We start from the raw sequence: 274,839 nt of genomic DNA, 5'->3' as shown, positions 1-274,839 counted from the left end.
GTAACCCATATTTTGTAAAGCTAGAATAAGATGTTGTGTTAAATCATTTAGTATTTTTGGCAGTATATTGGAGGTAAAATTTTATACTCCAAAGCAACCATGACTAATTCTTCTACCTGCTGTTCCCTGGGTTTCTACATTATTTAACTGCTGTTTTCTTTCCTTGGCTCTGCTGACGGCAGCTTTCCTCTCTTGGGAAAAAGTGATGAGGAGTCCAATTTTTCATTTTTCAATATGGTCTAAAAATTTCATCTGCATGCTGATCTCACTTTGAAACTGGTGGAGTCTCTGACCCTGGAAGAAGTGTTTAACTAAATGAGAAACAGCTTGTGGGAAAATGACAGGGGAATCATTTTAACATGCTAATGTACATTTCAAATCCAAATGCAAAACATGATGGTCAATAGAGGCAAAATCATCTGACAAAGGCCATAATGCCAGGAAATATTATGTCAAAAACTCATTCAGTTCGTGGTAGCCAGTGTCTCAATTAGACATAGAGGGTAATAAAAAAAGCAAATGTTAATGTCATTAAATTAATGAAATTAATGTTGAGTTGCTATTATTTTAGCATAATTCAATACTTGTTTGAACTCTTAATGAACAGTTTAACAGGATCTATAATTTTTTATTGCCTATGGCTAGAAATAGCTTTGCAGAATTACAAATAATACATCTTATTACATTATATTATAGAAGGTTATCCATATTACTTATATGTTATTATAGAATGATAATTATTTGCAGGCATAGTCAGAAACATGGTCATCCCCTGAGAACATTATTTTCCTTACAGTTCTGTCCAGTGGAAGGCTCACTCCCTAAAGTTTTTCACTTTTTTTGAAATAGGAAGTGTTACCATTCTCCCAGACTTACATTTTACTTTAAAATTTACAAAAACTTTTACAACATGAATCTAAAACCATTTACTACCCTTCTGTATCTTTTTTGTCATTTGCCTTTCATTAACACTGGTGTAAAGTAACTTTACATAAATGAAAAATGTAAATTCTCATTTACATTTCAGGGATTTATTGAGGATGTTGATTCCCATCTCACAGTCTTTCTTATCTCTCCACCTTCTATTATCCTGTGTGATTTCACCACATAAATCTCACCCAAATATTCAGACTCTTATCACTCCTTATTTACTCTATACCATGACTCATAACTCCATGAACTTTGTCCTCCCCTGAAATTGAGCATCCATACATTAGGATTAGAAAGCTTAAGCTCCATTATCTTTTTTTCTGAGTAGAGCATCATTTCTTTTCAGACATGCCTGCACACCTATTCTTTGATCTTATTGAAACTTTCAGTCCCTTGACATCCAACTATTTCTTCTAGCCTCTGGGTTTATTTTAGGCATTCCTTCCTTTTCAAAACACATAGTTCATCACTTCAAGAGTCCTTTAGCTACCAGCCTCAATTCCTTTGTCTCCTTGCTTATCTGTGTCCTTCCCTATAATCCTGGAAACTTTTAAAGCTTGTCTTCTTCTTCCTGTGTACAAGGACAATCACAAAATTTAACAGCTACTCTCTCATTTATTTCAACAATTACGTTGATCCTTCTTTGAGCATATAAAGCACCTAAGTCTGCAAGCTCCCCTGCAGACTTAGACCACTGCAATCTTGATTTCTATTTCAAAGAGACAAGTAGAAGCAACAAGGCAGGAACTTAAAGCACATTAAAAGCACACAGAAAAAAAAATACCACATGTTAAAACACATTGAAAACACACAGATAAATGCACAAGAAATAAAAAATGTATCTCAAGATTACACACTACATTATATGTCATCAGTTTATCTTTATAATAACCTTGTGTGTGTTCATGTTTAAGCCTTAACTTGACCAGTGAAATTCAGGCTCAACAATATTGAGGGTTTTGTCTGATGTCACAGTGCTGTTGGTAGAGATCAAGCCATTAATTCCACCATATTTTGTTAATTATCTTTTCACATGCAAATTTTCAAATGAAAAGGTATGCTCCTTATTCATTGTATTTATCACAATGCTTAGCCCAAAACCTTATAAATAATTATGTATTCTATGTATTTTACAACAAAGCAGTATATAAAAGCTATATGCTTTATGGCAACAATATCCATTTCTTGACTAATCATGAAAATTCTAATTGGACACTATTGCCCTTAAAATAAAGTGAAGAAGTGACACTTATGAGATTGTCTGCCTTTATTCTTAATTTTTTCCTTCAGTTTGCAGTTATATACAACTACAATCTTGCCATCCAGATAGACTAAAGGGATAAAACAATGTCTACAGGAAAGATACACATGTGGAGATCATTAGAAACATGTGGAAATTATTTAAGATTTTGAGCTCAGCTAAGAGGCACATAGGTTATTTATTGTACGTTATTTATTTTACTCCTGCCTTTTAGACACAACTTGGTGTTGCTAGCAAATAAGCTGACTAATCTAAAATGTGAAAATTCTATGGTGGAATCTGGGTTTTAACCATGACACAATGATCCGGTACTTTAAATGCTGCACACATAACATATAATCATGAAAACTACACTAACAAAATCCAACTTAAAGAAGTGTAACAGAAACAGCTTTCTAATGGCAGCCAATGAAGGTTGGCATGATGTTTTTAATGTTTAAAATGAGTAATGGTTTACATTACTGAACTGCAAAACTATATTGCTGACTCTTAATGACTTTCTTGACTGTTAAAAGATTTCCCTCACTTTCTCCAAATGCCCGAAAATATAGAAAAAGAAAAATCTGAAATACTACAATTATATTATAAACTACACCTGGAGAAAATGTTTCCAGTGGTCCTAAAATCACTATGTTATGCAAATAAAACAATTTTACTTAAAAAAATCTCAGGCCGGGCATGGTGGCTTGGGCCTGTAATCCCAGCACTTTGAGAGGCCAAGGCGGGCAGATCAGGAGGTCAAGAGATTGAGACCATCCTGGCCAACATGGTGAAACCCTATCTCCACGAAAAATGCAAAAATTAGCTGGGTGTGGTGGCTCGCATCTGTAGTCCCAGCTACTTGGGAAGCTGAGGCAAGAGAATCACTTGAACCCAGGATGCAGAGGTTGCAGTGAGCTGAGACTGCACCACTGCACTCCAGCCTGGTGACAAAAAAAACAAAAAACAAAAAACAAAAAACAAAGCAAAACAAAAACCTCATGAAGAAAACTTACTTCATGAACCAAAGTATCTAAATGGAGATATAAAAAATACTGTAATTTTTAAAAGTTTCTCTTCCATTTCTAATAGATACTTATCAATACATCAAATCAGATATTTTTTCCAAATTATTTTTCTTACACAGTTGTGAAATTATTATTTGTAGATATTGCTTTTCAGTCCTATTGCGGATATTGCTTTTCCATGAAACAACAATGCAATAACATTACTCTTGCCTGAAGTATTAACAGCTCAAAAGTAATTTTTCTGCTTTAATTTTTTTCTGCTAGTTTTTCGGATGTCATTGCTCTTCCATTCTCAGTAAGTGTCATGTCTGACTGAATGCATTTTGATAAACTCTTTTAGCCTATGTTAAGTGTGCATCTTTATTCTAGAGGATAAATTACATCAAAAAGATTTAATACACATTTTAAATCCAGGGCACTCTTAAGAGAAATACTTTGATGCCAGGATAGTAGTGTTCTGATTGAAAATTGGTACTTGTGTTATTTACTGAGTAAGTATTCAAGAACATTTTCTTTCATAAGATAATGTAAAAAGAAAAGGAAACCACATTAGCAAAAGTGTGGCTGAATTTTAAAACCACCCTGTGCAGTGTGAATCAAGTTACTAATTGCCTAATATGATATACAGTCTGATATGAGAAATGTTGGAAATCTCAACCATAAAACTGATGTCATTAAACCATTATAAGCAGAACACTGTGCATCTTTGTCCTATTAACATACATAATTAGAGTCCCTTTGTTCATTTCATGGCAATTATAATATTTTTCCAATTGCACCAGCCAGATCATTTGCATTCCTTTACATTCTGTAGTATCAACTCATTAAATATATTAATAAAGAATTGTTAAATATGAGGTGACAAGAGGATCAACAAATGCAACAAATAACTGTATTTTGCCATCAGTAGGGGAAAACTGTTGAAGGTATTAGAAAGAACTAGGCCAGATGGTGAAGTGTTTTATCAGAGTTTAAATTACATTGAGGTAGTTTGATATATAGAGTAATACCTGCTAAAACGTTAGAAACAAAATCACAATAAAATCACATCTAACCTCAGAAATATTTGCCTGTCCTAGGGCTGGGTATTGTTCCAAATGTATCCCTTTCTGCTGTGATAGTATTGGGAAAGATGTAGGGGTTTACATGTAATCATTTCACTTTGAATTAGATTGATAGCTTGTTCCATCAGGATTGGCAGCAGCAGCAGATTTTGCCAGTATTATATTCTAAGATTTAAAAAATGACTCTCTAGAGCGATTATGAGGCAGATACAAAATTATACATCTTAGAGTGAATGACTCCTCTGCTGAATTTTTACTGGAAATATCTTTTTGACTGGTATGCTATTAGGTCCACCTGACTTTCATCTGATAACTCTATTAATTGTTTATGTGAATTTTTTTCATCTAATAAGCAGATAGAAATTTCGTTTTGAGAAAATCTCACCCACCTCAAAATCCTTACTCTTCATCCAATTATATTTTACTGGATTGAATTTCAAAGAGGAGTCTTGGATGCATCATAGTGAATATGCATAATATCAAGAAAAGGGATTTAATTTGGCAGAACAAGTAAAAAGTAAACACAGAGATTTTCAAATTGGTAAAATTTGCCTGGTATTGATTGATTTAGTTTTTGTGGTTAAATAGTACTCCATTGTGCACATATAACACATTTTCTGTATTCATTCTTCTGTTGATGGACACTTGGGTTGCCTCCAAATCTTAGCTATTATAAACAATGCTACAACAAACATGGGAATGCAGTTATCTTTTTGATATACTAATTTTCTTTCTTTTGGATATACACCCACAGTGGGATTGCTGGATCATATGGTAGCTCAATTTTTAGTTTTTTGAGCAACCTCCAAACTGTTCTCCACAGTGGTTGTACTAATTTATATTTCCACCAACAGTGTACAAGGGTTCCCTTTTCTCCATATCCTTGCCAACAGTTATTATTGTCTCTCTTTTGGATATAAACCATTTTAGCTGGGGTGAGATGTTATCTCATTTTAGCTTTCATTTGCATTGTTCTGATGATTAATGATGTTGAGCACACTTTCATATGCCTGCTTGCCATTTATATGCTGTCTTTTCAGAAATATCTAGTCAAGGTTAGCCCTTGGATGAAATGTTTTGTAAATATTTATTAGATCTTTTTGTTCTATAGTACAGATGAAAAAAAGTCTAACTTTTCTTTGTTGATTTTCTGTGTGGAAGATCTGTCCAGTAATGAAAGTGGCATGTTGAAGTCTCCAGTTATTATTGTATTGGGGCCTATCTCTCTCTTTAGCTCTAATAATATTTCGTTTATATATCTGGGTGCTCTAATATATATATCTGGGTGTATCTACATTTAAAATTGTTATATCCTCTTCCTGAATTGACCTCTTTAAAATTATCAGTATAGAGTGACCTTCTTTGTCTCTTATAGTTTTTGTCTTAAAATCTATTCTGTCTGATGTAAGTACAGCTTTTTTTTGTTGTTTGTTTCCATTGGCATGGAATATCTTTTTCCATCCCTTTATTTTCAGTCTATGTGTGTCTTTATAGGTGAAGTGGGTTTCTTGTAGGCAATACATCCGTAGTCCTTGTTTTCTCATCCACTCAGCCAGTCTATGTCTTTTAATTGGAGAGTTTAGTCCATGTACATTCACCGTTGTTATTGAGAGGAAAATACTCCTGTTATTTATTTATTTTTTTTCTGGTTGTCCTATAGTCTTTTCTTCATTCTTTGCTTTCTTCCTGTCTGCCTCTAGTGAAGGTGATTTTCTCTGGTTTTATGATTTAGTTTCTTGCTTTTTGTTTTTTGTATATCCATTGTATTTTTTTTTGGTTTGATGGTATCATGAGGCTTGCAAATACTATCTTATAACTCATCATTTTAATCTGATAGCAACTTAATGCTATTTGCATAAACAAACAAATAAGCAAAAATAAAACTAATAAAACCTCTATGCCTTAACTTCATCCCCCTGCTTTTTAACTTTTTATTGTTTCTACTTATGTATTATTGCAATGACTATTCTTGAACAGTTGTTGTAGTTATTACTTTTGATTAGTCTTTCTACTTAAGAGTAGTTTACACATCACAGCTACAGTGTTATAATATTCTGTGTTTCTCTGTGTACTTATGATTACTAGTGAGTTTTGTACCTTCAGGTGATTCTTTATTGTTCATCAATGTTCTTTTCTTTCTTGTGGCACAGATCTAGTGTTAATGAAATCTCTCAGCTTTTGTTTGCCTGAGAAAGTCTTTATTTCTCTTTCATGTTTAAAGGAAATTTTTGCTAGATATACTATTCTAGGGTAAAACTTTTTTCCTTCAGCACTTTAAATATGTCATGCCACTCTTTCCTGGCCTGTAACAATTTCTGCTTGGTTCTTTTTTTTTCATGCTACAGTGAACACCTGGAGATACATTTTATTTTTATTTTTGACTTATAATGCCATAGGTAGTTTTACTTATGTTTGGGCCACATATAGTTAGAATCATACATTATGTATTCTTTCAGGTATGGCTTTCTTTTTTATTGTTTTTTATTATTACTTTATTTTATTTTTATTTTTATTTTATTTTCAGTTCCAGGATACATGTGCAGGATGTGCAGGTTTGCTACATAGGTAAACATGTGCCATGGTGGTTTGCTGTACCTATTGAGGTTCTTTTTAATTATTTCAATATCTTTGTTGAATTTATCTGATAGAATTTTTAATTTATTCTCTGTGTTATTCTGAATTTCTTTGAATTTCCCCAACACAGCTCTTTTTAATTCCTTGTCTGAATGGTCATATATCTCTGTTTCTCCAGGATTGGTCCCTGATGCCTTATTTAGTTCATTTGGTGAGGTCTTACTTTCCTGGATGATGTTGATGCTAGTAGACATTCTTCAGTGTCTGGGGATTAAAGAGTTAGGTATTAAGAAAAGAGGCAAGATTTCCAATTAGAAGTAGTTATGGTGTGTGGCACTCATGGAGAGAAATAAAAGGGGTGAGTGAATATAACACCTTTAACTGAAATATTCATGTACTTGTGTTGGGAATAATCAGGAAAACAACTCGACCCATAGAGAATGAAGAAATACAGGGCAGATTGATGGCACACCTGGGAGCAACACGAAGCCAAGAGAACCCCCACCCCTAGACAAGGGAAGCAGTGAGTGAATGTGCGACCCCAGGAAACCACAGATTGGGAGATCCGCTCATAAGCCCACGCCACCAGGAACTTGGGTCCGACACACAGAGCTGTGTGAGACCCAGGAACTTTACATACTCTGGCCCTGAGATCCCCAACAGAGGTGACTAAAACTCAGGCAAGGTGGGAGGTCTGTACATATCCCTGGGAAGGGGGCTGAATCTGGAGGGCTGAGCAGTGTCTGTCTGCAGGCCCCACTTCCCCACTTCCAACTTCCTTGCAGGCCCCATGGAATGGGGCTTATCCATCTCTCAAGATAAGACCTGCTGGCTTGGAATTCTAGCCAGTCACTGGCAACAAGGCAGAGCCTACCTGAGATGGGATGGGGCCTCTGGGGGAAGGGGCAGGCTGCCAGCTTCGCTGTTTGGTTGACTCAGCCATTCCAGTCTATGTGCTTTGGAGCATCCAAACAGTGCAGATGAGGAAGGGTCCTCTCAGCACAGCGCAGCTGCTTTGCCGGAACATAGCTAGACTGCTTCACTGAGCTGGATCTCAATTCACTCCTCCTCACTGGGTGGGATCTCCCAGCTGGGGCCTCCAGCTACCTCCACCCACCTGTATTCTATGGACAGAGCTCTAATCTCTCCCTGGGATAGAGTGCCCAGGGGGAGGGGTGAGCTGCCATCTTGGCTGTTTGGATGACTCAGCCATTCCAGCTTGTGGTATTTGGAGAGTCCAAGCTGTCCAGGGCAGAGGTAGTTCATTAACATGGCACAGCTATTCTGTCAAGGTGTGGCCAGACTGCTTCTATAAATGGGACCCAGATTCATTCCTCCTCACTGGGTGGATCTTTCAAGCTGCAGCCTCAGGCCACTACTGCCATGTTCAATGGCCAACAGAGTTCTAATTTCTTCCTGGGATGAAGTGCCTGGGGCGGAGGGCAGGCCGCCACTTTTGCTGTTTGGGCATCTCAGCTGGTCCACCCTGTGGGCCTTGGAGAGTCCAAGCCAGTTGGGGGCTGAAGGGATCCCCAACACAGGAGAGCCTCTCTACCAAATTGCAGCCAGACTGCTTCTTTAAGCAAGTCCCTGATCCTGTTCCCCTTGACTGAGTGAGACCTCCCAACCAAGACCTCCAGCTACCTCCTACAGGCACATTCAGGCAGGCAAGAGGTCAGTACCCCACTTGGACAGAGCTCCCAGAGGAAGGGGTGGCCTGCCATCTTTGCTTTTTTGCAGCCTTCACTGATGATGTCTCCAGATACTGGAGAAACCAAGACAACTAGGTACTGGAATGCATCCCCAGCAAAATGCAGCAGCCCTACAGAAGAGTTCCCAGACTGTTAAAAGAAAAACAAACAAACAACAACAAAACACACACACACAAACCCCATCCAAAAGTCAGCACCCTCAAAGATTGAAGGTAGATAAGCCCACAAATAGGAGAAAGAATCACCTCAAAAATTCTGAAAAGTAAAAAAGCCAGACTAAATAACTGCAACACATCTCTAGCAAGGGTTCAGAATTGGGCTCAGGCTGAGATGGCTGAAATGACAGAAGTAAGCTTCAGAATGTGGATAAAAATGAAATTCACTGAGCTAAAAAAGTACATTGTAATCCAACGCAAAGAAGCTAAAAATAATGCTAAAATAATGCAGGAACTGACAGCCAAAATAGCCAGTATAGAGAGGAACATAACCGACCTGATAGAAGTGAAAAACATGCTGCAAGAACTTCACAATGCAGTCACAAGTATTAATAGTAGAATAGACTAAGTGAAGGAAAGAATCTCAGAACTTGAAGACTGTCTTTCTGAAAGAAGAGAGTCAGACAAGAATAGAAAAAAAAGAATAAAAAGGAAGAAACAAAGCCTCTGAGAAATATGGGATTACATAAAAAGACCAACTCTACAATTGATTGGGGTACCTGAAAGAGATGGAGAGAATGAAACCAATTTGGAAAACATGCTTCAGGATCTCATCCAGAAGAACTTCCCCAATCTTGCTAGACAGGCCAAGATTCAAATTCAGGAAATGCAGAGAACCCCAGAAAGCAGACTCATGAGAAGATCATCCTGAAGACAAACAATTATCAGATTCTCCAAGGTCAAAATGAAAGAAAAAAATGTTAAGGGCAGCCAAAGAGAAAGGCCAGATCACCTATAAAGTGAAGCCCATCAGATTAACAGTGGTTTTCTCAGTAGAAACCCAACAAGCCAGAAGAGATTGGGAGCCAGTATTCAACATTCTTAAATAAAAGAATTTCCAACCCAGAATTTCATATTTGGACAAAGTAAGCTTCATAAGTGAATGTGAACTAAGATAATTTTCAGACAAGCAAATGCTGAGGAAATTCATTAACACTAGACTTGCCTTGCAAGAGTTCCTAAAGGAAACACTAAATATGGAAAGAAAAAACTGTTATCAGCCACTATAAAAACACACTAAAGTACACAGACCACTGACACTATGAAGCAACCACATAAAACAAGTCTGTAAAATAACCAGTTAGCATCATGACTATGGGATTAAATCCACACATAACAATACTAACCTTAAATGTAAATGGGCTAAATGCCCCAACTAAAAGACACAGAATGGCAAGCTGGATAAAGAACCAAGACCCATCAGTATGCTGTCTTTAAGGTACGCATCTCACATGCAAAGACACATATAGGACGAAAATAAAGGGATGAAGAAAAGTTTACCAAGCAAATGGAAAACAGAAAAATGTGGAGATTGCAATCCTAGTTTCTGACAAAACAGACTTTAAATCAGCAAAGATTGAAAAAGACAAAGAAGGACATTACATAAAGGTTCAATTCAAAAAGAAGAGCTAACTATCCTAAATATATATGCACCCAACACAGCCACACTCAGGTTCAGAGAGCAAGTTCTCAGAGACCTTCATAGAGACTTAGACTCACACACAATAATGGTGGGAAACTTTAACAACCCACTGATAATATCATACAGATCACTGAGACAGAAAATTAACAGATATTCAGGAGCTGAACTCAACTTTGGATCAAGTGGACCTGATATATATCTGAAGAGCTCTCCACCCCAAAACAACAGAATATAAATTCTTCTCATTACCATCCAGCACTTGCTTTAAAATTGATCACATAATTGGAAGTAAAACATTTCTCACCAAATGCAGAATGACTGAAATCATAAGAAACATTCTCTTGGACCACAGTGGAATCAAATCAGAACTCAAGATTAAGAAATTAACTCAAAACCATACAACTACATGGAAATTAAATAAGCTTCTCCTGAGTTACTTTTGGGTAAATAATGAAATTAAGGCAGAAATCAAGAAATTCTTTGAAACTAATGAGAACAAAAATACAATGTACTAGAATCTCTGGGATACAGCTAACACAGTGTTAAGAGGGAAATTTATAGCACTAAATGCCCACATCAAAAAGTTAATAAAATTTCAAGTTAACAAAATAACATCCCAACTAATAGAACTAGAGAACCAAGAGCAAAGAAACCCCAAAGCTAGCAGAAGACAAGGAAAAACCAAGATCAGAGCTAAACTGAAGGAGATAGAGACACTAAAAACTCTTTTAAAAAAATTCAAGAAATCAAGGAGCTGGTTTTTTGAAGAAAATAATAAAATAGATAGATCACTAGATAGACTAATAAAAAAGAAAAGAGAGAATACTCAAATAAACACACTCAGAAATGATAAGGGGGATATTACCACTGACCCCATAGAAATACAAGCAACCACCAGAGAATACTATAAATACCTCTATGCAAATAAGCTAGAAAATCTAAAAGAAATAGATAAATTCCTAGACACATACACCTTCCCAAGACTGAATCAGGAAGAAATTGAATCCCTGAATAGACCAGTAATGAGTTCTGAAACTGAGGCAGTAGTAAATAGTCTACCAGGCAAAAAGAAAAAAAGAAAAATAAAGTGCAGAACCAGACAGATAAACATCTGAATTCTACCAGGTGTACAAAGAGGAGCCGGTATCATTTCTACTGAAACTATTCCAAACAACTGAAAAAGAGGGACTCATCTCTAACTCATTCTATGAGGCCAGCATCACCTTGATACCAAAACCTGGCAGGGATATAACAAAAAGAAAAAAGAAACTTTAGGCCAATATTCTTGATGAACACTGATGCAAAAATCCTCAACAAAATACTGGGAAACCAAATCCAGCAGCCCATCAAAAAGCTTCTCCACCTACAAGTGGGCTTCATTCCTGGAATGCAAGGCTGGTTCAACATATGCAAATCAATAAATGTAATTCATCACATAAATAGAACTAAAGACAAAAAGCCACATAATTATCTCAATAGATGGAGAAAAAACCTTCAATAAAATTCAACATCTTCATGTTAAAAATTCTCAATATACTAGGTGTTAAAGGAATATATCTCAAAATAATAAGAGCTGTATATGACAAACCCACATCCAATATCATACTGAATGGGCAAAAGCTAGAAGCATTCCCCTTGAAAACTGACACAAAACAAGGTTTCCCTCTCACCACTCCTATTCAACATAGTATTGGAAGTTCTGCCCAGGATAATCAGGCAAAAGAAAGAAATAAACAGTACTCAAATAAAAAGAGAGGAGGTCAAACTATTCCTGTTTGCAGAAGACATGATTCTATATCTAGAAAATCCCATTGTCTGAGCCCAGAAAGTCTCAGGATACAAAATCAATGTGCAAAAATCACTAGCATTTCTATACACCAGCAACAGGCAAGCCAAGGGTCAAATCACACATGAACTCCCATTCACATTTGAAACAAAAAGAATAAAATTCTTAGGGATATAGCTAATAAGGGAAGTGAAGGACCTCCTCAAGGAGAATGCAAACCACTGCTCAAAGAAATCAGAAATGACACAAAAAAATGGAAAAACATTCCATGCTCATGGATAGGAAGAATAGATATCGTGAAAATGGCCATACTGCCCAAAGCAATTTATAGATTCATTGTTATTCCTATTAAACTACCATTGGCACTCTTCACAGATTTAGGAAAAAACTATTTTAAAATTCATATGGAACCAAAAAAGAGGCCAAATACCCAAGACAATCATAAGCAAAAAGAAGAAAGCTGGAGGCACTACACCACCTGACTTCAAACTATACTTCAGGGCTACAGTAACCAAAACAGTGTGACACTGGTACAAGAATAGACACATATATCAATGGAACAGAATAGAGAACCCAGAAATAAGACTGCACACTAACAACCATCTGATGTTTCACACACCTGACAGAAACAAGCAGTGGGGATAGGATTTCCTATTTAATAAATGGTGCTGGGAGAACAGGCCAGCCATATGTAAAAAAAATGAAACTGAACCCCTTTCTTACACCATATATTACACAAAAAATCAACTCAAGATGGATTAAAGACTTAAATGTAAAACCCAAAAACACAGAAACCCTAGAAAAAAACCTAGGCAATACCATTCGGGACATAGGCATGGGCAAATGTTACATGACAAAGACACCAAAAGCAATTGCAACAAAAGCAAAAACTGACAAATGGAATCTAATTAAACTAAAGAGCTGCATAGCAACATAAACTATCAACAGAGTAAGCAGACAACCTACAGAATGGGAGAAAATATTTGCAATTTATCCATCTGACAAAGGTCTAATATCCAGCATCTGTAAGGAACTTAAATTTCTAAGAAAAAAAAAACATTAAAAAAGTAGGAAAAGGACATGAACAGACCTGCTTCTCAAAAGGAGTGATGCCATCACTCCCTTGGCTGCCCCAGCTTATGTCTCAGAATGTCACATGATCCCTAAGTCCACTGTCCCTGGGCCTAGTTCAGCACTAGGACTCGCCTAAGTCTTGCAGTTCTTATGGCCTAGACTGCCTTGCAAGTTTACTTGGAGACAGAGCATTGTAGCTCTTTATGGTGAAATTTGTTAAGCACTCAAGCTCGGGGCTCTGGGATTCGTAATTTCCTTCTGGCTAGGGCTGATTTAAATGCTCCCTCTGTGGGCAGGTGTCAGCTGAGTTTGGTCTGGTTTTCATTTCTGCTGTAACAGAACAGCACTGAGTTCAATGCCTCACAATTGCTGTGTTCTCCCTACCCTGGCACCCAGTGAGGCTCTCTGCACTGTGCTGCCACTTCTGGGGGTTGGGGAGAGGTGGAATCAGTGATTCAGGACTGTTATTTCTATCTCTTCTGTGCCTTTTTTCAGTGATATGCAGTTCAAACCAAGTACTATGAGTGCTAACCTGATTTTTGTTTTTTATGAAAGTGTTTTTTTTTTTTTTTCTATGTAGATAGTTGTTAACTTTGTGTCCTTGCAGGGAGAACAATTGGTGAAGCTTTCTATTCCACCATCTTGATCCCTGCCTGGTATTGATTTATGTCAAAATGTTTTTCTTCACATTTGTTTCTACTTCAGACACCTCAATGTTTCTTAGAGTGCCTGGTAAGCATTCTCTCCTCCTCAACACCACCACTGGGGGTTAACATTATCAACGTTAATCCAGTATTTATTGGCACAAGAGCAAATTAATCTGATAATATATTTATACTGAATTATAAAGGAATGGATATGTTATACTTCCCAAAATTGTAATGAAAGAATAGACTTTCAAAAGTCCTAGAGGGAAGACTAATTAAAAGAAGAAAAACAGTGGAGGAATTCTGTGGAGCTTGGGAGCCAAATAGCAGTCATTTAATTCCATTATGCAGTCAGCATTACTCTGCTTATGCATAAAACTTGTGTTAATATACCCTATCTTTTAAAAAGTTCAATTAGTACATACAGTTATTGGTAATTTTAGTAATAAAGCATAAACTTGAGTTTAAAGGTAATTATTGTATTGTCACATCATTATTTCTTCTGAATCTTCACAAATTAGTTTCCAGAATAATGAACTTTTTCTTTTCATGTGTGTTCTTTTTTCTCCTATAATCCAAATGCAAATTTCTTTTTTTCTATTTATAAGCCGTAGTTAATTTCCTCATAGCATTGGGTAGGACACATAGTAATTTATCCTTGAATGGGGAAAGTAAGGGAGGAGAAAAAGAGACACTACTTGGTAATCCAGGGAATTCTGGATCCAAGACTACCAAGCCGTTACCTCTACAAGTTTGCAAGAGTCATGGCATTACTGGGCTTGGGCTTCCTCCTAATGCAGACTCAGCTGCAGTGACCAAAGACTTAGATCACAACACTCAGTTTTCATTGGCCTTCTCAAAAGGTCGGTCACAAACAAGCCCAGACTGTGAAGATTACGAAAAACACCTAACTCTTCAATGCCTAGATATTGATAAGCATCCACAAGCATCAAGACCATTTAGGAAAACATGACCTCAACAAATAAGCTAATTAAAGCTGCAGCGACCAATTCTACAGTGACAGAGATATGTGACTTTTCATACAGATAATTCAAAATAGCTATTTTAAGGAAGCTCAACAAAATTCAAAATAACAGAGAAGGAATTCTGAATCCTATCAGATAAATTTAACAAACAAATTGAAATAATTTTTGAAAAATCAAGCAGAAATTCTAGAACTGAAAAATGGAACTGACATACTGAATAATGCATCAGAATCTCAACAGCAGAATCGATCAGCAGAAGAATTAGTGAGCTTGAAGATAGGCTATTTGAAAATACAAAGAGGAGACAAAAGAAAGAATAAAAAGAATGAAGCACACCAACTTGTCAATAAATGTGCAAAGTTATTTTATTTTAACATTCTTTTATTTCATATACATTTCTGGTTCTTTGATTTCTCCTTTGAACTGGTTGTGACATCTTACCAGTTTACCTTATTCTGTTAATGAGTTAAATACACTTGACATGTATGCATTTGGTATTTGTATAATAGACATGCAGCGTTTTTTGTTTTGTTTTGTTTTGTTTTTGAGACGCAGTGTTACTCTGTCACCCAGGCTGGGATGCAGTGGCACAACCTCATCTCACTGCAACCTCTGCTTCCCATGCTCAAGTGATCCTCCCACCTCAGCCTCCAGAGTAGCTGGGACTACAGGTGTACGCAATCATGCCCAGCTAATTTTTGTGTATTTGTAGAGATGGGGTCTTGCCATGTTTCCCAGGCTGGTCTTGAACTCCTGAGCTCAAGCCATCTGCCCGCCTTGGCCTCCCTAAGTGCTGGGATTACAGGCGTAAGCAACTGTGCCTGGCCAGATATGCAGGTCTTTTAAGATTTGTCACTTAACATTGCAAAAGCACACAGAGCGTCTTCTTGTGTAACAAATAGTAACAGTCTTATATTGGTTGGGCCACATTACAAAAGCAGGTATAAATTGAAGTAAATTATAGTAAATTATATTACTTGTAATAGATCTCTCTTCATATTTCTTGTCTTGTACTTCATAAGGTGAGTATTCCCTGGCTTTAAGAATAAAAACTAAATACTAAACTAAGAAGGAGTTTTTTTATAATTACCGTTATATCTGATAAAGTAATGTGTTCTCACTATATATTTTTATATGAAGAAATAAGATATTCAATTTAATTCAAATAAACTGAGTTCAATTCAAATCAACATACATCTACAGGTGTTCTATAGTTGTTGCAAAGAAGCTTTAAATTTAAAAAAACAAAATTATCCTTTTCATCCACATTAGGTATGTTTTGTGCAGTTTTCAGAAATTCTTATGAAAATTATTTCATAATTACAAGGTACTTTTCAGATTTGTATATAAGCAATAACCAGTAACCAATTACTAACATTTCTCCTGGGCAGTGTCTTCTTATAAAAAAGAAAATAGTTTTTTACCTCCGGTCTTAACTCAGACATAGATATTTTTCAGCTATTTATGCCAGTCCCTTAGCCTTCATTAGCACCAAATTGTTATTCACAATGAAGAGAAAATATTTACCACTGGAAAACATGTTGACATAGTGAAATGATCCATTCTAGCTATTAAATTCTGGAAGATAAGACTAAATATCCTCTAATTTGAGGAGATATTTTCATGCTCAATTGCAACTGTTTGAAAATCTTTTAAGGAAGGAAGTACTTATATTTGTAATTACCTTGACTGAATATAAACAATACAAAAATACTTTCAGAAGACTTACTTCATTAGGCAATTTCTTATGACTTTTTTTTTTAAAGAAAAGCATATGGTTTTGCATATCTAATACTCTGGCACTTTGAAATGGAAGGCATAAAATATTAGTCACCTCTAGCTGCTATAATGAAATACCACATGAATTTCTTGTAAATAACAGAAATTTATTTTCTTGTCGTTCCGGAGGCTGGTTACAGGAGAAAGTTCTTCAGTGGTGTTTTGTGAGATTTGGTGCACCCTTTACCCGAGCAGTATACACTGCACCAATTTTGTGGTCTTTTATCCCTCCCACTCTTTCCCCCAAGTCCCCGAAGTCCATTGTATCATTCTTTTTTTTTTTTTTTTTTTTTGAGACAGAGTCTCACTCTGTCACCAGGCTGGAGTGCAGTGGCGTGATCTCAGCTCATTGCAACCTCCACCTCCCAGGTTCAAGCGATTCTCCTGCCACAGCCTCCCGAGTAGCTGGGACTATAGGCGTGCACCACCATGCCCAGATAATTTTTGTATTTTTAGTAGAGACGGGGCATCACCATGTTGGCCAGGATGGTCTCGATCTCTTGACATCGTGATCTGCCCTCCTCGGCCTCTCAAAGTGTTGGGATTACAGGCGTGAACCACCGCGCCCGGCCCATTGTATCATTCTTATGCCTTTGCGTCCTCATAGCTTAGCTCTCACATATCAGTGAGAACATACGATGCTTGGTTTTCCATACCCGAGTTACTTCACTTAGAATAATAGTCTCCAATTTCATCCAGGTTACTGCAAATGCTGTTAATTCGTTCCCTTTATGGCTGAGTAGTGTTCCATCATATATATATACTACAGTTTCTTTATCCACTCGTTGATTGATGGGCATTTGGGTTGGAACACTTCTCCACTGCTGGTGGGAATGTAAATTAGTGCAGCCACTATGGATAACAGTGTGGAGATTTGTTAAAGAACTCAAACTAGAACTACAATTTGATCCAGCAATCCCACTACTGAGTATCTACCCAGAAGAACAGAAGTCATTATTTGAAAAAGATACTTGCACGCACATGTTTATAGCAGCACAATTCACAATTGTAGTTGTATTTCTTTAAGCATGTCTTTTCAATATCTCTCAGGTTTCTGGTGTAGATCGTATATATGTTAATCTTGTTCCTGAGGTCTGTTTTTTATTTTTGTTATTAAAGTGGGAATTAAATAGTTTTGTAGTGCATATAAATTAAAGAAAAAGTTCACATAAGCATATTTGCCAATCATCTCAAAATGCTATATTCTCCTTCGCGGTTTTGAAAATAATTCAGGGTTTTCTCTTCCTCATTGCTTTCCCATCAACTGACAGTATTATTTTCTTAGTCATTTTACTGACCTTTGAAATTACTCCTTTGAGGTCTTCTAAAAAATTTTATGGGCTTTGCTGCTTTTTGGTGGCCTCTTTGTATCATATATTCTATTATAGGACGACTTACAAAAGGAAGCACATAAATTGACCCATATACATATCCTGTCATTGGGGAGTTTCTATGCAAATGTTATTTATTGGGAGCTATTACTAAGAATTGTAAGAAAAATAATTGGTATTGATGCAGCTAGTATGGTTCCTGTAATTATCATACTCAGCCACATAAATCATAGCTATATGTAGCCAAAGATCCATGAACAAAATTTCCAGTAACATCATTATAATTCAAAAGGCAGACTTTTGGAACCAGACAGACTTGAATTTAAATTCTAGCTTTACCACACATGAATTTAACCTTGTGGAAGGTTAACCTATCTAAACTCCTGTTTCTTCATTGGTAGCTTATAAAATTAAGGATCATGTACATAACCATCTAGTAGAGTTGTTTAAGAAACTGTTAGAATTCCATAAATTGTTAGTATTAATGAGTTTTTGTTGCACATGTGTTAGGCTAGGCTACTCCTTGACCTTCATAGAGGTATGGATTATGACACAAATTCTAAACTCTAGGTAGGCATGGCTTTGTAGCAAGTATTAAAATAGTAAACATTTTATTTTTATAAGATAAATGTAAACCTTTTAAAAGTTTGATTACATTTGTATTTATGAAATGCCATCCTATATCAACTATAGAGAGAAGATTTCAAGAAGGCAATAGTGGCGGCAGAGGCTCCAGTTAGGAGGCTACTAGTCCATATACATTGCGATAAAAACTTGGCAAAAGGTGCTGGTAGTCTGATGAAATAAAGTAGATAAATTTTAGAGGTATTTATAAAATAATTAAAGAATATTCAATAATAGGAGATAGGGTAATAAAGTGGAGATTCGAAGATAACTCCAAAGTTTTTTGCTAAAGCAACATTTGGCTGTGCTATCATTTACCAAGAAAGAAAACAAGAGAGTAAAATCAGGTTTGAGGATGAAGTGAATTTATTCCTTTTTGATTGATACATAATTGACATGTAATAAAACCCACAATGTTAAGAGTTCGGTTTGATGTGCTTGTCTATTTTAGGCACTGGTGTTATCACAACACAAGACAACAGATAGAACATTCTCAGAAAATTTTTTCATGTCCCTTTCCAGTCAGTTTCAAGCCTTCTTTCCATGCAATAATTTTCTCACTTTGCCGTTCTAGTAGGTGTGAAAAGATAGCCCTTTTTTCTTTTTGTTTTAATTTGTAATTCCCTGATCACAAATGATGTTGAGTGTCTTTTCACATGCTATTTTCCATTTGAATATCCTATTTTGGGAATTATCTATTGAAATAATTTATCTACTTAAACTTGAATTAATCATCTTATTGTTTGCTGTAGGAGTGTTTATATATTCTAGATATAAATGTTTTGTCATATCTATTTCTTGTGAATATTTTTTCCAGTCTGTGGCTTATCCATTTTTAAAATGGAATCTTTGCATGAGCGCACATTCTTCGATTAATCAATTGCACTTATTTTAACATTTGTGTTTTTTTGTCTGTTCTGATAAAAACACCTTGCCTGTTCTAAGGCTATGAAGCATTATAGTAGAATTTTTTGGAAGTTTGATGGTTCTGGGTTTTTTAATTTAGGCCTATACTATGGTTTGAATGTGTTTCCCAAAGTTCAAACAATGAAAACTTAATCCCCAATGCAATGGTGTTCACATGTGGACCTTTAAGAAATGATTGGGTCGTGAAGGCAGAGATGAATTAATGCTGTTATCATGGGAGTGAATTCCTGATAAAAGGATAAGTTTGGCTCCCTCTCCCAGCTTCTGCTTCTCTTGCATGTGTGCACATGCCAGTGCTCTCTTGCCCTTTCACCTTCTGCCATGAGAAGATGCAACAATAGGAAGAAGGCTCTCACAAGATGGGAGCCCCTCGACCTTGGACTTCCCAGCCTCCAGAACTATAAGAAATACATTTATGTACTTTACAAATTGCCCAATGTCAGGTATTCCATAATAGCAGCACAGAAAGAACTGATAGCCTATAATTTACTTCTAACTTACTGTTTTGTATAGTGTGAAATAGGAATTTCATTTCACATTTTTCTTATGAATATTTTTAGTTGTTGCATCAACATCAGTCAAAGAGAAAAAGAAAACACCTTTTCTTACCCAATTTATTTAGCAATTGACTAGAAATGTGTGTCTATTTCTGGACTCTTTTTTCTGCTCATTGATTGCTTTGTCCATCTTATGCCAGTATCACACTGTCACAATTATTGTAGCTGTATTGTAAGTTTTGAAGTCAATTTGTCTTACTCTAACTCTGTTCAATTTTTTTAAAGATGATTTTCGATATTCTAGGTCTTTGCTTTTCCATATGAACTTTATAATCTTTTTACCAATTTCTACTAGAAACCTACTTGAATTTTGTGAAAGATCATATTGAATCCATAGGACAATTTTGAAATTAACATCTAAAAATATTGAGCTTTCCAACTTATAATCATGGCAAATCTGTATCTTTATTTAAGTCTTAAATAATTTCCTTAGGCAATGTTATTTATTTTTTAATATAAAGGTCGTATATATATTTTGTTGGATTTAATTGTAATATTTAATTTTAATTTTTATTGTGACTTTCAGTGATGTTGGTTATTAATGTAGATATAAGTACAATTTATTTTATATATTTATCTTGAATTCTATGGTCTTCATCCATTCACTTGTTAATCTTAGTTATTTTTGTAGACGCTGCATACTCTACATACACAATTTTATTATCTTCAAATAAAGACATTTTTACTTATTTTCTGATATATATCTTTCTACTTATTTTTAAACATTTTAAATTTTTATTTCATTGGCTGGACATTCAGTACAATGCTGAATAGAAATAGTGAATGTAAATATTCTGGTCTTGTTTTTTATCTTAGAGGAAAGAGCTTACTATTTCATGATAAACTATAATGTTAACATTAGAATTTTCATAAATTCTCCTTATCGGATTAGAAGAGTTTACTCCTATTCTTAGTTTGATGACTTGTTGCTGTTTGTTAATAATGAATGGGTGTTGAATTCTGCCACGTGCCTTTTCTGCCTTTCTTGAGATAGTCGAATGTCTTTCTTTTTTATTGTGTTAATATATTTTGGGGGATCTGAGGTTAAGTGAGGTCATAGAATGGGGCCCTAATCTGATAGGACTGAGATACTTATGAGAAAGAGACATTGGAGCACTTTCATTCTTCATGAGTATGCACAGAGAAAAGGCCACGTGAAAACTTGGCAAGCAGGTGCCTTTTGCTGGTTGAGGAGAGAGGCCTCCCTTCTGGCACCTTGATCTTGGACTTCTAACCTCCACATCTATAACAAGATGAGTTTCTCTTGATTAAGTCACCTTAGTCTATGATATTTTATGGCAGCCTGAGCAGACTAATACAAGCATAAAATAGTGTGAACACTGCAATGGGGATCCTATTCTACCTCTGATTCCTAAAGTACATAAAATCTGAGAAAATTATTTCATTCATTCATCAGCAAATATATATTATAAATCTACTATACCAAGGGCTAGGCCAGGATATATGTTGGTGGAACAAATCATACATAGATCCTGTTCTCATGGCTATAGTGAGCTATACGGACATCAAACCAATGACATTAGCTATAAATTCATAATTACATATTATGTTGAATCCAGTGAAGGGAAAGATCAGAGTATTCGGAGGAAAATTACTGAGTGGCTCTGCTCATAGAAGGGGCTGTGCAGTGGGAAGGGAAGAGTACACAGATGGATGAGGAAAAGCCTCTAAGAGAAAGGAGCATTTCAAATAGGGCTTGAAAATGAGTGGTAATTTGGGAAAGGTTCAGGGGATGAGTGTTTTAAGCCAAGGAAGGATCCTCAAGATGGAGTGAACTTTGTTACATTGAAGAAACAGAACAAGGACCCAAATGTGGGGAGTGCAGTGAATAAGAGTAGAAGGAGCTGTGAGATGATGCTGGAGAGAAGGGAGGAGCCAGAGTGTGCAAGGCCAGGGGAGCCATACTTAGAGTATGATGTGTTCACACAGTGGGAAGACACTGCAGGATCTAAAGCAGGAAACTGCCTGTCTGATACAGGAATTAAGAAATTCATTTACTCTGTGAAATAAAGAATAATGTGCAATTATGCAAAAGAAAGCACACAATTATAGGAATGAGAAGAGAGAGAGAAAAAAATGACTAGAACAGCTCACAGGATGGCAGAAATTAAGAATGAAAAAAATTCATGTCTTGTTCAACAAGAACGTTTACAACACTTGTCTTCCCCATTCCCCACCTAAAACATGGCTGGAGAAAAACACTATGTACTGATTAATATTTATATTCATGATTATAACCTCAAATAAACCTGTGGAGCTTCCGGAAAACCCTAATCCATTTCCCTAGACCATTAATTTTTTTTCACTCTCCTGGATCAGAGATTAAACTATGGCCTGTGAGCCAAATCTAGCTCTCTGCTGTTTTTAAAAGTAAAATTATACTGAAACGCAGCCATGCTCATTTGTTTCTTTATTATCTATAGCTGCTTTTATACTATAGCATAGAAGTGGAGTAGCTATGACAGAGACTACATGATTGACAATGCCTAAAATATTTAATATTTGGTCTTTGCCGTAAGCTTGTTGATCTCTGTCTTAGATGGCTATTACATATGTCCTCTGCGTCTGAAACTGCAAGTCTCATTGGTCTCCATATTCTCATCTGGTGACCTTGCCTTTTATTTCAAATGAGAGTAGATGAGAACATAGAAAAAATTTCACCTTATCCTAACACTAAGTATATTACCTTCTTAGATGTCTGCTGATAATATTCTTTACCTCCTCACTTACTGAAGCAAAGATATTGCTTCAGTAATCTGTCTCTCAAAATTTTATTTTATATTGTATCATTTCTAAATTCCTAAAATACAGCTCTCCTCTTTTATCCCAAATCTCCCTTCAGCCACTACCCAATTTCCCCGTTTTCTGCTGCTTTTTGAACTTTGTCATTCTTGATAAGATTTTCTCAAAAGGGTTATATTTTCTCACGGTCTCCCTTTCTGCTTCTTCCATTCTGTCATAAAATACTCTAATAAGAGTATTCTTGTCAAGGCCAGTAAAGATTTCCTTGTCACCCAGTTCCTTGGTCAATTCTCACTTGCCCTTTAAGAAGTATTTGACAATTCACCATTCCCTTTCCCTTGAAGCACTTTCTTTACTTAGCAACTCAGAGCCTTCTTGATCCTCAGAACCTTCTCTTACTTCACAGTCTTCTGATTTTCTGTGTCCCTTGACATTTTTTCTTTTTACTTCTGGTCTTGTAACATTGTTGTCCCAAGACTTAGTCCTCTCACCTCTCCTCTCTCTATTCACAGTCGCCTTATCTTATCCAGTCTCTTGACATCAAATACCATCTGTGTTGATGATTCTCATATTTACTTCCTTGAATTCCATATTCTTATTTCTCTATTAGGCTGTGTAACACTGCAAATTAAATTTTTCCCCAAACAAATTTTGGATATTCTCCTAAAATGTAACATTCCTCATTTTAGTGACTGGACCCTCAATTATTATAGTTGCTAAGGCCAAAAGCTCTGAACTTTTTTTGTTTATTTTTTGATTTGGGAGTTTTTGTTTATTGTTTTTTTTTCTTATATCCGAAACTCAATCCATCAGAAAATTCTGCCAAAGTTCTCCAGTATATGTCTTGTATTCAATCACTTCCTAATAAATCTGCTTCTATCATTTCATTCAAGCTAAAACTACTTTTTATCTGGATTTTTATAATATCCTTCTACGTGATCTGTCTGCTGCCTCTGTTCTCTCTATCCTCTCTTCTCCATACAGCTACCAAAGTTATGGCATTTAAATACTCAAAACTCTACAGTGGCTCCATGGGACACCCATATAGAAACCAAACCTGTACCTTGTGTAATACAGTCACAACAAGAAACAAATGGCACATTCAAATTAGCAATTTTTGGAAAGTTTAATCAAGAGTCTATTTACAAAGATATGGGCAAGGAAAAAGGGAAATTTCAAGGGATAGTGAGGATAATGCAGGACCATGGTATTAATGACAGCAGAGGCCAAAACCATCCCTAGGCCCTAAGGGGTGAGGGTAGGAAACTATTACCGGAACCCAGAGAAAGAGAGGGCCACTTGTCAGGAGCTGTGATCTTTAGTGGGAGGCAAAGCCAGCCTGTGGGAAACATGCAGAGAGAATGCTGGGAGGTTACATATCTCGTCTTCACTCTCCTACTTCCCTCTAATCTCTTGTCCATGCTTATTGCCCAAACCCAGTCAAAGCCAGCCTGTTGATGTGTTCCATGAATGAGCACAGATCAAGGTCTAGAAGAGTGGGGCATATATCTGGAAAAACAAGTGGAAGATATCCAGTTCACAGTGCCCTATAAAGCCATACAGGATTTGCTGTGTTCCTTCAGTTGTTATACCCACCCATCTCCTTGCTCACACTCACCTGTTACTTTTCCCATTTAAAAAGCATACTTCTACTTCGGACTCTTTGCTTTTCCTCTTTCCTCTGTCTGGCACTCTTTCTCCTTCAATTATCTGTTTTAAGTCATTTTGCTAGATACATTTTCTCTAACTTGTATAAAAACACAACTTATTCTCTCTATTGCCCTACTGAGGTTGTTTTATAGCAGTTTACTTCCCAACATGGTATATACTTATTTGTTCTTTGCCCTCCTCACTCCAACCCGCTGAAACGTAGTCATCTTGAATAAACGACTACATCTGATTTGTTCATTATTGAATCTCTGGAAGCAGAAAAGTACTTGATATATGGTAAATAAAGTCAATTGTTATTATTCATGATAGTTATTTTCTATAAAATTCCTTGAACAGTGAATTAGTGAATACTGAGCCACTGTTCTTATGAGAAATATAGTATTATGTTCCTGACAGTCTGTGGTCACAATATTTTTGCCCATCATTCAACACATAATCTTGTTTTATATATGTTTCTGATTAAAGACACTGTAATATGTGTTTCTGACCAATAATTAATTACAGGCAGTATTTTTAAAAAATAATAAAACATCAAACAAGAAGAGTATAAAATTTTCCTGACACTGAGTAACATGACCATAAATTCCTTTGGCTTTCAGTCTTACAACAATGCTGCCCACTCCACCTTTTTCAATAGTTGTCATCTTATGTCGTCATCCACAATTTAGCGGATTTTTCATCTTTTCCATAGGCTCATCATGCACATTAGAACTTTCCAGAGAAGCTTCATGTACATATTGGCAAATTTCCTTGTCCTTTTTTGAGACTTGATATACTGTTGATTTGCTAACATTGACTTCATGGCCAACAGCTCTACAACTCATGCTTGAATGACACTTACCTATCACGTGTATTTTTGCCTTAAGGCACATCACAGCCCTCTGGTGCTTAGAAGCACTAAACAGCACTTCAACTTTATGCTTGGGGACCATCTAAACAATAAAATTGTCACCAAAAAGCACAAAATTGCAAAAAACCATGATAGTAAATAGACTGAAAAAAAAGACATTTGTTTACACTACGAGAGCTGAAACAAGAAGGCAGAGTATTGTCTTGTTCAACTTCAGCTGGGAATGTGTACATCAAATTTTTTGCATATCCATGAATGATCACAAAAATGCCCTAAGTATTGATTTTGAAAGTAGAAATACATTTTAGTCAGTAGGCAAATTCACTAACATAGGACGTACAAATAACCAGGATTGACTGTACCAAAAATATTTATTAAATTAAAGAATATTTAGCAAGTATATACTCAGCTCTTCAATTGTTCCTCTAAGAATTTTAATGTACAAATTCAAATAGACTAGTTCTTGGCTTCTAATCAAGAAAAGTATAAATTCTAAGTGGAAAATTCTGAGTCATTCTCTGTATTCCTTAGAAAGTCTCAGTGAGATCAATTCCCAGGTGGATGAAGCAGGACTACTTTGGTTACATATCCTTATTTTGCCTTTTATTCTTCTTCATTTCACTTTCCTTCTCCCTCATTCATGTTTCCTGGGCTAAGATATTGAGACTATAGGGAAACTGGAGCAAAAGATTAAAAATCAAAAGGAAAAATAGATAATAGACATATAGTTATAGATTATTCAGATATTGGCATTATCAGACATAGATTTCAAAATAATGATAATTAATATGTTCAAGAAGAATAGAAGGAAAGAAGAATAATTTCACCAGAAAACAATAACCTATTAATAATAGATGTTTTGAAAAGAAAATACAATGAATGATTTTAACTCTTTAATAGATCAAATTAACCATATATTAGACTGAGGTAAAGTAAAAGTAATACCAATAGAAAATAGATAGATTGAAAAACAGAAAGAAAAAATAGAAAATTAAGAAATGAGAAGAGATAGAGGGGGCATGGGGAAAATACTTACTTTACATACAATTGGAATCCTAGAAGGAGGGCAGAGAAAACTTGAAGAAAATCAAACATGGATTCAATATGCTTTATGAGCTCTGAGCAAGATATATTTTTTAAAAACCACATGTAAGCCTATGATAGGTAAATTGTTTAATACCAGGGACAAATAGAAAATCTTAAAGGTAGGCTAAGAAAGGGAGCAATAATAAGAGTTTAAGCTGACACTTAAACAAAAACAATAGAATCTAGAAGTCAATTAAGTGGCATTTACAAAATTCAGAATGAAAATAAAAATAGATGTCCATTTACAATTCTAAATCTAATGAAAATAGCCTTCCAAAATAAGATGTATTAGGAAGTAAATGATAATTTATCATTTCTGCCCAATCACACATACATACATTTATGTATGCAAGCACCAACATATACACACACGAGAGAGATACATCATCATGCAAGTGGAAAATTATCCTAGAAGATGTAAGCACAATGATTCAAGACGTTAAAAGCACTACAAACACTTTGGGAGGCCGAGGTGGGTGGATCACGAGGTCAGGAGATCAATACCATCCTGGCCACCAGGGTGAAACCCCGTCTCTACTAAAATACAAAAAGTTAGCCAGGCATGGTGGTGGGCGCCTGTAGTCCTAGCTACCGGCGAGGCTGAGGCAGGAGAATGGCATGAAACTGGAGGACGGAACTTGCAGTGAGCAGAGACTGTGCCACTGCACTCCAGCTTGGGCGACAGAGAGAGACTCCGTCTCAAAATAAAAAATAAAAAATAAAAAACAAAAAAGGCACTACAAAAGTAATTTGTGTTTAAATTTAAACAAATATTGACTATTTAAAACAATAATAAAATCTGCTGTAGATTAATGTAATCAAAATATAAATTCATGACAATAACAACACAGAAGGTAGGAGGAAGCAAATGGGTTAAAAAACCTGTAAGGTCCTCCATTGTCAGGGAAGTGAAAAATGTACTAATTTATGGTGAACTAAAAAAGTTTTATGATGTATGTTTTAATTACAATATTATGCACTAAAAATAATAAACTAATTTATTATTAAAAGTAACTTTATAAAGATAAAAATAGAATAAACATATTAACTAACCTCCAATGAGGCAAAAATGAAGAAACAAGGGGAAATAAAAGAAGAAACACATACTTTGATACTAGTATTTTTAAAATCAAATATATGATAAATTAAATCTAAATGTAATAAATATTTCATTTCATAGACAAAAGTTATAAGAATGAAGAGAACAAACCAATTACAGGATGCTTATAAAAGACATTTACTAAATTTAGGTGGTTGAAAATAAAAGAATGGAAGAAAACTCATCAGGCAAATACTAACTGAAAGAGATCTGTTGTAGTTATGCTAATATAAACAAATATACGCTTTAAAGCAACGTGTATTATCAAAGACAAAAAGGGAATTATAATTTGATAAAGGGGTCAATTCAACAGAAAGTTATAGTAATTGTAAATCTGTACACATTTAATAATAGAACCTCAAAATGCATTACTGAAAAACTGACAGAATTAAACATAGGAATACATACATCTGCATTCATAAATGCAGATTTTACCACATCTCCATAAATAAACATTAGACCAAGAAAAAAGTAAGAATATAGGCAATATGAACAATATAATTAAAAAACTTTATGTGTTTATGTGAAAAACACTCTACTTAAATACTGAAGAATAAATACTGTTTTCAAATGTCTATGAAACATTTGTAAATGAGAAAATAAGAAGACAAACTTTTTTAATTCTTTAAGTTTCAATGGGTTGAAGCCCCACTGAATATTCAGAATATTTCCCTGACAAAATAATCTCATTATAAACATTTAAAAAGATAATTAGACAATATCAGAATGAGAGCAATTAAAATATTTGCTTCTAAGTAAGCCATGGATTAAAGAAAAGAAAATAAGTCATTATGGAAATTAGATGTTAGCTTGAGTTGAATCATCACAAAAACACAATATATCAAAACTGAGATGCCAGTAGAGCAGTGCTCAGAAAAAAACTTATATTTCTAAGTTTCCATATTAGAAAACAAGGTAGATAGAAATCAGTGATCAGAGCATCCATTCCAATTTTTTTGCATAACAAAAAAGCAAGCTACATCCATATTAGGAGGGAAAGATAACATAGGAGACAAAGATACGACACGGAAATTCAAGAAATCTTAAATTTGGTTCTTTGAAATACTAATAACATTGATTAAACCCTTAGCAAGATTTGATGAAGGATAAAAAAGAGTTATTGTACAAATTACCAATGTCATAAAAGAGTAGGTATCATTCTAGATTCAAAAGAAATTAAAATATAAAATAACATTATGAGATATTTATGCCATTAAATCTGAAAATTCATAAGAAGCCAACAAATTTCATGAAATAAAACTTTCCAAACATAATAAGAAACAGACACTCTTAATATTTCTACATTAAAATTTGACTTTTATAGTTTAAGTCCTTCCAACAATGAAAACTCATTGTCCATCTGTCTTTGCCAATGAATGCTGTCAAACATTAGAGGAAGACATGAAACCAATCATGCTCAAATTCCTCCAGAGAATAGAAAAAGGGGGAACATTTTCCATTTCATTTTATGAGATAACTATAGTAATGGCACCAAATCTTACAAGAATATTGAAAGAAAAAAACATCTCTCATAAGTGCTAATGCAAAAACTTCTAACAAAATATTAAGAAATTGAACATAGTAATATATAAAATGGATAAAACAGAAAGACAAGTTGGGTTGCTTCCAGGAAGCACAGTTTGATTTAAAGTTTGAAAATTAATATAGTCTATCTCATTTCAAGGACAAAGAAGGAACTATATTTGATTACCTAAGTAGATTCAGAAAACACATTCATATCTGATAACATTCACACCTACTCATGATTTTTCAAACTCTTAAAAACTTGAATATCTAAAGAAAATCCCTTATTCAGATCAGATAAAGCTGTATCAAACTTCATAGTTAATAATGACATATTGAAAGCTTTCCGCCTGAGAATGGAAATGAGACAAAGACATGCTATTACTACTTGTACTCACTGTGCCCACTGCAATAAGGCAAAAAGAAAAAAAAGTATTTGGATTAGACAGGAAGACATCATATGATCATAACTTGCAGAAGAGATGATTGTGAACATGGAAAATATAAAAGACTATATAAATAAAGTATTGGCATAAACAATGAATTTAGTACAATTGCTGGATACAAAAGTCTGTATGCAAAAATTAATTATGAAGAAGAGACAAATATTCCATGAAGAATTCCAAATAAATTATGTAGATCCTTCACTTTAAATGTGGGCTGAGCATGGTGACTTCTTTCCAAAGAATTCAATATAGAAAGGGAGGAAAAGAGTAATATCATAGTGGGAAACCTTATTGTAATGGAAAAACCTGACAAACACTACTTCAGCCAGATAAGCAAAGTCCACATCAAAGGTCATAAATCATGTTGATATATAGACCCTTGATATGATGTGAGCAGAGCTTCCAATGAAAATTTTAAACAGATGGGGTCCAAGATCCAGAAGTATTTCTTCGAAGATGTATAGCAGTAGATGGCACATGGCTTTACCAGTACAATCCTGAAGACAAAGCACAATCTGATAATGGTTATCAAAAAGTGGAAGTGCTCCAGTCAAAGCAAAAATGGACCAGTTAAGAGCGAAAGTCATGGTAACAGTTTTTTGGGGGATGCTCGAGGCATTTTGCCTGTTGAATTTCTGAAGTGCCAAATAATAACAACTTCTCCTTATTATAACATAATTTGAAGAAAGTTAGCCAAAGCTTTCAGAGAAGAACAGTCAGGAAACCACCACCAAAGAGTCCTTCTCTACCACAACAATACTTCCATTCATTCCTCTCATCAAACAAGAGTAATTTTACAAGAGTTTCTATGGGAAATTATTAAGCATCCACTTTACAGTCCTGATGTACCTCCTTCTGACTTCTTTTGGTTTTCTAATCTTAAAAAAAAAATCTTTAAAAGGTACCGATGTTTTTCTTCAATTACTAATGTAAAGAGACCATACTCACATGGTCAAATTTCCAAGACCATTACTTCTTTAGAGATGGACTCAATGGCTTGTACAATTGCTTTAAAAAGTGTCTTGAAATTGATGGCGCTTATGTTGAGAAATAAAGTTTATATGTTTTATCTTTTAATTGAATTTTTCCATGAACTTTTTGAAGTGTCCTCATGCAAGCAAAATCAGTTAAAAGAGAAATAAAATAGTAACCTTTTTAAAGTATCAGGAAGGATATCCACAGATAAGTCTGATTAAAGATGTGTGTAAGTCCTCTATACAGAAATCTACAAAACATTACTGAGAGAAATTGAAAAAGACATAAATAAATGGAAAGGTGTATTTTGTTGGTGAATTTAAAGATACAATATCAAAAAAGTTAATTATCCACAAATTAATCAGTAGGCTCATTAGAATTGTATTCAAATCCTAGCAGACTTTTTGACACTGAGAAACTATATAAAACTTTCTCAATGTGCCAAGGTACAGAAAGCCTACAGGCAATCTTCAGGAACAATGCTGGAGGACTTAAAGTACCAGATATCGTGACTTATGCAACATAGTAATTAAAAAACATTTTTTACAATTGCCAAATATTCATCATTAGTAGCATGTATAAATGAATTCTCATATTCATGTAATTTAATGTTATACAATAGAAAAATGATCAAATTAATGCTACATATGACAATCAGGTTAACCTCATAGCCATAATATTAGTGAAGGAAGCCAGACACAGAAGATTCCACACTATGTGATATCATTTATATAAACATCAAGAATGGTTAAAACTAATCTATGGTGATAGAAAATCAGGATATTGTTTACATTTGGGTGGATAATTAATAAGATATAGTGAGACACAGTGAGGCTTCCCATAGGCACTTGTGCCTATTTCAATCTATAGTTTCATGCAGCTGCTAGAAGCTTTAAGTAATGCAAACTGTTATTTTCTGTCTTGATCTGGGTGGCAGTTAGAAGGCTGTGTTTAAGTGTTAACACCAACATGGCACATGTATACATATGTAACAAACCTGCATGTTGTGCACATGTACCCTAAAACTTAAAGTATAATAATAAAAAAAAAGAAAAAAAATTCTACTTAAACACAACGGAAGGAAAATATGAGCCAAAAATGTTATACACATCTAAATTACAAGTTGACATTTAAGTATAAGAGAAAGAAAAACCAGCTTGACATATAGATTATCTATCTATCTATCTCCCAATCTATCTACTATATCTATACATCAAGCTGATTTTTCTTTCTCTCATACTTAAATATATATATAAAATTCAGCTGTGACCTTGAAGGAGAGGGAACTAAAAGAAACTACTTTGAGAAACTTTATGCTAATAAAAACTATTTAGTTGAGATAATGAATGGATAATTTTGAAGAAAATATAAATTGCTATTATTAATTGAAAACAAGATTAAAATTAAGCAATAGATAACAATGAAAAAACCTGAAAGTTTGCTAAGGACTAAAGCTCTACAAGTTACCTGTCACAGATATGTTCATAAGGAAATCCTCTTATACTTTTTAATATAAATTCCACATAACTGAAACAAAAGTTTCATGTTATTTTAAATTTAGCACAACACATACCAAACTATGAAAAAAAGCACACAAAATAAGTGCAAGAATTAAAGCATTAAATAATTAAATGTCATAATGCATTGCTATAATTTCAATGAAAGCATTTCTTGAAAAGTCAGAATCCAGACAAGTGTCTGGAATGACTCCTATTAAATAACCTTGCTCTGGAATTACTAACCAATAAAACTGTAAAGAGAAGCAAAATGGAGAACAGATATTAGAAAGTAGAATAAACATTTATTAATATTTTAAGATCATAAATTATATTCCTAGAAAAAATATAGGAAATGGTAAGAAATCCAGTAAAATGGTCGAAAAATTTTTTTAAATGATTTCTGAATAAGCAGTAACCAGTAAAATGTATAAAGATATATGGTAGAAGAAATAAAGAACTACTAAAAATAAGATATCCAAAAATAAACTCACTAAGAAATGTGCAGAATCCATATGAGGACAACTTTAAAAATACATTTTAAAATGTGTTCCTTTTATCCAGCAATTTTATTAACAAAAATAGACTCATTATGTATGCAAATATGTCTTTTCATCCACAGACTTACACACAACCACAAATACACATATAAAAACACAAAAGCATACACTCTCAAAGCTATGTTATCCTGATTGTGCTAGCCAAGAAAATAAAATAAAAAACAGAAGGAAACCTAAACGTCAATCAGCAGGAAATTTGACTTTGAGTTCACGTTGAGTCAGTGCTTTGTGATGGGAAAAACAATAAAAACAATAGTACTTACTACGTAGAGCTGTAATGAAGAATAAATGAATAAAGGTAGGTAAAGCATTTAGTACAATGCTTGGCACAAAGAAAGGACTTTTTTTTTTTTTTTTTTTTTTTGAGAAAGAGTCTTACTCTCTTGCCCAGGCTGGAGTTCAGTGGTGCAATCTCGGCTCACTGTAACCTCTGCCTCCTGGGTTCAAGCAATTCTCCTGCCTCAGCCTCCCGAGTACCCGGGACTACAGGCGTGCACCACCACACCCAGCTAATTTTTGTATTTTTAGTAGAGACGAGGTTTACCATGTTGGCCAGGATGGTCTCGATCTCTTGACCTTGTGATCCACCCACCTCAGCCTCCCAAAGTGCTAGGATTACAGGCACGAGCCACGGCCCCTGGCTGAAAGAACTTTTTAATAGTAATAATAATTAAAGGAATGGAACACAGTACACCTATGAATGCTGAGATGAAATCTCTCTGAGAAATGTTAGTAGGTATATGAAAAAGCAAGCAACAGAACAATGTATAAGCGTGAGCCACTTCGTAAAATTTGTTACATGACACATGTAAATATTTAAAAATATTTTTAAAAAACTTAATGTGACAAATTTCTAGACTACTTTATGGTATTATAAGCAGCAGAATAAATTATCATATACATTTGTGAGAAAATTGGTGGATGCTCTAAGTAGCTGATGGTGGAATTTCAGCAGAAAGATTGATGGGAAAATAATCTAATTTACATGTATTGTGGCTATGACTAATATTTACATTCAGAATACTGAAAAATACCATCTATTCAGCATTACCTCATCTCAACCTATCACTTAACCACAATTCATGCTGCTATCATGAAGTAGTAGATTTAGTAACTAATATTTTTAAGGGGAATATTGTCAGGAAAAAGATACTTTTAGAAAATGATTTTAAAAATTAGAGGTTTTGATAATGGTACAATGGTATTGCCATGATTTTCGTTGAGAATCCCAGGTGAATATCCACCATATTGTTACAAATCTAAACCGTTTTGGCCCCAGTAAGTGAAGAGACTTGAAACGGTCTTTGAGGTTCTAATGGACTAGTTTGATTAGGAGCTCACTGAAAAATTTATTATGGTGGTGTAAGAGAATAAGAAAGAAAAACAATCTAAACAAACAACACTAACTCCAGAGGGAGTTTCTAAAGACTTTATCCTGGTTTGAGCCATGACCTATTACATCAGCTATATGGCTGATATAGACATATTGAACCACTCAACACTGGACATTTTCCTTCAAATATTTTTTGAAGGAGCTATCCTTGTAGATATATATCTATATACAAATATAGGTTCAGATATAGATATGAAATATATTCTTTCATAAAGCACAGTGACTCTGCAATCTTCCATATTCCCAAAAGTTAAGTAATGCTGCTTTTACAATGAAGAGATTGAAGGGGCTATGTTCATATACTTCTCCACAGTACAGAATTTAGAGTGAAGACATATTCTTATAAATGATGGGAAATGCCAATGCTAGAATGCAATAAGATTGTAATATTTTTGGTGAATATATAGGTAGTATAAATCCTTGAAATGCATAAACAGAAAACTACATGAATTATGTTAAATATCAAGAAACACTGAACTCTTTGCTTTTGCATCTGTTTCTGCTTATGAAATAAGTTGATTAAATAATCTAAAGTTATATGGTTTTGGTACAATTGAATTGATCTTGGAATAAACTGCTGTGCATTCAAAATTACGCTCTATTGTCTCCCTGAGCACAAAGCAGAAGAAATCCCTCAAGCCCAAGGTTAGCTTGAGCTGAGAATTGTCTGGCTACAGTGTGAAATGGAATTTAGGCTTCTGCATTAAAAAAAAAAAAAAAAAGCCTTAGTTACATTCTGCATGAATAAGCAAAACATATGATGAAACTTAATTATTTGTCCAAAGCTTGAAAACGTTATCAAAGAAGGTAATTCCAGCTTTCAAATTGGATATATTTTCTTACCTTAATAAAATTGGGTTTCAGACCTGTGCCAGTGATTTCTACTTTACTTTTTGTTTACATCCCAGCTCTTCTAAGTACTGCTGTGGAAATACACTAGAAATGTACTTTCATATTTAGAATCATAAATCACCCTTTCTGGAAATTAGGTTCTGAAAAATAAAATACAAGTCCAGAATTACAAGCATGTTCACTTCTACTTAATGATATATGAGAAATATTAATAGCTTAAAATAATGGATGTGCTTTTGTTTCCCTGAAGAACACATGCAAATGTGAAAGCCATACTTATATTGAACTGCCTACATACTTTACTCTCTGTGTTAAATTAAATCATGAAAACACTATATATCACACAGACTAATATAATAAGATCCAATAATTTATTGAGATAGAAATAGTACCTACTGTAATAAAATCATTGAGTCCATGAACATCTTGGAAGGTAGAAAATATTGCAATTAAATAAGATTAAAAAGAATCATTTATTTTCTCCACTATATTGTAATATTCATTTTTTGTATTTCATCTATTTTGTCAATTTTGTCTTCCTTTAACTGATATTTTTCATTTTAAAAGCACATCAAAACAGTTTTTTATTTCATTATTATTAATACACTGAAGAATTTCCTAAAGATCTATTAGATTTTCATATGAGATGCTGAAACTTTTATGTTTATAAATGTTCCAAAAACCAATAGTCTGTGTAATATGTTATCCATCATGCACTCTTCAGAAAACTGGTCAAAACAAATTTAGAGTTACTCACAAACTCAAGGGGAAAAAAAAGAAGAACTAAAATATACCACCTTATTTTAATGTGATGCTTATTGTGAATAGTCTAAGTTCATTTTAGAAATAAATATTTAGCCAAATGTTTTGGAACTTAACTGTAATAAATATACACATTTTAGAGTCAATTTAGATCCATAATTACAGGGAGGGCAGATACCACTTTGCTTTCATCAAAGTATTTGCTCCATTTTTCTGAATATTAAATTTATCTATAATATTTGTATTTTTAAACAAATTTCCAGTCACAGTCATATGATATTATTAGTATATTTAGAGAGCTCAAAAATAAGAAAATCATACTCTTATTCCAGTAGTCATTTTAATGCAAATTTAGATTGTTTAGTAATCTAACAAATGATAACAAAATCTAGATGTCATTGAATTAACAACAAAATTTGTTTATGTGATTTTCAGCCTACAAACACATTTGATTCTCAGAGAATACTGGGGGTGAATTAGGTAATAAACAAACACAACAGCACATATAAACTACGTGCTCTCAGCCAAATGCTGCGGCCAGAATTCATCTGCTTTTTCTCATTCATTACTCTCAAGAATGCAGTGACACAGACATTACTACTATCCTCAATGCACAGATGTAGAAACTGAGGCACACAAACAATTAAGAAACATGATTGAGTTTATAGAAACATGATTGAGTTTACTCAGTTAGTAAATGATGAAACAATAAAAATGAAAGGTATGATTCCTGTCTCCACTTGAAAGATGAAACTAAAGTGCAAGAGGCAAGTTGCTTGGGGAAATTCTCCCTACTGCATGTAGACAGTAGGTCAGAAACAAGAATCTAGGTGTCCTATTCCAAGTCTTACACTTTTTCTATTACTCTACACAGTTTGCGCTTAAACTAAATGCTATACTCTGAATTATTTTGTAAATCACATTTAAATTGCACAGGAAATTACAATTCATATTGACATAAATTCAGATATGAATCTTTGTTATTCATTCCCTATTCATTTACATGAAAATGTATAGTGGCCATAAATCAGACTTTTTATCCTCTAGTAAATTAAAACTACCATTTATGGAGTATTTAACTTCTAAAGGCTTTGCTTATATTATCTCATTCAATGACAATTAAAAACTCTATGAAGAAGATACAATTACTTCATTTTACATTAAAAAATGTAATCACAAATTTTAAAAAACTAAAGGTCAAATGACCAATAAGTTTTAGAAGCATAATTGAAATACACAATTTTTCTAATTGAAAAGCAACTTCACTTAACAACTATTCTATGAAGGCTCTAAAGTATACCACAAAACCACAGGATGTAAAATAACTTTAGATGAAAAGTAACAACTTTTAATTTTTAAAAATCTTAGGTCCAGGGGTTACATGTACAGGTTTGTTACATAGGTATATTGTATAATCTTAGGGTTTGGGCTCCTATGGAACCCACCACCCAAATAATGAACACAGTACCCAAGGTAGTTTTTCAGCCCTTGTCCCTCTCCCTCCCTCACTTCTCTTGGAGTCCCAGGTGTCTGTCATTTTCATCTTTATGTGTTCATGTGTATCTGCTGTTGAGTTGAAACCAAAATCTGGCAAAGGCACACCAAAAAAAAAGAAAACCATGAGCCAATATACCTGATGAACACAGATGTGAAAATCCTCAACAAAATACTAGCAAACTAAATCCAACAGCACATCCAAAAGATAATTCATTACTATCAAGTGGGCTGTATTCCTCACATGCAAGGATGGTTCAGTATATGCAAATCAGTAAATATAATTGACTACATAAACAGAATTTGTAACTAAAACCATATAATTACCTCAATAGATGCAGAAAAAGCATTAGATAAAATCCAGCATCGCTTCATGATGAAAATCTTCAATAAACTAGGCATAGAAGAAACATATCTCAAAATAATGAGAGCCATCTATGACAAAAGCATAGTCAACATCACACTGAATGGGCAAAAATTGGAAGCATCCCCTGTAAGAACTGCAAAGAAACAAAGATGTCCACTCTCACGACTCCTATTCAATATAGTACTGGAAGTCCTAGCCAGAGCAATCAGGCAAGAGAAGAAATAAAAAGCACCCAAATAGGAAAAGAGGAGATCAAATTATATTTACCGACCATATGATTCTATACCTAGAAAACTCTAATGATTCCTCCAAATGACTCGTAGATCTGATAAACAACTTCAGTAAAGTTTCATGATACAAAATCTATGTACAAAAATCAGTAGCATTTCTATACACCAATAATATTAACTGAACAAATCAAGAATGCAATCCAACTTACAACAGCCAAATATACAAAACAGAATACCTAGGAATACATTTAACCAAAAAGGTGAAAGATCTTTGCAAGGAAAATTACAAAACACTGGTGAAAGAAATAAGAGAAGACATAAATAAGTGGAAAAACAATCACTGTTTGTGGATTGGAAGGATCAATATTGTTAAAATGACCATAGTGCCCAAAGCAATCTACATATCAATGGTATTCCTATAAAATTACCATAATCTTTCACAGAATTAGGAAAGAGAATTCTAAAATTCATATAGAACCAAAAAAGGGCCTGAATAATGAAGCAATCCTAAGCAGAAAGAACAAAGCCAGAGGCACCGCATTATCTAACTTGAAACTATACTACAAAAATACAGCAACCAAAACATCATGGTATTGGTGCAAAAACAGACACATAGGTAAATGGAACAGAATAGAGAACTCAGAAATAAACTGACACACCTACCACTAAGTGACCTTCAAAAAAAGCTGACAAAAATAAGCACTAGGGAAAAGATACCCTATTTGATAAATGGTGCTGGGAAAGCTGGCTAGCCATATACAGGGAAGGACACTGGACTCTTACTTCTCACCATATGCAAAAATTAACTCAAGACGGATTAAAGACTTAAATGTAAAACCTTAAACTATTAAAACCCTAGAAGAAAACATAGGAAAAATTCTTCTGGACATTGCCCTCCCAAGCATGGGAGAAAATATTTGCAATCTATGCCTCCAACAAAGGACTGAGGTCCAGAATCTATAGAGAACTTAAAGAAATAAACAAGAAAAAACAAATAACCCCATTAAAAAGTGGGCAAAGGGCACGAACAGACACTTTCAAAAGAAAACATACAAGAGGCCTACAAACACATGAAAAAGTGCTCGACATCACTCATCACAGAGAAATGCAAATTAAAATCCCAATGAGATACCATCTCAGACCAGTCAGAGTGGCTATTAGTGAAAAGTCAAAAAATAACAGATGTTGGCGGGATGTGGAGAAAATGGAACACATACACTGTTGGTTGGAATGTAAATTAGTTCAGCTCCTATGGAAAATAGTATGGAGATTTTTCAAAGAACTAAATATAGAACTACTATTCAATCTAGCAATCCTACTACTGGGTGTCTACTGAAAGGAAAATAAATCATTTTATCAAAAAGACACCTGAACTCATATTTATCACAGCACTATTCATGATAGAAAAGTCATGAAATCAACCTAAGTGCTCATCAGCAGTGGATTGGATAAAGGAATTTTTCTACATACACACCATGGAATATTGCACAGCCATGAGAAGGAATAAAATCATGTCCTTTGCAGCAACATGGATGTAGCAGATGCTGTTATCCTCTTAGATTTTAAAATTATTTGCTTTTAAAATGTGTGATAGCCAATAACATATAAGAAATATTGGCCATTTTAATTTTGAAACTAGTGTACATTGTGTCATTTTGTTCCATTTTTATAGAAGACAAATGAATTTTCAAACACAAACTTACCCTAAGAAGTCTAAGCTCATTTATATTCCATTTGTCTTCATTACTTAATTCAAGCTCCCATATTCCAATTGTCAAAGGACTGGCGCTTGGGACATTGAGTTTCCCACACTTATGATTGCCCATTTGAGAGGTCCTTGAGCAGAAAGAAATGAGAAATGCATTTTTAGTTTAGATTCACATTTCTATATGCTTTTTTTGGTTTATATTTATAGAACTACATTTAAAATAAATGAGGCAAAGTTTTTAATATAATAAAAATGTTACTAAGAAAATCAGAAGAAAAATGGTTATCCTTCTAGCCAGTGATATTAATGGACCCCCAGGATCTTCCCATATGAAGAAGTGACTGTGTAAACCAGATGTGTTATTTTCAAGGATGATAGCGGCATAAACAACCTTATTGAATGAGTGACAGTATTAACACTGTCTGGCAGTCCCAGTGCTAAATATTTATCTTATCATAAGCCTATGTAAGAGGTACCCTTTAAAGCTTTATTTTATAGAAGCTAATGAAGCCATGAATGTTCATTAACTTGCCTAAAATCACATAGCCAGTAAGAAGCAGAGTATGAGAAGCAACAGAAAATATGTACAAGCGTTACCTTATCCATAAGACTGTGTTTAAAAACACTCCAGTGTAAATATTCACAGGTAGCTATAAGAGTGAAGATTTACACAGATTTTACTCTAAGCTTCAGACAAGAGAGCATGGTAAACTCTCAGTTAGTATGTTGAATAAGTTTTTAATGCAATTTTTTTAACAGGTACTGAGAGTTACCTACCAACATTATTCTCATTAAGCTCTTATTTTCCATTTCTGTAAGTTTGAAACTCCATTTTTTCCACTAAATAATTGATATATTACACAGATATACAAAGTATGAGTTAAGCTAAATTAACTTTGTTTACTGCCTTCTATCTTCTTAAGAACTAGTAAGGAAGAAAATGGAGGATTCTCAGCTAAAACAGGGAGTTAAAGTTATAGCTGCTCATCACTCCAGGCAGGGTTTAGTGAAGAGTGGATATGGTCACTGTGACAACTGATGAGTCCTTAAAAAAATAAAAAACCTGGACCCATCATTTCCTAATCAGAAGAAGATCAGAACCTCCATCAGTTCATCTCATCAGCTGCCACGGCAACAGCCAGGGCACATTTGAAGGACTCAGGGACACACGCGCTCATCCTGCTGTCTTCTGCAGTCCTGGAGATGGTTCTTGGTTCTCTCATTTTATAGGCCAGCTATGTGTACACCAAAAAGTGACTGAGGCAGGTCTCAATCAAGATTTATCTAGTAAATCAAGGTTTATTAAATTGAACAAGTCAAGGTTTATTTAGCCAAGGTTGAGAACATGCACTGGAAAAAAAGATACAAGTCACAGGAACATCTATGACCTGTGTTTTTTCCAAAGGTGGTTTCGGGAACTTCAGTGTTAAAAGGAGAAAGAGAATGCAGGAGAGAAAAGAAGAAAGGGAGCGAGGGTAGGCAGTGAGGCAGATGATTACATTCTTGTGAGGCTCTAATTAACTTCAAAAAAATCTACATTTTACATACAATAAAGTAAGCATGTGAAAAGAGGGAATAGAGAAAATGAGACTACAACACAGGGTTGTGAAATTACAACTATATATTTGGGAACAAAAAGAACAGTTTTTGTGTGACTCAGTTCCCAAGGTTAACTGTCCTCTTGACATAGTGAGTTTGGGTCCTGAGTTCAATTTTCTTTGACACTTAGGCATGTGGCCGGTTGACAGCACTTGTACTGCTTAATCCTTGAAGAGTGACCAAGTGGAAGTAAACCATCATCGTTTGAAAATATCTCACCTGAAAGCCAATTGCACTTTTATTTTATTTTTTTATGTATTTATTTTTGAAACAGAATCTCGCTTGTCACACAGGCTGTAGTGCAGTGACCAATCTGGGCTCACTGCAATGTCCGCCTCGCAGTTCTCATGCCTCAGCCTCCCTAGTGCTGGGGCCACAGGTATGTGCCTGGCTAATTTTTGTATTTTTAGTAGAGATGGGTTTCGCCATGTTGGCCAGGCTGGTCTCAAACTCCTGGCCTCAAGTGATTTGCCTGCTTTGGCCTCCCAAAGTGCTGGGATTACAGGCATGAGCCACCATGCCTGGCCTGCCCTTTTATCTCAAACATAGCATTTATACCTAAATGGAAATTCTTGTGAGACAGTAATTTTATATAATCTAGGTTAACAGCTAGGGTCTATTGTTGGAGACCATTTTGTGATCAAAAAGAGAAAGTCTCATATCAAAGTGATGCTTCTTTGATTCTATATTCAACACATTTTTTATTTGCCACCTCAGATTTTCTTGGATTCACCAGTCTAGTGTTCCATCTGGCTGTAAAAAGTTCAACTTGGCAATGCCTCTCACCTCCTGTCCTATGGCTTTCCTGTTGACACCAACGCATGAAGCACTACAAAACTTTACTGGGTTTCCACATATGAGCAATTTTGTGAGAATGTAATGATCTTGATTCTTCCTAGAGGAAAGGGGGTACGAGTTTCGCAAGTCACAGAGTTCTCTTCAATGTAGAAGTTAACCACACTCTGAAAAAACTTAAGGCAAGAGGGTTAATAAAATGTGCTGTAAGCCCCACTGTTGCCACTGGCCTTGAGGCTCTAATTTTAGTCACAATCTCTCCTCTCCCTTTCATTCAGATTTCCTACTCTTTCAGCCAAGCTGGTCTTGCATACCTGCCTGATAGGATAATACAGACACTTATCCCAGAGGTAAAAGTAAAAGTCTCTTATGTACATTGCCCTTGTTGGACCATGGTTTCTGCAGTTGCCCATTTGTCATTATTATTGGGGATAAAAGCACCAAGAATTCCATGTTTCCAGATATGCACACCCTACCCATTGAATTGCAGCAGCCCAAACTTTTGATTACCTGAACCAATATTTATTTTTCTGCCCACTTGACTATGTGCATGAAGAGCTCAAAGCGGCCAAACTCTGATAGGTGTGCAATTATATTTCACTGTGGTTTTAATATGCATTTTCTTAATGAGTAATAATAGTGAATATTATTATTATTGTTATTATTTTTGAGACAGAGTCTCACTCTTGTACCCCAGGCTGGAGTGCATCTCGGCTCACGGCAACGTCTGCCTCCTGGACTCAAACGATTCTCCTGCCTCAGCCTCCCAAGTAGCTGGGATTACAGGAACCCACCACCATGCCTGGCTAATTTTTTTGTATTTTTTATAGAGACGGTGTTTCTCCACATTGGCCAGGCTGGTCACAGACTCCTGACCTCAGATGATCCACCCACCTCAGCCTCCCAAAGTGCTGGGATTACAGGAGTGAGCCAGGGCACCCGGCCAATACTGAATATTATTTAATGCTTAAAGTCATGTGTTTATTTGCCATCTATATGTCCTATTTGATTAAATGTTTGTTATGCTTTTTGTACATTTTCTAATTCAATTGCTCTTCTTTTCCTTTTAGTATGACCCAAGTATCAGTGAACGTCTTGTGATCCTTCCTGTAATATAGCAAGACAGGCAGTTTCAGAAAGAACTAGCACAACACTGTTTTTCTTCCACCTCCCTAACGTGTGGGAGGCTCCCTGTCTAGTAGGAGGCTTCCACAAAGAAGTTTCTAACTCATCTCCCTGATTGTGTATAGGATTTCCCACCTCACCCCTACCCCCACAACTTATGATACAGGTGAAGAATATAAAACCATGACTTACTGCATCCTAGAGATGGTTTCTCCACAGCAGAGCAATGCCTTAATTGTGCTATCACCTGGCCCGTCAAGTTCTTTGTCATTCTATAGGATTAGGGTCATAGGGAGCTGAAACCATGCTGATCTTGCTTTTGCTTTACTTTGTGTAAGTAGTAAACTGTCTAAATTCATTTAGATTCATTGTCTTTTACTAACTGAACCTACGGAAATGTGGCAAGCCAATCCAGGAGCTACCACCATGCTGCTACTCACAATTGCTTGACCACTTGACAGTATTCATTAACCTTTTACCCAAATACCATTTTGCTTACCTATACTCACATTAGCTTATGTCCCTGCCAATAAACTTTGCTTCTGCAAATCTCTGTTCTACACTGAAACTAGAATGGCTTTTCTAAAATGCAAATCTGATATTGCCTCCACACTTAACATCTTTCAGTTGAAGATAGTAAACATTTTCATTTTACCACAGTTTCATTGACTTCCATGATTTGACTATTGACCACCTGTGACACCTCTTTTTTTTTTTTTTTTTTTTGAGATGGAGTCTCACTCTGTTGCCCAGGCTGGAGTGCAATGGCACAATTTCAGCTCACTGCAACCTCCGCCTCCCGCGTTCAAGCAATTCTCCTGCCTCAGCCTACTGAGTAGCTGGAATTACAGGCATGCGCCACCACACTTGGCTAATTTTCATATTTTTAGTAGACACGGGGTTTCGCCATGTTGGCCAGGCTGATCTTGAACTCCTAACCTTAGGTGATCTGTCTGTCTCGGCCTCCCAAAGTGCTAGGATTACAGGCGTGAGCCACTGTGCCCTGCCAACACCTCATTTCTTGCCACTCTCCATCTTATACTGTAAGTTCTAGTGGAATTAAATATATTCTTCATTTTTGAGGCAAGACGCAAATGCCAAGTTTTAGATACTGAAAATGTTTAATCCTTAACAATACTGAGTACAAAATATGGCAGCAAGATATGAGGCTGTGTAAGAAAGCAAAGCAATGTTGGATTCATTTAGAATACTGTGGTCTTGCCTTAAGCCTCTTTGACTTAATGAGCTGAGTGTGTATCTCTAAAACATATCCAGCAACCCATGATTGGCATGCACAAATACCACATTTACCCTATAGAATGAGTGACAGAAGACTCCAAGTCCAGAGTCACATCCTAGTCCCTTTTTCTTATGTTTCCAAGAAAACAATGACTTGTTAATTTCTTCATATATATATATATATATATATATATATATATATATATACAACCTCAGGGGTGAGTAAAACCTGGAGCTGGTTCTGAAATATTTTCAATTGAGCAGTATATGCAACATTATGGACATGGCTGTAGGATTAATTAGGGCCTGTTTGATCTAACCGTTTGCTGCAGTGTTTGAAAAGCCAACAAATGACTCTTGTTGGCATGTGTCAGCATAACACACTAGACTACAAAATTGGTGTCTTTTTCATCTTTGACATTATACACTCTGCCCTTCTTAACTTTCTTCAAATTCTGAGAAACTAAGCAAGACTTTGTAAATATTTTCCAAATATTTGTTTTCAATATAAGATGTCTAAAGACAAAAACAAAAATGGGATTTTCAATGAATTTTCCCCTCAAATAAAATGTTCCTTTTTGGAAACATTATAGAATAATGTTCCATAAAAGTACAAAATATCTTGAAGAGAGATGTTTAGAGGTTAAGATGTTATTTTAACACTCGTGAGTGAAAATATAATACTCCTCCTTAGTGATAAGGAAAGCTGACACTTGTGGATCACCCATTTTAATACATTAATGTCCATCTGATGCTTGGCAACAGTGCAGAAAAAATAAGAGTGAACAGAGCATAAATGTGTAAGAATGAATGCAGGATGCTTTGAATTGCAAAGTCCTCTAGATATGAAATGAAAATGCATTTTAATTATCACTTTAGAAATACTGCTTTCACACTGGTGTTATGTCTTGCAAACATATTCTCTTCAGGTAACAGAGTCACGTTAATGGCTGTTGAAATTCAGCAGATATTCCTGGCACTTCTCTGACTCCATTCATGATACCAAATTATGGCTTAGTGATACCACTTTCATGTGTTGTTTAGGAACAAAGATGGGATTAGGGAAATTGCTTCCAAGCCACCATAGTAAATTTTCACCAAAACGATCAAGCAGGCAGCTATGGTAAATGACATTGCCTTTTACTTTGACATCTGAATACAATATCATTAGAATGGAAATGACTTCATGTCACATCCCCAAATATATGTTCCTTTTTAGAATCCTTTGTTGCTGAGTTATATTTCCTAATATTAGTGTATTCTGTGTCTCTGTACTATTACTTAAAAAGAATCCGCACTTTTAAAAAAGTATAGATTCAGGTGGTATATATGCAGGTTTGTTACACCAGTGTATTGCATAATAAAAATCAGCACTTTTAACATGGTCTTTTTTTCTTTTAGTATTTGGTGACATTAGTACACAGTCAAAAACGTTTTCATGAAGTGGCTAGTATTTAGATTGTCACAGTATGGGGATAAAGGTGACATACAATTTTAATTACAACTAATTCTGTGTATTCTCTGTAGATTCCATATATTTTTCCAAATCCTCCAAAGCACTCATCAACGTAAATTGCAGCTAAATTTTTAAGTGAGGGCTTACACTTTAAAGAAATAATTACATGACCATGATGTAGCACAGCCCAATTCAGTATAAATTGTAGCACTAATTACATGCATGTATTTTACTCACTTATCGTTTGAGAAAATATTTTTGGAAAAGTGTATTGGTAATCATCAAGTCAGAACCCAAAGAGTAACAGTAATCATCCGGCTTGGGGTTTGTGTTTTAACATAAATGCCTTGTCTACAGTGAATGTTCCTGATTGCAATCTGCCATGAAGTTCATCAGCTGTTCTCTTGGCTGCTTCTCTCAGAGTACCCTGGTAAACCATTACACTTCAGTTTCATAGTAAAGGTAATTTTGTCTTGTGGGGAAGTTTTTAATGTCAAAAGGCCAAAATATAGCCTAGAATAAAATTAATCATATTCATGTTCTACAGAATTTTCTCTTGTAACATAACAAGATTGTGCAATTCCTTTGCTATTATGAAAATATGAGACTATAGACTCTTTATTTCTCTCTCAGTCATTTTGCATTAAGATTTTGACATGAGGAAGTAGGAGATTGGGATGTTAGCTCTGACTTTGTCATCTTGTAACGATGTTATCTTGGTTAAATCATATTAATGCTTACAGACTTTGGTTTTTCCATATATAATATGAAGTAGTTGGACAAGATCACCAATAAGATTTATTTAGTCCTCAAACTTTCTAATATAGAGAACTTGCTTATATAGGAGATTTTTAAAAAGTTAAACCACCAAATTTGGTATTGCTTATCTTGTGATTTGAAAGTAAGATCATTAAAATTTTTTGTTGGTATATTGAAATCAGGGCTACTTCCTTAAAATTTAATTACAGTAATCTATACACTATGTTTCAATTAAACAATGATAAAACATTACTTCTATGGAAGTATGTTTTGAAGAGAAATACTTTTTTTTGATAGATTTAATATAACACAAGATTTACCTCTTTGGACGGTAACTGTATATTATTTTTCTACCTAGAATTGACATTTTGTAGAACACAATAACATCAAGGAATCATGACAATACATAAGTCAGCAGTTGGATATGTCAATAGATTTCACATGTATAGAGTGTGATGCCTATTTTTTTCATCTCCATGTCACTGTGACACATGGTCAGGATGACACTGGGTCGGAAGAGAGATAAGCATTTTAACATCCAAAGGACTCTTGGTCCTAAATCAAATCTCTTTTGATTTAGCAACACAAATAGAGGTTTGATTTTACTCTAGAAAATGTAAAACTACCTAATATTTTAAAGTAAAATGACTTTAAAGAGATCTTATTTAATTTGAAAAATACAAAATAACAATCACTGATTAATTTATATACTTTTAAGTATTCTTTGGCTCATGTAACATAGAGTTTATCTAGTTATTGTTTGATTTTGTTTACTTTTTATTTCAAATATTATCCAGTGGAGCAATGATTCAATGACATCAACTTTCTGTATGAAAGAGTAATCAGCTTCTGTCTTTATCCATGTTGAGTTAGAGTCAGGCAGAATTTCTCTTTGGATCTATAGGAGATTTTGTCCACTTATGTCTAGTCTTAGAAAAGGAGCATTCTTAACCACAAAAGAAACTTATGTAATCCTCTAACATAGAGTTCTGCTAATTTATTAACAGATTTTCTGCACATTAGCTTATCTCAATAGTAAGTCTAAAAGTTTTTCACAGAAAGATAGTAGAGAAAGAGAATATTAATTTGTTTTCCATGATCATTTATTATTGGTGATTTAGTAGACACATACCACAATTTAAATCAAGAAAGCTAGTTTACTTGCCATAGCTTCAAATTATCCTGAAATTATATATATGTGCATATGTGTATATACATATATGCAATAACTAGTACATAATATTTATAGTGAATATTAATCATTGAAAGATAGGAGATAATTTTCTAGTCACTGAACCTCAGAAGAAATAATATTTAAAAAGGTCCAAACTTAAATGACTTTCAAAATAAGATTATACTAGGATAATACCTTATCAAATCACATGTATCTTAATTCTAAATGAGCATATGGGATTGAAGGTAGAATTGAAAAAAAAGCAGGGGTTGCAATCCTAGTCTCTGATAAAACAGACTTTTGGCTGGGAGCAGTGGCTCACGCCTGCAGTCCCAGCACTTTGGGAGGCTGAGGCAGGCGGATCATGAGGTCAGGAGATTGAGACCATCCTGGCTAACACGGTGAAACCCCATCTCTACTAAAAATACAAAAAATTAGCTGGGCATGGTGGTGGGCGCCTGCAGTCCCAGCTACTCACTCGGGAGGCTGAGGCAGGAGAATGGTGTGAACCCTGAGAGGCAGAGCTTGCAGTGAGCCGAGATCGAAAAGCTAACTAACTTAAATATATATGTACCCAATACAAGAGTATCCAGATTCATAAAGCAAGTTCTTAGAGACATACAAAGGGACTTAGACTCCCCCACAATAATAGTGGGAGACTTTAACACCCCACTGTCAATATTAGACAGATCAATGAGACAGAAAATTAACAAGGATATTCAGGACTTGAACTCAGCTCTAGACCAAGCAGACCTAGTAGACATCGACAGAACTCTCCACCCCAAATCAACAGAATATACATTCTTCTCAGCACCACATCACACTTATTCTAAAATTGACCACACAATTGGAAGAAAAACACTCCTCAGCAAATGCAAAAAACAGAAGTCTTAACAGTATCTCAGACCACAGTGCAATCAAATTAGAACTCAGGATTAGGAAACTCACTCAAAACTGCACAAATACATGGAAACTGAACAACCTGCTCCTGAATGATTACTGGGTACATAATGAAATTAAGGCAGAAATAAATAAGTTCTTGGAAACCAGTGAGAACAGAGATACAACATACCAGAATCTCTGGGACACAGCTAAAGCAGCGTTTAGAGGGAAATTTACAGCACTAAATGCCCACGAGAGAAAGTGGGAAAGATCTAAAATCAGCACCCTAACATCACAATTAAAAGAACTATAGAAGGAAGAGCAAACAAATTCAAAAGCTAGAGGAAGACTAGACATAACTAAAATCAGAGAAGAACTGAAGGAGACAGAGACAAGAAAATCCCTTCGAAAAATCAATGAATCCAGGAGCTGCTTTTTTGAAAAGATTAACAAAATAGATAGACTGCTATCCAGACTAATAAAGAAGAAAAGAGAGAAGAATTAAATGGACACAATAAAAAATGATAAAGAGGATATCACCACGGATCCCACAGAAATACAAACTACAATCAGAGAATAATATAAACACCTCTAAGCAAATAAACTAGAAAATCTAGAAGAAATGGATAAATTCCTGGACACATACACCCTCCCAAGACTAAACCAGGAAGAAGTCGAATCCCTGAATAGACCAATAACAAGTTCTGAAATTGACGCAGTAATTAATAGCCTACCAACCAAAAAAAGCCCAGGACCAGGCAGATTCACAGCCGAATTCTACCAGAGGTACCAAGAGGAGATGGTACCATTCCTTCCAAAATTATTCCAAACAATAGATAAAGAGGGACTCCCCCTAACTCATTTTATGAGGGCAGCATCATCCTGATACCAAAACCTGGCAGAGACACAACAAAAAAGGAAAATTTCAGGCCAATATCCCTGATGAACATCGATGTGAAAATCCTCAATAAAATACTGGCAAACCAAATCCAGCAGCACATCAAAAAGTTTATCCACCACGATCAAGTTGACTTCATCCCTGGGATGCAAGGCTGGTTCAACATATGCAAATCAATAAATGTAATCCATCACATAAACAGAACCAATGACAAAAACCACATGATTATCTCATTAGATGTAGAAAAGGCCTTTGATAAAATTCAACACCCCTTCATGCTAAAAACTTTCAATAAACTAGGTATTGATGGAATGTATCTCAAAATAATAAGAGCTATTTATGACAAACCCACAGCCAATATCATGCTGAATGGGCAAAAGCTGGAAGCATTCCCTTTGAAAACTGGCACAAGACAAGGATGCCTTCTCTAACCACTCCTATTCTACATAGTACTAGAAGCTCTGGTCAGGGCAATCAGGCAAGAGAAAGAAATAAAGGGTATTCAGATAGGAAGAGAGGAAGTCAAATTGTCTCTTTTGGCAGATGATATTATTGTATATTTAGAAAACCCTATTGTCTCAGTCCCAAATCTCCTTAAGCTGATAAGCAACTTCTGCAAAGCCTCAGGATACAAAATCAATGTGGAAAGATCACAAGCATTCCTATACATCAATAATAGACAAACAGAGAGCCAAATCATGAGTGAACTCCCATTCACAATTGCTACAATGAGAATAAAATACCTAGGAATGTGACTTACAAGGGATGTGAAGGACCTCTTCAAGGAGAACTACAAATCACTGCTCAAGGAAATAAGAGAGGACACAAACAAATGGAAAAACATTTCATGCTCATGGATAGGAAGAACGAATATCGTGAAAATGGCCATACTGCCCAAAGTAATTTATAGATTCAGTGCTATCCCCATCAAGCTACCATTGACTTTCTTCACAGAATTAGAAAAAACTACCTTAACTTTCATATGGAACCAAAAAAGAGCTCGTATAGCCAAGACAATTCTAACCAAAAAGAACAAAGCTGGAGGCATCACACTACTGACTTCAAACTATACTACAAGGCTACAGTAACCAAAACAGCATGGTACTGCTACCAAAACAGATATATAGACCAATGGAACAGACTAGAGGCCTCAGAAATAATGCTACACAACTACAGCCATCTGATCTTTGACAAACCTGACAAAAAACAAGAAATGGGGAAAGGATTCTCTATTTAATAAATGATGTTGGGATAACTGGCTAGGCAGACACAGAAAACCGAAACTGGACCCCGTCCTTACATCTTATACAAAAATTAAGTCAAGATGGATTAAAGACTAAAATGTAACACCTAAAACCATAAAAACCCTAGAAGAATACCAAAGCAATACCATTCAGGACATAGGCAAGGGCAAAGACTTCATGACTAAAACACCAAAAGCAATGGCAACAAAAGCCAAAATTGACAAATGGTATCTAACTAAACTAAAGAACTTCTGCACAGCAAAAGAAACTATCATCAGAGTGAACAAGCAACCTACAGAATGGGAGAAAATTTTTGCAATGTATCCATCTGACAAAGGGCTAATATCCAGAATGTACAAGGAACTTGAACAAATGTACAAGAAAAAAAGAAACAGCCCCATCAAAAGTGGTGAAGGATATAGACATTTCTCAGAAGAAGACATTTATGTGGCCAACAAACATAAGAAAAGCTCGTCATCACTGCTCATTAGAGAAATGCAAATCAAAACCACAATGAGATACCATCTCATGCCAGTTAGAATGGTGATCACTAAAAAGTCAGGAAACAACAGATGCTGGAGAGGATGTGGAGAAATAGGAACACTTTTACACTGTTGGTGGGAGTGTAAATTAGTTCAACCATTGTGGAGGACAGTGTGGTGATTTTTCAAGGATCTAGAACCAGAGATACCATTTGACCCAGCAATCCTATTACTGGGTATATACCCTTCTACTATAATGATACATGCACATGAATGTTTATTGCATCACTATTCACAATAGCAAAGACTTGGGACCAACCCAAATGCCCATCAATGGTAGACTGGATAAAGAAAATGTGGCACATATACACCGTGGAATACTATGCAGCCATAAAAAAGAATGAGTTCATATCCTTGCATTGACATTGATCAAGCTGGAAACCATCATTCTTGGCAAACTAACACAGGAACAGAAAACCACACACCGCATGTTCTCAGTTATAAGTGGGAGTTGAACAATGAGAACACATGGACACAGGGAGGGGAAAATTACACACCATGGCCTGTTGAGGGGTGGGGGCATAGGGGAGGGATAGCATTAGGAGAAATACCTAATGTAGATGATTGGTTGATGGGTGCAGCAAACCACCGTGGCAACGTGTATACTTACGTAACAAACCTGCACGCTCTGCACATGTATCCCAGAACTTAAAAGTATAATATTTTTTAAAGAAGAAAACAGCATGACTTGAAAAGCAAGTGTGATTTAACATCACACGTTTTATGTAACTTTCTCTTTAAAAGATTAAAAGATAAAAATTATATCATCTGCTTTACAGTTTAAAATATTTCATATTCACCATAGATGATAAAAAAATTAACAAATTAGAATCAGAATGGAACTTCTTCTATCTCATTGTGAATGACAGACATCACTGTTAGTAGTAAAATATTGGAAACATTCCTTTAGATCCAGGTAAAAGTCAGATGCCCAACATCACTTCTAGTAAATCATAGTGAAGGTTCTAGACAGCATGGAAAGACAATAAAAGGCACAGGATTGGAAAGAAAGAAGCACAGGTTTAATTACTTATAATTAACTACATAGAATGATGGAACAAAATCTTTAAATTGACCAACAATTGAAATAAGATTTTGCAATGTTTCCATAGATAGAATATAAATATACAACAATCACTAGTATGGTTTTTGTAATGATAAATATAACAAAAATATGTAAGACTTTTACAGAAAAAAAATTGAAGAGCATTAAATTTGTCCCGATATGAAGATATTGTTTATCTCTAAGTTGATCAAGAGAATCAATGCAGTTCCAATCCAAATCCAAGCAGGGTTTTTCACGAAATTTGATAAGCTGATTTATAATTTTATATAGGTAAGCAAGAAGAAAATAGCCATAATGCTGTTAAGGAAAAAAAACAGGTGAGAAGGTTTGTTTTTCCAGGTATCAAGACTAATTATAATGTTATGATAATTTGATAGCATATGGTTAGCAAAGGGATAAGTGGAAGAAAATACAAAATGTAGAGTCAAACCCACACATGTACCGAACCTTACTATATGAGACAGCTGACTCTGCAGGGAGATATCTTACAGATGGACTATTTAATAATTGGTAAAAAGAAAACTGTTAATCCGTATAGGAAAAAATATAATAAAATTGGATCTGTACCATGTATCATAGACAAAAAACAAGTTCATGTGGATTAAAAGTTAATGTAAATGGCAAAACACAGTAGTCTTATAAGATAATTTAGGAGAATATGTTTACATCTTCAAAGTATTAAAGGTTTTCTTAAAGAAGATACGCAAAGCAAATTTAAAATAAAAATAATTAATATATTTTATGACAATAAAATTAAGAAGCTATACTCCTCCAAAGACACATAAAAATAAAGCAAAAGGATACATTACAACCAGCAGAAACTATGTGTAATACATAGAACCAAAGAAAGATATTTTGACTATATAAAAACTATAAATCAAAAATAAGACAATTGACACTAAACAGAAGATAGACACAGCAATTTCAGAAAAAGCAGGAGTCATTAGTAAACCTACTTAAAGAATCTAAGAATCATTTATAATCAAATAATTGCAAATTACATCATATATGTAGTCTTTTATATACAAATGACTAGCAACATTAAAATATCCATGATAACAAGCATTGCGGAAGACGTAGAGCAAAGGGAACTTACAAGAGTTACAAAGTTCTTTGTAAATTAATTTGGCATTTTCTTGTAATGTTGAGGTCTACACTTGTTAAATTTGTATGCTCAAGACAAATGCTTGAGTATGTTTACCAGGAGGCATAAAGAAGAATATTTATATTATCATTTTTTGTGAAGAAAAAAATCTGCAAACAACCCAGATGTCCATTTATAGAATGATGGATATTCTCTCAGTATAGAATATAGGATATTCATATGACGAATACAGACCACTAGGATATTCATATAATGAATATAGAATATTAGGATATTCATATAATAGATTACACTACAACAGTGAAAAATGAGAGCTATAGCTACAATCATTAACAAAAAATGAATAAAGAAAACTTCAACATTGAGTGGAAAATGTTATCAAATTATAATTTAAACTATTTTAGTTTGAAAAATATACAAGTATAAAATTTTAAAATATGTTTATTGAGAAATATATTCATACTTAGAAAAGAGAGAAAAGTAAAAAACACAAAATTCTGAATTGTACTGACAATTGGGGGAATATAGAGTGAATAAATTGGTGTTTCTTGGGTTGGGTAGTAGGTATATGTCCTTGATTTTTGTTATTTTTATAATATATATGTGTATACACACATGCATGTGTATGTATATATGTATGTATGCATAAGTATATATGTCAAAATACATAGATAATGAAAAGTAAATAGAATTGTTTCAACATATTTTCATGTAGCAAGATGTAAATTTGATTAGATAAATTTAAATCAGCAGTACACTGATGAGCATATTGAGACAGTTTTGCTGGAGATAAAAATAGAAGCAAAAGTTAATGAATTACAAAAATAGAATTAACAAATACACTCACAATTATTGTTTTAAAGCAATAAAATAAAATGGTTCACCTAATCAAAAAAGCAGAAATACAAGAAAATGTCTAATTTAGAAAAAAGAAGACATTAAGCTCTATTGTTTTAAACAATAGAAACCCACTGGAGTTCCTTCACAAATTTCTGGCAAATAAATGGTCAGGAAATGATGCCTTAGTGCAACCAGATCCCTGAATCACTTACACTGAAGGGATGCCCTGGGATAAAAGTGTTATAAACGATTATGTCGGCCGGGCGCGGTGCCTCACGCCTGTAATCCCAGCACTTTGGGAGGCTGAGGCAGGCGGATCACGAGGTCAGGAGATCGAGACCACCCTGGCTAACACGGTGAAACCCTGTCTCTACTGAAAGTACAAAAAATTAGCCGGGCGTGGTGGCGGGCGCCTGTAGTCCCATCTACTCGGGAGGCTGAGGCAGGAGAATGGCGTGAATCCGAGGGGCAGGGCTTGCAGTGAGCAGAGATCGCACCACTGTACTCCAGCCTGGGCAACGGTGCAAGACTCCGTCTCAAAAAAACAAAACAAAACAAAACAAACAAACAAACAAAAAAACATAAAACAATTATGTCGGAAGGGTTCCATGTTGATTAAAAAAAAAACAACTTTTTACCACATCTATTTTCAATAATAGAGGTTCAAGAAGCTAACACTGAAAATCAAATCATTGATACGTGTTAAATACAAACATAGTTTACACTCTGCAAAAAAAAATTTTTTTGGTTTGCTTTTAAATGGTTCTGCTAGCTTTACGTTTCACTAGATTTCAAAACACTCTTTAGTATAAGATTACCTATAATTCTTTTATATTTGTGGTAAAAAAAAATAACATTGGTCAGCTGCTCTTAGGAACAATTCCATAGACTTCTATTAGAGATATATACTTGGAAACAATTGTGCTTAGTCTTGGCAATTATCATTGATATACAATGTACCACTGAGCTCAATTGTCCTGGATGCTCTTTTCAATCATGAATAGAAAAGATAGATAATTCTTGAGAACTGATGAGACAAAAATAGAAACTTTTTGCTTCTATCTTTATCTCATCAATTATCAAGAATTATCTATCTTTTCTATTCATGATTGAAATGATATTATGATAAGTTAAAATTTCCAGTATAAAACAGTTGGTGATAACTTATCTTCATGTAAGTTGTTGACTGTAGAAACTGAATATCTGGGTCCACAAAACAAAGATACTTATAAAGTGAAGAATCTAGAAAAAAAAAAAAGGTAATGGAATGGTACAGTAGACTGGGAAGACAATGAGGTTTTCAATGAAGAAAGGCTTAAGTAAGTTTGTTTACCTTCATCTATAGTAGTAGAATTAAGTAGAAAGAAAGAAAGAAGATAACAGTCGTGTGCATACTTTCACTAAAATAGGTTGAGATGTCACGATAATTTTTATATGATGGGGTAGACAGAGTAATATTTTAACTAAGAAAATTTAATTAATTTAAATTCAAAATGAATACACCTCAAATACAGAATTCATCACCTTATAGTTTAGGACCACAATAAATGTTACTCTTCAACATATTATAGAAATGCTTTCAACATTATCAGACAAAGCACTGCATTTTATACAAGTATCTTGGAAATCACAGACAATATAATCTACCCATAAAAAATTTGAGTACAATCAATATGATACCTTGCATTCCTAAATGATGAAGGCAGGAGTAATAGTGAAAAACAATTTCTGTAATTCAGGTAAGATGTAATGAGAATCAATCAAAGGTAACGTCACTGGGGTAGGTTTTGTGAAGAGATAAATAAGGCGATCTGGTGGAATAATGAGGAATTCATGTTTCAGCTTGGAACGGTGAAAGTGTGTTGATAATTGAAATAGCAACTTCAGTGAAGAAAGATATGCTGGAGAAAATTCATTAGAGAATATTTTGGACTAATTTAAGTATATATTGGCATTTTGATAGAGATGCACAGAAAACAGGATAGAAACGCAGAATTAAGTGACATCCTGATACAGCTCATGGTGAATCATATTACTTAATTAAAGAGGAAGACAAAAAGTGGGCCAAGGTGAAAACCCAGGGAAATCCCATATTTAAGAATTAAAATAAGTAGGAAGGACAAATGATAAATATTCAAAGAAAGGAGTCAGAGGAAGGAAGATAATAAGGAGAATACAGTATCTCATATGCCTTGAAAGGGAGTATTTCAAAAGGAAGGGTGCAATAAATAATATCAAACGTTTCATAAAGAATGGGTGAAAAGAAAACTAAGAATCTGAATATTTTGTCACATAATTTTCAAATAAAAGTATGGGTAAAAGATAAATTACAGTATTTTTGCCTTGAAATGTACAAAGTAATCACAGGAACCATAACATTTTTTTAAATGCAGGATCAGAATAATGAGACACAACAAAATGAACATGGATTTAAGGAATTACAAAAAGTATCCTATGCAAAATGGTAGTCCAAAAGATATTTTATTCTCATATCTCACAGGGGTTTTAGCCAGAATAATTTAGTCTTTGGGGTCTTTAGAATGTAATAACTTGACCCTCATTTTTTCCTGTTATTACCTACAGTGAGAAGACCAAAGGGACCAATTTATTAGCCAAAAATACAGAGTCACCCATTAAAGCTGGATTGAAGGTAATGGCTTGGACTTTCCCTCTGTTTTCACTAGCTCAATCTGAAGCAGAATAGCAAGATAACTTCAGCTCTTTCTTGCAGGGCAGAAAACCATGCTCCAATGAACTTTTCCATGTGGAAAAAGAAACCTTAAGGAAAATGAACTTGATCATCAGGCAAGTAAGGCCGAAGTGGGAGAAAGTAAGGTACTGTACTCCAACTCACTAAATAAAGAATTCACATTTGTGAGTGAATAGGGATGGGAAGAGAAAGATGTTTATGGCTCTTAAATTCTCTTCTACCATTCAGATTTATGCTTAAATAGTAAGTCATGGGCGATCAATTCTCTGCAAAGGTGTTTTTCAGTGCTTTATCAGGTGAATCCTTTTCTAACGTTCATGAATTATAGTTCAATTGCTAAAATCTGCTTTTTGGTGCATACTCTTAGGGCCGGAAATTATCAATTAAGCTTCTCCATAGGCAGGCTCTGAAATAGGGTTAGAATAATATATTGATTAATTTCAGACCACACTGTCCCTTTGGCCAAAATGTAACACTTTTCTTTCAAATCAGATTATCCCGGTTATATTGTCTAATATAACACCAGAGATTAGGAAAAAACCCAAATAACAGCATCAAAATACTCTAAATAGTACACTGTTCTATTAAAACGTGCTAAATTTGACCAATATAAATTATTTGTGCTCAATTTTCAGGAAGAAATTAGATTCCAAAAAACCTAATTTTGAAATTAAATTTCAAAGGAATTAAAGTTCAAACATGTGCTTTCCCCAATTTTTCAATCAGTTTAGTCTCAGCCAAAGGCATCTTGCGCGGATGCTTGGTGAGATACGGGGATCCTGCGGTGTCTGTATGGCCTGGTCTATCTTCCACTTAAAGGACTGACATTTCTTCAGCATCTCAATAGTTGAATTAATTCAATACTGAGTATTGAGGGGAGTTGAGTTACAGAGAAAATACTAAAAAATTTTTTTTCCAGATTTAACCAGGATGCCAGTCATCCTATGCTACTTATTTAGAGTCTATGATCTGTGAAATTGAATTCTGCTTGGTAAACTAAACACCCAGAAGTTGAGGCTGTGTATTTACCATATTTAGAGGCGGGCATGAGTTTACCATATGCGTGTTCTGTGTCCTCCCACAGAAAAGGTGTTTGAAACATCCCTACCTTTTAGCATATTTGAGTACGTGCAGGAGTAGTCACCAGGTTATATGACATTCCCTTTTTATTTTTAAAATGTTTTCTCGTCATTATTGAGGATGATTGACAGATAAAAATTGTATATGTTCAAAGTATGCAACAGGATTATTTGATGTATGTATACAGTGTGAATGAGTACCACATTCTGATCGTCACATATATCAACACATATAGTTACCATTTGTGTGTCTATCTGTATGTCTGTGATGAAGACACTTAAGATTTACTCTCTTAGCAAATTTCAAATGAACAATACAATGTTATCAATGGTAGTAACCACAAGATTCCCTTTTAAAAACTTTTTTTTGGAGTATAACATGCATTCAGAAAAGTGCAAAATCTTAATTGTAGAGTTTAATACATTTTTACAAAGTGAAGCTACTTTGTAGCCACTACCCAGGTTGAGAAACAGAATATATGAATACCACAGAAGCCCCACTCAGATGAAAATTTATTAGTTTAATAATCTATTTTGCTTATGAAAACTAATACTGAATATATTTTCATCTTTTAGCCATTTGTATATCTTTGTTCCTGTTCAAGTTTTTTTTCCTATGTTTTAAATTGTAGTAAAAACACTTAGGATGAGATCTACTGTTAACACATTTTTAAGTGCATCATACAGCATTGTTTAATACAGGCACTATGTTGTAAAACAGATCTCCAGAAGCTATTCTTCTTACATTATTGAAATTTTACACTCATTGAACAGTTCTCCATTACCTCTCTCCACCAGCCTCTGGCAACCACTTCTATTTCTATGAGTTTGACTATTTTAGGTACCCCATGAAAGTGGAAATATGTAACATTTGTCTGTCTGTGACTTGTTTATTTCACTTAGCATAATGTCTTCCAGATTTATTAATGTTGCATTTGGAAGGATTCCTTTCTTTTTAAGGCTATATAATGTTCCATTTTATGTCTATACCACATTTTCTTTATCCGTTCATCTGTCAGTTATGATTTGGATTGTATTCCTATCTTGGCTGTTGTGAATAATGCTACAAGGAACATGGGAATGAAGATTTTTTTTGAGATCTTGATTTCAATTCTTTTGGATATGTATCCAGCAGTGGAATCTCTGGATCATATGTAATTCTATTTTTAATTTTTTAAGAAACCTCCATACTATTTTCCATAGAGTAGTACCATTTTACATTGTTACCAACAGTGTGTAAGAGTTTCAATTTATTGACATCACATTATATGTGTACACATATATACAGTATCTTCACTTTATGGTGTTTCTTGATGAACGTATGGTGTTGATTTTAATGAAGTCCAATATATCAATCTTTTATAGTTAGTGGTTTTTAAACATAGTGCTCTTTATATACTTTTGCATACCCCAACGTCACGAAGATGGTCTTCTGTGTAATCTTAATCTTGAAGTTAGTTTTATTATTATCCGAACTTCTACATTTAAGTTCATGATCCATATAGAACTTGATTTTTGTGTCTGATGGGAGGAAAAAGCCAAGATTTTTTTTTTTTCTGTATAACTCTTCAATTGATACATTGTGATTCATTGAAAAGGCCATCTTCTCCATTGTATGGCATTGACTGGTGTCATAAATCAGGTTATCAGCATGTTCTCACTTGTAAGTAGGTGTTAAATAATCTGTACATATGGACATAGCATGTGGAATGATAGACAATGAAGACTCAGAAGGGTGAGGAGGCAGGAGGGGGGTGGACGATGAGAGATTGCTTAATGGATACAATATACGTTATTTCAGTGATGGATACTCCAAAAGCCTTTACATCACCACTGTGCAATCTATGCATGTAACAAAATTACACTTCTACTCCATAAATTTATACAAATAAAAAGTAAATAAGATGATTAGAAACATATGGGTCTGTTTCTGGATGTTTTATCCTGTTTGATTGATCTATTTGTCTATCCTTGTGTAATACTACAGATACAACAGATTTAATTCATACACACACAGACAAACATATACATACATTCGTTTCATGAATGAATTTTTGAATGTTATGAAACAATTTTTTCTGCATCTATTGAAATTATGCTTTTTCTCTTTCCTCACTCTATTACTGGGATGAATTGCATTTACTGATCTCCAACTGTTATACTAAACTCGAATCCCTAAATAAACCCAAGTTGCAATGGTGTGTTGTTGTTGGATTTTTAAAAACATTTACATTCATTAGTGAAATTAGACCATACATTTCCTTTCTTATAATATTATTCTAAAGTTTGGAATCAAGGTCATGCTGACTTTATACATTAGGAAGTATTTCCTTCTTTTTCATACTGTGAAACGTTTGTGTAACATTGGAATAATTTCTGTCTTGAATACTTAAATAGTAGTTGTAAATACAACTTCATGATGCATTATTCACATTTAATTCTGCGGATTTTTCCTCCAGGGGATATTCATTTGGTAAGCATTGCAATTGGCATTACTAATGTTAATTTTTACTTTTCTCTACTTTTTGATCAGTCTTTCTTTTATCAATTTTATCTCTATTTAAATAACTGATTTCTGACTTTATTCATTTTCTCCAGGTTACATTTGTTTTCTATTGTATTCATTGCTGCTCTTATCTTTAATATTTCCTTATCTATTATATTTGGGTTTAAGTTGCTATACTTTTTCCAGGTGCTGGTATAGATACTTAGGTAACTGAATTTTAACCTTTCTTCTTTTGTAATGTATGCTTTTAAGGTTAAAAATTTTCCTCTAATCACTACTGTGGTCAGAAAGGTAAGGTTTGATGTATTGTATTTTCCTGATCATTCAATTCTAAATATTTTATAATTTTTATTGGGATTTCTTCTTTGGTCAGTGGGTTATTGAGAAGTTTATTAAGAGAAAAAAGCAAGTATTGAGCAATGTGTTTACTATGATCTGGTTTTAAATAATTTACATAGGTGTATAAGTATGCATGCATTGAAATGAAAAAGAAGGAAGGTGGGTGTGGAAGGGTTCAGATCATCCGTTTGTTACAACAATATTAGCAAAATGGGTCATATGAATGTAATGCAAAAGTGAGGAAGATGGTTGGGATTGGGAGATGTTAATTTTTTTAAAGCATATTGTTCCAATGTTTCAAAGTCAAAGCCACTGCATATGCAACTCCAATATGCCAATTTCAATGTTTATCAGGTGAATATCCCTTTGAAGAAAAATCCACAACATTAAATGTGAATAATGCATCTTGAAGTTGTATTTATCAGTGCCTCCAGTTATAATAAATAGGAATTGTTTTTGTAAAATAAAAATACATAATTTAAAATTTCAAATGAGAATAAAAAGCCTATAAATTGAAACTCCCTATTTTGCAGTGACATATTTTTTGTTCTAGCAAAATGCTTAGCCTCTCAATATGTGACAGTAAGCCCTCAGAATGTCAACTTGCCTGCCCGTTCAGAAATAACTAAAGATGGTTGTTCTAATGCGGACATACATTTCTTTCTCTCTCTCTTAATTCTCTGTTCCTATAATTTGAGGTCCTTGACAAGCACTAAAGTGAATCTCCTCTTTTGTAAATACTGCCCAGGCTTACATCTGAGGAAACTAACAATATTTGATATCTTACAGAGGTCAGAGTTTGGTTACAGGAGAGAAAGCTTCAGTCTTAGTCACACTAGGAGTTCTGACCTCTCAGCCTGGTATATGGGTCCTGAAAGACCAATCTGGGGTTTAATATAAAGACTTGGAGGCTTCTAGATATACAATCATGTCATCTGCAAACAGGGACAATTTGACTTCCTCTTTTCCTAATTGAATACCCTTTGTTTCCTTCTGCTGCCTGATTGCCCTGGCCAGAACTTCCAACAGTATGTTGAATAGGAGTGGTGAGAGAGGGGATCCCTGTCTTGTGCCAGTTTTCAAAGGGAATGCTTCCAGTTTTTGCCCATTCAGTATGATGTTGGTTGTGGATTTGTCGTAGATAGCTCTTATTATTTTGAGATACATCCCATCAATACCTACTTTATTGAGAGTTTTTAGCATGAAGGGCTGTTGAATTTGGCAAAGGCCTTCTCTGCATCTATTGAGATAATCATATGGTTTTTACTGTTGGTTTTGTTTATATGCTGGATTATGTTTATTGATTTGTGTATGTTGAACCAGCTTTGCATCCCAGGGATGAAGCCCACTTGATCATGGTGGATAAGCGTTTTGACGTGCTGCTGGATTCGGTTTGCCAGTACTTTACTGAGGATTTTTGCATCGATGTTCATTAGGGATATTGGTCTAAAATTCTCTTTTTTTGTTGTATCTCTGCCAAGTTTTGGTATCAGGATGATGCTGGCCCCATAAAATGAGTTAGGGAGGATTCCCTCTTTTTCTATTGATTGGAATAGTTACAGAAGGAATGGTACCAGCTCCTCCTTGTACCTCTGGTAGAATTCGGCTATGAATCCATCTGGTCCTGGACTTTTTTTGGTTGGTCAACCATCTGATCTTTGACAAACCTGACAAAAACAAGAAATGGGGAAAGGATTCCCTATTTAATAAATGGTGCTGGGAAAACTGGCTAGCCATATATAGGAAGCTGCAACTGGATCCCTTCGTTATACCTTATACAAAAATTAATTCAAGATGGATTAAAGACTTATATGTTAGATCTAAAACCATAAAAACCCTAGAAGAAAACTTAAGCAATACCATTCAGGACATAGGCATGGGCAAGGACTTCATGTCTAAAACACCAAAAGGAAAGGCAACAAAAGCCAAAATTGACAAATGGGATCTAATTAAACTAAAGAGCTTCTGCCAGCAAAAGAAACTACCATCAGAGTGAACAGGCAACATACAGAATGGGAGAAAATTTTTGCAATCTACTCATCTGACAAAGGGCTAATATCCAGAATCTATAATGAACTCAAACAAATTTATAAGAAAAAGAAAAACAACCCCATCAAAAAGTGGGCAAAGGATATGAACAGATACTTCTCAAAAGAAGACATTTATGCAGCCAAAGGGCACATGAAAAAATGCTCATCATCACTGGGCATCAGAGAAATGCAAATCAAAACCACAATGAGATACCATCTCACACCAGTTAGAATGGCCATCATTAAAAAGTCAGGAAACAACAGGTGCTGGAGAGGATGTGGAGAAATAGGAACACTTTTACACTGTTGGTGGGACTGTAAACTGGTTCAACCATTGTGGAAGACAGTGTGGCGATTCCTCAGGGATCTAGAACTAGAAATACCATTTGACCCAGCCATCCCATTAATGGGTATATACCCAAAGGATTATAAATCATGCTACTATAAAGACACATGCACACGTATGTTTATTGCAGCACTATTCACAATAGCAAAGACCTGGAACCAACCCAAATGTCCAACAATGATAGACTGGATTAAGAAAATGTGGCACATATACACCATGGAATACTATGCAGCCATAAAAAATGATGAGTTCATGTCCTTTGTAGGGACATGAATGAAGCTGGAAACCATCATTCTCAGCAAACTATCGCAAGGACAAAAAACCAAGCACTGCATGTTCTCACTCATAGGTGGGAATTGAACAATGAGAACACATGGGCACAGGAAGGGGAACATCACACTCTGGGGCCTGTTGTGGGGTGGAGGTGGGGGGAGGGATAGCATTTGGAGATATACCTAATGTTGAGTGATGAGTTGCTGGGTGCAGCACACCAACATGGCACATGTACACATACATATGTAACTAACCTGCACATTGTGCACATGTACCCTAAAACTTAAAGTATAATTTAAAAAAAATACTTGAGGCCCATTTATTCAAGTTAAACTAACCACTTGCCTTTTCTTCTCTAAGAATTTTTGAACAATTAAGAACCAACACAAAAAGTAAATTGGGTAACTGTTTAATTAGTCACAGTATAGAGTCCCACCAAAAATCTTTCTTGGAGAACAAGGCTTTGCCTGAGATCATAATGGGGTGAGGTAAGCAGGATCTTAAGGTGGCCCCCCAAGATTTCCACCTCTTGTTGTACAGGCCCTATGTAATGTCTTTCCCTTGAATGTGGGTAGAACCTATAAATATGATGATGCATCACTTCCATGACTGTGTAACATTATATGGCATAAGGGAGATTATCCTGGGTAGGCCTGACCTAGCCAGCAGAACACTTAAAAGGGAGAGATTTTCTTTTACTGTCCCTAGGGGAAGAAGTCAGAGAAATTTCCTGCTGGCCAGGAAGAAAACAAACAGCTGTTCTGTGAAGTGCTGATGGCGAGAGGCAGCCTCTGGTAGCTAAAGGTGGTTCCTGGTCAACAGCTACCAAGAAAATAGAAACATGGGTCCTATAATCATAAGGAACTGAGGCCTGCCAACAACTTCTGAGCTTGGAAGAGGACCTAGGAGCCCAGAAAGAATCAAAGAGTGAGTGACATGATTTCAGCCTTATCAGATCCTGAGCAGAGGACCAAGTAAACTTGTATCTGGACTCTGGGGCCATGAGATAGATGAGATAATACATTTATGTTGTTTCAAGCTACTAAGTTTGTTTTGTGATAATTTTCTACAGAGCAATAGAAAACTAATACATGGGATTCCTTCTCTTTTCCCATAAGTTAAATTTAACTTTGAAAAACGGCAAGGAAGTGGGAGCAAGGTGTGCTCCAGTCACGTCATTGAAGTTTCAAAAGAAAGAGAGAAACAAAGACTCCAGGTCCTGTATTAGCAGCCATCTCTACAAAATGCACCAGCAAGACCTTTCACTTCTACTATCATAAAAAAAAAAAAAAAAAAAAAAATCAGCAAGGTTGGCAAAGCAGAAGACCACAAGCCAGTTATTTATCTTATTTCAATAAAAGTTTACTCAGGTTCAGTGATTCCGGGGCTGAGATGCTGCAAATCAGATTTCCGGACTCTGGATTCCTTTTAAGTTCTGACAAAAAGAGGCACTCGGGAGAGATTGGAAGTCAGGCAGAAAGAAACAGATACTTTCTTCATATTTCCCTGTTCTCGTTGGTGTTGCTCCAGCAGCAGTTGGTGGCCTCAGCTTCCAGTTTCTGTCTGTGTTCCCTACACCAGCCCTCTGACACTCCCTTAGAGACACCATCAGAACAGAACATTGCTACCCCCTCAGAAAACTAAACACCAGCTCACAGGCACTTCTATTCCAAAATTCTAGGATCTTGGAACCCAGTATCTTCCTTTTGGTTCTTTCAGACCTCATTGTGGGAACTTCTGCAGTTATTATCACTGAATACTGTAGTGCTCCTTTGTATTTTTTCAGTCTTCCAATACCCAAGTAATGAACCTTTGGCATTAAACAATGTCTGCTTAAAATGCCTATTCTAATTTCTTTTTTCCCAACTGAATCTTTGCCAATAGTGGACTCATATTATTTCCTCCTGGTGAGTGAAGTCTAAAGTACTTTCTACCTGAGAAATGGAATAGCAAATATGTACTTTAATGCACTCTTTAATGCACACCAATATCCAAATTTATTATTATTTTACTCCAAGAGGTATCTCTAGTTCAGATGTCACTGTTAAGTCATTGACCAAATTTGAGCCATATATGTGCCTTGCTTTGTAAGTGTGTTAGTCTTTTTTTTTTTTTAACCTAGAAAGAAACAGCTGAAGTTGGGTAGTTTATAAAGAGAAGAGATTTAATTGGCTCACAGTTCTGCAGCTGTACAGGAATAGTGCTGGCTTCTGCTTCTAGTGAGGGTCTCAGGAAGCTTCCAAGGCAAAGGAGAAGCAGGTATATCACATGGCAAGAGCAGAATGAAAGACAGAGAAGTGGGAGGACACAGACTCTTTTAAACAACTAGATCTTGTGTGAACTGAGCCAGAACTCACAGAAGGGATGGTGCTAAATCATTTAGGAGGCATAATCCCCATGATCCAAGCACCTCCCACCAGACCCCACCTCCAATACTGGGAATCACATTTCAACATGAGACTTGGAGGAGACAGACATCCAAACCATATTGGCAAGCATTGTTGATTTAAAAAATATTCCAAGTAGAATCTTGTCATATGGGCTACATGATCTTCAATTTGTATAATTGATAACTATCCATATTGTCTTAATATTGTGCCTGTTTCATTATTTAAATTTGCTTTCACATTGCATCTAAGCCCAGTCCAATGCTTGTTTTAAATGAAATTGTCCCATAGAAACATTTGCATATATATTTATTTCCTTAATTTTTTGTTTATTCATGTTATTATATATTGATTAGATATAGTGATTGTGGGTGGGTATTTCTATCTTTATAGAAAAGATAGGTGGGTATTTCTATCCTCATTCTGAAGATGAAGGCCCCAAATTCATTAAATATCTTACTGAAGCACGTAGGAAATTTCTTCTTGCAATACAACACAGGAGCTATTTTTAAGCCATCGGCAGTGCATTTTCTGCTTTCAAAATGTTTTTTGAAAACATGATATTTAAACCTCAGAAGAGCTCTATGAACTTCTTTTTACAGAAATGTAAAAAATGTAAGAGTCCTGATGAATATGCCATTACTATCATATTTGGTACTAAAACTGGGAAAATAATTCTAATAATTGAACCAATGATTTTCTAATTCCATCATATGACCCATAAGTGACTTCAAGTGAGATTTAAATTGCTAATGAAAAATTAAAACCATTCATAGACATGGCTTGACTAAAAGATTACTCTCCAAGACCAAGATTATCATCCAAGACACTGAAAATTAATTATGCCCTGAGACATGGCTGCTTTTCTTAAACCTAGGACACTGGCATCACTTCTGAAATCTCTCCGTAAGATACCAAACTCGATGGAAAAACAAATGCTGATGATATTGAGAAAAGGTACAGGTAGAAGAAGATAGAAATTACAGAGGATGTAGGAAAGGTATTACCATGGAAACATCACTAGCAATAATAAAAATCACCTCGGGGGGCATTAGTTTGAAGAAAAACACTAATAATCATTGAAATAGAGTAATCAAATGACATAAGAACCAGGAAGCCAGTAACAAATATGCTGATTCAGGAAAATAAAAAGAGCATTATTCAGGTAAAGATGGTTTGCTTGAAGTATCATCTTTTGAGTATTATCAGTGTCTTTGTGGTGTTTTTTGTTTTTTACTTATCTTTTTGATAAAAAATTAAATTGTGTATGGCTACAAAATAATAGTGCCTTGACATATATTTTTTAGTTTGTCATTTATTTTATAGTTCTAATCTTTTTACAATTGTTGTACCAATTTGTTACATCTCTGGGAACTGATAATTCTTCCCATCTACCCCCAGTCTACACATATATGCTGTATTGTTACAAGAAAAAATGATTTTGTATTTGTCATTAATAGCTTGTTTAATTATGACAGAAGTTTTGCCTCTTTGTTGAGGATTTTAAGAAAGTGCAGTGAGGCTAATTAAATACCTATCAGATACTTATCTTCTCTCTCAAGATATTGCGTTGATATTTCACTTTGTTGATTTATGTTCGGCTTATGAATATCTCCTTATTTCCCACTGTTTCATTAAAAATGCAATTCTATCATTCTGTTTCTTTTGCCAAAACTTTCTCCAAATTTATATCACTAACCAGAACTTCTGCAAATACCTCCAATACATATCCAAAATTTGACACTGTGTTGCCTCCACTGCTATGGCTCTGGTTTAAGCCACCATCATCTTTCCCCTGGATTATTGCCACAGTCTCTTAATTGGTCTCTCTGCTCTACCTCTGGACTCTGAGAGTCTGAAACCAGATGGCTCACTTGCTCATCTCTTTCAGGTTTCTGAACAAATGTCACCTTCTCAAATAAAGTCTACCATGAAAACCCTACTTAAAACTGAATTTCTTTACCATCCACTCTGCTCCATTTTCATTTCCTCCCCTCCCATCTTAATCACTTATTGATTCTAGCATATTTCTTATAATTACATTGTCTGTTTGTGATCACTGCTTTTATGAGCCCAGTACCTGGACCAATGTCTGGCCTATAGAGGATACACAATAATTATTTGCTGCATGTGTGAATGAATGTGTGAGGTGTATAGGTATACAATGGTGTATAGGACATAATATGCTCATTTAGCAATGCAAATCAATTGTATGAAGACTGGAGAGAGACTAAGGACAAAGAGTGAAAATGGAAATAGTGCAGGCAAACTCAACCCACCCTTCCACTCAATGAGCATCTGCCCCAGAATTAACATGCCACAGTATATTAATCTGCTATTTTATATGTTATATCAGTGGCCTCACAGTGTGAGAATGGTACATGTTGGGTGGGATTATTTTACTATTTAAAAATGGGTATTTTTTATACATATGGACTTCAAATGCAAGACAGCAACCTTATATGAAGCTCAACCAAAACATGATCTGTTCTAAAGCTACAGGGAAAACAGCTGTGCCAAATTTATGTATCAAGAGAAGGCACATTGGCCAGATGTGGCAGACACATGACTATAGTTTCAGACCCTCCTGGGGCAGGAGGATCACTTGGGCCCAGGAGTTTAAGTTTAACCTGGGCAACATAGTGAGACTCCATTTCTGAAATGTGTCTAACATGGTATTTCCTAAGGGGTCTTTACCAGCCATCATTTTCACCTTACAAGTTCACTTTAGAACTTAACCACCAGATAGCTGGGACTTCAATGTAATCAGTGAGGATTTTTGGTTTTTTTTTTTTGTTTTTTTTAAAATAATTGAGATGACAAATGGTATCAGGAGCAAACATAAAGTGTGTAATAAGAGCATACCTTCCCCAAACCATACGTGTTTCCTATACGGCATTCTTATTGAATATATTTTGTACTCATGAGGTCCCTGCATTTGCATATCCTTTCCTGCTGCCAGGAATGCCCTGCTTCTTCCCCACTTGGCAGAATTCCACTTTCCCTTTGAGATTCATCCCAAGCACGTTTCTGGAAGAGAACCCTTTGCTGAACTTTCCATCTCCTTCAGCTGTTTTTCAGTTCTCCAGTCATCTCTTTGAGTATGCACTAGATGTTGATTTTATGTGTTTACCTGCTTGTTCCCACTGGTCTTTTGCAAATTTCTTTATGCTTGCAATTTGTGTATTATCTGTGCATTGATTTGTTTAGCAATATCCTCTGGTCCAGCATAGTGACTGCTATGTATTAGGTACTCAAATGATATTTGATAAATAATGAGGACTAAGAAACCGAGACATATGCCTAGCTCTGACTTAACTCTGACCTAACTTCCAAATAGCTTACCAAGGTGACTCTTTAGAACAGAGAACACAGTTAACCTGTTTACTTGTGAGGATTACTGTATGAGCTGGAAAATGAGATAACGCACAGAAATTTACTGAAAGAGAATAAATTAAATGCAAGGTATTCTTATTATCATAGGTTCTAAGGCATGTGCAAAAGAGAGACCGGTGAGTGCTTTCTTAATGATCCTTGTCTTTTCTTGTCCCCTTCTCTCTCCCTCTTCTCCATCTCTCCTTCCTCCCTTGATTTCTTCCTTTCCTCTAACCTCCCTTTCATTCTTCCCTTTTTCTCCCTCTTTTTCTTCGTTAGGAGTGAGTTCCTAAATATAAACTCCTCTAGGAAATTAATCACCTGTCTAATGCAAATTTTTGAGGCACGTTTTCCAACCCCATCTTACTCCATTGGCCCCAACTTATTCCTCTTACCTTCTAGTAAACTTATGTCTTGAGATCTAGTTTGGATTTGTTTTTCTCTGATTAGCAGTTAAGTCAGAAACTATGACTTTTTCTCAGAGCACTGAGAGTGGGCGCTAGGATACAAGAGTGTATGTATAATATATCATTATTATTCTTTAAAAAACTTTAACTTGAAATAAATTGTTTAAAAGCATATACATTCTTTACGTATATAAAGAATTTCCTAAAATAGTGCTCAGCAGGAGAACAAGAAGTTCAGATTTTATCATTCTCCTGGGATTTAATCTCTTAGCAAAAAGTTACATTTGCTATGCTAAATCTGGATTTTAAAAAGTCAGTAAAATCTAGGAGAAACTCAGACATCACGATGATAAATTGTGATTTTATAGTGGAGTCCATAACACCATATGTATTTTACTTTTTGTAATATAAGCGACATATAATAAAATATTATTTTATATTCCATATTTTACCTGTGTTGTATTCCTCTATTATATAACTTGGTTGGTCATTGTATAAAGACAACTTGGGCTGGTCACTGTATAAATGCCTCTCTCTGTCACTTGACTTTCTTTCCCTTTTAAAAACAAGACATTCTAGAGGCACTTGGCAGGCAAATAATCAAATAGGTGCCATATTAAGCCCTGAGCCGGGTACATAGAATGGAGCCTATAAGAGGTACGTATTTCCTTAAGATAGAATTATACACCCTTTTAGTCTGTCTTTCTTAACAGAGGTAGATTTTTAAAATCTAGTTCTTAGAAGTTATTGAGTATAGATTATACCACCATCAATGTATAAATTATTATTATTGTTTAGGGGATTGTCTTCTTCCTTAAATAGTGCTTACTTCCTAAAAAGTGTTGAATTTTTAATGGTTATACTCTCAATAGGAATATCTGAAAGAATCTCTGGAAAAAATTGCATACAGGTTTAAGAGTAGTTATTTGAGCAAAACAAACTGATGGTGGAAGATTAAGAATTAGCAAAAAAAAAAAAAAAAAAAAAAAAAAATCAGCCTTTTTTTGTGCAGCTGAAAGACATTGCCTGGCATTTTACCTCAGAGTTCACAGGTATCTCTTGGCGACTTTTCAGAGACCACCATTATGATTTACTGTAGCATATATGGAAAAAAGAAGCAATGGGTCAAATGAAAAATGTGTATGTATCCTTTTTATTATTATTTACTAATAATGCTGACTTTTTGCATTAGTTAGGTTCTTTCAGGTAAAACTTGTAATTTCTCTAAGTGATGAGGGGCTAGGTAGGTCAGGAGGCATAGAAAACTCTTTGCAGTCCTTGTCAAGGACTTAAAAATTGCTCAGAAGTGCATTTAAAAGTGTGAAATTCCTATCCAACTACTCCATCTCAGCTTATCCTGTCCTTTACTCTCCTATAGAGTCTATTTATTTATACTTGTACTGCTTAAGAGGCTTTAGCCTTTCTGCATATCTGTCTACCATCCGTGTCCCCCTTTGCTCGTGTGTCTCATTTCATTGACTTATTTAATAACTTTTAAATCACTTATTTGACAAATGATGAATAGCAGGCACTTAGATAGTTCTGGTATTGAATTCAAATGCCCCAAAATATGATCTTCATGAATCAATTCATTTACACTAAAATGTTAGACTTTTTTTTTTTCCTGCCCTCTTTACAGGTCTAGGGATCAATTGGTTGGCTATTTTTAGCTCATTTATCAAATCCTTGACCATCAGTTATGACCAAGTTGATATGATCAAATGAAACAGGGCTTCTCCATGACGGTGATTCTGTGTCATGGTAGAATTTGGGGAAAGTCCTGCAGTAGCTAAGTTATCACTATGCTTCCATTTTAACACCACATAATGATTTCCATTCTTCCCAATTGCTTAAAATCTATAACACATTAAAAAAAAAGAGTTCTTCGATAATCAAAACAAAACTGAAAGCAAACTTAATGGTTGAGGCAGCTACTTTAGCAATTTATTCCTCTTCTCTTAAAGGAGCTTTATTAAGAGCCTTTTAAAAGCTGTTATGAAGGAGTGTTTATTTCTTGTTCAGACTGTTTTTTTGAATTTGTAACTTCATAGGCACCCTATTATATCTTATCTACAACTAAAAATCTTGGAACAAGTGAGATAAATCTTCAGTTGCCCTTTCAAACTAATTCTTTCAGTTCTATAATTTTTTTTTTTGCAAATATCCATGCCTTCTTAGATTGTGAGAAATGTCTGGTAGAAGAGATGCATTTCCCTTTGCAGCATGTAGATTTTTATGCCATCAGGCATTTTCTCCTATTGGTCTCAGGAAAAAGAAAAAAAGGTATTTGGGGTCCTGAACAAGACAGAAGACAAAGGGCAGTGCCACCTGTATTATTATGGTTTTATCCTCTATTTTCATGTTCCCCTACCATCTTAAATGTGATTTCAGTGTGGGATGAAATTGCATTTATGATTCTACCGATTTGGTTTTTAATTGTCATTAATATGGGTGACATGGTTTGGATCTGTGTCCCTACCCAAATCTCAGGTCAAATTATAATCCTCATTGTTGAGGTGGGGCCTGGTGGGAGATGACTGGATCATGGGGAGAGATTTCCCCCTTTGGTGCTGTTTCTGTGATAGAGTTCTTACGATATCTGGTTGTTTATAAGTGTGTAGCACCTCTCCCCTCTCTCTTCCTCCTGCTCTGGCCATATGGGACGTCTCACTCCAGCTTTGCTTTCCACCATGATTGCATGTTATCTGAGGCCTCCCCAGAAGCTTAGCAGATGCCAGCATCATGCTTCCTGTGCAGCCTGTGGAACTGTGAGCCAATTAAACCACTTCTCTTTATAAATTACCCAGTCTCAGGTATTTCTTCATAGCAGTGCGAGAATCAACTAATATGGTGGATTTAATTAAAAATAACATGATATGCATGCAAAACAGGTTGTCCTTTTCAGGGAATTAAATTGCTTTTGTTCCTTACCACACACGAGGTTGTTTTGCTTTTAAGGAGCTGTAGACAAAGGAGACATTCAGAAAGTCATAGGCTCCTCTTCAGAACATTTCTATATGTGGTTAACAGTTTAAACAGAACTTTCATGTGCACCTTTGATCCTCTTATTAATGAAATTAATAACTAGAACCTACATTTTCTCTGTTTTGTAAAATAAGACATTGAAAAATTGATGTGGGCAAAGCCATACAGCCTTTGTTTGACTTGAATGACAGCAATTTGTGGACAAAAACTTATTTATCTTGGTCACCCCCATGCCTAACAAGGTCCTGGCACATAGTTGATGTGCAATTAATGGTTGATTAATACATAAATGAATAAAGATATAAATGAAATTAGAACCTAGGCTTCTAGTCTTCTGCTCATTTCATTTTATTAAAGGATCTTTAAATTGAAAAATATTTTGAGATCCCATACCTCTGCCATTGGAAATTACTACAGTTACTCCAGAAAGACACCCCTGGGGGATATATAATACAGGAACACAATGACATCAAGCTTAAAATTGCCTGATTGCTAAATATTGTGCATAGATTACATGTTTTAATTTTATTATTTTTCTTCACGAGAAAACATGTTCCTCCTCCGTAAACATTTCTATCTCTGTGGCTTAAATTAAATCTAGTTTTAACCTCTATACTTTCTCTTACTGAATACTTGTGTGCTAGCTCATTTATACTTATGTCTAGATATCACACAGATTCAACATGGACATCTTGCCCTAATTAGACAGATAAAACAAGACACATTTATTAGTAGGTCGGTGTAATTATTTTTCATTTTATTTTATGTTTTATTTTTAAATTTTTTTCTAGAGATAGGGTCTCACTATGTCACTCAGGCTGGTCTTGAACCCTGGCCTCAGTGTTTCTCTTGCTCCAACCTCCCAAAGTGTTGGGATTACAGGTGTGAGTCACCATACCCAGCCCTATTTTTTATTTTAAAATATCAACAAAAATATATAAAGTGCTGAGGAAATGTGATATATGTGCTATACACATTTCCATGGAAACACAGTAAGCTAAGACCTACAAATTTGAGACCAATGTTATTTTGGGTCGTGTATAACTGAACATCCATCTCTACTGCCAATCAGAATGACAACTGAAATTCATGGGCTTGATCTGGGGAAAAGAGAAATCTCAAAAGGTGATTTAAGTAAAGGTAGAGTAGAGGAGAAAATGAAATTTGCAGAAACTAGGTGTTACTCTGCATTATGGTTGCTAAAATTACTACTGGGTCCTCAGAAAAGTGACTGAAATAGTGCTCATGTACTGGCTAATAATTTGAAAGGATGTAAGTTGAGATTAAAAAGGGAAAATTTAAAGTCCCTATGACAAATATGTGTGAGCTGGGTGGTACATTTTCTCATCTAGAAACGAAGAAACAAACAAACAAAAACTTAAGTAGAAACTTTAATAGAAAACCTTAAACTTTTGGAAAATTGGTCTGTCTGTCAAACTTCATAGTATGATTTAGGTGGGAGTTTTTCTTGCCTCAGGGAGTAAGAGGGCTATTGGGCTTAACTAATGAGATTTCATATAAATAGATGAATTCAAAAGAGAAAAATTGCTCTAATATTTTTACTCTTTTTAATGGTTAGAGATCAAGGAAATTACCTATCTATGTATCCCTGTTCCTCAGTGTGGTATTTTTTTTTTTTAAAAAAAAGATTTAGACATTAGTAAAAGACTACAAATCCAAAGAAATGTATACATTTCTGCAACACAGTGCCTGGCACCCCATAGTTGATGTATGTTGGCGTGAGGGGGGAGGGGAAAAAGATGGAGGTATCAGAGGATAAGCAAAAATGAGGAGAGTAAGGAAAAAGAAGGCTCTGCTTTTCTTTCTTTCTTTTTTTTTTTTTTTTTTGAGACGGAGTCTCGCTCTGTCGCCCAGGCTGGAGTGCAATGGCGCAATCTTGGCTCACTGCAACTTCCGCCTTCCGGATTCAAGCGATTCTTTCGCCTCAGCCTCCAGAGTAGCTGGGATTACAGACACCCGCCATCATGCCTGGGTAATTTTTGTATTTTTTTAGGGATAGGGTTTCTCCATGTTGTCAGGCTCGTCTTGAACTCCTGACCGCAGGTGATCTACCCGCCCCAGCCTCCCAAAGTGCTGGGATTACAGGGGTGAGCCACCGTGCCTGGCCTCTACTTTTTTATAGTGGTAGTTATGACTTTGCCAGTTAATGTATTACTGGTTTTTAGGTTTAACACTTATTAAATAACATTTCGGACATTAAAAATGATGTAAAGAAGACTATATCAAGTATCCAGGTACTTGTCACTCAGTTCAAGAAGATACCTTGTCAACACAGTTAAATCTCCTTTCCAAACCTTTCCTGCATATGAGCTGGATCTCTTCTATAAGTAACATTATCCTAAAGTTATTATTTAGCACTCTCATGAATTTTGTTACAGATATATACATATATATTTCCCTAAGTATTAAAGTGTTGTTTTGAATACTTAAATCTTTATATAATTGGTTTTAGTATTTCATTTCATTTTTTCATTTTACATTGTTTGTGAGATTTATATATATTCATTTATGTTCCCTATGGTATGAATATACCAACATTTATTTCTTTATTCTCCTGCTAATAGATATTTAAATAATTTTCTTTTTTTAAAAAACAAACAATGCTATTTTATACATTCTCCCAAGTGCTTGTCCCAATTCCCAGATCCACCAGCAGCAGTGTATAAACATTCGTGATGCTTCCTTTCTTTGCCAACACTTGCTATTAAACAACTTTAAAAATGTTTGCCAACTCAATTATTATAAAATGATATTTCATTGTGATTTTAATTTATATTTATTATTTTCCTAATTGCTAGTAAAGTGGAGTATCATTTCATATGTTTATTGGCCTCTCCTGTGAATTTCCTGTACATCATGTTTGTTACTTACTGTTTTTAGTTTAAAAAATATATTGTAGCTATGTGAACTATATATTGTACTGAAACATAAATATATATATTTTTTTCAATCTGCAAGATCTCTTTCCACTTTCGTGTTGTGTTTTAATGAAAATACTTTCACATTTTAATGCAGTCAACATATAAATAAATTCATTGCCCAGATTCTCATTACTATTAGATGCCATACATCCTACTGAGACCTGCAATCTGCTGAATCTGTAATCTTTTTACTTTCTCTCTTACTTATTCATCACTCCCCTGCATATAACCTTGATTGTCTTGCCCTTTATTGTATAAGTCTGAAAAATATGAACCCTGAATGAATCCAACTGTCTTTGTACTCAGCATCTACACCTGTACTGCTGTTCACAGTAGAGAAAAACACACAATCATGATCACTGACCCACTGGAATTCATAATCCTTTCACTCTGCTGTTTTCCTAGGTAACTATTTCCTGCTCCCTTCTTAAACTTAAAGCACCCTGTCATCCATCTTCACTCTCAGCTTATGGCCTTGCTTATTTCACTAAGGAAATAGGAACAATTGAAATAAAAATGCCACATACTTTCTCTACCACATTTACCCAGTTAATTTCAACTATGCCAATAAACCCTACATCACTCATAAAGTTATGCTGTGGTCCTATCAAATGTGAAACCGTCCATTGCGTAGTTCATTCTCTCCCATTTATTTAATCTGCTCAATTATCTGTCTAGCAATTCTCCTCTTTCCCTTTTGTACACCATCAATTTTCCCTCTTTACTGGATCATTTTGGACATCGTAAAAATAGGATATAATTTTCATATCTCTAAAAAATCTCTCTGAACTCTACTCCCTCTCCAGTAAGCACCCCTCTAGCATCTTATTCCTGGGCTTTTTCTTCCTAACAAAACTACTTAGAATAGTTGTATATAATTGCTGTCTTTAATTCTCTCCTTTTATTCTCCCATTTTAGGACTTTTTGTTTAAAAAACTCAAACATACACAAAAGTAGAAAGAATGGTATGATTAAATCTTGCTTTGCTATCACTCAGATGTAATAATTATTGCCATTTGCCATACTGCCTACATCTACCTTCTCTTTTCTTTCTTCTTTAGCTAAAGCATATAAAAGCAAATTTTGGACATAATCTTATTCTACTCCTCTACTCAAGCTTTTGCCTTCACCACTTCACCATAACTGCTCTTGTCAACTACAACCATGACCTTTACATTGTGAAGTCCAATGGTTAATTCTCACTTCTCATCATACTAGACTGTGATGGTTAATTTTATGTGTCAATTTGACTGGGCTAAGGGATGCTCAGACATCTGGTCAAATGTTATCTCTGGATGTGTCTTTGAGAGTGCTTTGGTACTATTGGTGCTGTTTTTCTACAGGATCTTGACTAATACCTCTGCTCATCAGCAGCATTTTACAAAGTTGATGACCTGCCTTGTTGAAACATTTCCTGCACTTGACCCAGATGCATCCTATGGCTCTGGTTTTCCTCCTATTACACTAGACTCTCCTTTTCAGTTTCATTTGCTGGCCTATCTTTAAATGATGGAAGCTTCGAGATTGTTTCTTTACCTTCTCTGTTTTTTGCCTAGTCATATTCCTGGGTAATCAAATCCAATCTTCTGGGTTTAAATGCTGACTAAATATCTAATGATTTTCATAGTTATATCTCCAGTCAAGTCTTCTAAACCTGACTCATATGTTCTACAGTCTTGCAAGTATGATAAAGATATCCAATAGGCATCTCATTTTAATGTCTCAAACTGAACTTGGGAGTTTCTTACCTGCTGCAAGCAAATCTCATCCTCTAAAATGCTCCTTAATTTTTAAAAATAGTATCTCCGTTTGTATAGTTTCTCAGGCCCTGAAACCTTCTAGTTGGTCAGGCCTAAACTCCTCCTTTTCCCACATGCAACATTCAATCTGTCACAATGCTTTTGATTCTACTTTTGAACTAGCATTTTATATCCCAAATCTGAATCTTTGCTTTTGGTTCTACCTTTGTACTGTCTTCTCTGCTACCACCCCGTTCCAAAACATTATCATCTCTCACCTGTATAATTGCAATGTGCATCCAAGTGGTCTTTCTGTATACTGCCCTTGCTCACCCCAGAGCAGATAGAGTGATCTTCGAATATATACACAGGAATATGTTATGTTCTCTCTATAATCTATAAACTGCACCATGTCACTCCTTGACTCTAATGGCTTTTTATTTCTGTCAAAAATAAAACCCAATGTCTCACAAGACTTGCAAGTAAAGTGAGAATACATTTATACCCCAGATCAGGGCACTTTGGGGATTGAAGGAGGATGATCATACTAATTAAATTGATATGATTCTGAAATATGCATTTATGAATATGTAAATTAGATTAATTATATTAGTAGATATGAAATAATTATATTCAAGATGTGTTTGAAACTAAAATTTTCTTCAAAAACAATCAATGTTTGTGAAAGCAACATTAGAAACCAAACATCTTATTTAAAAATTAACATAATCTGAATAATTATTCTCAGTCCACTTTCCCCCACTTCAGTCATGACTTAGCTATAAATATCTCTAATATTATGTCACTGGTATTTTTTTCTAAAAAGTATATGTTTTAAGCATGGCTTTATCAAGTTTTTAAAAAATAATATTACCTTTAAATATTATTCAAATTTGCATTATTTGGTTAATTTGAAGGTGATTATACTTTCAATGTAGTCCTGTCAGCAAGCTGGGTTTTCAATAATTTTGATTTGCTAAGATCTTCAGATCTGAAATTTTGGCAACAGCTCCATTTGCTGAGTAACTTCCTTAAATATTTCTTGTTTAAAGTAGATGGTGGAGAATCTCAGTATATTTTTCTTCTGGTTTTCATGTGGTCAATGATATCATTACGGTACCCATGGTGGATGGCAAGTGTTTACAAACAGCCACAAGAGCAATGTTGCTTTACAAATATCATAAATGTTTAAAAATGTGGGAGCTTAGGACACAGCAAAAATCTATGAACGAGTGCCCAGAGAATACCGTGTTCTTCTATAATACCATAATTATAAGAAAAAACATCTTATTCTACAGGACCAATCATAGGAAAAGAAAAAAAAAAGGTCACAATTTGGTATGACCAAGCCATGGTTTATGTATGTCCGGAAAATTATAGCTAGAGTTAATTTTTATGCGGTATTTAGTTTGTTCCCAGTATTATTCAAAATATTTTACATATATTAATACATGTAATTTTTATAACAACTCTATGAATGAGGTTTTATTATCATTCCTATTTACAGAGGAGAAAATTGGTGGCCACAGAAGTTGAATAGCTTGTTCAGGATTGCACAGCTAAAATGTGGAGGACTTTTACTAAACCCAGGTGCTAGGGACAAAAATTCACTTGTGGAAGCCCCACTCTCTAATGTGACAGGGTGTGGAGGTAGAGATTTTAGGAGGTAATTAAAGTTAAATGAGGTCATAAGGGAGGTGCCTAATTTGATGGTATTGCTGTCTTTATGAGAGGAGAAGGACATATCAGAGAGGACTCAATCTTTCTCTACCATATGAGGACACAGTGCGAAGGCAGACCACTTTAAGCCAGGAAGAGCGCTCTCACCAGGAACTGAATTGGCTGGCCCCCTGATCTCAGAATTCCCAGCTTCCCAAACTGTGAGAAATACATTTCTATTGTTTAAGTCAACCAGTCTCTAGTATTTTGTTATGGCAGTCCAAGCAGACTGCCATACACCAGGCACCTTGGTCCCAGAGTCTGAGCCTCTGCTTGATAAAAACTTCCAGGTACAACAGTGATTTATCTAGGCCTTCTCAAACTTGTCTTCTAAGGTGTCTAAGACAGCACTGTTAAATGAGCATTTCCACATGAATTTGTAACCTAGGGCTACCATAACAAAGTACCACAAACTGGGTGGGTTAAAACAACAGAAATTGACTCTCATATTTTAGAAGGCTAGAAGTCTGGAATCAAGGCGTAAATAGGGCCATGATTCCTTTGAAGAGGGATCTAGTGAAGAATTCTTCCTTGTTTCTTCCAACTTCTTTTGAACCCAGGAGTTCCTTGACTTGTGGGAGCATAACTCCAATCTCTGTCTCCATTGTCACTTGATCTCATGTCTTTCTGTGTGCCCTCTTCTTTTCTTACAAGGATGCTAGTCGTCAGATTTAAAGCCTACCTTAATCCAGTGGGAACTCATCTTAACTTAGTTATATCTGCAAAGAAATTATTTTCAAAAAAGACCACATTTTGAGGTTGCAGTGAAACAATAATTTTCAGGGGACACTGGTCAGCTCACTACCATATCTCTAGAAAACTGAGAGATACAGCTAAACACTACTTGAAACCTTCTCTCAAAAGGAAATCAAGAAAGAGGCCATTGTAAATGAACCCATTTCTCTTGATCTTCCCTCTGAATTTGCTCCTGAGAAGGATTAGGCTGGTTTCCAACCTCTTCTCTCCAAACAAGAAGTAAACTTTCATATTTTCTGTGTCTTGAAGAAGGCATTGAAGGATTCAAGGGCTGTGTATGAGCTTGAAGAAGCCACTTTTAGAATTAATTTAAAATGGGGTTACTCTGTTACATGTGAATCTAGAATACTCTAACTCTGAAGCAATTATAGTGTGAAAGACACTGATTGAGCTTTAGGAAACAGCAATATTTAGGTTTGTTGATGAGTTTTTCTCTTCCTCACGAATATTAAAAAAACTGTAAGCATTATTTATGAGGAATCATTCTGAAAGTATTGCTATTGATACTTTTCATTATTGGGTTGGAATGTACATATACATTGCTATGAAAGATAGTTTGCACATCATTTATTTATTTTATTAATTCCAAGACATAATAAGAACAAAAGAAATTGACTTTGGAACAATTTGGAACTTTAAAAGATTTTGAGAATATCAAGGAAATTTAGGAGCTAAGGGAAAAAGGTCTGTAGTTTACAATTAATTATAGATTTTAACATAATACTTCAAAATATCTGTGTATAGGTGAATATCTTGAATTTTGGAACATGGCGAGGAAAAACAAAAGTCACAATGGCAGACCAAACAAATCTCACAGCAAAATGTAGTAAGTTGTTCTGGATGGGCAAGGCCAAGGCTATAGGTTCGTTACTAGATGCTGTTAGGCAGTATCATTTTTTGAAAAACTTGCCTGTTGGAGCTGGGAAGCACTTCCACAGTTTGAAGCTGTGGATTTACATGAAAGGCCAAATAACTCTTTAGAAGGTGGCATGTGGGGAATTATGAGAACCCTGATCTCTTTTGCCCTACTGAAGTTATATATATATGTGATCTAATAGGGTGAGTCCAGACAATGCCAGAATATTGGAAAGGGAAAAAGAAGGCCCTAAGAAGAGCCGTGTCTGGAAAGGGTGTGGACTGCTGAAAGGGGCTGCAGCAGTGGCTGGCCCATCAGAGGGAACAGGGATAGACTGATTTGAGGGATTAGTCAGATCTAGTGTATTCTTTAAGGGGAAAAGACAGGTGTGTGAATTGAAAGTGCTGTGCCACTAAAGAGTATAATATTTTGGGTCCAGGTAGCTTTGTTGTGGTTAGCCTCTGTCTGAATGTATGTGAGGAGAGTACATCCTTCTCTTTGACCTATGAAACCAAGGAAACAGCATGTTTTATATCTCAAAGGACTGCTGGCACTTTTAGATGGGCTATCAAAGACGCTGGATATTTGGCTCCACTGTTAGCCGTGAAAGTCCACTGAGGGTAATAGCAGCAGGCTATAAGGCCAGAGGCAAATGGAATGGCCTGGGGGAGTGTGGGACACCATCAATTGTAGAGTTCAGCCTTGAGTGATGCCATTGGCAACAGGGGATCTCTGACAAGGACTGATTTATGAACAGAGTGCAAGCAGCTCTGGGGATTTGTGTAAATATTTATATGGAATAGAATTTCGGAAGGAATGGAAATTACCTCAGGTAAAGGGACAGTGGATTTAAGATATTATAATAATGTAAACATAAATATAAATGACTCCTCACTTTTGCCATTGGGTTAGTGAAGCATAAGGAAGTTTTCAGTGTCAACAACGTGTATTAAGCCGGTGTCAAGGTGGATAAATAGCTCAGAATTTGGAGTCAGGTTTGCGGTTTAAGGCCTGGTGCTACTATTTAGTAGCTTTGTGATTTTTGCAAAAGTTAATTAATATCTCATGCCTCATTTTTCATATCTGCAGAATGGGAGCACAATAGTGCCTACCTCATGGGGTTGTTGTGAGATTTTTAGATTATTTGTGAAGCATTTAAAACAATGCCTGACCCATGTACATACTATATACTATTTAGATAAAAACCAAGGAAATAGAAGAGAATGAGAAGAGTTAAGAGTGCTGTTTCTAAAAAATGAAAATAATAGTGGGAGAGGCTGAATTCATTTGCATTTCAGGGGCACTATTTATCCACTGCACGAACATTAAGTGAATATCACCTGTGTGTCAGACACAATTCCCCAATAAGCTCCAGCAATAGGTGAGCCAATCAGAGAAGAGCACTTGTTTCTGTTGTTTTCCATTATTCAGAAGAACTGCCACTGCAGGTTTGCCTGGATTAATGACCAGCTTGAATATTTCTTCACCAGGACAAAACATGTAGTTCTCCGGCCTAAAAAATGACTCTAAGGGCTCTGTCCAAGATTCTCTTCTGAGGATGCTTACGTCATTGCTAGACATTGACAGGCAGTAGTAGAATGATATTAGAACTTGGCTATGGTACCAGACAGAAGGAATCCCTGTTTAATAGGGTTGCTGTGAGTTTTAAATAAAGAAATCTGTATACAAAGTCTAATAATAGGCACATTGTTGGCCACTGATATTGGGAAGTTGCATTTCTTCAATAATTCTTCTCTGCTGTTTCTCTAAGATATTCAGCATCAATCAAATACACAGCACCACTGACAAGTGCTTTGGGGATGCAGCAAATCATAATGGCGAAGCCGTCAGGCTCTGGAGACCTATTTTTTTTTATTCAAATCCCAGCTCCGCCACTTACTAACTGTGTGACCGTGGGCAGAGTCTATGCTTCAGTTCCATCATCTGTTAAGTGGGAATAATTACTGTTCCTGCTCCACAGGATGGTTATGAAGATTCAATGAGTTAATACATGTGAAACCTCCAGAACATTGCCTGCTGCATAGTAAGTAGCATTAATAGATGTTAACTGCTATTATCAATATAATAAGAGCATGATAAAACACTAGAAAAAGAAATACTATCAGGAAAAATTTCACAGAACTTCTAACAAGGGTGACAAAGTCAGTTGCATTTTCTGCAAATGTTCTGATAGAAGAGTGTTATCACTACTCATGGTTCCAGTGGGACCATAGGCAAGAGAATGGTGGAGGAAGAATTTTGATGGCAGCGGTAATGAAAGTTAAAGCAGGATGCTCACGAAGGATTTCCTAAATATATGAGATACTGAATCGAGGGCAGCAAGCTTATTGAAAACCCTACCAGCTCTTGAGTCTGAAACCCTGTCTCCTTTCCATGGCCTTCAATGTCCTGCTCGGTCAGCTTTCCTGTCTAGCCCTCTAACCTCTTTTCCCAGTCTCACAGCCACCACCCTACACTGTGATCTAGCATTTATTTTTTCCTTAAGTATGCCAATTCTAAATTCATTCCAGTCCCAGATTTTTGCACTTGAAATTGCCTCTGTTAAATGCTCAGCTTCTGGGCTTTTCATGCCTGGCTCCTGCTCACCACTCAGGTCTTGTCTCATGTTACATCTCAATTTCCCTGACTACCTATTTGAAAGTCTTCAGCAGACTCTAGTTACTTTCAGTCCCACCACCTTGCTCTCTTTTATTCTTTGTACTTATCACTGTATAAAATTATCTTATTTGCCTACTTGTATCATGAAAGCAAGGACTTTATCTCAACCACAATTATTCCTGTGTTCTAGAACAGCACTTGTAACATAGCAGGACATCAGTAATTTTTTTTTTAATTTTTAATTTTTATTTTTTATTTTATATATATATATTTTTTATTATACTTTAAGTTCTAGGGTACATGTGCACAACATGCAGGTTTGTTACATATGTATACATGTGTCATGTTGGTGTGCTACACCCATTAACTCGTCATTTACATTAGGTATATTTGTTAAATGAATGAAAAGTGTGCTGGCTGCTGAGAGGAAGGGAGCTGGAATTTGTAAGCAGAATCTTCGGAGCCTGCAGCTGAATAGGCTGACAAATGTAGGGACAGATAGGGACAGACAGTTTCAGGTCTTCTCATTTCCAGAATGAAGTTTACTGGTCATATATGAGGTTTTTTGGCTTATCTAAAAATGTGAGTGCAAATCTGTAATTCTCCAGGTATAGTTTGGACTGAATTTGATATGTTCATATCCATCTTTTCTCCTCTTTCCATTCATATATTAAAATATAGGACTAAAACAAGATCAAATCAATGAATAAAAAAAAGAGTTTAGGACCTGTCTTGGTTTTATATGTATTTTTAGCATTTTGTTAATGTAGTATTTCAAATCCATGGATAACAGATTGGCTATTCAACAAATGATGCTGAGAAAATTAGTTAGCCTTTGGGAGGGAAATGTAATGAAAATCCATATCTTGCTGAAATCAATTTCAGATAGAGCAATGAATTTCATATTAAAAAGTAAAAGTCTGACAACAGTTGAAGAAAATAGAAGTGAATATTTGGAATCTTTGATAGAGGACAACTTTCTATGCATGACCTAAAGCCAGAAACTATAAAGGAAATGGTTGATAGAGTTCCCTACATAAACATTAAAAGTTTCTGTAAGGAATAATAGGTTCTATAAATAAAATTAAGAAACATAACAAACTGGAAAATAAATTTACAAAGTAACCTTAATATATTTAGACATTGGTTTACAAACCCTTTCCTCCCCCCACACACAGACACTACCGTGCAGTAAGAGGGTGTCTAGCCTTCTTAAGGCAGGCTGGACTGATGGCCCACCTCTTAGTCATCTCCTTTCCTTCTCATTTCCTCTTTGCCCATGCAGCCAAAATTCCCCACTATAAAGGCTGAGTTTTCCCCAGAAACATGCTTTGGGGCATTCCTGTGGCTAGGTTGAAAGCATGTGACTCAATCATAGTTAGTGGGATCTGAGCTGAGGTCTTCTGGGCCTCCTAGGAAGTACTTTTTCCTCTAATTAAAAGAGGCTCATAGTAGGAAATACCCCTTTTGTATTTAATATTTAACCATACATTGTCATGTCTACCCGGGAGCAGATTTTGCTACATTTTGCTACGTTTGCCAAAAATTTCAAGCCTAAATACCAAGATTACTTGCCAAGAAATTCGACTCCATATTTAAGTTGAGAAGTAATTAATCATGCCCAAAGCTGAACATGATTTCATGCTTCATCACTGTTTCAGATATTAAATCAGCTTTTTTTTTTTTTTTTTCTACTCTAGAAGCATAGGCAGGCTACAACTGTCAACAACAGTCTTGGAAGTTTTTTTTTTTTTTTTTAACATGTCCAATATTTGAATTAATATTCAGAAGGCTCAGCAAATTAGTCTATTGTTTGTGGATCTGCTGCCGACCAGCCCATACAGTGTGTGTAGCTGACAGTTTCTGAGTTTTCCAACAACCAACTCACATAATAGGCAGTGTTTAGGGCATCTGGCCTGGCAATCAAGCTAAATGATAAAATAAGTATCTACTGTCCTCAGCAAGACTGTTGTATCTAACTTCTCACACTGATTCCCGTTTGATTAAGTTAAAGATCCAATTGTCTTCTTCTCTGGCCATCTATGCTCTATTGTTCCATGCTCTCTACAACATTCTGCACGACTTTGCCCCTGGGCTACACTCCTGCACCTACTAAACCCTTCACTGTATCCTCTGAACTTGCTCCTCTGTAATCGGCAATCTCCACTGTGTCTTTGACTTTTTATCTCAGTGTTCACACCATCTTCTTGTTTTAACTATAAACGGCTTCCTTCCTAAGGACACCACTTGTGCCTTTTTCTTTTAACTTTTTCTCGTCTTGCATAACTCATGACCAGGGATTAGGCTAGGGTGTCCTCATTGATCTCCATTATCATCTCCAGCCCATTCCTTTTCCACTCTTGTATAAAACACTAATTCTTGGCCGGGTGCGGTGGCTCATGCCTGTAATCCCAGCACTTTGGGAGGCCGAGACGGGTGGATCACCTGAGGTCGGGAGTTCCAGACCAAACTGACCAACATGGAGAAACCCCCTCTCTACTAAAAATACAAAATTAGCTGGGCGTGGCCGCGCATGCCTATAATCCCAGCTACTCCAGAGGCTGAGGCAGGACCCGGGAGGCGGAGGTTACGGTGAGCCGAGATGGCACCATTGCACTGCAGCCTGGGCAACAAGAGCAAAACTCCGTCTCAACAAAACAAAACAAAACAAAACGAAACACTAGTTCTTTTAGCTCAAGCCCATGTATTGAAGACTGCCACCTAGTTTGCTGCCATCATACTGCATATCTTCAGGATGAGCAAGAGGAATCCTTCAGGATCCCGGCTTCTGTGTCCTGACCTCTTTTTCTGCTATGATTTTCTCTTTCACTCCACTTTAAAAATCTGCTCCAGTGGTCATTCCTAACATCATGCCATCACCTTTATTTTTTTTCCTTCAAAATAAGTAATTTAAACCTCATACACTGTTTACCATAGTCTCCTATATGTTCTGTGTATTTATTCAACTATCCCTTTTGCAACTGATGGACACCATCTGTGTCACTTGTCACTTCTTGTGCATATTCATTCCTTTGTCAACAACTACATTTCCTGACTCTTGAACGAGGTTACATTCCGCGATTCATCATTTCAACAACACCCTTGCCAGTGTCTTAAATTTCCTTTCTCTCTGTTTTTCTTTTTCATCACATGTACTTGGAAATGTTCCAAATCAGATCAGCCTGACTGTTTAATTTGTTCTGCTTCATTGTATTAGTTAGCCATTAGCTGCTTCTAGCTTCATGCTCCCGCCTTCTTTCCCTCCTCAAAGTTTATTATCCAAGCTTCTCAACATAATTCTCTAAAATTATCCATTTTAAACCCCAATTTACTCATTAGTTTAGTTCTGCCAGGATTCCAACCTCATCTTTCCATCAAAACAATATGTGGTAAGACAACAAATGTCCCCCATCTTCCCAAATCCTTCATATAATTGTCAGTAATTTACTTGAACTTTCAGCAAGATGTTGTCCTTTTGACTCAATCTTCTTGAAAAAAAAATCTCTTTTCTTAGTTTCTATGTCATAACGTGCTTTCCTTCATTCTTCTCAGGTCATTTATTCTCTATTTCTTTTGTGGGGGTTCATTCTTCTGTATCTATTCAATAAAAATTGGTATTACCAAGGGTCACTTTTAGGTAATCTTCTCTGCTCATTTTATACTACAGATTGTACCTTATATCGTGAATACCTGTGGATTAAATTGTTCTCAATATGCAAATGACTCAGAAATGGATGTTTCTAGATTTACAATAGCTCCCAAGTTCCAGACCAGTACACGGAATTGCTACTTGATATTTTCTTGTGGTTGTGGTAAAGGGACCACAAAGTAAATATGACCAAAACTAAACAAATGATTTATAGCCATCTCCTGTAGAAAAGAAAAATAAGCACAACACAAACTCTTTTCCAGTGCCACCACCATCTACTCAGTTATGTGAACTGGAAACCCTCCATACCCTGTACATAATCATATCCTCTCAGTTTCAACTTTCACACAATCTAGGTTAACATCATTTCTCACCAGAAATACTATCCTGGTGTCACAACCAGCCTACCTGCTTATAAGGTATAGTACATCCCCAAGAAACATTTGTTTGATAAATGAAATGAGAGGATAAAACAGATGAAGAAAAAGTCATTATAAACATAAATTATGTAAATGTATTTAATGTATTTGTTTTTTTTTTGTTTTTTGTTTTTTTGAGAAAGAGTCTTGCTCTGCCACCAGGCTGGAGTGCAGTGGCGTGATCTCAGCTCACTGCAACCTCCGCCTCCTGGGTTCAAGTGATTCTTCTGCCTCAGCCTCCCGAGTAGCTGGGACTACAGGTGTGCGCCACCACACCCAGCTGATTTTTGTATTTTTGGTAGAGACGGGGTTTCACCATGTTGGCCAAGATGGTCTTGATCTCTTGAACTTGTGATCTGCCAGCCTCAGCCTTCCAAAGTGCTGGGATTACAGGCATGAGCCACCGTGTCTGACCTTGGTTGTTTCTTATCAGTGACTTAAGTCACATATATTTTTTAAAATTCTAACTCATATAATAGTACATTGATAACATCATTTTACTTTATTTAAAATATCATAAAGGAAAATTGACTTTCAATTTTGATTTTCAGTTATATGGATTTTATCACATGTATGGTTTCTACTATAATCAAGATACAAAACAGGTGCATTATTCCAAAAAAACTTCCTCAAGCTTCCACTCCATGGTTATACCCTCCTTTCATCCCTTTCTACTGGCAACAACTGATCTGTTTTCCATAACTATAATTTTGCCTCTTTAGGAATGTCTTACGAAAGAAATTATTCAGTATGTAACCCTTTAAAACTGAATTCTGTCATTCGGTCTTTCTCATATGAATTATTATGTGCACTGATAGTTTGCTCATATGTATAGCTGAGTAGTATTCTATTATGTGGGTGTACAAGAGTTTGCTTATCCATTCAACATTTGGGTTATTTTTCAGATTTTAATTTATTAATTACTATACTGTCTCTTTTGTATAACTTCTATATTTTTAAGTTCCATAGAGTGTCACTCACTTTTTCTATTATTATAGGAAAGGATAATTAAAGGAAGATTTTTATTTTTTATATAACTACTTCATAAAGTTGTGTGAAATAAAATTTTTTTACAATAAGGACAGGCTACTTTAAATTCTTTTAGTTTGCAATATGTCTGTAATTCTTGATTTACAACTTGGTAGGTACAAAATGCTCTTCCACTTAAGATATTGTTTTAAGACCAATGTAGAGAGAAAACTACAAATACTCTATACTACAGATATCTAAAATATTCTTGCTTTACTTCCCTTCAAAGCCCTTAAGTCTTTTTGCATGAGTACCTGTGTAATTCTTTTCACATTAAGACAATTATTTCATCAATAAACTCACGTTTGGAGCCCTGAAGATAGTGGGTTGTTTCTTCACGAAACTTTCATATTTTTGTAGTTGAGGTTGCCTCTTATTTGCCTTTCATATATCTAGAAATGTGCTAAATAAAATTCCTTTAAGTATATATAAAAGTTCTAACATTTTGTGAGAATTTTTTTAACTTCATGACAACCCTGAAGGTAGAATGCTCTTGAGATATAGCAAAACATTGTGGGAATCAACCATTTATTTAACTCAATGTAGTAATATCCCAGGAAAACTTGGAGGTCCACAAAAGGAGGAACCACCTCCAGGTATATGCAGTACATACTATGTGTGTGTAAGAGTTTGTGTGTTTATGTGCGTGTATGCATGTGTGTGTGCCTGAGCACATATGAGAGAGACAGAGAGGGGTGGAGATGTGATAACCAGCACCAGATGAAGATAAATATAGTGAAGAGTTTAAGGAAACTTTACAAATTTTATCTTGGGGGTGAGAAATTTACTGCTTGGAAAATTTCTTTATATATATATATATAAAGATATATAAGTATATATATCTATAAGTATATATATATAAGTATATATATATATTTTTATATATATGACAATTTTGGCTCCAACACTGTTAGACCAACAAGACTTCCTTCTCTTGGTACTTGTTGATCTGCATAGAACTTTACTTGATTACTTTTGAAGAAGGAAGAAGTTTGGTTGGAGTATGTGGCAAAGGGAGAGAGAGAGAAATGAAAGTGAAAGCAGATGGTTTGGCATTTGTCTTCTATCAGCATTCATACATTGGTTTGAGCCCTAACCCTTTGAATATTGGGAGCTACAAGCATGAGAAATATTTTTGTTCTTGCACTTGAAGAAATTTAAGTACAAGTGTACTTTTTTCATGGTCCAGGAGAAAAGTGTTATTTTCTCCACTTTGCCTAGAGCTTGGTTTCTTTAGAACCCCCAAAATGGTGACTGGAAGTATTGGAAAATTGTTCATTGGGTATATTCGTCAAGGGTACTTTCAACTATAGTGTCAAAGAAGTACCCTCAAAATCTCCAGGCTATGACTGTGGACAGTAAGTCAGAGAAGGAAAGCAAGACACAGCATGGTGATTTTTACTTATATGTGATCTAGTTTGAATCTTCACATTTTCCAGAAATGACTATGGGAGAACTGGAGAGATATGCTACAGAAGAAGGCAAGGAATAAGAGTACAGATGGAGCTCAGAAACATAACATTTTAGGCTTATATACTAATGTCCCTCATTTGTACCCATTGGATGACAAGGCCAGGAAAAAATATGTAATCACACTCTTACATATGATACAGATGTGTGATGTATAGTGGTAGAGATGTATAAGGTAGACACACCCACTGGTGGTTAATCAACTATTCTTATTTTTTTAAGACTAATTTGAATTGGTGATGGTCCATCTCCTTGTTCTCCGTCCATATAATTTGAGGACAGGCCAATCTGTTTTCCCAAGGTACATTAATGGAAATATAATCCATTTTAATGCATGGTTAAAGGACATCAACAAAGCGTATCCCTTATTCCTATATGTGGAGTAAAAGCTGCTCAGGGCTACTGTGTCCTCAGGATGCATGTGTGGAGTCACTATTAGTATTTAATAGAAGCTGGGCATGTGCGTCAAGAAGATAATATTATAGTACCTGAGAATGTCGAAAGAGCTATGTAATATTAGGGCTTTTCTTGTGGAATAGACATAAAAATGATTGAAATCCTAGTTTAAGGAAAAAAACCACGTATTCATTTTAACTGTCTTCTTTGGTGGTATTTCTAGAAACAGCTTTTACTCTTTTTCCAACAGCTTCTCTAACTGTGGAAAAAATAAATGATCTCAATATGATTCAATCTAATATAAAAACCCTTACCCTGCAGTGTTCCAGATCTCATTGAAGTACAAATAACCATTTGCTTAGAATCTGGAAGAAAAGTAAAGGTTGTCTACACCTAAAATTTGCCTTAAATTGACAGAATAAAAAGATTTGTTTGTGTATCTCTCTGCATATGTTTCTGCATATATGTGTGAAAACATCCTACAGAACATTAAGATACAGAGGTAAAACAATCAGTGATCTAATTCAAATCAGAGATGTTTCATTTTCTAAGTCCTGGTTTGCTAAGAGACTGCCTTTTCAAGGTTGTTGGCCTATAAAAATAAAATAAAATAAAATAATAAAATAAAACGCTGTATGTTTTAAGTCTGTCTTCTTAAATTTCCTCCCTCTGGTTCCAGCAAGATAAAAATAATTTAGTATTTTTTAAAACACCCTGATAAATCTGTGATTGCTTAAAATGGGGAGATTTTTAAAATTCCAATTATCTTTTCACAATTAGCATTAAGCCTAGTGTAAGGAGGCTTAGTGGCCTCCATTTCATTTTTCAAATCACATGTCCCAGATCATCACATTCAAATTCAATAAGCACTAATTGTTTGAAGTAGGACTGTATTTTCAATGTACTGATTTTTTAAAAGTGAGATCTGTGGATAAAAAAGGAGTGTTTTCCCTTTTTTTTTCTCTAAGGAGTTAGTGGATAGGGGGCCTGGGCTGGAAGGTCTTAGAAGTCTTAGAAGCTATAATATCCCGATGCTGAACTATGTGTTGGATGGTTCAAAACACTCACCTGAGAACACACGGCCTTTCAGAAATCATGTCTTTAGAGACCCCATGTACTTTGTTAGAAGCCGTATTGTTAGATTCAGATAAATCAACACTTGCTTCTGTTGAGGATTGTATCTTTGCATTATATTCTACAATGAGTTAAAGATAATTACATTTTTAAAATATAATTTTCTTTCTCAGACACCATATGTGCTGTTTTGATTGTTTCTGTGAGAGAATTTCATTTCTAAAAAGTCAACTCTGTAATTATTTAAATCTATTTAAATTTTACAACCTCCTGTTACTTATATTCTTGTTCCTTTTAGTAAATCCTAAATGAATGACTTTGGTTATTTGTATTTCCATAATATTTGAGCTAATTAATAGATTTGAGGTAATCTGCTCCGAATATTTATTTCATTCTCATGTATACACAGTACATTTAATTTTTTATTATCTTTGGGTTTTCTAAAAATGTGTCTATAGAAAAAATAAGCTAAATTTTAAACAACATAAAAAAAGTCCATCAGTCCTAGACCTATCTATTCTTCCTATAGTTGATCCCTTCCATTCTTTTTCTCTTTATTCCTACTTTAAAAACCAAAAAAAGAAACTTTTTTCTTTGACCAGTTTATCTTTTCTTGTTGTTATTCTTCTTTATTTTTAAAAATCCCTTTTTTTCTTTTGATTCTTAGTGGACTCTTCAACTAATTGTTTCTTGGTTTGGGAAAGGTTAAGTTCATGCAATTTCTGCAGAGCTTGCTTTTAAAGATTTGTCCAGGAGGTGGCACTAAAGCACTATAATAAGATTGAGTCACAACTATCAATTTTAAAATGTCACCTGGAAAAAAAAAAAAAAAAAAATCTCTGAGGAGTCCTGAGGTTGTTACCTGTAAAGAAGGTATGTTTGCAAACAAAGAACAATTTGCACTTGAAATCTTACCACAACATAGATTCAATTATGTCCAGTTAAATCCTTTCTCCTGTACAAAAGAAGTAAATATTCTTGTAAAAATAGTAGGAGTTTGTATGAATATGCGTCTCTGTTAGGGAGAATTAATTGAGACAGCCTTTGTCTCCAAAGGGTTTTCTAAGTGTTGTATAAAATATTACATTAATTCTGAGTAAAATTAGAATTAAAAATGTATTTATTAGTGTACAGTTCTCATTTTGACACAGGCGGATTGGTGCGCACAGTCTATCTTTTATTAGTGTTAATGGGAATTACATGTGTAAATCACCAAGTCCCAGGGCATGGAGAAGAAAATCTCCATAAAGATTAAAATTCTGCATTTGTATTGCTTTTGATTATGGAGAAACTGAAAGTATGATAGTTGTGCTTATATCTTTAAACTTAGTAGGAATAAGTTGCTCCTGAAACAACAGACCCTGAATTTATTCACGTTAAACCTTCAGTTTTGTGTGATGATCAATTCAGAACCACAAGCTAGAGAGGCTTCTCAGATTGCCAACCCTGAATCCTGGAATTTAGCCATCCCCGAAGAGCTCCCACAGCTGTTCCCATAGTAGCAGAGGTTGCTTCTGGGTCTAGCTTCCAAGAAGAAATACCTTCTTTTCGATGCCAGTTCAAGCACCTTAGAAAGAGCAGAGCTTTCTTCTCCCTCCTGACCCTTATCTCTGCAGCTCCTTCTGCCTCACAAAGTGGGGCTGCCCAGCCTCACTGGCACCTGTTGCACCTGGCCTCCTCAGAACTCTACCTAGGTTTGAAGCTGGTCCCCAGTGACCCTCTAGAAGTAAGTCTCTCCAGAATGCCTCCAGGCCCAGGCAGCAAGGAGTAATGTGAGCCACACTGCGGCAACCAGCAGCTCCTGACTGACAGTTCTGGTTTGGCAGTTAACCAGAAAAGTGAAGAGAGGGTTTTGACAGCTGGGAGATCCCCTGCCCTACAGACCTAGAAGATACTTATGCCAGAAAAAGAAACCCTTCCATCCAGGAATGCGAGGAGCCAGTCAGTCTTTTTCTTAGCTGACTGTCTTTCCCTGCTCTGCTTTTCTAAGTGCTGCCCTGCCTAGATGACTAATAAGTAAGATCGCTTGCAGAATCTGTGTGGTCTCCATCCAGCTGCATTCTCTGCCTCCCGTGGTCCCAAAGGCTTTCTGGCCTTAGTTAAAAGCCCTTCTACTCTTGAGAATATACTTCCAGTAGCTGGAGACTTCAGTGTTCTGTCACCAGATAAGACACTGGAGCCACTCAATAAATATTGAGCTTCCAATGTGGCCAGCACTATTTTACGCTGATTACATGAGGAATAAGGGAAAAGATTCCCACTCTTTTTCAGTTTTTCTTAAGCCCCTTGATTCTAACTAGCTTTGAAGTAAAATAGCCTTTCATTGTCTTTCCTGCTCCTATGTTGGCTATAGCAACCATTTCTGTCTCTGCCTGTGGTATTTGCCAAGGTGATAACTGTCCCATATCTATCTGCTGTTCATATTTAATAAGTGGGTTTTAAAAGGCATGATTGGAGACAGTGTATACTCTAGATAGATAATTCCCTCTGGTTTTAAGGTGAAAAAGAGTCTTTTATATTACCTTGAAAATTCACTCTCCTTTGTATCTTGCAGGTTTTTAATTTTTAAAATAAAATAAAATGTTTTTTTTTTTCTTTTTCATTTCAGGACAGAATGGAAAACTGTAACACTAGTACCATGTGTTTCATAAGGATTTGCTTCACTGACAGAGAAAATTGGCTGTTGACAATGGTTGACTGAAGCCGACGTAGCCTAATAAGGAAAAGAGACACTTTATTGATTATAAGACAAAAGTGCCCAAACTGGGTTTTGTCCCTTTAAATGTTATTGACTATAAAATGGAGATCTTGTACCTTTTAAATGTGCATTTAGTGTGATATTACAATTACTTTTACTATCACTCTATTTATGCTGTCTAAAAGAGCACACACATTTATTACCAGCAAAAAAAGAAAACTACTACTCTTTAGCAGACACTTTGCTCGGGAATATTTATATACACCCACACATAGAAAAAATTCAAAGCAAGAGGTAAATGTATTCTAATTTTAAGGAGTATTCGGAGGTCATTGCTAAAATTTTTGATTTGAAGTCATTGCCTCCAAGTTGCATATAAAAAAAGCATTTCTTTAGCACAGGATCCTCAATCCATATCTCATTTACTGTATTTAAATCCTTAATCCTCTAACACCAATTCAAATAACAGTCCACTTGCTAGCTTCCAGCTTCAGGTCACCATTCAATGAAAAATGACAGGCAGTGAAATCAGGAGGGCTCATTGGCACGTAGATAATGGATGTCAAAGAAAGCCAGCATAACTCATAAACAGTTAGCTTTTATAAATTGTCCAGTAAACAAATATTTTGTGAGCACTCTGCTAGACAATAGGAGCAGGGACCAAGATATTTACCATTCTCAAGAAAATTTTCACTATTCTCAAGGGGCTTATGGTCTCACAAGGCATGTTGATATAGAGAGAACTACAGGAGCCAATAACTGCCATAAACTGAATGATTCTAAATGTCATATGTCTGCTAAGTGCCTAATATACACTATCTTGCTAATCTTCAAAACCCCCTTATGAAATATATATTGTTAACTCCACTTTACAAATGAGACAATTAAGGCTCAGAGAGGTTATGTTACGTGGTTAAGGCATATCTTGTTCAGTGATAGAGACACCATTTCAACCTAAGTTTCTCAGATTCCTGAGACAGAGACCTTTCTTCATACCTTGCTATTTCTTTCTCTTGGGAATGCAAATGATCAAGTAAACTCTTCTGTCTGGAACACAGAGGTGAACAGGTAAGACTTCACAAAGAAGAAATCTCTTAGGACTGAGGAATAAATTTTCTAGGCACATTTCATTGGCTAATTAAAAAAAGAAGTGCTGGAGTGTTGCTAGGTAGTTTATATTTTATTCCATTTCAAGTTGGAAAAATACCTAGCTTCAAAGCTTTGTTTGTGTATATATTTTTTTGTGGGGTGGATCACATTGTAGGCAATTTGGAGAAAATGTTTATAGTTGTACAGGCTGAGAATCTGGTCTTTCCCCAACACATATTTTAACATATAGCAAAACATAGCCACAATATAGTCCTGCTGTTCACAAAGTAAAGCTTGATTCTGAGACATATAAACAGGAGTCTAACTACAGGAGACATGAGTTAATCCTCTCACAGTCCTTAGCATTTGCAAAGCTTTTATTAGAGCCTCATGTTTACAACTGGCTAAAGCAATTTAAACAAGATATATGGAACCTGGAAAGAATCCAGAGGACAGAGGCAGGACGAATATAAGGATTCCTTGAAAAGAATTCAATTCAACAAACACTCATATGTAAGGTACCAAAGGAAAAAGTATAGCCCCAAAGGGCTGGGCCCACATCTGTTTTATTAATTAATATGTCCACAGTTCTTAGCCCAGTACTGGGTACATAGCAGCACCTCAGTCCACACGTGATGAATTGATGCAAAGTCCTTAGAATCTCATAGGGATGCAAAAATAAAAGGTCTGCAATACAAGGAGCAGGAGATAAGTGATACAATAAATGTACAAAGAAAGACAGAAGAAAATGATTCATTCTGACTAGTTTGTCACCGAAGTCTTCATGAGTAAGCCTGATGTTTGAGATAGGCTTTGACTATGAGGGAACTTTCTAAAGGCTAAAGAGAGAATGGGCATTTCTGGCTATAGGTTTAGTCAGTGAAAAGATGTAACAGTAACAGAATTTATGCTGCATTTATGGAATTCAGGATGGAAGAATTTCAATCTAAAATTCCTGGGTGGAAGTGAAACATAGAGAAAACAAGACTGGAAATTAAGTTAATCTCAGGCTATGAAAGGCTTGAATGGAATGTTAGGAACTCTGTACTTTAGGCAGTGGAGAAAATAAGAAATAACATTTATTGAACTATGGTAATACAAGTTTTATAGTGAATAAATGTGCAATTTACAAACACTAATCCTCAAAACTATGCCAAGTTTTAGAGAGTTTAAGTAATAGTCTCAAGATCACATATCTGGTTTAGCTTATCTGTTTCAATCTACATCTGTCTGACTCCTGATCCAAGGCTATTAACTAATAAACTGAATGGTCTTATTATCAATAGCTTTTAGAGGAGTAACTGATATGATTAGAACCATATCAGTTTGAAGGATGCATTAAAAATATGGAAGGATAAAAATAATGAAACCAGTAAGATTATTGCAATGGTCCAAGAAAATATCATTTAAGGCATAGCTATAGGAATTGCACTGGAAGTGAAAATAGGGCCTGAATATAAAGGCAATGCCAAAGGCAAACGAATAAGGATTCAAATAGTTTTAATTTGAAAATGCAGTTGTTAAATAGTGCTGTTAGCCAAGTAATTATTGTTCTTTTCTTTCCAGACACATTGATCACGTTTTCTGCACGCCTGTGGTTAGGTTTAGTCATGTGATTCATTTGTGACAATAATTGTACAGAGAAGTGAAGTGTGTTATTTCTTGTCTGAGTATTTAATTGATAATGTATGACTTTCCAGAGCATTCTCTTTTTCTCTATCATCGTGATTGGCAATATTTGAGAAGGTGACTGCTCTTTCAGCCTGGTCTTAGGCTGAAATATCAGTGGCTATGAAGAACAGGGGGCCTGTTGACCTACAAGAGACCTGAGTAAAAAAGAACCCTCTGTTGCTGTAAACCACTGATATTTTAGTTTTATTTTTTATTGCAACAAACTTAGCCTGTCTTGACTGATACAGAAGTGATGAGGGAACTAGCTAACATTTATTGAGCGCTTATTCTGTGACATGCACTTTTCTGAATTGTCTTTCTTAGTTCTTAAAATAAGTCTATTAAGTAGATGCCATTATTGTCTTTATATTTAGACGAAGATATTAGGTGTATTGTTGTTAATAGAGCTTCATTAAAGATTAGCCAAGTACTCCAGCCGGGATTTGAATCTAGGCAGTTTTAACCTAGTGCCCATGTTCTTGTACATCATGTTACTCTTTCATCATGTTTTCTGGTCAGGATGTCAGGGATAATGGTTATGCAAGATTATTTGAAAGAGAGAGAGTAGGATTCTAGAAGGTGTGTTGGGAGGTGACTACATTTTTGAATATTTTAAAGTAGAATTGGAACTTTCAGAAGCAGAACATCAGGCAATATTATATAAATTTAGCATTCTGAAAAAAAGTCAAAGCTAGTGTGATAAACAGAATAATGGCTTCTCAAAAACGTCCACATCTTAATCCCCAGATCTGTGAATATGTTACCTTACATGACAAAGGATTTCACACAGGTGATTAAGTTAAAATCTTGAGATGGGAGATTATATTGGATTTTCTGAGTGTGCTCAGAAAATGTACTCTTGTAATCACAAGAGTCCCTATAAGGGAAAGAAAAAAGGAAATGTGATGGTAGAAGTAACCAGAGGTTTGAGAAACAAGAAGAAATTTGAAGATTCTACACTGCTGGCTTTGAAGATGAGGAAGGGGCCAAGAGCTGAGGAAAGCAAGTGGCCTCTAGAAGCTGAAAAGGCAAGAAAACAAATTCTACCACACAATCTGCAGAAGGAACACAGCTCAGTCAACCGATTTTTGACTTCTGACCTAAAGAATTATAAGATAATAAATCTTTATTGTTTTAAGCCATTGAGTTTGAGGTAATTTATTATAGCAGTGATAGGAAACTAATACAGCCATGATAGATTTGGGAATTCATTTAAAGAGATTTGATAATTGATGCTGGAGGGCTGGTGAGATTGTCCAGTGAGGAAAAGTAAAGTGAAATGGGAAGGGCTAAAGAGAGAGCATAGGACAATTATAAATTGTTTTCAAGATCGAGGCAAAGAAAGAGGGCACAGGCAATGGTGAGAGAGTTAGGGGGCAACTTTGTAAGAGGAGAGCTAGGATTGGGCTAGGCATAGATCTGCCGTGGTCTTGGTGCTACTCATTCTGGAAGGAGTGGCGAACTTGATCTATAGACCAATCACAAGAATAAAAACCTAAGGAAAACAGAACACACAGGTGTGAAACTCTGACCCAGCAAGCTCAGTAATTATAATAATAATAATAATAATAATAACCAATACTTTATTAACAGATTACCATGTACTGGGTAATGTTGTAAGGGCTTTACATGTGTTCATATTTTTCAACATTACAACAAACCACTAAGATATGTACTATTATTAACTTACGTTCGTAAATAAGGAAATTATTTGTGACAAAGAAAAATTTTTAATGAAAGCTAAGGTAAAAACCAGGTTGTCCAGCACAGAGTCAACACTCCTAAGCCCAATGCAGATTAATAGCTGAGAGAAATGCAAAGTGATAAGGCCATTCTGAGTTCAATTTTCTGTTAATCCATGTAATAGATGTACAAATTCAGATAATTTTTATTCTTTTTGAACTTCCTTTTTCTTGTTTTAAAATAAGTCTATGAATAGTAGTACCTATTTCATATGGTCAGCATGAGGTGTACCGACCCTGACTGGTTGCAGATAATAGACACTCAACCCAGAACAGCTTAAACCACCCTCTAATCCCACTAAAATAGAAGAGATGGACTTATTGGAAGTGTCTGGGGTGGTTCTCAACATAGAAAGACGATGAGGAATTCTTGAGAAGGGAAGAAACCAAAACATCTTTGGGGATCCCAGCAATTCAAACATCAAAATAATTTCTGCTGGTCTCTCATCCCAGCTTCTATCAGCATGTAAAATGTGTCCTCTCCTACAGAAGGAGATCAATAGCATAGCCAGATTAGAACCCTAACAACTTGGTTGCATGTCTTTACATCTTCATTTTCTCATTTTCTTCGAGACCCTGCTAAAATACCATCAGTTGAAAGAACTGATCATCCTATGTAAAATAATACTCCTGGCATTCTATCCATTTTCTAGGTTTTGTTTTCTTCTAAGCATTTATCACGACTTGGTATTCTATTATGATTCTATTATATATTTATTGGTGGTTGTCTGTATTCTACACTAGTATGTAAGTTCCATGAGAACACGGACTTAATCTGTGTGCTTAACTACCTGGCACATAGTACCATTCAAATCTCGGTTGGATGAATTAAATTACTGAATTATCATGTGCTTACTATGTGCCTAGCACAATTCTAGATGCTTGGCATACATCAAGGATCTTTGCTTTTGTGTAATTCACTTTAGGTGGGGATCTTGGGGGAAGAAAGCAAGCAAGCAATAATTTTAATATTAAAGTATATTTGTAAGTGTGTTTGAAGATGACAAATTCCATGAAACAAGAAGAGAGTACAGTTGGGGGAGGGAGAGGTATCAGAAATGCCATAAAGGAAGGCGGTTGCTAATTCCAAACTGAAAACTTGAAGGTGAGACAGTGAATTATGTAAATATGGGAGGTGGAGGATGAGGAGTGTTTTGGGCAGAGCACACAGCCAGTGCAAAGGCTTAAGGTTGGAACTTGACTGAATTTGTTGCTACTGTGACTGAGTGGAGTGAGGGAGAAATTAGAGGTAGGAGTTGAGGTGAAGAGGATCATAGGCAAGGGAGAAAGGGAGGACTTGTTCACCAAGAGCCTTGAGACTCACTCTAAATATCTGAACAAGGAAGTGATATGATTTGGCTGAATGAAGAAAGAAATGAATGATCATAAAAAATGAAAAATATATGTCATTATAGCTCCAGTTTTTTTTTTTTAATCTTGAGAATGACTGAGTGGCTTTATTCTGAGCTTGTGTATATTTCTGAACAAATCCCATGGCCATGACCAGAAACCTAGGTAGCAAGAGTAGCTCAAATTTGGTCAGTTGCCCCTTTCTCAGAAAAACAACAACAACAGCAACAAATCAATTCAGTGTGTATAGAAAGGTGGGCTGGTAATTTTTCAGTTTGGTAATATTTAGTTAGGTTGGAAAAGAAGGAATAGTTTCCGAAAGGTCAGAATTAGATTCCAGGGGAATAATTTGGCAAACAGTAAATTTTAATTAAATTATAATGCTCTTTTACCTCTTTTAGACTTTGGGAAACATTCTGTTTGCACTGCTGGCATCAACTTTAGGTTATCTTTTATTAAACTCACTGTTCCAGGCATTGGGGATGTAAAATTAATTGACCAAGATATGCCTTCAAGAAGCTCACAGTTTAGCAAGAGAAAATATAAATAAATCACATTAATACGACATGCTCCTTGACCTAATGGACTAAAGACGCACTGCCTGCTCTGGGGACATGCTGGATGGAATACTTAGCTCATTTTCATGAATCAGGGTTTCACAAAGCATTGTCCATGGATCACCTGTATCAGAATCTCTTAGGGGGTATTTATTAAAATACAGATTTCTGGGCTCCATTCCAAACCTACTGAATCAGAATCTCTACAGATAGGGCTTAGGTATCAGCTTTTATAATAAGGCTCCTAATGATTCTTACCTAGATCGAAATTGAGAACTGCTGCCACATATTCTTTCTTCTAATGCTATCTGGTAATAGTGCTGAGCATAAAACCAGCTGCGATGAGCTGGTTTACAGCTCAGCAGAGTGGCCAGGGAATTCAGATGATAGTTGCTCTGCCACAAGGTGTACAAGTCTGAAAACTCAGAACTGAAAATAGAACAGCACAGGCCCCTAAGCTACTCTTCAGATTTTAAGCCAATGCTATGGTTGCCTGTGTGTAGAACCTAAATATTACTGTGGGTGATGTGCTTCATTATTTTTTTATTGTCCATTGTGACTTAATTATTTTGGAAACCACTAGGCTTTTGAGAAAGTCATTCTTTGACCACTGATATGCCAACTGTTGTTTCCCTCAGGGTCAAGTAGACTTAGTTATCCTAATTGACTGGATTGCCTGATAGGGGGTTGGTGGTTCAAACAATTTGTTCTTCACATAAAAAGAAAAAAACTCTTTCTCTCTCGTCTTAAATTTTTCGTCATAAGTCTTACTAATTTCACCCTACAAGAATTTATCTGTGAAATTCAGTTAGGAAATAGACTCTGATGATAGACATTCCAGTCGTCAGGACTTTTTGAGTCTTGTTTTGCAGGATCACACGTGTATGTCTTTGCCTTATTCTCACTGCCATTACCATGGTCTCTAGCCCTCATGCTCCCAAATCTAGCTTGCTTCAACATATTCCTAGTAGTTCTCTTTGCCTTTCATTTACCTAGCCCCAAGATTCAGCAGTGTTGCCTGATAAAGATTCTTAAAGTATCCCTTTCATAATGTCAATGTGTTTAGTTAGACTTATTGAGCCAAAGAACAGAGTTTTGCATTGACTAGGTTAAGTTCAAGGGGATTACTGGGAGCAATTTTCTATTCTCTTAGTTTCCTTTGTGGCCTATGTGGTTTCATGATATGCTTCCATCTGCAAGTTTCCTCTTTTTGACTCTTATACCTGAACAGTCCTTTATGGAGTCAGTTTGATTGGCTTAACTAATAGTCTTCAATTATACTAGGAGAATCTCTTCATTTATCCTGGGCTGGGCACCCACCCTGATCCAGTTAGTTGTCAGCCCAGTGCAAAGAACTATCTTTGCTTCGGACAGGAGGCTCTGGGTGAGGGTACTTGAAAGTTTCCAGCTCAAGGACTTAAAATGACATTTTGTTAAAGCCATAAAAATTTTTACTTTCACTCCCTAGATTTAAGTTTTCTTGATGATATGACCCTTCCCTAAATTTTCTATTTTATTGCTTACTAATGTCCAATGTGTATTCATTGCCATAATCAGGCCAGTTTTATTTCAGTTGTTTCCACTTACTGTTCACGTTTCCACCTCTACACTCTCATCCCTATTCCACAAAGCCATGCATCTCACTTATTTCCATCTATTGACACCTTATGCAACTAGCCACACCTTGCGCATTTCACAAGAATCAGCTTCAGTTACCTTCATATAGATGCTCCAAGGATTTCGTCCCATATTTACCCCTTATTTTCTCATTCTTTTTGAACATATAAGCACTATCTTATTAACTGTGTCTTATTTTTTATGCTCTTTATTTAGTGTGTTTTTATATAATTATTTGTCCTCTAATTGGATTCTGTGTGTCAGCATTTGCTTAGCACTGTGCTCCCTATGTATTAGGACCATATATTATCATGCTGTGTGGCATAGTGCCAAGCTCATTTATGGACACATAACCCATGCGCAAATAACTGCGGTATAAACAATGTAAAACAGGATAAGCCATTATTAAACAGGAAAGCCCTTAAACTGTTGCTACATGGGTGATGATCAGTGATAACTACTCAGAAAGTCAATAGGAAACTTGTTTTCAGTATGTTAACCCCTATCAATGAGTAATTCTTTTTAACCAAAGACAGTCAACTTTTTATCCTTCCTCATCACTGCATCTCAAAAAAGTAAATGTTGCTCTGGATAAAGCACAAAACAGAGAAAGGAAATTCCTTGAATTAAGTAGACAACTTAGCTAAGGGGAAAGAAATAGGAAAGGAAAGGCATTTAAGCCAGAGAAATGGCTTAAACAAAAGTGTGGAAACAAGAACATGCAGGATGTGACCTGGAGTTCAGTTCCATAGAAGTAGAGATTTTATCCATGCTGGCCACTCCCACCTCCAAACTGGATGGTAAGGACCATGAGGAGAAGAATTTATCTGTCTCATACAACTCTATCTTCTACAGTGGGTAGCATATTTTATGACCTCACTAAATATCTGTGGAAGGATGGGCTAAGTTAGAATGAACAAGCAAGACTTTTTTTAATGAGGAGAAAATATTCTTCAGAGCTTACTGTAAGAATGCAAAACACCCATAGAAATAAATTTATATAAAAGAAAATGTGTACATTTGAAAATTTCATTTTGACGTTCCTTGCCAAGGTTTCTTACGAAATGAGCAAACTAACATCATAACTCATGCTGTTGTATTCTAAGTTGCTCTATTAACTTGTGCCTGGGTTACCGGTATAAAAATTTCTCTCATTCAAGAGAGAACATTATGTTCTTTATCATAAAGTTTTTTTGATTGACTGTTATCCCTTATTATATGATTTTCTTTCCAGTACTTTTATGTATGGGTAACAGAACTAGACAGGTCTCACTCAGGTCAGAAGAACTTTTTCAGCACATGTTATACTGGAAACTCAGTTTAAATTAACATAAGTCAAAAAGAGAACTTACTGTTTTGTGTAACCTGGAAGTCAAGGTGGGATGTAGTTTCACGCACATTAGACTTTGGGGCTATACTGATGCCATCAGGTCTTTCTCTTCATCCCTTGACTCTGCTTCTTGCTGGGTATCAGTTTAAATTCTTTCTACTCTGGATAAACTTTTTGCATGTGGTTGGCTTAAAAAGGGTACCAGCTGGCACACAGTTCTCCGTGTTCTTGACTTAGTAACATCAAAGGAAATAGACTTTCTCTCCAACCTCTGCTTTCAGAAAAGACTCTGATTGGCCCTATAAGACATATAGTTTTGGGATTTGTCCCATCTTTGTTGTGTCTCTTCCCTCGCTGACCCTTCACCCCCATGGCCAGAGTATGGTGGACACTACATGTAACAAACTGCAAGATGGCATATTAAAGGGATAATTCTAAAAAAAATGAAGCTAGATATTCCATATATGTCTACAAGTATGATCTAATAATGAATATTATGCTTCCTAGATTGGGAACAATGAGGTAAGCAGCACACAGCCTGACATGGAATGCCATCTTAACAAGATTTATTTTTGCCCCGTGGTACTTTGTAAGATTGTATTTTGTGAAGATGACTGCCATAAATCTTCTATTCCACATATTTTTTCTTCAATATGATCTTAACATTTTCCCATCAAGAGGTAATATATAATTCCTCCCAGACTGCTGCCCCTCATCCCCGATCTGGACTATAACTAAGACAATAGGGCAGAGGTGGTGCTGCAGGACTTCTGAAGCTGGGTTAGAAGTAGTCTTTCAGTCTCTGCCATGGTATCTTGCAATGCTTGTGCTCAGAATGTTCCTCTAGAAACCCAGAAACATACTGTGAGAAGCCATAGCCAAATTGCTTGCCCCCATGTAGATATTCTGTTTGACACTCTTAGCTAAGCTCAGCCTTCGAGTCATCCTAGCCCGGGCACCAGCCATAGGAGTGAATTAGTTATCTTGAAAGGGCATTATGCAGCCCCAGCCTTTTCTGCATTGGACCATTTATGTCACTCCCAACTGAGACTCCATTTATAAAGGAGGAAAGAACTTCTGACCCTGAAAATTGATGTGCATACTAAAGAAGTGGTTGTTTTATACTGCTAAGTTTGGGTTGGTTTGTTATGCAGCAATAGATAACTGGGACATGCTCCATGCTCTTAGTGCCCAGCACGAGTTTTTGCACAGGATAGAAAATGAGTTTTCCACCTGACACTTGAAACATAATTACACCAGATGAGAAAGCCTGAAAACAATATTATCAGAGAGATATTTAACAGTTAACAGTGGAGGAAATCAAACACGTCCTTTTAAAAGAATGAATCGTGAAGTCTTAAAGTCAGTGAAGAATATTAATCAATGGAGAGGAACATAAAAAATAAAACCCATGAATAGAGTTTAGTAATCAGCACCTATTTAGGAGAACAATAAGAAACTGACATGATTGAAATATATGAAAGAGACTAGAGATACATTTCAAAAGTGAAGGCACTTTATTGGGCCCTTGATGCTCTGCTAATAAGTTTCCATTTAGATAAGGACTAATAGGAGAGTGCTAAGTTTTATTCTTTTTGAAAGTTATATATCAAATATGATAAAAAAGATTGTCATTTTAACCATGTTTAAAATGACTAAGAGTGAGGAGTCCAGAGAAGCGGCAAAAGTAACAACCCCATCATGCAGTGACTAGAACATCTGGCAGAAAACATTATGAGCATTGGGTACATTTAGAAAAGGTAGAAGAAAAACAATAAGTTTGTGCCCAATTGTAATGAGGGATTATTATAACCTCCTGTTTCTTTCAGATGCTAAATTTCCATAATAATTCCAGAGCATGACTATAGTTGGTAGTGAGAGACAATTGGGAAAAGAAGCTTATTTTGAGGGAATTTGAAGTGTTAGTAGTAAGAGATGTGGCTTTGTAAAGTAGAGGTAGAAACAAAGATGGTTTCTCATGGCATATTTGTGATCTTAGATTTTCCACACCTCTCCGTTCATCATGGCTTTCAAATGAGTCTAAGGGAATGTGTTGTACTTGATGTAGTGAGCTCTTGCCTTAGGAATTCTAAATCCCAGTTACTAGCTATGGGATCTAGAGCAGGTAACATTCCTGGAACTTAGTTTTAATGTTGGGAACTATGAATTGACTATTTCATTGAGTTTATGGAAGAATCTGATGAATACATGCTTCATATATTGTAAAATGTACAAATTGGCACATTTCACAAATATCTTTTATACAGATAAAAGGTTGTTAATATGAAACTATATAGTTAGTTTTGGAGGACTCAAAAAATAGATTAGAAAATTTTAGCTGTATCAAAAAAGTGTTATTAGGGTAGAGCCCTGAGATATGTATAAGCTGGGCTGGTATCTGGATCTTATGTGGGGCTATCAAGAGAGGGGTGGTTCAGCTCATATGGAATATTGGGGAACACGATTGGACATTTGATCATAATAGATGGATGTTGGATCAGAATAGATCCATTTTATAGATGAAGGAGCCAGAAATGAAAGTGAAGATAGCAAATTATATATAGAGACTGTGCTTAGTCCAAAGGTAATAATTGAGGAGTCAGTGAAGATCAATCAGATAAACAGATTTATATAGATTAAAGGAATGAAATCAGAAAGATATCAGTGGGTATCAGTAGGAGAGTCAGAGACAGTAGTATGATCAATTTGCTTTATCTGTGGTCCTCTTGATGTGGGACTTCCACCCTAAGGGTTTAAGGGGACATTTTTAGAAGTGATTACTTAGCTATTAAGAGATACATCTTTGTTCTTGCAAGTCTCAAAATTGTTGTACAAAATACTTTGACTAAGAGAATTTCTGTTCATGTCTAAGCTTAGACTCTAAGAGCTAAATAAATAGAATAGCTATTGTCTTAGTTGGCTCATTGCCCTACCTGGCATTATTAACAGCACCTTCTTAAGAGGGTAGGTGACACTGTAGACACCACGTGTAAAGCCTCTAATTTGCATCCCAAACCCCAACTATAGCTACTAACTATAGTTTCATTTTCCCCTTTTGAAGTCCTATTGACACAAAAGTAGTTCTACCACCTTGCTTGTCTTCTTTGGATTGTTCATTCTATCAGCTTGGGTCCTCACTCTTTTCTTTGAAACTAGACAATGACTTTTCAAGGTTTTTTGATTCCACGCTCCACAGCCATATGCCATCATTGCTCTATTCAAGCATTCGAATTTGGTTCTCACTGTCAGGGCCAAAACCTTAAAGGGATTAGTCAGCTATGGCAACTACATATACTGTTAGGTGGTTGTTAATGTGGTCAGTTATATTTCAGGTGTAGCATTGAGGTTATCTCTTATTTTCATGTGTTATTTGAGTGATGAATCAGAACTTTATCATTACCAACTAAGGCTGTGTATTTGAAAGTAAATAAACATTAGATAGTGAATACAGCTTATGAATAAAAAATATTTTCTGCTTACAAATATTTATTCACTTTCCAACATTAGTATGGCACATTTGTCATAATCAATGGATGAATATGGTTACATGACTATTACCTAAAGTCTATAATTTGTTCAGATTTCCTTACATTTCACCTAATGTCTTTTTTCTTTTCCAGGATTCTATCTGGTAAACCACATTCCATTTCGTCACCATGTCTCCTTAGGCTTTGTTTGGCTGTGACAATTTCTCAATTTTCCTTGTTTTTGATGAGTTTAACAGTTTTGAGTAGTACTAGTCAAGGTTTATATGAAATGTACCTCAATTGGGATATGTCTGATTTTTTTTTCGTTATTCATTTAGGATTATGGGTTTTTCGTAGGAAAATCATGAAGTGACATTCTTCCCATATCAAGATTATAGGCTACCAACATGACCTAGCACTGCTGATGACCTAGACAGCCTGACTGAGGTAGTGTTTACAGGTTTCTCCACTGTGAAGTTACTCTCTCCTCTTCCTTTTCACAGCATGAACTTGGAAGTTACTCCATACTGTCTACAGGGGAGGAGTGGAGAGATAAACTCTACCTCCTTGAATAGTAATATTTACATACATTATTTGTAATTCTTATGCACGAAAGGTTTGTTTAATCTCTGCTATTTTTTAAATTATTTAGTCAATCATTTATTTATATCAGTATGACCTCAGGAATATTGATTTTATACAGAGCTATATTCCAATGCTACTTTATTTACTTATTTATAAAATAAGCTTAATTTTTAGAGACGTCTTAGGTTCACAGTAAAATTAGGAGGAAATTGTAGAATTCCCATATCCCCGCTTCCCTGACACATGCACAGCCTCTTCCACTGTCAGTATCACTAACCTGAGGGGTACATTTGTTGGAAATGATGAACCTACATTGACACATAATTATCACACAAATTCCATATGTTACATTAGGATTCACTCTTGGTGTTGTATATTCTGATTTTGACAAATGAATAATGATAAGTAGCCAATATTATGGTATCACATAGAATAGTTTCACTGCTTTAAAATTCCTCTGTGCTCCACTTATTCATCTTTCTTTCCCGCTAACTCCGGCAACCACTGATCTGTTTACTGTCCCCATCATTTTGCCTTTTTCCAGAATGTTTTATAGTTGGATCATACAGTATGTAGCCCTTTAAGATTCACTTTTTTCACTTAGTAATATGCATTTACAGTTTCTCTATGCCTTTTCATGGCTTGATACCTCATTTCTGTTCAGCACTGAAGAATATTTCAGTGTTTGGATGTACCATAGTTTGTTTATTCATTCATATACCAAAAGAACATCTTGGTTGCTTCCAAGTTTTGACAATTATGAAGAAAACTTCTGTAAACATTTATGAATGGGTTTTACGTGGATGCAAACTTTTTTTTTTAGGCGGAGTTTCTCTCTTGTTGCCCAGGCTGGAGTGCAATGGCATGATCTTGGCTCACTGAAACCGGTGCCTCCCAGGCTCAAGCAATTCTCCTGCCTCAGCCTCTGAGTAGCTGGGATTACAGGTGCCAATGAAAACTTCCAAACCTTTTAGGTAAAAACCAAGAAACACAATTGTTGGATTACATGGTAAGAGTATATGTAGTTTTGTAAAAAACTGGTGAACTGTTTCTAAGTGGCTGTACTATTTTGCATTCCCACTAGCAACGAATGAAAGCTCTTGTTTCTCCACATTCTTGTCAGTGTTAGGTGTTGTCATTGTTTTGTATTTGGGCCATTCTGATAGTGTATATTGGTATATCATTTTATTTTCCAATTCTCTAATGACATATGTTGAGCATCTTTTCATATATATTTATTTGCCATGTGTACATCTTCTTTGGTAAAGTGTTTGTATAGATCTTTGCACATTTTTAAAGGGGGTTGTTAAGCTTTAAGTGTCTTTTGTACACTACACTTTGGATAACAGTCCTTTATCAGATATGTCTTTTACAATTATTTTCTTCCAATCTGTGGTTTGTCTTCTTATCTTGACAGTGCCTTTAAAAGAGCAGAAGTTTTTAAATTTAATGAAGTCTAGTTTATCAATTTTTTTTCCCCATGGATCATGTTTTTGGTGTTGTATCTAAAAATTCATCATCAAAGCCACACTTACCTAGATTTTCTTCTATGTTACATTCTGAGAGTTTTATAGTTTTGCATTTTACATTTAAGTCTATGATCCATTTTGAGTTAATTTTTGAGAAGGATGTAAGGAATATATATATATTCTTTTTTTTTTTTGCCTATGATGTCCAATTGTTCCAGCACCATTTCACAAAAAGACTCTTTTCCCTATTGTATTGCCTTTGTTCCTTTGTTGAATATCAGTTATCTATATTTGTGTCTCCTTATTTTGTTGCTCAAATTTGTCCAGCTTTGGCCTTTGGGAGCTGTTTCAGTTGACTTCTGTGTCCCATTTGAAATATTCTTATTATTTTTTTTCTTTATGAGAATTATTTACTTTCTAGCACTACACGATACTCTAAGCTCAGTTTATGTATTTCTTGTCCCATTTCTAGAGTCAGCCATTTTTACAAGAAGCCCTGAGTGTTTTTATTGGAGAGTAAGTATTTGAAGCTAAGAGCTGGATGCTTGGTGTGCTCACTGCTACTGGGGTGTCATTGTTTTAGGTCCTCTCAGATGACAGAGCAGGGAAATAGATAAGTGTCTACTAACCCATGTATGTATACACACATGTGCAAACATACTTTTTTCTCTAAGTAACCATGTATATCTACATTAAGCAAATTTGTTCATAATAATGTCTCCCACTCTAATGCATTACCATATTGTTTATTTTTCTCTAATTTTGTCATGAAGTCTCTCTCTGGAGAGTGGCTATAAATTCTAATTTTGTTTGATGGGGTTCCACAGGTGTTCACAATGTGTCTTTCACAGAATACTTATTTATTCTTGTGGATGCTCTAATGCCTAGGTGTCCAACATGTGACCAGTTGTCTCTCTCCCAGGAAATCTGTTTATACTGGCAGATGCCCTTATGACTCTTGCTGATCTGTGTTCAGCTTATTCCTACCAAGATAGACATTGTCGAGAAGAGCCCTGACCTTGAAAGAAGTTAGGTTTGGGAGTGTTGGTCAGGTGAGAAATGGTAGAAAACTCAACAGACCTCATGAAATAATAGAAGCAGTTTATACTTATAGATCCCAGAGAGAAGAGGGCAGCAGGCTTCGCAGGGCCAACTGGAAGGGGGAGCTGTCCAGGACACATGTTCTCAACCAGTGAATGAGAGCAAAAGAGAGGGGAACCTGTGGACTAAAGGCTTAATTGGGATCCAGGGCATTACCCAAGCAGATTTGCTGTAAGGAGTCTAACGGGTAGGTTTAGGTAAGCAGGCCTGGGTTCCACAGAGTCACAGTGTGACTAAAAGGGGACCACTGCAGCATATCATCATGGTCCATGTGGGGTGTGGGGATCAGTGGGGTGAGTCAAGTAGGTTATTATCTAGCTGTTTCATAGGAAGGTGAGCACCAGGAAGTGGTTATGTAAGGCAGATGTTTGGATCCATCATATTGAAAAATTGAGAATAAGTAGACAACTGGAAAGTTTAGTCAAAGGTGACTATACCCTGCTTCTGATATGAGAAATTCCCACTTATATTCAAAATGGGTGCTGAGGAAAGATAAAATTATAACAATTTACTACACATGTATATCATTCTTGCTTTCTCTCCTTATTTAACTTTACCCCTAGTTAAACAACAGTGAGAAATTTGGGTACTGCAGTCCACCATTCTTTGTTTAATTTTTGTACACATGTATGGTGGTTTCAGAATTGTTAACCCATAGGCCATAGGAAACACTTTCATCAAATAGAATACAGTGCTTATGTACATTTCTTTTTTCCTTTCGTCTTGAAGACTACTTATTTCCAAAGTTTCTTAGTTCAGTATCTTTTTCTTTCATCTCATTTCAATGAAATTGTTTTGATCAGTTGTAATAAAGTTATATTCTTTTGTCACACTGCATTATATCCTGGGATTCCTCAATTTCCTCAATGCTTTTTAAAAATTCGTATACATTAAGGTGTACTCTTTGTGCTGCTAATTTCTGTGGATTTTGACAAATTCATAGTGTTGTATATCCGTTATTAGAGTATCAGACAGAATAGTTTCACTGCACTAAAAAAATCCCTTGTGTTTTACCTTTTCATAGACCTATCTCCCCACCATCTCCTGGCAACCACTGATCTGTTTACTATCCTTGAAGTTTTGCCTTTCCCAGAACGTCATATATATGGAATTATACAGTATGTAGTCTTTTTAGATTGGCTTCTTTCACTTAGCAATATACTCTTAAGGTTCATCAATGTCTTTGTGTGGTTTCATAGTGCATTACTTTTAATAGCCAAAAAGCATTTGTATGAATGTCCCACAATTTGTTTATTCATTCACTTATTAAAGGACATATTGATTATTACCTTTTTGGTGATTATGAATAAAACTTCTATAAACATTCATGTGCAGGTTCATGTAGACATTAATTTTCAAATCAGTTGGGTAAACACCTAGGAGCAAAATTGCTAGATCATGTGGCAAAACTGTGTTTAGTTTTGTAAGAAACTGCCAGACATTTCTAGAGTGGTAGCATTGTATTCCACCAGCAGTGAATGACAGTTCCTATTGCTCTGCACTCTTAACAGTAATTGGTATTGGCAGTTTTTTGGATTTTAGCCATTCTAATTAGTGTGTAGTGTTATATCTCGTTGTTTTAATTTGTGTTTCCCTGATGACAAATGATTTTGAGCATATTTTCATATGCTTATTTGGCATATCTTTCTTGGTGAGATGTCCAAATCTTTTGCCCATTTTAAATTGAATTCTTTGTTTTTTATTGTTGAATACTAGAGTTCTTTGGATATTTTGGATACGAACCCTTTATCAGATAGGTGATTGCAAATATTTTCTCCCATTGTGTGCTTTCTTTTTATTCTCTTGACAGTATACTAACGAGAGCAGAAGTTTTCAATTTTAATAAGCTCCAACTTACCAGTTTTTTCTTTCATGGACTGTGTTTTTCTTGTTATATTTAAAAAACTCATCACCAAACTGAAGGTTGTATGACTTTTTCTCCCTTTTCTCCTATATTTTCTCACAGAAATGTTATAGTTTAGCATTTTATATTTAGGTCTATCATCTTTTTTGTTTTTTTGACAGAGTTTCGCTGTTGTCACCCAGCCTGGAGTGCAATGGTGTGATCTCTCTGCTCACTGTAACCTCCACCTCCCTGGTTCAAGCAATTCTCCTGCCTCAGCCTCCTGAGGTAGCTGGGATTATAGGTGTCCACCACCATGCCCAGCTAGTTTTTTTGTATTTCTAGTTGAGGCAGGGTTTCACCATGTTGGCCAGGCTGATCCTGAACTCCTGACTTCAAGTGATCCATCCACCTCGGCCTCCCAATGTGTTGGGATTACAGGCGTGATCCATTTTGAGTTAATTTTTGTGTAAGGTGTAAGTTCTATTGTAGGTTCATGTTTTTATATAAACATCCAGTTATTCCAGTACCATTTGTTGAAAATACAGTGTTTTCTCCATTGAATTGCCCTTGCGCCTTTATCAAAATCAGTTGAATATATTTGGGTGGGTCTATATGTGGAGTCTAGCCAACTATATAGTGAGAAGACGCAGTTCTCACAAAACTTCTCTCATTTAAGTCACCAGCCACAAGTTTCAGGTGTCCCCTAGACCACCTTCACTTTGGACCAGTTGGCTACTATGATTGTTTTATGTTTCAAGTTTGCTAAGCTGTAATACCCAGATATTTAATCAAACACTAATATGGATGTTGATTTGAGGATATTTAGTAAATTTGATTAACATCTACAACCAAATTAATTCAAGAAAATGAGATTACCCTCAATAATGTAGATGGGACTCATCCAATAGGCTGAAGGCCTCAAGAGTAAACACTGGTTTCTCAGAGAAGAAAAATATTTTGCTTTAAGACTGCGCATGCTGAGTTTCCAGCCAGCTGACCTGCCCTACAGATTTTGGACTCAAGACTGTGGCATTAACCCCTACCTAAGTTCCTAGCCTGCTGACGTGATCTATAAATTTTGGACTTGCCAGTTACCACATTGCATGAGCACTGGTTTTGAGTAAATGTCATATATATATACATATATATATATATACATACATATATATATATACATACATATATATACACACATACATATATATATATACACATATATATACACACATATATATATACATATATATGCACATATATATATATACACACACACATACACACACACACACTCATATATACATGATTATGTGTACATATAAATATATATCAGATTACATATGTGATCTGTTTATAGTCTATATAAACTATAATTATATATATATAAAATATATGTCATATCATACATATAAAAATCTGTTTTTCATGAGATCCCTGACATATATAGCTACAAATTCTGGGATCCCCACTACCAGTCACAGGTTTGATAATTGTCTAGAACAACTAGAACTCAGGAACACACTGTACCTATAATTTGTTTTATTATGACAAAAGTACACAAATTAAAATCAGCCAAGGGAAGTGATGCACAGGGCAGAGCCCAGAAGGGGCCCCAACTTGAGACCCCTGGTTGTCCTTTTCCTGTGGGGTCATAAGCAGCATTACTTCTCAGCCACAATGTGTGACAATATACACTGAATATTACCAACCAAAGAAGCTCACCTGAGCCTTTGGTGTTCACAGTTTTGATTGGGGCTTGATTACATACTTCAGTCTTCAGCTCCTCTCAAAGGTCGGGCTAATACTCTTAGTCTCTAGTTCTGCTGAATGTTAGAACTAATATAGCATGGCTCAAGTCTTCCATCAGAAATTACATTGTTACATTGTTACATTGTCCCATGGCCAAAATCCCCAAGTCAACAAAGTTTCTCTTGCCAGATGAGACATTCTAGGGATGTATAGATCCCAGTAGTTGAAGGAAAAGTTCAGACTTTTCTTTGGGCAAGGTTAACTCTTTACTAGACAACACATAATTTAAGAAAAAAATTGTGTGAATTTTAAATACCATAAAATTGAATTTAAATATGAATGATAATTATAACACTGGTGTTCAAAAATACACACTTTGGCAGGGTATAGTGGGTTATGCCTGTAATCCCAGCATTTTGGGAGGCCAAGGTGGGCAGATCGCTTGTGGCCATGAGTTAGAGACTAGCCTGGCCAAAATAGTGAAACCCCGCCTCTATTAAAAACACAAAAATTATCCCAGTGTGGTGGTGCACACCTGTAATCCCAGCTACTTGGGAGATGAAGCACAAAAATCACTTGAACCTGGGAGGCAGAGGTTGCAGTGAGCAGAGATGGCTGCCACTGAACTCCAACCTGGGTGACAGAGTGAGACTCTGTCTCAAAAAACAAAAAAATACACACTTTGAGATTTTACAAAATTTTACTTTCTCTTTTTCTATCAGAAAATAAATTATAGTATGTTTAAATACTTAGTAACACAAAGTTTTTGATAAGAAAACTATTAAAATTGGCCAATTTTTGTAATTAGGCCTCTTAGTTGCTTAAGGCTTTCTCTATTTTTATATGTGTATCTTAATAGGATGTTGTTTATCTCTCATATTGTAGGAATGTGAAGACCCTCACACATGGTCTTTACCTCACAGATATGTTCTACCTATAAGGGTTAGCTATTCTATAAAATTAGCTATTATTCATCACTTATAAAATGATATTTTTTTGCGTGCATGTTTTGAAATGACTGCGGCCTCCTCATTGGTTTCCAATAGCTTACAATGCTTTTTAAATGTCACCTCTTGAAAACAAGTTAAACTAAAACCAAAATAATTCTGTCTTCATGTCCAGCCTTTTAGTGCCTGTAGTGCCACCAAAAGGCAATCACCACTTACTTTGAGATTTAGCATATTAGGATCAGAGATGGTTAGCCTAATTAATCTAAAGAGGCAGGCTAATTTTTTGACGGTGGTTATTTTCCCTTTAAAAATGAGAGGCATAAGCTATGGCTGAGGCTACATGATGATGTGTGCAATGTTCATAGGCTGTTTTGCTCAGGTGGTTTCAGAGAAAAATGGGATTTTTTCATTCTTCCCCTATTCTCAAGCTGCCCCTGCTGGGTCAGCATGGTGATTATGTCTGTTTCAGTAGTCTGCAATACTCTCATCTCACTTGGAAGTGTTGCATACAAATCATCCATTAAAAGAGTAGACTAAAAGATATCGTTGAATGCTGTTTTAAGATTCAGTAGATGCCTTTTCAATTTTGTGTAGCTTCAGGGGAGGCATCCCTGCAAACTGCCTTTATTTAAAGGTTCTCTTATTTCCTAATTCATAAATCCATTTTCTCTTAAACATTATTTCCCTTTTTTCTTTGTACGCTGTCATAGTGAAGCAGGGATACAAGACTTCTTTAATGTCAGGGGCTGCATACAGATTTTGAGTCAGTCATTTTGTGTTAAAACATTCTACAACTAAATCTGACCTACATGAAATCTAGTCTTAGTGTATAACCTGTTTTGGGTCATAGCCTTTGACTTAGTTGTCACGGAAAGAGAAAGTATGACATAGTTTGTGTGACAGATCTTTTAGTCTCACTAAATATGTCAAATTTAAAAATAGATTTCTTATATTCACAAACTTTTCTTCCTAATTTTTCTGATATTAAATAATTGTCTTATTTTTGGCTAGACTACTATGTTGAAATACTATTCTTTAAATAACATCAGCTGCCTACAGCAGTGCCAAAATTGTATACAATTACATAACTTTAATAATATTTGAGTATGTATTCATTTACTTTACTGAACATTAGCTAATTCACATTAGATTAGAAAACATTATACTATTACCAATCTTGTACAATTATTATAGTTAAAATAGTAAATATAATTTAAAATAACATAAAAATAATTTGTTTGCCATTTTGTAAGAGAAAATGTGTTCCTTTAAAGTTTAGATTTATAGTTTTTTTGGAGAACTAAATATTTATGTTCTATACTTGAAACTATTTTTAAAGTTATTAAGTGAATGAAAGAGAGACATTTGTAGGTTTTAACACTGACTAGATTTACAACCTTGAATATAATAGTAAGATCAGTTTATTTGTAAAAGTTCATCAAGCTTGATGTTTGTCTGTATATTGAATAGGGCAAGATTTTAACTGAATTTTTCCCACTATGCTACATATAAGGAATAGAGCTCTGGGCTCTCAATCACACAATCATTTGTTATGTTCTTTGGTTAAGGATTCTTCAAAAACTACTAAGTCGTCTTTTGCTATCATTACAAAAGAGCTATATTCCTTGATTAATTAAATGCAAAGGAATATTATTTCACATCCAGATGATACTTGGCTTTCAGTTTATTCTCAAGTCAAATACTACTCACTATTTCTCAGCAACCCATCTTTTGGAGCGTCTTAGTCCATTCTTGGTTCTTGTATTGCTGTAAAAGAATACCTGAGACTGGAAAATTTATAAGGAAAAGTGGTTTTTTTGGCTCATGTTTCTTCTGGCTGTACAGGAATTGTGATGCTGGTATCTGCTTTTGGTGAGGCCTCAGGAAGCTTCCAGTCATGACAGAAGAAGAAGGTGTAGGCATATCACATAATGAGAGCAGGAGCAAGAGATGGAGGTGTGGGGAGGTTCCATACTCTTTTCAACAACTAGATATCACATGAGTTAACTGAGAAAGAACTCACTTATCACCAAGGGGATGTTAAGCCGTTTATGAAGGATCCACCTCCATATCCAATCACCTCCCACAAGACCTTCCTCCAACACTGAGGGTTACATTTCAACATGAGATTTGGAGGCAATAGACATCTAAACCACATAATTCTACCTCTGGCTCGCTCCTCAAATATCATGCTTATCTTACATTGTGAAAAGAACAATCATCCCTTCTCAATAGTTTCTCCAAATCTTAACTCATTCCAGCATCAATGAAAAGTCCAAAGTCCAAAGTTTCATCTGAGCACACATGAGCCTGTGTGCTCCATGACACTCCTTCCACATATGAGCCTGTAAAATGAAAACTATGTTATTTACTTCCAAGATGTAATGGTTGTATACTCATTGACTAGACATTCCCATTCCAAAAGGGAGAAATAGGCCAAATAAAGGGTCAGTAGGCCCCAAACAAGTCTGAAGCCAGGCAGAGTGATCATTAAATCTTAAATCTCCAAAATACTATTCTTTCACTCCATGTCTTGCATCCAGGGAACACTGATGCAAGGGGTAGGCTCCCAAGGACCTGCACAGCTCTGACCCTTTAGCTTTGCAGGGTGTAGCCCCCATGGCTGCTTTCATAGGTTGGAGTATGGTGCCTGTGACTTTTCCAGGCTGAGAGTGCAAGGTACTAGCGTTTCTACCTTTCTTGGATCTGAGGGTTGCAGCCCATTTCCTGCAGCTCCACTAGGCAGTATCCTGGTGGGGACTCTGTGTGGGGGCTACAACACTACATTTTTCCTCTGTACTGCTCTAGTAGAGGCTCTCTGTGAGGTCTGTGCCCCTGTGGCAAGCTTCTGCCTGGGCACCCAGAGTTTTTCATACATTCTCTGAAATCCACAGGGAAGCTACCAAGCCTCCTTCATGCTTGCATGTGTGCACCTACAAATTTCATGCCTTGTGGAAGCTGCCAAGGCTTAGGGCTTGTGCCCTCTGCAGTAGTGGCCTGAACTGTCTCTGGGGCCCTTTGAGCTGTGGCTGGAGTTAGACTAGCCAGGGTTCAGGAAACAGTGTCCTGAGGCTGAGCAGGACAACAGGGCCCTGGGCCTGGCTTCTGAAACCATTCTTCCCTTTTAGGCCTCTGGGCCTGTGATAGGAGGGGCTGGCTTCAAGATCTCTGAAATGCCTTTGAAACCTTTTCCATTGTCTTGGATATTAGCACTCTAGCTCCCTTTTAATCATGCTAATTTCTACAGCTAGTGATTGTTCCACAGCCTGCTTGTATTGCTCTCCTGAAAATGCTTTTTCTTTCTCTACCACATAGCTAGGCTGCAAATCCTCCAAACATTCACCCCCTGCTACCCTTTAAAATTTAAGTTCCAACTGTAAGTTATTTGTCTGCTTCAGTATCTGATCATAGGCTGCTAGAAGTAGCCAGGCCACATCTTGAATGCTTTGCTGCTTATAAATTTCTTCCACCAGATTCCCTAAGTTATCACTCTTAAGTTCAAACTTCTACAGATCCCTAGGACATGTACACAATGCAGCCAAGTTCTTTGCTACAGCATAACACAGGTGACCTCTACTATAGTTTCCAATAAAGTTCTCACTTCCATCTGAGACCTTGTCAGCCTGGCCTTCACTGTCAATATTTCTATTAGCATTTTGGTTACAACCCCTTAAAAAGTCTCTAAGAAGTTCCAAACTTTCCCTTGTCTTCCTGTATTCTTTTGAGACCTCCAAATTCTTCCACCCTCTGCCCATTACCCAGTTCCAAAGCTGCTTCCACATTTTCAGATATCTTTATAGCAATGCCCCACTCAGTATTAATTTTCTGTATTAATCTGTTTATGTGTTGCTATAAAGAAATACTTGAGACAGGGTAATTTATAAAGAAAAGTGTCAGGCCTCCGAGCCCAAGCTAAGCCATCATATCCCTTGTGACCTGCACGTATACATCCAGATGGCCTGAAGCAACTGAAGAGCCACAAAAGAAGTGAAAATAGCCTTAACTGATGACATTACATTATTGTGATTTGTTTCTGTTCCACCCTAACTGATCAATGTACTTTGTAATCTCCCCCACCCTTAAGAAGGTTCTTTGTAATTCTCCCCACCCTTGAGAATGTACTTTGTGAGATCCACCCCCTAACTACAAAACATTGCTCCTAACTCCACCATCTACCCCAAAATCTATAAGAACTAATGATAATCCCATTACGCTTTGCTGACTCCTTTTTTGGACTCAGCCAGCCTGCACCCAGGTGAAATAAACAGCCTTGTTGCTCACACAAAGCCTGTTTGGTGGTCTCTTCACATGGACAAGTGAGACATTTGGTGCCAAAGACCGAGGTCAGCGGGACTCCTTTGGGCGACCAGTCCCCTGTCCCCACCCTCAGTCTGTGAAGAGATCCACCTATGACCTCAGGTCCTCAGACCAACCAGCCCAAGGAACATGTCACCCATTTTAAATCGGGTAAGTGGCCTCTTTTTACTCTCTTCTCCAACCTCTCTCACTATCCCTGAACCTCTTTCTCCTTTCAATCTCGGTGCCACCCTTCAATCTCTCCCATCTCTTAATTTCAATTCCTTTCATTTTCTGGTAGAGACAAAGGAGACACATTTTATCCATGGACCCAAAACTCTGGCTCCAGTCATAGACTCGGGAAGGCAGCCTTCCCTTGGTGTTTAATCATTGCAGGGATGCCTGCTTGATTATTCACTCACATTTCAGAGATGTCTGATCATGTGGGAATGCCTGCCTTGGTCATTCACCCTTAGCGGCAAGCACCACTTTTCTGGGGGACAAGCACCCCCCATCCCTTCTCTCCTTGTCTCCACCCCTTCTCCACTTTCCTGGGAGGCAAGCACCCCCCACCCCTTCTCCCATGTCTCTACCCTTCTCTTTAAACTTGCCTCCTTCACTATGGGCAACTTTCCACCCTCCATTCCTCCTTCTTCTCCCTTAGCCTGTGTTCTCAAGAACTTAAAACCTCTTCAACTCTTGCCTGACCTAAAATCTAGTCTTATTTTTTTCTGCAACACTGCTTGGCTCCAATACAAACTCGACAATGGTTCTAAATGGCCAGAAAAAGGCACTTTTGATTTCTCCATCCTATGAAATTTTTGTTGAAAAATGGGCAATTGGTCTGAGGTGCCTTACATTCAGCCATTTTTCACACTTCATTCCCTCCCTAGTCTCTGTTCCCAACGTGACTCTTCCCAAATCCTCCTTCTTTCCCTCCCACCTGTCCCTTCAGTTCCAACCCCAAGTGTTGCTGAGTCTTGTGAATCTTCGTTTTCTACTGACCCATCTGACCCCTCACCTCCTCCCCAGACTGCTCCTCCTCAGGTTGCTCCCCGCCAGGCTGAATCAGGCTCCAATTCTTCTTCAGCCTCTGCTCCCCCACCCTATAACCCTTCTATTATCTCCCCTCTCCTGGTCTGCTTTACAGTTTCATTCTGCGACTAGCTCTCCCCAACCTGCCCAAAAATTTCCTCTTAGAGAGATGGCTGGAGCTGAAGGCATGCATAGTCAGGGTACATGTGCCTTTTTCTCTATCAGACCTTTCCCAAATCAGCCAGCATTTAGGTTCTTTCTCATTAGACCCCACTAAATATGTACAGGAATTCCGATATCCTACAATTTAACCTGGAGTGACTTAAATGTCATTCTAACTTCTACCCTCTCCCCAGATGAACAGGAAAGAGTTTTTTCTCTAGCCCAATCTCACGCTGACATCTGTTGGCTCCATGAGCCAGACCTCCAGGAAGGCACTAGAGCAGTTCCCTGAGAGGATCCCCAATGGAACTATCAGGCAGATTCCCCAGGTATAGCTAGGCAAGATTACATGATTTCCTGCCTAGTTGAAGGGCTTAAAAAAGCAGTTTACACAGCTGTTAATTATGACAAGCTTAAAGAAACTACCCAAGATAAAGATGAAAACCCAGCCCAGTTCGTGGCCCGCTTAGCAGTAACCCTTAGACGCTTTACTGCCCTAGATCCAGAGGGGCCAGAAGGCTGCCTTATTCTTAATATGCATTTTATCACCCAATCCGCTCCTGACATTAGGAAAAAACTTCAAAAATTATAATCCAGCCCTCAAACCACACAACAGGAATTAATCAACCTCGCCTTCAAGGTGTACAATGATAGAGAGGAGGCCGCCAGACAGCAACGCATTTCTGAGTTACAATTACTTGCCTCTGCTGTGAGACAAAACCTAGCCACACCTCCAGCATACAAGAACTTCAAAATGCCTAAGCTGCACCCACCTAAGCCACAGCCATCAAGCATTCTTACAAGACTTCCTCTATCAGGATCTTGGTTCAAGTGCCAGAAATCTGGCCACTGGGCCAAGGAATGCCTGCAGCCCAGGACTCCTCCCAAGCCATGTCCCATCTGTGCAGGGACCCACTGGAAGTCAGACTGCCCAGCCCACCCAGCAGCCACTCCTAGAGCCCCTAAAGCTCTGGCCCAAGGCTCTCTGACTGACTCCTTCCCAGATCTGCTCAGCTTAGCAGCTGAAGACTGATGCTGCCCAATAGCCTCGGAAGCCCCCTGGACCATCACGGACACCAAGCTTTGGGTAAACTCTTACAGTGGAGGGTAAGTCCCTCCCCTGTTTAATCGATATGGGGGCTACCCACTCCACATTACCTTCTTTTCAAGGGCCTGTTTCCCTTGCCCCCATAACTGTTGTGGGTATTGACGGCCAAGCTTCAAAACCCCTTAAAACTCCCCCACTCTGGGGCCAACTTGGACAACATTCTTTTATGCACTCTTTTTTAGTTATCCCCACCTGCCCAGTTCCCTTATTAGGCTGAGACATTTTAACCAAATTATCTACCTCCCTGACTATTCCTGGACTACAGCCACATCTCATTGCCACCCTTCTTCCCAACCCAAAGCCTCCTTTGCATCTTCCTGTCATATCCCCCCACCTTAACCCACAACTATGGGACAACTTTACTCCCTCCCTGGCAACCGATCACATGCTCATTACCATCCCATTCAAACCTAATCACCCTTACCCTGCTTAATGCCAGTATCCCATCCAACAGCATGCTTTAAAAGGATTAAAGCCTGTTATCACTCGCCTGTTACAGTGTGGGCTTCTAAAACCTATAAACTCTCCTTACAATTCCCCCATTTTACCTGTCCAAAAACCAGACGAGTCTTACAGGTTAGTTCAGGATCTGTGCCTTATCAACCAAATTGTTTTGCCTATCCACCCTGTAGTGCCCAACCCATACAGTTTTTTGTCCTCAATACCTTCCTCCACAACCCACTATTCCATTCTTGACCTTAAAGATGCTTTTTTCACTATTCCCCTGCACCCCTCATCCCAGCCTCTCTTTGCTTTTACCTGGACTGACCCTGACACACATCAGTCCCAGCAGCTTACCTGGGCTGTGCTGCCGCAAGTCTTCAGGGACAGCCCTCATTACTTCAGCCAAGCTCTTTCTCATGATTTACTTTCATTCCACCCCTCTGCTTCTCATCTTATTCAATATATTGATGATCTTCTACTTTGTAGCCCCTCCTTTGAATCTTCTCAACAAGACACTCTCCTGCTTCTTCAACATTTATTCTCCAAAGGATATTGGGTATCCCCCACATAGCTCAAATTTCTTCCCCATCTGTTACCTATCTCAGCATAATTCTTCATGAAAACACACGTGCTCTCCCTGCCAATCGTGTCTGACTGATCTCTCAAACCCCAACACCTTCTACAAAACAACTCCTTTCCTTCCTAGGCATGGTTGGATACTTTCAACTTTAGATACCTGGTTTTGCCATCCTAACAAAACCATTATATAAAATCACAAAAGGAAACCTAGCCGACCCCATAGATCCTAAATCCTTTCCCCACTCCTCTTTCTGTTCCTTCAAGACAGCTTTAGAGACTGCCCCCACACTAGCTCTCCCTGACTCATCCCAACCCTTTTCATTACACACAGCCAAAGTGCAGGGCTGTGCAGCTGGAATTCTTACACAAGGACTCGGACCACGTCCTGTAGCCTTTTTGTCCAAACAACTTGACCTTACTGTTTTAGGCTGGCCATCATGTCTCCGTGTAGCAGCTGCCACTGCCCTAATAGTTTTAGAGGCCCTCAAAATCACAAACTATGCTCAACTCACTCTCTACAGCTCTCATAACTTCCAAAATCTATTTTGTTCCTCACACCCAATGCATACACTTTCTGCTCCCCAGCTCCTTCAGCTATACTCACTCTTCATTGAGTCTCCCACAATTACCATTGTTCCTGGCCCAGACTTCAATCTGGCCTCCCAGATTATTCCAGATACCACACCTGACCCCCATGATTATATCTCTCTGATCCACCTGACATTCACCCCATTTCCGCATATTTCCTTCTTTCCTGTTCCTCACCCTGATCACATTTGGTTTATTGATGGCAGTTCCACCAGGCCTAATCGCCACTCACTAGCAAAGGCAGGCTATGCTATAGTATCTTCCACATCTATCATTGAGGCTACCGCTCTGCCCCCCTCCACTACCTCTCAGCAAGCAGAACTCATTGCCTTAACTCGAGCCCTCACCCTTGCAAAGGGACTGCATGTCAATATTTATACTGACTCTAAATATGCCTTCCATATCCTGCACCACCATGCTGTTATATGGGCTGAAAGAGGTTTCCTCACTATGCAATGGTCCTCCATCATTAATGCCTCTTTATTAAAAACTCTTCTCAAGGCCGCTTTACTTCCAAAAGAAGCTGGAGTCATTCACTGCAAGGGCCATCAAAAGACATCAGATCCCATTGCTCAGGGCAACACTTATGCTGATAAGGTAGCTAAAGAAGCAGCTAGAATTCCAACTTCTGTCCCTCACAGCCAGTTTTTCTCTTTCTCATCAGTCACTCCCACCTACTCCCCTGCTGAAACTTCTACCTATCAATCTCCTCCCACACAAGGCAAATGTTTCTTAGACCAAGGAAAATATCTCCTTCCAGCCTCACAGGCCCATTCTATTCTGTTGTCATTTCACAACCTCTTCCATGTAGGTTACAAGCCGCTAGCCTGCCTCTTAGAACCTCTCATTTCCTTTCCATCGTGGAAATCTATCCTCAAGGAAATCACTTCTCAGTGTTCCATCTGATATTCTACTACCCCTCAGGGATTGTTCAGTCCCCCTCCCTTTCCTACACGTCAAGCTGAGGGATTTGCCCCTGCCCAGGATTGGCAAATTAACTTTACTCACATGCCCCATGTCAGGAAACTAAAATACCTCTTGGTCTGGGTTGACACTTTCACTGGATGGGTAGAGGCCTTTCCCACAGGGTCTGAGAAGGCCACTGTGGTCATTTCTTCCCTTCTGTCAGACATAATTCCTCAGTTTAGCTTTCCCACCTCTATACAGTCCGATAATGGGCCGGCCTTTACTAGTCAAATCACCCAAGCAGTTTCTCAGGCTCTTAGTATTCATTGGAAACCTCATGCTCCTTATTGTCCTCAGTCTTCAGGAAAGGTAGAATGAACTAATGGTCTTTTAAAGACACACCTCACCAAGCTCAGCCTCCAACTTAAAAAGAACTGGACAGTACTTTTACTTCTTGCCCTTCTCAGAATTAGAGCCTGTCCTCGAGAGGCTACAGGGTACAGTCCGTTTGAACTTTTATATGGACGCACATTCTTACTTGGCCCCAACCTCATTCCAGACACCAGCCCTCTAGGTGACTATCTTCCAGTCCTCCAGCAGGCTAGACAGGAAATTTGCCAGGCTGCTAATCTTCTCTTGCCTACTCCAGATTCCCAGCAACATGAAGACACCCTAGCTGGACGATCAGTTCTTGTTAAGAATCTGACCTCTCAAACTCTACAACCTCGATGAACCAGACCCTACTTAGTCATCTATAGTACTCCAACCACTGTCCACCTGTAGGACCCTTCCCATTGGGTTCACCATTCCAGGCTAAAGCTGTGTGTCCATCAGCCAGCCAGCCTGATATCTCCTCTTCCTCCTGGAAGTCACAAGTACTCTCCCCTACTTCCCCTAAACTCACTCGCATTTATGAAGAACAGTAATAACACTTATGAGCCTAATACATCCTTTCATTCTGTTAGGTCTATCCATCCTTACCCTACTTTTTGCAACAGGGCTTTAGCAGTCACCTCCACTACTTTGACTGTGCCCTAAAAACTTGTCATCCCTACTATATTCTGTCTAGTCATAATCCTATTCACCATTCTCAACTACTCATAAATGACCTGCTCTTGTTTACACTGCCAGTTTACATTGTTTCTCCAAGACATCACAGCTGATATCTCCTGGTGCTATCCCCAAACTGCCACTCTTGACTCCCTCTTGGAGTGGATAGATGATTTTTGGTGGCAGAGCACCCTCCAATACTTCCACCCTGATGAAGTTCTATTCTTTACTTTTCTACTCACTCTTATTCTCATTCCTATTCTTATGCCACTCTCTACCTCTCCCTAGTTACCTCCAGCATACTATCAATCTCACCCACTCTCTCCTCACTGCCTCCAATCCTTCTCTAGCAAAGAATTGTTGGCTATGCGTTTCCCTTTCTTCCTGCTTTTACACAGCCATCCCCACTCTACAGGCTGACTGGGCTACCTGTCCTGTCTCCCTGCACCTCAGAACCTCCTTTAATAGCCCTCATCTATACCTGTCTGAGGAACTTCTTTACTTTCTAGACAGATTTGATGAGAATCCTCCAGACATTTCACACCAACAAGCTGCCACACTTCTCTGCGTCTACTTACAGCACCTTTCTCCTTATGTCAATTCCACCCACCCCATATTTGGATCCCTAACTACACAAACAACTATCCCTGTTGCCGCTTCTTTATGCATCTCCCAACAGCAGCCTACTGGAATCCCTTTAGGCAACCTTACACTGTCCAAATGTTCCTTTACTCTTTATCTCCAGAGCCCAGCCACACACCTTACCAAACAGATGAGAGCATTCCAACTTCACATTACTGATAAGCCCTCTATCATTACTGACAAACTAAAAACCATTGGCAGTCACTATTGTTCAGGAAGACACCTACCCTGCATCTCACTCCATCCTTGGCTACCCTCCCCCTGCTTGTCTGAATCTCCTCCTAGCCCCTCCTCTTGCTTGCTTATACCCAGCCCCATAAATAGCAGTGAAAGGTTACTTGTAGACACTATGTGCTTTCTCATACACCATGAAAACTGAGCCCCTCCTTCTACGCAGTTGCACCATCAATCCCCATTACAACCTCTAACGGCTGCTACCCTTGCTGGATCTCTAGGATTTTGGGTGCAGGATTCCTCTTGCAGTACACCCTCTCACGTTTTCACTTTACATTTCCAGTTCTGCCTGACACAAGGTCTCTTCTTTTTATGTGGCTCTTCCACCTACATGTGCCTACCTGCCAACTGGACGAGCACATGCATTCTAGTCTTCCTTACCCTCAAAATCCAGTTTGCAGATGGGAACGAACAACTGCCTGTCCCCCTCATGACATCAACACGACAAAAAAGAGTCATCCCACTAATCCCCTTACTTGTGGGTCTAGGACTTTCTGCCTCCACTATTGCACTTGGAACGGGAATAGCAGGCATCTCAACCGCTGCCACAACATTCTGCAGCCTCTCTAATGACTTCTCTGCTAGCATTACAGATATATCACAAACTTTATCTGTTCTCCAATCCCAGGTTGACTCTTTAGCTGCAGTTGTCCTCCAGAACCGCCGAGGCCTTGATTTACTCACTGCTGAAAAAGGAGGACTCTATATTTTTAAGTGAAGAGTGTTGGTTTTACCTAAATCAGTCTGGCCTGGTATATGGCAACATAAAAAAACTCAAGGATAGAGCCCAAAAACTTGCCAACCAAGCAAACAATAACCTTGAACCCCCTTGGACACTCTCTAATTGGACGTCCTGGGTGCTCCCAATTCTTAGTCCTTTAACACCTATTTTTCTCCTTCTCTTATTCAGACCTTCTGTCTTTCGTTTAGTTTCTCATTTCATACAAAACCGCATCCAGGCCATCACCAATAATTCTGTATGACAAATGTTCCTTCTAACAACCCCACAATATCACCTTACCCCAGAATCTTCCTTCAGCTTAATGTCTCCCACTTTAGGTTCCCATGCCTCCCCTAATCCCGCTCAAAGCAGCCCTGAGAGACATTGCCAATTATTTCTCCCTCCCACCCTCAAAAATTTTCGCTGCCCCAACACTTCACCACTGTTTTGTTTTACTTTTCTTATTAATATAAGACAGGAATGTCAGGCCTCTGAGCCCAAGCTAAGCCATCATATCCCCTGTGCCTTGCACGTATACATCCAGATGGCCTGAAGCAACTGAAGATCCACAAAAGAAGTGAAAATAGCCTGAACTGATGACATTCCACCATTGTGATTTGTTTCTGCCCCACCCTAACTGATCAATGTACTTTGTAATCTCTCCAACCCTTAAGAAGGTTCTTTGTAATTCTCCCCACCCTTGAGAATGTACTCTGTGAGATCCACCTCCTGCCCACAAAACATTGCTTCTAACTCTACCATCTATCCCAAAACCTATAAGAACTAATGATAATCCCATCACCCTTTGCTGACTCTCTTTTCGGACTCAGCCCACCTGCACCTAGGTAAAATAAACAGCTTTATTGCTCACACAAAGCCTGTTTGGTGGTCTCTTCACATGAACGTGTGAAACAAAAAGTGGTTTATTTTGGTTCACGGTTCTGCGGGTTATACAAGATGCATGGTGCTGGCATCTGCTGCTGGTGAGGGCTTTGGGAAGCTTCTAATCATGGTGGAAGGTGAAGGAGGAACAGGTGCATCATGTAGTGAGAGCAGGACAAAGGGCTGGGGGCGGCAGGGTGGGTTTCATATTCCTTTAAACAACCAGATCTCACATGAACTATCTGAGCAAGAGCTCACCTATCATCAAGAGGATGTCACTAAACCATTCATGAGGAATCCACCCCCATAACCTAATTACCTCATATCAGGCTCCACCTCGAACATTGGAGATTACATTGCAGCCTGAGATTTGGAGGGGATACACATCCAAACCATATCATAGAGTGAGTAATTATGGATGGATGATGGTGGAAGAATGTGAAAATTCTGTATTATATCATGTTAATGTGATCTATGTTCTCTCATATCTTATTTGGTCTCTCATATCTTAATTGGTATACTAAGGGAAAAAGAAGTGTTCTGAGTCTTAAAAGGTGCAGCAAAACTATGCTAAACTAATTCAATATTTGGATTTGTTTTTTTTTAAATGGCAATAATTCTCAAAACTTTTATATATTAAAATAATTGACTGGCTGACTCAAGTCTGTGGTGTAGTTGGAGAGTGAGAATGAGTAAACTATGTAGGATTTCTAAAAAGAATTCTACTTATAGAATGCCTTTATTAATTAATTTATTTTTTTCAAATAGGGCCCTATTACTAGCAATCAGAATACTTGTGTTGAAAATACTAGAATACAATATGGAGAATACTGATACTGATTTTAAAAATATACCCCTGAGTAAAGGTATAAGAGCATAAAATAGTTATCTAGCTCATATAATTTGGGATTTTTATGGCTTTTATTGCTTTAACTGAATTGTTCTTTGGTGCAATTTCATTGGTTTACACTCAAGGACACTACAGTCCTATAAAATACTTTGCTTTGTCTAATGTAAGGATATTATTGTGATATATAGATACTAGCAAGAGCGTAAAACTTATGGCAGGGCTGGGGGCTAGAGGAGGGATAGCATTTGGAGAAATACCTAATGTAGATGATGAGTTGATGGGTGCAGCAAACCACAATGGCACATGTATACCTATGTAACAAATCTGCACATTCTGCACATGTATCCCAGAACCCGGGGCAGTGGCTCACACCTGTAATCCCAGCACTGTGGGAGGCCGAGGCAGGAGGATCACAAGGTCAGGAGATCGAGACCATCCTGGTGAACACGGTGAAACCCTGTCTCTACTAAAAATACAAAAATGTTAGCCGGGCATGGTGGTGGGCACCTGTAGTCCCAGCTACTCGGGTGGCTAAGGTAGGAGAATGGTGTGAACCCGGGAGGCAGAGCTTGCAGTGAGCTGAGATGGCACCACTGCACTGCACTTCAGCCTGGGAGACAGAGCGAGACTCCACCTCAAAAAAAAAAAAAACAAAAAAACTTATGGCAGATTGTATTTTCTAAAAAGGACCTCAATAATATTTCCCATTCCCAAATGCTAATACGCAATGTGACCTTGTTAGTATTCCATTAAGAGGTGGATCTATTTCTCCTTCCTCCTAAGTCTGGGTGGGCTTTGTGACTGACTGTTTTCACAAAAGTAAGTGATATGACTTCTGAGGTTAGGTAATAAGAAGGTTTTCAGTCTCTACTAGAACCTTTTGTAATGCTTGCTTTCAGGGTGCTCCCTCAAGGATCCCAGAATCTATGCTGTGTGAAACCCAAATAACATGGAGAGACCGTCAATGGGTGTTTGGTGGGCAGCTGCTGTCAAGATTACGGTCGACAGCCATGTCAGATCACTGTAGCCTCAGTTAATATCTGACCACAGCTGCATGAGAAACTCTGGGTGACAACTACACTGCTGAGGCCAATCAACCAACAGAAATGTGAGAAACAATAATGAATCACCAGGCACTTGATTTGGGAGTGGTTTTGTTACACAGCAACAGATAACAGGACAGAACTTAAGTGAATAAAGCACTCATATTTTATTAAAGTTTTTACCTCCGTTTTATGACAGTACCCTTGTTTTTCCTTTGACTCTACTCTCTTGTTTTATATTCGTATTATCCAGTTTATATTTTATCCATCTTTGTAAAGCACCTTAAATTCATTTTGTAAGATGACCATATGTACATAATTCTTTATGTAAGAAATTCACATCGAGTCCAAGTCAAAAATATATATATTAATCCATTTATCTTTTCTGAGTCTCGCAAAGAAAATGGGAGGATACTAAGAAGTAATGTTACACTTCTGCTTTCAAGGAAATGGAGTTTTGGGGAGCAAGCAAGAGCTTCCTATTTGTTAGTGTTATTGGAGCAAGCAGAAAAAAATGTTTGACTGTGTAGACTTATTCAGCTTATTCTATCTATGAATGCAAATTTGTTTGGAAAAATATCACACAATGCTAAGTATGTCTTACACTTTAGTGCATAGAAGAATAAAGAACTATGTTTCTAATCTCTGAAGCATTCTTCATCAAAATAACAAGATTGGCAGATGAGGGTGGCAGATATAATGAAAATCTGAGTTCTCAAATTAGCAAATGATAAAATTCCTAGTTAATTTTTATCTCAAAAATTTGTAATATCTAGTTTACTAAATATGGAAGTTAGAAATTCCCTTTATGTCACAAAGAAATCTATTGTTCAGGAAACAGTGCTGAACATTTAAATATCATAAATAGGTAAAGCCAAATGCATTTTACAAACAAGTAATTGGTATTTATTAAAGAATATTTCTTCTTTTCTATTGGCAATTCCCTTATCAGTTTTTCTCAAGTATTAAAATAGCTCATTTGCTTTTTCCTTTAAAGATATCAGGATTGTGTTTTAAAGGAGCATACTTTCTGTCGTCTTAAATTAGGCAAGAGCAAATGAAATGACTGGAAAGTGTCCTGAACCGAGAATATATATATTTATTCTTTATACATATATTCTTTATATATATATTATATATATATAATATGCTGAAAAAAATACCCAAATGCCAGTGTGAATTTTTTTCCTTATTTATGGTAGTAGTGGAAAGCTGAGAATACCAAAATGTCTTTGTTTATGTGCACTATGTTTAAAAAAGAGAAAATATTTTTTAGTTTCATGTAAATGCTAATAAGATTTATATTTAAATAAAAATATATTGGTGAAAATTTTTTACAGTAAAACCACTTTAATTTTAACTGAAGGACATTAGCACCTGCAGGGGCAGGATTTCTGTGTGTACAGAGAATGTGGGACCTGGGCTGCAACTGCACTCCAGGGAACACATCAACAAAGTCGAACATTTAAACTTCTCTCTGGCATACTTCCAGCTCCATATTAAAGGGCAATGAAACTTGAAGTTGGAGTTTTTGGGTGGGGTGAAATGGGGGCGGTGGGAGAAACTAGATTGGGGGCTGATAGAAAATAAAGAAAGTAAATCTACAATTTGACTTTATTATTACTCACTTTTGTTTTTACTGTTTCCTTCCTTGTTTCAGAAATAACTTGCTGATAAATCAATAATGTGGAGATCTTCACTTTGAACAAGATATTTATGTTTATTTTTTCTCAGTTTTCATGATTTTTACTGGTTAACTCCACCACATACTGAGAACACTCACTAGTACCTGGTAAGTGCATGGTCAGTAATTGTTCATGCGGGTTATAATAACAATAGCTAATACTTAGATGCCACTTGCCGTGTGCTAATCATTGTATTAATTATCTTCCATATATTAAGTGATTTAATTCTGAAAACAACATTATATCATTGTTATCTCTATTTCCTAGGTGATAAACTGAGGTCTAGGGTTGTAACTTGCCCAAGGTTATACAACCAACTGTGTTAGGAAGGGAATTCTAGCCAAGGTGGTCTGACTGCAGAATCTGAGCTTGCATCCACACCGCTGTTACTGCCTCTCTGAAAGTAAAGTTCTAAAATGTGAGAGGTGACTGTTTATTTACACACTCCTTTAGGAGAATCTGAGAAATTGATCTGAGTGGGAAGATAAAATTGGGGAGCATTTAGGTGGCTCTGCAGAGAAGTTGGCAGCACTTGAGGAAAAAGAAGCACTGTTGTTTTGAATAATTACATTCCTCACTTAGGTCATCTAAGGTCTTGTAGAAAAGCCTCCTGCATTAGATTGAGTGAAAGATGTAGTTGTCATGATTGCTGTGTAGGCTGATGTGACAGAATAAATGACCTCACTGGCACAGTGCCACTCTCCAGGAGCCAGGATGCACAGAAAAGCAGGGGAATTTTGGGGTAATTTGAGCGATATTTGCAGTGGTGGCAACACATGGCTGTTTCTTCACAGCAGGCAGCAGTAGCAGGGAGTCTTTTTTAGGGCTTTGTTCTTATCACCTAAAACTTCCAAAGCTTAACTGACTGCCAAGATAATTAACCCCCCTACATACTGAAGGTTCTTTTAGATCCACTTTCTGATACATTAAGAAAAAGAAAGAAAATAATCATTTTCAGGTTGAGCTGCCTGGCCCTTAGATGTTCATAAATGGCAAATTGCAGCCTGATAGGAAATAAAACCACATTTCTTAAGGACAATTTTGAAAGAAACCTATTATTTTTTTCCTTATTTTTGAGTGCATAAAATTGTAATATACTTTATAGACTTTATTATTTACATTGCCTCAAAATGGGGGGTTGGAATTAGAAACATAGTACATTGGCACCAGAAGAGATCCATTGCAGCTAAACTAACCCTCTCATTTTATATTAATCATAACTATCATACAAACCCGTGACGTGCAATGTCTGAATGAAATACCAGGTAAAATGTTCTGTACTTTCAGATTGCTTACCAATCTTAATGCTTGCTCAAGCCATCAATGTAGGGTAAATAATTCAAATCCTTTTCACTTAAAATGCTCAAGGAGCTTTGTGGATCTCAAAGCCACAGTATGATTTTCACTGAATACTTACTAGAAACAACAAACAACCTTTATATCAATGAAAGGATTATGATGTTTTGGCTCATCAACATGGGTCCACATTCATCTTAAGAAAAAAAACAACATTAGCATTTAATATTTTCAACAACAAAACCAAACTGTATGGCATAGGGAACATTATTTTTGAAAGGCAGTGAGCCCTTCCAATATATTATTGCATTGGTTCAGATTGTATATCAGCTGTGCAATTATGGTACATCCTCAATACAAAATATTATTCAGCCATTAAATGAATTAATGGGCTATACTTGTTAATTTAACAAGTGAGAAAAGCAGGCAACGTAGACATTATTATAATGTGATGTCATATTAATGTTCTCAATATGGTGATATGAACAGGAAGAACAATATGCAAGAATATATGACAGTTGGTTAACATGAATTGCCTGGTTGAGGGTGTGAGTAGGAATGGGGGATGGGAATAAATGTACAAGGAAAGGGCAGTGAAGCGGAGAGAAAAATAATAAAAACACATTAACTTAAAACTTATGCTATGCACTTATTTCAAATCACAGATGCATGTAGAAAAGACATTAAAATCCCATGTTAAAAAAGTATGTCGGCTGGGCGCGGTGGCTCATACCTGTAATCCCAGCACTTTGGGAGGACGAGGCGGGCTGATCACGAGGTCAAGAGATTGAGACCATCCTGGCCATGATGGAGAAACCCCATCTCTACTAAAATTACAAAAAAATTAGCTGGGCGTGGTGGTGCGTGCCTGTAATCCTAGCTACTCAGGAGGTGGAGGTAAGAGAATCACTTGAACCCAGGAGGCAGAGGTCACAGTGAGCTGAGATCGCGCCATTGCACTCCAGCCTGGGCAACAAGGGCAAAACTTGGTGTCAAAGAAAAAATAAAAAAGTATGCCATGCTTCATCTAGCCTCAAGAGAACATAATTGTAAATTGGAATATTATCCTTACACTATACAAATGTATAGCTGTGGAACATACCCTACAGAGGCAGAAAGCTTGGGTATGAATCCAGCCATTTTTAATCCTTATCTGAGTCTGAGCAAGTTTGTGAGAGCTCCTGTAGGGGAGCAGCAGGGGATGTAGCTTTGAGTTTGAAAACTAACTTTGCTATTTCCTACCTGTGTGACATTAGACACTTTTGACGTTGAAAAGACAAGGATAGAATTGCATATGTTAGTGTGAGAATTAAATGGGATAGCACAGTTTAACTATTCAAAACTGTATCAACGTTCAAGAAAGAAATATTTTCTTTAAATGCCTTTACCAAGTTATTTAATTCCTATCTGTAATCTAAAACCTAGGAATTTGAAGCTTGAGCACTGAATGATGACTTTACAATGATTCTTATTAACTGCTATGTTATCGTGTACACCCTGTAAGTGCTATAGTGGTAGCGATTGTGGAAATTAATAAGGACCAAATTGACCAGAGAGTTTCATAATGTCAAGTCTTGAATGATGGGTAAAATTTGCATTGAGAAGACATTCCAGGTAGGGGGAAAACTTGAACAATGGGGTACTACTTCTGGATTCATACTGAATTCATAATTCATGCTTCCCTCAAAAATTTCATGTTGGAAAAATTAGACAATAATGTGATACACACAAATGGGCCCTATTTTGTAGGGCAGTGAAGATGTGCATAGAAAGTTAGATAGAATATATAGAAAATTAATGATGCAGAGTCAGCATTTAATTTTATGGGGCTGGCATTAAATTGAAAAGGACTGAATAAATGATGTCATCACCAAATTATGAAAGGCTTATTAGTTATGCCTAGTATGAAGATTGTGGATTATTTGTTTATAGACCCGCATGTTATTTCTAATTATTATATTTCATGTAAATAAATTTTTCCCAACTACAGTGTAATCAGTCAACCAACAGATATTTTTTATTAGGGGATTATTACATTTCTAGTTAATAGCAAGTTTTCACACAGTCAGAGAATTTATCTTATACTTCCCTGCTGTCTGTCCATCTCATTGCTTTAGGCCAAGCTTAAAGTATTGAGTTATTTGATTGAACCTTCTGAGATTTTATAACTCCCCCTTTGTTTGTTTGTGAAGAAAAGAAGAGTTTGTAACTTAGTATTTAATGATGATCTTGTGACATATTTTACAGGTTAAGGTGGTTGAGTCTTGATTCTTAATATTTACCTAACTCACTATCAAATGAGGAAGTGGAATAAGGAATAACATGAGGAAAGATAACCAAATGGAAAATGAAGCATGACTTTATCATTTTGGTAAGCTCCTTACAAATCCTCCAAAAATGTCTTTTCTGAAAAAACTGAATTGAATAATATATGCTCAAGGCTATATTGCTTGCCTAATTACTCTGCCTTCTCTACTTTACTAATTTGAAGTTGCTGGGTCATCCCTTTCCACCTAATTGGATGGTGTGTGGGAGACAAGCATGAAGGCTTGGCTAAGCGGGCTTCCCGAATGGAATAGGTAAAGCAAAAGAGCAAAGGCCAGATTGTTCAGAGGGGGCAGACCTGTTATGACATCAAACATTTGGTCAGGGGGCAACAGAAGATAAGTACCATCGATTCACGAAACCCAAAATAAAAAGGGTACCTGTGTTTAAGGAGTAACAGAACACCATCCAGTGAATGTCCTGAGCCGGGCTGAATAATTACAACACAGTGTAATACATGTTAAATAGATAAGTACTAGATAGAGTGGTGAGACAAAGGTAGAAGCGATTAATTCTTTGTGTGAGTCAGAGAAGGCTTCCTAAAGAAAGATGCATTAAGGGCAAGTAATATTTGCCAGACTAATGATTGTCACAAGGAGGAAATTCCAGAAAAGGGGAATTTGGTAAACCATGGCAAATTTGGGGAAAGGTAAAGTGTTTGGTATAACTGAATAAACTTGTCAGGCAAAAATGAAAACTGGGGAGGAAAGTAGATATGAGAAGCTCTTAACTGTCATACTAACAAGTATAAGCTTTGTCCAATGATATCTACGGAAAGGTGGACGAAAAGAAGACAGTTGGGTGAATGCTTGCCCTAATGATTTGAACAGTAGTTCATCTCCAAAGATCTTATTACATAAATATTTCCATCGTATTCGTTCCTAATGGCTGCTGTAACAGATTATTCACAAATTCGGCTTAAGACACCATAAACTTATTATCTTATAGGTCTGGAGTTTAGAAGTCTGAAATGGGTTTCCCTGAGCTAAAACAAAGGTATCAGCAGGGCCGACTCCCTTCTGGAGATGCCAGGGAAGAATACATTTCCTACCCTTTTTTCTGCTTCTAGAGGCTGTCCTCATTCCTTGGTTTGTGGAGTTCTATTTCAATGCCAGCAATGGCTGGTAGAGTCTGCGCCACACTGCATCACTGTAACTCCTGCCCTTCTTCTGAATCTCTCCTTCATTTATAAGGACGTTGTGATGACATTGGGCCCACCTGGATAATCTAGGATCATCTCCTCATCTCAAGGTCAGCTGATTAATAGCCTTAATTTCATCTGCAACTTTAATTCTCTTCACCATGTAATCTACCATATTAAGAGGTTCTGAAGAGTAGGGCATGGGCATTTTTTTGGGAGGGGGCATTATTCTGTTTACCACACGAAGGTTTGAATATATCTATTAAACAGATGAGTATTTTCAATATCACATTTCTATAACATTATCCTGCAATGGCACTGATAATAATAGGTCACAGGCTTACCATGTAAGAAATTAGAAGATAATGAGAAGTTATTATCATGGATTCCCTAAAAATGTAAAAGACCCTTTGGCAGGTAGCTCATCTTTCTTGAGAACAGGAATTCAGCAAAGCTGTAGCAGAATTGCTTCATTTAGATAACATTTTATTTGTTAGAGCAAGATTTGGCAGGCTTCATTTCAACAGCTGGAGAAATTAATTTAAAATCACAAATTTAGTGTATTGGCACACTTTTACAGGTAGGCAAAGAAAAATTACCTATTTTTGAGATCAAAGTCACTGCTTCTACATTTTAATGAGAAGATTTAAAGATAGATAGAAGCTATATATTTAAGCAGATATGATTTAATAGATAGTAGAAAACTGTCAGAAAATGGATCCACTGTGAAAACCTCTACAGTTCTCCATGATTTCTTTGTTAACAATAACAATTTTAAATGTGTACTTTTCTGAACAGAAAAAATAGCAATTTACTTTATAAATACTTTCATATTTATAATACCCCTTTAAAAATAGTAAATTAAAGGGAATATTGCAATGTGAACTGCGATATTTCTAAAATTAAAAATAATAAAGGATTCAAATACACTAATGAGATAGTATAACTTCCAATTCACTGAAAGGTAATAGAATAGAATACTTCAGCTTTATTACACTGTTTTTACATTGATAAGCATAAACAATATTATATCTTGATACATTTATATTTTACTGATTAAATATCCAAAGTCACAATCTGTGAAATCAGTATGGAAATAGTATATATCTCAGTCTAAACTTAGAAACAGATTTTTTTTTGCTTTTTTTTCAATTTGTGGAGGTAAACCTTTTTTTTTTTTAGAATATTAGAAGAAGAAATAGATTTAGCAAACAGAAGTCTAAGTTGTTTTAGTGGACATTTAAGTTCAGAACAATTCACAAAATGGTAAAATGTGTTTCTTCAATTCTTTATTTTATCTCAACAATTTCTCAGCTAGTCTACAGAAAAAACAGTTCATTCAAAATACATCTTATTATTGTAACAGTCATTCCCTTTTCACTGTTTGATATTCTGCCCCTTCATTCTCTTATGTTCCACTTTCTGTAACAGAGCTCATTACCAAGGTGGTAGGCGACTAGTTTCAAAGGCAACATAAGTCACAAAAATATCAAGCCAGTGGTTTCCTTCAGGACATTCATATACTTCTTGTGTTAGAAAGAAAATCTTTCCTTGGGTGCAGTGATATCACTCCTGAGAAACCAATTACTTTCCAAATATCTGCAATACTATTTTTGACAGAACTATTTCACATAGAAAAGCATACTATATCTATATGATACATAATTTTACCTTATTATCTACAGTTCCTATAGTGTAAACAGGAAAACTGATTTAAAATACTTTTTGTCTAGTAGTTAATAATTGGATAATTTGATGAGTCATTTTTATACATTGGTCATCCACAGCTTGGAATTTTTATTTTTGTGCAGTTGTAATTATCCATCATTCTCTATGTTTACCTTAAACATCCAAAACAACAGGGGACATTTTTGAACAATCTGTAATATTCTTCTTGAATCTAAAAATTAAAAAAAGGAAAGGAAGAAATGTTAATCATAACAATCACATTTAATTTTTTTTTTCAAATCACAATAAATTGTTATATATGGTTTTCTAAAGTATTATAGCTCAGAATATGTCCATTTAAGTTATGTTTATATCCCTAATACCAAGGTTCTTTTAAAAGCATATTTTCCTATGAACAGCTAGGCGATTTAGGCAATAAAGGCAGAAGTCATAAATCTATGAGAGTAAGAATTTTCTATCAATTTGGCAACTGATGCTACATGAATATACTAGGAACCACCAAAATAAGAAATTGTTTACCTTTCTAGATAAAACACACAGGAATAAGAAAATGAACATCCCCTGGAAAGCATTGCTGATTGTGAAGAGGTAAGCTGTAACCACTGATGCGTGCACAACATGGAGAACCCCAAAGATCCAGGTGGTGCCGAGAAGGAACAGAAGAGCGAGGGCTCCTCTTGCACAAGACCTATCACATATAAGAAATGTGTCAGTGAAGAAAGCCATGTATAGTCAACACGTCTCCCAAATTACTCAAATTATGTGGGAGGTGAGTTTTCAGTATAACCAAGAAACCTTTTACAAATAGACGCAGTAGAATTTCAAAACTGCTAAGTTGTGCTGCAGTTAAGTGGGACAGCCTTTAGGGTATGCTACTAAACCGTGGCAGGGGTGTGCTTCCGAAGTCAAATTGCTATTACCAAAACATGGAATTATGTTTAAGATTAAGTAATTTCCTTAATCTTAAAATATTTTTGTCTGGTGTACTGCAGTGTGCATGCTTTGATTTCAAATGTAATGTTGCAGGAATTCCCGGAGGTAAGACATATATCTGTTAGGAAGTATTTTCCCTAAGAAACTCTGAAAAGTATACCATGTGGACTGGGGTCAGCACATAGCTATTACATCAAAGGAGGCTCTGCTTTTCTTTCAGGTTTAGAAGAAACGAACGTGTAGGATATAAAAATAGGGTTTTGTTTTTTTTTTGTTTTGCTTTTGCAATACAAAAATATGTCAAAATAAATTCATTACAGAATACTGTTTTCTTAAAAATTAAAGAAAAAATACACACACATACGCACTCTTACATCTTTTCAGCAGAATGCCTGTGACTTTTGGTAAAACAGTGTTCTATCCTGCTCACTAAGGACATTGCCTTGGAAATGAAGCAACTAATGATTATTCTCTCATTCATTTTTAGTCCAATCATTCCTTATTGCAGTAGATGTTTTAGCAGTGTACCTCAGAAAATGAGTCATTTTCAACTTTATTAAAACCAGTACACTACATGAAACCATAACTAGTGAGGACTAAAAGAAAGTATTCGATCAAACATTTACTAAATCCCAACTATAAATCTTGTGCAAGGTATTGAAACTACAGGAGTGTTCCCAAGCAACACAAATAGTCCGTGGTTTCCAGTGTTCCCTATAGCATAATTCAGCTCTTCCTGAACAAATCATTTTCAAGGTTTCAATAAATCAGTTTTAAAGCAGAAGGGTGGGTGTAAAGGAAAAATCATGACAACATACAAACTAGGGATAACAAGAAAGAAACAGTTACTAAGTTCTGAAAAGCATTTTATAAAAGAAAATCACTAAGGCCTTCCTTGCCTTAAAACACAGTCATCGTCTTTTCCCTTTCAAAGGGGTGTATGTTTGAAAAAATTGCTTCTTACCACTTAATCTGCAGTAATTATAGTCTTAATATACATACTAAATGCTATTTTCCAATGCGTCTTTTAAATATGGTAAAGTATGAAACAATCATTTAAAAATAATTCCCCAAATTATTTGTACTTTGAGTTACTAAAGCTTTTTTTTTACTAAAAAAAAAAAAAAAAAAGGTGAACTTAAAGACGCATTTACCTTATGTTCTCAAAGCAACTAACTTCTGGTTTCAACCCTGCAGTGTGACGAAAAACTTTGTATATGATAACTCCAAAAGCCAAGAGATTAACCTGGAAAAAGAATTAATTTCAAAGAAGAGATAGTTTTCATCTTAAATTAGATACATATAAAGAAAATAAATAGTAAAGATTTCAATAAGATAGAAACTAAAAATCATGGCATTTATACAATTCTTTACAATATCACTGAAAATTATAAGTACAAGTGGTACTGAAAGCAACCTGTTTATGAAACTTCTTCAGATGTTATCATCACACCTAAAGATTGATGAGTATCATCTGCTGCCACTAATATGAGTATCATCTGCTGCCACTAATATGCCACTAATATGCCACTAATATGTATATATTAATTAATATATACATTAAGTTAAATTTTGGTTTGGAAAGCTTTATAAACACTAAAGAAAACAAATTTTTGTTCAGTAAATTCTATACTGTTTCTTTGAAGAAACGTGTTAGTGATAATTCTGTGAACACTTTAAAAATTTAGACTGGAAAAGAAAAATTGAAAGATTGAAAAGAAATAAGAAAACTCAACAAAACACTCTCAGTTTCTATTGTGAGGAAATGTTTGAATGTAGTTTATCTCGTATGATTTATCTAGATTCTCTCCTAATACAAATGTTAATATTTTTTTTCCTTGATTTAACCTTGGATGCTTTCAAAATGTTAATCAATGAATTAAATGTTTGTTGTTAGGCAAATAAGTGTTAATAAACACATTCTATTATTTGTATTTTGTAATATGGGCTAAATGGAATTGTAGAGTTGTCACTATTTTTATTGTGACTGCATTATGGAAAGTTTCCTCTTATTTTCCTTTTTCTCTAGTTTTGAAGAACTCCAAGTCATATTTGCAGTGTTAGAAGGCTAAATGAGGGGTATATGTTAAATGTATAGATAGTCTAATATGAGCATGCCAATAATTTAAAATATTAAATATTATAGAAATGGTTGGAAGGCTAATCCCTTATGAAGTCTATTTTATTAATTCGAGCAGATTTTTCCAAAGACACTTTGAAATGACAACAGCAAAGTGCAACATTATAATTTTCAGCTAATTCTTCCACTAGTAATTCAGAAGCTTACAGTTTTCAAACATTTCTTTTTTCTATATTCTAATAAGTTTTATGTAGCCTCTCAAAATGAAATTTAGCATATTGTAGTATTACAAACAACAGTATAAAATAATGGGCCTGAGAATTTCATGTTGCCACTTTTGTATGGAGGGATCCTTGAGAAGAAATCTCAGAGGAATAAGGGGTCTAGTCTCTACTTCCTGTTTCCAAATGTCCATTACTTCTAATTATATGAGTAATTAATCCTAATTATAGTAATGCTTCCATACTTTAGCAATTGTAGAGGTGAGATAAAGAATATTGAAATTGATTTAGGTGATAGTTCCATCCTCTTTGTATGCTCAAATAATTAACTGAAATGACAATTAAATAATATTTAATTTTATAAGTAGTCTTTCATACTCATGAAACTGGAATACTTAGTATTTTCTAGAGTTCAATAGCTATAGCTTCTTTGTATAAATTTGGAAACAACCGTATTTAATTTTATAAATATATGCCCATATATTTATAAATAAGAGTTGTAAAATTTGGTTAGTCTAAATAATATATGCCTACCCATTACTGGTTTGAAGAATTTTAAATAATTTTTATGAGGTATTTATATTGATCTTGTTATCTCAACAAAGAAAGAGTTAGAAGATAAAGTAAACGACGAGAAAAGCTGTTCTCTAGATCCACAAGTTTTCCACATAAATAGTAATTTATTTAAGTTTCTTAAACTTCTGTTTTCAATAAAACTGAGTTTGAAAAATAGTTGCTCATACTGCTAATGGTTTCTCAGAAGTTCACATTCATTTTGGATATGCTCTTCTACATCACATGCTGAACTAGTGAAGACAGGAAATGGAACATTCCCTGAGGTGATCCAAATCTTGAAAGTACATTTTTTCTGTAAAAAATGGAAAATGTTTACATACTTATAAAACCCAGGTGCTGCTGGGCAAGTGGGAGGCTAATTCTTATTCCATTAGCTCATATTTTCCCAAATTTAAGAGAAAACAGATTAAAACATGTTTATCAAAAGGCGTTATAGTTTCATGTTATCCAAAAATCACAAATATACTGATTATATTATCCACATTCATTGATAATAATACAAATATGTGGAAATTTTTATTTTCACTTAGGCTAAGAATTTTTTAAAGGGCCTATTAAGTGTCTGGTGCAGTGGCAAGGGCTAGGTAACCATTAATGATTAAAACAGACATGGTCTTTTTTCTCGTATATTCTATTGAGAAACAGATAGTAAACAAATAATCATACAATCCTTATAAATCTACAAACCATGACAAATGCTATTAATTCACAAATTAGAACTGTTAGGAGAGACAAAATGGACATGTAAGATTAGAATGAAGGTTCAGGAAGTACCTGTCTTGGGACTTAGCATTTAAACCCAGACTTAATCAGTTATAATGCATTAGTAGATCAAATAATGAAGGGACAAAAAGTATTCTATAGAGAAAAACAGCATAGGAAAATCCTCAAGGCTTGAGGAGCTAAGAAAGTGATATTCCTACAAACAATTGATAAAGATGGCTGGAGTATGGTAAACAAAGCGAAGAGTGGCATGACATGAGTTGGGTGAGGAGGACAGGGACAATTATCACTTAGATTTTATTTGAAGTGCAAAGGTTTATTTACTGTTTTGTTCAATAATTATTTATGTACTATAGGCTTTCTCCTTAAAGAACCTATAGTATGCTGGAGGAGATGACCAGAAAACAGGCAAGTGCAACACGGTTCAGAAAGCACCATGTAGTTGTTTACATAGTGTCATGAAAGAACACAGGTGACTGCACCCTAAATAGGGATTTCTAAGCAGTCTTGAATGACCAGTAGAGGTGAAGGAGGACAACACAGAGAAATAAATGATTACTGTGAACATCAGTCATTGGACCTATCTATGTACTCTCACTTCCTAGGTGATCAGACCCAATGGTTCATGCCACTCTTCCCTTTGTTTACTATACTCCTGCCGCCTTTATCAATTGTTTATAGGAATATCACTTTCTTAGCTCCTCATGCCTTGATGATTTCCCTATGCTGTTTTTCTCTATAGAATACTTTTTGTCCCTTCATTATTTGATCTACTAATGCATTATAACTGATTAAATTCTAGTTTAAATGCTAAGTCCCAAGACAGGTACTTCCTAAACCTTCATTCTAATCTTACGTGTCCATTTTGTCTGTCCTTTGGCCCAATCTAACTCCTCCATTTGGAAGTCTAATAGGCATTGTGAATTAAAGAAAAGTCAAAAACCAAACTGCTGTTCTTCCCGCAAATAACCTATTTTTTTCTGCAACCTTCCGCATCTCAAAAAAATGTTACCTTATTCTTCTAAGTTATCAGTCAGTGAACTCCTTATTTCTACCTTCAAAACATATTCAGAATATGACCACTAACTACTTACCATTTCCACAGACACTATCCTGAAACAGGCCACCATCATGCCTCTTCTGCGCTACTTCAGAAACCTCCTAATTGATCTCTCTTCTGCCATCCTTATCTTCCTATAATCGATCTCATAATAGCAGTCAAACTGATCTCTTTAAAATGTAAGTCAGGTCTTTTTCCTGTTCAGAATCCTCCAATGGCTTCCTATGTCATTCAGAGTTAAAGTAAAAGATTGCACAGTGGGGTTTAAGGTCTGAAATGATTTGATCTCTGCTATACCTCTTCCCCCAAGCATTACTTCTCTATCTTTTGACCACTTCACTCCACTCACAGTGAGTTCGCCATAGTTTCTCCAGTACCCCATGCACCATGCCATAGGGCAGTTGAATTTTGGCACTAAGATATTCCCATGGCTCATACCCTCATCACTCTGTTTAAATGCCATCTTGCCTACATACTCCCTGCCATGTACTTATATTAAAAAAACTGAAACTCAAATGATAAAATCAGACCTAAGTTCAATTTTATGGAAATGTAGAGAATGATGAGTATTCTTTACTGTTTTGCACAACGCAAACTTTGTATGCCAACGTGTTCTTCCCTTGCCTTAGTCATTAAAAAACTGACACTCTCCTTGACCAACCTTTAGCCAGGTTCCTGTGAGCCCTCTTCACTACTAGTTAAGCCTTGACCTTGGGCTTCAGTGTCTGATCTTGTGGAGTCCAGTTTTAGTAAAATTTCTGATAAGTCAGTTTAGAGAGACTCTCCTCACTTCTGATACCTGATCATTCTTAATACCTAATCAAAGTCTTTAACTCACATCCTTGATATTTGCTCACCCTAGATTGCCATTCAGTAGGAATGCTGTTAAGTCAGTTTAGCAAGAATTCCTCTTACTTATGTTGTCTCTTCTAAGTAATTATTCCATTACCCTTAACTCGCACCTTGGCTATAAATGCCCTGATTTCAGAGTTGGGCCAATCTGCCTCTCCCCTGCCATAGTTTTGACACCTATCACAACAGTCCTGAATAAAGTCTCCCATGCCATTTAACAACAGTCATAACAAGTTTTTTCTTTAACTTTGTATCAGAATAATAACTTTTACCAGAAAAAATACTTATCTAAAATTATTTAGAATATGTTTTTCTTTCATTACTCAAAATTTCCTGAATGATATGATCCAAAGTCATATTATAATATTGAGCAAAGTTGGGGTAAATAAAGAAAAATATAGGTTTTCCCAGTTGCCCCTAATGTCATATTAAAATATTCAGCAAATTTGAGGTAACTGGCAAAACTCACATTTACTCCTTTATATTGTCTGTGTCCTCTCTTTATCCATAAATATATAAGCTACTTCAAATCCTTTTTCTAACAGCGTCAAAGCTTTAAATAAAGAATCAGTATCACCTAAAGACATCTAAAGGCACATGAGTTTATGGACCTAGAGGTGGAAATAAAGTTTACATGGTATGGAAAAATACCTTTGGGGAATTTTATGAAATAGGTATGAAGGGTTTGAAATGAGGTTAAAAAAAAGGATACCTCAAAAAAAGATGATAAAGAATTAGAAAGCATTTTTAATAATAAAAAACAATTTGCAGTTAACCCAGAGGTAATGACTTGGAGGAAAGATGATAAAAGTCTCCATTTTGGGTTGAGCAGCTAGAAAGATACTATCAGCACTATGTTTATATGGCAGTGTCTAACATCATGATAGCAGACTTGGGTAAATCTTTAAAATGTAAGAAAAATCATTGGTATTCATCTGAATTAAGAAAATAGTGCTTTTTAAATGAGATGCACTTTTACTCCTTAGTGCATATCTGTGTGTGCTTATTTAATCCACTGTGGTCCGTTTATTAATCTCTAAATGTTAGCGCCAAAAAAGCACCAGGGATAACTAATGATTTGTAAATGAACATTCCTTCATTATCACTTTTGTCTCATTTTTTTTTTTAATGATTTTAGATTGTCAACTTGGGTTCCATGATACTTTGATAGAAATAAACAGGGCAAGGACCTTAGATGGCAAGTATAAGAACTTTGAAATTCAATGCTGCACTTCGGAATACAGAAGAGAATAAAAATAGCTGTGAAGAAAAAAAAAGTCACTCAAAGTCATGAACACTTAACTCTTGAGGTAAAGCAATATTTTAAAGTTAAAGTCATTTTTTGTTTCATCTTAAGTGATATTTATCTATAAAGAGACCTGTTTCTTAACTTCAGATACATGCAGTTCATGTATTTCATGTATTTCAAAGCTTAGCACATACATTTTGTTGTTTGACAGTGTGTTAAAATTTTTAAGTGTCTTTAAAAAAAACAAGAAATTTAAGTAGATGAGTTGGTGAAAGAACGACAACTAATTCTGAAGGATTTAGAACTACAGGTACCTTCAACCCAAAGGCTTCAAAATCAGACTTCAAAATGAAGCATCCCAATCAGTCATTTTTCTTTTCTTAGTCTTTTTCTCAATAATTGATGAAGCCATCTATATGCTGATGTTAGATCTTATCGAAAAAAATGAAAGGATTTCTCTTACAGCACTTTTAGACCCATGCTTAAATTTTTCATATATATCAAATGGAATCTGGTTCATTTAAGGATGTGTCATAATCACAACGTCTTTGTTCTTTCAAGTAGTTTTATTACCTTTAAGTCAACTGGCCTAGGACAGATCTGCTTTTGCTATGAACAATGGATGGGTTTCTACTGACTGGCCTACTGAATAGCCATATACAACAGCTGTTCATTCTCAATCCTTATACCACTGCAGAAATGGCTATGTATGTATGTATGTATGTATGTACTTTTTTTGAGACAGGGTCTTGCTCTGTTGCCCAGGCTGGAGTGCAGCGGGCAATCATAGTCCACTGCAGCCTCAACCTCCTGGGCTCAAGGGATCCTCCCACCTCAGCCTCCTGAGTAGCTGGGACCACAGGTGTGCACCACTATACCTGGCTAATTTTTTGTATTTTTAAGTAGAGGTGGGGTTTCGCCATATTGCCCAAGCTGGTCTCAAACTTCTGGGCTCAAGTGATCTGTCCACCTAGGTCTCCCAAAGTGCTGGGAATACAGGCATGAGCCACCATGCTTGGCCCTATGTAGTTATTAATTTAAGCATCAAAATTTTAAATTATGCTCTATTAATTGTCCATGAGTTAAATTGGAATCAAAGTAGTAAAGGTTTTGTCTTCTGTCTGATTTTTTTTTTTAACCATTTCCCAATTGAGATTACCATATTAAGTGCCTTAGTTACAATGCTTATCACAGAGTATCAGAAAATTGGGTGTGTGAAAAGCAGAATAATGGCTCCCCCTCCAAAAAAATGTCCACACCTTGATTCCTGGAACCTGTGAATATGGCAAAAGGGATATTACAGTTAGAATTAATGTCATAAACTTTAAGATAGGGAGGTGATCCTGAATTACCTGGTTGAATCACATGAGCCTTTGAGGCAGAGGAGATTTGGTGGGAGAGATAAGGCAAAAACGAAGCTGAGGCAGAGAAATTTAAGCAGGAAAAGACACCAACGGCTGTTGCTGGCTTTGAAGATGAATGAGATCATGAGTCAGGGAAGGTGGGAGGCCTTTGAGGTTCAGTAGGAGCCCCGTCTCACAGCCAGCAAGGAAATGGGGCCTTAGTCCCACAACTGCATGGAACTCAATTTGGCCAACAACCTGAATAAAAATGGAAACGAATTCTTCCCCAGTCCCTCCAGAGACACTGATATATTGATTTTAGCCCTGTGAGACTCTAAGCAGAAAAACCAGCTGTGTCATGCTATACCCAGACTTCTAACCTACAGAAGAACTGTGAGATAATACGTCTGTGTTGTCTTAGGCCACTGAATTGTGGTAATTCGTTATAGCAGCAATAGAAAACTAATATAGGGAGAAATATACGCACATGTACATATATGTGTGTGTAGGTATGATATGGTTTGGCTCTGTGCCCCCACCCAAATCTCATGTTGAATTATAATCTTTAGTGTTGGAGGAGAGGCCTGGTGTAGGTGATTGAATCATGGGTGCAGACTTTCCCCTTTGCTGTTCTTGTGATAGAGTTCTCATGAGATCTGGCTGTTTGAAAGGGTGTAGCACCTCTCCCTTCACTATTTTTCTCTTTCCGATCACCATGTGAAGATGTACTTGCTTCTCCTTCACTTCATGATTGCAAGTTTCCCAGCCATGCTTTCTGTACAGCCTGAGGAACTGTGAGTCAATTAAACCTCTTTTCTTCATAAATTACCCAGTCTCAGGCAGTTCTTTGTAGCGGTGTGACAATGGACTAAGTACAATGTGTATATGTATATAATGAAATACCCTATAATTATAGTTTTTATTATCTTTAAATTAGTATTTATTTTAAACTGTATTTTAAATCTTAAAAAGTTTAATGTAATATTAAATTGTATAAGATTTAAAATCCAGTTTAAAATAAATACGAATTTAGAGAACCTACCATATTTCTTCTGTAAAATTCTTACCTTTATAGGTCCTTCACATAAGATTGCCAGATGTTGTAAATAAAAATATAGGATACCAGTATCTTGGTTCCAAATATTAATATTAATTCCATGCAATATTTGGGGGCATATTTACACTTAAAAATTAATTCATTGTTTATCTAAAATTTAACTACACTTGGCATCCTTCATGTCAATCCTAACTTCATAGCTTTCAAATTTTGTTCACATCTGATCTTTTTATAATCTGAGGACATTGGCTTCTTAGTGGAAAACCCCAAGGATGTCACCCTCTTCACACAGGCTGATCTATAATTGTTTGAAAGAGACCTCAAAGGAAGAGGGGCTAAATTTTTAGATGTTCCAACTATTGTGGAAACTGAATATATGTGTATGTGCTAAAACTGATAAAATGTCCTAAAAGTATGTAGTCTATGAAAGGGCACATAAAGGATTGAACCCAGAAAATGATACATTTGGGCTTGGCAGAACTCTTTCTCTTTGGAAACTCCTTGGTACACATGGTACAGTTGTGTCCGGAAGCAGCAGATTGAGCCAGCACCTGTTAAACACCTTTTGTTAGTAAAGTAATGGTTAGAAATAAAATGTATAAAGCACAGGTATAAAATGGTATTAGTACATTTGTCAAAATTCACAGCAAGTATGATGCCACAGTGTTTGGTCACCTATTGTCAGATTTGTAGAAAAGATAGAATAACTTTCACCCCCTAATATAGCTACATGACACTGCTAAGAAGCGTCTCTCTGCTAACACCATGAGCCTCATCATGTTCAGCACTCACTAGGGTCAGGATTTAGCACACTTGGGAGTATCTACAGAGCTAAAATATATTTCTCTGCTGAGGTTACCAACACTCAGCTCAGCAGAAAGCAGACCTCATAGAAATGGGAGTGCAGTCTACAATTATGTGAAAAAAAATTAAGTGATCTGAAACACATTGAAACATCTGAAACCGTAATAAATATATTAAAGTAGGCTCTTTATATCGCAAAAGGAGAAAAATTTTAATAGATCACTCTGGGATAGTAACAGTATCACAAAAATGCAGTAAATTCTTGATATTTATACTTTAGAAAACAGCAATGTTCTCCTACCAGGCATTGACTACAGAGGAACCCAATTAGATGAATAATCGCTCTGAGATAATGTGGCATTCTGCATGCACTTAAAAACTACTGTTATATTGAAACTCAAGTGAATGACCACCTCCACACCCCCCAAAATTAAATTTTTGAGTGCTGATATTGAGTGCTTTCTATGTGCCAGACATTGTTCCAAGTCTGTTTTATTTATTAATTTATTTAACCCACTCACCAACTTAACAGGATAAGCATTTTTTGCCTTAATATTATCACCATTACCATTATTATTTCTGTTGTTGCTCTTATTATTACATTTGTTTCACATTTATGGCAACAGAGACAGAAAGAGGTCAAATAACTTGCCCAAGGCAATACAATTAGGGGGTAACAGAGGCAATATTCATACCCAGTAGACAGGTTATAGAGTTTATGCTCCTGAGCACTTTACAAAGCTACCAAACTAAGATGAAGGAACTATAAAGAGAAGCTAAACTGACATCTACAATTTTAAGAATTTAATTGTACAGACATTTATTTACATGTGTAGCTAACAGTTATTGCGTTTGAGAAATAAAGGAGTAGAGCAACATATTAATAAGTATTAATATGGTTAGCTATTTGGCATTAGTGTTCATCCAAATTAGTCATGATACCAGTGATGAAGGCCTTGTTAATAGCCAACAGGATTTAGTGTACTGTGCTAATTATCCTTCACTGGAGACATCTGTCCTCATTGTTCTCTGTGGTCAAGGGATTAAAGAATGTGGTAATTTTTCCTGTTCTGGTGAACAACAAAGCTTTCCATCCTTTAGAGTCCAAATATAACTGTATAATCATTTCATGATAGTGGTTTCCAAAGTGGATTGCCAAAAAAATATAAATTGGGGTACATGAAGAACACATTCGAATTCCAGCTGATATTTTCCCACGGAAAAATTAAACTTTAATACTTAAAATATGAATGACACTGGTGTCCTCACTTTTTCCATGCTCTATGGAGTGGAGTCCCATGTCAGATCTGAGCCATTCTGGAGGCTATATTTGTTCCTCAAGGTGGAGAAGTCCACCCTCTTTATCTTTCAGCCTACTGCATCATATTACATGCATGCCTGTCAACTCACACTATTTAGTTTTAATAAAGTAATCCTAATGAAATGGACAAATAAGACTTAAGATGTCTCCAAGTGCACTGTGGGTTAAAATTAATACTATTAAGGAAAATACAAACAAAAAAATGACAAACTGACATTTTTCTTACTTCTACAGTATGCTATGTGCCAGCCAGGCTGCAAGTCCACGTAAAAAGTCCATATAAGCCAATCATGGTTAAAATCCGTGAAGATCTAATCGGATTTGATTAAATGGTATTACAAAACTCAAAGTATTAAGAAGACAATTTGAAGCATGGATTTAGATCCACAGTTTTCAGTCATATTTAAAGTTATGCGTATTCATGAAACGTTTAGAAGTCTCTAGTAATGTTTTCTACTTAATAGTGGAAGTTTAAAAAAAAAATCATGTACTATTGGCCGGGCGCGGTGGCTCATGCCTGTAATCCCAACACTTTGGGAGGCTGAGGAGGGTGGATCACGAGGTCAAGAGATTGAGACCATTTTGGTAAACATGGTGAAACTCCCTCTCTACTAAAAATACAAAAAAATTTTCTGGGCGTGGAGGCACATGCTTATAGTCCCAGCTACTCAGGAGGCTGAGGCAGGAGAATCGCTTGAACCTGAGAGGTGGAGGTTGCAGTGAGCTGAGATCATGCCACTGCACTCCAGCCTGGTGACAGAGCAAGACTCCATCTAAAAAAAAAAAAAAAAAAAAAAAAAAAAAAAAATAATAATAATAATAATAATAATGTACTATTGAAGAAAATCTCTGTTCTTCATGATAAAATTAACTAAAATAATACATAGAACATAATATAATAACCCATGAAGTAAGACATGGAAAACAAATAAAATAATGGCACCAAATTTCAATGTATTCCTTTATATACTCCTTCACTAAAAACTTCTAGAAAGTGCAATAATAAAACATTACTGAAGATTTGAAGAAATAAGTATTAGAACAGAGTACCCAGAGTGGTAGATCTGCTACATCTAATGTGAAAGTACAGATTTAATGCATTTTTGAGGTTGCAGCTCCCTGATAGTCATTTAAACCAAGTATTGAACTTAGATCTATACCTTTGAATTGCTGCATTTAAAGTATAATCAATATTTCATTTAAAAAAATGAAATGCTAATATTTTAGTGAGAATCATATTGATCTATTTTAAATATTGTTATTTCATCTTTCATTCTTTAAATATATATTTTAAAGTATGTTTTACAATATACTTTATATACTGTATAAGATAATTTACATAAAATATTAGTTAAACTAATAAATGATAGACATTTTCAAGATATAAACATACATTTAGTGAGGTGCATACATTTTACTGATGGGTCTTTAGTCAAAAAGTTTGAAAACCACTTTCTTACATAATATGACAGTTTTAAGAAAGCAACAAACGCACCTTCAAAATAAATGGACTAAATGGACTTTAGAGCCGCATTCATAGGTTCAAATTCTAGTTTTCATACTTACAAGAAGGTTAATATGTTTAATTATTTGTGTCTTACTTTCCTTGTGTGTAAAATGTGGATAGTATTAGTACTTATCTCATACGTTGTGTGTATTAAATTACATAATTAATATAAAGTACTCCAAAGAGTACCTAATATTTAAGTTCTCAACAAACATCAATTATTATCAGTAGTGGTTACAACACTCATACAGAATTATGATTCTTCCATATTGTCTTCAAAATTTGAAGTGACCAAAACCACATATAATGTGTATTTATTCAACAATTGGATAATTACTGTTTTGTGATATGGTTTCATTGGACCTGTCAATAGCATCTTAAAATACCAGAACTTATATTTGTCTGTCTTTATTTTTGGCCAATATGTTCTTAATATAGAGGAAGGAAATATTTTCCACTTTCAGGACTTTCTTCTAAAGTGATATCAGCAAAATAAGTACTGAAATAGATATAATTCAAGAATAAGTTGAGCATTTATCATTTGCGTAAACGCTTCCTCATTTCTGTTGAAAGTTCTCTGGGGTAGAATTGTAATTTGTAGGTCATAAACCTGGCTACCTTCAAGAAGTTTATAGAAAGAAAGAAATAACTATATTGCAAAGGGTGACCCATAGAGTACGCAGAATATAAGCAGGAATATTCATAATTAATCCATTATGAAATTCTGGGAATTTTATGAGAGCAGATAGCTACCTTTTCTTACATTTCTCTAGTATACAGCTGGGGTTAGTAAACATTTTCTGTAGAAGTCCAGAAAATAACAATTTGAGGTTTTGAGAGACATATGGCCTTGATCACAACTACTCAACTATGCCATACCATTAAAGCAGAGAATATATAAACAAACAAATGAGTGTGGCTGTATCCCAATAAAACTATTTACAAAAACAAGCCATGCTCATTGATGACTCCTAATCTAGAATCCAAGGTCCACAAGGACAAAGACTATTTTCTATTTTATTTGGTGATGTATTCTCAAGGCCTAGAACAGTGTTTGGAATATACAAGATGCTCAACAATCATTTGTTGAATAAATAAAAGGATGAAGGATAGACTCTATATTTAAATCCCAGGTATCCTTAATAACCTTCATAAAGGAGCATTTAGCCATTAATTTGACTAAACATTTTGAAAAATTACATTTTTATTTTGTCTCACATTTTGCAGATTGTGACATGATAGTATAGAATTAGAAACAGAATATTACATAATATATGGCAACAGAAACTAAGAAATATAGCTAAAATTATCCAAATATAATTATTCTCCAGGAATAACTCTGAGTAGGGAAAAATAATAAAGTTACATCTATTGATGTGGATAGACACATTGGACAACTTTCAATATTTTGCATCTAACAGAAACTAAACATTCATGGATTTTATGATATAAATTCATTAATCTAAGACTTGGGCACACTGATAGGCCACAACTAAATTCTAAGTCAACAAGTTGGCAGGATAGTTGTCTATTAGGAAATTAATCCTCATGTTATAGCTAAATAATTGCTCTATTTAATTATGGCTAAAATCCCATCCTAATACATAATCATTTTAGGCATTAAAATAATATTAGCACTTTATATTTTTAACATGTTTCTATTAGGAATATTTTAATAGTGGTTTTTTTTAGTGTTTGAAAGAATAATTTACTAGTCTCAAAAACAGAATCAAAAGGCAGAGAGAACTGGACATTTGTATCCATGAAGGATAAAGTGACCCGCACGGGAGTAAGCGAGCTACATGGGTTTATCTTTGTCACTGGTTTTTAACTGTAGATGATTTTAAACCATGGAAAGGAATAAAGGTGAAGGAGAACAACTGTATGTGAAGAGCATTTACAACAATGTAAATTGATGTAATGTGACAATGAATACTACATAATGAACTCTTTCTTCATAAGATACAAGCAATGAAAAATATTTCTTGTATATACTTGCAATAGAAAACAAGAACAGAGGTTAGTAAGAATCAAACATTTCAAAGGAAGTTTATAAAACTGTAAGCTTTAAGGTATAAGAACTTTAATATAAATTTATATAAGTTGCTTGCTGAGAAGCTAAAATAGAACTTGCACAATTAAATTCAAAGGTATATCTAAAATTATTGCCAATTTAATCTTTCATTTAAAAGGTAAAAATAGAAGAGATATAAGATTGTTCCCCAAATTATTAAGAATTGTCCTTTTCTGACTTTTTAAAAATGCTCTAATAATTTGATTTTATTTTTTAACAGTATCTTTGTATCTGGAGTAGATACCATTATCTCCATCTACATATTAGAAATTCAGGGCATGGAAAGAACCCATTGTTTGTACTTTTCACTATCCATATTGCTTTTGAAAACTTCTGACATTGTCTAGCTAGCACTTCATTTCATTCAGTTAAGTGTAAAACCTCAGTGTTAAAATTCCTACTGAAAGCATGTAATAGGTAGATAGACTAATATACATAGGTAGATATAGTAATGATTTTCTAAGAAAAAAGTAAATAAAGTAAAAGTGATAGTTTATAATGAATGCTGCACATACTTTTCTGAAATTTTTTCTCAAAATAATCTTATGTCCATGATGATTTATTTCTTTAAATTTCCATTTTAGGGAAGGAAATATCATTTCTGAGTAACTTTTCATGGTGCATCATTCATTTATTCATTCAACAGTATTACTTGAGTGAATTCTACATGCTAACCCCTAAAGATAATATACTGGGAGAAAATCCATAAGGTTTTGTTTTCACAGAGCTTACAGTACTCCTTCGAGAAGACAGATATTAATAGGTTATTCACACTAACACGTGTAATTGTAGAATGATAAAAGTTTTCCAAAAAAAAAAATGGGCTTCTATGAAAGCATTTAACAATGAGACTTATTATGGACTAATGAATCAAGCAGGACTTTCCTTGGAAAGTGTTGTTTGAGTTGATATCTGAAAGACAAATGAGTGGTAACTAGATGGAGGTATGAACAGAAGGAAGTGATAGGGTATGTTTCAGGGCAGAGGTGCTGAGATGGGAAGGTACATAGAACCTCTCAGGAATGTCAAGCAGCCAGTGTGACTGAATATGGAGAGCTCTTGAAAAAAGAAGCTGAGCAGCAGACAGGGTCTAGAACATGAACTTCTAGGTAAAGTATCCACGCGTCCCTGTTTGCCTGGGCTGGTTGTCATTTTGATCAGATACAATCAGGAGAAATGATTTTTGCATCAAAAAGAATCTTAAATATTTATTCCTTGGGAAACCCTGAAACTAGACTGCACAATGTTTCCATATGAGAGAAAGAAATCAAGACCAAGCCACGCAGACTGTCCATTCTCTCAAAATTTGTAACTCATATTTTGCAGGGAATATTAAAGGGGACACAGGGATATGACAAACACTTACAGAGAAGTTTAAATATCTTCAGCTGTGCAGAACATGAGCTCTGCAACGACTAAGAAAGACTGATTCAAAGGACAAACACTTCTCAAAAGAAGACATTTATGCAGCCAAAAGACACATGAAAAAATGCTCACCATCACTGGCCATCAGAGAAATGCAAATCAAAACCACAATGAGATACCATCTCACACCAGTTAGAATGGCAATCATTAAAAAGTCAGGAAACAACAGGTGCTGGAGAGGATGTGGAGAAATAGGAACACTTTTACACTGTTGGTGGGACTGTAAACTAGTTCAACCATTGTGGAAGTCAGTGTGGCGATTCCTCAGGGATCTAGAACTAGAAATACCATTTGACCCAGCCATCCCATTATTGGGTATATACCCAAAGGACTATAAATCATGCTGCTATAAAGACACATGCACACGTATGTTTATTGCGGCATTATTCACAATAGCAAAGACTTGGAACCAAGCCAAATGTCCAACAATGATAGACTGGATTAAGAAAATGTGGCACATATACACCATGGAATACTATGCAGCCATAAAAAATGATGAGTTCATGTCCTTTGTAGGGACATGGATGAAATTGGAAATCATCATTCTCAGTAAACTATCGCAAGGACAAAAAACCAAACACCACATGTTCTCACTCGTAGGTGGGAATTGAACAATGAGAACACATGGACACAGGAAGGGGAACATCACACTCTGGGGACTGTTGTGGAGTGGGGGGAGGGGGGAGGGATAGCATTAGGAGATATACCTAATGTTAAATGACGAGTTAATGGGTGCAGCACACCAGCATGGCCCATGTATACATATGTAACTAACCTGCAGATTGTGCACATGTACCCTAAAACTTAAAGTATAATAATAATAATAATAAAACGGCTCCCTCTTGTAGTAGATCACCTTGGAGAAGGAAATCGTGTTACTTTGAGAGGATGATCAGAAGTCTAAAGGTGATTAGAATCTATACTGTGCTCTTGGCCAAGTTTAAGGATTTTATGTATTCTTAGTGAATAGGAGCTTGAAGGTTTTGTCTGTTAGCTACAAAAGAATGCACATAATTTGCCTTCGTGTAATCAGCCCTTTTCAAACAATTGGTCTAAAGCTTTAAAAAGTTATAAATAGCAGAACCCCTGTAGGTATTTTTAAGTAGATAAGTCAAGATTACAGTACTATAGTGTAAAAATCTAGTAAAACATCATATTTTATGAAATGCTGTGACTATTTTTATTTGCATGTATTACAGAAGCTTCCATTAGGATTAACTGAGATATATTAAAAGTGTTTTGTAAAGGTTAAAAGACTACAGGAATGTAAAGTGAATAATAATTCTAATGACTATCTTGCTTTACCAACATCCATAGTTTTTCCCTTTCATCATATCATTATGTAATATCCTTCAATGTAAAGCTACATTTATAAAGAAATACTAGTGATGAATCTCATCTTAACCAGTTATTTCCAACTGGGCTTTAGAGATCCAAGAGTTTTTAAAAATATTTTTTGGATTTCTAATTTCTATGAGTTTATTCAACTTTTAAGACATTTTCTAGTATGTGTCTTAAGAACATTATCTTTGAAGGTATTTCCAGTAAGAATATATCTCTCATATACAGGAACATATTGAAACTACCAATGTATTATTTATGTTTTTATGTAATTCTACTTTTCCTTATTTTGAATTCCAGCTATCTATTGTTTCAAGAAGGTCAAAATAATGTGGAAAAATGTTACAGGTACTGAAATGCTTATTAGTACATAATATGGATAAAGGTTAGAGTATTAAAGTGCCTTGAACCACAGAGGTCACTGAAAGATGCACCCAACAAATATAATGACGTTAAACTAAAACACATAATTAAAATGTTGATGCCATTATCCATAACATTTAAAATTACAATGAGTAGTGTTTCTAATATAACTTTAATGTGGATATCTAAAGTGCAGTGCCCAAACCATGATTCACATGATTTTTCTCATTGTATGCTATTTATAGAGGACTGCAAAATACAATCGTATTCAAGATACTTAACATCCATGTCTAGGCTAGTGGTTCCCAGTGAAGAGAACTGGGAATATCATCCCCCAGAGGACATGTGGAGAGGCATTTTTGGTTGTCATATTTAAGTGGCAGTGGTGCTACTGGCATCTAGTGAGTAGAGACCAGAGATGTTTCTAAACTTATAATGGCACAGACAGGAGAGCCTCCACAACAAAGATTTGGTCCAAAGTGTCAACTCTGCCATTATTGTGGAATCCTAGTTTATCACATGCTTTTTGGTTTATACATGCCAATCGAACCATTTATTTTTATTATCTACCTCAGTAGATAATAATATCTAGCATTGGCAAAAGTGTCAGAAAGAGAACACTCTCATATATTGTTGGTGAACCTATAAATTAAAGTAATTGTTTTGAAGGACAATTTGTAAATTTTAAAATCTGTATATACTTGCACTTCTACTTCTAAGAAGTAGTTCCTAATAATTTTATGTAATAGATACATGAAATTATATTGGAATAAAGATTCTCTGTGCAGTATTATTTGTAATAAGTAAACTTTGGAAATACATTACATATTCTTCAATAGGAAAGTTATTAAATAAATTAGCACACAGTCATAATATACATGATAAAAAGAGGGTAGAACTATGTTCTAACAAGGAAAAATGAATATGATATATTACAGATAATAGACAATTCAGGTTTTTTGAGTTTATAATCAAATATACACACAGCAGACGTCTAGAAGGATACAGAGTAAATATTAAGAAAAATGTATTTATGGGGAGAATGAGTGTAGGATGGAATATTATTCATATTTTTACCTTGCACAGTCTTGTAATATTTGCATTTTTCCAATCTTTGGCAATTTGTGCTATTAAAAATGTAATAAGAATATCTTACATAATAACAGATATGTCTAAATGTGGCCCATCTTGTAAAAGTCATAAAAAATTCATTTTGATTAGGTTTTAATAAGTATTTCCTGGTGAAAGGGAATTAGATTGTAGACATATAAAGGACAATTAGAGGTTACAACAAAAAGTGAGTGGAGTTCTGGTCAGATTTGAAAAGAAGTTGGTAAGAGTAGTGATACAGCAACACACAATTATGAGAGTTTTGATTTAAATTCAAATGAAAGCTCACAGTTTTTAAATAAAATGCCTTATTTGGACATAGCTTAATTAGTATTTGCCTCAATCAAGCAAATGCTATTCTTCAATGCTGAATGTGTCTAGGGGAAACTTCAGTTTCTATTTAAAAGTTAAATTATTTTTACAAACTCTTCTTTATAGTTGTATACTTGAATCTAATCACTTATATAGTTTTAGTTTAAAGAATTGAGCATTGAAGATTAAAAATATTGAATAAAGAAATAAATTATGGAAATTATCTTCAGTTTGCAGCTTGCTTTACAAAGATTTAGACATCTCTTTTTTGTACAGCTCAAGCTTTCAAAAGCAAGGCTAGGCCCTTTCAAGTACAGTCACAATCTTAACATTTTAAATGTAGTGATTCATAGATAGAATCAATGAGGTCACTGGTTCATATTTCAGAATTCTAAGAGATTCTTAATATTAATGAACCAAACACCTGAAGAAGTACTTTAGTAAGATCAATGCAGAACATGTTACTGTTCAAATACCTAAGTAGTTAACACTTATCAGAACAGATTAAAAGCTTAAATATTTGTTTGAAACAACATACATAATAATACATTAGTGTTGAACTAATTCTGTTCTTACTGATTTATATATTACCTCAAAGGCATTTTACATCATATTCCCAAACCAGGAAAGCCTCAGGACTCCATTCATAATAATAAGCAAATACCATTTAAGGCATTAGTCTATAGTTCTTACTCTAGAAGTCCTTACTCTATGGATAAACTGTAAGGATTCCATGTAGGAATGATTGGGATTAAAGATTGCTCTATAGAGATTTCTTTTCTGGAGCACAAGTCTTTCTACATGTGTTCAGAGAAACAGTGAAAGCAATCTTAATCTTCATATAAGGTTATAAAAAATTTGCTCCTAATTACCTATTTAAATTTGAAGGTTCATTTATATTTTGTCTTTATTCTGGAAAATAAATATTATTTATTCTGTTAAGTTTCTATTGTTTTCTTCACAATATTTCACATTTACTTTGTTTTAGCTAAACTTTTTCTGGTATAGTGTACTAGAAACTTCTAACAAATTCTATATAGCAACAGACATATGTATAATAATCATATCTTGCTATAATTAAATACTGCTACTTATTCACTAATATTTTAAAAATCAAGATCTAAACACACACACACACACACACACACACTGTAGTTGGCTACCCATACATTCCCTTGCATAAAATGTTTTGCTGTAAAAATCATGGTTTTAAAATGTCTTTTTATTTAATTTTAACACAAAAATGTAGGTATAGGAATGCCATAAGATTATCCTCCAGAATGTTGTGCATTTTCCTTTTTTAATTGTTAAAAAATAAGTTAAAATTGTTATTGTTGTTTTTACCACAGCCGTGTTATGTAGGGCTTGCATCATTAACTTCAGCTGCATATTAGGAACCCAAGGCTAGGGGTAGAAAAATAGCTTCAGAAAGATCACTTAATCTTGCTTCCTCATTTATTACCACGGATATTTTTAGTGGCTCAATTAAAATATACACATGATTACTGAAGATTTACTAGGCACTTCTATACTGCAGGGTGACCAAAAAGAGGGCCACAAAGTTTTACAGTTCTAGAGTCCATCACTCACAGAGATTCCAATGTGAATGCAGCTCCCTAAAGACCACATTGCAACTGTGACTCCTAAAGTTGTGCAACACAGTGGCACTGATTATTGAGCAAGATGATTATTGAGTAAGATGCAGTAAATAAATCAAGAAAGGCATAGCTCTGTGATTGAGAAGTAAACTAAAAATAAAATTTGAAGCCCTTAATCAACTGAATAGACTCTGTTGTGCCAAGGAGACCCTAGAACAACTTGAAAACTGAGTTCCTGGCCATGATGAGTTGGAAGGTCAAAAACACCTTGTTATACCCTCTCTCTTTTATGGTTTAGACAAAGGATTCCCAAACCCCAGGCCATGAACCAGTACCACCTGAGCTCCCATCCTGTCAAATCATCAGCAGCATTAGCTTCTCATAGGAGGGCAAACCCTATTGTGAAATGTGCATGCAAGGGATCTAAGCTACATGCTCCTTATGAGAATCTAATGCCAATTACCCCTCCCCAACAATCTGTGGAAAAATCGTCTTCCACAAAACTGGTCCCTGGTGCCAAAAAGTTGGGGATTGCTGGTTTAAAAACAATAGCTGACTGCATTAATGTTAAAATAGGAGGTCATAAAACTGCCAGAACAGACTCTTTGTGGCAATATGATACCAAATTATAAACAGGACCTAAGGCTATGCCAGGCCAGGTTAAGTCATGTACCCCTACAGTTTAAAAAAGTTGGCAAATGGGAACTAATTAAACTAAAAAGCTTCTGCACAGCAAAACAAACTATCAACAGAGTAAACAGACAACCTATGGAATGGAAGAAAATATTTGCAAATTATGCATCTGACAAAAGTCTAATTCCAGAACTATAAGGAACTTAAACAATTTTAGAAGGAAAAAAGCAAACAACCCCATTAAAATGGGGGCAAGGGACATGAAGAGACACTGTTCAAAAGGAGACATACACATGGCCAGCAAACATATGAAAAAATGTTTACTGTCACTAATCATCAGAGCAATGCAAATCAAAACCACAATTAGATATTATCTCACACCAGCCAGAATGGCTATTATTAAAAGGTTAAAAAATTACAGATGCTGGTGAAGTTGGGGAGAAAAAGGAATGGTTATACACTGTTGGTAGGAGTATAAATTAGTTCAACCATTGTGGAAGACAGGGTGGCGATTCCTCAAAGACCTAAAAACAGAACTATCATTTGACCCAGCAATCCGATTACTGGGTATATACCCAAAAGAATATAAATTGTTCTATCATAAAGACACATGTTCACGCAGCACCATTCACAATAGCAAAGACACAGTATAAACTAAATGCCCATCAGTGGTAGACTGAATAAAGAAAACATACATATACACCATGGAATACTATGCAGTCATAAAAAGAATGAGTTCATGTCCTTTGCAGGGTCATGGATGGAACTGGAGGTCATTATCCTTTGCAAACTAATGCAGGAACAGAAAACCAAATACCACATGCTCTCACTTATAAGTGGGAGCCAAATGAGAATACATGGACACAAAGATGGGAACAACAGACATTGGAGCCTACTTGAGTGTAGAAGATGGAAGGAGGGAGAAGATTAGGTAAAATCACTAATGGGTACTAGGCTTAATACCTGCATGATGAAATAATCCATACAACAAACCCCCACGACACAAGTTTACTTATATAAAAAACCTGCACATGTACCTTTGAACTTAAAATAAAAGTTAAATAAGATAAAACAAAATAAAGTATAAATTAAAGTAAAACCTCTTATTTTTGTTCTGAATACTAAGCATCCTAGTGAGGGATAGCAAGGGCCTGACTATAAACATGGAGGAGAAGAAATGGATGAGTTTATTTGTGGAGGTAAAAATTTGTTTAGTAGTTAATGACAATCTGGACTAAGAAGTGATTAATATATTTTAAAAAGATGATTCTTGAATACTGTGAATAATGATGATACTTCAGCTGATGTCTGGTATTGCCTGGTTTACAATGCTAACTACTTCTTGTTTTGCTCTTTGTTCTCCCTCAAAAAGAATCTGGTATGCTTATAAGGGCTACTTGCTTTAGTTCACACTTGCAATCCTCTGCCCATTCGCAATCATATGAAGTACAACCTGCTTCTTGTCACATCCACAAACAAGGTCCTCCACCTCAATGAAGACTTTTGAATGTCTATGATACATATACTGATCTCTCCACATCTTACCAGTATCACTTATATGTAATTATATACTTTTCTTTATCATGTGTGTTGTGTTTTTTCCTCTCATTCATACTGTAGTGGGCAGAAGATATTTCTTATATTTTCTTTATCTTTCTATCATGTCCAGAGCACCCAATTAACGTGGTGAACTTAATCATATGGTTTGGGTCTTTACCTAGCAGGATATTCGAAAGCATAGGATGGAAATTCCTAATCAGTAGGTCATTGCTATCCCCAAAATGGCAAGTGGTGATCAATTTTGAACATCTGATCATTTGAACATTTGAACATTCCTACTTCACCAAGGAATCTCTACTTGGTGAAGTAGAGATTTTTTTTGGTGACATAGAAGTTACTTTTTTTTCTTCAGGGACTGCCATAAATTTACATGCCATAGCTTTCATTAATTTTAGATTTTTTTAAATCTGGTGTTTACTTCTTTTTCCTTTCCAGATACTTGAAACATATGTGTTTGAGTAGGGGCAGCGTGGTTGGTTCTGAGATACTGGTCTTCTACTGCTAAGGCTCCACAACTCTGCGCTTGGAGGGTAGAAGGGTCTGACCACCAGTTGTTATGGGGAAGCTGCATGATATAATTTTGGTTTAGTCTGGTTCTTATTACCATTGCTAGTCTTGGCTTAAGAGACAGTCTTCACTTTGATGGTATACATAATTTACTGGTGATCACAGTATTTCATTTCCATCTTGGTCTCTTCTATTCTTCAAAGATGAATATCCATATCTCCATTCAACCCATTCTCTTCATTGTACATATCTTCACACGACCTAGGCAGACCTGCAACTTCTTTCCATTTCTCCGACTTATCTTTGCATGTAGAATAGCTCAAGTCTTTGGGTTTTGCCCCATCATTTTGTTACTAGGGACACTGTATAATAATCTTTTCTGTCCCTGCTGTTGAAGAATACTCCAGTAAGCACATTGCCTGCAGGAAACTCCATACAAAGGCAGGTGCTAGTCTCTAGGTTCACATTTGGCTCGAAATCAGGGGATATATGGCAAACTCTCATAAAAAATGCTCATCATAATCTGGTATTCTTATATCCCAGGGACACATGAAAATTCTACAGTCATTCTAGCAATGTGAGATCAGGATGATAATTTTACTCTTACTATTTTGATTCCATGCTCTGCAAACTTTTTTGAGTGTTCCCTCACATCTTGTCTTCAGGGGATAGGGAAACACCATCATTTTTTCTTATTGGTAGAGAAAAGAAAAACTTCTAATAGAGAACATTGTCCTCCCCTAAAGGCCAAGCATGCCTAACTCTGAGCCATCATCCACTGAGCTCCCTTCTCCAGTCCTCTCACAGGGCTATAGCTGGTCCTTCTCTTTAATTGTATGAACAATGGGAAGAGTCAAGCCTAAACTGTTGGTGGTTCTTTTTTAAATGTTTGGTGTTCAATATCTCTTTGACTTTATCTTCGAACTAGATACTATTCTTGGGCTACAGGAAAAATGTCATCCAACATTGTGTTATACAGCTGAATAATAATAGTAATATGCAAGCATTAGTACAGAAGAACAAAGATAACTGGAGATAAATAATTCACTTTGATTCAATAATTATCTAAGAATTTCTTAGTATTTAAAAAAGAGATTATAAAAGGTGAGAAATATTTAATTTTAGAGTAAAACTGAGGGGCCTAGCTCATTTTTTAAGTAGCCTGACCCTCTGGTTAACCTGGAAATGGTTATCATACAGAGATTGTATGGGAGATAAATTGGCTCATGAGCTCCAGACTAGAACAATGTGACAGTGTTCGTTTAGACTTCTAGAAAAGTTTGCAGGACTCATTTTTAAATAATTTCACCTAAATTTTCTGTATCTTACCATAAAATAATCCAAATTAGCCTTACATAAGCAACTGTTAAAAATTATTTCAAAGTATACTTCCCCTTTTTTATTTTAGAGAAGTATTCTCCTGTTTTTGTTGTTTTAGTATAATTTCTATCATGCTACTTTTTATCTAAACAATAAGAGTCATTGCTCCACGGACCTTTCACTTGTACAAAACAATGGCAAAGATGGATTTTCCTACGGTGAGAAAATCAGTAAAATCAGGATATGCCATCACTGAAATACTCATATCAGGGCAAGCCATAAAAATATGTGAGTGGGACACCATTTTGTATTCTTATGTGGGTTGGAAATTTTGGAGTTATAATAAATTAACTCAACTTGTTTTAACTTAAATCTGGCTCTTGGTGTTTCTTTTATAAAATATTGTTTGATTTATTGTGAGAATTATAAATGAGTTTTTGTGATGAGTAGAAAGTATACATTATGAATGCACTTGATTTCACCCACACCATTGCAAAATAAAGCTTGATGAAAATTATCTGTTTTGCATTTCAGGTCCTTCTCCATTTAGCAGTACCCTCACAACCATAAAAAACTCAAAGGAAAGAGGAAGACAGGAAAAGAAATCCAAAAAGATGACTAGCTTATGGTCAACACATATGGAACAAAGTTGTCCAAAATATCGCCATAACTTCTCTACTGACAATTCATTCCACTCTAGAGTCTTGTCAGACCTCCCAGATTCATTGACAGACTATTATATTCAGAAAGACTGTTGAAAACTTTCAGCACTTAGAAATGCTCTTCAGACATATAAAAATGTCTTTATTTAGAATGGAACATATAATGCCTGCCAAATTTGTAGGTTTGAAACCACTTCCAATAAGAATTAAAAGGCCCTCTTCCTTGCTGAAATAGGACTATCTCAATACATGACTTGTCTGTTCATGAGAAATAGTGGGTTCTTGTCTCTGATGTTGCAATTTAGTTTAAAATCACTTTATGATGACAGGGTACATAAAGATGATAAAACTATAAAGATGACAGTCTAATCTTCAAAGATGACCGATCATCGACAAAAGATTAAATAACATAAACATCTAAAATGCCAAATTATCAGCTGGTTGGCACACTCTCTGTGTTGAAGTATGCCGAGGTATTACTGATAAGCAAAAAATGCTTTTTCCTCTATGTTATGCAGACATCTATACTCCATCAAGAGGGGCAAATGAATTGTAATAGCTTTGAATTTAAAAGATATACATGTAGTTTTCAATTACAGTATATGTAAAATGCTGATAAGTGATATACTGTAAAATATTCAAATTCTTTTTTTTTGGAATAACACCTTATTGCTGGAAATTTTAAGCATCCTATGATCATCACTTTTTTGAATTATAATAACAATTTTATATATACATACAAGAATGATTAGGCATGCTGGTCCTATAAAACTCCAAATAAAGTTGTTTTCTGTGCTAAGCCAACATCTGAAAAGTAAATAAAAGATAGAATCTATAAATATGTTTGCATGTACTTTAACATAGCAAAATTATCAAAGATATGCAAAGCACATTCAAAATTATATTTCAAATGCTCATGAAATCATTTTAACTTACACTTTTGTTGTGCCATAATATCTGTATCCTAGTGCTGCTGAAAATCCAACTACCACGGCTGGGCTTAGATAGCCAAAGATATAAAAATTCTTGTGCAAAAATCCCTTGTTGTAGATGACACCCACAACAATGAGATAGAGATGTATGCCTTCAATGCACATCCATGCAAAAGCAGCTAAAAAGAAGTAGTGTAGCAGTCCGGCAATGATTGAACAGAAGAGCTAGAAATCAAAGAAAAAAAAAACAAAACATTGGCAGTGTTTGTTTTAAAATTATCATAACATACAATCTCTACTTTCGCTGTAAATCACAACTTTCTTTATACTATAAAGTATGCCGCTTTATATAATGATTAGTCATATTAAAATATCATGTCAGTTCTTAAAGATGCACTAGTTCTAGCTGATTTAGAAAAACAACTGTGCTTCATCAACATGAAATATTAACCGATCTTGTGATAGAACTAAGTTACTGTTTTTGTCCAGAGGTTTATAACTTTTATATATTTATGTTATGTGATAAATTGTGGATTATTCACATGTAAACCATGGTATCTTGGCGAATATGTTAGGATTTAAGTTGATTTCTGTTTTGGAGATGCCTCTCTTTTCCTTTATTTTATTCATGCTCAAAGAATGAAAATGACTTACAATACTCTGCTAAACAAAATAAAATAAATATCTTAGGTGACAAAAATAAAATTTACAAAGTAGATTAATAATATATTTTATCAAAATATCCATTATAGAATTACTTTCAACTGTTAAGATTATCATGTAAATTTGAGATGGCTTTCACTTAAACATACTTTTCAGTGTTTATTTCTTATCTAGAACTAAAGTTAGACCTATAAGAAATAACAGAAAAAGACGTGGTTACACTTTCCCATACTAGTAAAGCTAAAGGTATGTAACATGGGAGAGATAACATAATACATACTTACGTACCTATCCCATTAAAAAAACAGAATATAATTCAAGATTAATGAGATGACATACTAAAATATGTTAGAGAGTACTCTGTAAGGCTGGGGAACAGAAAGATCATTGGCAATTAAAATTTGGAAATCACTTTAGCAAGGAAGTGAGATTTGAGATATGACTGGAAAAATGGGACAAATTTAATAGGTGAAAAGTAGTTGAAAGTAAACACTATAATGAGTAGTTTTGGGGTGAAGATAATGGTGGAAGGTAACTGAAAGAGGAACTAGGCATTGGAGGATAGTGGGAGATACATAAAATTGAAAAGTGTAACGAATACCACTGCAAAACATAAAAATAGATAAGGAGTTTACAGTCTAGTGTATACTATTTAAAATAAACACTTCTTGCCATCTACTTCAGAAGAAAACCTTGCTAACTGATTGTTAGTTTCAGTCTTTGAAAGATTTCTAAGAATGGAAATATGGAGGCAATTTCACTTTTTGTGGTCATGAGAATACACTTCTCCAATCTCCAACTGCAAGGAGTGCAACTGACCTAAGGCTTCAGCTGCAGCTGTAGGAAATCCATTGCTGTTCCCACTTCCCATAGGCTGCTGCCAGCCCATGACTGAGCACAGTAGGGTTACTGCTGTGAGACACAAAGGATTCCTCTTACAAAGGATTCCTGCTCCTGAGAGACAAAAAGATTCCCCTGACAGGTAACATTGGCTCAAGTACTTCCAAGAGGACTCCTTGACACCTGTGCTGACTTTTCATTAGAACTGCATTACTGTGTGGAATGCTTTTGCCCACTCTTCTTTTCTTCCCTCAGGATCATACCCGAATCTTGGTCTGATAGCTCTCCAAGCCCCTCTCTTCCCATTTGCTCTCACCAGCAATTCCCTTAATAAATCTATTGCATATTTAACCCCATCTTAACACCTGCTTCTAGGAGGACCCAGACCAATACAATATGAAACCATCTGGGAAGGTTCAAATGGTTCAAAATCAATAATCTTGGGAAATGGGAAGTTAGAAAAGATACTAGGTAAAACCAATTTATCACATTCCAACCTATAAACTGTGACTGCATTTCTGTTCAGTCCCTATTCTAAGATAAACTTTATTTCTAATTCTCTCTCTCCTTGGCCTTTATTTAACGTCCATTTAAAAACAAAACAGAACAACAAAAAAGTATTGATTCAGTTTGTTGCAAAGTTGTAATTTGTCCCAATAATTCGTCATAATGAGGGCCATTTTTGCTGAATGGACTTGATAAGTAGTTTGCTTAGCTGTGTTAGCATTATCAAACTTAGCAAGGATAGCTGAAGAACAAATTATAGAGTATGTCTGCCCCATTAAACCCTAAATTACAATTAATGTTTCTAGGACATATACATTTAAGAAAGTACACATATCATAGGACAAAAATAGAGATTAGGATGCCTACATACCTTATTAGTATTTGTATTGATCCCAACAAGAAAAACAAGTTCAGCAAGAAATAGGCTACAGCAAAGATTTTTGTGAATTGTTGTCCTGGTGCTTTGAATTTCACTGAAGAACCAGAAGGTAAAAATGCATATGGCAAGACAAATCAGTGAAATAATTATTCCTAGTTGAGTGATCCTTGTAAGAATATTATAATCTTTAACACCCTAAGGGAAAATAATAATAAAGCTGTTAAAAGAATAACTCAGTAACTTGTCAAAGGAACTACAACATATAATGAACTTCCTTTTTTGGTGAAACATTAATCAAAATGTTCATAAAATGTAAAAATATAAATATGCATTTAGATGAGAAAAATTTTGTACTTTTGAAAATCCTCAATATCCACATAAATCTGATGTAAATCATGTAGCACTTTAACAGTTCTGTAATTGGTGATATTTTTCTAGGCATAGTATTAGTATTAGTACATGGTTTAACAATGTTATCTTCATTAATTTCACTACATTAGAAAGGCAATAGATTATTATAATGTGAACATGGTTAATTAAAACAGATTTATCAGTGGTAAGACTAAGTCATATGCAGTGATTCATCTAAAACACGTGAAACAAAGGTGTTAGCAATGCAGAATATAAGGATTATCAAGTAATATTGTTCAGAAACTTTGAAATAGAAAATGCTGGTTTTATCCTAACTAGATGAATACTTACGTTTATATATAGAATAGATGTTTATTTGCTTAAGTTCAGGAAAAAATCATTGTTAGGACTGACATTATGTTTAGGTAGATTTATTTGGTTACTTTATATATTTAATGATAGATTATAAATAAATATATTAAAATGGAGATGATAGCACAGAGCTATAAAATAAGAAATTATGTGATAAATATACAATGTAAGTAAGATATCACAAAAGTAAGATACCTATCATGAAACTATTCACCTTAGAGAGATTCTTCATGTTTAAAAATCTTGTGGGGTTCTACATTGCTAAAAACATGATGTTAGTTACAAGTGTGCTAATACTTATTGCCCAACTGTCAAATATTTTCAGGAGCTTTGTCATGAGTAAAAATAAACTGTCATCACAAAAAAGTGCCTTTAAATTCCGTGGTACATTAAAATGGGAAAATGGCTCTTGAAAGCAGCATTACAAGCTAATTTAATATGTAATCTACCAGATATTACAGACTAGATAAGTCTTAGACTAGAAATAACCTTAAATGCATACTAGATATGTTTTAGAAGGTAGGTAGGAAAACAGACAGAAAGAAAGATCCTGTTGGGGTTTTATCTCTTATACTAAATGTGCTATCTAAACCCAAGAAAAATATATAAAAAATTAAATATTGTCTCGAATGACATGGAAAAAAAACCAGAAAAAGCAACATTTATAAATATGAAGGGGAAAATTATCTTACAATGGAAGGACCAGAGGACATCAAAATTGCAAAATGTGTCAGGTGATTACAGCGGCATGAGGTGTAGGTCTCATTTGAGTATGTCAGCTCACAGCCCTCTGAAGACCAGCTGCCATTCATGGTATCAGGTGAGTAATTCCAAAATGCACATAGACTCCTATACCTATCTGTGACCTGAAAAAAAGATATTTTACTGATGAAAAAGAGAAAAAGTTACATATATAGTATTGATTTTGTCGTATTTAAAATACCATTAATGTGATTGAAACAATGCCTTAACAGTAAAACACAAAACAAATGATAACAAATAAAGGCTGCTATGTGGAAGAATGGAAATTTATATTGCAACAATGCTATATTTTATCAATTTTGTCTCACAAACCTGTGATAATTTTCATTACAGTAAATTACTCATATGTCATTTACCACAGTGCATAATTATCATATGTATCTTTATTCAATACATGTTTGTTGAGTATTTACTAGATATTTGTCATTAATCCAGGTACTAAAAATACAACAGTGAACAAAACATAAAAACGTGTTTGCATTGTTGACATTAAATTCTAGTTAGAGATGAAAACTTATTCAATGAGAAAAGTAACCCTGGGTAAGAACAAAGAAAGTGATACAGAGGATTGTCCAAGGGGACGTCTCCTAGATTATGTCTAAGCAAGTACTTCGATGAAGTGAAGTGGGGGTCCAACAGACTTGGGAACAGAGGGTTCTAAATAGTTGGAAATGTAAATGGACAAGCTCTGAAGTGAGGCTGACCAGAGGCATTCCAGAAACTTGTAGAAGCCAGTTAAGTTAGATCACAGTGAGTGAGGTAAAGAATAGTGAAGACAAGATCAGATACAGACATGGGACAGATGACACACAGACTGTGTGATAGTTATTCCATAAACAGTGGAATTCTCCTTATCATACTTTTATATTAACTAATCATAACACTATACCTAATTTTGGTTTAATAATAATTTATCAATAAAATATTGAACTTGTAGAAATAAAAACTATTTACAGTTATATAACAATTTACACTTAACTAGGTGCTTGCTTTCTTATTTTGTTTAGTTTGACCCTCATAAACGCTCTCTGAGATAAATGCTATATTATGTTAAGAGGCCAAGATATGTGATTTTAAGGTGTATTTAAGACTAAACATTGATAGATGGAGTAATATAGAATCAAACTCAAATTTTCAGACAAATATTTATTAAAGAAAACATGTCTTGAGTTTCAAATGTATAATATATACTGTTCAATGAGTAAGGATTATCAGTCAAAAAGATAAAGTATCAGCTCTTCAAGGATGATAGAAACTCAGATGATTTAAATACAATAAGATAATTGTTTTAATGGGATAGATGCTAAATACAACCCTTAGGTCAACAGTTGGAGCACTGAAAAAAACAGTGTGAGTTTGTCTGGAATGAGTCTGGAAAGATAATTGAGTTAAAATTGGAGAGATTGCTAGAAGTTTGTCAAGGATGTCAAGCTATATGAAGAAAACTGAAATTCTTTTAGTTCCTAAAAGAGCCTGGGAAGTGCCTAATTCTAGAGAAAGTAGAGGGACTCTAGAATTGAGGAGCCAAACTGAGCTGTGATTGTGCGTAACATTCAAAAACAGAGTTAAGTGAAGGTCTGTTTACACACTGGTCTCCCATCATGCCCTACCACATTTTCTTAATTTTCCTAATCCTTTCAACCAGACTTCCATCTGGAGTAGACAGGAAAGGAAAAACATTTCTTCCTAAGAAATGGATTGGCCCAAAATAAACTGCTTTTGGGTACTGACATTCGGGATCTTCCAATGCCATGGCCAGGAGCCTGCCTGATGAAAACTCTAGTGAAGCACACCACTGCCACACGGTCAAGAGAGCATACCGTGTCTCATTATTAAATGTGAATGGGTGGTCATGAACTCCCAGACATCTGAGGACAAGCTCCAACAGGAAAGACAGGGAACCAAGATGAACAATCCAAACAAAGAAAGTCAAGAGCAGGATGATGCAGGGAGCAGAAAATAGCTTTTTTAAAAAATATATAAATAATATCTCAGAGAGATGAGATACTGTACCCATTAAACAAAATCAGGATTGAAAAAATAAAGTTTCTCAGTGAAAATAAAGTATAAAGTAAAAATAAAAAATATTAGGAGAAAAAAATAGGAATGAAAAAGTTTAAAAACTCCAAATATTAGAAGCTCTGCTGGGAAGTCTAATAAATACTAAGAGGAACAGAAAAAGAGAGCAGAGATACTGTACAGGGAGAGATTACCAAGAAATCATCGTAGAAAATTCCCTAAAACCAAAGACCATACATTTTCAGACTGAAAAGACTCACAAAATGTTTACTGCAATTAATGAAGGAAGATTCACACCGAAGTACATCTTAAAGATTTTGGAATACTGAGAATAAAGATCCCAAAACTTTACGAGACAGATAAAGAGAAAGAGACTGATTGCATTCAAAAGACAATACATTTTAATTAAAATATTAATTGCATTCAACTTCTCCAGGTTACCCTTGAAAGCTGAAAGACATATGAACAAGATCTAGAAAGATCTGAGAAAAAAAAATAACTCTGAACCATGGTATTTATCTAACTAGTATAAGGGTAAGGTAGAAAAATATATGTGTGTGTGTGTGTATATATGTATATTTATATAAAACCTGATAATGCAAGAGCTTAAAAAATTGACCTTCTCTGCTTCCCCTTTCAAACGGCCACTGGAGAATATGCCACCAAAATACATATATAAACTAAGAAATAGGAAGACATTGCTGGAGGAAACATGGCATCTGACACAGGAGAGGAGAGAGGTGAATGCTGAATGATATGTGAAAATGATGGGGGAAGGGAAGGCATGCCCAGGCTGATAAATGACCTAGGGGTAGATCATCTAGTCAGCATTAAGGCTACAGAGCCTTGGGAAGGATGTCTCCAAGACAACAAACTGGCTGATAGATAAGCTCACGTGTTTGAATGTTTTGAAAAGAGATTTATAATTCTGTCAAAGATTTTGGAGAAAAATTAACAATGGATAAATAGAAATTTAAGCAAGTGAAAATAAAGGAATTTATTAACACCAGGGAAATGATTGAGCTCCATGATTCAGTTGTGAATAACACACCAATTTATAGTATTTATTATAAACACTGAAAACTGATTTAACCAAAAATTGGAGGTAAGCATGAGTGGATGCATAGTTGAGGGAGTGTGTGTATCATAGCAGAAGATGTGTGTAAGAAAACTAAATCTGAGTCTTCCATAGATGGAAGTCAGCAGATTACATCTACTTTTTAGAAGCTTAAGGTAAGAGGAGTTATTAATTTTTGGTTTTTTGGTTGAAGATGATGCAGTACCAAAGGAGAATGGTTTTATTTTTTTATAAGGTGGAGACTTGAGTCTTTTTATTAGCTGAGACACTGACACCAATGTGGAGAGATCCAGGAAAGATAAGATGGTGGATGGAGCATAATTTCTTGGGAAGTAGATTGGGATGGATGTAGTGGGCCAAACTGGCCAGGAGTATCATAGCTTTCGAGAGCATGGACTCTGGAGGAAGGCTGCAGGGGCTTGAAACCTTTTTCTACCAGTTAATTGTTGAGTGACCATGAGCAAATTATTTAATCTCACAGGCTCAGTTTCCTCATCTATAAAATGGTAATAATAGTATGTACCTCACATGGCTTTTGTAAGCATTAAATGAATTTTTTTTTTTAAGTAAAAAACTTAGAATACTGCCTGGTTTCTAACATAAGCACTATGTAATTATTGATTGCTATGATAATTGTTAATACTACTATAATTACTGTTACTATTCTTCTGAGGTACTGTAGAATTATGTATTAGTCAAATCACAGATAAATTATCAGGGAATCAGGACACTGAAGATATTACTTATGAGATAGTTTTTATTTTCTCAGGGGAAAAAATGGGAGCAAAATTTCATTCTCCCAGCGAGGGAACCAGTGACTAAGCAGGTATATTGTCAGAGAAAAGTGGTGAAATTTCATAACAGTCATTACTTTGAATGGAAAATATAGTTGAGCAGAAAGGCAGATAAAAGCAATTAAGTTTTCCCAGGAATTACCGTGAAGAGTTTTTGTTTAAATATGCGTTTTGTTTTGTGTCTTTGTCAAACAGGGATTGGTGAAGTGGGTTGTTCTTGGCAACTCTTTAGCTGCCAAAACATTCCACTGATAAAAAACGGAAAAACCGTCAGACCATGTGAAAGAACAGTGTTTGGTTTCTAGTATTAAAAACGTGTTTTGCATTTTAGCATCTAAAAAAGAAGTCTAAGTTTGGTTTTCAGTCTTAAGCAATTTCATACCTTTTTTTCCCTCAACATAGTACTTACCATTATTTAAGTTTGAGCTATTATTTACCCGCACTTTTTATACATTTAGTTTCTCTCTACCTTCGATGTTTTTACTTAACAGTGGCATGTTTGTAATGTGTGTAAGCAAATATACTCTTTTTGTTTAGAAAGCCCCTTTTCCTCCCATAATAATGCAAATATAACTGCTCAACTTCAAGGTACTTCAAATGGAACTTCGAAAGTACTCGAATCATGTACTAGAACTGAAATTCTGTTGAAAGTTTAAGATAACATCAATTGTGAAATGGTAGCAAATAACCTGTGATTTTGAGTTGCCCCCATTCATTTTTAACTAAAATAGCTAAATAGTTGTTCAGTTCTGATCATGCTTTTTTATTGTATATCTTTAATTATATATGAGTCTGAAAAATGATTTAGAATAAAAAATGAAAGAGTAAAATGGTCTCCACTAATTTCTTTATGAAACATTTTAAATGTTGCTATAATTTTCTTTTAATCAACACCAGAATCCCTTCAAATATTATTTTAAATGACAAGTATTAATCAAACACCTCACTTATTACACAAGTGACATTTATTTCTCTGATTGTGATACTTTTTAATAACTCATTCTTCGAAACCATGGATATTTCCAAAATAAACAGTGTACTTATAAATAAAACTAAAATATTTCTTAATTCCAGAGAATTAAATTAATAAATTCTTTGGTATTAATTAGAATGTTTAAAGAGCTGTGAAACTACAAAAATATTTTATATGAAAATTAGTTAAAACTACTTCACTCTTTTAATTTCAAATCTGTATTTTTAAACTCGAGAACTCAGATAATTTAAGTGACACAACAAAGAGTCCAGTTCTCTGACTATATGACAATCATAGCCAATAACTACCAGAAAAACAGCTTACCTTTCGATGACTTAACGTAAATGTTATTTTTTCAAGTTCATATAATGTGGGTGGGTTTGAGCTCATTGAGACGGAAATTACTGAAGATATGACTCTTTCCTCCTCTTCAGAATTATCATAATTTTGAGGTTTCAATAAGGAGTTGTCAGATGATGAAAGCAAAGGACCAATACTCTTATAATATAAAAATGCAACTGCAACATTGCCTATCAATCAAATAAGTATATTTAGTGAAATTCTTATAAAACAAAGTGTATTTAGACTCTTAAGATAAACATAAAAATTGAATAGACAAACATTTTACATTAGAAATTTATACAAATCCCCAGATACTGAAATATAGACCACAATAAGCCCATGCCTACATTGTTAAACCATAGTAAGACATATTCTCTGACCTTGAAGAATTCAAAGATAATCATGAACTGTGTAGTATCGCTTTTGCACAAACTATCTTTAGACGAAAAATAGCCCTAGATAAATTTACACCAAAATCCTGACCAAGAACCAGAGTGTGAAGTGTATTCACTTGAATAATAAAGTTTCAAGTTATTATGTCCTTGTATAAATACATGAACTTAAGAGGTATTGGGAGGAAATTATCACAGGCTGATAGAATCAAGAAAATTTAGAGATGAAGGAGTTGTAACATGCCACTGAGTTCAAACTTATGCCCACTAAAATGGTTTCTATTTAATATTGATAACATGTAATTATGCAATGTCAGGGTAGAAAATTTATTTGCTTGAGAGATGGCCATTTATCCATGTCCCCTAAAACTCCCCAAACGCAGTGCACCAGCATATAACCAAATAGCACAAAATCATAAATACAAATATTAATATCATCAAATACAAAGGACTGTAATAACAAAACTGGAAACCTCCACATCACATGAATAAATAGGTTTATTTGGATATGACTGTGTGAGCTAGAAGTTGCCAAAGTGTATTGCTATTTATGTTTTCTCTCTTAATCTAAAAAGGCACCTCAAGAGATATTGTTAAGAGCCTTGCTAAACCCAGATACATTACATAAAGGATTTTCCTCAAGTTCCATCTTACAAAACTTATATTAAAGAAAGTATGACATTGTTGGGCTAGTGAAATTATGACTCCAAAAGATAACTATCCCAGCCTTTGCTATAAACAGACGAGGGCCTGAGGCAGGACTTGGATACCTGTTAGATCAACATGACCAGGTCCAGTTGATGAACCATGTCGTGGGACAGTGGCATCTCAGGAGTTGTAGTAGAAGATGGTTCAAAATCAAATGATGAATCAAAAATATAAGATGGATTTTTAAAATCTACTAGCTACCACTTTTCTTTGTGAAGAAAAATATTTATTTAACATCAATTTTTGACTTTTGATAAGGGGTGCCACAGAGAATCCTCCAAGATATCTTCTCACCTCCTTTACAAATATATTGTCTCAGTATTTATTTGTCCATTCCCAGGGTTTTGAACTTCTTCAATTCCTATGATTTCTCACTAATTTGAGGCTTGATCTAGCTTTGAATTTTCTTAACAAACCTGTACCTTTTGTTAAAAATTAGGGGTTCATTCACTAATAAAGGGTATAAAAACTTTGAATAATTTGAGACGATTAGATCATTTCCTAATAAATCGTCATCCATTCTTCCTAATTTTTCTTCTTTGCAATGCTTACTTTAGTCTTTTTGCCCTAAGATCTTTCCTATATTTGTTAACATTACCATATGATTGCCAGGAACCAGACATAGCCTCCAATTTAATTGATAGAACATATATCTGAGCATTTACACAGTGCAAATAACTATGCTAAGTTCTGGAGACTTTACTTTAGAATTAATACCTATATATATTTGTTTAAAGATTCCCATTCAATAGGTCTTCTTCCTTATTCCTATTTTGTTTTGTTGCTTTTAATTCTTTTGAATGAAATTAATAGTTTTTTATTACTGTGGTCCAAGCATGAGCCTTCCAAACTATTAGAAAACTACTGGGGTGACAGGAGTTATGATTTTTCCTTATGTTAAATTCCCAAATCAATTTTACCCACATACACTATGCAATGAACTCCTTAGAGAATCATTGCTCTCAAACTGCTTTATTGCTACTTTAACTTGAGAATAACTAAAACCACTTCTCAATAGAGCTTCATATGCTGCTTTATTTTTTCACCTAAATGTTGATTTCATAAGTAATTTGAAAATAAGTATGTGAAATCTCTTAACAAAAGTCTATTATCTTTTTATCATAAAACCATAGATCAGAGCATTGAATCTTGTTCTGTTAATTCTCAACCCTTCCTCCTTACTCTTCTAAAATTCAGTCTATAAAAAAAATATACATTTAAAAATCCAGGGGCCAGGCACAGTGGTTCAGGTCTGTAATCCCAACACTTTGGGAGGCTGAGGTGGGAGGATCACTTGAGGCAGGAGTTCGAGACTAGCCTGGGCAATATGGCAAAACCACGTCTCTACAAAAAATAGAATAATTAGCCGGGCATGGTGGTATGTTTCTTTGGTCCCAGCTACTTGGGAGATTCAGGTGGAAGGATCACTGGAGCCCTGGGAGGTCAAGACTGCAGTGAGCCATGATCATGTCACTGTACTTTAGCCTGGGCAACAGGGTGAGGCCTTGTCTCAAAAAAGCAAAATAAAATCCACTTGTGCTGCATAGGCCTCCTTTATTTTCCTACCAATGGTACTGTTTATGTTTTAAAGAATGTATGTGTTTTATTAACTAATTTTTTCAATAAATTAATAAATACATGCAGACATCATTGAGAGGGTTTGATCAATGTGTTAGATTTGTCCTTATTTTTAAGATACAACCTTGAGAAAAACACATTTTCTTACTCTCCTTTATTGAGAGCTAATATTACTGTCCCTTTCAAATATCACTTTGTACGTGGGATCATTAAATACAACAAAGCTACCACACAATCAGACAAAACTTCTTCAGGATATTAATTCCATGACAATTTCATCATCTGTCACTATAATCGGTATTTTCAATGTCTTTTTTCCAACTTCCAAACAGTACCCAAATTGTCTTTGAAATTTCAACAGTTTAACACATTCTTTGGATTTGTTCCTAAATACAAAACTTATGCTTGGTTAATTAGAATATGGTATAATAGAGTAAAAGCCAAGGTTTCAATGGCAGCATGACTTAGTTACTTTTGCTTCATTTATGGCTATTTCCCACTAGAACATGACAAGAAAGAATAGAGGATACGAAAACATTTCTTTTTATGAAATAGTGTCTCTCCATGAGACCATATGTGTGTTGAGGTATATAGTTTCCATTTGTATTTTACTATTTTGTTGTTGTTGTTCTCATATAGGTAAAAATATATTACCTAGAGAAAATAGGAAATATTATTATTATTTTCTTTGCAAAAATTTTATAATTCCTATTTTCTCAAGGTAATATAATTTTACCTATATGAGAACAACAAAATTCTACTATTGGCAGGGTTTTTTCTAAATGCATTGCACTAAGATAACAGATAAATGATTAAATTGAAATAGTAACTACTTACTTGCTAGTTAGGTACCAAGGAAAAGCTGATTTTTTTTTTTTTTTTTTTTTTGTGATGAATTCTTGCTCTGTCACCCAGGCTGGAGTGCAGTGGTGGGATCTCGGCTCACTGCAACCTCCACCTCTCCGGTTCAAGAAATTCACTGCCTCAGCCTCCTGAGTAGCTGAGATTACAGGCACCCACCACCACGCCTGGCTAATTTTTGTATTTTTAGGAGAGATGGGGTTTCACCATCCTGGCCAGGCTGGTCTTGAACTCCTGACTTCATGATCCACCCGCTTTGGCCTCACGAAGTGATTGGATTACAGGCGCGAGCCACCGCGCCCGGCCTGGAAAAGCCGATTTCTTTTTAGAAGAATCAGCTTTTAGTGGTTCTGTACTATCTGCTGATGGACATGGAACAAATCTATTAAGTTTGCACATTAGTTACATCATCCATATAAGAAGGATATTCAGTTATTTAATCATTAATTTGCTTGCTAGTACCAGAATTGAATCAACATTGAATTTTGATACAATTTTTAAAAAGGGTTGTTTAGTTGAAGAGTTTACTATACAAAGACTAAGAAAAATACAAATTATAAGAGAAATCTAAGCCTAAGAAACTTACTTTATCCCCAACCTAGCAAGACAGGCCAACATGCAAATTCAGCAAATACAGAGAGCACCACTAAGATACTCCATGAGAAGATCAACCCCAAGACACATAATCAGATTCTCCAAGGCCAAAATTACGTAAAAAATGTTAAGGGCAGCCAGACAGAGAGGGCAGGCCACTTACAAAGGGAAGCTCATCAGACTAAGAATGGACCTCTCAGCAGACACTCTACAAGTCAGAAGAGATTGGGGGTCAATATTCAACATTCTTTAAGAAAAGAATTTTCAACCCAGAGTTTCATATCCAGCCAAACTAAGCTTCACAAGCGAAGGATAAATAAAATCCTTTCTAGACAAGCAAATGCTGAGGAATTTCGTCACCACCTGCCTTGCAAAAGCTCCTGAAAGAAGCACTGAATATGGAAAGGAAAAACTGGTTCCAGACACTGCAAAAACACACCAAAATATAAAGACCAATGACACTATGAAGAAATCGCATCAACTAGTGTGCAGAATAACCAGATAGCATCATGATGACAGGATCAAATTCACATATAATAATACTAACCTTAAGTGTAAGTAGGCTAAATGCCCTAATTTAAAGACACAGACTGGCAAATTGGATAAAGAGTCAAGACTCATCGGTGTGCTATATTCAGGAGACCCATATCATGTGCAAAGACACACATAAGCTCAAAATAAAGGGATGGAGGAAAATTAACCAAGCAAATGGAAAGAAAAAAAAAAAGCAGGAGTTGGCAAGCCTACTCTCTAACAAAACAGACTTTAAACCAACAAATATCAAAACAGACAAAGAAGGGCATTACATAATGGTAAAGGGATCAATTCAACCAGAAAAGCTAATCATCCTAAATATATATGCACCCAATACAGGAGCCAGATTCATAAAACAAGTTGTTAGAGACCTACAAAGAGACTTAGACTCCCATCCAGTAATAGTGGGAAACTTTGACGCCCCACTGTCCATATTAGACAGATCAACGAGACAGAAAATAAACAAGGATAATCAGGACTAGCACTCAGTTCCAGATGAAGTGGACCTAATAAACATTTACAGAACTCTTATCCCCAAATCAACAGAATATGCATTCTTCTCAGTGCCACATGGCACTTATTCTAAAATCGACTACATAATTGGAAGTAAAACACTCCTCAGCAAATGCAAAAGAACTGAAATCATAATAGTCTCTCAGATTACAGTGCATTCAAATTAGAACTCAGGAATAAGAAACTCACTCAAAACCACACACTTACATGGAAGTTGAACAACCTGCTCCTCAATGAATCCTGGGTAAATAATGAAATTATGGCAGAAATCAAGAAGTTCTTTGAAACCAATGAGAACAAAAAAAAAAAAGGTACCAGAATCTCTGGGACACAGTTAAAGCAGTATTAAGAGGGAAATTTATAGCACTAAATGCCCACAATAGAAAGCTAGAAAAATCTCAAATCAACACCCTAACATCACAATTAAAAGAGCTAGAGAAGCAAGAGCAAATTAATCCAAAAGCTAGCAGAAGGCAAGAAATAACTAAGATCAGAGCAGAGTTGAGGGAGATAGAGACACGAAAACCCCTCCAAAAAAAAAAAAAAATGAATCCAGAAGCTGGTGAAAAAAAAAATTAACAAAATAGACCACAAGCTAGGCTAATAAAGAAGAAAAGAGAGATGAATCAAATAGACACAATAAAAATGATAAGGGGGATATCACCACTGACCCACAGAAATACAAACTACTATCAGAGAATACTGTAAACATCTTCATGCAAAAAAAACTAGAATATCTAGAAAAAATGGATAAATTCCTGGGCACATACAACTTCCCAAGACTAAACCAAGAAAGAGTCGAATCCCTGAATAGACCAATAACAAGTTCTGAAATTGAAGCAGTAATTAGTAACCTCCCAAACAAAAAAAGCCCAGAGCCAGACGGATTCACAGCCTCTGGAATTCTACCAGAGGTAAAAAGAAGAGCTGGTATTATTCCTTCTGAAACTATTCCAAAAAACTGAGGAGAAGGGAATCCTCCCTAACTCATTTTATGAAGCCAGCCATCATCCTGATACCAAAACCTGGAAGAGACACAACAATAAAAGAAAACTTCAGGCCAATATCCCTGATGAACCTTGATGCAAAAATCCTCAATAAAATACTGGCAAAATGAATCCAACAGCACATCAAAAAACGTATCCACCACAATCAGGTCAGCTTCATCCCTGGGATGCAAGGCTGGTTCAACATACACAAATCAATAAATGTAAACCATCACATAAACAGAACCCAAGACAAAAACCACATGATCATCTCAATAGATGCAGAAAAGGCCTTTGATAAAATTCAGCATCCCTTCATGTTAAAAATTATCAATAAACTCGATACTGATGAAACATATCTTAAAATCATAAGAGCTATTTATGACAAACCCATAGCCAATATCATATTGAATGGGCAAAAGCTGGAAGTATTCCCTTTGAAAACTGGTACAAGATAAGGATGCCTCTTTCACCACTCCAGGAGATCGAGGCTGCAGTGAGCTGAATCACACCACTGCACTCCATCCCAGGCAACAGAGCGAGACACCATCTCAGAAAATAAAAATAAAAAAACCAAACCCTGGACTACAGCTGATGACACGCCCGCTGGTGGATGCAGGGGGTGTGACGCTGGGATAGAGGAGCTTAACACAAGGACAGGAAGTGCCGTATTCAACATAGTATTGGGAGTTCTGGCCAGGGCAATCAGGCAAGAGAAAGAAATAGAGGGCACTCAAATAGGAAGAGAGGAAGTCAAATTGTCTCTGTTTGCAGATGACATGATTGTTTATTTAGAAAACCCCATCATCTCAGGCTCAAAACTCCTTGAGCTGGTAAGCAACTTCAGCAAAGTCTCACAATACGAAATCAATGTGCAAAAATCACAAGCATTCTTTTACACCAACAATAGACAAGCAGAGAGCCAAATCATGAATGAACTTGCATTCACAATTGCTACAAAGAGATCAAAATACCTAGGAATACAGCTAACAAGGGATGTGAAGGACCTCTTCAAGGAGAAGTGCAAATCACAGCTCAAGGAAATAAGAGAGGACACAAACAAATGGAAAAATAGTCCATGTTCATGGATAAGAAGAATCAATATTGTGAAAATGGCCATACTGCCCAAAGTAATTTATAGATTCATGCTATTCAAACTACCATTGACTATTTCATGGAATTAGAAAAAAATACTTTAAATTTCATATGGAATCAAAGAAGACCCCATATAGCCCAGACAATCCTAAGCAAAAAGAACAAAGTTGGAGGCATCATACTACCTGACTTCAAACTATACTACAAGGCTACAGTAACCAAAACAGCATGGTACTGGTACCAAAAAGAACAGAGACCTCAGAAATAACACCACACATCTACAACCATCTGATCTTCGACAAACCTGACAAAAACAAGTAAAGGGGAAAGGATCTCTTATTCAATAAATTGTGCTGGTAAAACTGGCTAACCATATGCAGAAAACTGAAATGGGACCCCTTCCTTACACCACAGACAAAAATTAACTGAAGATGGATTAAAGACTTAAATGTAATACCCAAAACCATAAAAATCCTAGAAGAAAACATAGGTAATACCATTTAGGACATAAGCATGGACAAAAACTTCATGACAAAAACACCAAAAACAGTTGCTACAAAAGCCAAAATTGAAAAATGAGATCTAATTAAACTAAAGAGCTTCTGCATAGCCAAAGAAGTTATCATCCATCAGAGTGAACAGGCAACCTACAAAATGGGAGAAAATTTTCGCAACCTACTCATCTGACAAAGGGCTAATATCCAGAATCTACAATGAACTCCAACAAATTTACAAGAAAAAAACAAACAACCCCATCAAAAAGTGGGCAAAGGACATGAACAGACACTTCTCAAAAGAAGACATTTATGCAGCCAAAAAACACATGAAAAAATGCTCACCATCACTGGCCATCAGAGAAATGCAAATCAAAACCACAATGAGATACCATCTCACACCAGTTAGAATGGCAATCATTAAAAAGTCAGGAAACAACAGGTGCTGGAGAGGATGTGGAGAAATAGGAACACTTTTACACTGTTGGTGGGACTGTAAACTAGTTCAACCATTGTGGAAGTCAGTGTGGCGATTCCTCAGGGATCTAGAACTAGAAATTCCATTCGACCCAGCCATCCCATTACTGGGTATATACCCAAAGGACTATAAATCATGCTGCTATAAAGACACATGCACACGTATGTTTATTGCAGCATTATTCACAATAGCAAAGACTTGGAACCAAGCCAAATGTCCAACAATGATAGACTGGATTAAGAAAATGTGGCACATATACACCATGGAATACTATGCAGCCATAAAAAATGATGAGTTCATGTCCTTTGTAGGGACATGGATGAAATTGGAAATCATCATTCTCAGTAAACTATCGCAAGAACAAAAAACCAAACAACGCATATTCTCACTCATAGATGGGAATTGAACAATGAGAACACATGGACACAGGAAGGGGAACATCACACTTCAGGGACTGTTGTGGGGTGGGGGGAGGGGGGAGGGATAGCATTGGGAGATATACTTAATGCTAGATGATGAGTTAGTGGGTGCAGTGCACCAGCATGGCACATGTATACATATGTAAATTACCTGCACATTGCGCACATGTACCATAAAATGTAAAGTATAATAATAATAATAATTTAAAAAAAAAGAAAAAAAAAAGAAGTTATCATCAAAGTGAACAGGAAACCTACAGAATGGGAGAAAATTTTCACAATCTATCCATCTGACAAAGGTCTAATACCCAGCAACTCCTAGGAACTTAAACAAATTTACACGAAAAAAATCAAGCAACTCCATCAAAAAGTGGGCAAAGGATATGAACAGACACTTCTCAAAAGAAGACATTTATGCAGGCAACAAACATGAAAAAAAAGCTTGACATTACTGATCACTAGAGAAATGCAAATCAAAACCACAAGGAGATACCATCTCATGCCAGTCAGAATGGTGATTATTAAAAAGTCAAGAAACAATAGATGCTGGTGAGGCTGTGAAGAAATAGGAACACTTTTACACTGTTAGTGGGAATGTAAATTAGTTCAACCATTGTGGAAGACAGTGGTGATTCTTCAAGGATCTAGAACCAGAGACACCCTATTTGAACCCACAATCCTATTACTGGGTATATACCGAAAGGATTATAAATAATTCTACTATAAAGACACATGCACACGTATGTTTATTGCAGCACTATTTACAATAGCAAATTTATGGAACCAACCCAAACGCCCATCAATGATAGACTGGATAAAGAAAATGTGGTACATATACACCATGAAAAACTATGCAGCCATAAAACGGAATGAGATCATGTCTTTGCAGGGACTTTGATGAGAGCGGGAAGACATCATCCTCAGCAAACTAACACAGGAACAGAAAATTAACAGTGCATGTTCTCACTCATAAGTGGGAGTTGAACAATGAAAACACATGGACACAGGGAGGGGAACATCACACACCAGGGCCTGCTAGGGGGTGGGGAAAGAGGGGAGGGAACTTAGAGGACGGGTGAATAGCTGAGGCAAACCACCATGGCACACGTATAACTGTGTAACAAACCTGCATGTTGTGCACATGTCTCCCAGAGCTAAAGCAAAATTAAAAAAAAAAAAACCTACTTTTAAAAAATCTCTATTTTTCTTCCTCACACAATCACAAATTTTGTCTCATGATGAAGAATATGATGGATTATTGAGGAATAAATATTAAAGGAACTGCAAATATAGTGACTTTGCTGTATAAGGAGTAGTAAAGTCAGAGCTCTTTTGTACATTTTCATTAGAATCTCAACAATTTCAGACAGTAGCAAAAGCTGGAGGTAAGACAAGGACCCACATATTGTCAGCCAAAATCCTCCCCAGGTATTTATATCAGAATGGAAATCTCAAGTAAGAATATGGATATTCTGTATACTGTACATACATCAAATGTTTTTATAGGAAACCACACATGTTACATGTACATATGACATAATCAAATGCATGATAAGTATTTATTGCAAATTCATTGATATATTGTCTGTTAGATTGTTAAAGTCCTACCATTTGAATCATATGCAGCTTTTCTCTTTGGAAATATATTTATGTAATCTCCGTCCACATTCATATGAGGATGAATATGTTTCATTTTATATGAATCAAAAAAGAAAACTTTGAGAGCTAAAACAAAACCAAGAAATTAAAAAAAACATGAAATTAGTTTAATCAATATACATCATAAATATATTAGCTTAGAGACAATTTCATCCCTCATTATTGTGTTTTAAATTATTTATAGCAAGTAGAGTGAACATATTCTTAACGTGTTTGGACAATGTAATACATATGTTAAAAATCTGACTCAAGTTTTAATTTTTTTAATTTCACTATGGCACTCATGGTTTAACTGTTTTTGAATTAAATAAAATATAATATGTGTATGTAACCAAGGGACCTATAAAATTATAATTACTAAAGCAAAGATAAGCAACTACAATGTCTTACAGAATAGTGTCTATAAATTACTAATGAGTGATTTAATTAAACGTTTGAGTGATAATTCCTTTGACCTGCTGTATTATCACCATTTTCATGCAGAAACATTATAAAAAATAGAGCACCTGTATATTAGTCATAATGCTTGAAACTTTGATTTAGAGTAAATGATGAATCCTGATGAGATTTTTATAAATCTGCTGTTGCACAGCAAAATGCAAACCAGAAAATGCAATAAAGATGTATGCAGTGATTGATTATTTCAGCTAACTTACATTGCTTCCTCAGAAAAACTTTATAGGGATCCTCAATTTGATACAAGATTCTGAATATTTTAAGTATGAATTTGCATGAAGCAGGAAACATTCTAATTTGCTATGTTGATTGCTTTATATTATGAACATGCAAAGGATTCCTAAACAGAAGTTTAAATGTGTTGTATCCGGCTGGGCATGGTGGCTCATGCCTGTAATCCCAGCATTTTAGGAGACCGAGGCAAGTGGACGGCTTGAGGCCAGGGGTTCAAGACCAGCCTGGCCAACATGGTGAAACCCCGTCTCTACCAAAAGAACAAAAATTAGCCGGGTGTGCTGGCACACGCCTGTAATCCCAGCAAGTCGGGAGGCTGAGGCAGGAGAATTGCTTGAAACCAGAAGGTGGAGGTTGCAGTGAGCTGAGATTGTGCCACTGCACTCCAGCCTGGGTGACAGAGCCAGACTTTGTCTTTAAACAAACAAACAAACAAACAAACAAACAAACTAAATCCAAAAGATCATTGGTCAAGGTAGACCCTAACAAGTCATGAGATGACGGACTCAAAATGCCAAGGGAGTAATGTACTCTGACCATTTAATGGCTGTACAGTTCAGGAATCAGAAAAGGTGGATATGATAGGAAGGAGACAACACTTGTGGATTTATCCTTTTTACTGGTACTTTATTCACAATGCTCTTGCAATATGCATCACCATTCATTTCTACACTGATAAAACTACTTTCAATGTAATCAATACTAGTTTCAACACCATGCCTCCTAACCCCCACCCAAAACTTTGAAAATGGCTTATTTGGAAAACACAATTACTTTTAAATGGACCCTTGTTTCTTACCTATATCCGTTGAATTTGTATCAAACTCTGTGGTCTTTTGGAAGCTCTGGGATATCCTTAAAGTAGCTTGTTCAACAGTGTGCATGAGTTTTGTAAGATGTGTTCTCCTATGATTCACAGATAACTTGTCCCAAACTACAAATGTATCCCGTTGAACAAAATTATTCACGGTTTTTAAAAATTCCTATTGAAAAAAAGTATGTCTTTTAGAAATGTTAGAATCCTACACTATTCACAGATGAAAGGAAAAATTCAAAGCTCCATTATATTAAGAGTTAAAGCTGAACATACTTACAGTAAGAGTTGAATTAGAAAGGGTGTCCTTGGCTGAGATAGTGTTGTTCTTGTAACCTAGTAATGAAGATGATTCAGCTAGTATTTCTATATATGTAATTATATCTGTTGGTGAAAGATCTGTCACAGAATTTCTATAGACTTCTTGTAGCAAAGCCACAGGTTCTTTTATGGGTCTGATCTGAGAAAAAATGAGTCCAGAAAAAGGAAACTAAATTAGTTCTACTGGAGTTTTACAAGAATAAAACTTACATGTTAAATTTACTCTGAGGTTGGTTTCCTTGGTCTACACATAAATAATATCAAACTAATAAACCTAAACCATCACATGCATCACTGAAACCTCAATTTATTTACAAGAGATTAGCAAATAACTTAAAAGCCTAGACTTGACTTCAGAAAAGAAACAGAGCATGTTTGAATTAATAATTTTTTTAAATGAGCTTTCAAAATAACTTTCTATTCTTCAGTGTAGAATTATATCCTAGCCAATGAATCTACCTTAATACTTAAACTTCTTAGTACTTATAAATATTGATATCCTAAGCAATAAATGAGAATACTTTAAATTAGATTTTAATCAACCAAAGAAAATTCTTTACAATGTGATTAAATGAAAATTTGCTTTAAACTGATAGTTGATTACTCATGTTGAGATTCACATTTTCAATCATATGACAATTATTTTATAAATCACCTACTTTATTTGCTCTTTGAATGTTCACTTTGAAGTATCAAATCTAGGTGCATTCAATTATGTCTACTTAGAATGTGGGACTGGGTCTAGAGTCAAAGTATCTCTTTACTATTTTTTAATCAACTTTTTTTACACAAAAAGAATTTTCCAACATATGGAGTAATGAAAATGTAGCATATGAAATATGTAAAAGGCCTCTTGAATAATTTGAAGATTTTCAAATTAACCCTATCTTTGATGCAAACATGATGCTTGGATCTCTATATGTAAACATTTTCAACTCTCCCTAAAGTTTGGCTACTGGTTACTCTTCTTGAAATATGTGACACTGAAAGCATTTTAATTGAAACCAAAATGTCAAAATAAAATAAATTGTTAACTGTTCTACTTACTTTTGTTAAAGTTTTATTAATATTTGCAGCTATACAGACATTATCTAAATGGCAGTTTGCATTCACATTTTCTGTAAAAAAAGAAAATAGATTACACAGTCAGTTTTAAAAAGTATTTTTCCTAAGCTGATCATATCAATCCCAACGATCTTGCTCACTTACTTAAATATTAAAAAGACATTCTCTAACACTTGAATTTCCTCTTCAGTTTTAGAATGTGCAATATTTTACAGAAAATGAAATAAAAGGGTTTTAAGGGCCAAGGAATGTTAGTTCCATAAAATGTTATCTACAATTTTGATTAAATTAAAAAAATAGAATTTCATTTCTTTATTCCATAGAAGATAAAGGAATGCAGGCACATTTCTTGGAAGATATAGCTCTGTGATACTTCACAACTGTGTACTACATATTTTATATAGTTCTTTGATAATACATAAAATTTAATAATGTAATTTACATTGGCAGTAAGAGCCATCATTAGGTGTGAACTGTGATTTTCCTGTGGATGTCTGATAACCTTCTTTGCAGGAGGTTATACCCTGCATTCACATTTTCACATATGGAATGATCACCACAGACAACTGACTCACTGCACTCATCTATGTCTGGAAATACTAATATTTGAAAAAAATGTTTTAGTGCTCATATGCCTGCTACCTTGTTGAAAATAGTGTTACTTACGATTAGCGGTTTCATGTCAAATTTTATAAGAAAGCAAGAGAAATACTATCATTTAGACAATGGCAGAACAAACTTAGATGCATATACTTTTTAACTTTAATTCCTCCACTCAATTTTGACAGAGTATTGAAAATATTATTCATGGGCCAAACTCTCAAATTGCTTTCTGAATTGCATGATTGATCAACAAAGTCATTACAGTAATTTCCATCATTGATGATGGAACATTTAGTTCTAATTTAACAAAGACCCAATTTAAGAAACACATTTAAACTTATTTGTTTTCTAGTATTAAACTAAACTGATTTCAACAACTCAGTGTAATCTGTAGGATAAAACAGCGACCTGATTTCTTTCCAAAGCTTCATTTTTGCATTTAAGTTAACCTAAAAAACTAAGGTTGCATTTAAGTTAACCTAAAAAACTAAGGTATAGCAGAACATGTGATTGAATTCCCTTAAAATTTTATCACAACTTATTACTTTTGTTCAGGTTATATTTTACTATAGTTCTTCATACACAATCATCATAAATAAAATAATACATTATACAGAATTAAGTCTTACATTCTCAAAAGCCATGTATTGAGGCTGTAATAAAGGTGCTGGGTTTTAAACTTACATAGTTTATATTCTTAATTTAAAACTTTACTTACTGCAGTGAAATATGCTTCACATTATAAGTACAGTATAAATAATCTGCCACTAGAGAAAAAGATTCTAAGGAACTGAAGAGTCTAGATCATTACCTTGAATTAATGCAAAAATTTTTATGTTTCTACCCCAGGTCTGACATCTTAAAGATACTTTATATTAAATTAATAAATGAACATCTAACCTTAAATTTATAATGTAATTTATTTAAAACTAATAGGGTGGCATAATACTGTTTGCTGTAGAAAAAGGGTGTGTAACCAAAGTCTAATTTAAAATATCATCTAGATAGTTATCTTAAATGCAGCTGTTCCTAATTTCTCACTCAAAAATCCAACAAAGACCTAGAAAACACATCCAAATTCACACCACCAAAACTGAAAATTGAAAGTGAGCCTCTTGCTAGATTCTTAAAGAAAGCTCCATTCACTAGAAAGGTGACGGTACTAGATTTAAGAGGTCAGCTAATAGCCCAGGCCTAAAAGGTTAGAACAGTTCTTGTTCTTCTGACAAGTATATATATTCAAAATCTGTACTACCCAGAAATCTGAGCACACCACTTCCAAAGAAACACAAATGCTCTTGTAGCACCCTCACCCCTCATCCTCTATTTCTAGGCGTATTCAGGAACTACCACTCCACAAAAATGAATGAACAGAAAATAAAGTAGGGGAGAAGTAGTGACAAGTGACCTTGGGATATGGAGAACCATCAAGGAAAGCATTCTAGGCTGGGCTACAGACAGAAGCACTCAGATGGTAGTGCAGACTAGGGTTGTCACTTGTCATGAAATCAATGAAGTGAGAAAGCTATATAGGACTAAAGCAAAGATGAGTCTTTTTTGGAGCAGAACTGTTGAAGTATGAAATGTTATACTCCAACTGGGAAAACACCCCAATGAAAGTGTGAATAGACCCATGAAGTATCATAAACAACACCAAAAAAAATTTATTTCATGAGCAAGAAAACTACTATGTTCTTTGAATACCCTTGTTTTGTAGTTGAGATGCCTTCTATGGGTAACAGTAAACAAGGTGGTGATTTTTCTCAATTTCAAACCCTTTTTTTTTTTTTTTAAATGTGCAACATACTTAGAAACTTCATTCCAAATCCAATCTCTGAGAAACACAAAAATCTTGGCTCCATGAACTCAATTTCCATCCTCCTTCTTGCACTTTGAACTTAAATGTCCAATGAAACTGGCCTGGCTACAGTGAATGTGCCTGTCATTTTGCAGCAAGATCCACACTAATTTCTCTTGCAATATCTTGCAGGTTCAAACGGCTAAACCCTATGGTTTCCTCTTTCCTGTAGGAAAAGTCTCTGGGATTGCTAATTAGAAGATCTAAATTCAAATCCTGACTATAACACTTATGAGCTGTGTGATGACCTTGGGTAATATCTTAAAAAGACACCTTCTAGGCGTGGCGCAGTGGCTCACGCCTGTAATTCCAGCAATTTGGGAGGCCAAGGTGGGCAGATCACGAGGTCAGGAGATCGAGACCATCCTGGTTAACATGGTGACACCCGTCTCTACTAAAAATACAAAAAATTAGCCAGGCATGGTGGCAGGCGCCAGTAGTCCCTGCTACTCGGGAGGCTGAGGCAGGAGAATGGTGTGAACCTGGGAGGCAGAGCTTGCAGTGAGCTGAGATCGCGCCACTGCACTCCAGCCTGGGTGACAGAGCGAGACTCCATCACAAAAAAAAAAAAAAAAAGACACTTTCCACCTTCTAATCCAAAAGAGTTCTACCTCATGAACAAATAAGAAAATGTATGGGAAGGTGGAATAGTGCCTAGGATATAGTTGCCACCTGATACTGTAACTGGAAAATCAGGACTGGTGATTCTACTCATATTGCATATTTTCCTAATAGCAGGAGGCTTGTGACTAAGTATGTTTGAAGATACAGATAAATAAAGAGTGTTTTCTTCTAGGTTACCATGTCTTGGTAATCTCCAAATCTATTAAAAAAGAAACCTCTTTCCTATCTTAATGAAAGCCAAATCTCTGTTAGGTAATTATTTAAGTCAGGCTGGATTTGACAGACCTGATTTACTGATTGGCCCACTTTCCTCACTACCAACTTATTTGATTTTAAACTAATAATTTGATATCACTAAATGCAAGCATATCATTAACAATCAACTCATTTGCAACATTTTTATTAATAGGTGATGCTTGGCTGGCTCAAACCTGTAATCCCAGCCCTTTAGGAGGCTGAGACAGCAGAATCATTTGATTCCAGGAGTTTGAGACCAGGCTGAGCAACATAGCAAGACCCTGTCTCTACTAAAAAAATTTAAAAATTAGTCAGACAAGGTGGTGTGTAGTGTAGTCCCAGCTATTTTGGAAGCTGATACAGAAAGATTACTTGAGCCCAGGAGTTCCAGGCTGCAGTGAGCCGTAACTGCACCACTGCACTCCAGCCTGGGTAACAGAGTGAGACCTCAGCTCAAAAATAATGATAATAATAATAATAATAATAATAATAATAATAATAATGATGTTTGTTTTCATGTGTATAATTAGCCAATCCAGCAATATTTTATCATAATGTTCTTTCAAAACATGATCATATGATGGTTATGATTCTTATAATTATGATCAATAATACAGTTTTCTAATGTGTAACTCACAGACTGCCAAAGAAAGATAAAATGTTCAATTATAGTAAATTATTTTCAAAGACAAAATTTAATATTTTTCAAAGCTAGAAAAAAAAATCTACAATTATCATCGATTACTCCAGGCAGTAGGACATTACAAGCAGTAAACAATGCTCTAAAACACATGGTGAAATTGAAGGAATTCATGGCTTCTATTAATTTGGTTTTAGGAGATTGACTTTACTATTGGATGCCTCAGCTTCCCCTTGTGAAATTCTTGTGTGTAACTAGGTTTCTCAGGAGCTGGACTTCTGAAGTTCTGTTTTACTGTGATTCAAAGAGGAGGAGAAATATGTGCAGTGCTAAATCTCACCCAGCGCTTTCTGCAGCAAAATGACCTTATGTGTCAAAAATAGTATTTGAATATGGACTAAAGGTAAAGAATTTTGCTTGGGTTATTTCTTGCCCTATATCAAAGTCTTCCATTTTTTATTCATAGAGATTTTAATGACTATAATTACCAGAAATGTCAAATTTAAGGATAAGCTAAAATTTCAAATCAGAAGCAATACACTGTAAGGTGATATACTAACGCAAAAGGGAGTAGATTTATGTTTCTCTGTTCAAATTCCCTGAGGATTATGATATTGTGCAACGAAAATTACTGCAGGACTGAAATAAAAAGAAATAGCTGCACTGCTTCTCAAAAAAGCTTAATCCTTAAAGACAACAAAAATTGATGAGAAATAACATTTTTCTAGAGAATGAATTTTTCACTGAATAATCCATCAAACAAAACAGGTAGAAACAGAAGGGCTCAATATCGGGTATTGGGCTTTAATAAGGTTAGTGCATTTACTGACTACTTAAAATAGCTAAAAAGGGAGTTAGCACAAACTTAGGCCCATTCCACCTTACCGCAATAGAAATTGAGTATCAAGAGAAAGAGTCTTTGATTACAAATATACTACCCCCATAAAATGTTGCCATTCAGTCATCTTTGTGTGTTTTTGTTTTCTCTGTATTTATGATTCAGTGTTTTCTAATGCAGAAATTCTCTACTTCAAGCAACATGAACAGAGAAATGTGCCCTTTGTGAGTTGAGAGTTATTAAAAGTAAACATGATCAGATAAAAGACATGTCTTCTACAGAGAAGAGACATTAGGGAATGGAGAGCACAGTTAAAACTGTATTAAATTACAGTGATTAAGATGTTACAAGTTAGACTTCTTCACTAATTTGGAACATTTTCACTAAAGCCTGCAGGGCTACATATTAGAACTGAACTACTAAAGGTAAAAAGCACATTATATGACATTCTAAGACTAGTAACAAGAATATAGGCTTGAGAAGAACAAACAGTGAAGTACTGTAAGTTTTCTAGGCAGAATATCATTGATTCCTATTTCCTGAGTATGTTATTATGCTATATTGCAATCAAACTTTTTTCTAGAAACACTAAAGGTAAAATTACCGTTCAACAGCAATAGCATTATTTTCTCATATTTTAAATATTTTATACCCTTGCAAAGCTTGATCGACTATATTTGGATGATTCAGATCAAAGTGATATTTAAATGGTCTACTACACATTTAAGTATTCCGTGGAAATAACAAAGGGTTTTTAGATACAGGACTGTGAGTCTAGCCTTACCTTTATCCAAAATGTACGAATCTAGAGTAGTCCTTCACTTCCTTGGCAATAAAATGAGGAGAATAAAATATTCCTTTTTTATATAACAGAGTAAATGTTGTGAAGCGTAGGTACATGAGACTGGATGATTTCTTTAACATAGACATTTCACAGATAAAATTTTTGAACATTGTGTCATAGCTTACCATCCTAGCACTTTGAGAGGCTGAGGTGGGCAGATTGCCTGAGCTCAGGAGTTCAAGACCAGCCTGGGCAACATGGTAAAACCCTGTCTCTACTAAAATACAAAAAATTAGCTGGGTGTGGCAGAGTGCACCTGTAGTCCCAGCTACTCAGTAGGCTGAGGCAGGAGAACTGGTTGAACCTGGGAGGCAGAGGTTGCAGTGAGCCGAGATCGTACCACTGCACTCCAGCCTGGGCGACAGAGCGAGACTCTGTCTCAAGAAAAAAAAAAAAAAAAAATCTCACTAGGGCACTAATCAAAGGCTTTAGTGTGATTTAGATTAACTTGAATATCTATCTCTTTTATCTAACTATATCGTTTAGAAGCAGCACATTACCCTTCTCTATGTTGCATGTAGGTTCCTGAATTCTAGTCCCATGTCTAACCTTGGCTACGTGATTACATTCTCAGGGCCTCAGCGTACCTATTAATTTTGTAGATTACCAATCATAATTATAATAGTTATTGACAAGTTGAATATTTTTTAGAAACCATGCTTAAGATTATTTAAAATTTATTTTCAAAGTTAAAGTCTTTGGCTCCAGAGAATTTGCTTCTGAAAATTATTCATCTGTTGAAGTTTATAAATAATTATTTTTTCTCAGGCTGTAATCCAGTTCTCTAGAATCTGATAAATCACATGCATGACCAAATTACAATAGAAGGATATTTTTAAAAATCGTCTAGGTACTCCCTTCAGGCCCACAATAAGTGAACAATCACTTAAAAATTACATTGAAATTATTTTCCCTACAAAGGACGTTTTAGTGACCCTACATGATTTTATAAATAATTTTCTGACTCTAGTGTTCAGAAAAACTTAATGCATATCTGAAGTGTGACTAACTTTTATTAAAGCAGAGGTAAAACCACTAGAACAATTATTTTATAAATGATGATTGTCTGAAAAATATGTAGAACCCATCACAGAGTGCATATTTACAAAGTCATCAGTATCTTTTAATGCAAATGACAATTTTCTTGGAGTATTTTATTATTCTAAAGTATAAACATTTATTCTGTTGTTTGCCACTATACCAGATCTCATGGCTCCATGAACATTTCTCTCACTTTCTTTTATTTGTTTATTTTTGCAAACTTATTCTCTCAAAAATTAAACCTTTTTCCTGTATCCTTGGATAAATATCCCATAGACTTTAAAACACTGGAGAAATAAAGACATTAATTAAATTTCTGAAAGTACCTAACAAGTAGGATACAATCAAGGTCTGGCAGAATTTGGCTTGAATATGTTTGACCTCTGGAGGTAACAAACAATAGAGATACATACAAATTCTAACTTAGATAACCGAACTTACCTATACAGACGGTTCCATCATTAGTGATAAACCTGTCTTGGTTACTGCTGGATCTGAAGCCAGGTACACACATACAATAATAACTTCCTTCTGTGTTAGTGCAATTAGCATTTTCGCCACAGGACTGAGTTAAATTTCCACATTCATTATCATCTGTTGGCATATGAATTTAAAAGATTATTTTTATATAATTGACATAAATTTTGACTATTTTCCATCAGTATTTTGGAATATTGACTGTTAAATAGTTTAAGGTATACGATGTTTATATCTACAAACCTTAGTACTGAAGAATCCATATTCCACACTTTCTTATTCTTGTTTATAATATGAGATCTTCTTTGTAGTTGCAAAGCAAAATAGGATTTCTTACTTTAAAAGCACTAGATATAACTATTAAATCTATATGGCAATATCTTTCAAGTTTTTACATGTAATCTAATTATAACCATGTCAACAAATATATGCTCATTTTGAATTTATAGTACTCTTCATAATCCATCAAAAGCACAACATAAATGAAAAATGAAAAATCAGAAATTACAAATTGACATGTTCTTATCATGTACTATTTATTTCATCCATTGTTCCACAGAAAAAATTTGCATTACTTGGCACACAATCTTTTCATGTATTCATTAATGCATTTATTTACAACTATATGCATTATATTGTTCCACAGAATAGTATACAATACAAAAAATTAAGAAGTAAATAATATAGTCTTTACCTTTATACTCTTACAATATAATTTATCAGGGAAGATAAAGGTTCATAAACCCTTTTTAAACATTAGAAAGCAGATTTATATTATCTGTTAAATAAATTGATTGGAAAATATGTGCTTCTCAGAGATGATCATAATGGTCTGGAGGAGGAGAATATTTTCCAGTGACATGAAACACTGTTGTGGGTTAAAAAATATAGTTCAATTCCTAACCCCAAGGTGTCTATGAATGTGACATTGTTTGAAATAGGCCCTTTGGATACGTTATTAAAGAAAAACAAGGTCATACACGATTATGGTGGGCGCTAATTCAACTATTGACATCCTTATAAAAGGAGGGAAATTTGGACACAGAGACACAGAAGAGAAGGCTTTGTGAAGACAGGGGCAGAGATTGAAAGATGTAACTGCAAACCAAAGAATGACAAGGATAGCTGGCAACCACAAAAGCAAGAGGAGGCAAGGAAGGAATCTTCCCTAGACGTTTTCACGTTTTTGAAGCAGCATGGTTCTGCTGACACCTTGATTTTAGACTTTTAGACTCCAGAGCTGTGAAAGAATAAATTTCTGATATTTTAAGCCACTAATTTGGTCATAATTTTTTATGGCAGCCCTAGAAAACTGATAGACTCAAACTGGAGAATATAGGATAAGTAAGTATCAGTTAGAGAGAAAAAGAAGAAGAAAGGAAACTAAAGGAATAAAACATTTTGGACAAAAGTGCAGGCAGAAAAGTGACTGGGATATTCTGAAGATTGTAAGCCTAATTGGGGAGCACAGAGAGAAATCATAGGAGAATCATAAAAACAAGTCAGGTTTGAAAAATGGCTTGAATCTTTACTCTTCATTTTATTCAAACCAGGCTTAATTTCTTTTTAAAGGGTGAGTTGTGTAGCATCTAATTCATATACTGGCTATTGCTCACATATAGTAATTACTAAAAGTTGAAGATTTATTCCAAATGTTTTATAAATATTAATTAGCTCGATGCTTTATAGAAGCTCTAGGAGGTAGGTATTATTATCTTTAACTGATGAGAAAAATAGAGCAGACGGAGCTCAGGCATCATATCTAAGAGTTTTTTCTTTGTGGCATCAGATCGCTTTTTACTTTACCATAGATACCTTCCTGGCAGGTTGAGAGGGAATCTCAAGTTCTGTCGAGAATTTTAATCTCTAGCATTTGACCTGATTTATTGTTGGGAAGACAGAAGAGCAGAGCAGTAAGGGAAGAACTTTGAGCTTCTCCTGGAGACCAACAACTTTGAGATACGAAAGAACGAAGAAGGTTGAGTTATCAAAAGTTTGTGTAGGCCAGGCAGGTAATGTAAAAGTTTGATTCCATCAGGAGTCAGACAATAGAAGCTGGTGTTGTATAGCTTGTGGTACCAGTAAGTACACACTCACTTAAAAAAATTAAAATTTAAAAAACTTTAAAAGCATATTTAAGACACTTTGTTCAGATTTAGCATTTGGCCAGGCACTTGTCTAATGCCCCTAAAGCACAGCATATGGAGGTGGGAGAAAGAGAGAATAATTGCTGAAATATGACAATAAAGTAAGATAAATTGTGAATGGTCTTCTATAAAATGCTGAAGAGTTAATACTTTATTAACATGTATGTATTTAATTTGCCTATTTTATATAAATAAATATATGATGCAACTCTATATGGCTACATATACTCAGAAAGTAGATATGTATGTCTATGTATGCATAAAATAGAAATTAGTTTCTTAAAATTAACTGAGAGTGGCTCACAAACTGAACATAAGCAAAGTAGTTCAACCATATTAGGTTGATTCAATCATTCAGTTACTCAAATATTTATGGAGTTTCCAAGTTCCCAAAAGTGAATATGTCTATACTGGGAAATAAGTAAAAATTAATCAAAAAGTCAGGATCTGTACCCTGCTGTCAGAGTTCACATTCTAAAGGCAAGTTAACACAGAAGCATATAATTGAGTTTTTATTAAAATAAAAGTTTTCATTTTTATCTTTAAATTTGACTCCCTTCATGGCATACTGGGAGAAGTTTATATTAAACTTTAAAAGAAATTGGCTCTCAGATCAGTTATTGGTAATATAGAGGACGATGAGGATTGTATCCCTTGTGGGCTATAGCTGCAAAAATGATATGCAAAAATATAGAGAAAAAGAACTCATGAGGTCTGAGGTATTGGTTGGAGTCCAAGAAAATGAACCACTTTATATCACCTAACTGACTGTTTGTAAAAATAGATTAACTTGCCAATATGTTGCTTAACTCTAAAATATTGTTACTAGTCTTGGGTAATACATTAATAGGTAGAAAAAAGCAAAAGTTGATATTAATTTTTGTGTCTCTTCCTGCTGTATGGTTTTGAGCGCTTGACCTCTTTGCTTTCTTATCAAGAATTTGAAAAGAAAAATACTTCCTTATCTATCTCCCTATCTTCTGGGCTGGATATATGATATGGACAAATTCCCTAATGGTCCAACTCAAATCTTGTTCGGTAAAATACCACTTATCTGAAAGTAACCTCTCTCTTCCCTCAAGATTGTGGAGATAGGCAAGAAATTATCTTTGTGAAGTAATATATAAATATGAATTATTTAAATTGCCTTAAACTTTCCAGTGTCCAACTTCATAATAATTAATCTTCAAGGAGAAAGTTTCTCTGGATGGGTATAATATAGAAAAATAAAAGTCTGCTTCTTGGGCACTCTTATTTCTAATGTTCAAATCAATTCACCAGTTATACTACCTAATCCCTGTAACTAACTCTATAATTTTGGTAGATTGTAAAATAACTATTTAGATTAAGATGTCCCTTGAAAAATTCTTTAAAATACAATTATATTGGAGATATATTTTAAAATGTTATTAAAGTATTTTAATAAGGAAAAATATTTGGTATTATATGAGAAAAAATTCTTCCTGGTTCACCTCTGATACACTGAGTTAAGCATGGCAAGAACACAGGCATACACACAGCTCCTGACTTTAAGGTATCCACAGCTACTGGAGAAGATGTACCAACACCCAAATTATTAGACTGTACTGTGTGTCAAAAATAAACGAGGTATTTAGTAGTACAGTGACAACTGGAAGAAAATGGCTTCCTTAGGTCATTTGCAAGATAAAAAGGTGAAGATTATTGACAGAGAAGTATTAGAAAAGGAAGTGATGTTTGGAGTCAGGTAATGAAGTATAAGCAAGAGTTTAGACAAACAAAAGGGGTCCCCACAATCCAATCAGGCAAAGGAAAAAGTTTACCTAAATGCCTGGAGGCCTGCAGGAACAGCATAATTTAGAGGAGGATTGCACTGTCAGACACTGGGCACAAGGATAGCGGCTTCAGGGCAAGAATCTGTGCAGGTAGGCATGGCTGAAACCGAGAAAACACCGGCCAAGAATTTGGAATTATATCCAGTGGGTAAAGGACGTCCATCAACTGATTTTATGTAGTGGATAAATAGGATCGGATTTGAGTTTCAAAACACGTTTTCAAGTATAAAGAAAACTAAGGCCCAGGTAGCTCTGGTAGAACACTACAAGACTTGAGGAACTAACCAAAGCAGAATCAAGGAGAAAGAAGTAGGGAATATTTCAGAAATATTTAGGTGTTACAAGTCAGTGATTTGGAGAAGATAAAGAAAAGAGGGTAGGATTAAACAGGTGATGGCTACTTGCAAATTTTTATATCATATTTTGCTTTTCTGTATTTTAAATTTTTCGTAATAAAATAATACTTAAAATATCAGTGGGGCTTGGAGATTGAATGGATATTTGAGTTGGCTGAAGAGAGGGGAGCAGCAAAAATGAAATCCAGGTTCCGACTTGGAGGGATCTGGTGGGTAAATTGATCCACTTACCAGGACAGGGAGAAGCAGAGGAGGAGCATTCTTGCAGGGTAAGATGGGGAGTCACTTTTGGACATAAAAAGTTGATGTGCCTTAATTAACTGAGGACATTTCAGAAGGCGTATCAATAGTTCCATAGTCAGCCATATAGTCATGAATTGTCTCTTCATGGGGGAAAGCTCATGACTCCCTTCTTCTCTTCCAGGGCATGTGTCAGATTCAAGAGCATGGTATTTCTCAGCTCCTGAGAAAAGGGGCAAGCCTGCTGTTTTTCTTTGCACTTCATCTCTAAATGGACACCTTTGCTCTCCTTCTAACTCACCAGGCTCCATCTCAGCTTACAGAGCATGGGTATGGGCATTATTGCATTCTTGATTTGCCTCCCCACCCTCCGTTTTTTGTTGTCCTTTGTATCTTCTTCCTTGAGTTTGCTTCTTCTTACCAATCAAGTGATAAAGTCCAGAGGATTGAGGGTAGGATGTGAAGGTAGAGAAAAATGACAAAGGAAGCCTCTCCACATATTTTTGCTTTCAGCATTACCAGAAAACGCCTTTGGGGTTCCACATGGTTCAGCCTAACTTGCCAGTAAACTACACGGGGGGTTAAAATAATAAACAGATGCATATGTCTAAAATATATTTTCAAAATATTTGTTGGCATTTTGTTTCTGTTGTTGATGTTTAGCTACTCATTTAGTTGTTTTGGAGTTATATCAACAAGTAGATTAGCAAGATTTATACCCAATAGTTTGAAAGAATTATTTCAGGGAAAACACGTATTTCAAGCATTCTGTTAAGTGGTACATTTTATTTTACTTAATTGTTGCAACAATGCAATGATTGATATTGTCTTCATTTTACTTCAGAGGAAACTAAAGCTCAGATGGGTTAAATCATGCTAGCGTAGAGAGAGAATCTGGTAGACACAGTTTTTATGCTTAAGACTGTCTGACTCCAAAGACCAAGTTATTTTTTAGCGTTGAAGAGTGAAGTGTACTTTATCATAAAGTGTACTTCTTAATAAGACATAAAGAGTGAGCATATAATTCTCCAAATTCAAGAGTGATATTGAGTCCCCTAGTAATGAAACATTTTTGACCACAAACCATATGATTATGTTACCTTCTTTGTATAATAGGACAGAAGTTTATTTGCTTTATAACACACTGGTATTCCAGAATCTTAACAAGATGTTAGTTTATATTTCACTTTTTAATCTATTGACCAAAGATGGAGAAAAATAAAAAAAAAATCATCTCTTTCTTTTTTTATCACTTGAGATATTATTGGCCAGGCTCAAATTGATTATAACAACTTGAAATCTATGGAACTTTAACAGCAGCATCACTCCTGTACACATTTTCCCTCTGGATGTGATTGCCAGTGTTGCTCCATAAATTTGAACACTAAAATGACTATAACCATTGTGTGATTCCTTGTGAAACAGGCCCTCTGTGTCAAAGGTGGAGTAATATAGAAAGATTTTTTTTTTTTTCCTCTTTTTTCCCAATACAGCTGCTGGGCTCGTTTGTTTTCAACAGCACTGGGAATTCTCTTTCCATATCAGTACTATAAGGAACTTTAAAAGATCATCATTATCGTTCTCAATTATGGACTTTCTGTGGTTTGTATTTATTTTGTGAATACCAAGGTAAAAATACAGGTAAAGAGATAAGGAGGAAGAAAAGATCACCAGAAAGGAAAGAAAAAAAAGAACTACAATGAATCTAGAATGGATTCAATCAGTCAAGAAAAGTAATAGACTTATAAAGCCCATAGTGTAAACTCACATTTCCTTGACCATGAACTCAAGTTCAATTTATTAAAGGAAATGTAAAATTCATCAAATGAAAGTGTTACAATTATAAAGGTAAATAAAGCAGAGTTATACAATAATAAAATGTTTGTGTTGGGTATTTATTATTATTTTCAATATCTTCATTGGGAATGAATTTTTAAAGTGTTTGAAACTACAGGCTCATTTCAAAATTTTTTTGAAGGAAAAATGTCCCTTTGACTATGAGTCAGACTTTGAAAAGTATGTATAAGCCAGGAAAAAAAACAAACAATACTTGTACAGAATGGTCTCTGTTTCTGTTTATACTTACTTATTTTCTGAGGGAAATGTAGCACTTAAGAAAATGTTCCCATTTAAATTGTTATCATTTTTTGGTCCTCTTTGTCAGAACTATTAATATACACATATTAGAAAAACAAACAAAATGAAGTATCAGTAGAGAAGGTAAATGAAATGAAACAATCTTATGTTTGTACATATTGGAAACCACTTATCTTGCCCATTGGAGATATGGAAAATTCAGACACATTTTTTTCAAACTATCAAAGACTCTAAAACTTTGTCATTCCATTGTATCTATCAATCAATGGTACAGTAAAGATGAGTAATGCTCTTATAGTATCTCTGAGACTTACATGATGGCTATGAAGTTGTTTTTGAGGAGCTAGTTTTATTGAATTTTGTTTCTAATCATTGAAGTAATGCATATTCAATGGGGAAAATTAAATCATTGGTAGAAAAATCTTACAAGCTGTCAGTTGCAAAAAAACCCGCTGCTAGTTCACAAAGGAAAAACTATTAGAATAGTATCAGATTCTTGCTAAAATCACTGAAAGACGATAGAGTAACACGTATGTCACTGAGATAAAATGAGTGCGTCTTTATAATTCTTTAACCTGCTAAAGAAACCGTTCTCTGAACAGGATGAAAGACATTTATAGAAATACATGGATTCAGAGAGTAGATCAATCATGCACTGTGTGTGAAGAAAATATTCAAGACAGTATTCTAACCAAATACCAATGAATTCAGGAGACAGAATTTATATAGGGGAAGATTAGATGGAGAGGTAAAAATGGTGGACAATAAGCTCTGCAATACATAAATTCAAATAGATGATGACTGTGTGATCATGAACACATAACACAAGTGCTAATTAGGACTCTCATAGGATACATGTTGAAAGGAGAAACTAATAAATAGTCTGCACTGGCCAGGCGAGGTTGCTCAGGCCTGTAATCCCAGCACATTGGGAGGCCAAGACAGGCAATCATCTGAGGTCAGGAGTTTGAAACTAGCCTGGCCAACATGGTGAAACCCCGTCTCTACTAAAAATACAAAATTAGCTGGGCATGGTGGCACATGCCTGTAATCCCAGCTACTTGGGAGGCTGAGGCAGGAGAATCCCTTGAACCTGGGAGGTGGAGGTTGCAGTGAGTCAAGGTCACGCCATTGCACTCCAGCCTGGGCAACAAGAGCAAAACTCCATTTCAGAAAATAAATAAATAGATAAATAATAAGTAAATAAATAGTCTGCACCTAGTAGGGTTCATATTACATTAGTTAGGGTGAGAGTAGAGCACAGCGGGCAAGTAAAACACACTGGAAAAGAGAAGACTCGTTATCTAATTTTAGTAAAGGACAAAAATGTGGAATTTATTATAAGTATCTGGAATGAGAAATGTACTGAAAATTCACAATTGAATTTAAAAAACAGGGAATAAAGAGATAAAGTAAGCCTACAAAATCTAATATAAGAGAAAAAACAAAACTCTGAGTAAAAACAAATTAGATATCATTAAATAATTTTGATGGAATAAGAATAGCAATCAAGTATATCAACTGTTACACTAAATGAGGAAGACATGCATTTCCCCATAAGAGACAGCATGTCAGATTAGGCTGCAAACAAAATCCAATTATATTTTGTTAACAATAAGCATATTTAAATTTTAAATGGAAACAACCTTGAAAATTTCAACAAAGAAAATAGGGATGGCACATAATATTAAAGTAGAATTTAAGATTAAAGTTGTTAAAAGACATAGAAGCACATTATACCACTAAAAGTTCAGTTTATTAAAAAATTGTAGTTAGAAATATAGAACTTAAACACAACATTTTAGCTTAAAAGCTATAAAGAAACAAATTACATGACATTCAAAGGGAACTAGACAAACGTGCAATAATAGCTAAATATTTTAATTTTCCTTTTTATGAATCTGATACACCCAACTTACTAAAAAATTTGTGCCTATGTCAATAGATATCAAAAATGTAATTAATAAAATTCATCAGATAGGAGAAAAGTTTTTTCAATGTAGTAATGGCTACTTAACAAAAACAACATAAATATTATTCTAAATCATGAAACTTTGATCAGCATGGCCAAACTAATCTTCAGGAAATGTGTAGATATTTAGTAATGTGTGAGATGTGCATATTTCTCAATTTCTTTGCATTCAATTTCAGTTTGATAGACAAAATGTAAGATCTCATTTCTATAATCATGTTGAGATTATATATTGAAATATTACTGAGTACAGAACCCTCTTGTATATTTACATGACTTTTTTTTGTGTTCTTGCTTTTGTTATCTGGCTCTTCATATCTTTTGCTTGGGCATTATTAATTTTCTTGTAGATTTGCAAGAGCCTTTTAACAATTATCAGCTATTGCCTCTCACTGATACGACATAAATGTTAAACTGAAAATTGTTTTTAACTTTATTTGTGGCACAGTTTGTTTTATTTCCTTGTTTGCTTCCCAAGCTACAGAGATCTTTTTGCAATCATGTCTTGCATTCTTTTCCTTTCTTGTTTATGACCTTGTATCCCATTTATAAACCATTCACACTCCTAACATTATAAAAATGTTTAATAATACTTTTGTATTGCCTTTGTTTTTTTTCTACAATAAAATCTCTAAAATAATATGCAGTTTACTTCAGTGTAAAATGTGAAGTTGAAATCTAACTATTTTCCTAAAATGAGTAAGTTTTTTCATCATTATTTTTGCGTATTCATTTTTTTCCTGATGTAAAATGTTATTTTTTTATATTCAAAATACACTAATTTACTTAGAACAGTTTCTGAAGTCTCTCTTATGTTGATGAGTTTTTCCACACCCTCATCACTGTCAGACAGGTTTACTTATGAATGAGACCTTGTTTCCTTGATTTTAAGATGCCATAAATTTTAAGACACATCATCAATGCAATAAAACATTTTGGAAAAAACCTATCTAATCTATACTTACTAAAAGTGTATGCATTTATTTACATACATACATTGTACTTTCTTTACTATGTAATAATGATTGACTCTAGTCTTTTTCCAGATTATATTCTAATATGACTTCGAATTACCTTTGGTATCCAACAGCATATAGCATCAGGATGATACGCTCCTTCCATAATTTGTGATTATAACCTTGACCTCCATATTTATTGCATTTAGGAATGACATTAGGTATTAGTTATTAGTTATTGCATTTAGATATTGCTGAAACACAAAAATTAGCAGGACTTTGTCTTCATTTTTTTAATATAAACTAGGATATCACTTCTTTCTCCTTTGCTTCTTGGTATAGCACTGTAAACTTACATAACTTTCCCAGCATTCAGTTTAAGCTCTGTCAGATACATGTCCCATACCTAGATGATATCCCTTCTGGAAACCTACATTGGTTATGTCAACTGCACCTAGCCTTGCACATTTTATTAGTCGTTCATAGAGATTTGACTCTGATTACATCTAAGCAAGAAATGGCAACAAACACATAGTTTACTCCTCTATGAGTCAACAAGTTAATCTTGCTATCATACTGATTACTATGTGAAAAACAGTATTTGTCTAGTGTTCAAGTCTATGTTAGCTTTTAATTTTTGGTAAGGCAAGAGCCTAACACTCATTTTGCAAATCTCTCAATCTGTTCATTTTCTTCCCCATTTTTAAAATCTATTTTGCAAAACCAGGTTGCTCAAATACTTTGTCACAATAAATAATATAATGTAATATTGTTGACAACAGAGAATTGAATTAGATATCAATATCATAAAATTAAAATTACCTAATGTTTGAGAAAACAACAATAAAGAAATAAAAACCCTTGTAAATAATGAGACAAAGAAGAAAAAGAAGTCAAAATGGAAGCATTGTGTCCTTCAGAAAACAGAAATGAGTACAGGCATACCTTGTCTTACTAAGCCTCACTTTATGCGCTTTGCAGACATTGCAATTTCATGGTTTGTTTCAGCTCTGTGTCAATCAAGTCCATTGGCATCATTTTTCCAAAAGCACGTGCTCACTTCATGTCTGTGTCATATTTTGGCAATTCTCACAATACTTCAGACTTTTTCATGATCACTATACTAGTTATTGTAATATGTGATTAGTGTTCTTTGATATTATGATTGTAATTGTTTTGGGGTGCCATGAACCACAGCCATATAAGACGGCAAACTTAATTGATAAATGTTGCGTGTTCTGACTGCTGAACATACCGGCTGTTTCTCAGTCTCTCCATCGCTCAGCCCTCCTTATTTTCTGAGACACAACAATACCAAAATTAGGCCAGTTGATAACCCTACAATGGTTTCTAAGTAAGTGCTCAAGTGAAAGGAAGAGTTGCATTTATGTCACTTTAAATCAAAAGCTAGAGATAATTAAGCATAGTGAGGAAAGGCATGTCAAAAGCTGAGACAACCCAAACCCTAGGCCTCTTGCACCAAACAGCCAAGTTGTGAATGCAGAGGAAAAGCTCTTGAAGGAAATTAAAAGTGCCACTCCAGGGAACATACAAATGCTAAGAAAGCGAAATAGCCTTATTGTTGATATGGTGAAAGTTTTAGTTGTCTACATAGAAGATCAAACCAGTCACAACATTTCCTTAAGACAAAGTCTAATCCAGAATAAGACTGTAACTCCCGTCAATTCTTTAACGGCTGAAGGAGGTGAGGAAGTTGCGGAAGAAAATTTGAAAGCTAGCAGAGGTCGGTTCATGAGGTTTAAGGAAAGAAGCTGTCTCCATAATATAAAAGTGCAAGAAGAGGCAGGAGGTGCTGATGCAGAAGTTGCAGCAAGTTATCCAGAAATCTGGCTAAGATAATTGTTAAAAGTGGCTACAGGAAACAATAGATTTTCAGTGTAGATGAAACAGCCTTCTATTGGAAGAAGATGCCCTATAAGACTTTCATAGCTAGAGAGGAGAAGTCAATGCCTGGCTCCAAAGCTTCAAAGCACAGGCTGATGCTCTTGTTAGGGACTGATGTAGCTGTTGATTTTAAGTTGATGCCAGTGCTCATTTACCATTCCAAATATCCTGGAACCTTTAGAAGTATGCTAAATCTACTCTGCTTGTGCTCTATAAAGAAACAATGCTTGTATGACAGCACATCCGTTTACAGCATGGTTTACCAAATACGTTAAGCCCATTGTTAAAAAAATAAAACAGTGGGCCTACTTCTCAGAAAACAAGATTCCTTTCAAAATATTACTGCTCATTGTCAGTCCATCTGATCATCCAAGAGCTCTGATGAAGATGTCCCAGAAAATGAAGGTTGTTTTCATCCCTGCAAATAACATCCATTCTGCAGCTCAGGAATCAAGGACTAATTTTCACTTTTAAGTTCTATTATTTAAGAAATACACTTTTATAAGGTTGTAGCTGCCATAGATAATGATTCCTCTGATGGATCTGGACAAGTAAATTGAAATTCTGGAAATGATTCACCATTCTAGATGTCATTAAGAACATTTGTGAATCATGGGAGGAGGTGAAGATATCAACATTAACAGTAGTTTGAAAGAAGTTGATTCCAGCCCTCATAGATGACTTGGAGGGGTTCAAGACTTCAGTGGAGGAAGTAACTGCAGGTGTGGTGGAAATATCAAGAGAACTAGAAGTGCAGCCTGAGATGTGACTGAATTGCTGCAATCTCATGATAGAACTTTAATGGATGAGAAGTTGCTTCTTATGGATAAGCAAAGAAAGTTACTTTTTTTCCTGAGATGAAATCTATTTCTGGTGAAAATGCTGTGAACACTGTTGAAATGACAAAAAAGGATTTCGAATATTTCATAAACTTAGTTGATGAAGCAACAGCAGGGTTTGAGAGGACGGACTCCAGTTTTAAAAGATATTCCATGGGTAAAATGCTATCAAATAGCATTGCATGCTACAGGGAAATCTTTTTTGACAGAAAGAGTCAATCCAAGTGGAAAATTTCATTGTCTTGTTTTAAGAAATTGTCACAGTTACCACAATCTTTGGCAACCACCACCCTGATCCATCAGCAGCCAACATCAAGGCAAGACCTTCCACCAGCAACATGTTTATGACTTGCTGAAGGTTCAGATAATTGGTGGCATTTTTCAGCAATAAAGTATTTTAAATTAAAGTACATACATCGTTTTCTTTAGGCATAATGCTACTACACACTACTGTATAATGTAATGTAAACATAACTTAAGTGCACTGGGAAACTAAAAATATTGTGTGGCTTACTTTATTGTGATACTCGCTTTATGGCACTAGTCAGAACCAAATTTACAATATCTCTGAGGTATGCCTTTATGTAATTCATAGAAGAAAACAGAAATAGCTCATTGCTCTACATAAATATTTATCTTTTCTAATAATCAAAGAAACTAAAATTAAAATAGAAAATGAAAGCCCAATTATCAGCTATAAAATTGGCAAAGTATATTTAGAAATTACAATCAGTTTTTTAAGCAGTGATTAATAAGTAGGCAAATTGGTTATGACACCATCACACACTCAATACCACCATTTGCCAGGCCAATAGTTTTTAAACCAGACTCAGTCATTGGGCTGAAATAGCAAAAACACATTCATATCATCCTTAACATCTTCAGTTAGTCGTGTCTCCAGTCTGACCTGTGTGTGTGTGTTTACCTCCTAGGCAAAATGTCAGAACATTGCATGGACTGGTGGACTGCCTGATCTCATAATCTTGTTTTCTTTTTTAATAGCAAGCACCTTATAGAAGTAATGAAATTCAATTTGTGTTTCCTTGTATTTTATTGGTCTGGACTCATTTATCTTAACATTTTACTTTCTTAAAACTGTCAATAAAAGTATATTGAACCAGAGTCAGTATAATCAGAGCATTCACATATCCTGCTCTCTCAAGGATACACACTTTTACATCAAGATCACCAAAGGTGGCCATATATTTTCCCATGAACCTTCTTGATAGATATTAATTCTAAGGTTCAGAGATCTGTCAAAAGTTATAAACAAGAATATTCACAGAAGTAATGTAATATAAAGAATATGTCAAAGCCTAAATGCCCAATACAAATATTTTGAATAAGCTAAAAGTGTACAGCCATTCAAAATAACATTTTGAAGAATACTCATTAACAGTAGATAATATCTGCAGTTTAAGAAGTGAAACACCCCAAAAAACACAAAGATGAATCCCATCCCTTATTGCTTATTGATGAGTTAAAGTATCTCTGGCATCTTTTAAGAAAAATGCTTACATAGAGGCATATCATTGTATTAAGTATTTTACAGAAATAAAAGTGTGGCTTTAAAAAATCTGTTTATATCATGGTTTTTCTAAAATTATTAAATTATGCAAAAACTAATCTGATTTTAAAACCATACCTGTATACATGGCACTTTATGATTTTATATATGTTTGTAAATATCTAGTATCTAAAATTATCACACAAACGATAAACATTTAAATTAGATTTCTGATAACAATAGGCCTTTAGAATATACCATAAATTTGACAATGAATCTGATTTGTGGATCTTGAAACAATAATTATAGCCCCGACACTCTTATTGAGTGACTTAACATAATTATCCTGTGTCTCAGATCATATACATGACAAAGCTAACTGTGAGTAAGACATGGAGTTACGAGGAAATTGGATATATTGTTTTAACTCTTCCACTTTACTGTGTGCTTCTTAATGTTTTGCAATTTTTTTTTTTAAAGTAACCTTGCAATGGACTGCTGCTTGTATTTTCCCACCCCCAAATTTGTATGTTGAAATCCTAACCACCAAGGTGATGGTATTAGGAATTAGGAACTTTTCCAGGTGAATGGAATTAGTGCCCTTACAAAAGAGGCTCCAGAGAACTCATTTACCCCTTCCACCCTGCAAGGATACAGCAAGAAGACACCAAAAAGCAGGTCCTCACCAGACAATGAATCTGCAGTGCTTTGATCGTAGACTTTACAGCTTCTGCAACTGTGAGCAATGAATTTTTGTTGTTTACAAGATATCCAGGTATGGTATTTTTGTTATAGCAGTCAAAATGAACTAAGACAAATCTATAGTAAGAAATGCATTTTATGCACCCATATTTATTCATAAATAGAGTAACTTTTTTCATCAAAATATTTATCTTTCCATCAGCTATTGTGTGTGCTCTATTTTTTATGACTCTATGTACTTCAGTTTTTGAAGGAGTCTCACTGTCACCAGGCTGAAGTGCAGTTGTGCGATCTTGGCTCACTGCAACCTCCGCCTCCTGGGTTCAAGTGATTCTCCTGCCTCAGCCTCTTGAGTAACTGGGTGCCAACCTCTGACTCATGGGTTCAAGTGATTCTCCTGCCTCAGCCTCCTGAGTAGCTGGGACTCAGGTGCACGCCACCTTACCCAGCTAATTTTTGTATTTTCAGTAGAGACGGGGTTTCACCATGTTGGCCAGGTTGGTCTCGGTCTCTTGACCTCGTGATCCACCCACCTCGACCTCCCAAAGTGCTGGGATTACAGGCATGAGTACTTCAGTATGTTTTAAAGTGCTGGTAATGATCTGCTACTTTGACTGTATGGCCTCCTAATGGGTCATGAAACACAGTTTGAACAAGAAGCCATCCGCTCAAGTCACTTGATTCTGTTAAGTTCTGTTTAGTTCTGTTTGATTCTGTTTAGTTCTGTTTAGTAAAGTTTCATTTTCTAAGAAAGTGATTATGCAATATGATAATGCAAATATGACCATTTGATAATGACCTACTGTATGCCAGGTGTCAGATAATATTTTTAATGGCCTTCACAACAGTCTTGCAGCAGGACATCAGGGTCACATGTAACCCTGATGTTCTTAAATGGCACCATTGTATGACTTAGAAAAAGATGCCCTTTCTGGGTGGATGCAGCTTTGCCGCACGTAGAACTTTTGTTCCCTTCTCTGTTAAAGAGCAGTCCTGCATCATGGTACATGGCTTGAGAATCAGAATATGGGGAGGATTCCAGGATGTAATTCTTTTTTTTTTCTTTTGGATGGAGTTTTGCTCCTGTTGCCCAGGCTGGAGTGCAATGGCAAGATCTCAGCTCACTGCAACCCGCTCCTCCCAGGTTCAAACGATTCTCCTGCTTCAGCCTCCCAAGTAACTGGGATTACAGGCATGCGCCATCATGCCTGGCTAGTTTTGTATTTTTTAGTAGAGACAGAGTTTCACCATGTTGGTCAGGCTGGTCTCGAACTCCTGACCTCAGGTGACCCACCCACCTCAGTCTCCCAAAGTATTGGGATTACAGGCATGAGCCACCGGGCCCGGCCTTCCAGGCTATAATTAAATCAACATTTAATGTGCTCCAAATATGCCTCAGTTTGCAGTCTTTTGTCCTTCTCCTTAGTAATCACATTCATTATTCTGTGTTCAACTACTGCCACTGCGGACACTCCTACATATTTTTTCCTCCACCTATGATTTCTCCTGCAATTTAACTCAATAGCTACTAGACATTTCCATTTACCTCTCCAAATATTCTCCTACAATAAATATGGTAAGCTTTAGCCTACTCATATATGCCTTTATCTGTGAAGATGGCAGCCATTTTGGCTCTCGTGTTCTTTCTATCCACACCATGATTTCACCCTTCCTCCTGCTGACCTAGGTTGAAGACACCTTTCCTTGCCTCTCTCCCCTGTCTCCCCCATCCAAGCTGAAACTTTATATTGATGATGTTAGGATAACATCTTTTTCTTTTGATATTTTCCATAAGTCATCAATTATTCTTCAAAAATATAGTGAAATATCATTCATGTATTTTGTTTTATATATAGAGATGAAAATAGTTTTTATTTGCTTAGAGAAAAGAATACAGAATTTAACTTCAGTGATTTTTTTTCATCTTCAGGTAATACTCTTTCAAATCTGACAGATATCTCACAATGTACAAAATAAAATGCACTAATAGTGAGGATATAGTTAAATTCTATGGCTACACAAAACTAAGCAAGCAACAAATGGATTAGTATAAAATAGGGTGCCAATCTACTCGAGAAAAATGTTCATGGAAGTTCGCCTTTTCTTATGAAAACTTACTGTGCAAAGCTATTGTGTGTATGAAATCTTTTCATATTTTATTATAAGCTGAGGAACTCTCCATAAATCTGCCCTCTGTTTTAAACCATGAGATTCTCAAGGAAAAAAGATCATAATTTACTGATATTTGTATTTTCAGAAATTGCTGGAAATTACCTGGCACATAGAAGATGAACAATAAATTCTTGTTCAATGAGGTGACCACAAGAGTAAGCTTTCTTGATTTCACCCAGGTATAAATATGTCAAACATCTATTATTGACAAGTTGTTTAAGATCTGGCATAGGATTCTTTTATAGATACAAATCTTCGTGGTGTTCACATTGCAACACAGAGGCTATGCATGCATAATAAGTAATCCAAAATCCACATTCCCTTTGCCCCAACACCTCTTTGCTTCTTTGATACCTGTCTGCTTTGCCTACCTGATCCCAAACTTCTCTGAGCCCAGAAAGGAGCTGAAGAGACCCTGCCTAGACTGGAGTATTCTCACGCCCAGCATGCTGCCAACATTGTCTTTCTATGTCTCTTTAAGTCTCCTTAGCAAGATGGAAACATCTAATTGGATGTGTATATTTGAAGTCTAATTTGAGACCATGGAAAATAAATCTTGAATTCTTAAGTTTTATACTCTCCAAATCAAATATTACATTTGTTGATATTTTAGGACAAATATGCTTTTATCTTAAAGCATGCTACAGAAATATTATCATTTATGTCTACCAGATCTCACATCATTAGTCTTGTGACAATTTTACATGATTTCTTCATAAAATAAGATGAAAATAAATGTATATATGGTAAAAATCAAGGCCCCAAGAAATAACTAAAGCATGTGAAGAAACAGTGTTTATTAGGCATACAATAAACCTATGGAAATTTCTTCAATTCTTAGATGAGTTCATTGATTTAAAGATTGTTGCTATTCAAAAAATGTGAGTAATTTATAGCTATTTAAATTGAAAATGACACTGAGTGTAATCAAATATCAGGCTTCCAGTCCTACAATAATTGCCTAAAGGGTCAGTTAGAAGTTGCTTTCCTCTATCAGTTTTGCAGTCTTATACCACTGGTTAGGTACGCTGAACTGTGTGAAGATGATTTAACTAACAGTTCAGAACCTGGAAAAATACATGATGCCTTATTTTCTGGAACAGTGATCTGACCCAATATGGGATGGTAAAATTGCTATATAATTTAAGATATGAATACTTAAGAGCAAAGGAGACTGATTCAAAAACTTTTGTCCAACTTGAAAATGAATGTTCAATGAATGTTCAAGATCAGAGTGATCGTGCTATTATTGTAAAATGTACATTTATTTATCACTGTAGTGCTTTTCTAGCTCAGAGTATGCAGTTACTGTGTTTATGTTTAATAACAGCCTTTTATGATAAGCATTGAAGTCTTAGAGTTATCCCATTTTTATTTCAGACACGATTTCTGATCAAAGTACAAAGCAGAAAAGGTCACACAATAACCTTAGAATTAAGTTGTTTACATCCCCATATATGAGGCAAAAGTAAGTGAAAATAGCAAGGGCACTGTAGGCAGCTTAGATTAGGTTGCGTTCCTACTATCTACTTAAAATGTTTTTATGTTTATTTTTCCCCTAGCACTATGTTAGCAATGTCATTTCAAAACCTAATAAAATTCTTCCATTTAAGTTCTTTCCTTCTAAAATGTTTCATCAATCATAGTAAAACTGTGTGCTCTGTCATGGGGTAATTGCAAATTGGCATACCAAGGTGGGCATCTACATGGCCTTATACTCCTTATCTTCACACTGGGCAAGGATGACAGCCAATTTATTAGTTGAGACACTGTTAAACTCATCAAATAAAATACTGTTTTCTGCTTCTGTAATGTTTTCTGTTATGGTATCAAAGTTGTTTCTTTCAAACATCCATTTAAAAATGACTGTGATAGCAGTTAGTTATGCCTGATGACTTTTCTGTGCACACTTACTGAAAATGAGGACTTCTTCAAATTCTGGCTAAATGACTCATACTAGAGATTTTGGAAGAGAAAAGTTATGTAACCAGAATGCAACTCTGCTTATTGGTACAACTAAAAAGTATGAAGACTTTAAATTGGGAAGATAAACCCTAGCCCTGGATTTATTTACAATAATATTATTTTATTTTTGGAGAGAATAAGTCACTCAATTCTATTTTGTGTCTCTTGTTTTCTCACCTATAAAGTGATTATATTAATTATCCAGCTTTCTAATGTTCTGTAGAATTGTTTTTAGCAAAAAAAGAGACAGTGGCTGTAAATAGTCTTAAAAAAAACTGTGAAGCTAAAATATCCTTGGATTTTAATAATTAAAAACAGAAATGTACCAAATTCAAAATATAGAAATCCTTTTGAGGCTTATAATTGTCTAGTCCAGAGTTCTAGTAAAATGCAAATATGTATTTTGGGAGTTTTTTTAAATTTACAAGCTAAAGTCATTTAACTCTTAAATCTTGAAAGCAATCATATAAATGTGACCCAATAAAACTAATTTGTATGATACTTTGTTATAAGGATAAAATTTAGGCAAAAAACTGACTGATCATTCACTATTAACTATGCGAGAAAAAGAAATATGTGGAGCATTAACTCCTTGTACTTGCTTGTTTATAGTATACAAACTTTGCAGACTAATAGAAGATAAAGCACATAGAACAACACACTAACATTACAGTTATTTCCTGGGAGTTACCCAATCAAGTGTTAATTTAAAAAAAAGAAAAAAATTTTCCTATTTTACAACCCACAAATTCTGTAGCAAGCACTAAAATAATTTACCAACAAAAAGTATAACTAGAAACTTCTTTTAAATAACCTACTCCAAAGACCAATATCTGGATATAACAAGAGATTTTAAGTGTTAAACTCTCCTGTATCCATTTCTACCAATCTTTTATAAAAAGAATTCAATTGCTAACATTGATTCAGCAACTATTATGTTCTAGGCCAGTAAATTAACTCTGTCATTTAAATATTAAAAGAAACCTTTAAAATGGCATTGCCCCCATTTTATAGATGAAAATACTAAAAGTACAGACATCTTAAGTCACTCACTGAAGAATACAGCATTAGGGAATGACATAGCTGGCTTTTAAATTTGACAGCTGAGCTGACACTCTAAAATATTAAGCCAGGTTTATACTATCTCAAACGAATGTTTTGCAAAAAGAACTATTCTTCAATGAAAAAGTAAGGTTTATTTTATTTTAACAGTGATGATAGGACAGAACCAAAAAAACCAAAAAAAAAACAAAAAAACAAAAACCAAAAAACCGAAGCTATTTGAAATTTTGGTTGGGAAAAGCCATCATGAGATTGGGAAAACACATAAGCTACAGAGTCATAAATATAAAGTTTGAATTTTATTCAGATAGCCAGGTGGGAAGAACCTCTGGCAGCCTGTGCACTGTGGTGGAGCCATGGGAAGTTCATGCCCTTTGCAGTGAGGAAAAGCCTGGCCTCTCTCTACTGTTCTGGGGTGTGGCACCCAGGATTCAATCTGTGAGGGGGGAAGCACACTAGCAGGACTCTGGGTTTGTGGAAAGTCCCTGTTTTCCTTTTTCCTTTTTTTGCCTAATAAGTTCCATTATTCTCAACCTTCAAAGTGTCTGCAAACTTAATATCTCATGATCATGTGACCAGGACCTGGCTCTTAGCTGAACTAAGGAGAAAGTCCTACAACAGCTTTGGCACCCAACGTGGGTCTTGAGAAGTGGTGAGTAAAATGGGCACTCAAAACCTCTCACTGTTGCTTCTAAGCCTTTTCATCCTTGGTCTTCTGAGGGTAGGAGAAACTGTGCCCCCACCCTCATTGTTACCAGGTGTCAGGGGCCATTCCATGGTCTTTTCCTTCCTTTTTTTGGAATGGACAGGTGAGCAGGGGATCCTTGCTCCCCCTCCTCTTCCAGCTGGGCCTGGGGAATGCCGAGCATTCACATCTTCCCCTTCCCTGGCCAAGGGCTTCAACTCCATCAGACAGTAATTAAGCTTCTCTCCCTGGTGGAGGCACCATTTGAATAAGAATAAGAGGTTCTTCCCCGAGGCATTCTTTTTTCTTTTCCACCCTATCAGTCAGCAGTTAACTTTTAAGCTAGTTTTTTTTTCTTTTTCTTTCTTTCTTTTTTTTTTCATTTAGAAGACATTTTACTAGGCTAGGAATGATAAAAAAAGAAAAAAATCCCTGTTTATATTCTCTAAATTTTTAGTTGTGAAAAAGGATCTTATGGGGACTGGGTTTTCTCCTACCTCTGTGTAGCATGTGTTGTGTATGTGACGTCTGTAATAAGAGGTCTAATTAACTGGCCTAAAGGAAGACAAGTGCTTGGATCAAATATTTTTTAAAGGAAAGTTAAAAGCTGTGGTACCTTTTAGTTCACATGACTTTAATCTTTGAGAAATAAAAACAGCCTTAAAAATTATTGGTAAAAAGCAGATGTCATCAAAATGTAAATAGGTGGACTAAATTATGCAGGTTAGGTACTAGGCTTCCTAAATGTTTTGAGGATATAAACTGCTTTGGGGTTTTGAGAACTATCTGACTTGCCAGTTTCACAATTAGTAAGACATGGGGAAAAATTGAACTAACCACACCCTTAATTATGCTGGAAGGAGTCAAACCTTGGCTGCACCTAGCACACAATTAAAACAACTTACCAGGTTTTGCATTAAATTTAAAATTGCTAGGAGTTACCTTTATAACATGTAATTGAAACTACTGAGAATAGATTTACATGCAAAGTGCGCAAGAACAGTAAAATGTGTTTTTAGTAAAAGGTTATAATAAAGGCATAGAAATGTAAATTTTTGCTCAGGGTTAAAGGATTGTATTCAGTCACATAAGATATAGCTGAAGGTTCAAAACAAGCAGTGGAAAGATTGTGGAAATTAATCTTGTGGAAGAGGTTCTCTGTGTGAACATACTGACTAAATTCAAAAGGGTATTATGGTTTTCCTGTAAATCAGAAATTGAAATAAAAGCACAACAAGGATTTCTTAAGTCACTCATCTGCTCTTTGGCAAAATTTGTAAAAGGTTATAAAAGGTTTCTGCTACTTTAAAATTTTTGAGTCATCATTTTGCCAAAAAAAAAAAAAATAAATAACTTACAGTGATCTGGAATTCTATTTCATAACATCAAGTGTTTTAAACTTCTACCATATTTAACAGGCTTCCCAAAATCAAACTTCAGCTTCAAAATTGTCTTTCTTGACACCTGGATTTTCCAAGGCTCCAGAGGGTGCTTGGAGTGTCCAGAAGAGAAAGGTAAACAAGATTATTTGACATGTTTAGGTACATGAGATTGCCAAAATGATGTTCAATCTTCCTTAGGTTATATTTTTGTGAATAAAGCTAACATATGTTCCAAAATTATATGGGATTTCTAAAATTCTAATGTCTGATTACATGCGTCAATTATAATTAAGGTTGTTATGATGTCATTGTAAGCCACAGAGATAACCAAACTTTTTTGTCAATTGTGTTTCCAACTGTGGGAGTTCAGTCAGGCTGATGGGAAATATTTTTAAAATAGTTATAGAAATAGAAACAAACCTTCTTGGAAGGCCAGAGGGTTTGCATAAGCTCCAGTAATAGATCAGGCTGAAGGCAGCCTAATCCTTACCTTAAGTAAATAGTTTAAAGTAGATACAAAGGAATGTAGTTTATCTAAATAGCTTGTTTACTCACGCAGTCCTAAGACCAACCTTTGATCAACCAGGGATGCATAATTGCTCTCTACTGAGGGTGGGGGGGGTGGGGTCGGCAATCAGTTCAATTACCCTCTAGTGGTTTTTACTCAAGACCTTTGTCATTTAATCTATACTGAATAAATGCAAACTTCACTGGCTGAACGGGGCTGCGGCTGCTACTCTTTATAGCACCTTCTTTGGTGTCTGTGAGGGGCCCGGGTTGTTAGCTGGACTGACAGGGAAAATATCTGTCAGTGTACTTTATTCATCTGTCATTGGGTCAGGGTCTGCAGGATGGACCCTACATCCAGCTGTAACTACCATGAAAATTTGTTATTCACAGATGATTGTTATCTGGTTTTAATCCTTTTCAAAAGATGGCTTATAATAAGCTATAGAATTTTGACAGATGCTCTCAAATACAAGTTTCTGATAACTTTGTTGATTTTAATATTGGAATAAAGGAAAAATGTACAGGACTTATGAGGAGCTGAAATGTTCAAGAATATCAAGCAAATCAATAACTAAATTGACTGAACTCAGAAAGCTGAAGCAATCTTTTTGACTTTTGATTGAAATATTGCTGATCTTTGTTTTGTTTTTCAGAGTCAAGGGTATTCATTTGGAACTATATACAGCCTTTAATAATTGAGTAAGGTATATTCCTGTGAACAAAATTTGGAGCATATTTGTCTCTCTCTCTCCCTGGCTTCTCCAGAATTTGGAAACTATCTGTGAGTATTCTTAACTTATGGCAATATCATCATTTGCAACAGTGCAATAAGAATCCATTTTTCTTTTGCAACAGGACACAACTGTAGAAACTGGTTGTTTTATCAAGGCTTTGACTGGAAGGGTATGTTTCTCTTTAAGAGGCCAAGTTCAACTTGCAGAGCTGATAAAAGCCCCTTGGGGAGAAACTTGCCTAGACAGTCCCTGTACAGGGTTCCTGACTGGTGGTCAGTAAAGAATATCACTTTCTAACAGGTCCAGGAGCTCCAAGTTTATCTTGGGACCTTAAGAGGACAGGATTACCCAACTCACAGATATTTGAGGATACAAACCTATGGCTGGGCTTGGCTTTAAAAGGTCTTATTTGAGATTCCTTGTGGAACAGAGTTTCATCAAAGCCAATCCAAAGGTGTGTGGAAATAGTTACTCTTGCTGCACTTCATTCAAATAATCAGGACAAGTATAAGACTAAAATCTGTTTTGCAAATGAGTCAGTCCTTTGATGATGATTTGTGGGTTCTTTTTTTTGACAAAAATGAGGACTGGAGAGAGAGAAATTGTGTTTCAAAACTTATCGTACATTTGTCTTTAATTGTTTTTAAGTTTTCACCTACATTTTAGAGTAACCCTCCTTGTTCCTGTGAACCAACCATCAACTTCCAGCTGCAGTTCAGAAAGAACAAGAGGGATGGGCAATGTAAAAATCTGGATCAATACTCAGTTCTGAGCAATTATCCTGCAAATCCTGCCAGGTGATGGGAATAAATAGAATGCTCACCACTTGGAGGTTTCCTTTTTTGGGAAAGTAAAACCAAGGGAGCTAACCATGTTAGCTCCAAGGGTGCACCATGCACCCAAATCCTAGCAAGCATAACTGTAGCTATCAGTTATCTGGATGTGTCACAAGACATCCTTTTCTCTTCCTTGTTGGAGGAAGACTCAGTTCCACATTTTCACCTTAGCAGCTGGCTTATGTTAAGGAGTCCATGCAACTCCTCCCCAAGACACATTTTTGTCCAAAACTCAATTCTAAGTTTTGGGTCAAAGCCCTAGGAAGGAAAATTGGATCTAAAGGATCCAGATGAAGATGACAACAGAGGTTAAAAGGCAGAGTGCAGGTAAGCATGGCTAATCCCTGCCAATTAAGCCAAGTCTCCTATTTCATGGATAAAGGTCATGCTAGTATCTGTAGCATAAATGAGGTCTAGGGAATTCCAAAGCTACTGATAGTAGGTGGGATAGAGACATAGGTGAGAGTGGATAATTCCTATTCTCTAGCCCCTCCCTGTGTCATGGGTGCAAGCCACTTTGGCACCCATGCTAGCATGTGCCAAGGTCACCAGGACTCAGGAATGCAAGGACAGAAGAGGGGAAAAGGATGCTCTTCCCTCTCTCCCTCATGTACCCCAGGTATCTGCTAGGAAGAGAAGGAAACAAGGGATGCCTGCTCCCCTTTTTCTAGATGGAAAGGCATTAATCTTCAGTCTGTATTGCTTTTGAATGCACCCTGAACCCCTGGGACTCCTTTGAAAAAATGCCTTTGTTTTTCCCTTTCTCCTCCTCTGTCCTCTCTTCACAGATAGGTAATTGTGTCTCAGTACTACGGGACACTCCCTTCAGATGCATCCTCCAAACTGGGAAAAGTTAATTTCCCAAGCTGTAAATTTAGGATTGGGCTTAGGATTGGGCTCAGGAGAAGGGAATGCAGAAGGCCAACATGGTGACAAAAGGGTAAAGTTTTTTTACCAGTCGGGCTTTTGGTCTGTCTCTCCCTATGCAAACTGGTAAAAGGCCTCGGGATTTTTGAGCCATCCTTACCCCTCCCCTTGTTCTGTTTTGATAAATGTTTTCTAATAACTGTTTGTCTCTTCTTGCCTTCAGGGCATGAAACTCCAAACGGTCATGCAATCATGTGACTGGAGGCTTGGACAATGGCCCCTTCTGCTGGGAATCCTTAGATAGGCATCTAAGAAAACGCTTGACTGCCATTATCCCCAAACAGCACCCCCTGACAGCAGGAAGCAGTTAAGATAGGTCTTTGACCTTATCCTTATCCTTATTCTAACAGCAGTTAGATATACTTCTTTTTTTTTATTATTTTACTTTAAGTTTTAGGGTACATGTGCACAATGTGCAGGTTTGTTACATATGTATACATGTGCCGTGTTGGTAGAGAGGGGAATGCGAGATCCAGGTGGGAATGGCTCCCTGGAAGAACCTCAGATGACCTGCACACTAGGGTGGAGCCATGGGAAGTTCACACCCTTTGCAGGGGGGAAAAGCCTGGCCTCTCTCCCCTCTTTTGGGGAGTGGTACCTGGGATTCAATCTGTAAGGCAGGAAGCACACTAGCAGGACTCTGGCTTTGTGGAAAGTCCCTGTTTCTCTTTATTCCATTATTCTCACCCTTCAAAGTATCTCTGAGCCTAATGTCATGGCCGTGTGGCAAAGACCCCGCTCCTAGCTGAACTAAGGAGAAAGTCCTACAACATTATGTGACTTGTTCAGATTTAGTTTCCTCATTTTCAAAATGGAATTAATGATGTTAACTGCAGGATTTGTTGTTGTTGTTGTTGTTGTTGTTGTTGAGATGGAGTTTTGCTCTTGTTGCCCAGGCTGGAGTGCAGTGGTATGATCTCAGCTCACTGCAACCTCCACCTCCAGGTTCAAGTTGTTCTCCTGCCGCAGCTTCCCGAGTAGCTGTGATTACAGGCATGTGCCACCATGCCCAGCTGATTTTTTGTATTTAGTAGAGACGGGGTTTCACCATGTCAGTCAGGTTGATCTCCAACTCCTGACCTCAGGTGATGCACCTGCCTCAGCCTCCCAAAGTACTGGGATTACAGGTGTGCACCACCATGCCTGGCCAGGATTATTTTAAGGATTAAAAAACCTTAAATATCCTAAAGTAGCACATGTAGATGCCATACAAATAGTATGGATTATAAAGCATGCTAACTTTTGAATAACTATGTGGGAAATAATTATCTTTCACTTACTACTTATGTTATGGAATCCTACCTCTATTCATGTAAAACCTGTATTTATCTCCATAGCATATCACCATGATGAAAAAGCCTGACTGGATTTTATGTCAGTATGAATGCTTAGCTCTAATATTTATGGAGGAATCTCCAGTAAAGCAACATTAGAAACTTAGAATTGTGTAATTCTAACATTGTAATTAATATATCTCATAAATATTACAGATTTAAAAGGTTTCTAATATATTTAGAAGAAATGTAAATTGCAAAGATTTTTAAAATAATAAAATCCAAAACATGAGGATCTTCCATCAAATATAAGAGGCAACGGTTTCAGTCCTGTAACAACTCTTTATAATTTAAGTACTGTACACATTTATCTCTAGAACACTGATATGCATTTGTTGAATTAGAAAGGGAACATATTGGGAAATAAAATTTACTATTATTATTTTTAAGTTGTAGAGGACAGTGTTGGCTATTTGGTTTCATAAATGAATCTGCTTATTGTTGAAGCATTCTCAAATTCTATTCAATTTTCTGTTTTCTGGTTCTGCAACAGTTCTGTTTTCCAATTAGTTTCTCAAATTGTAAGACCTTTCACATAATTTCATGGCCAGCATACATTTGCATACGGTTCCCACCAAATGTCTTTTGTATCACAGTGGTGTTCCATCTGTTGTTGCTGCCTATCCCAGTCTGCACCAAAAGTGTGGGAAGTTGGTTGAGGAATAAGGCTGCCAATGGACCCTGCTCTTACCAGGTGCAGGCCTCTCAGCTATGAACATAGGACTGATTTCGGTTGCAAAGCACATATTTCTGTAGTTTTAAAGGAAGCCAGACAGGTGATACCCTTAGGCTGTTAGCATTAGCATTTTCTCTCAAATATCATTTCCTCCTTTAACTCCTTTGTTTTCCTTCCAGATTTAGTCTTTTTTCCTTAGGAACTAGTTTCAAGGCATTTTTAAAAATAGATTCTTAATTCGGTTCATATTTTAGAATTAAACCAAGAACTACTCTTACTTTCAAATTTGTGTGTTTTTTTAAAATGAGTTTATTTTTACTCCATATAACAGAGCAAGTGTCTGGTGATTCCCTTCATATATATGTAAAAGCATTATATGTAAGCTATACTACTGTATATAAAGAGAGACTGCCTTCTGTTCTAAATACTTGAATGATTATTTGTGAATGTTCTACTTATAATTTAAAATATTATTTTAAAACTTTTCACATAAGCATATGTAGTTTTAAAAGATATTCTTATGACTGCACTTAAAGTGTCAAATAAGGAATACTTTATGAGCAAGTATGATACATTAAAAATACAAATTAAATAAAATGTAACACATGCAAATCTCTCCTAAGTGATACATGATGTATCATAGGAAAATAATTAAATGTCAATATAAATAAGTAAATTGGTAATATATATTATCTTAAATAATATAATTACTATACATATTATTTTAAATAAGATAATCATATATATATATATGTTAGCCTGAGCACACAAGATACAATTTTTCAGCAAATTTTGCCATTTATAATAAATTGAATTGCTTGTTTATTATACTTAACTTATAAAAAGTGCTAAAATATCCACTGGTGCTAAAGTGGTTTTGTTTTATGTTTCTTTTCTTATATACTCTTGTATTCTGTAATTCCCCTTTTCAATAATGCCAGGAAGATATTTTACTGTTCTAATAAATAAATTAAGGCTAGAACAACTGAATAAATCCTTTGGTAGTTATGGGCTTTACTTGGATTTCATTATTGAGAATATATTTATAGCAATCTTTAGATGAAAATATAGCTTCTTCTTTTGTTTGATTAAATACACCGCATGTGTGCAAAAGCACACACACACACCCTTCCCTCCAGCACCCCATGAAAGCCTGTACAGCCACAGCAATCCATTCTGTCATGTTGTCTTCCTATTCCTCCCTCAAACACGCATATAAATGTTATTTTCCAGTTTATCTTCAGTGCAAAATATTTTACTTAATTTCTATGCTTGGAGTGACTGTTCTGATTTTAAATTATTTAATAATTGCCTACAAAGATGGGAGGAGAAGTCATAACCTTCTATGTATATCAGCCTGTGGATCCTGGTGAATTTTAGGACAATAGTACTGTGGTCTATCTTCTTCTACATTTTCAGTTATTTATTGACAAATGAATTGTCTCATTTTGATTTAAGCATGATTTTATAATATCTCTTTTAAAAATGTGGCTCCAAAACCCTAAGAGATTGAAAAAGAAAAGAATGGTAATGTATACAAGCGACATTTTTTACTTTTATACATTATACTCAAGGAAACATCCTCAGTTACCATATTATTTTCCTATTGTTGCTATAATGAAATACCACAAATTTTATGTCTATAAAATCACACATGTAGTATCATACAGATTTAGACGTTGGAGACCAAAATGTGTTTCACTGGGCTAAAATGTGTCAGCTGGGTTGAGCTCTTTTCAGGAAATTCTAGAGGATAATCTATTTTATTGACTTTTCTGGCTTCTAGAGGTTGCCAGTGTTCCTTGGCTCATGGCCTTCCACCTTTAAAGCCACAAATGGCTGATTGAATCTTTCTCATATCACCTCAATCTGACACTAACTCTTCTGCCTCCTCTTCCACATTTTAGGACACTTGTTTTACATTGGGCCCATTTAGATAATTCAGGATAATCGACTATTTTGAGGTCACATAGTTAGCAACCTTAATTCCATAGAGAATATTATTTCCCTCTTGCCATGTCACATACTTGTAGTTTTTGAGAATTAAGGAATGGACATCTTTAGGGGGCCATTATTCTGCCTATCATAGTTACCTATTTCATATGGTGAATAAATACGAACAAAACCAACAAACAGACTGTAGTGGGCAGGTAAAATTTTGTCTTTTGACTCCTATTACAATCATAGAGAGAAAAATGTGGAGAAATTCACTTCCCTTTCTAGTAGTAAATTAGAATTGGCAGTTTCTTTAGTAATTATCAGGTAATCCTTACTCTTGACCACCATTTGTTTCTGGATATAACTGTGATGAGTGGGACCAAAATGATGTATGAGTTGAAACTCTGATGAAGAAAGTATTAATTACTGCTTAGAATAAGTACTTCATGATACTAATAATATTATAATTAGAATATAGGAACAACGATGGTAAATCCTATAGTTAAAAAGCAAATGAGAAATATGATGCCATATGTCACCCAGATGGATAGTGAAAGATGCCTTGATATTAAGACCTCTTTGTCCCTTAAACAATTATCTGTCTATCCCAACTCCTATTATCTACTTAAAGACCCTCTTAAATGGTCTTACATGAACTCTTCAGTTGACCCTTTATAATTATGTAGGCCCAGGCTGACATCTGACTTTGCCACTACTGCATTTTCTTAAACTCTAAAATACAGAGTAAAACCCAACTCAGGGGTTGTCTTGATATTTACATGAATTATTATATATAAACTTTTAAACTCATGCCTCAATAGTATGCATTTGTCAAAAACACTATACAGTCACTATTTTGCACTGGGCAATGTATTATTATTATATATATTTTATAGATAATGGAAGTAAGAGCAACCTAGTATTTAGAATAAAAGGACTATGCTTATAGTAACAAGAGACACAAAGTTTTGAAACACTTTCTTTTTGGTACAGGGATCAGATTTACCCTCCTAACAGAAACAAACATCATTATTAGCAGCAACAAAAACAATCACTGCCAGAAAAAAATATATGAAAGGGTGATTTTCAAGATACTGGGCAACAGTCATCAAAAAACAGTAATCCCTGAAAGGTAAGTTTAAAAAATGAGATAAACTATTAATACATGACTGCCCCAGCTTACTGCTTTGAGAGAGTTCGGGAGGCTATGACTTAGATAGAGCCTGATGGATTCCCTGTGCTAAGTAAATGGAGTTAACAGTGCCAGAATAACAAGGTGACTAGAGTTTACAGGACAGAAACAAACAAGCAAAAACATGAGAGAAAGAATCTAGGAAACTGCAGAGGTCCCCTTGTAGATTCAGCAAAGTACGATAAATAAGTACTGCATACTGCCAGTGAGGAAAGAACCATCTGAAAGCATAATAGTGAGCAATATCCCTTGCTCATGTAGCAACAGCTTCTGTTCTCACAAACCAGATGGAAAATAGGACATTGGGTAGAATGTTTAAGGAAATTGGGCTCAGTATTTTTTTCACTTGTTAAAAATTAAATATAGACATGAAATATTAAGAAAACAAAACAAAATGAAAAAAAATCCTCTATAAAGTCTTCAACATCTGAGGTGAAAAATAACCTATATGTCTGTTTTAGTTTTTCATTAGTTTAGTTTTTATGCTCATGAGCTACAGATGGTTTTATATTTTTAAATGATTACATGTTAAATAATTATATATACACAAGACCTTTGATTTTGTATGGAAAAACTTAAAATATTTACTTTCTGAATCTTTATAAAAAAGTTTGCCAACTCTTGACTTAGACAAAATGGACACATTCCATAAAAAACACAAACTATCAAAGCTTGTTCAAGAAGAAATAATGTGAATAGCACTATATTTTTGAAGAAATTGAACTTATAATTTAAAGCCTTCCAAGAAAAAAAAAAACCTCCAGACCCAAATGGCTTCAATGGTGAATTTTCCAAACATTTAAGAAAAAAATACTAACTCTACATAAACTCTCCCAAAATATTGAAGAAAAGGAAATCCTTTCCATTTTATCCTATGAAGCCATCATTAACACTGGTACCAAAATCAGATGAAGCTAGTACAAAATCTACAGACCAATATGCCTCATGAACACAGAGGGAAGAATCCTAAATATAATTGTAACACTTAATCCAACTATACATACAAAGCATCATGACTATGTTGGGTTTATCTCAAGAGTGTGAGCATAAAAGTTAAATTATGCTTACACTCTTGAGATAAACACAATATAATTCACTATATTGACAAAATGAAAAAGAAAAGATATTATCTCTATCAATGCAGAAAAAGCATTTGACAAAAACCCAACATCCACTCATGATTAAATAACTCTCAGCAAACTGGGAAAAGAAGGAAACTTTACCAAAGGACATCCATCAAAAATATTATCTAAAATCATAGGTAATAGTGAAAATTGAATCTGATGAATTGTATGGGAACTAGGGGTAATTGAAATGTTCTCTATATTAATTGTGGTGTTGGTTAAATGGCTTTACAAATTTATGAAACTCAGTATACATCTAAAACGGGTCAATATTATCAAATGCAAATTATTCCACAATGAAGTTGATTTTTTTAAATGCAAAGGACTAAATATATCCAAGATACTCTTGAAGAAAGAAAAACAAAGTAGAATGACTTTATCAGTAGAGACTTAATATAAAGTTACATTAGGTAAGACCATGAGAAGCTGTTGCAAGGAGAGAAAAAGAGACCAATGAAATAGAACAGAGATCCACATGCAAATTGTGTATGTGTAGTAACAGTAGTAGTTATAGTAGTAGTATGTGTGTGTTCTGGTGAGTAGTTTGGAGAATAAGTGCCTTTTTTTTCATCTGGCACTACCAGAACCTGGCTATAAACTACTTCTTATAGCAAATACATTTTAAAATACAGGGATAAGCATTACCTGGAATTAATTGGAAAGGGCTAACATAATCAAAACAGCTGATAGTCACCCACATCATGTATGTGTGGTAGAAATACTAGCAAAAAAGTATAGGCCAGTAGACCAGAAAAGACATCCAGTAAGTAAACAAGAAATTAACAAGTAAATATGTGTTTCTAAATTAATATTAATAGTATCCCTCAAACAAGTTTTGCAATTATATAAATATCCATAGGCATTCCCCACTCTGCTCTATCACCTCATTTACCTTGGTCATGTGGAAAAGATTTTGGGGGTCAGATTCTCTGGCATCTAATACAATAAGATTTCCACTTGGCTCTTTCACCCTAAATCATGTATCAAAGCATCAGCATTCCAGTTACCTTTCAATTAAAAGTAGTCTGTATTCCTGTCTGGGTAATCTATGTGCCTATTGTCATGTCCCAGATTTCTGCAGCTTGAGAGACTCTCGGGAAATTTTCTTGCCCTCTGTGAAGATTCAACATAGATCATTTATTGTCATTACTGAACTTTCACTCACACTATTTTTGTTTTGTAAATGTATTGTCTACCATATAGCTGACATTGTAGAAGTGAAAGGCATCACCTCTGTCCACAAGAACATGACAGATGAAAAGCCACAATTTCCAGGTAAAAAATAGTTTGCAATAGTCAATGTTTCAGTTCTTCTCGTCCAATTCCTCAGGCTATTTTTGCCAGGTTTCCTGTTTATATCATCATTTTTTCTCATATCCATATTCTTCAACAAAATGATATGTTTTCTTTTGAGCAGGATTTCCCAAGAAACCTTACTATATTTTACAAATATGCACAAGAGCAGACTAACACTTATTGAGTACTTTCCCGTTGTTGAAATCTGTAAGTGTTTTACATGTGCTGTTTCAATTCATCCTCACAAAAATTCCTATGGGTTAGATTTTATTAGTTCTCTTTCACCAGTTAGAAGATTGGAGTCAAGGAGGTTAACTTTTCAAAGTTTACAGAGGTGGAAAGTTTGGAGGCAGAACTAAAACACAAGTTAATCTAATGCCAAAGATCTTATCTTTTTTTTCTTCTTTGTCCTAACATCCTATAAATACACTGATAATCTAATGTTGGTATTTCACATTTTAATATTTTTGGATTGTGAATATTTAGTATTTAACACTAGCAGCAGCAATTTTTTGAATGAATTATGAGTTAAATTTCAGAACACATTTCTAAATGTGTCTAAATTAAACCAGGAAAATATCACAGTGTTTTCTAGATCCTGCATGATTCTCTCCCTAATGCAGCTGGCCTTCCTAACAAAGTGAATCTAAGATTTTATCATAATTTGGAAATGGTGAACCTAACCTTCAAAAATAAACATTGTTTACACAGTCATGAGATATATATTTCTAAAATGAAAATGTCATTTTGTCCTTTCATTACTTAAAAAACCTTTGTTTTCAAAACTAATTTCAAATCCCATAGCTTGATTTGTAAGTCTGTTCCCTTTAGCTTGGTATTGAAATCCCTTCCTGATTCAGCACACGACCACGTTCTTCTTCTATTCGCACCCTGTAGTCAATATTTCAAACCTATGAAGTACTGAAGATTTTCAAACATCTTATGGCTCTAATTTGCCAAGCCATTAAATGTATTACTTCTGACGTATTCTCCCTTAACCTTGCTTTAATAAAGAATACTGATATTTAAGCTAAAAACAGAACTACCATTTCATCCAGCAATCCCATGACTGGGTATCTGCTCAAAGGAAAATATGTCATAATATGAAAAAGACACATGCACACACATGTTTATCACAACACAATTTGCAATTGCAAAGATATAGAACCAATCTAAGTGCCCATCAGCCAATGAGTGGATAAAGAAAATGTAGAATGTATACACCATGGAATACTACATAGCCATAAAAAAGAAATGAAATAATGTCTTTTGCAGTGACTTGGATGGAGCAGGAGGCCGTTATTCTAAGTGAAGTAACTTAGGAATAGAAAAGCAAATATCATGCTCTCACTTATAAATGAGAGATAAACTATGAGGATGCAAAGGCATAAGAATGGACTTTGGGAACTTGAGGGGAAGGGTAGGAGGGAGAGAGGATAAAATATTACATATTGGGTACAGGGTACACTGCTTGAATCACAGGTGCACCAAAATCTCAGAAATCACTGCTAAAGAACGTATCCATGGAATCAAAAAACATCAGCGCCCCCCAAAACTATTGAAAAAAAATTTAAACAAAAAAAGAATACTAATGTTTTAGTATGTAGCTCAGGTTTCTTTTTTTTTTCTAGTAGCATTTCTAATTTCTTATCTGCGTGCTGCACCCACACGCAGATAAGACTCATGCATGTGCACACACACACATACAGACCCATACACACACACACACACACACACACACACACACACACACACACCAGTTTGGGTGGTATTCCCTATTCCATGTGCTACGTCTTCTCAATGCCCTTATTCTTACTGAGTTCTAATTCTTTTTATTTACATTTCAACATTTTCACTAGGCCTTTATTCTGAAGAGTGGAGACTTTGTTTCTTTCTAGTGCCTAATACATTGTCAGCTAAGAATAAGCATATAATATAAATATTTAGTAAAAACAAAATAAAAAATACGGCCTCTTACAATATATCATTGTCTCCAACAGAGGCCTATAAATAGAATCCACCTGAGTATTTCATTGTAAAACAGTGCTGACTTCTACAATTAAAAGACTTTTACTTAATATTGTTAAAACACAATTTTACAGCCACTGAGGAGTTAAAGCTTTATTTATATAGTAAAGCCAGAAAATTTAGAAGAAATCTTTAGCCACTAGTTTACCACTGAGAGTACTAACTGCAGTCTAATGGAATTTATGAGCAGTTCTGAAGAAATACTTTATTTCCTCACAGAATCGCAAGGCTGGAAATGAACCAGAAAGGTCACGTAGTTCATCTCTCATGTTTAAATCATCCCACAGAGATGAGAAACTACACTATTTATAAAAACCTGCAGAAAGTAGATATGACAACTTCTCTTTGTAACTGATTCCAGCACTTCACACCTTTCACCCTGAAAATCTTTCCCTAAATGTAACCGAAATTTCTAATGCTAGAGTGTAAACCTGTCTGCTATTGCACGATCACCGATGAAGCCTGAAACTAACAGGTTAGTCTCCCTTATGTTAGAAACTACCATACATTTGTGCAGTGTATCCCAATACTGGACCCCTGAGTTCTTCTTTTGTCAAAGGTTAAACAGGCATTTTCCAAAATAGTATTAATCTTTGTGACACCTCTCAGAATTTTTGCGAAAGACATCAGCCTCTCTATAGAACAGCCTTCTAATTACCACTTTGGCCCCTCAACAATCCCTTTCCCCCAAAGCAGTCATATTATTATGCAAACTCCAAAGGAGACAGAAGAAAAATATCAACTGATCAATGAAATGAAATCAATAGATCAGAAAATGATAAAAAATTTAATGTTTTAAAGTAAAATAGATGAATGAATGTGAAGTGTTTCACTCAGGCAGAGGAGGAACAACATAGAAAAATATTGTTTGTTAGGAAACTATGACTTTATCATGCCCATTTCATAATATTTCAAATTATTTTGTGCAATTTTATTCCACAAGTGATTCAGATATAAAGTTATATTGCAACTATTTATTTCACTCATAAAATGCTTACAATAAGAGCGTCTACCTCATAGGGTTGATGAAGATTATAGGAATTTAAAAAGCCATTGCAGTCAGTAGATACTCAGTAAATATTAGTTGGTATAATTCATAGTGTTTATAGTAGCACTGATGATCATTTTATCTTATTTAAACATATTAACCATATTGTATGATTTTAATTTCAAAAAAGCCCTGAAATGACAAAAATATGGTCTTACAGAAATAAATAAAGGTCTATTTTTATGTCTTGGTTTACCCCAGTTTTATAAAAGTGTCTGCTATGAATAATTAAAATATATCTGTCTTGTGTTATGAATTAAGTTTAAATATTAATTAATAAAACAAAGATTAAATACAAAATTTAATTATTTAAGATATTTTATGTTTCTTAATGTCCTTGATATAATTACAGTACAATTTACTATTTTCACTTTATGTTCAATATATAGTAATTCATTTTCAACTTTACTTTTTACCTCTACTTTTAGTCTTCTTTGTAATCTGCCTCATCTTTTCAATTTCAACTAGAGCTCAACCTTTAAGATCTTCTAAAATACATGTTGGTAGTTCGCTTCTTTGAACCTTACACAAATTTTGCATTCATATGCCTTAAATATTAATATTATTTTTGAATTTTGCTGATTTGTTATAGAATTCCAAATTTAAGTTTAATCTTACTCACCAAAACACTTTCTAACTTGAAAATCTCACCTATATTTCTTGTATTTGCAAACACTCTATTTTGAAATATAAGCCATTTTGTCCACAATTTCATGCTTTAACATTTTCCTATGAAAGGTGGGACAACACTTACACCAATATGGTCTTATATTCAAGGCGCGGATGGGGAGAGTTGGAAACCAAACGAAATGAGCTGATAATAGATCGGGTAAGATGCTTTTTACTGTAAGTACAAGAAACCCATTTCAAAGTGGCTTAAGACATAAGGCAATTAATTATCTCACAAAAGAGAAAAAGTACAGCAGTAGATTGGCTTCAGGGTTGATTAATTTAGTAGCACAACCATGTCATCAAGGTTATTTCCTCTTTCTGCTCTGTCATCCAAGGAATTGAAACTTTTTTCCTTGGGCTAGCTTCCTTTATGCTCATAAGATTATTTATAAGTTTTGAATATCTATTCTTACAATATGAGGACTGGATAATCTCAATACCCTTCTCCAACAAAACATCTAGAAATGCTAGATAAAATATGACAAAGAAAATAAATGTACTCTTAGAAGATAAAACAGCATACTGGAAAATAAGAGAAATCCTTGAGGACAAACATAAATAGAAAGATAAAAATTAGGAGTGTAAAACAAAACCTCAGAAATACTTTCTGGAGGCTTTGGTTTTTAAGGGTTTCTCTGAAAAAAGAGGTAAGGACTGCACCTGTGCAAGGTCGAGCTAAGACAGAAAAAATTGTCTAAAGTCAGGACTTCAAAGTGCTACACATTCAGTGATAGGATGGACCTTAAAAGGGTCCTCATCAGGAAAAATAAAATAAAATTATTGGTCTTGGCCTAAGCTACAGGGGCAGAGGGAGAGTGGGAGTCATTTAAGAATGTCTAACGACATGCCTATGATCATAGAAACTCCAAGCTGACAAACAGCGGAAAGTGACCCTGAGGTGGTGGTGAAGAAGGTAGGGTGGCTGAGAGAACAAACAAATATTCTTCCCGTATAGAAAGATCCTGTGCACTGGCACCACAGGACTCTCACACATAAGGAGTGTCAAACTAAATTTTGCAATTAAGCTACACACACAGACACACACGCCCAAAACATCATCAGTGAGAATCAGCAGAAAGAACAAATAGCAGATTTAGGGTACTTTGCAAACCGACTTATTGGATATAGAATGCAAGGTAGCTATGTTGAAAACATTAAAGAGATAAGCAATGGAGTTTAATATATGTGAAAGCTACAAGGTTCTATTTAAAAAGACTCGAGAGTTTAAGAGAACCAAATAGAAGAAGCTCTAGAATTAGAAAAAAAAAAAGCAATTAATGTAGTGAACTGGTTGAACAACAGATTAAATATAGCTATAGAAAAATTGAAGTGAAAGATCTGAAATACTAACAGGTAAGACACATAAGCAAAAAGAGATAGAAGATGTTGATGTTTAAGAAACATATAACAGAAAGAGAAACATTCAATTGAAATTCCGAGGACAGTAAATGAGAAAGTTATTATTTTAAAAGCTAACAGATTAAAACTTTTACAGAATTGAAGATAAGAATGTTCAAATTCGGGGAATACAACTTTAGGCAAGATTAATGAAAATAACTCTAAAAGTGGAAACATCACAGTGAAATTGAAGAGATGATTTTATAAACAGCTATGGAGAAAAGGTAGATTGCCTATGAAGAAAAAGATATATGAGGACACTTTAAACAGTAACAACTAGAAAATAATGTACCATATACCTTCAAAGTTCTTAGGAAAAAGTATCTGTAAACTCAGATAGCCATCTTCAGACAAACAAACACAAAATTTATCAGGTGAACTTCAGGACAAAGAATAGTGAACTCAGAAGGAAAGAATGGTAAACATGAAGGAATGACGAGAAGAAACAAACAAATATCCAGGTAAGTTGAAAACAACATTACTACATAAGCAGTACATTAAGAGAGTAGAGTATACTGATTCAAACATGTTTTAATACAAGCGAAGACACTAGAACAGTTTCTGGTACAAAGTAAGAACTTTATGGTGGTTCTTATTGCTATTGTTACTATTACTACTATTTGAAAATATTAATGATTAATTTGAGGGGCAAAAACACCAAATTAAAATACTGAACTATAAAACTAATTAATATTGGGGTAGGAGATTGGTGCTAAAATATTAAAGTTATATTTTTAGGTATGTAAAAATATGGGTTATTTTGGATTTATTTAGTTAATTATACAAACTAAAACTAGAACTAAAAGGAAAGAGATGGAAAAAGTAAATGTCCACCAGGAAACAGTCTGGATTAATTTTGAATGTATTCATTTAGGCAGAAAATGCATGACATCTATGAGAGGTAAACGTGAGACTAGCCTCAATCTTGACATGACAGCAGTCAGCGACAAAAGGCACAAAATGTAGTGTATGCAAGTTCTAATGATGACAGTTTGACGTAAAAATAGTGTGTCGAAACAAGTTTTCCAAGTATAAGAGGAACAGTAAGACATTTTCAAATACAGGAGAAAGCAGACAACAGAGAAGTCAGAAACCTTTCTTAAAACACACACACACACACATATTCAATAAAGAAATTTAGTTAGTTAATAATTGCATTTAAAAAATTCCTAGAAATTTCTCCTAGAAATGGAGAATCTATAGTGAAAATAACCCCGGGATAGGGCTAAAACCTTTTCAACATAAATGGAGAGTAAATTACTGTGGGACTCATGGTAGAACAGAATGTCAACACTATAACCCTTTACAAAGCAATAACATGCAGATAAAAAGGAAAGAGAGGGAGGAAGATGTGTTAGTATGGCAAATGGCCAACTGGTACTGTCTGAAATCTAAATGAGTTGTTAAAAATTATCTCAGCACCTATATGTATATATTTTTGCTTATATTTATATAGTTATTTTAAAATTTATTTGTTTTGTGGTTAAAAATGTAAATCTGCAATCGACAATTATTTCCATTTCATTTTAGTCTCTTTTTTCTTCTGTTAAATTATAATAAAATGGGAGTGGATTTTCAGTGAAATAGCATGTAAACAACAATCCAATATTTATAATAGTCTATCATTCTATCTATCTAACCTTTCTCTCATCTATTCTCTAATTTATCTATAATCTATTTTGATAGGTGTCCATGCATAGAAAGATACTCTGAATTACATTAACTAAATACATAAAGGCAGGCTTACAAGGTAAGGATTTGAGTGATGATTTGCTTTTTCCCTTGACTTTTTCAGTGGCTTAAAATTTTTGCAATAAGTATATATTACTTTTATCAAAACAAAATATGCTGAAATGGTATTTAGAAACAAAAGCATAGAGTTTATTACTTATTTTATCAATTTAAGAATAGTATCTTAATTTTGACCTTTAACTGTTGTTACACAATTGATATAATATATTTCCTCCAATGGTAATTTGAGATTTGTTAATAACTATTGCATAATCTCTCATTTATCATCTAAATGAAGACAGAAAACCAGGGACAAAAATTACATATAACAACCTCCTCTTAAATGTCAAAAGACAGGGATAGGAAAGCTTAAGCAATATATAAAACATGTGAAAGAGACACATACATGTGTATGTTTATCATAGCACTATTTACAACAATAGTGAAGACATGAAATTAACCTAAATGCCCATCAGTGGTAGACTGGATAAAGAAAATGTGGTATATACACACTATGGAATAATATGCAGCCATTAAAAAGGATGTGATAATGTTCTTTGCACCAACATAGATGGAGCTAAAGGCCATTATGCTAAGTGAACTAACACAGGAACAGAAAACCAAATAATGCCATGTTCTCACTTATAAGTGGGAGCTAAACATTGAGTATATATGGATATAAAGAAGGGAACAATACACACTGGGGCCTACTCAGGGGTGGAAGAAGGGAGGAGGGTTAGGATCGACAAACTGCTTATCAGGTACTATGCTTATTTACTGTTGGCAAAATAATCTGTTCATCAGACCCCTGTGACACACAATTTACGTATATAACAAATCTGCACATGAATCCTTGGACCTAAAATAAAGGTTAAAAACAATAATAAAAACAATCACATAAAAAACAAAATGAAATAACATTTTTGCCTTTTGAAAAAAATGTGATTCATATTTAAGTTCTTATACAGCAGAGCTATGACTAATTGAGTTTGTCTTTTGGCAGTGAAATCTACAACCAAGTTGTTGATGTTTTTGTAATCCTAGCATTTGGGAGGTCAAGGCAGGAGGACTGTTTGAGGCCAAGAGCTCAAAACCAGTTTAGGCAACAGAGGCAGACCCTGTCTCTATGAAATACAATAAAAAAAAGAGAAAAAAGAAAATTAACTGGGTGTGTTGGTACATAGACACAGCTACTCTAGAGGCTGAGAAGAAAGAATCACCTGAACTCAGGAGTTCAAGGCTGAAGTAAGCTATGGTTGAGCCACTGCACTTCAGCCTGGACAACAGAATGAGACTCTATCTCAATAAATGAATAAATGAATAAATGACTAAATAAATAAATAAATAAATAAATAAATAAATATTTTAAAAATTAAAAAGCAATATACATTATTTTTTGAATAGTTGGGGTAAAAGTAAAATTTTTCAACTTATAAAATAGCATTCAAATTGGAATGCAAACTGTGCTTTCACTGAAATTAAAATATTTTCCCAGTTATTCACTCATCATAACAAAGAGTAGCTGGGGTCCTATTTGAAATAACTATAAATAATCTAAGTTAAAACCTCCAAATGATCAAAAATAGTAAAAATGTATCTTGGATAAAAGATTAGATAGAGTCTAAAAACTAATTTGACCACAAGGGAGGTGTTCTGTAGCAATAAGATGCTTTGAAAGCATGTATGTCATGAAACTAACGAGGCATGTCATGAAACAAAGTAGATAAATCATGACATGATGGTATCATTTAAACAGGATAGTTTGGAAGGAGATGTCAGTGCTATTTTAAGTAGTACACTTTCAGTCTCAGATAATTTTTCAGTCTCAGATAATTTTTTTTTTACCAAGAATATTAGTCAAAAGTTCCTGCAAGTCTCAATATCTAAATCACTACCTAATTGAAAGCATAATAATTGTAATTTCCACACATGATTTAAGATAGCTACATGGTATATAAATGACAGGTCATCATGATATACTTGTTAATGAATGACTCAGCAATAGCAGTTTTGTCCAATTACAATGTGGAAATGCACCCCAAAGTGTGTGCAAAGCCATCCATTGACATATAAGTAAAAATGGTAACATTTCTTCAATTATTTATATCTTATACATTTCTGGTTTGGGGTGTTTCATAATGTAGAGTGGGGTAAATATAAAATAAATAAATGTATATACATTGGATGTCCAGTGTAAATAATTTTCACATGAATCAGGATAAAAAAATTACCACCATGAATTAAAATAAGATTGATTCCCAATACAACTAAAAATTTGGAAGTTATTACTCAATCCACTGTACTGAGAAAAATTTTAAGGCAATGTCTAGTCAGTGCTGATAAGGGATACCATGATGGTTATCTAGCTGGTAGAAGAACAAAGTATGTTATTGGAACACTAATAGTTAGGTTCGAACCTTACTATACAGCATTCTACTCTAGGCACTGGCAAATATTCTTGATTAATTTATATGGAGAGTTTCTTTGCTGCTATCTTTTCCTTTTCAATATTGCATGACTCTTATCATTTTCCAAGACAGGCCACATTTATTTGTCCTTTTGTCCTTACCCCTGAAGCTTTAGAAATAATATGAGACATAAATTAGTGAAAAGGAAATTATCCAAAGGAACATTCAATCTTACTGCTCTATTGTCTTTTTTTATACATACTAATAATAGCATAATTTTTAGATTTATAGTAAGGTAATATTTATTACATCATTATTTAAATTTTTAAAATGGCCACGGCATTTTTTTTGTTTCTGTAATTTAGGAATATTGACCAACTAGTAGGAAAGTTGCAAAATGTATTAGAATTTAAAATAACATGCTTAAAAGAAAAGCAATTTAAGGTATAACCTACTGTTTTCTTGGCAAATTACAAAATGAAAGTAATGAAAAACAAATGTTATTATATCAAGAATTTAAACAGTTTATTTCAGGGCATTTTAGAAAACTTAAATTGGATAGTTAGCTCTTCTTGTTGAATTAATCCCTTTACCATTATGTAATGGCCTTCTTTGTCTCTTTTGATCTTTGTTGGTTTAAAGTCTGTTTTATCAGAGACTAGGATTGCAACCCCTGCCTTTTTTTGTTTTCCATTTGCTTGGTAGATCTTCCTCCATCCTTTTATTTTCAGCCTATGTGTGTCTCTGCACGTGAGATGGGTTTCCTGAATACAGCACACTGATGGGTCTTGAGTCTTTATCCAATTTGCCAGTCTGTGTCTTTTAATTGGAGCATTTAGTCCATTTACATTTAAAGTTAATATTGTTATGTGTGAATTTGATCCTGTCATTATGATGTTAGCTGGATATTTTGCTCGTTAGTTGATGCAGTCTCTTCCTAGTCTCAATGGTCTTTACATTTCCGTATGATTTTGCAGTGGCTGGTACCGGTTGTGCCTTTCCATGTTTAGCGCTTCCTTCAAGAGCTCTTTTAGGGCAGGCCTGGTGGTGACAAAATCTCTCAGCATTTGCTTGTCTGTAAAGTATTTTATTTCTCCTTCACTTATGAAGCTTAGTTTGGCAGGATATGAAATTCTGGGTTGAAAATTCTTTTCTTTAAGAATGTTGAATATTGGCCCCCACTCTCTTCTGGCTTGTAGGGTTTCTGCCGAGAGATCTGCTGTTAGTCTGATGGGCTTCCCTTTGATGGTAACCCGTCCTTTCTCTCTGGCTGCCCTTAACATTTTTTCCTTCATTTCAACTTTGGTGAATCTGACAATTATGTGTCTTGGAGTTGCTCTTCTCGAGGAGTATCTTTGTGGCATTCTCTGTATTTCCTGAATCTGAATGTTGGCCTGCCTTGCTAGATTGGGGAAGTTCTCCTGGATAATATCCTGCAGAGTGTTTTCCAACTTGTTTCCATTCTCCCCATCACTTTCAGGTACACCAATCAGACGTAGATTTGGTCTTTTCACATAGTCCCACATTTCTTGGAGGCTTTGCTCGTTTCTTTTTATTCTTTTTTCTCTAAACTTCCCTTCTCACTTCATTTCATTCATTTCATCTTCCAGGGCTGATACCCTTTCTTCCATTTGATCGCATCAGCTCCTGAGGCTTCTGCATTCTTCACGTAGTTCTCGAGCCTTGGTTTTCAGCTCCATCAGCTCCTTTAAGCACTTCTCTGTATTGGTTATTCTAGTTATACATTCTTCTAAATGTTTTTCAAAGTTTTCAACTTCTTTGCCTTTGGTTTGAATATCCTCCCGTAGCTCGGAGTAGTTTGATCGTCTGAAGCCTTCTTCTCTCAGCTCGTCAAAGTCATTCTCCGTCCAGCTTTGTTCCGTTGCTGGTGAGGAACTGCGTTCCTTTGGAGGAGGAGAGGTACTCTGGTTTTTAGAGTTTCCAGTTTTTCTGCTCTGTTTTTTCCCCATCTTTGTGGTTTTATCTACTTTTGGTCTTTGATGATCTATCCTAAATATATATGCACCCAATACAGGAGCACCCAGATTCATAAAGCAAGTCCTGAGTGACCTACAAAGAGACTTAGACTCCCACACATTAATAATGGGAGACTTTAACACCCCACTGTCAACATTAGACAGATCAACGAGACAGAAAGTCAACAAGGATACCCAGGAATTGAACTCAGCTCTGCACCAAGCGGACCTAATAGACATCTACAGAACTCTCCACCCCAAATCAACAGAATACACATTTTTTTCAGCATCACACCACACCTATTCCAAAATTGACCATATACTTGGAAGTAAAGCTCTCCTCAATAAATGTAAAAGAACAGAAATTGTAACAAACTGTCTCTCAGATCACAGTGCAATCAAGCTAGAACTCAGGATTAAGAATCTCACGCAAAACCGCTCAACTACGTGGAAACTGAACAACCTGCTCCTGAATGACTACTGGGTACATAACGAAATGAAGGCAGAAATAAAGATGTTCTTTGAAACCAACGAGAACCAAGACACAACATACCAGAATCTCTGGGATGCATTCAAAGCAGTGTGTAGAGGGAAATTTATAGCACTAAATGCCCACAAGAGAAAGCAGAAAAGATCCAAAATTGACACCCTAACATCACAATTAAAAGAACTAGAAAAGCAAGAGCAAACACATTCAAAAGCTAGCAGAAGGCAAGAAATAACTAAAATCAGAGCAGAACTGAAGGAAATAGAGACACAAAAAACCCTTCAAAAAATTAATGAATCCAGGAGCTGGTTTTTTGAAAGGATCAACAAAATTGATAGACCGCTAGCAAGATTAATAAAGAAAAAAAGAGAGAAGAATCAAATAGATGCAATAAAAAATGATAAAGGGGATATCACCACCGATCCCACAGAAATACAAACTACCATCAGAGAATATTACAAACACCTCTATGCAAATAAACTAGAAAATCTAGAAGAAATGGATAAATTCCTCAACACATACACCCTCCCAAGACTAAACCAAGAAGAAGTTCAATCTCTGAATAGACCAATAACAGGAGCTGAAATTGTGGCAATAATCAATAGCTTACCAACCAAAAAAAGTCCAGGACCAGATGGGTTCACAGCCGAATTCTACCAGAGGTAGAAGGAGGAGCTGGTACCATTCCTTCTGAAACTATTCCAATCAATAGAAAAAGAGGGAATCCTCCCTAACTCATTTTATGAGGCCAGCATCATCCTGATACCAAAGCCTGGCAGAGACACAACAAAAAAAGAGAATTTTAGACCAATATCCTTGATGAACATTGATGCAAAAATCCTCAATAAAATACTGGCAAACAGAATCCAGCAGCACATCAAAAAGCTTATCCACCATGATCAAGTGGGCTTCATCCCTGGGATGCAAGGCTGGTTCAATATACGCAAATCAATAAATGTAATCCAGCATATAAACAGAACGAAAGACAAAAACCACATGATTATCTCAATAGATGCAGAAAAGGCCTTTGACAAAATTCAACAACCCTTCATGCTAAAAACTCTCAATAAATTAGGAATTGATGGGACGTATCTCAAAATAATAAGAGCTATTTATGACAAACCCACAGCCAATATCATACTGAATGGGCAAAAACTGGAAGCATTCCCTTTGAAAACTGGCACAAGACAGGGATGCCCTCTCTCGCCACTTCTATTCAACATAGTGTTGGAAGTTCTGGCCAGGGCAATTAGGCAGGAGAAGGAAATCAAGGGTATTCAATTAGGAAAAGAGGAAGTCAAATTGTCCCTGTTTGCAGATGACATGATAGTATATCTAGAAAACCCCATTGTCTCAGCCCAAAATCTCCTTAAGCTCATAAGCAACTTCAGCAAAGTCTCAGGATACAAAATCAATGTGTAAAAATCACAAGCATTCTTATACATCAATAACAGACAAACAGAGAGCCAAATCATGAGTGAACTCCCATTCACAATTGCTTCAAAGAGAATAAAATACCTAGGAATCCAACTTACAAGGGATGTGAAAGACCTCTTCAAGGAGAACTACAAACCACTGCTCAAGGAAATAAAAGAGGATACAAACAAATGGATGAACATTCCATGCTCATGGGTAGGAAGAATCAATATCATGAAAATGGCCATCCTTCCCAAGGTAATTTACAGATTCAATGCCATCCCCATCAAGCTACCAATGACTTTCTTCACAGAATTGGAAAAAACTACTTTAAAGTTCATATGGAACCAAAAAAGAGCCCGCATCGCCAAGTCAATCCTAAGCCAAAAGAACAAAGCTGGAGGCATCACGCTACCTGACTTCAAACTATACTACAAGGCTACAGTAACCAAAACAGCATGGTACTGGTACCAAAACAGAGATATAGATCAATGGAACAGAACAGAGCCGTCAGAAATAATGCCACATATCTACAACCATCTGATCTTTGACAAACCTGAGAAAAACAAGCAATGGGGAAAGGATTCCCTATTTAATAAATGGTGCTGGGAAAACTGGCTAGCCATATGTAGAAAGCTGAAACTGGATCCCTTCCTTACACCTTATACAAAAATCAGTTCAAGATGGATTAAAGACTTAAATGTTAGACCTAAAACCATAAAAACCCTAGAAGAAAACCTAGGCAATACCATTCAGGACATAGGCATGGGCAAGGACTTCATGTCTAAAACACCAAAAGCAATGGCAACAAAAGCCAAAATTGACAAATGGGATCTAATTAAACTAAAGAGCTTCTGCACAGCAAAGGAAACTACCATCAGAGTGAACAGGCAACCTACAAAATGGGAGAAAATTTTCGCAACCTACTCATCTGACAAAGGGCTAATATCCAGAATCTACAATGAACTCCAACAAGTTTACAAGAAAAAAACAAACAACCCCATCAAAAAGTGGGCGAAGGACATGAACAGACACTTCTCAAAAGAAGACATTTATGCAGCCAAAAAACACATGAAAAAATGCTCACCATCACTGGCCATCAGAGAAATGCAAATCAAAACCACAATGAGATACCATCTCACACCAGTTAGAATGGCAATCATTAAAAAGTCAGGAAACAACAGGTGCTGGAGAGGATGTGGAGAAATAGGAACACTTTTACACTGTTGGTGGGACTGTAAACTAGTTCAACCCTTGTGGAAGTCAGTGTGGCGATTCCTCAGGGATCTAGAACTAGAAATTCCATTCGACCCAGCCATCCCATTACTGGGTATATACCCAAAGGACTATAAATCATGCTGCTATAAAGACATATGCACACGTATGTTTATTGCTGCATTATTCACAATAGCAAAGACTTGGAACCAACCCAAATGTCCAACAATGATAGACTGGATTAAGAAAATGTGGCACATATACACCATGGAATACTATGCAGCCATAAAAAATGATGAGTTCATGTCCTTTGTAGGGACATGGATGAAATTGGAAATCATCATTCTCAGTAAACTATCGCAAGAACAAAAAACCAAACACCGCATATTCTCACTCATAGGTGGGAATTGAACAATGAGAACACATGGACACAGGAAGGGGAACATCACACTTCGGGGACTGTTGTGGGTTGGGGGGAGGGGGGAGGGATAGCATTGGGAGATATACCTAATGCTAGATGACGAGTTGGTGGGTGCAGCGCACCAGCATGGCACATGTATACATATGTAACTTACTTGCACATTGGGCACATGTACCATAAAACCTAAAGTATAATAATAATAATAATAATAATAATAATAATAAAATAAAATAAAATTTAAAAAAAAGAATTAAAAAAATAAAAATAAAAATAAAAAAAAAGAAAACTTAAATTGATGATCAGCTTTTTGACAATTAATGTGAAATGACAGTTTGAAAAAAAATAGGAATAAGTTTAGAATTAGGAGAGCCAGGCAGGAGTTTCTCCCTCTGGCCAAGAGTTAAGACATCTATTCTGACTTTATGAAAACATACATTTGAGATTTAGTTCCAAAAGGATTCCTTCATAGAATTCATATTTAGCTCTCTACTTTTCATTTACTGGAAAAGTTTCCAAAAACTACAGAGGGTTCAAATGCAATGAACAAATATTAGATCATCTACAGTTAACATAAATTAAACTGTAACTCAGAAATGTTGCTGAACTGAATGAAGGTGTCTTGATACATGTCCATACAAATCTATCTTTGTTCAAGATAAAATATTACACTGATGAATGCCTCAACAGCCATGGAAGAGCAGAACCCTGACAGAGTAATTCCAATCTTCCCTCTCAACCAGTTTCTGTCAATGAACACACATCACTTCTCCTAGGCATTGAAAATCCTAAGTGATGTCTCACAAGGTGAGTCTACAGATCTATGATTTTTCTCAAAGTTTAAGAATCTACCTGGAGATTACATGAATCACTTGAGAGGCAGGACACCAAATTCATCTTTAAAACAAACAAAGTTGTGCTAATTATTCAATCCTTCCACCCTGCAAAATGATTTTTCTTCCATTTTTCCCAGAATTAAAAAAATATATGGACTTCTCTATTCTAATAAGCTTTATGCTGAAGTATTCTGCAAGTCTTTTTACAAATTTCATAATAATAATTAAAAGAAACTTCATATATAGTAAAATCTGTCATCTATCATTTATTTCGTATATTTTAAGTAACTAATTTCAGTAAAAGATTTGTTAAGCCAAACAAAAATATTTAAAATTTTATAATATAGATGCTTGTTCAATTTCTGTGTAAATTTCATTATTTTCAAGAAATGAAAACTGTGATAGATATTAATATATTTGTTTCCAAATTTTGATAAATATTCACATTAAACTATTTCAAGAATTTATACTTTCAAAATCTATTTCTTATTGTACTTTATATCATAGCATGCTTTCAATGCTAACCATCTTTTTTAGATAATTGAATGTATTGATATACATATGATTTAGGAAAAGTTAGTTCACAGATCATCTTTGTAAACATGCTTCTACTTTAAATACAGTCATCCACCATACTGACCAGGTGATTGGTACAAAGGAAATTAAAGAAACTTATTCTTTAAAGAAAGCTTACTTTCTTACTTTAATAATTAAATAAATTTTTGTTTTGTTCTTTTTTCCTTTGGACACAGTGAGCTAAAAATATAAGTTAAAGATTAGTAAACTGGTAAAGAATGGGGAGTCGTGTGTTCTTCTTCCAGGTATGTACCAAAGTGCCTGTTATGTGTTGTAGTTCGTGGAGTTTGGGAAAAGCAGAAGAGCATCTTGTTATCTGTGTAACACTAGCATCAGAATCTTGCAGCCTAGATGATCTTAATCAGGTGTCCTGAATGGTTTGGGAAAGTAGAAAGAGACTGAACCCATCAAAAACAATTTTGTCAAAAAGTGATTGACAGATTTACAATGTAACAGTTATCACTTATTAAAGCCCTTCTATAAGGCTGGGGTTATAACTAAGTGCTTTAATTGTATTTTCATCTTCAGTCTTCAAAAATGATTTTGTTGCTGATAAAACTATTTACAATCCACAGATGTAGAAACTGGTAGATACCAGGACCAGGGTTCGATTCCAGGGATGCCTTCTTTAGAAAGTCTGCTTCCTCCAAGGCCCTGACTCTCACAATAAGCTGTAATTCTACTTCCCATTGATTATCAGGATATTTTCACCAGGTTTTGATCAATCTTGATTGAAATCATCAATATTTCATTTCTGAATCAAAAAAGCTGAGGATCCTTTTTACCTCAGTGGATGTCCATCATAGTGCTCCATCCTCAAAACTATTTTGAAATAAACAAGCCATTTTTCCCTTCTATGTTTATTATCTGTACTCGATATCTAATTTTGAGCACTTGTCATACTTCAGAATTTTATTTTTAATTGTACTCTCTAAGTGTGTCATATTCCTATCCAATTTTAAACTGTTGGAAGAAAATTTTTTTTCATTAGTTAAGAAATTGATATGGAATTATTAAGGCATTACTAATAATAAGTCCCCTGTTCACAATTTAGGAATCACTGGAATCTTCTATTAAAAAGGTATCACCAATAATTGATAAGACTTAGGTTTTACTTTCTTAACACAATAGTGCAACTTTTCCTATGGATTACAATCTAAAGACTTGCTTAAATTCAGATTAACGATATACTTATTTATTCTTAAAGCAACCATTTGATTTTTTTCAAAGGAGAAGTATAAAGGGATTGTTGACTATAAAACAACAATTAATGCTTTTACTGAAAATTTTTTATATATTTGTCTACAAATAAACTGAAATTCAAAGACCAAAACACATTTAAAAGACCATTCTTCTCCACATGATATTCCATTGGAAACTGCTGCAGCGAACATAACATTAGTTGAAGAAGTATAACACTATAATCAAGCATCTGCTTGCCTTTCTGCATTGCGTATACAACAGAGATTTGTTGTACTTTTTAAAAATATTCTCAATAGGTTTCTGTGTTTATAAAGGTCCAGAAATAATCTTCAGAACTTATCCTCCATATGGCACCAGGAAATCTGGCATAAGAACCTTTCTGACACAAAGGATATACAACTCTCTTATTTCAAAATATCAATAATTTGCCACAAAGGCAAAACTCTCAAGCAAGTGTTAGAAACACCTCAGCTTCTGTTCAATCTCATGAAAACTGATTTAGTTGCCTGTACATGTCAACTTTAATTATCAAAAATGCATAAAAGACAGCAGCACATTCCTTCCCCATGCTAGTTGTAAATGTTAAATACAACTTCAATTATGTTTTTAATATTAAATTCTTTAAGACTTACGATGTATGTGTTCTTGTCCTTCAGAGGGCCAAAAGCACGAAGTGCTGATAAGCATGACCTACATTTTGGTTCTGAAGTTATATACACAAAAGAGAAATAAGTGAAGATGTGCAGTGCATGTGTCTGGATAATTATTGTATAGATAACTAATCTGGTTAATCAAGCCCCAAAAACCTCATGGGAAGTACATATTTTGGTGTTCTTTGTGCAGAATTTACAAATTTCACAATTTGTTTTAATTATCTTCTGCAATTCATTTCTCCTGTGTAAATACAATTAGAGTCAATATCGGTTAAATAAGCTAACACTTAAGGTATGGAGAATGCTGACAATTTAGTACTTTCACTGTATTGTAACTCCTTTAAAATTACATTCCAAAATTTAGTGAATAACTGAAATAACAACCTTTAAGTCTCAATATGCTTATCAGCACATATTATCATATTTAAGATTTAATAAATATAACCTTTGAAATATGTGAAAATATAATATACTATATTTAATATGTGAGTAATATAACTCCTAAACAAATTAAAAGACTTCACCTTCAATATAGTCAACCAACTAAGTATAATGTTAGTTACACAAAACCTACTTGCTATTCAATAGAAGGAGATTATTTCTGCTCCCATAGTAGCAAAAAGTAGTTTACATCCTTCTAATGGCAAAAAGGGATTAACTTGCTAGTACGGTGTGAAGGAATAATATGGTTCCAAGTATGTATGGTTCCTTTAACCTCGTCGATACACATTGCCAGATATTTCAATTAATGCGTACCAAGGTCACAAAATCAATTTCTTATCAGCCAAAAACACTCATACAGTAAATTTTATTCTCAAACCATAATCTCTAAATTAAATCTGTGTACCTAAAAAATACAGTGCAGTCAGTCAGTCACTGGGTTTTCTCCCTGATAGCATTTTCACAAATGGCACAAGACTTTGTATGCTATATTTAGACTACAATGTTTGGTTAGATTCTAATCTTCCTAGAGAAGTCATTATCTCTTTTCATGGCAAATAAAGGACCAAAGTGTTAATTTCCTCCTTAAAATAAGTACAAAGTTTGAACAGTTTTAACATTCTGTCTTTCAGCAATTTATTTGGGAACTTTTAAACAATTATAAAGAGAATCTATGAAACTGTACACTAATCCGGGTTTCTTGGTAATATCAATTACGTATCTGAACATAAGATTGCAGAAAAATCATGTTAATATGGAAAATAGCATTACCTTGCAATAAATCCCATGCAAAGGGACTTTTCAGGAATTGAGCTTGTCTGACGAATAACACTCAACATAATCATATTTTTAATGAAAACTCTTTGACTTGAACATAAAATATTGTCTATTAGATTCAGGTGTTAGAGTTTGTTGTCTATAGTCCAATAGCCCTGAAAACTTTTTTTCCTCCTAATACTCTCATTCTTATCCTACTCACAACTACACATAAAAGGACAATAATTTAATGTTGGTGCTTTTCATCTATGTTCAATGGCAATGGACCAAATAGTTAAGGACACAAGAATATTTCAATAATCTTGCCTCAATGTTTTAATATTCAGAAAAATCACAATTTTTATGCCAGACAAATTTGATTTTATCAATCCAAATGATTGATACTTTTATACAAAAGCTATATAATATATACTGTACAGTGGTGTTCTGTCATACAGCTGACTAACAAACTATACAAATCTATGTAACTTCAGACCAATTGATGTTTGATGGTTGATACAACAGAGGATATTAAATTATATCTTGGGCAGAAAGGAAGTAGAAAATTATCCTGGATAATACATTTAGAATTTCTTAACTTATTTTTTTCTACATTCTCCTAAACATGTAATTTTTAGTTGATTGTAACACTGCTAAACAGTAGAAAAATAATCTTTTCCAGAAGAAGAAAGTAACACTTAAGGAGGGTTAAAATACGTTTTTTTAATTTAAACCAAGCATTTTTTGAGGATGTACACAATATTTTATTTATAATCTTTATATATTGGGCGTGCAAAAGTTCTCATAAAATGACTTAAAGTTGTAGAGAGAAGGAATACTTTATTTCTTCCCAGTTGGTTTATGTGATCATGCATTCCATTTTAATCAAATTTAGAGCATGATAATAAACAAAATAAATTGTTTTAAATATGAAATTGTAACAGCATAAAGTCTTTCACCTTTACACCTAATGTAAAAAATGATTAAACCTATAAAACCTCATCTTAAATAGTTTACTGAAGAATAAATTTAGCTCTACATAAAGTTGTATTTATGAAGTTTGGTTCATTGGAAGTGAGTGATAAATGTGAGACAAGCATTATGAATAACACATGGAGTAAAAGGAGTAAAATTATTTTTGTAATTAAAAATAACTTAAAGTACTAATATGATTCTAAGCAAAAATTCCTTTTTTTTTTTTTTTTTTTTGAGATGGAGTCTCGCTCTCTCACCCAGGCTGGAGTGCGGTGGCAGGATCTCGGCTCACTGAAAGCTCCACCTCCTGGGTTCATGCCATTCTTCTGTCTCAGCCTCCCAAGTAGCTGGGACTACAGGTGCCCACCACCATGCCCGGCTAATTTTTTTTGTATTTTTTTAGTAGAGACGGGGTTTCACTGTGTTAGCCAGGATGGTCTCGATTTCCTGACCTCATGATCCATCCGCCTTGGCCTCCCAAAGTGCTGGGATTACAGGCATGAGACACCGCACCTGGCCAAAAATTTCATTTTTTTAAGTGCCAGTGATTTTACACTTCGCAGAATTGTTGTGAAAAAATCAAAATCATATTTGATACGTAAGATCCAAAAGAAAGTAGCAAAGTGATTTTTGGGACTCTGAAGGCTGCCTCAAAAACAGACCATTACAAGGCATTAGTGCCAATATTTCAGCTAACTCTGTCTTAGCAAATGTTACTTCCTTATTCCTGAAAATGTTCACAAAAGCAATAAATAAGTCAATGAAAATTCAGACTTTCATAGTTCATCCCTTAAAATGAAGTAGGAAAACAAAGATATTATAGAGCAAACCAATGTAAAGTTTATGATACTGAGTTTGATCATTTATGCAAATTTTTCATTTGGCTATAATGGATGCTCTGTATTTACAGCAAAATATTTGAGATGGGATTACATCTAAAGTAATCCCATTTCAGCTTTATACAACATATGACATTCAATCAGATCTAAGTGCTTGATTCTTGCAAATGGAAATACCATTCACGGTCTTTCAATAAATTCAGCATAGGTAAAGAACAATAAAAATGGGACATCAACAAACCACAATTGTAGCATTTTGTAGACTGGATTTTTGTAGTTTCCAAGGTTACAATAAAAAATAAGAACTAGCCATTCTCCTCAAAGGGTAGTCATTGCTGGGATTTCCCAGTCACTAATGAAAAGCAGGCAGACTCCATCATCAGTTTAAAAATAAAATGAAATTATTTTTTCATTACTAGGATTAATTACTTTAGAGAGCATGATTAAAAACAAACAATTATTACTGACAGATAAAATTTTTTTAAAGCCTTGCAAAGAAAGTGGCATGTGAATCCAGTCTTGGACAGTAACCAGGTTTATAATAGTCCCAGTGTTGAAAGGGTCTAATTTGTCCTCTGAGCACACATACATTTGATCATCCTGCCTCATTAGTTGAGCCTGGTGCAAAATTATTTTGATACCTGGCAATATATATTACCCTCAGAATGAATAAACGTGGCTTTTGGATTTACTTCCTAGCTGAGACGACTGCCTCTCTGATCAATTCTACTTTTACCATTCTTGAACATAAACACTCGTTAAGCAAAGATCTTTTGGAATTGCAACACAAAGATCAGTTCCACTATATACCATTTTGTTTTAGTTGTTAGTTACGTGGTAATTATAAAATCACATGAATTACAACCCTCCTGTCCCTTAAATGGATTTGTGCACCATCTTATTCAAAGGAGTGCTCTCAATCACACATCACAGTGACTAAACCTTCCCAATAGGAGAGCAAATATAAAAATTATGGAGGTAACAGCCTTCCACTTACTTTTAATGGTTCAAGTGACCCCAATATAGTACTTCTATCACTGATCATATGATATTTAATGTGTTACTTTTCAGCATTGTAATGCAGGAGGGGTCTCAGAAAATTGATCCAGAAATTCCTTCTGAGGGAGGAAACCACCAGAGAAAATATGGAAACAATGCTTCATTTATGTGCCAACTTCTACTGATTTGTAGCACTGGCCTGGTAATATTGGGAGAAGAACTTTCAGGTCACATCCTGGCTCATCAGGAAAGAGTAGCATGGTGTGCCAGGTCATAAGTGGAGACAAGAGGAGTACAAAGAGTAGATAAAGCATCTCCTGCATTGGTCATGCCAGCTCCAGAGATCAGAGTTTAACAGAACTGTGCAATAAAGTGGAAAGGGCACTGAGCTTACAGGCAAGAGATCAAAATCCATCTGTTTCATTTTCATGTTTCAAATTGAGTCCAAAATCAAGGCTATTTACTCAAGAATTGGTTGAACTGGAAATTGACTACAGTTCAAATAAATGTATTACAATAGTAGAATCAAATAACTTTAAACCCTGTAGGGACATCAATAAAGATGTTAGTCCAATCTGCTCATTTAAGGGAAACTGAGGCTTGGATGCTCTTTGTGACTTACGATGGGAATCTTAGTAGGACAGGGATAAAATATACGTAACAAATTTGGAGACTTTAGCACAGAAACATTAAAATTTATTATTAGAGAATCTAGTCACTGGAGCATAGGATACCAAGGGGATTTCAATTTGTAAGGATGGGTTTTGGTTGTTGGAGCATAAGATATAAAATAGGAGTCCGATAATTAAAACTTGGAAGATAATAGATTAATCTAGAAATTATTTTATTATTAATATGATATACCACAAGATTTCTAATAGATTTCCCTTTACTTTAGACTAGAATTTGTCTCAGGAAAAAGATAAAGTAGTGGTTAAGTGAAAGTAGATGGATGTAGAAATGGGAACTGAAGGGACTGACAGAAACTTTCTTGCAGTGGTCACTTGCCTTTCTGGCTGCATGGCATCTATTCATCCTCCTGATAACAGTCACCCAAATGTCCTTTTGAAAAATACTTTCTCTCTTCTCATGATTTGAGTAGGTTTTTAGCCTAGGCTCTAGAAATGGAGCTGCCTGATGTTAAGTCAGCTAATATATTCCATTACTACTTAAGGACATAAAGATTATAAAAAACTTGAATGTATAAATAAAAGTGACAGGTTGTGAAGTAAACTATACTCTTCTTTTATAGCAGGATATCAATGGATATTCCTTAAACATAAACTGAGAGGTGAAGGCACAGGCACATTCCATAGAAGGTAAGTGGTCTTCTGTGGTTTCTTTTAATTGAAGGCTCATGACTTTCTTAAGCTTTGGGAAATTAATTTATGTCTTTTATTTTATCCTCTGCTAAATTTTGCCTGAATCCTTCTTCAATAAGACTTCTATTAGATTAATATTAGGCCTTCCATGCTTGGTCCTCTGTTTCTCAGTTTTGTTCTCTTATTTTCCATTTTGCTGTCTTATATTCCATCTTCGCTTTTTAGCTCTACAATTTGGGATGATTATTTTTCAGCCCATTGTTGTACATTATCTCATCAATTATCAGAAGATAAATATATTTTATAGCAGGTGAAAAAAATACTTTAGGTTTGTTTCGCAGGAACAATCAAATTAGCCAATGAATTCAGGAAACCATTTGGGGTAAACACACAACACAGGGAAGAGATGATTACACTATTGCAACAACGAAAGTTACAAGTGAGTCACAAAATGAGTTTGAGTTCAATCAAATGAAGCAGAGGTTCTGTAGCAATGATTAGCAGGTATGGACTCCATTACTGCATTAATGACATTTCAATGTAAAAATCACAGGCAAATCATGCAGTTAGGGTCAGAAAACACATTGATGATCACCTTGGTTAACCTTTGAGATAGAGCACAGGAGGAATATAAAAAAGGTCTGGACCTAGATTAAAAAAAAAGATTAAAAGAATTGAAATTGGGATATAGAAAGGGGAATGGTACTGAGGTGATACGCTCAAGAATATCTTGACTAATGCTGTCCTGGTGTATCTTCCACAGATACATAAATAAATTGAATATTTGCAGCTTCCCTGTTCTATCCCGCAACCACCCTTGCAAGACAGAAAACCCAGGAATGGGAAACTTTAACCTCAATCTTATGGTGGTTTTTAGGCACTGGCTTGCATTACTGACAATTTTAGCAGCTTTGTATCTTGATACCTCTTCCTATGAAAGGAGAAGAATTAGAGAAAGAGTGTGGAAGAGGTTGAGCCATGCAAAGTTTTGAGGTTATATCAAAGTAATAAGTTTTTTTTGTTGTGTGATAGTTCTTTTGTACATAGAAGCCTCTTCTAAATTTTTGTAATTGTTTGGATGCAAAATTTTCCAGAATGTCTTTGAGCATATAAATCAGAGTGTTTTCTTCAACCTAAAAGTATGGCTTTTCAGGCAAATTTTTCTATTTATTCATCTATGTGTTTATATTGTTCAGTTTTCCTCAATGATTGGACTATCTTTAAATGACTCTCACATTTATAATTAAAAAAACAATGTTGATTATCACAGGTAACTTGCTCCAGATTTTGCCAGCTAGCCATTACCATCTCTGAAGTAAAAGAGATTTCAGAGTTCTCTGTAAACGCAGGTGGGTACAGTAATTTTGAGGCATTATTCTAGGTAACATCAGTAAGGAGAAGACAGAAAGGTGGTATCAATTTTCACTCTCAAGAGTTGCTTCCAGGCAGATGACCAGGTTTTCTTTGAGAGTATTTTCTTGACTTTATCTGGCAACAAACAATGAGGAATAGAATGTCCAATCTGTGTAGCCTTTGGAAAACAATGTCTCAAACAATCACCTAGATTTCTCTCCACTTCTGGGAAGAGGACAGGATCCCGCCACCACAGGGAAAAGCCAGCCTCTTTGCTGCAGGGTTCTTTATGTGCATTGAACTGCCCCCTTTTGTGGCATTCGACACTGCTTTGAGAATTTCACTCTAATTTGTGGACTTCTCATGGCCTCCCTCTGATTTTGCTTTTTTTTTTTTTTTTTTTCAATTCACTTATCTTGATGGGGACTGATGAACAGGAGTTAAACTCTTGTACTTGACCTACGCATTTTATCAAGATATTAAAACTTCCACTGATTCTTTTTTTTTTTTTTTGTGAGACAGTCTTGCTCTGTCGCCAGGCTGGAGTGCAGTGGCACGATCTCGGCTCACTGCAACCTCTGCCTCCTGGGTTCAAGCAATTCTCCTGCCTCAGTCTCCCGAGTAGCTGGGACTACAGGCATGTGCCACCATGTCCAGCTAATTTTTGTATTTTTAGTAGAGACGGGATTTCACCATGTTTGCCAGGATGGTCGCTATCTCTTGACATGGTGATCCACCTGCCTTGGCTTCACAAAGTGCTGGGATTACAGGCGTCAGCCACCGCACCCAGCCAGATTCTTAAAATATCTTCATATATATGATTGTTTTGATAATGTAGCAGGGAAAAGGCAGATGGGGGTAGGGTAGAACTAAAATAATTCATTTTATCTCAATGAGATTCACTTTCTTTATTTGCAGACCTACATCACAGAGTAGTTTGAGGGTTATGTGAGGCAATTGTTGGTATATACTTTCTCTGGCAAATTACTTAATCTATAAATTGGGGATAATACCAGCCCTTACTTCAGAGAAGAATTGTGAGAATTAAATTTAAAAATTCATGTGAAGTGCTTAGAATAGTGTCTAGCTCACAGAAGTCACTAAAATCAACATCAATATATAATTTTTTTATTAAGCTGCAAACCTGAAACTTACTTAATAATTAAAGAGAGTAAATAAGGAAGAAGAGAAATAATGGGAACACAGATAAGTACAAGACTGGATAATTTACTTTTAAAATAACCAGGAGTTTACTAAGAAGTGTGCTGATGCCCTAAAAATTGGGACTATAGACAACTGACGTTTCCAGAATAACAGAAATGTCATCAATTTTGCAAAATAAGGTTTGCAACCTTAAAATATTGACAAAAGAGTAGAACTATAATAAACAAAGCGGAAAATTTGGACTCAGTGATTTTGGGGGAAGTATTGGAAGTGCTATCTCTACTATTTCTTTAGTCACCTTTCTACCAGAATTTTCATGGAAAAGCAACAGGAATTAAAATGTATGGTAATCCACATTTAGAATACAATTTTTTACAAACAATTAGCCGGTCATGGTGGCAGGTGCCTGTAGTCCTAGCTACTCGGGAGGCTGAGGCGGGAGAATGGCGTGAACCCAGGAGGCGGAGCTGGCAGTGAGCTGAGATCGCACCACTGCACTCTAGCCTGGGTGACAGAGCGAGACTCCATCTTAAATAAATAAATAAATAAATAAATAGAATACAATTTTTATTTAGTTTTACATTCCTAGCAGCTTCAAAATATATGGCAGAACAGGTAATATAAGATGGTACAGTCACCGTGTTCACTTTGCATACAAAATGAACACAAGCTCTAGGAAAACCATATTCAATTTTTATTGTCATTGATCCCTTATCACTAATACATATTATGTAATACACATCTATAGTTATATCTATCTATCTATCTACCTATCTATCTATCTATCTATCATCTACCTATCAACTTTATAAACTGATGGTAGAGCCTGAAGTATAAACAGAAAATGGTATTCTTAATTTGGAAAAAAAATCAACATTTAAATAATGTCAACTCAGAAGGCATTTTTTTGTGCATAAGTAGAAAATATATTGTGCAAAGTCTTATTTAAGATTGATTTAGTATACAATTTTGCATAGCATGTTTATTCTTAAAATTAGAACCCGGAAGCTCTGTGTTCATTTTTATTATTTCAGTTTCATTCTTCATCCTATTAGTTACTTGATATTACTTTTCTGGTTCTAAATATTCAATGAATTCATCTAGATAATACTGATTAAAAATAAATGAGGTTTCTACTTGAACAAAAATTTTAATTAGGTTTCCTTATTGGTTACTTGGGAAAATCCAAAATCATATGTTCATATTAAACCCTACTCTAAGATTTCAAGAAATTTCTTAGTTGTATCTGATTAATTCTTGGTAATTATCCTGTTAGATAAACATGAAACAAGATGATTTGGAAAAATGATTCCTAAAACTTAGTCTGTAAAGTTGACCTTAATAAACCAGGTCAGCGAAGTCTTTGGTTTTAAAACTATGGAACTAATCAGCAAAACTCAGATCACACAAGCCCCTTTCCTTCTCTTTTCAAAGTAAATATTAACCTAAAGAAAGTTTTTATAATGGTTTATTGGTTTATTTTCTTCTTTCTATATACTGATGGAATGTGTAATATTGTTGAGTGGATACTTTTGAGGAAGTTCCACCTAATTATTGTGGTAGTTATCTCTAACTGTAGAACCTTTCTTGTGAAGAGAGAAAAGAGATCATATTTCTAGTACAAAGAAAAGAATTTCTGAAATTTGCAAGATATTTTATTTATTTGAATGAAGTTTACAGAAATCATGATCCTGGAAGGTAAACCCTGGGTTAATTTAGGCTATAATTTCTTAAAGAGGTTACATTTCCCATTTAATACAGAAACCCCAAGGAAATATAAACCTCTCTTTAAACAAATTTGATACATGACTCTCCAGTAGCATATCTGAGTTTATACTTTTTCAAGTTTGCTGTAGTATTCATTTAAGAAGTTCCTCTGAGATACATAAAAATTGCCTAAGATTTTTAGTAACATATCTTGTACATGAAGCAAAACATACATATAATATTAGTGAGATATATACTTGCAACTTTTGAAATAATCCTTAAATGTTACCTGAAAATCAGGAGCCACCTCCTTTTGAGGATTGTAATTTAAAAAACAAGAAATAGAGAACGAAGGAAAAGAAGCAAGGAAGGGGAGGAGGAAGGAAGATGGAAGGAAGGAACGAAGGAAGGAAGGAAGGAGGGAAAGAAGGAAGAGAGGGAGGGAGGGAGGGATGGAGGGATGGATGGAGGGAGGGAGGAAGGAAGGAAGGAATGAATGAATTATGAATGCTGGTCCGGGTGCTACTCAACTCAATTGACTACTCCTAAATTTCAATACTTAAAAATAAAAGGACAAGAAAAGTTTCAGATGAACTACCAGAGAGCCGATAATGTCTGATGAAAACTGAAAACAAATATTTTTAAAACGCCTAAGACAAAAAAAAAGAAAGAAAAACAAAATATTTAGAAGCTACTATGAAAAATAGCTTCTCCAGAGGGACCTGAAGCAGATAGTTTTGATAAACTCTATATTCTGGTATGTACCTTCACATAAGATACATATTTATACAATTTTAAGGCAACTTGTGAACTTCAACTTTGCTTATTTGTGTAACACATTATCTCAGTGAATAAATAGACTAACTTTGGTGAGCAGATTATTTAATTCACTAGGATATGATAAAAATAAGCTGACAGACAATCTTTTTAGGTAAGAAAATTATACTGTTGTTATGCTAATTGCTTAGGGGTATCATTTTGTGAAAATGTCTAGTATGAAGGGGATACGATAAATATTGTAAATGCTAAAATAAGTAAATGATTTTGCCTTTTTCTCATTTTTTCAAGGTAGTTATGTTATTTTATCATAGAGGAAAATGCTTGGTCTCTTCTTCAAAATGCACTGATATCTTTTAATTATTGTTTTTCTGCTTTGTAATGGTTATTTAAAAAAAGTTTGCATTAATAATTACATTACGAATATATTTTCTGAATAAGCTGGTTTACCTCTAGGATTTGTTTCAGTAACATATTAGGTTTATCTTTGTTACTTTAGGGTTAGAGACATTAGCAATTTCCTTTGGAAGTGGAATTCTCCATTCCACTTAATGTTAATTCCACTTATAATGTTTATAAGATAAATGCATGAAAATTATTCATATATATTTCAACAAATAATGGAACATATACATCCAAATGAGAAGTAACAACTTGAAAGTCAATGCATTTATTACAGTCAGCTTGTTATTGCTCAAAACATCTCAAAAGTTTTCAAATTGTCTTTACTCCATGCTACTCATGAAAAAATGTTCCCCATATATTAGTTTATAACCATACAATGTTTTGAAAAATCATTTTGGCCATTAATTATTCCCTTTACTCATAGGCCGAAACCTGGAAGTTGAACATGTACGATATTTTTAAAGGAGTTCCAAGAATTTCACGCCAGATATATATCAGAGGGCATATTTGTTGAGAAGGCAGTGGGAATTAAGTCAGAATGTTAAGGGCCTAGACTTTATTCTGTTGACAAAGAAGAGCCATTGGCAGGTATTAAGTAGCTGAGTTACATGATAAATTATGTCTATTAGGAAATGACTCTGTTAGGTAGAATAAACATGAATTAGGAAGGGTCAACCAACCAAACAAGTAGTAGAGCTAATACTTGAATCCAAGTCTGTTTGATTCCACAGCCTGTACTCTTAATCAATATGTTTGACTATAAGGCCTCTGTTAATTAATTTTCTGGACTCAGAACAGAGTAGATATTAGCTATTCTAATGTTGATGTGATTATGATAATGATGATCAAAGTGCTTAATAAACATCTGTTGAATTAAAAAATGATTAAATTAAATAAATTCACTACGATTAAAGCTTATTTTTTAGGACCATGCAAAACAAATTATAAATTACTTCTTCAAAACTTGCTCTTTTAATATGTTTAGTGAGGTTGGATTATTACTATAACATTTCTTTGGTACCTCTGAGAGAGACAAATTTTATGATAATGGCGATATTGAGGACAGAAAAAAGAAAACAAATTCTATTCCTCAAGAAATAGGCATCCTCTGTAGCTAATCTCCTGTCCAGTCATTTCATCTTGACATAATACCAATCTTAGAGAAAGATAGGAAAGGTGAGGAATCTCTTTAGAGATGAAAATGTCAACAAGAATCTTAAAACTCAAAATATAACCTAGACTATTCAGCAGTTGGGAATATAGTGTTTTAATTCTAAAGAGTATATTAACTATCCTGACTAAAAAAAGGTTAAAAACCTGTCAGTGAATTAATAAAAGGTGAAAAAGATGAAAACCACTGTTTGAACAGTTTTAAGAAGACACTACAAATCTCAGATAATAAATATCAAAATAAGTGTGTATGGAGTTTTTTTAAAACAGAAATGGAATTTAAGTTTAACATGAACCTAAGAAAGAAACAAATTCCCATTACAAATTATGTTGTGCGTGGAAAGAAATTGCAGGCCAAAAGGTCTTAAAGAATTTTTTTTTCCAATGGAAAATATTTTCTGTTTATTAGCTAGTTATTGACTTAGGCAGCAGGGGGAAAACAACTGCATTAGATAATGGAAGATGTGTTTTTAAAAGAAATCATTAGAAATGTGATTATAAGCTGGTTGGCTGCTAAAGGTCCAAAATGTGAAAAATTTTTGATGTTACTTATGCTAAGCATGACAATTGAAAAGCATCTAAATAATGAAAAGGCAATGCTGGTTATGAAGTACTATGGTACAATTTGTAATGATTAGTGGAAAAGCACACTAATTTGTGAGATGCAGTATTTTGAAGGTCACTCAACTTTATACTTGCTATAATGCTGTTCAATTAAATACACAATACATTTCTAAGATTATTTATGAATAAAATTTTGTAATTCTTGTAAAACAGTATATTACAAATTCTGGCTGTGTATACAAGCAGAAGTGCCTGATTTAATGTACCATTAAGTGAACTGTGGCTTTGTTGTACATTTTTTAAACATTCAATCTAATTATGACGAAGTTTGGTCTTACTAAACACTGCATATTTAATCTTTTTAAAGAGCCTATATAATTCAATCACAAGATACAACTTGTTTTTGTTGTAAGCAAACACATTCAATATTAACAATATACAATATCCTGGCTTAATTAGGAAAAGTTCATGTTATCTTAAACACATTTAGATGCATAACACCACACAGCTATAATTTTAACTTGCTATTTAATTATATTTTAAAACTAATTTGTATGACCTAGTACTTTTTTCTCTCTCTCTTCTACACAGAACATTGGTCTATGGATCCAGTTAAAACTAGATTTTACTGAAAATGAATTTAAAAAGATTGAGGGTGTTAGCGGGAGTGGAAGATTAGGGGTAGAGGTGACAACTACAGACACGAAATAATGTAAATTTGATTATCAGATGGTGTTCTGCTGATCAAATCAATGGGCTAAACTGCACCCCACAAGGATGTTTTCTGGCATTCTGTCTCTGGACAGTAGCATAAAGTTCTATGATTATAATCTACTTTTTCAAAAGATGATGTCTTTTCAAAATTCTCTCTTTCTCTTGTCATTTCCTATGCCCAGGGTATGCATGAGAAAACCATGAATCTCTTAATATTGTCTCCAAATATAGGCAGTCAAGTACCTGTATATGTGGTATCATATACCATATAGGTATACAAATACTTACATACTTGGTATCATGTAAAGAGTTTATATGAAGGCAATACATACCAGTATACATTTTGTGAACTCTTTTGTTCCCAAAGCTGTTGACTATGCCCTCTACACCTGGATCTCCAGCATGAGCTAAAAGGAAATCTTTAATATTTGCATCAAAAAATAAGATATGCATGAAGTCTTTTAAAATCAGTAACAAGTATAAATTGACATGGGAAGTCAAACTTACTGTTTAGCTACTTAAGCGTTTTTTAAATGGTAGGAAATTAAACAGTATAACACAAAACAAGTTAGTTTCTGGAGGACAGAAAAGCATTCACATCAGAATTTAATCTTACAGTATAATCCAAAACAAGTAATAAAGCTTGTTTACCTTCACAAATTGTGACACCATTTCCTGAAAATCCCATGTTGCAATAGCAGGCTTCAATTCCATTGCGTATTTCACATTTTGCATTTGGGAGACAAGGTGTCTTGGTGCAATTTTGAGTATAGGAACAATTCAACAAAGTGGAAAAAACCACTAAATAAAATAGAGAAATACACCTTTTCAAAAAATAAAACAAACACCTCTCCCCATTGTTGAATTAGAGTATAATAAGCATAAATTATCCTCTCTATTTAGATAAATGGATTATAATTTTTCCCAAGAGAGCACTTAGCTAAGTTACAGCACAAAAGCAAGTAAGTAAAACTTACTTTTAAGATGAAGGCTTTTTTTTTTTTTTTCAATTTCAACCTTTATCAAGTAAATCTCAATGAAATTAAAACGTAATAAACTACTCAGCTTTATAATAAAAACTGTGTTCCCAGATCAGTGTAGCATGTTGATTAAGTGTTACCCTTCATTCTGAGGTGAGATGCTTTGAAAGGGAACTGCCTGATTGTAAAGCAATTTCCCTCCTCTGGGAGTAATCCTGTGTAGAAATGAAGGTAAATTGAGTATTTGGGTTTTTGCAAATTCAAATCTGTGTTATTTTAAGATGACATCTTATCTAGGAGAACAGATGCAATTGCTGTTTTTTTTTCTGTGTTCTAATGATTGTTTTCAATTTCAATTTCAATTGTTTTCAATTCAATTATTCATAATAAAATTTATTTCACTGTTTTTATTTTCCATTAGGGGAAATTTAAAAACAAAACAAAAACAAAAACAAAAACTCAACATTATTGTCAAAGATTGATCTTCCAGAAATGGAATAGCACACAAATGTGACCAAAAAAAAAAAAAGAAAGAAACAAAACAAGGAAGAAGACTATACATCAGAGTTATTGAAATATATTTGGAAATTATATGTTGTGGACTGATAGGAAAAAATAAGGAAAAGTACAGAAGGTTCCTTTTTTATTGTTTTACCAGGCCTTCTCAAGAGTCTTGAGGACCAACAGCTATGAAGCATGAGGTCGTTGTTCTGAAAACAGTCATCTAACATTAGTTGTCCTTATCAGGTACCAAGAGATTCTTAAGTATTCTGTTCTAAATCCTAGTGGCAAATAACTATGTATACTGACTAAGCCGGAATTAGTTCACCCTCGGAGATGTCATTTACTATCTTTCTGCACAGTATGGTCAAAATGAAGCTCAAATCTGGCCCGGCAATCCCCTTAAAATGCCAGGAAGCCTCCCATGGGTGTTAATGGTTTGGATTTCCCAAATTTCTTCGGGTCAGAACAGAAGAAAGGTGAAAGGGGATGCTGGACACTTCCTCAAGAGGAATAAAAAGGTAACATTCCCTGGACCTTGGAATATTCAACTTTAGAGTTGAAAGGTCAAGGAGAAAAACATCCTGAGAAGTACTAAATCAATTCTCCTCGGAGATTTTGCCAAATACACTTGCCATGTGAGCTCCACCTCTTCAAAAATCCAGTCCCCTACAAGGGATTGGTCCCTCCGACGACCTCGGCGACCAGGGGCGCTGAGCACTCACCTAGGAGCGGGAGGCGTTTCATTGGCGGTGGCCGCGGTGGTGGCGGTGGCGGAGAGCGCGGCGGGGTGAGTGCGGCTGTGGACCCGGCACCGGGCGCCGCTGGGCGGGCGCGGCAGGGTCCCGGATCCGTCCTCCGTGACGCGCCGGCTTCCTCCGGACACTTTCCGGCCTCTTTTGTGTGAGTGTGTGAGTCAAGCCCTGAGTCCGCTGGCCACGTCCGGCCTCCATCCCCTTTCCCCACGCCACCTGGGCTCCCTGCCTGGTGACCACTGACCCTGAGCAATGTTACAGCCCCACTGAGGAATCAGTTTGTCCCCAGGCGCAGCTCCCAGAGTGACACCCTAAAAGTGAGTACATAAAAAACAAAGGTCTCTGAGATCCACGGAGAGCCCCTCCAGAGGGAGCATCCAAAACTCAATAGGTTTTAGGGGTTCTCTCTGACACCTAAATTTCAAGACATAGCCTTTTTTTAATATACTTGCCAATACATTTTCCTAAAGAACAATGGGTCAAGAAGTAGTCAAGAGACCTGAATCCATGCAAAGCGGCATGCCAGTGCTCAGGCCCCACCTTGCTGGGACTCGGGGTTGCATCGTGTAAAATAAGGATATAGTCTATTGTGTCTAGGTTAGACTGTGTTTTCCATTATCAACTCAATTTCAGGTAAAATTCACCTGTAGTCCCTCCTTACATCTGCAGAAAAATTGGTGCATCATATCCTTTGCATGTTAATATACAAGTCAATTATGTAGAAAGAGATCGTTCACATTGGAACATGGAAACAATTCTAGCTTAAAAAATTAAAAATAACTGGCAGAGAAAACTAATGTATCATGACAGAAAATAGATCAATGGTTGCCCAGGCTTGGGATGCAGGAGAGGGACTGACTGCAGAAAGGCACAAGGAGAAATTGAGGTGATGATAACATTCTATATTTTGACTGAGGTGACGGTTACATGAATGCATGCATTTGTCATAACTTATCCAACTGTATTCTTAAAACTGGTGCATTTTATTGTATATAAGTTAGATGAATTGTATTATATGTAAGTTTAAATAAAGTTGATTTACAGAAAGGAAATGACTAATATTTTTGCCATCAACACAAGCCATTTTACCTTTGAATAGTCAGATCACCTTTGTCACATTCCATTCCTGTTCTGTTTAAAAAGTGACTAGTGCAAATTTACTTTATATAAAGAGCAGCCTCAGAAAGACGAACAGCCACAGCCCCTGGACTCCAGGGGGATTATGAACTACTGGAAAAACAACTAAAACTAGTCACAATCACACACCACAAAGTGACTTACGTATTAACAGCAGTCACAAGTGCTTATGTGTTGACACATTTATCTGGCTCTTCATAGCACTTTCCCAGACTCCTTCTAGGTGAATGTGGGCAAAATTTCCTGAGAGTGGCACCATAATAGGTGAGGCAAATGAGGAACAAAGGTGTTGCATGACTTGCTCAAAGTCCACAGCAGCTCTTAGACAGCTGGTCTAAGTGATCGGCCTTGATTCGAACCCAGACTATAAGCTCACAGTCCATGTTCTCTATATTGCTTCTAGAGTGACATGGCACTCAGGAGGCTGTTGCAAGAATGAGGAGTCATCAGATATTGTTATTCGCGGAGTTTGAAAAAGTGATTTAAAAGTCCTAAATGCCATAAAAAAGAAGTTTTGGACTTTGTTGATAACTTTTTTTCCTCAAGATTTTTTTTTGTTTGTTTTTGTTTTTGTTTTAAACTGAAAAGCAATTCAGTGAATCACTGGCAAGAACCCAAATGATGGATTTTAAGGGCATACCAAAGGCAAGGAAGCAAAAATAAACTATGAAGAGTTTAGGAAATAGATTATGAATGCCTGAACAAGGGTAGGCATATTTGTGATGGAGAGATAGGGACAGATTGCGGAAAGCATTAGATAAAGACAAATTGATGTCTGCTTGATTTACTAAAATTGAGATATAAGGCTGAAACAAAGAGAATGTTGGGGTTTTCTAGTTGTATGAATGGGAGAAGGTGGGAACCATTCACAAAAATACAAAAGATAGGATGAGGAGTAATTCTGAAAGAAAAAATTAATAAGCCCAGTTTGGTAATATACAATTGGAAGTATGTCAATGATCTGAATTCATTTATGTGAAACCAGTTTCTCCAGTTATAAGAAGTTGAGCTTCAATGTACATACATAGAGACAAACTTCAGAAGGCATAAATATAGAAATACATTATTTTCTGAGATGAGCTATAAACTGAAACACAGCACTTATTTTTAAAATAATTTACTCCATATATCTGCCACACTTGCTTCATCTTTAATTTTATACTAAAGATAATAAAATACAGCTCAATCTTTAAAAATATCACTTTTTCCTAGACATTGCTTTAAAATTAGCAAAAGTGAATTAACACTTGAATCTAAAAAACAGTTTTCCATTTTTTTCTTTTGCATGTGTGTTTTTATTAAAAGGCAAAAGTGTATTCATTGTTCTCATCAAGAAAATGATAGTGTATAGGGGAGCATAAGGTGTTTAATGATACTTATAGTTTTTTTTTTTTTGAGACGCTCTGTCGCCCAGGCTGGAGGGCAGTGGTGTGACCTCGGCTCAGCGCAAGCTCCAACCCCTAGGTTCTCGCCTTTCTCCTGCCTCAGCCTCCCAAGTAGCTGGGACTGCAGGCGCCCGCCACCATTACCTGCTATTTTTTTTGTATTTTTAGTAGAGAGGGGGTTTCACCCTGTTAGCTAGGATGGTCTCGATCTCCTGACCTCGTGATCCACCCACGTCGGCCTCCCAAAGTGCTGGGATTACAGGCGTGAGCCACCACGCCCTGCTGACACTTATAGTTTTAATATTGCTCTTTGTAAAAATAAAATCATTTAAAAATGTATTGCTTGAAGAAGTCTGTATTTTTAAAGGAAAATACAGATAATCAATGTATAATTTTGGATTCATTGTCTTGTATTACTTACAAAAAAACATTTAGAAGTTTCAGTCGGGCACAGTGGCTCACTCCTGTAATCCCAGTGCTTTGGGAGGCTGAGGCCGGCGGATCTTGTACAAGGTCAGGAGATCGAGGCCATCCTGGCTAACACAGTGAAACCCCATCTCTACTAAAAAAAAAAAAAAAACAAAAAAATTAGCTGGGCGTGGTGGCGGGTGCCTGTAGTCCCAGCTATTGGGGAGGCTGAGGCAGGAGAATGGCATGAACCCGGGAGGCGGAGCTTGCAGTGAGCCCAGATGGCGCCACTGCACTCCAGCCTGGACGACAGAGAAAGAAAGACTCAGTCTCAAAAAAAAAAAAAGAAGTTTCAATCCAAAAAATGTTTTAATTACCAGAAAGAAAAGCATATTTTAAAAAAAGTATTCTCAAATGAATATTGAACTATCAGTCTAAACTTTTATTAACAGTTTTCCCTTGGTTACCACTGCAGCATGTTTAACTTTGAAAGATACACAACAATCTCTTAGAGCTTGATTTTGGTCTATAACATAACGCATGGAAGTTAAATCACTTTAAGCTACCTACCTAATTGTAGCTTTGATGAAATACACCAGTGTGAACACTCCTCTTGCAATGTTAGATCTTGTCAGATCCATGATTAGTTCTATCTTAGGTCTGTCTGTAAGTGCCAAATTAAACAGGATTTCCTTGAAAAGTTCTTGGACAGGTTGGAGTTTGCAATGGAAAGTATTCACTCTGAAGACCTGTGTTTAATTCTAGCTTTTATCTTGAGTAGAGGCTTTAACTCTGTTGGGGATCAGTTCTGTTAAATGAAAATAACTGTATTTGCCCTGCTAGATGATAGTGAGCTTCTAAGGTCATTACTATACATGTAAGAATAATCAGACATCCATACCTCTGGACACTAAACACATTTAAATATAGGAAATTAGTGTATAGTTGACAATAAAGCCGTTCTCCAAAAGTGTATTTATTCTGCTCATGGTGACCGATAGTAGGAACCTAATGCCGTTTCTGGATCCTCTTTGTGAGGCCTTTGTAACACTGTCTATTCCTCACCTAGACATCAATAATGTGATTAGATTCCAAGTGTTTGTCAAGCTGTAAATACATATCTTAATATTAGTCATTACTTATGGATCATTTGACTTTTTCAACTTATTGAACTTTTACCACCAATTTGTTAATTTAGGTAATTCCTCATTACTACGCATTTTCTTTATTCCCATAGTACCCTCAATAGGATGACAATTTACCACAGTTTCTCACCTAAGAATATTGATTTTCTCATGACTCACTTTTAGTCAAAATCAACATTAACAATGTACCGTTGGCAAAAGTGCTATAGAAAGGTTAAAAAAAAGGAAAATTGAGTTATGTATGAAGTAGGAAAGAGTAATTTGATTAAAACATACTCAATGCTGAAATTAAGAAAAGCTTTTAGTAAGGTGGAACAGTAGCCCCAGTGTAGAGGAATGCCCGTGAATGGAGAAGGACTGAGGTTTCCAAAGTGGACTTGCCTGTTAATGGTTCTTAATCTCCTAGAACTCGAAGGTCAGGAACAGAGTTTTTGTTTTTTGGCTTTTTGTTTTGTTTTGTTTTGTTTTGTTTTGTTTTGCTCCATGACACTTCATTCAGTGCCTGAACGTGATAGATATGGAATTTTAAAATGTGCTGATTGATTGGATAAATTAAGAGTTTCTAGAATAGTGCATAATGAAATTTGCCAAAAATGCACATTTGTGGCTAGGCTTGGTGGCTCAAGCCTGTAATCCCACCACTTTGAGGGGCCAAGGTGGGCAGATCATGAGGTCAGGAGATCGAGACCATCCTGGACAACATGATGAAATCCCATCTCTACTAAAAATACAAAAATTATCTGGTTATGGTACACGTGCCTGTAATCCCAGCTACTCAGGAGGCTGAGGCAGGAGAATTGCTTGAACCCAGGAGGCGGAGGTTGCAGTGAACCGAGATTGCGCCCCTGCACTCAGGCTGGCAACAGAGTGAGACTTCATCTCAAAAAAAAAAAGTGCACATTTGTATTTTTGGAGACTATCTGGAAATTGTCTGCCTCAGAGGTCTTTTAGATTTTCAGATGTATTTTATATCAATGGGATATAGCAAAGGTCAGTCTTTTGCATTTAATTTTTTAAAAAGCCAGCAAAACATAGTTATTTTTAAAAGTATTCATAGTTACAAGACAGTAGGAGAAATGAGTTGTTTCCTTTTTTTTTTTTGGTCTAGTGTTAAACTTAGGTTTTAACCAATTGCAGAGAGATGCTGGTGTGGAAATCTGGCTAGCTGGAAACTTGTGTCTTTCTAATCTATGTTAAATATGTCTAATGTCGGTCAACAGTTGGTATCAAAAACAAATTATAATGTTTTAATACACATTTTCACTTATGCATTTAATCAGTTCATCATCTAATTATGAAACTCAAGTTAGTATACAAAAGCATTTTAAAAGTTGCATTTCTAAGACTATGAACAGGAACACTTGACTAGGTTTTCTGCTACTAATTTTTTCAGTGGAACGGGGTGCAAAAAGCATCTGGTAATTTTCAGTGTTGACTGGAAGGGAGGAGCCCCAAGTTCCTTCCCAGCCTGGTCATTCAATTGTTTTGTGACCTTCAGAAAAATCACTAAATCTTTCCATTATTCTGCTTAACACATTTACAAATGTCCCTGCTTTGTATGTTTTTTTCTCTCCTAGAGTTTCTCTTCATAAAGATTAATAAACTAGTACCCACACCTAGAAACAGATTTTCTTCTGAGGCAGGTATTGATGTGAAGAGGAAAAATAAAAAACACCTGCATTTATGCTAATCGTTTCCATTTTAACTGACTTGTAAATTATTTCATTAATTTTTTTTTGTTTGGACATTTCTATGTTATAGAAATATCAAGCTGACTTCATTTTCTAAAAGGCAGCACTCCTAAAACAGAAACCAGGTGAAAATCACCTCTAAACACCGTTCTTTTTAGCTATACTTTCAACACTTTGTAACACTGATTTATTCATAGTTGATTGTTCTCCTTCATTGAGTTGTCCAAAATAATATCCTGAGAGGTTACAGAATCCCTCAGGATGTACAAGTAATTTAAATTATTTCTTTAGGTTTGTAATACATTGCACTTTACGTTACATTTCATCTACCTTTGTGTTCTTCAATCACTCATTTACTATATCTTTTTACAATTCTCCACGACTGCTCAATTTTTATTAGGAAAATAAAATATTGTAATTATGTACTGAGAGCATATTTCAGTTGCTTGTTATTCACTATCATCTATTGTTATTAACATGCATATTGAAGATACAAGTCTCTGGTTCGGGACTCCAGGGAACATCATTATTAACTTCCTATCTCTTTGAGAATTATCTTTTTATTCTTATGCTTCATTTTCCACTTTGTCACAAATCTTTAATCTCAGACAAGATTTAATTTTTTCATTGTAAACTGTTTTACTAATAGCCTTCTATGAGAAAGAATTGGCTTAAAAATAGAAAGCTGTTTGGAAATCTAAATAAAGTATATTAACTGATAATCATTTACAATTTATCACATTTTAAAAAATGTTATTTTAAAGATAAGCATAAGGCTCTGAGTTTCCTTTCATATCTCTATCTATAGACATAAATTAACATAAATAGTACTATCTCACACCAATTGCAAACATAATTTTGCTTACACTGAAATAATTACCTTAATTTAAAGGTACATTTCCAAAAGCCATGATGATGTAAAGTCATTATTGACACATAACTTGTGAATTAACATTTTAAAATAAGGGCCTGTCACATATAATTTACCCAACTTATTGTACTTATGTATGTCTTAAAAATAATTCACAAGCTAATTGCACTAGTTTCTCTTTCAAAATTATTCAATAGTTATTGATTTTCCAAATTTTAATTATACCAAATAATCCCACTTCCTATGCTGGTAGCATAGTACATAATACAATAATAAATACATAATAAATGAATCTTGTTTGTGACGTGAATAAAATTCTTTAAGGTACAAAGAATATCGATATGGAAAAAAAAGTAACATTGTTTTATTTTTGTGCCAAATATGATCACTGAGCTCAGGCCAATGCAAGAATGAAGAGTTTTTCATTAGTAGATATTCAGGTATTTATAAGTAATTTTCTTAAAAATACATATAAAATGGAAAGAATTCTGAATCACAATTGGAATGATCTGAGAAACGGTTTAGCTGTAGAAGACAGAGGTTGCCATTGAATTATTATCAAGGTAATTGACCTTTATTCCTGAAGTTGAGATTATATTTTAGAATGCATTTTTCATTTTGACTAAATAAATTAGAAGATAAAAATAAGATTCTAATGGAGGCAATTAACATTTTCATCAACCTAGGCACTTCTTCTTTAAAAAAAAAGAGCTATATATAAAACAGTTTCTGAAGTCATTTTTATTTGATTTCTCTTAAATTATTTTTTACTATTGGTCAGATATTTAATGATTATTCATTGTTTTATTTTAAATAATTTCAATATTGCATCGTTAGCAACATATCTTTCAAATATTGTCCTCACCACCCACATATTTTTGAGAGTATAAAATGTTTTACTCATACCTGAAAAGAGCATTTTTGAAAACTTTATAATAATGCATATAACTAAAATCATGATTCCTCTGTTGACTTTCTTTTGTTGAAGGCTGAAATTAATTTTATGCATTGTTTTTACTTTTGGTGCTAAGATTGATAAGGTTGCTGTGTACAATATTTAACTAGTGATGTGTCTTGTTTACAATTTTCTGTGTTCCATTACCATTGCATTTGTGAGGAACCATATGATTATGGTCTTAAAGGTTGTCCTGTAAATATACTAATTTTGTTCCATTTCCCCACTGTCCTTGTCAATAGAATGCCTAAATCTCAGCCTGTCCTTGTTTTGTTTTGTTTGTTTTCTGAAGGACTCGTAAGACTGTCAACAGGATGGATTAATTTTGTACCTCTCTCATCATAAAATGTTTGATCCTAATAAAGAGCTACGGTTGAATTTACTCTCACTGTGCAAAATTCTATTGAGAGATAATGTGGCAAAAATGAGTCTATTCTTATCAGAATCTTTAAGCTGTAACTTCATAGTTTGTATTGAATGTTGCATAGCACTAAGGAAATATGTGTATGGTAAAATAACTTTCTCAGATGTAACTTTTAGTGTATATTAATCAACTCTTAACCTGATAAGCTGTTATTAGAGTATGCAAGTATGATTATCAAATAAAAGCAATAGTCTGTATAAAATGCCTAACAATTAACTAAGGCTTGAAGAATAATATAACTTAAAATCTTTCTGATTTTCTCTGCTTTATCTCAAAAACCGTATCCCAGTTCATATTTATCATGCTACAATCACATTAGCTCACTGGCTTCCAGTGGCTTTATATGCCCAAGGCAATGTCAAACTTTTTATGTTCTGAAGCCAAAGGCATTGATTGCTTCTTCTACCTGGTCCACCATGTACATCAGTAGAGGAAACTCAGCAGTGTCCATTTCTGGCCTTGCTCCTATTCCATGTGTCTCCACACCAATTACAAAGGCCTATTTATCTCTCTGGTCCTCAGTGAGAAATATTTTTTACAATGGATATTTTTTTTCTTTTATGATTCAGGAAAACTGTTCTAATTAGATGACTGGAATCACACTGAAATAACTATAGTAATTTAAAAAGAATGGCATGGAACAAGGCGCCATTCTGATGAGTGATTCTAAGACAAAGGCTCTTAGCATTACTCTCAGAAAGCTCACTCTGTGTTTTCCTTGGTAGAATCTTAGAAAGGAATGCTCTTTCCTAAGAAAACACACACTGACAAGTTAGCAAATCTACAGAAAGGTGACTTTTGAAATTTCACTTAAGGGACAAATAATTCAAGTATTAATGAATTCCCCAATGTTGTTTCAGATGTAGCAGCAAATATCTTATATTTATCCGTTAAGACTCCAGCAGCCAACATTACTGAGTGTCTGCTGTGTGGCATATTCTGTATGACACTCTGGAGATTCAAAGCTATAGAGTGACAAACAGAATCATCCCAAAATGGTTCTAGAAATGAACTTGTTGCCTGGATAGTCAGCTAGCTGGAACTTGGAGATCCTTTGCTTTGTTCATCAGGAGGGGTTGTGCCCAGCCTGACTTTCCATGGGTCCCAAGGTGCCCAGGTACATTCCAGACAATTATTGTCAACAGCTGGCATCAAAATTGAGACTTCCTGGCACCCAAATTGATAAATTCCTTCCTCACAACTGATGGGATTGAGTTCTTACTCAACTCACCAAAAGGGGAAGCAGGACCTTCCCTTCTAGGAAGCACATCTGTACTTCACGAACAGTGGAGAGGCATGGGCAAGTAACAGCCCTTTCCCACAGATAATGGGAAGACTGGAGGGCCTGTGCCTTTTTCTTCTATTGTTGACTCTTGGCTTGTAAATTTACCCAGACAGGTACTTGTAGTACATGCTATCTGTGTAGGATTGGATTTCTGTGAAAGGGACTGTGCCCTTTACTCCTGCTCCTTCGTTGTAGGGCAGGCCTACGAAAATGACTTTTTCAGGGAATAGCAGGCACATAGGAGACTAGAAGTCATAAGTTCTAGTTGCCTAGGAGCAGTGACAATAGGGCCCTTGGGAAGTTTTAATTCTTCCTGTGAGGTGGAAGAAGAAGCTACTTTCTGTTAGGAGAAGAATCCTTAATCCCAGCTAACTTGGTAGAGTATTTAGAATGAGTCCTCAGTAACTTTTAGACACTCTTGTTATAACACCATAAAGGTTGACATGACATGTCCCTAGCTTCAATATTATTAAAGTTAAGCAAGGATAAACCAAAAATTATAATGCAAAGAAATCATTGTTAATCGTGGCAGAAAGAACATAGTCTGTTATGAGGGTTTGGCAGAAACTGTTCGTTGCTTCCCTAGCAAATATTATTTTCATCTTTCTTGGTAGTCATACCTTGTACTTGAAGCTGTGAATGTGGTCTACTACTAAAACAAAACTGCATTTTGCAGTCTATCTTGCAACTGGGATTGCAGAGACTAAGTTCTGGCCATTGAGGTATGAGCACAAGCTCTGGATTTCACTTTTAGAAGCCTCCTTAAGTTCTGGCCATTGAGGTATGAGCACAAGCTCTGGATTTCACTTTTAGAAGCCTCCGTAAAATAGGCTATATATATATATTTTTTTCTCTTTCTTTCTTTCTGTTACTTTATCACAGTGGTAAAAATTGGAATTCTGTTTTCTTAAACCAGGAGAGAGAGCCACAGCCTCATGATGTTGGGGGTGATAAACTAGCTGTCCCTAAGAACTACAGAGCCAAGGCAGCCTCCCAGAATTGGTAGAATTGGCCACCGCTAGTCTTCTTTAATGCAAGAAAAATTTAACTACTATCTTGTTGACATCATTGTCATTTTGGAACTGTCATTTGGGGACTCAGAATAACTAAACCTAATCCCAACTTATAATGTTTTCAGAACCATCAGTATTTTGGAGTTGAGAGAGCTAGAGATGAGGGCACAGTTGGTATAACAGGACCAAGTCATGGCTACCAGAACAGTTTACAAGTGTCTTCATTCTCTGAGAAGCCAGTTACCTTTGTACCAACATAATGCTGCCTGGCCTCGACCTAATTTCTTCTTGGCTTCTTGTAAATAAGCGACTTCCAGCAAGGGAAATCAGAGGTCCAGGCAGGAAGTAAGAACATTAGGAAAAAACAGGGCAGTCACATGACCTAGAACGACAGTTTAGGGAACTGAATAGACACAAACACATAAACACACACACACACACACACACACACACATATGTATTTTTGGGTGCATATTATATATGTGTGTGCCAATATGTATGTACAACAGTATGGGAAACTGCACTGTATATGTGTACGCATGCAATTCTAGACAGATAAAAGTAAATTTATATACATTTACATAAGTAAATGCCATATCCCTCTTTATCCAAACTCTTTGCCCATATGAAGCTTATAATAAGTCCTTTAAGTTGTGAAATAAATTAAAGAGGTTGTTCCTTATTAAAATATAAATGCTACATGAAAGTACCTCAGAGTGACAAGCTCAATACAGTGATTTAACTGTTCATGACTTTATCCTCTGAGTGCTTTGCTTTGTCTATTAAAAATGACAAGCCTTCAAGACCTCAAAGAAATCCATAAAGATTTGCTCAAAAGGTTACTGAAACCTTTCTACAGAGTCAACATGGTGGCTTTTATAGATTATGAAGGTTATTAAAAAATAAGATCATATTTATCAGAGTAACATGAAAAAGCATCCCAGCATGCTGTAAGTAATAATGGGAGTCTTATTAATTTATAACTATCACACAGTGTTTTTCTAACACAATCCTGAGCTTTGAGTGAAGCAAATGTGGCTTATTGATAGTCTTTTGGTTTCTAAGTAGTTGACATCTTGAGTGAAATACTTATACCAAATAGCTTTACTAGTAAAAGTGTCAGTTCTGGTTTTCTCTTCAAATGCAATTATTGGATAATATTAGCTTATAGATATTGGTAGAATTTCACACAAGTGGAAGAGAATAACATTTTGATATTTAAAGTCAACTTTTTATAGACTTTATTCATGAAGCACACTAAATCTTTTGCTACAGATCAAAATTTATTTTGTATAACAAGAAAATTTTTTTACAATTTATATTATCTTAGAAAAGTGTTGATATTGATGAGATTCACTGAAAATCATATTTGGGGAAAATATTAAGAAAAACTTGAAGTACATTTTTGAGTTGTAAATAAAATAGAGATTTAATGTTACAGCCTACAAAGGAATAAAATAAAAAAAAATCTAAAAATCTTTGTACATTACGAGCACGCATTAGTAACGAGTGACACCTTTTGTTCTGTGATTTGTGATTGTTCATGGAATTAAATCTTCCCTCTCTCTGTCCTCTTGACTTTATTTCCTGGTTTTGACCTTCACTGTGGTCTGCCTTAGTGTTACTACTATATATAATTAGAGTGCTCTGCAAAGACAGTAGATTCCCTCTGTGGACAAACTCTGTCTCATTTGGCTGGAGATACGCGAGATATGCAATTTTTAGCCATATTCTTTGCTTACTCATTGCTGCCCACAGTGAAAATCTATCCCGTGGCTATTGTTACAGCTACACCGCCTAAGAATGCCTTGGCACTGGAGAAGGCCTTCTAGTGAAAATTCTCTGCAGTTGTTAACTAATTAGTAAAGCAAGCAAGTGAAAACAAACAAACAAACAAACTGATTTAGAGAGCAATTTCTCAATGTTTGTCCATAGCCTTAAAAGGATTCTTACTTTTGACTCAATAGTTTCCATTTTTAAAATATATTCTAAAACATGCACACACACAAACACACACACACAAACACACACACACACACACACACACACACCTCAAATCCAGATTTTGGTAAAGTTGTATGCATCAAGGTATTTATAGCCACTTCAATTATAGCATTCAAATATTGCAAACAATTTTTTTTAATATAGAGGGTCTCCCTCTGTCCCCTCAGCTGAAGTGCAATGGTGCAACCTCGGCTCACTGCAGCCTCAGCCTCCTGGAGTGATCCTCCTACCTTAGCCTCCTGAGTAGCTGGGAATACAGGTGTGTGCCACCATGCATGGCTAATTTTTGTGTTTTTTTTTCAGACATGGAGCCTCACTATGTTGTCCAGGCTGATCTAGAATTCCTGAGCTCAAGCAATCCTCCTACCTTGGCCTCTGAAAGTGCTGGGATTACAAGTGTGAGTCACGGCATACAGCCTGGAAACAATTTTTAAAAGGAAAGGAAACGAAAAGGAAATAGTTAAGAAAATTATACCATGGAGAGTCAATGTTATATGTTCATAAAGAATTAGTGATAGTAATATTAGGGCAAATGGGAATATTGGTTTTTTTGGCCAATTTCAAAATGCTGTATCAATGCTGTTCTTTTCTTTTAAAAAACAGTTTTGAATTCATACAATAAAACAAAATAAATGCATGATACATTTTAAACACAATGAATTATAAATTTATAATAAGACATGCAGTAGAATTATAAATTTATATTTTGCATTGAAATATAAACATAATGAAGTATTTTCAGGGAACAAAATAAAGTGAAAAATATATTTAATTAGGAAACATTTAAAGGAAAATGATATTTGATCTTTTTTCCAAAAAACAGCACTATCTTCAAAAAAGTGTCTATATTGTCAACGTTAACTCATGAGTGTATTTTTGTGCAGATTATTACCTGCTGACGAAGAAGCCCTTTCTGATTCTATATTAGTCAACAGAATGGTGCAGAGACAGGCTATGAAATAACTCCAGATACTTTTCTCTAAATAATTACCTTCAAAGAATATAAAAATCTCAGTTGATAACCTTGTGGAGATATTTTAAATAAGATTTTAGGATTTTTTTCCTGATTTAGCAAACTTCTCATTGATAGCAAACTACATATTTTGTTTCATTATAAAGTGTATTTTCCTGGTTTGTCCTTTGATTTTATCATGAATAGATAAAAGTTTGGTGCAGACTTACCTCTATCAGTTTCAATTCTGATTTTTTCATAGACTACTACTTTGAAATGTTTTTGAAATGGAATAAAAATTGTTCTTGAAAAAGAAGGTTTGCAATATCACAATACACTGCCTATTTAGACTCATTAGCATAGAACTGGCTAGATGAGTAATTGATTTGTCTTTTCACATTAATTATATAATAGAGTCAATGATTTTATCTGAATAAAATAATGATGCAAATTTCAGATTTTTAAAATGCCAACATGATGACTTAATGCTAATAAAATAGTACCAGAGTATTGATTCCTAAAAATAGCTTCTGAATACTGGAAAAACTGACCACAGTAAGTATTATAAACACGATTTTAAATGGTTCTTATAAATACTATTCAATGACATGGAAGATTTTTAGGGTATAATTTTAAGTAAAGAACAGAAAGATACAAATTACATATATAATGCTATTTATAATAATAAATACTATATAGTAAATATTTGTTATGCACAAGTGTGGTGATATTATATATACGCTTTTGTCCATGGTTCCTGGCTCATTAACTCCCATGGCCCTTTTTATAATGCTGGGGAGCTTTAGGCCTCAGGAACAGTTCTCAGTAAACGAGTCTTTGTCTCTCTCTGACCTTCTCCCGCCCTCCTTTCACCTGCTCCTTTTTCTCTTCAAGGCAGAAATCTTCTCTTGCCCTTCTATCTTAGAGTTGGCTGTAAAGAAATTCTCTGACCTACCTTGTAGGTCATAAGATCCCCACTTCAGAAAGGTTCCTAACCCACATTCAAGGAAGGATGCTGCATGGAGAGGCCAAGAATCTAATCAGACAGGCTTTTCTGTGTTTCTCCATTCAGTCTATTAGTACTAGATCATAACTGTTTTGTTCAATCATGTATCAGGACAATTATCCATGCTTCAATCATAGAATTGGGCCATAGAGGCCCAAGAGGACAGGGATAGGGGAGTTTCTGGATACCTGAACATGTGGAGTTTCCAAGAAGGTAGCAGGCTCTGCTATCTCCAGGTAGATAGCAACTAAATTGAATTGGAGAACACCCAGCTAGTGTCTAACAATAGAATTGACTGCTTTCTTACTCTGTGGCAACAAAACACACACACACACACACACACACACACACACACACACAGAAGTCTTCTGTTTTGATTGTTGTTGTGGTATGAGAGTAGAGGGAAAAAACATGTGAGATTTTTTGCCCTACAGAACCAGCCAGTTTAAAGCATTTGGTGGATGAAAATGTATGTTCATTTTGAGATAACTCCATGAAATAAGTACGCCTTACCATTTTTCAAATGAAGATCTGAATATAAAAATAAGCGCCTGTGGACAGATGAATGGATAAAGAAAATGTGGTATATACATTATGATGAAATATATTATTCACCCATAAATAAGAAGAAAACCCTGCTATTTGTGATGACATGGATGAACCTAGAAGACACTATGCTAAGTGAAATAAGCCAGGCACAGAGAGACAAATATTGTATCATCTCGCTTATACACAGAATCTAAAATAGCCGAACTCATAGAAACAGAGAGTAGAATGGTGGTTGCCAGGCCCTGGGACACGGAGAA

At 35.3% G+C, this 274,839-nt stretch overlaps 1 protein-coding gene across 1 annotated transcript; it reads right to left on the bottom strand.

The window, feature by feature from the left end:
• Window positions 1-135,676: 135,676 nt before the first annotated feature.
• Window positions 135,677-259,873, bottom strand: ADGRL4 (adhesion G protein-coupled receptor L4). The gene is made up of 15 exons (XM_054451997.2): window positions 259,728-259,873; window positions 258,173-258,322; window positions 193,867-194,019; window positions 186,723-186,793; window positions 185,635-185,814; window positions 185,340-185,523; window positions 183,800-183,916; window positions 173,522-173,727; window positions 168,264-168,437; window positions 166,840-167,043; window positions 164,464-164,684; window positions 164,268-164,334; window positions 138,984-139,075; window positions 137,416-137,584; window positions 135,677-137,107 (listed from the first exon to the last, which is right to left on the bottom strand). Exons 1-15 carry the CDS (start codon window positions 259,747-259,749, stop codon window positions 137,045-137,047), a joined length of 2,073 nt encoding a protein of 690 aa, XP_054307972.1. The 5' UTR covers window positions 259,750-259,873; the 3' UTR covers window positions 135,677-137,044.
• Between the last annotated feature and the right edge of the window lie 14,966 nt (window positions 259,874-274,839).

Source organism: Pongo pygmaeus, chromosome 1 (assembly GCF_028885625.2).
Source record: "Pongo pygmaeus isolate AG05252 chromosome 1, NHGRI_mPonPyg2-v2.0_pri, whole genome shotgun sequence".
Lineage (NCBI taxonomy): Eukaryota > Metazoa > Chordata > Mammalia > Primates > Hominidae > Pongo > Pongo pygmaeus.
This window is presented reverse-complemented; position numbering and strand designations above follow the sequence as displayed.

Coding starts and splice junctions, on each gene's coding strand:
- ADGRL4 (XM_054451997.2), bottom strand. CDS start 259,749: ATGAAACGCCTCCCGCTCCTAG. Junction 185,815..186,722: donor TTAATAAAACTTTAACAAAA/GTAAGTAGAACA, acceptor ATTTTTTCTCAG/ATCAGACCCATAAAAGAACC. Junction 164,335..164,463: donor TATTATGGCACAACAAAAGT/GTAAGTTAAAAT, acceptor TTTACTTTTCAG/ATGTTGGCTTAGCACAGAAA.